We start from the raw sequence: 279164 nt of genomic DNA on the forward strand, positions 1-279164 counted from the left end.
AACAGATTCTCCGAAAAGGAATAATTCAAGAATCAGGATCCGCCAATTACATTTACATGTACCAGAAATTTGACCTGGTGAAATGGTGCTGCCAACAATTGACAGAAAATATACTCTATGTATGAATAGCAATTAGTAGATGGTAATAGTATTTACTGAAAATATTTCGTTGACCAAGCCTTGACTGATAGGTAGCTAGCTAACTTAGCTACAACTATTGATAAATTCATATGGTCATTAAATATTAGCTATATTACCTCGACATGATCTGGATTTGTATGTTGTGGAAGAAAGACAAACGTGACTAATTAGCTAACAAAAATATACTCAATGTTTTGCTAATACATGAAATGAAAACAAGCATTTTATATTACAACGAACCTAACTTTAGCTAACTGTTATTCTGCTCCCTAACTAGCTCCCTAACTAATTTAGCCAGCTAGCTAGCTGACTAGTCTAGCCAACAGGCGGAACACAGCTAAACACTACAAAACATGCAGAACAGGTTGTCAGAAACTACATATTTTACAGAACAGAACGAAGTGTACAATATAATGCATGATGGCTAATCACATAAAATAATTGAATGTTTTATTCCAAAAGTACTTACCAGTATATTGGATTATAGTCCGACTGGATTGCCTGCAAGGCTAAACTGCAATACGGCAGAGTGACAGTTGAGTTATACACATCACTCAGCACGTGAGCGAGATTACATATTGCCTACAATCGAGCCCTATGTCATCACCTCGCCTGGCTGAGAAATCAACTGCAAAATGTAAACAAACCTGAGGGGGTGAAAATTGAAAAAAGCTTGGGTATTTCCAGTGCTGTGGTGTCAAAGCATTGAATAGGTATAGTTAAGCCTTAATATCTCTTATTTGAGAGATATAAACCAAAATAGAAAGTGCATTATTTTATTTTCCACTTACTGAGTCTGGTTTTATTAGAAGGAACCATGAATTCTGCTTTATATCAGAGAATTCGATTGTCAGGCCATCTGTCTGGGAGCTGAATCTGAAGCGCAGCGGAGTCATACAGCAAGACAAAGATCCAAAACACACAATCAGGTCTACACAATCAAGTCTGAAAATGGCTAAAAAGCAACACATTTTAAGTTTTGTAATGGCCTTTAGTCAAAGTCCAGACCTAATCCTAATTCAGATGTTGTGGCAGGACTTGAAAAGAGCAGTTCGTGCTTGAAAATCCACAAATGTTGCTGAGTTAAAGCAGTTCTGCATTGAAGAGTGGGCCAAAATTCCTCCACAGTGACGTGACAGACTGATCAACAACTACAGGAAGCTTTTGGTTGTAGTCATTGCAGCTAATGGTGGCACAAGCAGTTATTGAGTTTAAGAGGGAGAATACTTTTTTTGCACAGGGGCATTGGGTGTTGCATAACTTTGTTTATGAAATAAATGAAATAAGTATGTAATTGTTGTGTTATTTGTTCCCTTTATCTAATATTAGGTTTTGTTGAAGATCTGATAACATTCAGTATCAAAAATACGCAAAAATAGAGAAAATCAGAAAGGGGGCAAATACTTTTTCATGGCACTGAATATGACCATGGCCAGTTCTGCTGTCTTGTGAAAGACTCATGTAAGGCCTTGCTTCAATTGAGAAATGTTGACCAAATCAGCTGTCCCAGAGCTAGCAAACCTTATTCATCTTGTCAATTAACACAATATTAACACCTATGGAATTTTAACAAATAGTATGGCAAACCAGAATAAAAAAACCCTGTATTGTTCTTGAAAAGGTTATTTGTAGAGCCTTTGAGATTGGGCTCCTGAGTGGGGCAGCATTCTAAGGCAATGCATCTCAGTGCACGAGGTGTCACGACAGTACTTGGTTCAAATCCAGGCTGCATAACATCTCATAGGGTGTCCCATAGGGCAGGGAACAATTGGCCCAGCGTCATCTGTGTTTGGCCAGGGTAGGCCGTCATTGTAAATAAGAATTTGTTCTTAACTGACTTGCCTAGTTAAATAAAAATATAGAACCATTCTTCATGAATGTTCTATAAAGAACAAATAAAATGCCCTTTTTAATGGTTCTTTATAGAACCTTAGGGAACAGTTCTTTATAGCACCATAAACGTTCCATATAGAACCTTATGAACACGGTTCTTTATAGAACCTTACAAAAAGGGTTCTATATAGCACCACAATCTGCTATGGTTAGCCTACAAGCCAAATAACCCTTATTTGGCACTATATATAAAGTTGTTTGTGTGTGTGTATTTATGAAAGAATAACATTATGATTGAGGGTATAAACGATCAAACTGGGCCACTTGAAAACATAAAATGAACACAAATAAAGCAAGTGGCATGTGAAATGATATTGCAAAAACTCTGACTCAGACTTTTGCAAGTGGCCTGTGTGTCGCCCTCGCAATTTTACGGAGAACCGAAAATCTCTTTGTATTGGGCTGTTAAATGCAAGCATGTTCAATCTTGAATCACTTACATCTATTTTATATTGAAATATCTAGGCCTAATGTTTTAACTATGACTCCAAATGTGACATTTCAACCAAGGCATTTGGCATCATCTTCTGAATGCGCGCCTATAGACCCACTTATCAGTTCATTAGGCTGTAAAAAAATGCCGTTAGATGGCATGTGCGACAAAGAGGACGATAAAGCGCCATATGCGGTCAATGTTATTCAAAGTTCAGATGGAACCCTGACTATAATAGTGTTGTTGGGGGCGAATGAGCGCGTCCTCCCAGTCTCTCACTCCCAGTCTCTCACTGCCTGTCTCTCTCATGCGGTTACCGAGACGCAGGCTGGTCGTGCCACCTAAATACCTCAACCAGCTATCTGCTGTTCTGCGTTATCCCCTCTGTGCCGCCGTGTACAGCTTGTGTGATTGTTGCAGAGGATTAGGCTACTCGTTTCTACAAGGTTTTGCTCTGAGCGCAAAATTATCCGCTATAGGTGTTTTGCCAAAAATCAACTAATTCTGAATTGAACAGTAGGCTATTGCTTTTTAATACATTTGTCCTGGTATGCTTTTAATCCTGTGCTATTTTTCAAGTATCTTAAGGAAGAATGGAAATCGATCCAAGTAAGGACGAATTACGATACATCCGAAATATAGGTTTACAGTAAAATTGAGTGAGCGTTTGAGTTTGATTGAATTAACTCAACATAGGCTACATTTGACCAGTTTCGCTGCACCAATATAGTGCCCGTCTTTCAAACTGCTGAGAGACTGGAGAGGTTGTCTCGCACTGAGTGAGTCGCTTTGGAACGCGCACTATCCACAGAGCGAGCCGGTGATGAAAAAGGTCGGGATTGCGATCAGTAGGCTAGCCTATATTGCACATTAAAAACGATTTTGGAATAATGGTGAAGTGAAAATAAGATCGCCGAAGATGCAACATCTCCTTGGTAGAATACACGATGGACAAACGCCTGCCATGAATGGTAAGAAAAGCACCTGTCCGTTTTGGGTGAGGTTTCATCATTATCAAGTCGTTAGAATGGCACATTGAAAAGTCCATTCATTTGTCTAAACATACTTTCTCATAGTAAATTATTATCAACATTTTCTATTAATTTGTGGCAAATCATGGTGCCATCATTGGCAAAATATTTTGATGTTAGATGGAATTACTCTTGTTGTTGTTTAGGATATACTTCTGCATTGTATCATTTTTCACTCGCGCCCCTACCCTAGTCGCCTCCATGCCCCATGGTTAACAAATATTCAACACCCATGATCAAACCAGAATGTAAGATAACAATACCCATATTCATTCAGATTTTCGATTATTTAATAGAAAGGCAAAGAAACAAGTATACGTTTTTAGGGGACATATGAAAGGAGAATGAAATTGGACATGATTATTATCTTAGTATGACCCCAGTGCAGATGAACGACAGTTATTGCTTTTTCTAAATGCATGTTAATGACTATCTGGGCATGTTAACAATTTGGAGCCATCTCTGACCTTAACATATGAACCAATTTTGCACTCTCCTGTGCATGAATGCATACTACACATGTGACCCAGACTAAAGAGTGAACTGCTTGCATGGCTGGAATTTCTGGTTACCTTTCATCAATCTATTAAATAGGATTAGTCAACTTGGGAAAGCAACACCACTGGATACTGTGTTTATGGTACTTGCAGAGTAGCCCTAGTATTTGCTAGTTCTTGAAAAGGACTCCCTATTTCACATATTGAAGTACTTCTGGGAAAGTAATCTGATTCAAAGTGTGGAGTCATCCTGAATAGGATGGGTTCCATTTGGTGGTGTAGATGGAAAGAGCACCATTGAAAAGAAACACCAAAAAATGTGTTGGGTATTGATGTAGCCCATTCTTTTTACTCTCCATTTGAAGCGCTTATGCAATTAAAGTCATTTGTCCAATTTGCACATGCCCATGCCTGCACATGCCACAAGTCATTTGTCCAATTTGTATCATTCTAATGTGTTTTTTCGCGAAGGTTTTAGGGCTGGCCGATATATTGTATTTTAAGGTATGGATCCACATACCGGTATGGATTTTTACAGTACCAACTATAAATCTATTTAGATCAAATTTTAAATAAATTAGAAGTTCTACACATTGGATCACTTCACTGTCAGTTTTTATCCTCTGCCAAGGGATAATCTGCGGTGGAAGGTGGCCGAGCCACCTCGATGTTTGTAACACCATGAGACATCCCGAAAATTGTTCTTCACGCAAACACCTCTGTAGCGTCGGAACAGTTTGGCCTAGAAACTGCAAGTCCCACCGGACTCGTCTGAAGTCGGTACCGTCGAAGTGCCAACTTCTTTTTGTAGCGTCCGAACCGTTTGGGCTTCAAACTGTTGTGACCCTCCCCTCCAATGGCTTAGACTCTTAAGAATCAAAGGGATACTTTCGGATTCTGGCAATGAGTCCCTTTATCTACTTCCCAGAGTCAGATGAACTCTTGGGCACTATTGGCATGCTTCTGTGTCCAGTATCTAGTTGATGACCTTGACTCTCCTGTCAAACGCCATGCAGCCGCCAGTTTAAGAATGTGTGAAGAAAAATAATGAGCACCTTCCACAACATGTTCTCCAAACCTACAGTTCTGCTTCTAAGATAGTTGTGGCACTGCTCCTAGATTCTCAGTCCTGCCAGAGCTGTGTGTGTCAGTCCACAGATGGGTTGGTCAGTACAGTATGGGTGAAGTGTTTTACAGAGGGAAGAAAGCCCTGCGAATACAGGGCCAACAATAGCTTTAATACCTGTACTGTGCATGCAGGAACACTAACTCCTTCCCTGGCAGTGCTAGCTGTTCATGGCCAGAGATCACTACAACATCACGCCAGGCTATACAGAAGGAAAGGGAACCTCGCTATAGTGCTTACTGCGAACCCACTGTCTGCTGTTTTAAGAGATGGCGTTTGCCTCACAGGGATTAGAGGCGTGCCTCTAATTGACTTAACATGAGCCATTTTACACCATACAACCCACAAGCACACTACAAACCCATGGTGACACATGCATGGAGATCCTAGCTCAAATCACCATGATGTGGTGGAGAGGTTAACCAATAAGTAACAGCCAATAAGACCAGAGCCAGATTCCGTCATTTTAAAATGTATGCTGCCTTGTGTGTAAAACAAATGCTGGGCTTAGCCCAATCAAACTGCTAATCTCTTGGTAATCACATATTAGGTACCCCACGTGAGTTTTGTTTACATTTAAGGTAGGCAACATTGAATATGTGCCTTGTATCTTTACTGAAAAATATTCAATATACTTGCAACCATCAGGGAACCGATTTTCTTTATCGCACAACATCTGTATTGCTAACTCATGCATTCATATGAATCCATCCCCTCCTCCCCATCTGTATCTTGGGAGCCTCTGTGAATACACTGTAAATACAGCAGTTCTGTAAACAGTCACGTATTCTTATAATTGTCTTCAAATGACTACATTACAACCACTCTCATAAGTATACTTGATTCCTTATGCAGTTGTCATTTTTGGTCAATTGAATTGAATGACTTAATTTTTAAAGCAGAACTTCAGTATTCATTGTGAAATGGCCTGCGGGTTGGGTTGGATAGTGCCCAGGCAGACAGGTCTTTGGGCTCTCAAATAACACCTCTCTAAGCAGCCCCTGGGCTGGGCCTCTCAGAGGATCTGCTGGCTATAAATAATGGCACATATGTCGCCATGCTTCTGGCTGACGCACACTAAGCCCCATCCTTAGCTGCCTGCACAGTACACTGGGACGCACAGTACAGAGAGCTCAATGCTGTGTGGTATGACTGAGGTGCTGGGTGATAGGATATGTGTGTGAACGGTGGGTTTTGTGTGTGTGTGTGTGGGGGGGGGGGGGAATTGGGGGGTGACATAGGCCTCAGGCGTGCCTCCCTCTTCATCTTTCTCGTCATATTTGTCATTCTTGTTTTATCACTATAACCTCACTCTATCACTGTTGTGTTCTTCATCTCCTCTCTCACTCTTACCCTCTGCCTCTCCACACCCACCCCTTCCCTTTCCTCCCACCCAGCTTGCACTCCTGACTGGCAGACTCTTAACCTGTCAGAGAAAGAGGTTACTGCCACTTTCTTTTGCCAAATATATTTCAGAGAATTTTATAGGCCCGTCAGCAGAAGGAAACAATAGCATCGCCATGGGACATGTAAAGACTGCTTGGTGTGCTAAGCACTGAAATCATGAAAATAGCATTACAGTTTTAAACCACAACACCAACCACAGGGGGACACACACAATTACTACAAAAATGCTGGCCAACAGGCCTGATATCAGGTGTAAGATGGGACAAAAAAAATGAATTCACAAGCTTTTCAGCTACAGGCATTCCCACAATGTCCATATACCAAGTTATAGTGAGTTAACACTTTCATTAATTGTCATGCCCTGACCTTAGAGAGACGTTTATTTTCCTCTAGTTTGGTTGGGTCAGGGTGTGATGTGAGGTGGGCAATCTAGTTTTTCTATTTCTTTGTGTTGAGCCAAGTATGGTTCCTAATCAGAGGCAGCTGTATATAATTGTCTCTGATTAGGAATCATACTTAGGCAGCCTGTAGTGATGATCCATGGCACGAAGCCTCCAGTGATAATCCATGGCACGAAGCCTCCAGTGATGATCCATGGCCCGGAGCCTCCAGTGATGATCCATGGCCCGGAGCCTCCAGTGATGATCCATGGCCCGGAGCCTCCAGTGATGATCCATGGCAAGAAGCCTCCAGTGATGATCCATGGCGCAGAACCTGTAGTGACGATCCACGGCGCAGAGCCTCCTGAGACGGTCTGCAGCCCAGAGTCTTCAGCGGCGGTCTGCAGCCCAGAGTCTTCAGCGGCGGTCTGCAGCCCAGAGTCTTCAGCGGCGGTCTGCAGCCCAGAGTCTTCAGCGGCGGTCTGCAGCCCAGAGTCTTCAGCGGCGGTCTGCAGCCCAACGTCTTCAGCGGCGGTCTGCAGCCCAAGGTCTTCAGCGGCGGTTTCCAGTTCTGAGCCTCCGGCGATGATCCACGGTCTGGTTCCTCCGGCAACACAGAAGCGGGGGGATCAGCGGGTGGAGTGGGGGCAATGCCCGAACCAGAGCCACCGCCAAGAATAGATGCCCACCCGGACCCTCCCCTATAGGTTCAGGTTTGCGGCCGGGAGTCCGCACCATTGGGGGGGGCGGGTACTGTCACGCCCTGACCTTAGAGACGTTTATTTTCCTCTAGTTTGGTTAGGTCAGGGTGTGATGTGGGGTGGGCAATCTAGTTTTTCTATTTCTTTATTTTGGCTGAGTGTGGTTTCCAATCAGAGGCAGCTGTCCATCGTTGTCTCTGATTGGGAACCATACTTAGCCTCTCTAGGGTAGGTGGGACGAAATCGTCCCACCTACTCAACAGCCAGTGCAATCCCGTGGCGCGATATTCAAATACCTTAGAAATGCTATTACTTCAATTTCTCAAACATATGACTATTTTACACCATTTTAAAGACAAGACTCTCGTTAACCTGTTGGGGCTAGGGGGCAGTATTTGCACGGCCGGAGAAAAAACGTACCCGATTTAATCTGGTTACTACTCCTGCCCAGTAACTAGAATATGCATATAATTATTGGCTTTGGATAGAAAACACCCTAAAGTTTCTAAAACTGTTTGAATGGTGTCTGTGAGTATAACAGAACTCATTTGGCAGGCCAAAACCTGAGAAGATTCCTTACAGGAAGTGGCCTGTCTGACCATTTCTTGCCCTCCTTGATCATCAGCAAGCGTCCCACCTAGCCCATAGAGGTTAATCTAACCACACTGTCCGATTTCAAAAAGGCTTTACAACGAAAGCAAAACATTAGATTGTCAGCAGAGTACCCAGCCAGAAATAATCAGACACCCATTTTTCAAGCTAGCATATAATGTCACATAAACCCAAACCACAGCTAAATGCAGCACTAACCTGCAGCACTAACCTTTGATGATCTTCATCAGATGACACTCCATATTTATATCAAAAACCAGCTTTTTACATTAGCATGTGATGTTCAGAACTAGCATACCCACCGCAAACTTCCGGTGAATTTACTAAATTACTCACGATAAACGTTCACAAAAAACATAACAATTATTTTAAGAATTATAGATACAGAACTCCTTTATGCAATCGCTATGTCCGATTTTAAAATAGCTTTTCGGCAAAAGCACATTTTGCAATATTCTGAGTAGATAGCTCGCCATCACGGGCTAGCTATTTTGACACCCACCAAGTGTGGCACTCACCAAACTCAGATTTACTATAAGAAGAATTGGATTACCTTTGCTGTTCTTCGTCAGAATGCACTCCCAGGACTTCTACTTCAATAACAAATGTTGGTTTGGTTCAAAATAATCCATAGTTATGTTCAAATATCCTCTGTTTTGTTTGTGCGTTCAAGACACTATCCGAAGGGTAACAAAGGGTGACGCGCCGGCGCGTATCGTGACAAAAAAATTCTAAATATTCCATTACCGTACTTCGAAGCATGTCAAACGCTGTTTAAAATCAATTTTTATGCGATTTTTCTCGTAAAAAAGCGATAATATTCCGACCGGGAAACCCTGTTTTCGTTCAAAGACTAAAAATCTAAAATGGACTCTTCTCGTGCACGCGCGCACCAGTCTCATTGTTCTCAGATCGACCACTTACCAAATGCGCTACTGTTTTTCAGCCATGGCCTGCAAAGTCATCATTCAACATTCTGCCGCCTTCTGAGAGCCTATGGGAGCCGTAGGAAGTGTCACGTTACAGCAGAGATCCTCAGTTTTCAATAAAGAGAGTGTAGAAGGCCAAGAAATGGTCAGAGAGGGCACTTCCTGTAAGGAATCTTCTCAGGTTTTTGCCTGCCATATGAGTTCTGTTATACTCACAGACACCATTCAAACTGTTTTAGAAACTTTAGGGTATTTTCTATCCAAATCAAACAATTATATGCATATTCTAGTTTCTGGGCAGTAGTAATAACCAGATTAAATCAGGTACATTTTTTATCCGGCCGTGCAAATACTGCCCCCTACCCTAGAGAGGTTAAGCAGCCCTTTTTCCCTCCTTGAGTTGTGGGATCTTGTTTTTGTGTAGCTACCTTTGAGCAGCCCCAGAATGTCACTTTTTCGATTTTCTCCTGTTTGTTGTTTTGGTGAGTTTCATTTTCATTAAAAAGATGTGGAATTCCATGCACGCTGCGCCTTGGCTGATCTATGACAGGGAGTTCGAAGATAGCGATCGTGACATTAATGGTGTAAATTCCTCCTGTAAATAAGGCATTTATAACACTTTTGATAATGCAACACCCATGAAGGTGTGATGACGGGTTTCATAAAGGGTATTATTAAAGGCCTTAGGTATACCCTCTTGAAGTAATGTGTTTTCATATAGCATGGTTGGAACAAATAACAAAGAGTAGCATCATCTGATAGCAAAAATATGGCTAAATATGAATTTATATCAGTCCCCTTCTAAAACTTAGCATGCATTTCAAAAGAGTGACAACATCGCTGGTCAATCAAATAATTATCATATACATTATTCTTACAGAATTTTCACTTGGGCGAGGATATTGGACATTTAATGAAAGCCTATTGGATGATAACTTTTATCTAGGACAGAAGTTATAACTGACTTTTTCCGACATAACATAGAGCAGATCCCTTATTGTATGGGACACTTTTAAATGTGCCTTTAGTGGCCATGCAATTCAATACTCATCTCTAAAACAAAAGCAATTTAGGTCAAAAGAGTCCTTATTAACAAAGGAAATAAAAGGACTAACAGTTCAGATATATAGCAATACAAACTGTACCATAGAGGCACAGGATATGTTAGAGGAAAAACAAAAAGAAATGGAGGAACTTATTCAAGAAAGATAAAGTGTAATGTATTCTAAAAAAATAAAGTGAACTTGATGGAATATTGGGAAAAATGCACCAAATTCTTTTTACATTTTCAACTTAGAAATGCTACCAAAAATAATTTACAGAAACTTCTTACAAACTACATATTCACCATTCAATATTTTGAAAGAGGATGTAAAGTACTTTAAGCATATGCTTTTGTTTCAGTCTCCTCCATTTCCACTAACCGAAGTCATTGTATGGATTTTTTTCTATTAATAATGTAAAATTAACATCTGTAAAGAAAGACTCATGTGAAGGCCAAATTTCAGAGGAGGAACTTCTTGATGCAATTAAAGCCTTTAAGTCCGGGAAAGCTCCAGGGCTGGATGGCATACCAGTTGAGGTATACCAAACCTTTTTTATGTACTCAGAGGAATGATATTAGTATGTTTTAACCACTCCTATAAACATTTTTGATGATCAGATACTCAACAAGAAGGTCTGATTTAATTATTACTGAAACAGGGGAAAAAAATATCTAGGCCATTTAGCAAAATGCATAGCACATATATTGTAATTTAAAAGGTATTGTTGGATATTATTCATCCTAATCAGACAGGTTTTTTACACGGATGATAGGTTGAAGATAATATAAGACAAGTACTGGAAACAATATAACACTATGAAAAATCTGGGAAACCAGGCCTGCTGACTTTGAAAAGTATTTGGTAAAGTACAACTGGAATTTATACATAAATGCCTGGAATATTTCAATTTTGGAGATTCTCTTATACAATGGGTTAAAGTTATGTATTGTAACCCTAGGTGTAAAATAGTAAATAATGGCTACTTCTCAGAAAGTATTAAACTGTCAAGAGGAGTAAAACAAGGTTGTCCACTATCGGCATGTCTATTTACTGTATTATGGCCATCGAAATGTTAGCTTTAATATCCGATCCAACAAAAATATCAAGGGGCTAGAAATCCACGGCTTAAAAGCAAAAGTGTCATTGTACGCTGATGATTCATGTTTTCTTTTAAATCCACAATTTAGATTCCTCCAAGGTTCTTAGAAACTTTTTCTAACCACTCTGGATTACAACCAAATAATGATAAGTATACTATATTACTTATTGGATCACAAAAAAATACAACTTGTGTACTTTACCAATAAAATTGTCTGACGGTGATGTGGGACATACTTGGTATTCAAAGGAATTATCTCACTGAAATATATTTTTATAGAAAGTTAGCAACAACAGATACGATCTTGATACTATGGAAAGAAAAATATCTGTCTATTTGTGGAAAAATCACCCTGATTAACTCTTTAGTCATATCGTAATTTACAGTTGAAGTCGGAAGTTTACATACACCTTAAACTCAGTTTTTCACAATTCCTGACACTTAATTCTAGTAAAAATTCCACTTTATTTTAAGAATGTGAAATGTCAGAAAAATAGTAGAGAGAACGATTTATTTCAGCATTTATTTCTTTCATCACATTCCCAGTGGGTCAGAAGTTTACATACACTCAATTAGTATTTGGTAGCATTGCCTCTAAATTGTTTAACTTGGGTCAAACGTTTCAGGTAGCCTTCCACAAACTTCCCACAATAAGTTGGGTGAATTTTGGCCCATTCCTCCTGACAGAGCTGGTGTAACTGAGTCAGGTTTGTAGGCCTCCTTGCTCGCCCACAATTTTTCAGTTCTGCCCACAAATTTTCTATAGGATTGAGGGCAGGGCTTTGTGATGGCCACTCCAATACCTTGACTTTGTTGTCCTTAAGCCATTTTGCCACAACTTTGGAAGTATACTTGGGGTCATTGTCCATTTGGAAGACCCATTTGCGACCAAGCTTTAACTTCCTGACTGATGTCTTGAGATGTTGCTTCAATATATCCACAACATTTTCCTACCTCATGATGCCATCTATTTTGTGTAGTGCACCAGTCCCTCCTGCAGCAAAGCACCCCCCACAACATGATGCTGCCACCTCCGTGCTTCATAGTTAGGATGGTGTTCTTCGGCTTGCAAGCCTTCCCCTTTTTTCATCAAAACTTCTTGCGGATCAGTGGGATGCTAGCGTCTCATTTCGACAACTTCCGGTGAAATTGCAGAGCGAGAAATTCAAATGACAGAAATAGTGATATTTAACATTCATGAAAATACAAGTGTCATACATCAGTTAAAAGCTTAACTTCTTGTTAATCCAGCCGCTGTGTCAGATTTCAAAAAGGCTTTACGGCGAAAGCACAACATGCGATTATCTGAGGACAGCGCCCAGCACAAAAAAGCATTAAAAACATTTTCCAACCAGGCAGATGTGCTACGATAGTCAGAAATAGTGATAAAATAAATCACTTACCTTTGAAGATCTTCTTCTGTTGGCACTCCAACAGGTCCCAGCTACATCATAAATGGTAATTTTGTTCGATAAAGTCCGTCTTTATATCCTCAAAAACTCAGTTTAGCTGGCGCGCTTCATTCAATAATCCACCGGTTTTCCTCCTTCAAAATGCTAACAAAATTAATCCCAAACGTTACCAATAAACTTCTCCAAACAAGTCAAACAACTTTTATAAATCAAACCTCAGGTACCCTAATACGTAAATAAACGTTAAAAATTAAGACGGAGAAACGTTATTGTCATTACCGGAGATAAACAACAAAGTATGGGCATTCGCCAGTACACGTAACAAACACTACAGCCAAAATGAGAGCACTTAGAAAAACTACAAATTCTAGTTCATTTTTCCAAAAACAAGCTTGAAACTCTTTCTAAAGACTGTTGACATCTAGTGGAAGCCCTAGGAACTGCAATCTGGGAGGTTTTCCCTTCATATTAATAATGACAGCCATTGGAATAAATGGTGGGCTGAATCTTTTTTTTCTGGATGGTTTGTCCTTGGGTTTTTGCCTGCCATATCAGTTCTGTTATACTCATAGGCATTATTTTAACAGTTTTAGAAACTTTATAGTGTTTCCTATCCAGATCTACCAATTATATGCATATCGTAGCTTCAGGGCCTGAGTAACAGGCAGTTTACTTTGGGCACGCTTGTCATCCAGACGTCAAAATACTGCCCCCTCGCCCAAAGATGGTCATTATGTCCAAACAGTTCTATTTTTTTTCATCAGAGCAGAGGACATTTCTCCAAAAAGTACGATATTTGTCCCCATGTGTAGTTGCAAACCATAGTCTGGCTATTTTATGGCGGTTTTGGAGCAGTGGCTTCTTCCTTGCTGAGTGGCCTTTCAGGTTATGTCGATATAGGACTCGTTTTATTGTAGATATAGATACTTTTGTACCTGTTTCCTCCAGCATCTTCACAAGGTCCTTTGCTGTTGTTCTGGGATTGATTTGCATTTTCACACCAAAGTACGTTCATCTCTAGGAGACAACGTGTCTCCTTCCTGAGCAGTATGACGGCTGCGTGGCCCCATGGTGCTTATACTTGCGTACTATTGTTTGTACAGATGAACGTGGTACCTTCAGGCATTTGGAAATTGCTCCCAAGGATGAACCAGACTTGTGGAGGTCTGAGGTCTTGGCTGATTTATTTTGATTTTCCTATGATGTCAAGCAAAGAGGCACTGAGTTTGAAGATAGGCCTTGAAATACATCCACAGGTACACCTCCAATTGACTCAAATGATGTCAATTAGCTTATCAGAAGCTTCTAAAGCCATGACATAATTTTCTGGAATTTTGCTCGCTGTTTAAAGGCATAGTCAAGTTAGTGTATGTAAACTTCTGACCCACTGGAATTGTGATACAGTGAATTATAAGTGAAGTAATCTGTCTGTAAACAATTGTTTGAAAAATGACTTGTGTCATGCACAAAGTAGATGTCCTAACCAACTTGCCAAAACTATAGTTTGTTAACAAGAAATTTGTGGAGTGGTTGAAAAACGAGTTTTAATGACTCCAACCTAAGTGTATGTAAACTTCAACTGTACCTATTTGCTTATGGCCTTACCTACACCTAGCGACTTGTTTTAAATTATATGAGCAAAAAATCTTTCATTTCATTTGGAATGGCAATCCAGACAAAATTAAACGGGCCTATTTGTATAATTAATATGGGCAGATTAAATATGAAATATTAAAGCATTAGACCTCTCACTAAAGGCTTCAGTCATACAAAAGTTGTACTTAAATCCAAACTGGTACTCTAGCAAATTAGCAAGAATGTCTCACCGAATGTTCAAGAATAGCCTTTTTCCCTTTATTCAGATTACAACCTCTCACTTTCAGTTAATTGAAAATCAAATCATATATATATATATATATATACTGCTCAAAAAAATAAAGGGAACACTTAAACAACACATCCTAGATCTGAATTAAAGAAATAATCTTATTAAATACTTTTTTCTTTACATAGTTGAATGTGCTGACAACAAAATCACACAAAAATAATCAATGGAAATCCAATTTATCAACCCATGGAGGTCTGGATTTGGAGTCATACTCAAAATTAAAGTGGAAAACCACACTACAGGCTGATCCAACTTTGATGTAATGTCCTTAAAACAAGTCAAAATGAGGCTCAGTAGTGTGTGTGGCCTCCACGTGCCTGTATGACCTCCCTACAATGCCCGGGCATGCTCCTGATGAGGTGGCGGATGGTCTCCTGAGGGATCTCCTCCCAGACCTGGACTAAAGCATCCGCCAACTCCTGGACAGTCTGTGGTGCAACGTGGCGTTGGTGGATGGAGCAAGACATGATGTCCCAGATGTGCTCAATTGGATTCAGGTCTGGGGAACGGGCGGGCCAGTCCATAGCATCAATGCCTTCCTCTTGCAGGAACTGCTGACACACTCCAGCCACATAAGGTCTAGCATTGTCTTGCATTAGGAGGAACCCAGGGCCAACCGCACCAGCATATGGTCTCACAAGGGGTCTGAGGATCTCATCTCGGTACCTAATGGCAGTCAGGCTACCTCTGGCGAGCACATGGAGGGCTGTGTGGCCCCCCAAAGAAACGCCACCCCACACCATGACTGACCCACCGCCAAACCGGTCATGCTGGAGGATGTTGCAGGCAGCAGAACGTTCTCCACGGCATCTCCAGACTCTGTCACGTCTGTCACGTGCTCAGTGTGAACCTGCTTTCATCTGTGAAGAGCACAGGGCGCCAGTGGCGAATTTGCCAATCTTGGTGTTCTCTGGCAAATGCCAAACGTCCTGCACGGTGTTGGGCTGTAAGCACAACCCCCACCTGTGGACGTCGGGCCCTCATACCACCCTCATGGAGTCTGTTTCTGACCATTTGAGCAGACACATGCACATTTGTGGCCTGCTGGAGGTCATTTTGCAGGGCTCTGGCAGTGCTTCTCCTGCTCCTCCTTGCACAAAGGCGGAGGTAGCGGTCCTGCTGCTGGGTTGTTGCCCTCCTACGGCCTCCTCCACGTCTCCTGATGTACTGGTCTGTCTCCTGGTAGCGCCTCCATGCTCTGGACACTACGCTGACAGACACAGCAAACCTTCTTGCCACAGCTCGCATTGATGTGCCATCCTGGATGAGCTGCACTACCTGAGCCACTTGTGTGGGTTGTAGACTCCGTCTCATGCTACCACTAGAGTGAAAGCACTGCCAGCATTCAAAAGTGACCAAAACATCAGCCAGGAAGCATAGGAACTGAGAAGTGGTCTGTGGTCCCCACCTGCAGAACCCCTCCTTTATTGGGGGTGTCTTGCTAATTGCCTATAATTTCCACTTGTTGTCTATTCCATTTGCACAACAGCATGTGAAATTTATTGTCAATCAGTGTTGCTTCCTAAGTGGACAGTTTGATTTCACAGAAGTGTGATTGACTTGAAGTTACATTGTGTTGTTTAAGTGTTCCCTTTATTTTTTTGAGCAGTATATATATATATATATTAGAGGTCAACCGATTAATCGGAATGGCCGATTAATTAGGGCCGATTTCAAGTTTTCATAACAATCGGTAATCGGTATTTTTGGCCACCGATTTTGCCGATATATTTATTTTTTAAACATTTTTAACATTTTTTTTTACACCTTTATTTAACTAGGCAAGTCAGATTAAGAACACATTCTTATTTTCAATGACGGCCTAGGAACGGGGGTTAACTGCCTTGTTCAGGGGGGATTTGTTTTTGCAACCTTCCGGTTACTAATCCAATCCAACGCACAAGGAGCCTGTATGGCAGCCTGCATACCTGTTACGCGAGGGCAGCAAGAAGCCAAGGTAAGTTGCTAGCTAGCATTAAACTTATCTTATAAAAAAATATAAATCTTAACATAATCACTAGTTAACTACACATGGTTGATGATATTACTAGTTTATCTAACGTGTCCTGCGTTGCATATAATCGATGCGGTGCCTGTTAATTTATCATTGAATCATAGCCTATTTCGCCAAACGGGTGTTGATTTAACAAGCGCATTTGCGAAAAAAGCACTGTCCTTGCACCAATGTACCTAACCATAAACATCAATCCCTTTCTTTAAAATCAATAAACAAGTATATATTTTTAAACCTGCATATTTAGTTAATATTGCCTGCTAACATGAAATTGTGTCACATCTCTAGCGTTCATTGCACGCAGAGTCAGGGTATATGTAACAGTTTGGGCCGCCTGGCTCGTTGCGAACTAATTTGCCAGAATTTTACGTAATTATGACATAATATTGACATAACATAACTCGTAAGCATTCATTCAGACATCACTTTCGTGCATTTTGCCAGCAGCTCTTCGCTGTGTTTCAAGCTGTTTATGACTTCAAACCGGATGGGTATAATTTGTGGAACGTTCCAACAGGAATCTATTCCAAAAACTTTGTAAATAACAAGGTTGCCAAAAAACAACGCATACAAAGTTGTATAGCGGCAGAATAAGATACCGGGTAGTGAGTGGTCTATTTCATTGCGTTTTTCACTCATCACATTTATTCCGAAAAATGTCTGTCCTCACTCTGGTTGCCTATAGACAAACAGAATAAGCTACGTGGTGAGTTGATGCCTATTCGGCAGCTAGTTAGCTAGGTTTGTATGCGTTGCTACTTTGTATGCGTTGTTGGTTGGCAACCTTTTACTTTACGTTTTTTGGAACAGATTCCTGTTGGAACATTCCACAAATTATACCCACCCCTTCAAGCCTGTCAACTCTCAAGATTAGGCTGGTGTAACCGATGTGAAATGGCTAGCTAGTTAGCGGGGTGCGCGCTAATAGCGTTTCAAACATCACTCGCTCTGAGACTTGGAGTAGTTGTTTCCCTTCCTCTGCATGGGTAACACTGCTTCGAGGGTGGCTGTTGTCGATGTGTTCCTGGTTCGAGCCCAGGTAGGAGCGAGGAGAGGGACGGAAGCTATACTGTTACACTGGCAATACTAAAGTGCCTATAAGAACATCCAATAGTCAAAGGTATATGAAATACAAATCGTATAGAGAGAAATAGTCCTATAATTCCTATAACTACAACCTAAAACTTACCTGGGAATATTGAAGACTCATGTTAAAAGGAACCACCAGCTTTCATATGTTCCCATGTTCTGAGCAAGGAACTTAAACCTTAGCTTTTTTACATGGCACATATTGCACTTTTACTTTCTTCTCCAACACTTTGTTTTGCATTATTTAAACCAAATTGAACATGTTTCATTATTTATTTGAGGATAAATTGATTTTATTGATGTATTATATTAAGTTAAAATAAGTGTTAATTCAGTATTGTTGTAATTATCATTATTATAAATAAAAATAATAGATTTTTTAGCAACAAGTCCTAAAACCTGTTTTTATTTGGTCATTATGGTGTCTTGTGTGTCGATTGATGAGGGGAAAAAACAATTTAATACATTTTAGAATAAGGCTGTAACTTAACAAAAAAAGTAAATCGGTCTGAATTCTCTCTGAAGGCACTGTATGCTGTTGCTAGGATGTCTTTGCTCTCATCTCTGGGTTGAGTGTTGTTTGGTGCTGTGTCATGAATGGTCAGAGTGCCCTCACTGTTGTGCCTGCCAGTGGAGGCTACTAGCCTGAATGTCAGTCAGAGCAGAAAAGGCATTAGACTAAAAGGCTCAAGAGATGAAGTATCCCCTGCACAGCACAGACAGGCACTGCACTCAACTATATAGGCCTAGCCTGGTCTCCCTAACTGCCTTATTCATCATGTTGGACAAGACAGCAGCAAGTCTAATTTGTCATTACAGCCACTACAATGTCTCCTCATCAGCCATTTATTCTGTCCTTGGACCAGTAGCATCCCTAAAACTGGGATTAGAAGGTCATGCCTGCCAGCCCACTCCATCACCCAGTGTACAGAAACATGTATGGGAGGAGAGGGGTATTCAAACAAAGGGATAGAGGTGGATTATACACAGGACGGAGATGGAGAAGATCTATTGAACTTATGCAAGATTAACCTGTTATGGCTAGGGGGCAGTATTTTCACAGCCGGATAAAAAACGTACCCGATTTAATCTGATTATTACTCCTGCCCAGAAACTAGAATATGAATATAATTATTAGCTTTGGATAGAAAACACTCCAAAGTTTCTAAAACTGTTTGAATGGTGTCTGTGAGTATAACAGAACTCATTTGGCAGGCCAAAACCTGAGAAGATTCCATGCAGGAAGTGCCCTGTCTGACAATTTCTTGCCCTTCTTGATTATCTCTATCCATTACAGAGGATCTCTGCTGTTACGTGACACTTCCTACGGCTCCCATGGGCTCTCAGAAGGCGGCAAAAAGCTGAATCGTGGCTTTGCAGGCTCTGGTTGAAAAAAAGTAGCGCTTTTGGATAGTGGCTGGTTACAGTACTGTGAGACTCAGGCTCGTGCCCGCGTCGACAGAATGCTTTGTTTTCTTTCGTCTTTTTACCTAAACGCAGATTCCCTGTCGGAATATTATCGCTTTTTTACGAGAAAAATGGCATAAAAATTGATTTTAAACAGCGGTTGACATGCTTCGAAGTACGGTAATGGAATATTTAGAAATCTTTTGTCACGAATTGCGCCATGCTCGTGACCCTTATTTACACTTCGGATAGTGTCTTGAACGCACGAACAAAACGCCGCTATTTGGATATAACGATGGATTATTTTGGACCAAACCAACATTTGTTGTTGAAGTAGCAGTCCTGGGAGTGCATTCTGACGAAGACAACAAAGGTAATCAAACTTTTGTAATAGTAAATCGGAGTTTGGTCAGGGCTAAACTTGGTCGGTGTCTAAATGGCTAGCCGTGATGGCTGGGCTATCTACTGAGAATATTGCAAAATGTGCTTTCACCAAAAAGCTATTTTAAAATCGGACATATCGAGTGCATAGAGGAGTTCTGTATCTATAATTCTTAAAATAATTGTTATGTTTTTTGTGAACGTTTATCGTGAGTAATTTAGTAAATTCACCGGATGTTTGTGGGGGTTATGCTAGTTCTGAACGTCACATGCTAATGTAAAAAAGCTGTTTTTTGATATAAATATGAACTTGATTGAACAAAACATGCATGCATTGTATAACATAATGTCCTAGGGTTGTCATCTGATGAAGATCATCAAAGGTTAGTGCTGCATTTAGCTGTGGTTTTGTTTTTTGTGACATTATATGCTCGCTTGAAAAATGGGTGTCTGATTATTTCTGGCTGGGTACTCTGCTGACATAATCTAATGTTTTGCTTTCGCTGTAAAGCCTTTTTGAAATCGGACAGTGTGGTTAGATTAACGAGAGTCTTGTCTTTAAATAGCTGTAAAATAGTCATATGTTTGAGAAATTGAAGTAATAGCATTTCTAAGGTATTTGAAAATCGCGCCACTGGATTAGACTGGCTGTTGCGTAGGTGGGACGAATTCGTCCCGCCTAGCCCAGAGAAGTTTTAAGCAGTAAAACACGGGCTAGCATGAATAATTATGTAATTGTCCACGACACTCCCCGTCCGAAAGTTGGAGAATTTAGCATTTTTTAAACACCTGAAACAGCGGTTTCCTGCCATCTAGAGCAATTGATGCTTAATTCTATGTCAAAAATGCGTATTTTTCCTGCATATCTAAGCATACCTGTTTTTCTTTTTAACTAAATATGCTTCTCCGCACCACCTGTCAGAAGTGAAAAAGGTTTTTGAGGCTCCGGTGTCCGGGAGAGAGGCTGCCCGGAAGTTAGTCCAACTTCGGCAGGGCTCCCTCAGTGTGGCAGACTATGTGGTGGAGTTCCGCACGCTGGCAGCGTTCCTGCATGGATTATCGGCGGGGGTAAAGGACGAGCTTGCAGCCCGGGAACTACCGACGGATCTCGACTCACTCATCGCCTTAACAATCCAGATCGATGGACGGTTACGGGAACGTAGGAAGGAAAAGATGTCTGATTGTGGTTCCAATCGATTACTCAAAGATCCCACCTTGCATCTGATGAACTCCGGAAGTCCCCGAGAGGACCGAGCTTACCCGAGTTCCTCCAAGAGCCTCCAAAGACTGCCGAGTTGCCTCTTCCCGAGCCGATGCAGCTCGGCAGGGCTAAACTGCCTCCAGCCTAACGCGTACGCGGAAACATGAATCCAATATATCAAATATGAATTTGTAGACAAATTAGATATTGAATTATATTTAGTTGTCAATTCAACCACATATCAACATTTGAAGGAGATGTGATTTATGCTTTAAATTGGGGCCACCCCTTCCCGTTCTTATCCCGGTAACGGGATTGCTTCACAAGATACATGGCGCGAAATTCAAAACAGCAAAAATCTAATAATTTCAATTTCTCAAACAATCAACTATTTTACACCATTTGAAAGATAAACATCCCCTTAATCCAACCACATTGTCCGTTTTCAAAGAGGCTTTAAGGCGAAAGCATAAAGTTAGATTATGTTAGGAGAGTACATAGACAAAGAATTACACACAGCCATTTTCAATGCAAGGACAGGCGTCACCAAAAGCAGAAAACCAGCTAAAATTATGCACTAACCTTTGACAATCTTCATCAGATGACACTCCTAGGACATTATGTTAGACAATACATGCATTTTTTGATCTATCGAGTTCATATTTATATCCAAAAACAGCATTTTACATCGGTGCGTGACGTTCAGAAAATATATCTCCCCCAAAACGACCAATGAATTTACAAAAATACTCATTATAAACATTAATAAAATATTAAACTGTTATTCAAAGAATTATAGATTAACATCTCCTGAATGCAACCGCATTGACAGATTTCAAAATAACTTTACTGGGAAAGCACACTTTGCAATAATCTGAGTACTGCGCTCAGAAAAATACACTAGGCAATACAGATAGCTGCCGTTTTGGAGTCATCTAAATGCATAAATAACATTAGAAATATTCACTTACCTTTAATAATCAGAAGGCACTTCCAGGAATCCCAGGGCCACAACAAATGTTGTTTTGTTCGATAAAGTTCATAATTTATGTCCAAATAACATGTTGTTAGCTCGTTCAGTAAGCTACTCAAAATGTAGGATGCGCGAGGAAAGTGTCACGACGAAAAGTCAAACAAAAAAATCTATTTACGTTCGTTCAAACATGTCAAACGTTGTATAGCATCAATCTTTAGGGCCATTTTAACGTGAAACTTCAGTAATATTTCAACTGGACCATTCCTGAGTCTTGAAAACGTTTTGGAACACAGGTCCCTTCTCACATGAATGCGCGCCAATGAAGTGATGTCATTCCCTGGGTTACCAACTTCCCAGCCTTCTCATTCGGTCTCTGTTCATCATAGATGCCTCAAACAACTTTCTAAAGACTGTTGACATCTAGTGGAAGCCTTAGGAAGTGCAAAATGAATCCTTAGTCACTGTGTGTTCGATTGGCAATGACTTGAAAAAAGTACAGCCACAAGATTTTCATTTCCTGCTTGTATTTTTCTCAGGTTTTTGCCTGCCATATGAGTTCTGTTATACTTACAGACACCATTCAAACAGGTTTAGAAACTTCAGAGTGTTGTCTATCCAAATCTACTAATAATATGCATATTCTAGTTTCTGGGCCAGAGTAGTAACCTGTTCAAATTGGGTACGTTTTTCATCCGGCCGTGAAAATACTGCCCCCTAGCCCCAACAGGTTTTAATAGTTCTATCTGTGCCCCACTGACTTAGTTTGGCTTTAATGTCAGTTTGTCTAAAAATGTATAATTTATGTTGGATTCATGTTTCCATCTCATCCAAAAATCTAAGTTCAAGAATAAGATTAAGCCAGAGGCTCTGATGAAACTATCCAAGTATTAGATTACATCTCTTTTAAATGTTGATATTTGGTTGCGTTGTCAACCAAAAACAATTCAATATTATTTTTGAAATATAGTTAATAGCCTAAAGTTAAGGCGATCTTACAAACTTATGTAACAGTATTTATTCAGCCTTAAAATGAATAACATACATCCATAGCCACATTTTGAGATTACTTTTACTAAATGTCTTCTTATGTAATCATAGAAAGCATGCAAAGGTCACAGGCATGTGGAGAGCTTCACAATTCCTCTAATAATCTGTGCAGAATCTTAATCACTTGCAGTATGTACTTTTAATGGAATATCAACTTCAATTGAGGTCATTTGGTGGGGCTATTAGATGAAGCACAATTGTAAAACATTAAGTTGTTGTGTAAATACAAAATATCTGACATTGTGTTCCCATTTGAACTTTTTGTGCTTTAAATTATTGTAAGCGAAGTGATGACACATTTAGATGACAACTTAACCAAAAATCCGACAATGTTTTTCCATTGAAATTTGGTTGTGCTTTTAGACAGTTGAAAGCATGGCGATAACACATTGGGAATTCAACAAACTTCTGGCTGTCTTTTTTGAGTGGGTGAATAAAGGTTGAAATCTTATTGATCATTGCTTCACAAGATACATGGCGCGAAATTCAAAACAGCAAAAATCGAATAATTTCAATTTCTCAAACAATCAACTATTTTACACCATTTGAAAGATAAACATCCCCTTAATCCAACCACATTGTCCGTTTTTTTTAATCGACCCACGTCGTCCTCTTGACGGTCTCGTCCCGTATGCGGGACGAACATCCAGCGAAAAACTCCTATCGACATTAGCATAACGAAATGTAATATTTTTTTTTTCAAATATAGGACTGTCTCATATCGTTTTATAGATACACCTCTCCTGAATCGACCCACGTCGTCCGATTTCAAAAAGGCTTTACAGGAAAAGCAAAACATTAGATTATGTTAGAGGAGTACATGGTAAAAGTAGCCACATAGCCATTTTCCGACCAACCACATGCATCACAAATAACCAAAAAACAGCTAAATGCAGCACTAACCTTTTACAAACTTCATCAGATGACACACCTAGGACATCATGTTACACAATGCATGCATTCTTTTGTTCGATAAAGTTCATATTTATATATAAAAACAGCATTTTACATCGGCGCCTGACGTTGACTAACTATTTTCCCTCAAATGCATCCCGGGAAACAGTGCTACAATTTACTCAATTACTATTCGAAAACATTTTTAAAATGTAATATTGTCATTCTAAGATTTATAGATGAATATCTCTAGAAAGCACCTGTAATACCAGATTTAAAAATAACTTTACTGGGTAATCACACTTTGCGATAAAAGGGGATGCGATACTCAGAAAATTAGCTAGTAAATACAGCTCGGCGCCATCTTGGAACAATCGCATATCACATCTAATCTTGTATAATATTGTCAATAATCCCTTACCTTTAGTTGTCTTCATCAGAAAGCACTTCCAGGAATCCCAGGTCCACAACAAATGTATTTTCGTTCGAAAAAGTCCATCCTTTATGTTCCATTAGCTTGCTGTTGTTAGCGCGTCTGAAGGCTGTATCCAAAACCATCGTCGGCCGCGGGACAGCAATTTCGAAGAAAAAAAACATTTTTCCCCCATTTAGGTTCGTTCAAACATGTCAAACGTTGTATAACATAAATCTTCAGGGCCTGTTTCAACAAGAGAGCCAATAAGATTCGAGGGGGACGATTGCATTGTGTTTCAAAACGTTTCGAAAGGAGGGGGTAGACAGGGCCGCCGGCGTCATAATGGTGATGGCCCTCCTCCTGTGACCAATTTCAACAGACTCTCATTCTGTCAGTTTCCACAGTAGAAGGCTCAAACCACTTTGTAAAGACTGGGGACATCTAGTGGAAGCAATAGGAAGTGCTCAATGAACCATTGCTCACGGTGTGATTTATAGGCAACGAGATGAAGTTGAGTCCACAATTCAGAATTCCACTTCCTGTTTCGATTGGTCTCGGGGTTTTGACTGCCATATGAGTTCTGTTATACTCACAGACACCATTCAAACAGTTTTAGAAACTTTAGGGTGTTTTCTATCCACAGGTATTAATTATATGCATATCCTAGCTTCTGAGTTTGATTAGTAGGCCGTTTAAAATGGGCACGAATTGTTTTCAAAATGCGCTGTGGCGCCCCCTATCCTAGGGTAAGTCCAAGAGGGTAACCAAATATTACCCAAAGTTCCACAATTAAATGACGGGGTGTGCCCAGCGGGTTATGTCTGCAGCCAATCAAAGCTCAATCGTGGGACAAAATGTCATAATTTCTTCGTCTCAAACTTGTCTGTGCATAGCCAAACTGGGCCCAAAGCCAAATCCACTCCTTATTTATATATTTATTCATGATTCTCTGATTCCCTCTCTTCTATGGACAACCCAATCCCGCAACTGACAGATCAGCACTTAGAGAGTTAGAAACCTGCCCCAACAGAATTGTATACTGAACAATATTTAGTTGTTTTGTCAAGTGGAAATGTGTGGCTGTATGATACAGGCCTTGCTGCATGCATTTCTTGTTTTGGTAATTGATTAAGATATCATCTTTGCCCCCCCCCGTGAAGCTTCACAGTCCTCCAGTGCTCCTATAGTGCTGATTTCTTCGAGCAGCATGCATTCCATCACATCGTTTACAGACCAAGCTAAATCAATAACTTCGCTGCATCAAAGGCACTGAGTGTCTCCTGAAACTGAGGTCAAACAACGGCAGAAATTATTCAGAGGCTAACATGTATTGTTGGTGCTTTTTTATCTGTTCAATTGAATTATGCCTGTCCATGTCTGCAAAAGCTTGGAACATTTGAGAGATTTAGGCACACAGTGCATACTTACCAGAATATCATGTTGAGTAAACTGCTGCCTACATGTTCTCTTATTATGATTAAAGAAATTTGAGAAATTAGAAGTACTGCTGGGTTTTACACACTTAAATGTAACAACATTTGTTATAAAGAAACATACAAATAATACATTTGTGATATCAGTAGGTCATTATCATTAAAACGTCAAATTATGGTGCAGAGCATTCGGTTTGGCTGCTGAGGGGGCGGGGAGACCCCCAGCTCCGCTAAGACCATTGACAACTACGTGTCGTTGGCAAGGGATTGGTAAATAAATATTATAACTATTCGGCTTTAATATCATCACCTTTTGAAGAACATATTCAGAACTACACATTTCTGATTATTCCACATTTAGCTCTATCATCAGAGTTATACAGCAAGTAACTGCATGCTTTCATGATCAGTAAACATCAAGGACATATATTTTCATATACAGTGCCTTCAGAAAGTATTCATACTGTACCACTTGACTTATTCCACAATTTTGTTGCCTGTATAGATTGTCTTCTCTCAGTCATCTACACACAATACATCATCATGAAAAAGTGAAAACATGTTTGTAGAAAATTTTGCAAATGTATTTAAGAATGAAATATAGAAATAACTTGTTTACATAGAGTACCAGTCAAACGTTTGGACACACCTACTCATTCCAGGATTTTTCTTTATTTTTTACAATGTTCTACATTGTTGAATGATAGCGAAGACATCAAAACTATGAAATAACACATAGAATCATGTAGCAAGCAAAAAAGTGTTCAACAAATCAAGATATATTTTATATTCTTCAAAGTAGCCACCCTTTGCCATGATGACAGCTTGCACACTCTTAGCATTCTCTCAACCAGCTTCATGAGGTAGTCACCTGGAATGCATTTTAATTAACAGGTGGGCCATGTTAAAAGTTAATTTGTGGAATTTCATTCCTTCTAAATTCATTTGAGCCAATCAGTTGTGTTGTGCCAAGGTAGGGATAGTATACAGAAGATTGCTCTATTTGGTAAAAGACCAACTCCGTATTATGGCAGGAACAGCTTAAATAAGGAAAGAGAAATTACAGACCATCATTACTTTAAGACATGAAGGTCAGTCAATGCGGAACATATCAAGAACTTTGAACATTTCTTCAAGTGCAGTCGCTAAAACCATCAAGCGCTATGATGAAACTAGCTCTCATGAGGACCACCATAGGAAAGGAAGACCCAGAGTTACCTCTGCTGCAGAGAATAAGTTCATCACTAGCCTCAGAAATTGCAGCCCAAATAAATGCTACACAGAGTTCAAGTAACAGACACATCTCAACATCAACTGTTCAGAGGAGACTGCGTGAATCAAGCCTTCATGGTCGATTGCTGCAAAGAAACCACTACTAAAGACACCAATAAGAAGAAGAGACTTGCTTGGGCCAAGAAACACTCTGCGTCTTTGTGAGACGCAGAGTAGGTGAACAGATGATTTCCGCATCTGTGGTTCCCACCGTGAAGCATGGAGGAGGAGGTGTGATTGTGTGGGGGTGCATTGCTGGTGACATTGTCAGTGTTTTATTTAGATTTCTAGGCATTAACCAGCATAGCTAACACAGCAATATGTCAGCCCATCTGGATTTCGCTTAGTCTGACTATCATTTGTTTTTCAACAGGACAATGTCCCAAAACACACTTGCAGGCTATGTAAAGGCTATTTGACCAAGACCAAGAGTGATGGAGTGCTACATCAGATGACCTGGCCTCCACAATCACATGACCTCAACCCAATTGAGATGATTTAGGATGAGTTGGACTGCAGAGTGAAGGAAAAGCAGCCAACAATTGCTCAGCATATGTGGGAACTCCTTCAAGACATTCAAATCAAATCACATGTATTTATATAGCCCTTCGTACATCAGCTGATATCTCAAAGTGCTGTACAGAAACCCAGCCTAAAACCCCAAACAGCAAGCAATGCATGTGAAAGAAGCACGGTGGCTAGGAAAAACTCCCTAGGAAAAACTCCCTAGAAAGGCCAAAAACCTAGGAAGAAACCTAGAGAGGAACCAGGCTATGAGGGGTGGCCAGTCCTCTTCTGGCTGTGCCGGGTGGATATTATAACAGAACATGGTCAAGATGTTAAAATGTTCATAAATGACCAGCATGGTCAAATAATAATAATCATAGTAGTTGTCGAGGGTGCAACAAGCACGTCCGGTGAACAGGTCAGGGTTCCGCAGGCAGAACAGTTGAAACTGGAGCAGCAGCACGGCCAGGTGGACTGGGGACAGCAAGGAGTCATCATGCCAGGTAGTCCTGAGGCATGGTCCTAGGGCTCAGGTCCTCCGAGAGAAAGAAAGAGAGAATTAGAGAGAGCATATTTAAATTCACACAGGACACCGGATAAGACAAGAGAAATACTCCAGATGTAACAGACTGATGCATTCCTAATGAAGCTGGTTGAGAGAATGCCAACAGTGTGCAAAGCGGTCATCAAGGCAAAGGTTGGCTACTTTGAAGAATCTAAATTTTTTTTGGGGTTATTCATGATTCTAGATGTGTTATTTCATAGTTTTGATTTCTTCACTATTATTCTACAATGTAGAATGAGTAGGTCTTTACAAGTATTCAAGTAGTCAAAAGTTTACTATTTGGTCCCATATTCCTAGCATACAATGATTACACCAAACGTGTGTTTACAAACTTGTTGGATGCATTTGCTTTGCTTTGTTTTGGTTGTGTTTCAGATTATTTTGTCCACAATAGATATTAATGGTACCCCATAACAACAAAGCAAAAACATATTTTTGGAGAATAAAAAAAAAAAAATCTCCCAGAGTCTGGTGGAAAGCAGACTGAACAAAGTTTAGTCTAGGATTTTGCCTGTGCTTAGCTCCATTCCGTTTTAGTTTTTATCCTGAAAAACTCTCCAGACCTTAACAATTACAAGCATACCCATAACATGACGCAACCACCACTATGCTTGAAAATATGGAGAGTAGTACTGAGTAATGTGTTGTATTGGATTTGCCCCAAACATTACACTTTGTATTAAGGACAAAAAATACATTTCTTTGCCAAATGTTTTGCAGTATTACTTTAGTGCCCAGTTGAAAACAGGATGCATGTTTTGGAATATTTGTATTCTGTACAGGCTTCCTTCTTTTCACTCTGTCAATTACAGTGCATTCGGAAAGTAGTCAGACCCCTTGACTTTTTCCACATTTTGTGACATTACAACCTTATTCTAAAATTGATTAAATTGTTAAGGCTGTGTAAGGGAGGCGAAGTCAGGTGCAGGAGAGCAGAGTAGAGTAAACAGGCACACTTTTATTCCGTTCAACAATAGGCACAACAAATGACATAAGTGCCCAAAAACACAGAACATAAACTATAAAAGTATCGCGTGTGAACATACACCAGTAACAATGAACAATTACACACAAAGACATGATGGGGAACAGAGGACTAAATACATGTAGATTGATTGGGGAATGAAAACCAGGTGTGTATGGAACAAGACAATACAAATTGACATGTGAAAAGTGGAGCGGCGATGGCTAGAAAGCCGGTGACGTCGTTCGCCGAACGCCGCCCAAACAAGGAGAGGAGCCGACTTTGGCGGAAGTCGTGATATAAATAAAACATTTCTCATCAATCTACACACAATGCCCAATAATGAAAAGCAAAAACAGTTTTTTTTACATTTTTGCAAAGGTATTAAAATAAAACAGAAATACCTTTTTTCCGTAACTATTCATACCCTTTGCTATGAGACTCGAAATTGAGCTCAGGTGCATCCTGTTTCCATTGATCATCCTTGACATGTTTCTACAACTTGATTGGAGTCCACCTGTGGTATATTTAATTGATTCGACATTGAAGGTCTCCAAGAACACAGTGGCCTCCATCATTCTTAAATGGAAGAAGTTTGGCCAAACTGAGCAATCGGGGGAGAAGGGCCTTGGTCAGGGAGGTGACCATGAATCCAATGGTCACTCAGACAGAGCTCCAGAGTTCCTCTGTGGAGATAGGAGAACCTTCCAGAAGGACAACCATATCTGCAGCACTCCACCAATCAGGCCTTTACAGTAGAATGGCCAGATGGAAGCCACTCCTCAGTAAAGGGCACATGACAGACTGCTTGGAGTTTGCCACAGGGCACCTAAAGGACTCTCAGACCATGCAAAACAAGATTCTCTGGTGTAAGATTGAACACTTTGGCCTGAATGCCAAGCGTCACATCTGGAGGAAACCTTGCTCCATCCCTACGGTGAAGCTTGGTGGTGGCAGCATCATGCTGTGGGGATGTTTTTCAGCGGCATGATTTTATTCAGCGACAGGGACTGGGAGACTAGTCAGGATCGTGGGAAAGATGAATGGGGAAAAGTACAGAAAGATCCTTGATTAAAACCTGCTCCAAAAAGCTCAGGACCTCAGACTTGGGGCGAAGGTTCACCTTCCAACAGGACAATGACCCTAAGCACATAGCCAAGACAACGCAGGAGTGGCTTTCGGACAAGTCTCTGAATGTCCTTGTGTGGCCCAGCCAGAGCCCGGACTTGAACCCGATTGGACATCTCTGCAGAGACCTGAAAATTGCTGTGCAGCGACTCTCCCCATCCAATCTTACAGAGCTTGAGAGGATCTGCAGAGAAGAATGGGAGAAACTCCCCAAATATAGATGTGCCAAGCTTGTAGCGTCATACCCAAGAAGACTCAAGGCTGTAATCGCTGCCAAGGATGCTTCAACAAATTAATGTGTAAGAAGTCTGAATACTTATGTAAATGGCATGTTGTGAGGTTAGCAATCTTTTTACTACTTTAATACGCATATAAGTGAAGATGTGCCAATACTTTTGCTCCCCTAAAATGGGGGGACTATGTGCGAAAAGTGTTGTAATTTCTAAACGGTTCACCCAATAAGGATGAAAATACCCTCAAATTAAAGCACTGTAAACTCATAGCCATTGTTTGATTTCAAATCTAAACTTTTAGAGTATAGAGCCAAAAGAAGAAAAATGCTTAACTGTTCCAATAATATGAAGGGCACTGTATATATACTGAACAAAAATAAAAATGCAACATGTAACAATTTAAACGATCTTACTGAGTTACAGTTCATATTAGAAAATTAGTCAATTGAAATAAATTCATTAGGCACTAATCTATGGATTTCACATGAATGGACAGGGGCGCAGCCATGGGCGAGCCTGGGAGGACATAGGCCCACCCACTTGGGAGAAAGGCCCACCCACTGGAGAGACAGGCCCAACCGATCAGAATTTGTTTTCCCTCACAAAAGGGCTTTATATTACACACAGAAATACTCCTCAGTTTCATCAGCTGTCTGGGTGGCTGGTCTCAAACGACCCCGCAGGTAAAGTTGCCGAATGTGGAGTGTAACGGCCGTCGTTGAAGAGAGAAGGGGACCAAGGCGCAGCGGGTTGCGTGCTCATCATTATTTATTTAATTAAAGTGAACACGAAAACAAGAAACAAAGAACGACAGACCGACAGTTTCGCAGGCTATAATAACAGCAGTGCAAAATACAACTACCCACAATCAACCAGGTGACAACAAGCTCCCTATACATGACTCTCAATCAGGAACAACGATGTACAACTGTTCCTGATCGAGAGCCACACAGACCAACAAAGAAATATACAAACTAGAAAAACCTAGAATACCAAAACAAGAACATACACCAAAACCCCGGAATACATAAATAAAACACCCCTCTACATACACATAATCCCCGAACCACATAAAACAAATACCCCCTGCCACGTCCTGACCAAACTACAATAACAAAAAAAAACTATTACTGGTCAGGACGTGACATGGAGGTCCTGGGCTGGCGTGGTTACACGTGGTCTGCGGTTGTGTTTCCCGGTTGGACGTACTGCCAAATTCTCTAAAACGACGTTGGAGGCAGCTTATGGTAGAGAAATGATGGTGGAAATTCCTGCAGTCAGCATGCCAATTGCACGCTCCCTCAAAACTTGAGACAGCTGTGGCATTGTGTTGTGTGACACAATGCCAAGTGCACAAGGTGCACTTGTGTAATTATGATGCTATTTTATCAGCTTCTTACTATGGGGGGGTGCAGAGAAAGAGCAAGAGAAGAGAGAAGAGAGGAGAAAGAGACACTGCAAAGAGAGCAAACAAGAAGGAGCAGAAAGATTGAGAAAGGGAGGTGCAGAGTGACATAAAGAGGAGGTACTGAGGGCGACAAAGTGATACAGAACCTGTCAGGTGGATGGATTATCTTGGTAAAGGAGAAATGCTCACTAACAGGGATGTAAACAACTTTGTTCACAAATAGTTTACACACACATAACCAATAATCTCTGATGAAAAAACACAAATGTAAAAACATTGGTGGATACATCCTTTTGGAAATAAACTCTTCATATGCTGCTGTTCTATCGCATATGCAATGATGTCCCACAGACAAAACAGTGTGCGTTGTTTCCAGTATCTTCTTTATTGTCGTAATATCGTAAATGGATGTCGCAGTTTCACCATTAAAGTTGAGATCCGCATTAGGAGAAACAGAGCCACTGGCCACCTTAGGCATGTGTTGTTGTTTTTGTTGGGTTTATTAAAACGGTCGAGAGGAACTTCAGCATCAAGGTAAAAAAAAAAAAAATGTAGTACATACTCTGCTGTTCTACGGCGCGTGCAATAATGGGCAATGATAATTAAACAGTGTTCATTATTTGAAGTAGTGTCTTTGTTGTTGGAATATCACAAAGGGACGTGGCAGTTTCACTGGCATTGGATTCCATCTTTAAGTATTCCATCTTTAATGTTTTGCCTATCAGAAGTGGAACCTGAGGCATTTGTCTCACTTGTTAGCTCCTGTGGGATACTAAGATGGCTAACGGGGGGTAAAGACATAAAAATAGATAAATTGAGCTGTGTGTCTCTCTCAGCCACCAGAGAAGAAGCCCTGTGTCAGCTCTTCCCCACTGTGGCCCTGAAATGAAACACTCTAAGCCATAGATTTATGGCGAGCTCCAGTTGGCCTTTGTGTAATTTTCTAAAGATTCATTTTGCAATGAGGGCCAGACCTTAGCCACTCAATGGCCCTACTCATTTTTAGACGCCAATGCAAAAATAGACAGAGAGAAGGAACCAAAGGCTTAAAGAGGGAAAGATATGGAATAGACAGAGGGACAGCCAAACACAGAGAAAGAGCAAGAGAAGAGAGAAGAGAGGAGAATGAGACACTGCAAAGAGAGCAAACAAGAAGGAGCAGAAAGATTGAGAAAGGGAGGTGCAGAGTGACATAAAGAGGACGTACTGAGGGCGACAAAGTGATACAGAATGAGAGAGGGCCTTACTCATGAATCATTGAGCAACGTATGATGAGAAAGAAACAAGAAGAGAGTGAGATGATGAAAAACAGTGACAGAGGAGAGAAAGAAAAATGATAGATGAGAGAAAGAATGTAGGCTGCAGCGAGTGAGAGCTGGGGAATGAGCAAGAAGCAGGAAATGGGGGAAGAAAGAGAGGAGTGTTACCCGGCATTGCGCAAGAGGCTTTCATTAACACAGGGCCCTATCTGAGGGGGGTACTGTGTTCATGTCAGTGTGCCACAGCTGACCCGCTTTCTGCCACACGCTGCGCCATGGCCCTTGAGCCAATTAGAGGCTCACATTGGCCCTGCTCATTTCCTTGCTCACTGCAACACCTCGGCATGCTCACTGCATGCTGAGTGAGTGTGATCTGAATGTGAAAGGAGACGCTTAAGGGGGCAACGCCTCCACATGAACGCTCACTGAACACTCTCTTTATCTTTCTCTCTTGACGTGAACACTCACCTCTTTCTTGCTCTCTTTCTCTTCATCGCTCTCTCTCTCTCTCTCCCCCTCATAGAGATGATAGAACATGTTGGCTACTACAGTAGCCTAATGCAGGGGAAAAGGGAAAGTTTGTTATTTTCACATTCATGCCCATTGTCACGCCCTGACCTGAGAGAGACGTTTTATTTCTCTATTTTGTTAGGTCAGGGTGTGGGGTGGGCATTCTAGGTGTTATATTTCTATTTTGTCTTTTTCTTTGATTGGCCTAGTATGGTTTCCAATCAGAGGCAGCTGTCTATCGTTGTCTCTGATTGGGAATCATACTTAGGCAGCCCTTTTTCCCACCTTCAGTGTGGGATCTTGTTTTTGTACAGCTCAGTTTAGCCTGCAGAATGTGACGGTCGGTTTCTGTTGTTTCTGTTGTTTATTGTTTTGATTTAGTGTTCTGAGTTCAAATAAATGTATCATGAGCACTCACCACGCTGCACCTTGGTCTCCTCATTACGACGATCGTCACACCCATATGTTAGACAGCGATTTCCTAATAGTACCAGCCAGGTTGTTCAAGATTGGCGTCGAAATCCTGAGGATGTTGGGAAATGCCTTCAAAACCGGCCACTAGGGGCAACAGTAAGCTCTATTACGATAAAGTAGACTTGGGTTTTGCTAGGGCTCTGTTGATCAGGTTGGATGGGGAATCCCATGACTCTGGATCAGAAGGTTTCGTGTTCGATCCCTGTAGTGGCATTGGCTTTCTTTGGGGGGGGGGGTTAACTCTATCCCAAACTTAATCCTAACCATAACCATTTGGAATGAGTGCCTAAACATAACCCTTACCTTTGAAATGTAGAGAAATGGAATGATGCAGAGCAGCAGGAGCAGGAGCAACAAAAACACTTTGAAATTTGATGTTTGGAGTAACATTGAAATTTGGAGAACGTGGATAAACTTGTTGACAGGGAGCTCAGTATTGGTCTTATTACTAATACTGTATACAGTTGAACAAAAAGTCAAGGTACTGTAAATTACACGCATGCACTCACTCACGAATGCACACACGCACACACACACACACACACACACAGCTGTGTCCCAGAGGATGAAGTATAACAGCTTTGGGAGTGTGTAGTGGGAGGGAGAACAGCAGGATTAGCATGGTTCTGCTGCTGATGCTAAAACCACTGGAACTCAGCATGGGTCTCCTGCAGAATATAGCTTCCATCTTGTCTTTGATAACTCTCTATATAACACCCTATATTATATCAGAAAATGACTGCCCGAAAGGTCAAGATTGGGTTTGTTTTGAAATTACTCCCCTTCTTCGATAGCACTCTCTTCTTACATAAAGCTTTATATCGGGGAGCCATGTGGCAAGAAATGTTAGGCAATTATTGGATTTCTAAAGGTCGCGGATACACTCTTAAAAACACACACGCATGCTTGCACGCACGCACGCACACACACACAAATACACACACAAATACACAAGCACACTCAAACATAACCGTTGTTATGTATGAATTAGTTCTATTAGGGCTGTGTAAAGATAACGCCCTCAAACAGCAATGCAACTCTGGCTTCTTGGCAACTACATTGGCCCTTATTTATCCTAGCTGCCTGGTAACTCGAGCGGTTTGTAAAGTGGTTATCTCCTTAGGGAGTAGCTGAAATATGTCCTCCCCTCCCCTTAGGGTAGTATCAGGCATGCCTTGGCAGAGATAAACGCTCAGGGTTATTGTTGTCACCATGTTGGCGAACCTCCCATTGTTTTCTCCTGACATTGTTCACCTGTCAGAAATGCTTAGCTGCCTTTAGAGAGTTCTGTCTCCTCTCCACATGTATATAATTCACCCTGTTCTCTCTCCATGTGGCCCCCGCATGACTTTGTTCTTTGCACGTTGTCCTCAGCCATTGTATAATGGATGAGTGGCTTCAAAACTTTTGGTTCCCCCTGCTCAAGTGCTAGCATGTTGTGTTAACTTCATTAAATTATTCAGGCAATGATGGCACTATTTCCTATCTCAAAGACATCAAGGATCATCTCATTCACCCTTGTTACTGAATTTGGCTCATGAAATAGCATGATTGTATAAAATAAATAGGTCATGATAATGTTTTCTCCTAATCTCCTCAATGGATACAATTGTTTACTATATCAACAATTGAGCGCTAATCATTGAAATGTTCAATACTTAGCATCCTTAATTAGCAGGATTTTGTCGAGGACAACTCTATCCAGGGCATTACCTTTTTATGGCAATTTTCTCACACAGCTTCATTGTGTAATTGATATCCCGTTCACTGCATAGCCGTTCGTGCCAGGCAAGCCTGAAAAGAGGACGGAAGAGCCCAGAGGACCAGCGCAGCACACAAAAAAAGAGCTTTGAAGTTAAGCTAATAGTGGAGAATTCAACCTACATACGGCTGTGAAGAAGAAACACATGGTTGCTTTTCATGGCCCACATTTTGTGTCATTTTGTGTTTTGTGTCTGTGTTTGTGCGTTTTAGGTTATACTATCCTTTCGGGGACCAGAAGTCCCCACAAAGATAGTAAAACAAGAAAAATTGGGACAAGTGAGGAAATTTCACCGGTCCCCACAAGGAAAAATACAATTTTAGGCTTAAGGGTTAGGGTTAGAATTAGGAGTTAATGTTAGAGGTTTGGGGTTAAGGTTAGGATTAAGGTTAAGGGTTATGGAAAATAGTATTTTAAATGGGAATCAATTGTTTGGTCCCCACAAGGATAGTAAAACAAACGTGTGTGTGTGCATGTGTGTGTGTTTGCATATATGTGTGTACACTCAGTGTTTGTTTATCTTCAAGGTACACCTTTTTTTTAACCTGGTACCACCCCTTTTTGTGTTATCGACCAAGTTTGGAAAATCGTATAATGAATATTTGCGTGATACAGTACCGCCTACTTAATAACTGAGTCCGAACTGCCTCACTGAAGTAATTTAGGCAAGGCCTCTTGATTGGCATGGCATGATGTCAGGATCTGACCTTTTGGTTGCTCTAAATATCAGTTGTTTAGTGAAGCGGAGACCACAGTTTGTTCCCTACTCGGGCCTTGCCTCTGGCTGCGCTTGTACTGTGGAACCACATTACTAGTCCAGCTATTAGACAGATAAAATGTTAAATTTTTCCTTTGAAGTAAGCCAGCTAAGGTCTCGCCCACGGATTAGCCCCATTTCCCCCTCAGGCAATCAGTTAGTCTGCCAGACTGCCATCCGGCGCAGTTGTGGCCCAGCGTTGGCAACTGACCTCCTTAGGATTGACCGAGGTCAGAATGCCCATGTCAGGACAAATGCCAGATCAGACTTTTGATGCTCAAATATTAACACATTTTATATCCCTAATATCTGGGCTGTAGTTAGTAAATAATGTCAAAGAGCTTGTTTTCTGATAAGCACTTTATTTGATCGTATTTTCGTCAGTGACAGATTTGACTTGATGTATTTCATAGCTGATAGGAAAGATTACGTCGGCTCATGTTTTTGGAGGTATCGGGTAATGTTTTATATTTTGTAGACTACGATAGGGATTACGTCTGTATCATGTTTTTACCAACTGATAAGAGCTGGGTTCTGCCTAATACAAAGTCAGTATTTCTATAAGCATCCTTACATAGATAAGGGTATTTTAAACCATCCTACTTTAATTTGGAGACAGCCTGGTCCCAGATCTGTTTGTGCTGTCTTTCGAGTTAGAAAACAGATCAGGAACCGGGCTAGCTTTGAGACCAGTTAATAGCAAGGCAGTGCAGAACTGATCGCCTCTACCCTTTTGCGTCGCATCCTTAGGACGTGTCAGTATGTATTGTGGTTTGAGGGGTATTGTTGTCTTATCGAAATTGATTCTTAGTCTGTACTCTGTAGCTGAAGATTGCGGCAATAACAAAGGGGCTAACGTGATAACAGAACCCTGAGCACTAATGCAGCCCAATGCATTATACATGGCCCAGCGGCCCTCCATTAGAGAAGCCTATTCCCCACTCTTTACTACTGCATGGGGAAGCAGAGCAGGTACAGCTATACCGTACAGTACTCCTCACAGTTTCTTTGCCTACCCCTCCTGCACTCTTCTTCGTCTGTAGTTGTCTCTAGCCGTCTCCATACAGCTGGTGAAAGCAGATGTAAGACAGGGTGGCTCTTCTGAGCACACCCAGACCGCCGTGACATCAAACAGAGATGAGGGGGAACGAGAGGAAGGAAGAGAACACACAGCACTTTGATGCGGAACAGGATTTTAAAAAAAAATGCATGTTGACATTTGGCACCTTCATGTGTACTTCAGTAACAAGTTGTTAAAAAATGTCTTACAATGTGTCAAAGCAACATCCTGTATTCTTGTTAGTATTGAAATGTTGAGTTGTGGCATTGACTTTTGAATGGCACTGATCTGATGTACAAAGAGTCGTAACTGTCAAATGGAGGCTCTTAGCTCAGGGTTATACTCATAATACAGAGGTGTCATTGGTGTTGCCGTTGCCGCTGCCTGCGAGAGTACATCTATTCTATTTTATGGGAGTTAAGTACTCCCATGATCCCTTGGATTATTACAGCATGATTTGGTGGATGCAAACTCATAAAGGGGACATTGGGGATTAAGATTGAACTCAGCCAACCCCAACATGTGTCCTAATATTATGCTATTGTGATCTTGCACCGACTGTTGTGCCATGGCCATATAGTTAGTTAAAGGTCTCTAGATGGATAAACCCATTTTGGCATAGACATTGCCATTGAGGGCTTCCACCATTTTTAAGTAGTCAATTTGGACGGGGCATTTTATGGGTTAAGGAAGGATCACATGATTCCATCTGGGTAATCAGGAGGGACCAGCTAATGAATTATACTTGTGAGCAAACATTGGGAGGCAGTATGCACCCTTTCAGTTTGTTTGCCAACTCATAGTAGAAGACTATAAATTACTTATTTAAAATGGAGATTGCCTCAATAGTATATTTAAACTCCTTCAAGGGTCTCAGCTGCCTTATACCACTGGGATTAGAAGTTATTTGAGTGACTAAACAAGAAAATAGCCTGCTCCTATTTCCCGCTTACGATCATGGCTGTATGGATGTATGGCGATACTCAGATATCTTCGATACTGTGGCCAAATCCAAACAGTTTCACTGTCTTAAAATTAAATTGCAAAACTGCTGGATTGTTCAATATGCTCTTTGATGCATTGACCAGAAATCATCTACATGGATATGCAGTATGAATTTAATGAATTAAGATAAATGAAAATCAATTGCTAAGGAGGAGTGGGGAAGTCGTTCTTCTCAACTGCCCTTGCCCCAGTAATAAAAAGAGCAGCCTTGCAGTTTCAGGCCTGTTAGTAAGCACAGCCAATGTAATATTTATAACATTTATTGGCTACAAAATAAAGTCCAGCTTTCCTGAATTTAATCTCCAGTTCACAAAAAGACCAAGGCTACGGGGGATGGCAGGAGAATACAAATCACCTCTCTGCTTCCCAGTGAAAAATGGCCTGCAGCCCACCATACAGCTATTTATGTCTCACTTAATTTTAATACCAACTTATGTGGGTCAATACTGCAATATCAAAACGGTCATGATACACTGAGTGTACGAAAAAGTAAGAACACCTTCCTAATTTTGAGTTGCAGTCTCAATTTGTCGGGGCATGGACACCTACAAGGAGACGGAAGCGTTCCACAGGGATGCTGGCCCATGTTGACTCCAATGCTTCCCACAGTTGTGTCAAGTTGGTTGGATGCCCTTTGTGTGGTGGACCATTCCTGATATACACACAGGAAACTGTTGAGCATGAAAAGCCCAGCAGTGTTGCAGTTCTTGACACAGACCAGTGCACCTGGCACCTACTACCTTACCCCGTTCAAAGGCACTTAAGTATTTTGTCTTGCCCATTCACCCTCTGAATGGCACACATACAGTACAGTACACAATCCATGTCTCAATTATCTCAAGCCTTAAAAAAATAATTATTTAACCTGTCTCCTTCCCTTCATCTACACTGATTGAAGTGGATTTAACAAGTGACATCAATAAGGGATCCTCGCTTTCACCTGGATTCACCTGGTCAGTTTATGTAATGGAAAGAGCAGGTGTTCTTAATGTTTTGTACACTCCTTGTATATCATATGATGTATCATATAGGTTATTGAAGGTTACTGGACATGCAAAAAGGGGTGTTTTTTAAATAAAGATGACTAAGTGCTTGACTGAAAATCTGCTTGGTCATTGTGTTGTATGATAAGTGATGTACTATTGCTGCAGTTCTCCATCAAAAATGTGGTGGGGAGTAGTTATTGTGGTGCCTATACAATCTTAAATAGCTGCTATTGTGGCCATGTTTGCCTATTAAATAAATGTGGTGCATGCTTGAGTAGCTAAAACAGAATTTAACAAGAAAGTACATACTGTATGTTCAGCTGCAATATTTGGCTGAGATTAAGTGTCGCTGTTCTTTCTCATGTCACTGTCCCTCACCAAATCCCTATTTTTGGTGTACTTGTTGGTTGTCTTACTCACTCCCTGAGTCTAAGCACACTAGACCCCTACCTCTTGATCAGCTTTGCCCTTTGTCAGACACCCTACTATACAGGCTCAGTGCCTACACATTGGGACAGGCATCACGTTAGATTGGTAACCCCTCTAGCAATTCAAATAGAGCAAATTGGTTAAATAGATCAACATCAACTATTTATTAACCCATCCCCTCAATTGGCTACCTCGCCAAACCAGGCCAATTTAAAAATAGTCTTCTGTGATTTTGTTAAAGCTGACATCTTCATGAGAGAAGCAGTGGCACTGCCCCCCCTCCCCCAGGCACATGTATTATAGCTTATTTAAAAAAAAAAAAAGAATCATAACACATTCTGCTGTTCTATCGCGCGTGTAATCTCGTGCAATGATGTCTGACGAAGGAAAAAAAAAACAGCGTTCGTTGTTCGAAGTAACGTCTTTGTTGTAATATCGCAAACGGGCGTGGCAGTTTCACCGCTACGGATTCCAACTTTAAGTTTATAACTAGGTCTATCTGTACACAACGACTCCATGCCGAGTCCATTTATATTGAATCAGGTTATAAATAGGCCACCACTTCAAACCCTGTCCCATTGCCTAGTAAGTGACATTCGAAGCATGTTGTTGGTGCACTCGGACAGTAAATATCTCTCCAATTCAATTCGAAAGCTTTCTCGCAATGCTTTCTCTGTGTCTACTACTGGGATGTACTGTATAGTAGTAATTGCACAACCTAACTAGAATAACCTTTGTGAACATACAATACCTTGGCAGGGCTTTCCATTGATTTCCAATGTGTTCTCACAAACCGGTAAAAAGCCCCATTCAGACTTCAGAAGGGCACCAGTGTAACGATGTACGCTGAGAGTCGGGAAGCAAGTTCAGGGAGTGAATACATTTAATAAATAAATGAGCAAAACAAGAACCACAAAAAGCGCACCGACATGACACAGAAACAATAACGACTGGGGAAGAAACCAAAGGGAGTGATATATAAATGGCAGGTAATCAAGGAGGTGATGGAGTCCAGATGAGTGTCATTATGCGCAAATGCTCGTAACGCTGGTGACAGGTGTGCGCCATAAGCGAGCAGCCTGGTGACCTAGAGGCCGGAGAGGGAGCACACGTGACAACCAGGCATACTAGAAAACCCAACACACACACACACACCAACATGCATACAGTCAGTTAAACGCCTCAGCAGTGTTTTCCCGAATCCTCTTCTTAATCAAGGTAAATAGAGTGGACCAAAGCTTTGATTACTCCAGATTCTGAGAAGTGATTTAATCCCTGTTCTGACCATCTCATTAAAGCCCCTTTAAATATCAGTCTAGAACCTTAAGATGAGACCCTCCTCAGTGACATACAGTCTTCTTTCAGGGTCAGACACTGACTTTCACCATTAGGATGCAGGCCAGACAGGAATTTTACATGCTTATTATTGCACAGTTAACGTTTATTGGAATAGGCAGTGTGTGTGTGTGTGTGTGTGTGTGTGTGTGTGTGTGTGTGTGTGTGTGTGTGTGTGTGTGTGTGTGTGTGTGTGTGTGTGTGTGTGGTGTGTGCGTGTGTGCGTGCGTGCGTGCGTGCGTGTATCCAGGAGTCTGCTTGATGGAATAGCTGAATGTTTTAAGTAAATGTATACTGTAGGTATTAAACTGGCAACTCACTCTTGAGATAAGTAGCCTAATTTGGGCGATACAAAGGACAGTCATTTATGGCCTCTGAGCATTTCTTCATGATCTATCACCACTGCGGTTGGGCTGCCTATAAAGGTGTATTTAAAGGTGCTTAACGCTGATAAAGGAGTAATACTAAATAATGTTATGTTGGACTCCGACTAGGCTGTCTTTAGCCTACTTCAGCAGTTGAATTGTGCTATCAACAGTGTCAACAGTAAACAGAGTCAACAGGATAGATGGTGAGAGGAAGAGGCAGTGCAGAGCTGCTTTCGCAACGTTACTAAAACATACATATTGAGCCATTCTGCCTCTGTGACTGGTGGCTGTGTGTGAAGGGGAGGTTGTTGTTGTGCATGGGAACTGCAGTGTCTGTGTATGTGGGGGGGGGGGTGTAACTGTGTGCGTGCTTGCGTGCATGCGTGCGTGCTTGTTTTGGTACTGCATGCGACAGTGTGTATTCAAAGGCTCTGAAGTACACCCACTGTGTTTTTGCACCTTCAGCCTGTTCCTCCTTTCAAAATGACTCCATGACTCCATCTTTCCTTTGCCAGTTTCCACCGAGACTGGAACTGCTCTGTGATGACTCACACAAACAACTATTGATCAGTTGTTTAAAAAATGCACTACAGTATCTACTGCTGTGTTTGAGTGTAGCCCTGCTAGTGCCTGTTAAGAACCGGCTCAATCCCCATAGTTCAGGATAAGGCTCCCATCTCCCATGCAGTGTTCATGTGAGGATACGATACAGTGGGCATGTGTGGAAGACGAGGATTTAGCCCAGATAATCAGATAAACTTGGAATGAAAGACGAATTGCCTTCGGGCATTCCTGTGCTTAACCTACTTAATTGTAGCATTCTCACTGTAACAGGTAACTGTTTAGTGGAAGGGGACATTCACATTAGGAGACTATTAGGAAGCATTACTTTGTAATTAGTTATAGGCATGTCATTTAGCCCTTAGCACATTGAATTTGAATTTCAGCTACTGGTGGGCTGGATATTGTGTTCCAATACAATTATTAGGGTCCTACCATTTTGGATTTTATAGTAAATCATGTAATTAAGTTATATGTGGTTTAGGAGCCTATATGGGTTTTATATAATTGTATAGATTGAGAGCAGTAAACTGTAGCAGCCAGTCCTCAAAGACTAGATGTACTATAGTAAACCTAAATCTGTGACACTCAAATGAGGATGATATGTTACATGTGGTATGGTTACATAAGACAGAAGGTTACTTAAGCCAAAAATGAAAGGAGGGAGGGAGGTTGGGTGGGTGTATAGCGTGAACGTCTAGCAACCCAAAGGTTGAGTGTCTGAATCACATCACAGACAACCTCAGAATTTTAGCTAATTAGCAACTTTGCAACTGCTTACTACATTTTTGCTTCTTTGTAACTACTTAGCCTGTTAGCTAACCCTAACACTAATCTTAACCCCTAACCCTAACTCCTACCCTTAACCCTAACCTTAACCCCTAACCCCTAGGTTATTGTACAAATTGCAATTCATAACAGATCATATGAAATGGATGATGGACATCCACAAATTAAAACATGCCATAGGAAACGTAACATATTATACTAAATGGAGGGAGGGAGATTTACATTTACTATGTTCTGTCTATCCCTGAGTCCAGGTTGGCTGTACTGGCAGTATCAATAATTATGGCTTGTACTATTATTATACTTGCAATGGACACTAATATTATATTAGCTGAAATTGAGAAGTATGACTGCAGTTGGGTAATCTTCCAGAGCTTTTTTTTAATTTAAGTATTCAGCATGTGAGTCCAAAATGGCTGTTTTAGTTAAGAGGATATCTATTCATATGTCTACACCGTGCATGATTATTCAGTTCTGATTATTGGCCTATGCCTAATGCCAAGCCCATACAGTAGTAATGTAATGTACCCTTGAAAGACATCATAAAGATGATCCATCTCAACGCAGAACCATATCATATACATACAGTATGACTCTCTCAACCCAGAACCATATCATATACATACAGTATAACTCTCTCAACCCAGAACCATATCATATACATACAGAATGACTCTCTCAACCCAGAACCATATCATATACATACAGAATGACTCTCTCAACCCAGAACCATATCATATACATACAGTATAACTCTCTCAACCCAGAACCATATCATATACATACAGTATGACCCTCTCAACCCAGAACCATATCATATACATACAGTATGACTCTCTCAACCCAAACACAACTTGACATCCAGTGAGGGCACACGCTGATTTCCCCCTAAGTGTGCATGTCCAATCGAACAGGACAACAATGGTCACAACATCCCTTCAGCGGTCTCCGATCTGAGTGTGTAAATGAGCGAGTCAGGAACTTGTAATGAGAGCAGAGCAGACTGCACACAGCGTGCGCAGAAAAACACACCGTTGCTCATTTCGTTTCTTGCTTTGTTTCATTCCATGCTCCGGCCTCTGAGAGTTCATTTGGGCCTGTCAAGATTGATAAGCATGCGTCATCATGCTCTGATTAAAATGTAATGTCTTCTCGATGCCATGTCATTTGAATAAGAGATAGATGGAGGAGGTAATGCAGTGGAAAGCAGAATAGATTTCATGCAGTGCTTCTGTGTGAAGCCTGGTGCACAGGAATAGCACAGGGTGGAGCAAGTCTACATCAACCCCTGGCAAGATGTTTAAGTTGCAGTCATTCATACTTGTGTGGACTAGCTAGATACCTGGTTCTTGTATGCGTTACCTCTTCTAGTTCTTTTCTCTTTTCTGGGTTGTGCATTGTTCTTCTTTGTTGCATTAGTAGTCAGGAGCATTATCGTTATTGTCAAGGTAATGTAGGTCTCTGGTAATGTTTTTAGTCGGTTTTAGTCTTTCTTCCAAACGATTTAACAAATGGATGAAAAACACATGGTAAACAGCGTTCACTCTTTGCAAACCCCGTTTGAGAGCGGACATGCAAAAACACTTTCTCCCCAAGCCTAGCGCACCTTCTCCCTTAGATGTGATGGACATTTTAAAAACATGTTTACTTTGATTTTGCATAAAAACATGCCTTAGCGAGAATATTTGAGGCGGATTCAGAGGGTGACAGGCGGAATTGAGGCGTCTTTTCCGAGGGGCACCTTTGTCAACCGTGTCACCCTACCTGAGTGACTGAGGACGGCCCTGTCAACACCAAGTCACACTGATGTTTATTCATGTCCCCAGAACAGACCTATATATAGCGGAGCAGAGAAGCTAGCGGAGAGAGATACAATTGCATTTCAAGGCAAAAATGAAAAACACCTTCCGGATAGGCTGTCAGCTGTATACACATTTTTATTTATTGGCTGGCTTCTCGAGACATTGTTTTGTCAGTGAGGCCTGTGCAGGCTGTTTCTATGTCGTATTGTTGTGTGTGGACATGGATGGTAATAGTTTTGTTCCATTAAGATTTAGTTGTTTTTCTCTGGACTTAACTGTAATTTCTCTAAGACCTTTTGCCACAAAAGTGGAAGGGTATGCAAATGATTATCACTTCACTGTGTACACTTTCTCCTGCAGCTTGTAGAGAAGAGCAGTCACAGACGATTAAATGTGGAGCACACAGAGGATGGTCCATTTAAGACAAAGATGTCTGAAACTCTTACGCTATTAGCACGTTCATGCACATTCTGTCAGTCCATGTGTTTTCCTGTGTTCTTCTTACCTAATAGTATTAATTCATTACCTGGAAAGTCTTCTTTCTCTCTTTGTCTCTCGCTCTCGCTTTCTCTCTCTCTCTTTCTCCTCGCTCTCTTTCTTTCCACTGCCCCAAACCACTGTTTTTTTTCATGAGATTAGTAGTGCAGTTTGAACATAAATCATTCTAAAGCTGACAGTGGTGCTCGATTTGCATGACACAGCAAGATTCCTATTTAGGAAGTTCGTCTCACCTAGGATGAAATACAAGGCACCATGGCTCACTGCAACACAACTGTGTTGGATTTGGGTTTGGGAGCTTATACTTTGCGATGATGATGCTTTCAAGCGAAATATCCGGGAGTCATGGCATCTAGGGGTTTAGGGTGATGATTTGGGGAGGGGCAGAGCTGCAGCAGCTAACTGTAATGACAAATTCTAGAATAAGTCCATAAGAAGAGACAGCGAAGCAAACCCATGTGTTGGCGATAGCCCCTTTTTAATCTCTGCCAGGGATGGGTGGTGTGTGTCTGTGCGTGTTTGAGCTCTTTAGCCAGACCTGACGAAGAAGCAGGTCTTACAGTTGTAGACACTGATGATCTAAGTAGGCAGGGAGGCCAGGGATTGAGGTCACATCTCGGTCTAGTACATCTCGGCCCTGAGTGTGAACAAACCAGAACTGTCCAACTTCATAATACGGCAGCTTGGCTCAACTTTTGAGTTTGGGTGTACAGTTTTTTTTTGTTACGTTTTTGTCTGAAATGCTTTGGCTGAGGTAATTCAAATGAAATACTTTTGGTCAGTTGAAACCTAACTATAGCAAACAGTTAACTATATTTTTGATGATGGTAATCTTTATGTGCCAACAAAACTACCGAACAACCAATCAAGTGCCAGATCCCTTATAATCGTTGCTTGACTTTGTTTTCTTTCCCCTTGCCAAAGACACACTGTGTAGCTTTGCCTCAGTAGCACCTGATAGGTTTCAGTGACAAGAGGAACCAACTCCAGCCAGAGGGCTGCTGCTACTTGTGTGCTGCTGTGCCTGGGAGAACTCATCCGGCAACACATCAGAAGTCGTAAATCCATTATTTATGCTCTCCAGAAACATCAAAAAGGTTTTCTTGGCATTCATGAGCACGATGAGATGGGATGCGTGCTAATCAGCCAAGCACGCAATCTCTGAAGACTCCTGGCCACCTCTGACCCTTCCAACACAGGGGGTTTCAATCAGAGCCTAGCCAATTCGTTATTGATGTCAGTGTAATGGCAATAATAATAATAACATGGTGATTTAGCAGATGCTTTTATCCAAAGCAACATACTGTACTGATTAACAAGATATCTCAAATATGTGCTGTTGCTGAAATTTACAGCACTATGCATGCTCCAACCAACTGAGCTATCTGGGCAACTATTTAGTGTCTTCTCTTTAGTGTGCTTGCACATCAACTTTTTTTAGTTCCTTATATTTTGGGCACTGATGTCTCTAACTCTCTGCCCACTTTGGTATGTTACCTCTAGTACATCTCGGCCCTGAGTGTGAACAAGCTGCCTACCAACCAATGCCATTATGACAGACACATCTTGCCTCTGGGGCAGGAAAGCCTTCACTGCATTGACTGGGGGCCTCATACAATACTGCCACGCATTCTGAGAGGTGTGACACCACCTGCTCGGTGAGCTCTCTCTCTCTCAGTCCAGATGAATCATTGAAGAGGGAGGGAGGTGCAGTGAGTGAACTCACACTTTGTCTTAGAGAGTGTGCCTGGCTTCTGCTATCATGGCGTGCAGAACACCATGCCATGTATGATCAGTCCCAATACTGTGCCGTGTCCTACAGTCCAAACACTTTAGTGGTTAGAACCGTCCCAATACCTTGCAGTGTAAAACAGTCCCAATAACTTGCAGAGTAGAACAGTCCCAACATTTTGACATGTAGAACAGTCCCAACACTTTGACATGTACAACAGTCCCAACACTTTGACATGTACAACAGTCCCAACACTTTAACATGTAGAACAGTCCCAACACTGCCATGTAGAACAGTCCCAACACTTTGACATGTAGAACAGTCACAACACGTTGACATGTAGAACAGTCCCAAAACTTTTACATGTAGAACAGTCCCAACTCTGCCATGTTGAACAGTCCCAACACTTTTACATGTAGAACAGTCCCAACTCTGCCATGTTGAACAGTCCCAACACTTTGACATGTACAACAGTCCCAACACTTTGACATGTAGAACAGTCCCAACACGTTGACATGTAGAACAGTCCCAACACGTTGACATGTAGAACAGTCCCAACACGTTGACATGTAGAACAGTCTCAACACGTTGACATGTAGAACAGTCCCAACACTGCCATGTAGAACAGTCCCAACACTTTGACATGTAGAACAGTCCCAACACTGCCATGTAAAACAGTCCCAAACACTGCCATGTAGAACAGTCCCAACACATTGACATGTAAAACAGTCCCAACACTTTGACATGTAGAACAGTCCCAACACGTTGACATGTAGAACAGTCCCAACTCTGCCATGTAGAACAGTCCCAACACTTTGACATGTAAAACAGTCCCAACACTTTGACATGTAGAACAGTCCCAACACTTTGACATGTAGAACAGTCCCAACTCTGCCATGTAGAACAGTCCCAACACTTTGACATGTAGAACAGTCCCAACACTTTGACATGTAGAACAGTCCCAACTCTGCCATGTTGAACAGTCCCAACTCTGCCATGTTGAACAGTCCCAACTCTGCCATGTAGAACAGTCCCAACACTTTGACATGTAGAACAGTCCCAACATTTTGCAGAGTAAAACAGTCCCAACACTTTGCCGTGTAAAACAGTCCCAAAAATGTGCAGTGTTCAACGGTCCCAACACTTTGACATGTACAACAGTCCCAACACTTTGACATGTACAACAGTCCCAACACTTTTACATGTACAACAGTCCCAACACTTTTACTTGTAGAACAGTCCCAACACTGCCATGTAGAACAGTCCCAACACTTTGACATGTAGAACAGTCCCAACACGTTGACATGTAGAACAGTCCCAAAACTTTTACATGTAGAACAGTCCCAACTCTGCCATGTTGAACAGTCCCAACACTTTTACATGTAGAACAGTCCCAACTCTGCCATGTTGAACAGTCCCAACACTTTGACATGTACAACACTCCCAACACTTTGACATGTAGAACAGTCCCAACACGTTGACATGTAGAACAGTCCCAACACGTTGACATGTAGAACAGTCCCAACACTTTTACATGTAGAACAGTCCCAACTCTGCCATGTTGAACAGTCCCAACACTTTGACATGTACAACAGTCCCAACACTTTGACATGTAGAACAGTCCCAACACATTGACATGTAGAACAGTCCCAACACGTTGACATGTAGAACAGTCCCAACACTGCCATGTAGAACAGTCCCAACACTTTGACATGTAGAACAGTCCCAACACTTTGACATGTAAAACAGTCCCAACACTTTGACATGTAGAACAGTCCCAACACGTTGAAATGTAGAACAGTCCCAACTCTGCCATGTAGAACAGTCCCAACTCTGCCATGTAAAACAGGCCCAACACTGCCATGTAGAACAGTCCCAACACTTTGACATGTAGAACAGTCCCAACACTTTGACATGTAGAACAGTCCCAACTCTGCCATGTAGAACAGTCCCAACACTTTGACATGTAGAACAGTCCCAACACTTTGACATGTAGAACAGTCCCAACTCTGCCATGTTGAACAGTCCCAACTCTGCCATGTTGAACAGTCCCAACTCTGCCATGTAGAACAGTCCCAACACTTTGACATGTAGAACAGTCCCAACATTTTGCAGAGTAAAACAGTCCCAACACTTTGCCGTGTAAAACAGTCCCAAAAATGTGCAGTGTTCAACGGTCCCAACACTTTGACATGTACAACAGTCCCAACACTTTGACATGTACAACAGTCCCAACACTTTTACATGTACAACAGTCCCAACACTTTTACTTGTAGAACAGTCCCAACACTGCCATGTAGAACAGTCCCAACACTTTGACATGTAGAACAGTCCCAACACGTTGACATGTAGAACAGTCCCAAAACTTTTACATGTAGAACAGTCCCAACTCTGCCATGTTGAACAGTCCCAACACTTTTACATGTAGAACAGTCCCAACTCTGCCATGTTGAACAGTCCCAACACTTTGACATGTACAACACTCCCAACACTTTGACATGTAGAACAGTCCCAACACGTTGACATGTAGAACAGTCCCAACACGTTGACATGTAGAACAGTCCCAACACTTTTACATGTAGAACAGTCCCAACTCTGCCATGTTGAACAGTCCCAACACTTTGACATGTACAACAGTCCCAACACTTTGACATGTAGAACAGTCCCAACACATTGACATGTAGAACAGTCCCAACACGTTGACATGTAGAACAGTCCCAACACTGCCATGTAGAACAGTCCCAACACTTTGACATGTAAAACAGTCCCAACACTTTGACATGTAGAACAGTCCCAACACGTTGAAATGTAGAACAGTCCCAACTCTGCCATGTAGAACAGTCCCAACTCTGCCATGTAGAACAGTCCCAACACTTTGACATGTAAAACAGTCCCAACACTTTGACATGTAGAACAGTCCCAACACGTTGACATGTAGAACAGTCCCAACTCTGCCATGTAGAACAGTCCCAACACTTTGACATGTAAAACAGTCCCAACACTTTGACATGTAGAACAGTCCCAACACTTTGACATGTAGAACAGTCCCAACTCTGCCATGTAGAACAGTCCCAACACTTTGACATGTAGAACAGTCCCAACACTTTGACATGTAGAACAGTCCCAACTCTGCCATGTTGAACAGTCCCAACTCTGCCATGTTGAACAGTCCCAACTCTGCCATGTAGAACAGTCCCAACACTTTGACATGTAGAACAGTCCCAACATTTTGCAGAGTAAAACAGTCCCAACACTTTGCCGTGTAAAACAGTCCCAAAAATGTGCAGTGTTCAACGGTCCCAACACTTTGACATGTACAACAGTCCCAACACTTTGACATGTACAACAGTCCCAACACTTTTACATGTACAACAGTCCCAACACTTTTACTTGTAGAACAGTCCCAACACTGCCATGTAGAACAGTCCCAACACTTTGACATGTAGAACAGTCCCAACACGTTGACATGTAGAACAGTCCCAAAACTTTTACATGTAGAACAGTCCCAACTCTGCCATGTTGAACAGTCCCAACACTTTTACATGTAGAACAGTCCCAACTCTGCCATGTTGAACAGTCCCAACACTTTGACATGTACAACACTCCCAACACTTTGACATGTAGAACAGTCCCAACACGTTGACATGTAGAACAGTCCCAACACGTTGACATGTAGAACAGTCCCAACACTTTTACATGTAGAACAGTCCCAACTCTGCCATGTTGAACAGTCCCAACACTTTGACATGTACAACAGTCCCAACACTTTGACATGTAGAACAGTCCCAACACATTGACATGTAGAACAGTCCCAACACGTTGACATGTAGAACAGTCCCAACACTGCCATGTAGAACAGTCCCAACACTTTGACATGTAAAACAGTCCCAACACTTTGACATGTAGAACAGTCCCAACACGTTGAAATGTAGAACAGTCCCAACTCTGCCATGTAGAACAGTCCCAACTCTGCCATGTAGAACAGTCCCAACACTTTGACATGTAAAACAGTCCCAACACTTTGACATGTAGAACAGTCCCAACACTTTGACATGTAGAACAGTCCCAACTCTGCCATGTAGAACAGTCCCAACACTTTGACATGTAGAACAGTCCCAACACTTTGACATGTAGAACAGTCCCAACTCTGCCATGTTGAACAGTCCCAACTCTGCCATTTTGAACAGTCCCAACTCTGCCATGTTGAACAGTCCCAACACTTTGACATGTAGAACAGTCCCAACACATTGACATGTAGAACAGTCCCAACACGTTGACATGTAGAACAGTCCCAACACTGCCATGTAGAACAGTCCCAACACTTTGACATGTAGAACAGTCCCAACACTTTGACATGTAAAACAGTCCCAACACTTTGACATGTAGAACAGTCCCAACACGTTGAAATGTAGAACAGCCCAACTCTGCCATGTAGAACAGTCCCAACTCTGCCATGTAGAACAGTCCCAACACTTTGACATGTAAAACAGTCCCAACACTTTGACATGTAGAACAGTCCCAACACTTTGACATGTAGAACAGTCCCAACTCTGCCATGTAGAACAGTCCCAACACTTTGACATGTAGAACAGTCCCAACACTTTGACATGTAGAACAGTCCCAACTCTGCCATGTTGAACAGTCCCAACTCTGCCATTTTGAACAGTCCCAACTCTGCCATGTTGAACAGTCCCAACACTTTGACATGTAGAACAGTCCCAACTCTGCCATGTTGAACAGTCCCAACTCTGCCATGTAGAAGAGTCCCAACTCTGCCATGTTGAACAGTCCCAACACTTTGACATGTAGAACAGTCCCAACACTTTGACATGTAGAACAGTCCCAACACTGCCATGTAGAATAGTTCCAACACTTTGACATGTAGAACAGTCCCAACACTTTGACATGTAGAACAGTCCCAACACGTTGACATGCAGAACAGTCCCAACACGTTGACATGTAGAACAGTCCCAACACTGCCATGTAGAACAGTCCCAACACTTTGACATGTAGAACAGTCCCAACACTTTGACATGTAGAGCAGTCCCAACACTGCCATGTAAAACAGTCCCATCACTTTGACATGTAGAATAGTCCCAACACTTTGACATGTAAAACAGTCCCAACACGTTGACATGTAGAACAGTCCCAACACGTTGACATGTAGAACAGTCCCAACACTTTGACATGTAGAACAGTCCCAACTCTGCCATGTAGAACAGTCCCAACACTTTGACATGTAAAACAGTCCCAACTCTTTGACATGTTGAACAGTCCCAACACTTTGACATGTAGAACAGTCCCAACACTTTGACATGTAGAACAGTCCCAACTCTGCCAGGTAGAACAGTCCCAACACTTTGACATGTAGAACAGTCCCAACACTTTGACATGTAGAACAGTCTCAACACGTTGACATGTAGAACAGTCCCAACACTGCCATGTAGAACAGTCCCAACACTTTGACATGTAGAACAGTCCCAACATTTTGACATGTAGAACAGTCCCAACACTGCCATGTAAAACAGTCCCAACACTGCCATGTAGAACAGTCCCAACACATTGACATGTAAAACAGTCCCAACACTTTGACATGTAGAACAGTCCCAACACGTTGACATGTAGAACAGTCCCAACTCTGCCATGTAGAACAGTCCCAACACTTTGACATGTAAAACAGTCCCAACACTTTGACATGTAGAACAGTCCCAACACTTTGACATGTAGAACAGTCCCAACTCTGCCATGTAGAACAGTCCCAACACTTTGACATGTAGAACAGTCCCAACACTTTGACATGTAGAACAGTCCCAACTCTGCCATGTTGAACAGTCCCAACTCTGCCATGTTGAACAGTCCCAACTCTGCCATGTAGAACAGTCCCAACACTTTGACATGTAGAACAGTCCCAACATTTTGCAGAGTAAAACAGTCCCAACACTTTGCCGTGTAAAACAGTCCCAAAAATGTGCAGTGTTCAACGGTCCCAACACTTTGACATGTACAACAGTCCCAACACTTTGACATGTACAACAGTCCCAACACTTTTACATGTACAACAGTCCCAACACTTTTACTTGTAGAACAGTCCCAACACTGCCATGTAGAACAGTCCCAACACTTTGACATGTAGAACAGTCCCAACACGTTGACATGTAGAACAGTCCCAAAACTTTTACATGTAGAACAGTCCCAACTCTGCCATGTTGAACAGTCCCAACACTTTTACATGTAGAACAGTCCCAACTCTGCCATGTTGAACAGTCCCAACACTTTGACATGTACAACACTCCCAACACTTTGACATGTAGAACAGTCCCAACACGTTGACATGTAGAACAGTCCCAACACGTTGACATGTAGAACAGTCCCAACACTTTTACATGTAGAACAGTCCCAACTCTGCCATGTTGAACAGTCCCAACACTTTGACATGTACAACAGTCCCAACACTTTGACATGTAGAACAGTCCCAACACATTGACATGTAGAACAGTCCCAACACGTTGACATGTAGAACAGTCCCAACACTGCCATGTAGAACAGTCCCAACACTTTGACATGTAGAACAGTCCCAACACTTTGACATGTAAAACAGTCCCAACACTTTGACATGTAGAACAGTCCCAACACGTTGAAATGTAGAACAGTCCCAACTCTGCCATGTAGAACAGTCCCAACTCTGCCATGTAAAACAGGCCCAACACTGCCATGTAGAACAGTCCCAACACTTTGACATGTAGAACAGTCCCAACACTTTGACATGTAGAACAGTCCCAACTCTGCCATGTAGAACAGTCCCAACACTTTGACATGTAGAACAGTCCCAACACTTTGACATGTAGAACAGTCCCAACATTTTGCAGAGTAAAACAGTCCCAACACTTTGCCGTGTAAAACAGTCCCAAAAATGTGCAGTGTTCAACGGTCCCAACACTTTGACATGTACAACAGTCCCAACACTTTGACATGTACAACAGTCCCAACACTTTTACATGTACAACAGTCCCAACACTTTTACTTGTAGAACAGTCCCAACACTGCCATGTAGAACAGTCCCAACACTTTGACATGTAGAACAGTCCCAACACGTTGACATGTAGAACAGTCCCAAAACTTTTACATGTAGAACAGTCCCAACTCTGCCATGTTGAACAGTCCCAACACTTTTACATGTAGAACAGTCCCAACTCTGCCATGTTGAACAGTCCCAACACTTTGACATGTACAACACTCCCAACACTTTGACATGTAGAACAGTCCCAACACGTTGACATGTAGAACAGTCCCAACACGTTGACATGTAGAACAGTCCCAACACTTTTACATGTAGAACAGTCCCAACTCTGCCATGTTGAACAGTCCCAACACTTTGACATGTACAACAGTCCCAACACTTTGACATGTAGAACAGTCCCAACACATTGACATGTAGAACAGTCCCAACACGTTGACATGTAGAACAGTCCCAACACTGCCATGTAGAACAGTCCCAACACTTTGACATGTAAAACAGTCCCAACACTTTGACATGTAGAACAGTCCCAACACGTTGAAATGTAGAACAGTCCCAACTCTGCCATGTAGAACAGTCCCAACTCTGCCATGTAGAACAGTCCCAACACTTTGACATGTAAAACAGTCCCAACACTTTGACATGTAGAACAGTCCCAACACTTTGACATGTAGAACAGTCCCAACTCTGCCATGTAGAACAGTCCCAACACTTTGACATGTAGAACAGTCCCAACACTTTGACATGTAGAACAGTCCCAACTCTGCCATGTTGAACAGTCCCAACTCTGCCATTTTGAACAGTCCCAACTCTGCCATGTTGAACAGTCCCAACACTTTGACATGTAGAACAGTCCCAACACATTGACATGTAGAACAGTCCCAACACGTTGACATGTAGAACAGTCCCAACACTGCCATGTAGAACAGTCCCAACACTTTGACATGTAGAACAGTCCCAACACTTTGACATGTAAAACAGTCCCAACACTTTGACATGTAGAACAGTCCCAACACGTTGAAATGTAGAACAGCCCAACTCTGCCATGTAGAACAGTCCCAACTCTGCCATGTAGAACAGTCCCAACACTTTGACATGTAAAACAGTCCCAACACTTTGACATGTAGAACAGTCCCAACACTTTGACATGTAGAACAGTCCCAACTCTGCCATGTAGAACAGTCCCAACACTTTGACATGTAGAACAGTCCCAACACTTTGACATGTAGAACAGTCCCAACTCTGCCATGTTGAACAGTCCCAACTCTGCCATTTTGAACAGTCCCAACTCTGCCATGTTGAACAGTCCCAACACTTTGACATGTAGAACAGTCCCAACTCTGCCATGTTGAACAGTCCCAACTCTGCCATGTAGAAGAGTCCCAACTCTGCCATGTTGAACAGTCCCAACACTTTGACATGTAGAACAGTCCCAACACTTTGACATGTAGAACAGTCCCAACACTGCCATGTAGAATAGTTCCAACACTTTGACATGTAGAACAGTCCCAACACTTTGACATGTAGAACAGTCCCAACACGTTGACATGCAGAACAGTCCCAACACGTTGACATGTAGAACAGTCCCAACACTGCCATGTAGAACAGTCCCAACACTTTGACATGTAGAACAGTCCCAACACTTTGACATGTAGAGCAGTCCCAACACTGCCATGTAAAACAGTCCCATCACTTTGACATGTAGAATAGTCCCAACACTTTGACATGTAAAACAGTCCCAACACGTTGACATGTAGAACAGTCCCAACACGTTGACATGTAGAACAGTCCCAACACTTTGACATGTAGAACAGTCCCAACTCTGCCATGTAGAACAGTCCCAACACTTTGACATGTAAAACAGTCCCAACTCTTTGACATGTTGAACAGTCCCAACACTTTGACATGTAGAACAGTCCCAACACTTTGACATGTAGAACAGTCCCAACTCTGCCAGGTAGAACAGTCCCAACACTTTGACATGTAGAACAGTCCCAACACTTTGACATGTAAAACAGTCCCAACACTTTGACATGTAGAACAGTCCCAACACTTTGACATGTAGAACAGTCCCAACACTTTGACATGTAGAACAGTCCCAACACTTTGACATGTAAAACAGTCCCAACACTTTGACATGTAGAACAGTCCCAACACTTTGACATGTAGAACAGTCCCAACACTTTGACATGTAGAACAGTCCCAACTCTGCCATGTAGAACAGTCCCAACACTTTGACATGTAGAACAGTCCCAACACTTTGACATGTAGAACAGTCCCAACTCTGCCATGTTGAACAGTCCCAACTCTGCCATGTAGAACAGTCCCAACTCTGCCATGTAGAACAGTCCCAACACTTTGACATGTAGAACAGTCCCAACACTTTGACATGTTGAACAGTCCCAACACTTTGACATGTAGAAGAGTCCCAACACTTTGACATGTAGAACAGTCCCAACACGTTGACATGCAGAACAGTCCCAACACGTTGACATGTAGAACAGTCCCAACACTGCCATGTAGAACAGTCCCAACACTGCCATGTAGAACAGTCCCAACACTTTGACATGTAGAACAGTCCCAACACTGCCATGTAAAACAGTCCCAACACTTTGACATGTAGAATAGTCCCAACACTTTGACATGTAAAACAGTCCCAACACGTTGACATGTAGAACAGTCCCAACACTTTGACATGTAGAACAGTCCCAACACTTTGACATGTAGAACAGTCCCAACTCTGCCATGTAGAACAGTCCCAACACTTTGACATGTAAAACAGTCCCAACTCTTTGACATGTTGAACAGTCCCAACACTTTGACATGTAGAACAGTCCCAACACTTTGACATGTAGAACAGTCCCAACTCTGCCATGTAGAACAGTCCCAACACTTTGACATGTAGAACAGTCCCAACACTTTGACATGTAAAACAGTCACAACACTTTGACATGTAGAACAGTCCCAACACTTTGACATGTAAAACAGTCCCAACACTTTGACATGTAGAACAGTCCCAACACTTTGACATGTAGAACAGTCCCAACACTTTGACATGTAAAACAGTCCCAACACTTTGACATGTAGAATATTCCCAACACTTTGACATGTAGAACAGTCCCAACACTTTGACATGTAGAACAGTCCCAACTCTGCCATGTAGAACAGTCCCAACACTTTGACATGTAGAACAGTCCCAACACTTTGACATGTAGAACAGTCCCAACTCTGCCATGTTGAACAGTCCCAACTCTGCCATGTAGAACAGTCCCAACTCTGCCATGTAGAACAGTCCCAACACTTTGACATGTAGAACAGTCCCAACACTTTGACATGTTGAACAGTCCCAACACTTTGACATGTAGAACAGTCCCAACACTTTGACATGTAGAACAGTCCCAACACGTTGACATGCAGAACAGTCCCAACACGTTGACATGTAGAACAGTCCCAACACTTTGACATGTAGAACAGTCCCAACTCTGCCATGTTGAACAGTCCCAACTCTGCCATGTAGAACAGTCCCAACTCTGCCATGTAGAACAGTCCCAACACTTTGACATGTAGAACAGTCCCAACACTTTGACATGTTGAACAGTCCCAACACTTTGACATGTAGAACAGTCCCAACACTTTGACATGTAGAACAGTCCCAACACGTTGACATGCAGAACAGTCCCAACACGTTGACATGTAGAACAGTCCCAACACTGCCATGTAGAACAGTCCCAACACTTTGACATGTAGAACAGTCCCAACACTTTGACATGTAGAGCAGTCCCAACACTGCCATGTAAAACAGTCCCAACACTTTGACATGTAGAATAGTCCCAACACTTTGACATGTAGAACAGTCCCAACACTTTGACATGTAGAACAGTCCCAACTCTGCCATGTAGAACAGTCCCAACACTTTGACATGTAAAACAGTCCCAACACTTTGACATGTAGAACAGTCCCAACACTTTGACATGTAGAACAGTCCCAACACTTTGACATGTAGAACAGTCCCAACTCTGCCATGTTGAACAGTCCCAACTCTGCCATGTAGAACAGTCCCAACTCTGCCATGTAGAACAGTCCCAACACTTTGACATGTAGAACAGTCCCAACACTTTGACATGTTGAACAGTCCCAACACTTTGACATGTAGAACAGTCCCAACACTTTGACATGTAGAACAGTCCCAACACGTTGACATGCAGAACAGTCCCAACACGTTGACATGTAGAACAGTCCCAACACTGCCATGTAGAACAGTCCCAACACTTTGACATGTAGAACAGTCCCAACACTTTGACATGTAGAGCAGTCCCAACACTGCCATGTAAAACAGTCCCAAAACTTTGACATGTAGAATAGTCCCAACACTTTGACATGTAGAACAGTCCCAACACTTTGACATGTAGAACAGTCCCAACTCTGCCATGTAGAACAGTCCCAACACTTTGACATGTAAAACAGTCCCAACACTTTGACATGTAGAACAGTCCCAACACTTTGACATGTAGAACAGTCCCAACACTTTGACATGTAGAACAGTCCCAACTCTGCCATGTAGAACAGTCCCAACACTTTGACATGTAGAATAGTCCCAACACTTTGACATGTAAAACAGTCCCAACACTTTGACATGTAGAACAGTCCCAACACTTTGACATGTAGAACAGTCCCAACACTTTGACATGTAGAACAGTCCCAACACTTTGACATGTAGAACAGTCCCAACACTTTGACATGTAGAACAGTCCCAACTCTGCCATGTTGAACAGTCCCAACTCTGCCATGTAGAACAGTCCCAACTCTGCCATGTAGAACAGTCCCAACACTTTGACATGTAGAACAGTCCCAACACTTTACATGTAGAACAGTCCCAACACTGCCATGTAGAATAGTCCCAACACTTTGACATGTAGAACAGTCCCAACACTTTGACATGTAGAACAGTCCCAACACTTTGACATGTAGAACAGTCCCAACACTTTGACATGTAGAACAGTCCCAACACTTTGACATGTAGAACAGTCCCAACAATACCATATAGAACAGTCCCAACACTTTGACATGTAGAACAGTCCCAATCTTCCATGTTGAACAGTCCCAACTCTGCCATGTTGAACAGTCCCAACTCTGCCATGTTGAACAGTTCCAACTCTGCCATGTTGAACAGTCCCAACTCTGCCATGTTGAACAGTCCCAACTCTGCCATGTAGAACAGTCCCAACAATACCATGTAGAACAGTCCCAACACTTTGACATGTAGAACAGTCCCAACACTTTGACATGTAGAACAGTCCCAACAATACCATGTAGAACAGTCCCAACACTTTGACATGTAGAACAGTCCCAACACTTTGACATGTAGAACAGTCCCAACACTTTGACATGTAGAACAATCCCAACACTGCCATGTAGAATAGTCCCAACACTTTGACATGTAGAACAGTCCCAACACTGCCATGTAGAATAGTCCCAACACTTTGACATGTAGAGCAGCACACCAGGGTGGGGTGTAGAGAGCGAGGAGGAATACCTCACTGTATCTCACACAGTGAGAGACTGCCCCAGCTCCTGCTCTGTACTGATGCAGATTAAACAGTCCCACTTCTACTTCAGGGCTGCTTTAGATTGGCAGTGCTTTTAGTTCCCTGGGTTTGCAGACAGTGAATTTTAAAACATGCGTGTGCACACAATGTAGGGTGGTTCATTTTTTTGCCATGCATATGCCACAGTGTGCATGAAGACGTGATTTTAGCATAAGAACAAGAAGAGCTGTTACATGAGAAAGAGAGAGTGAGAGTGAGACAGAGACAGAGAAAGCACTGGGTGTATGTACGTAGAATGTGGTGTGTGCACCATCAGCAGGCTGGTCCCTTACAACATAAAAAAATATGTTAAATTTGCTGCAGTTTCACATGTGAAATAGCTGTTTTTACATGTTGAGCTTAAATTGTTAATTATATTATAATTATAGTTCACATGCAAGAAAACTCCTACCTATTAACATCTCACTTTCACGGGTGGAAATCCAGATTCATGTGGGGTTGAAATAATGTTATTCTCCTCACGTGTGAAAAGATGATGTCAATATAATTAAATGAAGGATATATACCCATTGATTCTTTGAGAATATAACGTCATACCCCATCAGAACCCCAAATGCTGTATAAGCTTGTTTTACTCCAATGTTTGTAAACAAAATAAATGTAATCAACCAGTGTATAGCCTAAAAACATGGTTAAAACTATGATTTTAATATTATGGATGGTCAGTACTTGCATCCATAGCAGTGGGGATTTTAGCATGTAAACCTTGGTGGGACAAACTCAACAAAAAAAAAAGATGTATGCATGCCAGCAAAGCCACTGCACAACACAACACTGAACAATACATGAATTGCACTAACAATAACTGACGTTGCCCACAAACTGTTAGGGCATGCGTAAAGCTGTCCCAACAAGCTGGGACAGCTTGTCCCAAGCAAAACATAAACCCAAAAGTATTGGTAGCAAAACAAAATATTGAAAGGAAATAATTTTGAAATGTGAGAACAAATGAATTGTAAATGGATGCAAGAAAATAGTTTTCAGTGATTTTTTTTTAATGATAACGTGATTAAATGAAACGCCTCCCTCTTTCCTGCAATTTCCCCTATCTTTGATTATGTTTCTTTGGCCTTTGCTTATGCTGCCTTTTTTGCAAGTTGCCAGTTTTAGACCATTCATTCCCTGGATGGGAGTTGTAGTGGAAAGAGACTTGGACAATTATTCAAACAATCATCTTTATTCAACATCGATTAATTATTGCAATAATGAAACCGTCGACCTCACACACGAGGTGTTGCCGAGAGCTTAACTGATAATGAAAAAACAGTGATCTTATATAGGCCATAAATGCTCAGTCAGTCATTTCTACTGTTCCCATAAGCTACCTTGATCCATCTCCTAGTTATCTGCATGGGATGTTGTTTTAATTCCAACCCGGCTTAGTTTCACAGTTGCCAGGAAGATGAGAGAATGAGTCTTTGTTCTAAACTCTTCTAGGCCATCTCTATCTCGGGTCACACACAAACATCTTGTCTATAGAATGCCAGCTTTTAGAATTTTATCACCAAGTCATTGTCAGCTCAAGCTATCCCTAGCAAAACCCATTTCCTTAACCAGATGCCCAGACTAACTGCAGGAAGCTAGAGTGGACACCATAAAAACTCAACATTAGCAGGGCAGTCTTACTCTTAGCTAAATATATAACCGTTTACTATTAATATCAAACAAATCAGGTAAGTATGTAATTTTTCCCTGACAGAGTACTAATGTAGCTGGAAGTGGTGGAAATGTCTAAAAGTAATGTTTGAAAACCAAGTGTCTGAAAATGATGGGGTTTGTTCACACGTGTCCGAAAATCATGTGATTTTTTAAATGTTTTTTTTGTTGTTGTAAGGGGTAAGCTATGGAAGAAGAACCTTCACATACTGCTTCGGTCCACCGGTGCGTGACCGAATTTGCCTGTGCTGCATATCTGCCATGGCCTCAAGTCACAGCTCTCTTATAAAGGGAAACTAACACAAGAAAGGAACATAGTAGGTCAGCATCTTCTTACTGAGGTGATCAAAGCAATATGGTGAACCTGAAAAACTCTCTGGTATCCCCTGATGTCTATTAGATTTCTAATTACTGAAGGACTTTTTTCCTTACCAACATTCATTAATAATTAAAAAGCTATTCGCATAGTATGATTCAACTTGGCTGGTAGGGGTTAAGATTGTGCTGAATGGTTAAGCATTGAGTACCTCTCAGCAAATGTTGCTTTAAACCACTGTAATTAGCAGACAAACTACAAGCTGTAATTATTTCCCATCATTATTATTAACAGCTGGCTACATTCATTCTTAGGTAGATTTATGAATGTATGTTTTAATGTTTAAGCACTCATTTGTAATTTCAAATGAAGGTCACGGCTGTACAAATCTCTTTTGCCCATCTCCCTCACCATGGCATTGCAAGCCTATGAAAAAACTCCAATGGCATAATACATCTGCATTGGTGCTCCAAAGTTGTGAAAATGAGTGTGTTCCATATCTTATGTCTCAATGGGCCATAAAAAAAAATTGTTCATCAGTTTTGTACAAAGACGTTAGACTTTATCCTGGCAGTGCTTCCCTTTGCCTCTGTGAATATTTAAGTCATGTTGTGCAGAATTATGCAAAATGTATGCAGTGCACATATTTTTCCTGCAAGGCCATCACAATATTTGTTGCACTATGGCTTATATTCCAGGCGGGTGAATACGATTCAGCAGCAGATGCCAAAAAGCCAAGTCATTTCTTGGAGAAAATTGTGTTCCTGTCGTCCTGTGGACTGGTGCAGGTGTCCCAGGGGTTAGGTATACATATCATCTACCAAAATGGGAACGTGTCCCGTCCTCCACTAAAGAGCAACAAATTAGGTCACATATGCAACAAAATATTTTGCTGACCAAGAGTTGTATTTTGAGAGCACTGTGTGACTATGAAAAAGAGTTTTGCAGATAATAATTGTTGTAAAAATCAAATAAAAATCAAATCACATTTTATTTGTTACATGCGCCGACGACAACAGATGTACAGTCGTGGCCAAAAGTTTTGAGAATGACACAAATATTAATTTCCACAAAGTTTGCTGCTTCAGAGTCTTTTAGATATTTTTGTCAGATGTTACTATGGAATACTGAAGTATAATTACAAGCATTTCATAAGTGTCAAAGGCTTTTATTGACAATTACATGAAGTTGATGCAAAGAGTCAATATTTGCAGTGTTGACCCTTCTTTTTCAAGACCTCTGCAATCCGCCCTGGCATGCTGTCAATTAGCTTCTGGGCCACATCTTGACTGATGGCAGCCCATTGTCATGACGTGGCCCTCTTTGGGTATAGCGAGTACCCTCCCTCTCTCTCTTACCACCTCTCTCTCTCCCACCTACCAAGGCTCTGTTATCACAGGTCGTAAATTTCATGAGGAGACTCTCTTCCCCCCCCGGCCATGCGGTATAGAGAGAGCGTTCACAGTAGAACAAAGGAACTTATTCTACATCACAGAACTTGAGAACTGAACAATATCCATGTTTTGGAGAATGTGTAAGCGGTCGGTGGAGAATTCAGCTACGAGCGGTCCATTTTGTTTTATGACTGTGACCTCAGGAAAGACAATATCATAACTCTGTTCATACAGGAGCGTCCGTTCTGAGGCTTGCATCTAATTATTGTATAAAATGAATGAGTTCAGACCATGCATACCTCGATTACCGAGAGGGATAAGGTTTGAGTAGAGACCATGCGTACCTTTAGTATAAGCTAAGGTTGTAATGGTTGTTAAACTCTGAGACTATCGATACCGACAGAATAAGAGCAAATATTCAATACTAATTACTAGTCTGCAGATAGAATTTATGTCGACTGAATGCGAAGACCAACAACCGCCGAAACATCCATTCTATGAGGACATTGCTGAATTTTACTCTGACGTATCCATTCTAACCAAAGACTCCAGGAACGCAGAGAGAATCTCGGATTAACTTTCCAACAGAAAAGAACGATTCCAATAGAAATCACGATGACACACTGAGCGTAAATATATGTATTGATTGCAATTATTCCCGAATGAGTGAGCGTTCATGTGCAAAGGATTAGCATTTCAATTGTTATAATTATCAACTGTGTAATGTCTTATGTCTTTCGTGCCCTTCTCAGTCCCTTTGTCTACCAAGCCGCCCTACCGGTTTAGCCCACTAGGGCACATCCCCTATTATTTCCTTGTAACCATATCTACTGTTTGTTTGTTTGTTTGTTATCTTCTCTAGGGCCAGTGGGACGATTTCGTCCCACCAACGTAACAGCCAGTGAAATCCCGTGGCGCGTTATTCAAATACCTTAGAAATGCTATTACTTCAATTTCTCAAACATATGACTATTTTACACCATTTTAAAGACAAGACTCTCGTTAATCTAACCACACTGTCCGATTTCAAAAAGGCTTTACAACGAATGCAAAACATTAGATTATGTCAGCAGAGTACCCAGCCAGAAATAATCAGACATCCATTTTTCAAGCTAGCATATAATGTCACAAAAAACAAAACCACAGCTAAATGCAGCACTAACCTTTGATGATCTTCATCAGATGACAACCCTAGGACATTATGTTATACAATACATGCATGTTTTGTTCAATCAAGTTCATATTTATATCAAAAAACAGCTTTTTACATTAGCATGTGACGTTCAGAACTAGCATACTTCCGGGGAATTTACAAAAAATTTACTAAATTACTCACGATAAACGTTCACAAAAAGCATAACAATTATTTTAAGAATTATAGATACAGAACTCCTCTATGCACTCGATATGTCCGATTTTAAAATAGCTTTTTGGTGAAAGCACATTTTGCAATATTCTAAGTAGATAGCCCGGCATCACAGGGCTAGCTATTTAGACACCCAGCAAGTTTAGCCTTCACCAAACTCCGATTTACTATTAGAAAAGTTTGATTACCTTTGGTGTTCTTCGTCAGAATGCACTCCCAGGACTTCTACTTCAATAACAAATGTTGGTTTGGTCCCAAATAATCCATAGTTATATCCAAACAGCGGCGTTTTGTTAGTGCGTTCAAGACACTATCCGAAAGGGTAAAGAAGGGTGACGAGCACGGCGCATTTCGTGACAAAAAAATTCTAAATATTCCATTACCGTACTTCGAAGCATGTCAACCGCTGTTTAAAATCAATTTTATGCCATTTTTTCTCGTAAAAAAGCGATAATATTCCGACCAGGAATCTGCGTTTAGGTAAAAAGACGAAAGAAAATAAAGCACGGGGTCGACTCGTGCACGCGCCTAAGCCCATTGTCCTCTGATCGGCCACTTGCCAAACGCGCAAATGTGCTTCAGCCTGGGGCTGCCTCGATATCATTCAGCTTTTTCCCGGGCTCTGAGAGCCTATGGGAGCCGTAGGAAGTGTCACGTTACAGTAAAGATCCTCAGTCTTCAATAAACAGAGACAAGAAGAACAAGATCTTGTCAGAGAGGGCACTTCCTGTAAGGAATCTTCTCAGGTTTTTGCCTGCCATATGAGTTCTGTTATACTCACAGACACCATTCAAACAGTTTTAGAAACTTCAGGGTGTTCTCTATCCAAAGCCAATAATTATATGCATGTTCTAGTTACTGGGCAGGAGTAGTAACCAGATTAAATCGGGTACGTTTTTTATCCGGCCGTGTCAATATTGCCCCCTACCCCCAACAGGTTATGCATTTCTGTGATTATTTAGTTAGTTAGTACATAAATGATTAAGACAGTTGATGTATGGATGATTCATAGCAAAGACTGGGTTCGTGCAGATAACCAACAATTTACGACGTTTGGAATGAGACTAACGTGAGGTAAAGAATAATTCATTAATTAGAAGACTAATTGATCAGATATTAAAATATCTGAAAAGTTATATTAGGAAAGTTATAACTTTGTAATCTGAATATTTTCCTTGGTGCACCAACTTCCTAGTTAATGACATTTACATGATTAGTTTAATTATGTAATAATAATTACAGAGAATGTATTTGATAAAATAACAGTCTACACTTTAATGATGCCAAAAACATGACACCATTCTTGCATACTGTCACGTCCTGGCCAGTATATAAGGTTAATTGTTTTGTAGTTTGGTCAGGGCGTGGCAGGGGGTATTTGTTTTATGTGGTTCGGGGTGGTGTGTTTTGGGTAAAGGGTGTTTGATTTAGTAATTCCGGGTTTTGGTTTATGTTTAGTATTCTATGGTTAGTCTAGGTTGTGTGTTTCTATGTTTGGTTGATTGGGGTTGGGACTCTCAGTTGAAGGCAGGTGTTGTCTATCTGCCTTTGATTGAGAGTTCCATATATTAGGGTGTGTTTGTATGTGTGATTTGTGGGTGATTGTTCTGTGTTTCGCCTTGTGCCTTACCAGACTGTTTTTGTTGATCGTTCGTGTTTTTGTTATTTTGTATGTTCGTTTTGAAAGATAATTAAAAATCAAGATGAGCATTCACGTACCTGCTGCGTTTTGGTCCTCATTCACCGACAACACCCGTGACAGAATCACCCACCACCAAAGGACCAAGCAGCAGAGGAAGGAGCAGACGGAGTTCGAGTTGGACTGGCGGGAGAAGTGGACTTGGGAGGAAGTTCTGGACGGGGCCGGACCCTGGCATCAGGCTGGGGATTATCGACGCCCGCAGTGGGAAATTGAGGCAGCCAAGGCAGAGAGGCGGTGGTACGAGGCCAAGTACGCGCTGAAGGAGAAGCACGAGAGGCACCCCCAAGAAAATTTTTGGGGGGGGCACACGGGTAGTTTGGCTAGGCGTAAGAAGAGCCGGAAGCCAGCTACTCGTGGTTATATGGAGGAGCGTATGGGGTGGAGAGCGCTATGTTTCGCTGAGGAGCGCACTATCTCACCCATACGCACGCACAGTCCGGTGCGCGTTATTCCAGCCCCTCGCAGGTGCCGTGCTAGAGCGGGCATCCAGCCTGGTAGGAGGATGCCTGCGCAGCGCATCTGGTCGCCGGTACGCCTCCGAGGACCAGGCTACCCAACTCCCGCTCTACGCACGGCTACCATCAGGCCCCTGCACAGCCCTGTCTGCCCTGTACGAGCACCCCGCTCGTACAGGGCTACTAGTTCCATCCAGCCAAGGCGGGTTGTGCAGGAGGTAAGATCTAGACCGGCTGTGCGCCTCCATAGCCCTGGGTTTCCAGCTCCTGTCTCTCGTGCGGACCCGGAAGTGCGTCAACCCAGTCCGACTCGTCCTGTTCCCGCTCCCCGCACTAGCCTGGAGGTGCGTGTACATAATCTGGTAATCCCAGTACCAGCACCACGCACCAGGCTACAAGTGCGTCAACCCAGCCTCGCCAGTCAACAGTCTTCATCAGAGCTGCCCGCCAGTCAACAGTCTTCATCAGAGCTGCCCGCCAGTCAACAGTCATCATCAGAGCTGCCCGCCAGTCAACAGTCATCGTCAGAGCTGCCCGCCAGTCAACAGTCATCATCAGAGCTGCCCGCCAGTCAACAGTCATCGTCAGAGCTGCCCGCCAGTCAACAGTCATCGTCAGAGCTGCCCGCCAGTCAACAGTCATCGTCAGAGCTGCCCGCCAGTCAACAGTCATCGTCAGAGCTGCCCGCCAGTCAACAGTCATCGTCAGAGCTGCCCGCCAGTCAACAGTCGTCAGAGCTGCCCGCCAGTCAACAGTCGTCAGAGCTGCCCGCCAGTCAACAGTCGTCAGAGCTGCCCGCCAGTCAACAGTCGCCAGAGAGGTCAGACTGCGCTGAACTGCCGGAGTGGTCAGACTGCGCTGAACTGCCGGAGTGGCCAGACTGCGCTGAACTGCCGGAGTGGCCAGACTGCGCTGAACTGCCGGAGTGGCCAGACTGCGCTGAACTGCCGGAGTGGCCAGACTGCGCTGAACTGCCGGAGTGGCCAGACTGCGCTGAACTGCCGGAGTGGCCAGACTGCGCTGAACTGCCGGAGTGGCCAGACTGCGCTGAACTGCCGGAGTGGCCAGACTGCGCTGAACTGCCGGAGTGGCCAGACTGCCCTGAACTGCCGGAGTGGCCAGACTGCCCTGAACTGCCGGAGTGGCCAGACTGCCCTGAACTGCCGGAGTGGCCAGACTGCCCTGAACTGCCGGAGTGGCCAGACTGCCCTGAACTGCCGGAGTGGCCAGACTGCCCTGAACTGCCGGAGTGGCCAGACTGCCCTGAACTGCCGGAGTGGCCAGACTGCCCTGAACTGCCGGAGTGGCCAGACTGCCCTGAACTGCCGGAGTGGCCAGACTGCCCTGAACTGCCGGAGTGGCCAGACTGCCCAGACTGTCCCGAATTGCCAGACTGCCCAGACTGTCCCGAATTGCCAGACTGCCCAGACTGTCCCGAATTGCCAGACTGCCCAGACTGTCCCGAATTGCCAGACTGCCCAGACTGTCCCGAATTGCCAGACTGCCCAGACTGTCCCGAATTGCCAGACTGCCCAGACTCTCCCGAATTGCCAGACTGCCCCGACTGCCCCCCGGCGATGCCAGAGTGGCCCGACAGCCTGGAACGGCCGGAGCCAGAGCCACCTCCAGAAATAGGTGGGTTGGGGAGGGGGGGTGTAGCACAGTGCCGTCGTTGACGGCAGCCACCCTCCCTTCCCTCCCTTTAGAAAAGGGGACTTTTTGTTGGTGTTGCTTGGGGTTATTTTTTGTTAAGGTGCTTCTGGGGTAGCACCTTTAAGGGGGGGGTACTGTCACGTCCTGGCCAGTATATAAGGTTAATTGTTTTGTAGTTTGGTCAGGGCGTGGCAGGGGGTATTTGTTTTATGTGGTTCGGGGTGGTGTGTTTTGGGTAAAGGGTGTTTGATTTAGTAATTCCGGGTTTTGGTTTATGTTTAGTATTCTATGGTTAGTCTAGGTTGTGTGTTTCTATGTTTGGTTGATTGGGGTTGGGACTCTCAGTTGAAGGCAGGTGTTGTCTATCTGCCTTTGATTGAGAGTTCCATATATTAGGGTGTGTTTGTATGTGTGATTTGTGGGTGATTGTTCTGTGTTTCGCCTTGTGCCTTACCAGACTGTTTTTGTTGATCGTTCGTGTTTTTGTTATTTTGTATGTTCGTTTTGAAAGATAATTAAAAATCAAGATGAGCATTCACGTACCTGCTGCGTTTTGGTCCTCATTCACCGACAACAACCGTGACACATAATCAATACTTGGAGTTTGTCGGGAATTTGTGGGGTTTTGTTTGTCCACTCGTCTCTTGAGGATTGACCACAAGTTCTCAATGGGATTAAGGTCTGGGGAATTTCCTGGCCATGGACCCAAAATATCGATGTTTTGTTCCCCGAGCCACTTAGTTATCACTTTTGCCTTATGGCAAGGTGCTCCATCATGCTGGAAAAGGCATTGTTCGTCACCAAACTGTTCCTGGATGGTTGGGAGAAGTTGCTCTCAGAGGATGTGTTGGTACCATTCATTATTCATGGCTGTGTTCTTAGGCAAAATTGTGAGTGAGCCCACTCCCTTGGCTGAGAAGAAACCCCACACATGAATGGTCTCAGGATGCTTTACTGTTTACATGACACAGGACTGATGGTAGCGCTCACCTTGTCTTCTCTGGACAAGCTTTTTTCCGGATCCCCCAAACAATCGGAAAGGGGATTCATCAGAGAAAATGACTTTACCTCAGTCCTCAGCAGTCCAATCCCTGTACCTTTTGCAGAATATCAGTCTGTCCCTGAGGTTTTTCCTGGAGAGAAGTGGCTTCTTTGCTGCCCTTCTTGACACCAGGCCATCCTCCAAAAGTCTTCGCCTCACTGTGCGTGCAGATGCACTCACACCTGCCTGCTGCCATTCCCGAGCAAGCTCTGTACTGGTGGTGCCCCGATCCCTCAGCTGAATCAACTTTAGGAGACGGTCCTGGCGCTTGCTGGACTTTCTTGGGCACCCTGAAGCCTTTTTCACGACAATTGAATCACTCTCCTTGAAGTTCTTGATGATCCGATAAATGGTTGATTTAGGTGCAATCTTACTGGCAGCAATATCCTTGCTTGTGAAGCCCTTTTTGTGCAAAGCAATGTTGACGACACGTGTTTCCTTGCAGGTATCCATGGTTGACAGAGGAAGAACAATGATTCCAAGCACCACCCTCCTTTTGAAGCTTCCAGTCTGGTATTCGAACTCAATCAGCATGACAGAGTGATCTCCAGCCATGTCCTCATCAACACTCACACCTGTGTTAACGAGAAAATCACTGACATGATGTCAGCTGGTCCTTTTGTGGCAGGGCTGAAATACAGTGGAAATATTTGGGGGGGATTCAGGTCATTTGCATGGCAAAGAGGGTCTTTGCAATTAATTGCAATTCATCTGAGTATATGCAAATTGCCATCATACAAACTGAGGCAGCAGACTTTGTGAAAATGAATATTTCTGTCATTCTCAACATTTTTGGCCATGACTGTAGACCTTACCGTGATATGGATACTTACAAGCCCTTAACCAACATTGCAGGTCAAGAAATAGAGTTAATAAAATATTTACTAAATAAACTTAATAAAACCAACATAACAATAACGAGGCTATATACATGAGGTACCGGTTCCGAGTCAATGTGCAGTGGTACAGGATAGTCGAGGTAATTTTTAAATTGACTAGATAATAAACAGCAAGTAGCAGCAGTGTTAAAACAAAAGGGGGGGTCAATGTAAATCGTTTTTTAAAATGGCTTTGGGGGTAGAAGCTGTTAAGGAGCCTTAAGGTCCTAGACTTGGTGCTCCGGTATCGTTTGCCGTGCGGTAGCAGAGAGAACAGTCTATGATTCTGGTGACTTAAGTCTTTTCACAATTTTTTGGGCCTTCCTGTGACACTGCCTAGTTTAAAGGTCCTGGATGTTAGGAAGCTTGGCCCCAGTGATGTACTGGGCCGTACACATTACCCTCTGTAGTGCCTTACAGTCAGATGCCGAGCAGTTGCCATACTAGGCAGTAATGCAACAGGTCAGGATGCTCTTAATGGTGCAGCTGTAGAGCTTTTTGATGGTGCAGCTGTAGAACCTTTTGAGGATCTGGGGACCCATGCCAAATCTTTTCAGTCTCCTGAGGGGGAAAAGGTGTTGTCGTGCCCTCTTCACAACTGTCTTGGTGTGTTTCGACCATGATAGTTTGTTGGTGATGTGGACACCAAGGAACTTGAAACTCTCGACCCACTCCACTTCAGTCCCGTCAATGTTAATCGGGGGCCTGTTCGGCCCTCCTTTTCCAATAATTCATGATCCGCTCCTTTGTTTTTCTCACATTGAAAGAGATGTTGTTGTCCTGGCACCACACTGCCAGGTTGCTGACCTCCTCCCTATAGGCTGTCTCATCGTTGTCAGTGATCAGGCCTACCACTGTTGTGTCGTCAGCAAACTTAATGATGGTGTTGGAGTACAGGAGTGGACTAAGCACGCACCCCTGAGGGGCCCCAGTGTTGAGAATCAGCGTGGCAGATGTGTTTTTACCTTCCCTTACCACCTGGGGGCGGCCCGTCAGGAAGTCCAGGATCCAGTTGCAGAGAGAGGTGTTTAGGGTTTTTTGCTTAGTGATGAACTTTGTGGTCACTATGGTGTTGAACACTGAGCCATAGTCAGTGAACAGCATTCTCATATAGGTGTTCCTTTTGTCCTGGTTGGAAAGGGCAGTGTGGAGTGTGATTGAGATTGTGTCATCTGTTGATCTGTTGGAGCGGTATGCGAATTGGAGTGGGTCTGGGGTTTCTGGCATGATGGTGTTGATGTGAACCATGACCAGCCTTTCAAAGCACTTCATGGCTACCGACGTGAGTGCTACTGTGCGGTAATCATTTAGGCAGGTTACCTTCACTTTCTTGGGCACAAGGACTATTATGGTGGTCTGTTTGAAACATGTAGGTACTGCAGACTCGGTCAGGGAGAGGTTGAAAATGTCAGTGAAGGCACTTGCCAGTTGGTCCGCGGATGCTTTGAGTACACATCCCGGTAACCCGTCTGGCCCTGTGGCTTTGTGAATGTTGACCTGTTTAAAGTCTTGCTCACATCGGCTACAGAGAGCGTGATCACACAGTCATCCAGAACAGATGATACTCTCATGCATGCTTCAGTGTTCCTTACCTCAATGTGAGCATAAAAGGCATTTAGCTTGTCTGGTAGGCTTGCATCACTGGGCAGCTCGAGGCTTTGTAGTTCGTAATAGTTTTCAAGCCCTGCCACATCCAACGAGCGTCAGAGCTGGTGTTAGTCCTGTATTGACGCTTTGCATGTTTGACGGTTCATCTGAGGGCATAGCTGGATTAGTGTCCCGCTCATTGAAAGTGGCAGCTTTAGCCTTTAGCTCGGTACGGATGTTACCTGTAATCCATGGCTTCTGGTTGGGATATGTACGTACGGTCACTGAGGGGATGATGTCGTCGATGCACTTATTAATGAAGCCCGTGACTGAGGTGGTATACTCCTCATTGCCATTGGATGAATCCCGGAACATATTCCAGTCTGTGCTAGCAAAAACAGTCCTGTAGCGTAGCATCCGCTTCACATCTGACGACTTTCGTATTGAGCGAGACACTGGTACTTCCTGATTTAGTTTTTGCTTGTAAGCAGGAATCAGGAGGATAGAATTATGGTCAGATTTGCCAAATGGAGGGCGAAGGAGAGATTTGTATGTGTCTCTGTGTGTGGAGTAAAGGTGGTGAATTGTTTTTTTTCCTCTGGTTGCACATTGTTTGCTTCTACACCTGCATTGCTTGCTGTTTGGGGTTTTAGGCTGGGTTTCTGTACAACACTTTGAGATATCAGCTAATGTAAGAAGGGCTATATAAATACATTTGATTTGATTTGCTTATGGCATTATACAGCTCATTGAGTGCGGTCTTAGTGCCAGCATTGATTTTTGTTGGTAAATTGACGGCTACGAATGATATAGATGTGAACTCTCTTGGTAGATAGTTTGGTATACTGCTTATCATGAAGTATTCTACCTCAGGAGAGCAATACCTCGAGACCTCTTTAATATTAGACATCGCGCACCAGCAGTTATTGACAAATTGACACACAGCCCCCGCCCCTCGTCTTAACAGACGTAGCTGCTCTGTTCTGGCAAAACACGGAGAAGCCAGCACGTTCTATATTATCTGTGTCATCGTTCAACCATGTCTCGGTGAAACATAAGATATTACAGTTTTCAATGTCCCGTTGGTAGGATAGTCTTAATCGTAGAGCGTCCAATTTGTTTTCCAATGATTGCACATTGGCCAATAAAACAGAGGGTAATGGTGGTTTACTCACTTGCCGACGAATTCTCACAAGGCACCCAGACCGTATTTCCGTCTTTTCTTGACTCAAATGACGGGGATTTGGGCCTGGTCTCCGGGAAGCAGTATATCCTTCACGATGAACTCATGAAAAAAAATAACATTTGTCCAGTTCGAGGTGAGTAATCGCTGTTCTGATGTCCAGAAACTCTTCTCGGTCATAAGAGATGGTAGCAGCAACATTATGTACAAAATGAGTTATAAACAATGCGAAAAAACAAACAAAATAGCACAGTTGGTTAGGAGCCCGTAAAACGGCAGCCATCCCCTCTGGCGCCATGATAAGGCTTGTCACGTCCTGACCAGTATAGAGGATATTTTGTTATTGTAGTTTGGTCAGGACGTGGCAGAGGGTAGTTTATTTATGTATTATGTTTTTTTTTGGTCACTGGTCTATGTTTGTATTTCTATGTGTATGTTCTAGGGTAGTTTTTCTATGTGTAGGTTGGGTGCTGGTCTCTCAATTGGAGGCAGGTGTTTCTAGTTGCCTCTGATTGGGAGTCCTATAAATCGGTGTGTGTTTTGTTTGTCACTTGTGGGTAGTTGTTTGACAGTACTGCTTTTGTTGAGCCTGCTTCTCTGTTCCTGTCGTTAGTTTGTTTATTGTTTTTCCGTGGTGTTCGCATTTATTTAATAAATATGTTGAGCACGCAACCCGCTGCGCCTTGGTCCCATTCTCTCTTCCACGACAGCTGTGACAGAACTACCCACCACAACAGGACCAAGCAGCGGAGGAAATCTGGCGAGGACCTGGGAACACGGCTGGTAAGGGAGCCCGAGAGGCAGCCCCAATAATTTTTTTGGGGGGGGCACAAGGGCAGTTTGGCAGGGCGAGGATGGAGCCCCAGGCCAGCTCCCCGTACCCTTTTTGGGCAGAGACGAACTGGACAGGTCCCATGCCTTGGGGTGATGGGTACGGTGGCGAGGCCGAGCATTTTCAGGCCAGTACGTGCAGTACCAGCACCCCGCATGTGCCAGGGGAAAGTGAGCATCCAGCCAGTAGGGGTGATGCCAGTCCTGCGCTCGAGACCGCCAGTGCGCCTCTACGGTCCAGTGCGTCAACTCGGCCTGTTCCCGCTCCCCGCACTAGCCCTGAGGTGCGTGTGCCCAGACTGGCACATCCTGTACCAGCCCCATGCATCAGGTTCTAGTGCGTCAGCCCAGCCTCGCCAGTCAGGAGCCGCCAGAGCCGCCCGCCAGTCAGGAGCCGCCAGAGCAGCCCGCCAGTCAGGAGCCGCCAGAGCCGCCCGCCAGTCAGGAGCCGCCAGAGCCGCCCGCCTGCCCGGAGCCGCCAGAGCCGCCCACCTGCCCGGAGCCGCCAGAGCGGCCCGCCTTTCCGGATCTGCCATCGCCGCCCGCCAGCCGGGCGCAGCCAGGGTCGTCCGCCAGCCGGGCGCAGCCAGCGCTGCCCGCCAGCCGTGCGCAGCCATCGCCGCCCGCCAGCCGGGTGCAGCAAGGGACACCCGCCAGCCGGGCGCAGCCATCACCGCCCACCAGCCGGGCGCAGCCAGGGTCGTCCGCCAGCCGGGCGCAACAAGGGTCGCCCGCCAGCCAGGCGCAGCCAGAGACACCCGCCAGCCGGGCGCAGCAAGAATCGGGTCGAAGTCAGGGTCGCCCACCAGTCCTCCGGCGCGGCCAGGGGCACCACCTAAGTGGGCGACGTCGAGGGTGGAGCGGAGTCCACGTCCCGCACCTGAGCCGCCTCTTATATAGGTGGGTTGGGGAGGGGGGGTGTAGCACAGTGCCGTCGTTGACGGCAGCCACCCTCCCTTCCCTCCCTTAAGTTTAAGGGGGATTTTTCTGTTTGTTTGGGGGTTTTCTGTGTTTTGTGTAGGTGCATCCGGGGTCTGCACCTTTGGGGGGGTACTGTCACGTCCTGGCCAGTATAGAGGATATGTTGTTATTGTAGTTTGGTCAGGACGTGGCAGAGGGTAGTTTATTTATGTATTACGGGTTTTTTTTGGTCACTGGTCTATGTTTGTATTTCTATGTGTATGTTCTAGGGTAGTTTTTCTATGTGTAGGTTGGGTGCTGGACTCTCAATTGGAGGCAGGTGTTTCTAGTTGCCTCTGATTGGGAGTCCTATAAATAGGTGTGTGTGTTTTGTTTGTCACTTGTGGGTAGTTGTTTGAGAGTACTGCTTTTGTTGAGCTTCTCTGTTCCTGTCGTTAGTTTGTTTATTGTTTTTCCGTGGTGTTTGCATTTATTTAATAAATATGTTGAGCACGCAACCCGCTGCGCCTTGGTCCCATTCTCTCTTTCACGACAGCTGTGACAAGGCTTCGCTGTGCCGTTGTTTCGTAGTGCCCTAGAGAAACAATAGAGTGCAGATTAGTTTGAGTCATGGTTGCACCGTTACTTCAGTGAAAATGGCTTGCTTCTAGCTCAACCAGATCAAAAGATCTGACCCATATTACCAGAGCAACATTTTTATCTTCCTAGCGGATCGCCGGGACCATAAACAATGTCGTGGGCTGTGGTGGAAAAAGTGGTGGAAAAAGTACCCAACCGTCATAATTGATTAAAAGTAAAGATACATTGAAAAGTAAAATACAACAGTACTTGAGTAAAAGTTTAAAAGTATTTAGTTTACATTATATTTAAGGATCAAAAGTAAAAGATAAATCATTTCAAATTCCTTATATTAAGCAAACCAGACGGGACAATTTTTCTTGTTTTTTCATTTACGAATAGCCAGCAGCACACTCCAACACTTAGACAACCATTTAAAAACAAAGCATTTGTGTTTCGTGAGTCTGCCAGATCAAAAGCAGTAGGGAATATTTTCTTTATAAGTGTGTGAATTTGTCCATTTTCCTGTCCTGCTAAGCATTCAAAATGTAGCCAGTACTTTTGGGTGTCAGGGAAAATGTATGGAGTAAAAAGTACATTATTTTCTTTAGGAATGTACAGTAGGGGAGTAAAAGTACAGATATCTAAAACAATGACTTAAATAGTACTTTAAAGTATTTTTACTAAAGTACTTTACACCACTGTGGACTATTCTCATACGACTTGAGCGTCTGTCTACGTCGTTAAAGGGATACTTCGGGATTTTGGCAATGAGGCCCTTTTCTACTTGCTCAGAGTCAGATGAACTTGTGGATACCCTTTTCATGACAAAATCTCGACTTATCCTTTCAACCATTTGTTTACACTTTGCTCAATCAAGTTACCTTTTTGGCTAGAGCTAAAAACCTGGTAACTTTACTATTATATCCAAACATTTTTGGGCACAAAAAGGTGGTGAATGAATGAATGACAGAACTCTTGCAATGCATGAATGAGAACTCTTGCATGTTGTCATCACAAACCTGATGTTTTTAAAGAGACAGTGCACAATTTTCAATGTAATGCATCTCAATTGGAAAATAGTGCTTTTACACAATGTAGAAACCTAATATTCCACAAATTACTTTGTAATTTCAGTGACAGGTATTTGTATCAACATTTTAGCTTTTATAATAAATTAATGTATTTATAGTTTTACATATTGGTTTCTAGGGCTTCTAAAGTAGCTATAATTCATATAGGCCAAATATAGGCTGAATCAATTTAAGAAATCTTATTTTCTGGTGCTCCAAAATTGAATGTGGTGCTCCTAACTTTTTAAAGTGCTACCAATTAAACATTTTAATTTAGAGCCCTGCCTGTGCAGAACCAACAATGCATGTCTGGATCAATCTACACTCCTAAAAAAAATATTCCTGTAGATATTTTTCTATTATCTTCATATTCATACCCTCGTAAAACTGACCATCCTACCGATCCTCGACTTCGGCGATGTCATTTACAAAATAGCCTCCAATACCCTACTCAACATACTGGATGCAGTCTATCACAGTGCCATCCGTTTTGTCACCAAAGCCCCATATACTACCCACCACTGCGACCTGTACGCTCTCGTTGGCTGGCTCTCGCTTCATACTTGTCGCCAAACCCACTGGCTCCAGGTCATCTACAAGACCCTAATAGGTAAAGTCACCCCTTATCTCCGCTCACTGGTCACCATAGCAGCACCCACCTGTAGCACGCACTCCAGCAGGTATATCTCTCTGGTCACCCGCAAAGCCAGTTCCTCCTTTGGCCGTCTCTCCTTCCAGTTCTCTGCTGCCAATGACTGGAACGAACTACAAAAATCTCTGAAACTGGAAACACTTATCTCCCTCACTAGCTTTAAGCACCAGCTGTCAGAGCAGCTCACAGATCACTGCACCTGTACATAGCCCATCTATAATTTAGCCCAAACAACTACCCCTTCCCCTACTGTATTTATTTATTTTGCTCCTTTGCACGCCAATATTTCTACTTTAAACTTTCTTCTACTACAAATCTACCATTCCAGTGTTTTACTTGCTATATTGTATTTACTTTGCCACCATGGCCTTTTTGCTTAACTCACCTGCCATGGCCTTTTCCCTTAACTCACCTCATTTGCTCACATTGTATATAGACTTATTTTTCTACTGTATTATTGACTGTATGTTTGTTTTACTCCATGTGTAACTCTGTGTTGGTGTATGTTGTCGAACTGCTTTGCTTTATCTTGGCCAGGTCGCAATTGTAAATGAGAACTTGTTCTCAACTTGCCTACCTGGTTAAATAAAGGTGAAATAAAATAAATAAAAAATATTCCTGTGAAAAACATGCTGCACTGTAAATTACGCTGAGATAGATAGAAGCGGTCAGGTGACAATGTAGCTGTAAATCATCTTAAAACAAGACATCTTAATGAAAATGACTGGTGGTGTCATTACATGGAGTGTGACTAAATGTGGATTGAGGGAACGATATCCTATACAATGTGGGGGTATAAATTGTGTACGCATATAGTTGTAGTAATGGGAACTTACCTGTTAGGGAGGAGACTGACTGTGAAAGACCACGAGCTCTCCTTGAGTTTCACAGATTGTGATATCAGCAGACGAAATTAGATATGGCGGGTGCAGTGTAATAGTATTGGCTCGGCCCCAAGGGAAGGATTGCGTATCGGTGTAATGAATTGCAGGGGAGGGAGTCCCTGGGCTTTGCTGCTCCATGTAAACACCATAATGGAAATATATTGGATTTCCTTTAGGCTCCTTGCACTGGTTAATTGCCAGATTGACAGACCAACCTGAGATCTTTATCCAAAAACCACCTAGAATACAGAGTTCCCTTCCCTAAGTGAACAGCCAGCAGAGGCATCCTCTGTGTATGGTTCCTCTTTTTGGTCCCTTTTCTGAAGTTTATGAATATTTCACGCTAGTGTTTGTTTGCGTTTTTCTTTTAGGTGAGAGCGTAACCCGATGAAGTATGATACATGTATATCACATGCAAGGGAGAGCAATTGCCAAGAATTTTCTGGAAGAGGAGAACGAGACATACCTTGTTTACTGCCAACAAGGAGGCAGAAAGGTCAGTGCCCTTTGTTATACCATAAATTACTCTACATCCCTCATGTTTGAACAATAACTTTCTTTTGAAATAACATGCTCACTCCTGGATTTGTCAAGATGAACACTTTCTAACAGTGTAGCCTGCCTATGTTGGCTTCAGAGGCGAACAGCAGTGCAGTGGGGAATCAGGCTAATTTCTTTAACTAATTAAACAGAACTGTGACTAACTACCCTGGATTTACGTAGAAACACACTTAACCTCCCAGTGAGATGTTGCCAACAGTCAATGCTACCTTCTAGCAGCAGACAGTGACGCCAATTAAGTAATTTAACTTTACTGTAACTAACTACCCTAGATGTATGTAGAAATATTGTCACGAATTGCTAGGAGTAGTGGTAGGAGTCAGGCGCAGAGAGCAGAGGTAAGGAAATAATGGATTTATTTTCTCCGGTACAAATCAAGACACTCAAATAGGGAACAGGTGCAACCAATAAGACATACAAACAGAAAAAGTAAAAAGGCTCAGCGGCGGCTAGTAGGCCGGCGACGACGACCGCCGAGCGCCGCCCGAGCAGGCAGGGGGGCCACCTTCGGTGGGATTCGTGACAAATATAGTAAATATCCCAATGTGATGTTGCTACCTGCCAATGCTACCTCCTAGCAGAGATTCCATTTCAAACTGACACTGATCCACCTCTCAAAGCCGCAAGGCACTGAGAATGGCAGCAGACGAGCAGAGCAATGTTGGTGAAAAGTTTCCCTTTGTGCTGTGTAACTCATTAGAGACTAGACAGACACCTGTCCTATGGCTAACACAATCCCATTAGCCCAGGCTAGGAGTGGGAAAGGGTCAGACAAAGACACAGCCTCATCTTTATTTTATTCATTCGACTGAGAGTCTGTGTGAGTTTGATTGCTCTTCACTCACAGTGAGACGTGTCCTCCATTCGTAATCATGGCCTAGTCCATGGCATTAATTGTATGTACCACTACCATAGATTCGGCTGTGTAGGGTTTTTTTTCTCCCAAGGTTGATGATTCCCTCTGGTTTCATCTGTCGTCTCCCAGGACATACAGATTTATTTGGGTAACGGCGCTAAAACGGTGTAAATGCCATCTGCATTGAATAACAAATTGTTGATTGCAGATGCTACCACGGCTGCACGTACGCAGTAGCACCCGGGTAATATGTTTGTCAGGTTTCTCCCATACCGGCCACAGCTGTTTTACGGCTGTGAATTCACAGAGACAGAGATGGGGATGTTTACAAAGCCAAAGATATCCTGCCTTAAAGCGCAGAGCCCAGGGCCTTGAGTGCTGCTGGAGCTACACTAGATACCCCCCTAAACTGTATCCTGTCTGTGGCTGGCTGGATCTCCCTGGAGGTATATGCTTTTAACCTTGACTCACTCCCCATTCCCAAGCCATTTGGCAAAATAAAGGAGGAAGGAAGGAACACACAGAGGTAAATTACACACATTTGACCACTCTCACTAGACAGGCCACTGGAGCCTGGGGAAATTAAGCTCCACTGATAGTCTGTACTGTGCTTTATCAAACAGTGGTTATCAGTCTTTATATTCATTAGGACTCCATTTGTGGCTGTCCTGTTGTTGTGGCTGTTGTTACTGGTCACAAAGCATTTCACACTTCTTCACCATCAAGAAAATCACTAGATTTGAGATTGATTTGCCCGGCTCAATGTTTTAGCAATTTCAATATCCCGGCTCCTCGGTTCTGTCCAACTTGGGGTAGATTAAAGGAGGATTGAGAATGAAGAAACAAGCACCACGATATACAAAGATCTTTTGGGTAATTAAATGGGACTAGAAACACTTCAGAAAGTAAAGAGATGTCTTCAATTCATTAATACTAAACATGTGCATTGAACATGGCAACATCTCTATTTTGGGGGATTTTGATCTTGAACAATGTTTATTAGTGGTATGGGTAGCGCCATTGTGCATTGCTATAGCAACGACTGCGTCATTGGCAGTGTTGAGCAAATGGTGAGTTTTGGCATGGGGACTGAAAGTGAATGTTGCCCTTTCCTCCACTCGCCTCCAACTTCGACACTGCTCTGTCATTGAGATCAGGACAACAATGTTAAGGTAAGTAACTGATACAATCACTTTTATGTTGGTAATTATAATATTTACATTTTAGAGTATTTTTTCTGATTATTAAGATTAACTTTTGATAACAAGCCGAGTAGACAGTCAGCCGAGTAGACAGTCAGCAAGGAAGCTAGCTGGCTAGTACTTGATTTAGCTCTTGTCTTGTCTTTTTTTTATGCTAATATTTTATTTGATAGCTGTACAACATAAAATTCTCTTATTGACACTTTGAAGAGTGTTTGTCTTTAGGCATTATTCAGAGCTCAAACAAATTTGCTAGTGATGCGATATGTAGCTAACCAGCCAGAGAGGGCTAATGCAGGATTGCTATTTTACCAGTAAAATGTATGATCCCCATACTTATTATTATTAGCTAGCTAGCTAGACAACTACATAGCTAGATATTGCTTTAGGTGTTTGTTATCTGTGTCATGTTGTATGATTCCTAAAATAGTTGCTAAGCCAAGCTTTTTGACTGGAAGGTGATTGTCAATTATGTATTATTGTTATGTACTATTAGGACTATATACAGTGCATTCGGAAAGTATTCAGACCCCTTGACTTTTTTATATTTTTTGTTACGTTACAGCCTTATTCTAAAATTGATGAAATAGATTTTTTTTCTCATCAATCTACACAAAATACCCCACAATGACAAAGCAAAAACAGGTTTTTAGAAATGTTTGCAAATGTATAAAATAAAATAAAAATTGAAATATCACATTTACATAAGTATTCACACACTTTATCAGTACTTTATTGAAGCACCTTTGGCAGCAATTACAGCCTTGAGTCTTCTTGGGTATAAGATTACAAGCTTGGCAAACCTGCAGTTGGGGAGTTTCTCCCATTCTTCTCTGCAAATACTCTCAAGCTCTGTCAGGTTGGATGGGGAGAGTCACTGCACAGCTATTTTCAGGTCTCTCCAGAGATGTTCGATCAGGTTCAAGTCAAGGCTCTGGCTGGGCTACTCAAGGACATTCAGAGACTTGTCCGAAAGCCACTCCTGCATTGTCTTGTCTGTGCGCTTAGGGTCGTTGTCCTGTTGGAAGGTGAACCTTCGCCCCAGTCTGAGGTCCTGAGCGCTCTGGCGCAGGTTTTCATCAAGGATCTCTCTGTACTTTTCTCCATTGATCTTTCCCTCATCCCTGACTAATCTCCCAGGCCCTGCCGCTGAAAAACATCCCCACAGCATGATGCTGCCACCCTCCATGCTTCACAATATGGATGGTGCCAGATTTCCTCTAGAGGTTAAGCTTAGCATTCAGGCCAAAGAGTTCAATCTTGGTTTCACCAGACCACAGAATCTTGTTTCTCATGGTCTGAGAGTCCTTTAGGTGCCTTTTGGCAAACTTAAACTGGGCTGTCATGTGCCTTTTACTGAGGAGTGGCTTCCATCTGGCCACTCTACCATAAAGGCCTGACAGGTGGAGTGCTGCGTAAATGGTTGTCCTTCTGGAAGGTTCTCCCATATCCACAGAGTAACTCTGGAGCTTTGTTCGAGTGACCATCGGGTTCTTGGTCACCTCCCTGACCAGGGCTCTTGTACCCCGATTTCTCAGTTTAGCCGGGCAGTCAGCTCTAGGAAGAGTCTCGGTGGGTCCAAACTTCTTCAATTTAAGAATGATGGAGGCCACTGTGTTCTTGGTTGACCTTTAATGCTGCAGACATTTTTGGTACCCTTCCCCAGATCTGTGCCTTGACACAATCCTGTCTCAGAGCTCTATGAATAATTCTTTCAACCTCATGGCTTGGCTTTTGCTCTGGCATGCACTGTCAACTTTGGGACTTTATACAGACAGGTTTATGCCTTTCCAAATCATGTCCAATCAATTGTATTTACCATAGGTGGACTCAAATCAAGTTGTAGAAACATCTCAAGGATGATCAATGGAAACAGAATGCACCTGAGCTCAATTTCAAGTCTCATAGCAATGGGTCTGAATGCTTATGCAAATAAGGTATTTATTATTTATAAATTTGCAAACATTTCTAAAAACCTGTTTCCGCTTTGTTATTATTGGGTATTGTGTGTAGATTTATGAGGGGAAAAAAATACTTTAATCCATTTTAGAATAAGGCTGTAACATAACAAAATGAGGAAAAAGTCAAGGGGCCTGAATACTTTCCGAAGGCACTGTATTTTAGTGGGGGTGTTTTTTTCTCTCTCTCTCTGACACTCTCTCTCAGACCTTTGTGAGGACATGCAGGGGCTGGAGAGAGTGGACAAGATGCTGCTGAAGTTTCAAAATGGCTGAGGGACAATTACACCCTCACAGCCTAGCTGAGCCTAGATGAACTTCAATGTACTGGAGGACTTCTGTAGAAATTGTTGACTTTGTTACAGCAAAGTTAGAAAGGAGAATATGATGTGGTTTGTTTGTGTTGCACCTGAATGGGCGAGCAGTTATGTATTGTAGGGGACCAAAATTGTTTTAGGTAGTGGCACTCCAGCACTCCACTCATTGCGCACATAGGCACTAGTAAAGGGACTCCAAGTCTTCACCAAGTATCTCAGACTGTCACTGGTAATTTCGCCTCTGTTTCATGCTTTTCATTTTTTTCCATTCTGACTCTTTGTGTGTTAGGATATCGGCCTAGTGGAATGTAGTACAAAAGAAAATGAAGTTGTAAAAGCCCATTTGTGTCAAAATATGCCTTATTCTTATCATATTTTCTAATTACATAACAATTTTGGTAACAATATCCCTGAGATGAATTTTGGATATAATGTTTTGGTCATGACAGCGATGTAACTTCCACATTGTTTTCAGGTTTGAATGAGACAATATATTCCCCTAACCTTGTTGTTTCAATAAAGTTTTTGTTTTATTCATATTATATTACTTGTGTATGTCTTTTCTTGTGTTTTCACATATAGTCCTCTTTTAACCGATCTCAGTCCTCTTTAAAGCGAACTTTGGGGAAAAAAACAAAGCAACATTTTTTTATTCACACTGCCCCTGCCTTTGAATGAGGACTCAAACTCTTTGCCAGTTCACTTCATCTATTTTGTGGTCTGGGTCCTCTTTGCATTCACATTGCTATGTTTAGAAATTAACCACAATCTTTTTCCAACATTCTCTAGGTTTTTACAAAGTGCAGGACAAGCCATTCCATCAGAATGTGTCATCGGACAGCTATATACAGTATGTGTTTAATATTCTATCAAGATAAGAAAGTGTCTGATCACGGAACATCCATATAATTATAGAAAAATACCACTGTTCTCACTAAAAGAGCTTTAACTCATTCACAGTAAAAAAAAAATGTATTACTATTCTGATTTCAGATTTTAAACCCTTACTAAATAAGGAAGACTCAAAATGTGACCGACCGGCTCGATTCGGTCTTATTTAGCAAAATTTGAAATTGTGTTTTTTACATTGGATAAAAGTAGAGACCCAGAGATAGAAAATGTTATATCATACACTACAGTTGAAGAACAATGGGAAAGTAATTATACTTTTTGATAAACTTGTAACCTCACTTTTGAGAAAATGGCCTTTGAATGTTTTGGTACACATACAGTACTGGAGCGCTCTTCTTTGTCTACACCCATTCAGAATCTTTCACGGCCTCTTAAGCTTTAGCCCCGCCCATCTCTTTAACTGGGCGCTCTGGCCAAGGAGTAGGGTTGATCTGAGCGTTTTGTCCTAACAACAGCAGTCAAGCAACCAAGCTAACTGGCTAATGTTGGCTAGCTACTTCCAGACAAAAATGAGAGAACAGCTCACTCTGACCTTTTTACTCACCCTAGCAGAGCTGGTTAGGCTGGTTTTGTGTTATATATAACTACCAAACCAAATGGCTCTGAGATACGAATAATATTACTACACAGATCATACACATAATGTTATCTAGCTGACCTAACAACAGCAGTCAATCACCCAAGACAACTGGCTAATGTTGGCTAGCTTGCTTGCTATTTCCAGACAACAAATGAGAGAACAGCTCACTCTGACTATTTTACTTACCCTAGCAGAGCTGGTTAGGCTGGTTTTGTGTTCTCCAGAGCGTTGGTGACTGCAAATGTGCTGCTGGCAACAATTTAATGACATTTTTTTGCCAACGTTTACTGACACCGGCCATATTCAATGGGTGTTAAGCGTTCATAAATTTGTCAGTTATTCTGTGCTTTGGCACACTCAGACAAGAGTCCTCTGAAATAGCCAGAGTAGATAGCCGGAGCGAATTTACCAGCTACGTCTATCAACAGTTGTCGCAGTGACATCATTAACATTCTATTGAAATGGTTACTTGCATAGTGAAGTATTTTGTTAAGACTTGTAGCTAGCTAGCTAAACAATGAACCATAATCCCAACTAATGACGTTACTACCCTACATGAATCTACAGGTAGCTAACCAACCAGGTTCAATGTTAGATAGCTAACATCAGGCTATAACTGTCACGACTTCCGCCGAAGTCGGCTCCTCTCCTTGTTCGGGTGGCGTTCGGCGGTCGACATCACCGGCTTTCTAGCCATCGCCGCTCCATTTTTTCATTGTTCCATTTGTTTTGTCTTGTTCCCTGCACACCTGGTTTACATTCCCTAATCACACTGCATGTATTTATTCCTCTGTTCCCCCATGTCTTTGTGTGAAATAGTTTTTGTTACGTGTTTCGTGTTACGCGCCAGGCTGGGTTTCCCCCTGTATTTCCGTGGTATTTCACGAAGGATGTTTAATTGTTAAACATTTGCTTATTTTTGTGACTGTTTCACGCCTTGCACTTTTTACCTTTGGCTGGAGGTTTTTGACACAGTGGCGTCTGTCTGTTTTATTGCCTCTGCCTAAATAAAGTGTGCCCCTGTTCACAACTCTCTGCTCTCCTGCACCTGACTCCTCCACCAGTAGCGCACAACCTTGACAATAACTAGCAAAGCAAATGGCTCTGAAATACAAATATTATTACTACACAGATCATACATGTAACGTTAGCTTGTGAGCCAGCCAGCTAACGTTCGCTAGCTAGCTAACAGTACACTTTAACTTTAAGTGAAAATAACTTTCTGTAAAAGTTTTAAACGTGTAATGTCTGAAAACGTAGCTAGCTAGACTATCTTACCCGTATACATGAATGGACGCTTCTCCCTCTGTCACAGATGCCGTGGTTGCCCTTAGTTTGAAGATGTAATCCAGAGGCAGGTGTTTTCTCCATCTCATTAGTGTGATGGCTTTCGTCGTAAGGAGAAGGGGACCAAAATGGACCTAAGTATGATTCCCAATCAGAGACAACGATAGACAGCTGCCTCTGATTAGGAACCATACTCGGCCAAAACAAAGAAATACAATACATATAATTCCCACCCCATATCACACCCTGACCTAACTAAACAGAGAAGACAGCTCTCTCAGGTCAGGGCGTGACAATTAGCTATCATTCTCTAATTCCACTGATTTCAAAACTCAGTTCAGAAAGTGGAGAGCAACACTAATGCCGTTTTACTACGTGATATCGTTTTTAAAAAAGCCTCGTTAGAAAGGATTACCTACTACACATACTGACCAGCTCAAATAGATGTGCTTTCATGGCAGACCAATCTAAACTCATCTCTCTGGATGTCCAGCTCACCCATTATCTCAGACAATCATGGCTAGCAGGAAGGTTGCTGACTTTTTTTGTGGCTAAACCAACTAGGCTCGTAATTTAACAATTGTATTCATATTTACAGATGGCATACAAGTTTGTTATTTAGGCACATGAAAGTTCACATGTTCCAGAAGGCATTTCTGTCTCATTTTCATAAAATTAAAAAAAAGTTTACGTTCAAATGGCTCTCCTGTGAAGTAGTGATGCGCGGAATGAGTCACATATGCTCTGTTTTTTCTCTATCTTCATTAGGAATTTGTGTAAATGGCAGCTTTTTGGGAAAAAAGTGTTGATTTTTGTATAAGATACACATTTTCACGTGTTTTTTCTTGACTGACTACCATTGGATTGATGTGATGCTATTGTTTGTCATATAATTTGAAAGGGCTGTTTTTCAGCTTTCAAATATGTATTATGTTTTCATATATGGTTTGAGACCAACAAAGTATGCTCACTAATGCACACAGAGGTCATGGTCTCAGTTAATTCAGAAATTCCCAAACTCTCCGCAACAATGCCAATATGGCAATTTACAGTTACAGTTAGCTGGTGTTCTAAAGCCAAGTGTTTCCATTCCCCTTCAATGTGCTCTCCTTTTCACACAGATTGATCTTTCTTTCTCTTCTTTCCAAATGGATTTGTTCATAATTCATGGCAGTTTGGTGCACTGTGTACAGTGTGTGATCTATGTGTAGTCAGAGCAAGTCCCCCATGCCCACCCGTCTCTATTATACAGGCTCAGCTCAGCTCAGAGCCAGAAACAGTAAAGCATGGCATGGCCTCTCTACTCCGCTCTGCAGAATGTTGCCAACATCCTCCACCCCAGGCTGCTTTACAGAGCCTTTCATTGGTATGTGTCACTCACGACCCCGCTGATTCACCCTGGCTGGTCACCCGCCACTGGCCTCCAGTCACTCGCCCACGAACAACATGACAATGGCAAGCTAGCCAAGTATGTGCTGTGTGTGAGCCTAGGTGTGAATATCGCTGGGCTGCTGAAAGTGTCCAGCCATCTGCCAGTGCATATGGAAATAGCTCTGAAGCTTGGATAGACACCCTCTGAGCTCAGGAATTAGAGCATTTTCACTGAGGCATAGTTTTCACTGATGATGCTGTACAGTATATTGGTCTCTGTGGTGCTGGTGTCAGGCAATATAACACATGCACATTTGAGTGAATGTGATTTACACATTCTAGTCTTGTTGTGGATTGTTTAGGTTGCCAGGATAATTTTAAAGTCTCATTTAGCATAGCAGATACAGTACCAGTCAAAAGTTTGGACACACCAAAACATTCCAGGGTTTTTCTTTGCTTTTACTATTTTATAAATTGTAGAATAATAGTGAGGACATCAAAACTATGAAATAACACATATGGAATCATCTAGTAACCAAAAAAGTGTTAAACATATCAAAATATATTTGATATTTGATATTCTTCAAAGTAGCCACTATCACGACTTCCGCCGAAGTTGGTCCCTCTCCTTGTTCGGGCGGCGTTCGGCGGTCGACGTCACCGACCTTCTAGCCATCGTCGATCCACTTTTCATTTTCCATTGGTTTTGTCTTGTCTTCCATCACACCTGGTTCCAATTCCATCAATTACATGTTGTGTATTTAACCCTCTGAGATTTCTGGTATTATAGATATATATTTTATATTTTCCTTGTTGCAGTTTTCATTTTGATAATGCTAAAGTAAAAAGCCAACTGCTTTGATCATTTGACATGTTTTTTTTAGGTTTTAAATTTGTAGTGTGTGATCCATTAACCATCCTCATCCTTATCCTCATCACCTGCATCTGTGGTTAATGTCCTTGTCCGTAATTGTTTGTTGTAGTGCTTGTGCACGGTATGCTGGTATTTACCGGGTTTTGTTTGACCCATTTATTGTATTGTTCTGTTGACGGTGGTTTATGGTTATTAAACACAACTGTTGTAAATCAGTTTCCGGTCTCCTGCGCCTGACTTCTCTGCCGCCAGTAGCATCGCATTATAGCCACCCTTTGCCTTAATGACAGCTTTGCAGAAGCTTCGCATTCTCTCAACCAGCTTCATGAGGTAGTCACCTGGAATGCATTTCAATTAACAGGCATCCCTTGTTAAAAGTTACTTTGTGGAATTTCTTTCCTTAATGCGTTTGAGACAATCAGTTGTGTTGTGACTAAGTAGGGTGGTATACAGAAGATAGCCCTATTTGGTAAAAGACCAAATCCATATTATGGCAAGAACAGCTCAAATAAGCAAAGAGAAACTACAGTCCATCATTACTTTAAGACATAAGACTCTGCTGCAGAGGATAAATTCATTAGAGTTAACTGCACCTCAGAAATTTCTGCCCAAATAAATGCTTCACAGAGTTCAAGTAACATACACATCTCAACATCAACTGTTCAGAGGAGAAGGCGTGAATCAGGCCTATGTGTTCGAATTGCTGCAAAGAAACCACTACTAAAGGACACCAATAAGAAGAAGAGACTTGCTTGGACCAAGAAACACAAGCAATGGATATTAGACCGGTGGAAATATATCCTTTGGTCTGATGAGAGACTTTTGGTTCCAACCGCCGTGTCTTTGTGAGATGCGGAGTAGGTGAACGGATGATCTCCGCATGTGTGGTTCCCACCTTGAAGCATGGAGGAGGAGGTGTGATGTGTGGGGGTGCTTTTCTGAGGATACTGTCTGTGATTTATTTAGAATTCAAGGCACACTTCACCAGCATGGCTACCACAGCATTCTGCAGTGATACGCCATCCATTCTGGTTTGTATTTAGAGGGACTATCATTTGTCTTTCAACAGGACAATGACCCAACACACCTCCAGGCTGTGTAAGGGCTATTTGACCAAGAAGGAGAGTGATGGAGTGCTGCATCAGATGACCTGGACTCCACAACCACCCATCCTCAAACCAATTGATGGTTTGGTTTGGGATGAGTTGGAATGCTGAGAGAAGGAAAAGCAGCCAGCATATGCAGCTAAGCATATCCAGGAACTCCTTCAAAACCATTCAAGGTGAAGCAGTTTGAGAGAATGCCAAGAGTGTGCAAAGCTGTCATCAAGGCAAATATATTTATATTTTTTAACACTTTTTTAGTTACTACAGGACTCCATATGTTTTTGATGTCTTTTACTACGTAGAATAATAGTAAAAATGAAGAAAAACCTTTGAATGAGTGTGCGTCCAAACTTTTGACTGGTAAGGTATGTGTGACTCAAATTGTTGTTAAACCTGTTATGGACAGGAGTTCTGCTAGCGGAACCCCTCGCCAACAGCCAATGTAATAGCAGGGCGCGAAATACAAAACAGCAGAAATCTCATAATTAAATTTTCTCGAACATACAACTGTAATACACCATTTTAAAGATAATCTTCTCGTTAACTTTTTAGGGTATAGGGGGCAGTACTTTCAATTTCGGATGAAAAGCTTGCCCAGAGTAAACTGCCTAATACTCGGGCTCAGAGTCAAATATTTGCATATTATTTGTAGATTTGGATAGAAAACACTCTGAAGTTTCTAAAACTGTTTGAATGATGTCTGTGAGTATAACAGAACTCATATGGCAGGCAAAAACCTGAGAAAAATCCAACCAGGAAGTGTGGAAATCTGAGAATTGTAGTTCTTCTTTTGAATCCCGATCGAAACTACAGTGTCTGTGGGGTCACGTTGCACTTCCTAAGGCTTCCATTGGCTGTCAACAGCCTTCAGAAAAATGTTCCATCATTCTCCTGTTACTGGACAGAGAATAGTAGCTCAGTCAATGAGTGGACTGTCTATGGACAAAGGGCTTGGTGATGTGCGATCCCGCGAGCACGCCCCTCCTTCTTTTTCTTCTTGAATGAATACGCTATTGTCCCGTTGGAATATTATCGACATTTTATGTTAACCCCTGTGCGGCCTATACGGGACGGACATCCAGCGAAAAATCATATCGACATTAGCATAACAAAATGTAATTAAAAAAAAATATCAAATTATATCGTTTTATAGATACACCTCTCCTGAATCGAACCACGTTGTCCGATTTCAAAAAGGCTTTACAGCAAAAGCAAAACATTAGATTATGTTAGAGGAGTATATCGTAAAAGTAGCCACATAGCCATTTTCCGACCAACCACATGCATCACAAATATCCAAAAAACAGCTAAATGCAGCACTAACCTTTGACAATCTTCATCAGATGACACACCTAGGACATCATGTTACACAATACATGCATTCTTTTGTTCGATAAAGTTAATATTTATATATAAAAACAGCATTTTACATCGGTGCGTAACGTTGACTATTTTCCCTCAAATGCATCCGATGAAACAGAGCTACAATTTACTAAATTACTATTCGAAAACATTTTAAAATGTAATATTGTCATTCTAAGATTTATAGATGAATATCTCTTGAAAGCACCTGTAATACCAGATTTAAAATTAACTTTACTGGGTAATCATACTTTGCGATGAAAGGGGATGCGATACTCTGAAAAATAGGCTAACGTTACATGTCAGCGCCATCTTGGAACAATCGCATATCACATCTAGTCTTGTATACTATTGTCAATAATCCCTTACCTTTGGTTGTCTTCATCAGAAAGCACTTCCAGAAATCCCAGGTCCACAACAAATGTATTTTAGTTCGAAAAAGTTCATCCATTATGTTCCATTAGCTTGTTCTTGTTAGCGCGTCTGAAGGCTGATCCAAATCCTCCGTCGGCCACGGGACAGCCATTTCGACAAAAAGCTTTTTTTTCCCATTTAGGTTCGTTCAAACGTGTCAAACGTTGTATAACATAAATCTTCAGGGCCTGTTTCAACAAGAGAGCCAATAAGATTCGAGGGGGACGATTGCATTGTGTTTCAAAATGTTTCGAAAGGGGAGGGTAACCAGGGGCGCCGGCGTCATAATGGTGATGGCCCTCTCCGTGTGACCACATTCCACAGCGTCTCATTCATTCAATTTTAACAGTAGAAGGCTCAAACCAATTTGTGAAGACTGGGGACATCTAGTGGAAGCAATAGGAAGTGCTCAATGAACCATAGCTCACGGTGTGATTAATAGGCAACGTGATGAAGTTGAGTTCGCAATTCAGAATTCCACTTCCTGTTTCCATCTGTCTCGGGGTTTTGACTGCCATATGAGTTCTGTTATACTCACAGACACCATTTAAACAGTTTTAGAAACTTTAGGGTGTTTTCTATCCACAAGTATTAATTATATGCATATCCTAGCTTCTGAGTTTGAGTAGGAGGCCGTTTAAAATGGGCACAATTTTTTTTCAAAAATCGCTTTAGGGGAAGGCCAAGAGGTTAAAAATACCCTAAGGATTGATTGTAAACATCGTTTGACATGTTTCTACGACCGGTAATAGAACATTTTGACTTTTCGTCTCTGGTACTGCGCTCGCGCGTTATGCCTTTGGATAGTGATCTGAACGCACAAACAAAATGGAGGTATTTGGACATAAATATGGAGTATTTCGAACAAAACGAACATTTCTTGTGGAAGTAGGAGTCCTCGGAGTGCATTCTGACGAAGATCAGTGAAGGTAAGAGAATATTTATAATACTAATTCAGAGTTTTGTTGATGCCAGAACTTGGCGGGTAACTGTATAGCTTGCTTCGATGGCTGAGCTATGTACTCAGAATATTGAACAATGAGCTTTCTCCATAAAGTTATTTTGAAATCTGACAAAGCGGTTGCGTCAAGGAGTAGTGTATCTATAATTCTTTCAATAGCTGTTGTAAATTTTATCAACGTTTATGATGAGTATTTTTGTAAATTGATGTGAAGTTTTGGTGGGAATACATTTTCTGAACATCACGCGCCAATGTAAAATGGGTTTTTTGGATATAAATATTAACTTTATCGAGCAAAACATACATGTATTGTATAACATGAAGTCCTATGAGTGCCATCTGATGAAGATCATCAAAGGTTAGTGAATATTTTAGCTGTACTTTTGGTTTTTGTGATGCATGTCCTTGCTTGGAAAATGGCTGTGTGGATTTTATTGTGAAGTTTATGTCCTAACATAATCTAATTTTATGCTTTTGCCGTAAAGCCTTTTTGAAATCGGACAATGTGGTTAGATTAACGAGAGTCTTATCTTTAAAATGGTGTAAAATAGTTGATTGTTTGAGAAAATGAAATTGAGATTTTTGCTGTTTTGTATTTCGCGACATGCTATTTCACTGGCTGTTGAATACTGTGGGACGGTCACGTCCCACCTAGCCCAGAGAAGTTAATCCAACCACATTGTCCGATTTCAAAAAGGCTTTACGGCGAAAGCATAACACAAGAAAAACCACATAAGCCATTTTCCAAGCAAGGAGAGGCATCACAAAAACCAGAAATACAGCTAAAATGAATCACTAACCTTTGACGATCTTCATCAGATGACACTCATAGGACTTCATATTACTTTTGACTCCACCTCCTTTTGTTCGTGCGTTCAGATCACTATCCAAAGGCAAAATGCGGGAGCACAAAACCAGAGACGAAAAGTCGAAATGTTCCATTACCGTTCGTAGAAACATGTCAAACGATGTTTACAATCAAACCTTAGGGTCTTTTTAACATAAATATTCGATAATATTCCAACTGGACAATAGCGTTTTCATTACAGAGGAAAAAGAAGGAGCGGCGCTCCTGTGTGCTCACGCAGTAAACAACTCTTTGGTCTCTGACAGTCCACTGATTGATTGGGCTCTTATTCTCTGCCCAGTAACAGTAGAAGCATGAAACAAGGTTCTAAAGACTATTTTTTCATTTATTTTTTTTTGTTCTTTTTTTCTATTTTTCTCAGATTTTTGCCTGCCATATGAGATCTGTTATACTCACAGACATCATTCAAACAGTTTTAGAAACTTCAGAGTGTTTTCTAACCAAATCTACTAATAATATGCATATCTTCGTTTCTGGGAGTGAGTAGGAGGCAGTTTACTCTGGGCACGTCAGTCAGTAATAATATGCAAATATTTGACTCTGGGCCCGAGTAGCAGGCAGTTTACTCTGGGCACGCTTTTCATCCGAACGTGAAAATACTGCCCCCTATCCCAACAGGTTTTAAAATGTGTGTTGCATGAGAGAGATTAAACTATTTTCTGGGTGGCTGCACTGCCATTAAAGAGAGAGAACTTACTAAAAGTTCCAACCTTTTCTTTGGCACGATGTGTTGTGGTGCCATGAACAGAAACGTACTAATTGCTCGTCAAGGCTATCCACAGACGTGCTCTGTTCTCAGACTAAAGGGAATCATATACACTGTGTACAAAGCAGATAACAATGTGTAACAGTGTACAGCAAGGGGAGGGTTTTAGCTAGCGTTCTTGGCCCTCTACAGCTTAAGTTGCATGCTTTAATGTGTGCTAAGCTTTGGCACCACCTGTGATAGGTGGGTGAGGGATAAAGAGGATTCAATTTGATTGGCACGGTGGCATGAAGGTGACATGTGAATGTGAAATGTAAAATATACATTGGTGAACATTAAAGGCGCAATCTGCAATATTAACTACTGTTCAATGTTCATGTACATATATGCTGTACATTTATCCAACACCATCCGTCAACTTTATAGCAAACCTAGTTGTGGGGTTTTGGTGGATAATGGCACATTCATTTCATAAATCCAGTCATGTTCTCATAGCACTTGGTCAGAAAATGTTATCATAGTTGTTACCGTAAATACTGTATATATCTCTATGCTGTATCTATATATATATGGTTGTGACTGTGTAATAGAGAGCCATAAGAGAGATTTATGTAAGGGATGACATAAAGGCCAAATGCATATGCTGATGTTTGCATTACTCAGAAACTAGTGCTGTGTTCATACAGCGGGGGAGAGGCTTCTGGCTCCAGATGGTACATTCATAGTATTACGACTGCAGTATTGTACAGTAGCTGTGACGCACACAATCGTCCAAGCAGTGACCTCGCTTCTCTTCCGTAACATTCGCCATGGGCATCATGCACCAATTCTTTTAGAGGGACCACAAAGTGTGTGAGGATGGAAGCAGGGGTGGTCTTAGAATTTTCCAAACACCTGAGACTGATTTTTTTCTGCTATCTAAAACCATAATCATTATGCCTAATTCTATGTTTTAAAAAATCATAATAATCTGCATAGGTTATCTAAGAATACATCTTAACCTGTTATGGATAGGGGGCAGTATTTTCACGGCCGGATAAAAAACGTACCCGATTTAATCTGATTATTACTCCTGCCCAGAAACTAGAATATGCATATAATTATTAGCTTTGGATAGAAAACACTCCAAAGTTTCTAAAACTGTTTGAATGGTGTCTGTGAGTATAACAGAACTCATTTGGCAGGCCAAAACCTGAGAAGATTCTGTACAGGAAGTACCCTGTCTGACCATTTCTTGGCCTTCTTGATCATCTCTATCCAAAACAAGGGATCTCTGCTGTTACGTGACACTTCCTACGGCTCCCATAGGCTCTCAGAAGGCGGCAAAAAGCTGAATGGTGGCTTTGCAGGCCCTGGCTGAAAAACATTAGCGCATTTTGATAGTGGTCGATCAGAGAACAGAGACTGGAGGCGCGTGCACGAGGCGACTCCATGTTTTTATTCTTTCATCTTTGAACGTAAACAACGACATCGGAATATTATCGCTTTTTTACGAGAAAAATAGCATAAAAATTGATTTTAAACAGCGGTTGACATGCTTCGAAATACGGTAATGGAATATTTAGAAATTATGTGTCACGAAACACGTCGGGCGCGTAACCCTTCGTCACCCTTGGATAGTGTCTTGAACACACGAACAAAACGCCGCTATTTGGATATAACTATGGATTACTTTGAACCAAACCAACATTTGTTATTGAAGTAGAAGTCCTGGGAGTGCATTCTGACGAAGAACAGGAAAGGTAATCAAACTTTTCTAATAGTAAATCGGAGTTTGGTGAGGGTCAAACTTGGTGGGTGTCAAAATAGCTAGCCTGTGATTGCGTGGTATCTACTCAGAATATTGCAAAATGTGCTTTCACCGAAAAGCTATTTTAAAATCGGACATAGCGAGTGCATAAAGGAGTTCTGTATCTATAATTCTTAAAATAATTGTTATGTTTTTTGTGAACGTTTATCGTGAGTAATTTAGTAAATTCACCGGAAGTGTTCGGTGGGAATGCTAGTTCTGAACGTCACATGCTAATGTAAAAAGCTGGTTTTTGATATAAATATGAACTTGATTGAACAAAACATGCATGTATTGTATAACCTGTTAGGGCTAGGGGGCAGTATTGACACGGCTGGATAAAAAAACATACCCGATTTAATCTGGTTACCACTCCTACCCAGTAACTAGAATATGCATATACTTATTACATATGGATAGAAAACACCCTAAATTTTCTAAAACTGTTTGAATGGTGTCTGTGAGTATAACAGAACTCATTTGGCAGGCAAAACCCTGAGACATTTTCTGACAGGAAGTGGATACCTGATGTGTTGTATTGCCTTTAAACCTATCCCATTGAAAAACACAGGGGCTGAGGAATATTTTGGCACTTCCTATTGCTTCCACTTGATGTCACCAGCCTTTACAAAGTGTTTTGAGTCTTCTGGAGGGAGATCTGACCGAACAAGAGCCATGGAACGATGATGTCCCATTAGACACCTGGCGCGCGAGTTCATGTTGGGTACCCTCGTTCCAATACGTTATAAAAGAGTATGCATTCGTCCACCTTGAATATTATTCATGTTCTGGTTAAAAAAGGCCCTAATGATTTATGCTATACAACGTTTGACATGTTTGAACGAACGTAAATATATTTTTTCCCCTCGTTCATGACGAGAAGTCCGGCTGGCTTAGATCATGTGCTAACAAGACGGAGATTTTTGGACATAAATGATGAGCTTTTTTGAACAAATCTACATTCGTTATGGACCTGTGATACCTGGAAGTGACATCTGATGAAGAGAATCAAAGGTAATGGATTATTTACATAGTATTTTCGATTTTAGATCTCCCCAACATGACGTCTAGTCTGTATCGCAACGCGTATTTTTCTGGGCGCAGTGCTCAGATTATTGCAAAGTGTGATTTCCCAGTAAGGTTATTTTTAAATCTGGCAAGTTGATTGCGTTCAAGAGATGTAAATCTATAATTCTTTAAATGACAATATAATATTTTACCAATGTTTTCTAATTTTAATTATTTAATTTGTGACGCTGACTTGACTGCCGGTTATTGGAGGGAAACGATTTCCTCAACATCAATGCCATAGTAAAACGCTGTTTTTGGATATAAATATGAACTTGATAGAACTAAAAATGCATGCATTGTCTAACATAATGTCCTAGGAGTGTCATCTGATGGAGATTGTAAAAGGTTAGTGCATCATTTTAGCTGGTTTTATGGTTTTGGTTACCCTGTCTTTGAATTGACAAAACATTACACACAACTCTTGTAAATGTACTGTCCTAACATACTCTAAATTTATGCTTTCGCCGTAAAACCTTTTTGAAATCGTAAAACGTGTTTAGATTAAGGAGATGTTTATCTTTCAAAGGGTGTAAAATAGTTGTATGTTTGAAAAATTTGAATTTTGACATTTATTTGGATTCAAATTTGCCGCTCTTGAAATGCACCTGCTGTTGATGGAGTGCACCACGGGTGGCACGCTAGCGTCCCACCTAGCCCATAATGTCCTAGGCGTGTCATCTGATGAAGCTCATCAAAGGTTAGTGCTGCATTTAGCTGTGGTTTAGTTTTTTGTGACATTATATGCTAGCTTGAAAAATGGGTGTCTGATTATTTCTGGCTGGGTACTCTGCTGACATAATCTAATGTTTTGCTTTCGCTGTAAAGCCTTTTTGAAATCGGACAGTGTGGTTAGATAAAGGAGAGTCTTGTCTTTAAAATGGTGTAAAATAGTCATATGTTTGAAAAATTGAAGTTTTGGGATTTTTGAGGAATTTGTAATTCGCGCCACGCCTATCATTGGATATTGGAGCAGGTGTTCCGCTAGCGGAACTTCTAGATGTAAGAGGTTAACCAGTTCAATTGTCATTTTAATTAATTCACTTTTATGCCTTAAGAGTTTAATACAACTGCCACACAGGTAAAAGGTACCATAACCCAAGAATGAAAGCGCTTTTAGTCTTTCCTGATGTCAGCTAAGAAAGTGAGACAACTTGAGTGACAGCCTGAAATGCCTTGGTAGCTAGTTATGAGGTTGGGAAATTGTATCACGTTTCAGGTAAGACCCAGATGCAGACAACATCAAAGTAACAACAGTTTATTAATTGAACAGGGGCAGGCAGAGGTCAGTAATCCAAATAGGTGGGACAAAGGCACAGGACGGCAGGCAGGCTCAGGGTCAGGGCAGGCAAAGGTCAGTAATCCAGAAAGGTGGGGCAAAGGTACAGGACGGCAGGCAGGCTCAGGGCAGGCAGAACGGTCAACACCGGGAAAACTAAGAAACAGGAACAATCGAGAGACTGGAGCAGAGGGAAAAACGCTGGTAGGCTTGACGAAACAAAATGAACTGGCAACAGACAAACAGAGGACACAGGTATAAATACACAGGGGATAATGGGGAAGATGGGTGACACCTGGAGGGGGGTGGAGACAATCACAAACACAGGTGAAACAGATCAGGGTGTGACAGATTGAGAACCTACAGTATTTAGCTGGCTCACTAAAGCCAACTTCATAAAATTGCATGTTGGCTAGTATTACAGAGATACAACAAAACAGTTGTGTTTTATTCTTTCATCACTTCTTATGGATGGTGGCAGTATTGAGTCGCTTGGATGACTGACGTGCCCAGAGTAAACTGTCTCCTACTCACTCCCAGAAACTAAGATATGCATATTATTAGTATATTTGGATAGAAAACACTCTGAAGTTTCTAAAACTGTTTGAATGATGTCTGTGAGTATAACAGAACTCATATGGCAGGTAAAAACCTGAGAAAAAAATCTAACCAGGAAGTGATTTGTAGTTCTTCCATCTAATCCCTGTTCAAACTACAGTGTCTGTGGGGTCATTTTGCACTTCCTAAGGCTTCCATTGGCTGTCAACAGCCTTTAGAATCGTCTTTCATACGTCTCCTGTTACTGGGCAAAGAATAGGAGCTCAGTCTATCAGTGGACTGCCTGGGAGCAGTGAATTGTTTACTGCGCATTCACGCTGGCGCGCCCCTCATTCTTTTTCTTCTGTAATAAATACGCTATTGTCCGGTTGGAATATTATCTACGTTTTATTTTAAAAAGACCCTAAGGATGGATTGTAAACATTGTTTGACATGTTTCTATGAACGGTAATGGAACTATTTGACTTTTTGTCACTTATTTTACACACACCTTATGCCTTTGGATAGTGATCTGTACGCATAAACAAAACTGAGGTATTTGGACATAAATATGGAGTATTTCAAACAAAAATAACATTTCTTGTGGAAGTAGGAGTCCTGGTAGTGCATTCCGACCAAGATCAGCAAAGGTAAGAGAATATTTATAATACTAATTCTGAGTTTAGTTGACTCCAGAACTTTGCTGGTATCTGTATAGCTTGCTTTGATGGTTGAGCTATGTACTCAGAATATTGACAAATGTGCTTTCGCCGAAAAGCTATTTTAAAATCTGACACAGCGGTAGCATTAAGGAGTAGTATATCTATAATTCTTTCAATAACTGTTGTAAATTTTATCAACGTTTATGATGAGTATTTTTGTAAATTGATGTGCACATTCACCGGATGTTTTGGTGGGAATACATTTTCTGAACATCACGCGCCAATGTAAAATGGGTTTTTTGGATATGAATATGAACTTTATCGAGAAAAACATTCATGTATTGTGTAACATGAAGTCCTATGAGTGCCATCTGATGAAGATCATCAAAGGTTAGTGAATATTTTAGCTGTATTTTTGGTTTTTGTGATGCCTCTGCTTGCTTGGAAAATGGCTGTGTGATTTTTCTTGTTTTGGTGCTGTCCTAACAATCTAATGTTTTGCTTTCGCCGTAAAGCCTTTTTGAAATCGGACACTGTGGTTAGATTAAGGAGAATCTTATCTTTAAAATGGTGTATAATACTTGTATGTTTGAGAAATTCTAATTATGCGATTTTTGTTGTTTTGAATTTGCCGCCGTGCACTTTCACTGGCTGTCGTCACATCGATCCCGCTAACGGGATCAAGCCATAACAGGATAAAGATGGAATCAATAGGCTATATAGCTTGATCTTATTAATTAACCTCTATGGGACCGGCGGGACGAATTCGTCCCACCTACGTAACAGCCACTGCCAGCCTGTGGCGCGATTTTCAAAATCTTCAAAATCCTATTACTTCAATTTCTCAAACATATGACTATTTTACAGCCATTTAAAGATAAGACTCTCGTTAATCTAACCACACTGTCCGATTTCAAAAAGGCTTTACAACGAAAGCAAAACATTAGATTATGTCAGCAGAGTACCAAGCCAGAAATAATCAGACACCCATTTTTCAAGCCAGCATATAATGTCACCAAAACCCAGAAGACAGCTAAATGCAGCACTCACCTTTGATGATCTTCATCAGATGACAACCCTAGGACATTATGTTATACAATACATGCATGTTTTGTTCAATCAAGTTCATATTTATATCAAAAACCAGCTTTTTACATTAGCATGTGACGTTCAGAACTAGCATACCCCCCGCAAACTTACGGGGAATTCGCTAACATTTTACTAAATTACTCACGATAAACGTTCACAAAAAGCATAACAATTATTTTAAGAATTATAGATACAGACCTCCTCTATGCACTCGATATGTCCGATTTTAAAATAGCTTTTGGTGAAAGCACATTTTGCAATATTCTAAGTACATAACCCAGGCATCACGGGCTCGCTATTTAGACACCCGGCAAGTTTAGCACTCACCATAATCATATTTACTATTATAAAAATGTCATTACCTTTTGTTGTCTTCGTCAGAATGCACACCCAGGACGTCTACTTCAATAACAAATGTTGGTTTGGTCCAAAATAATCCATCGTTATATCCGAATAGCGGCGTTTTGTTCGATGCGTTCCAGACACTATCCGAAATAGTAAAGAAGTGTCGGCGCTTGGCGCAATTCCTGACAATAAAATTCAAAGTATTCCATTGCCGTACGTCGAAGCATGTCAACCGCTGTTTAAAATCAATTTTACGTCATTTTTCTCGTAGAAAAGCGATAAAATTCCGACAGGGAATCTCCTTTTCGGCAAACAGAGGAAAAAATCCCAAAGGCGGGGCGGTCGGGGTCACGCGCATAAGCTAGTGTCTCTTGATGGGCCACTTGAGAAAGGCGATAATGTGTTTCAGCCTGGGGCTGGAATGACGACATTCTCTTTTTCCCGGGCTCTGAGAGCCTATGGACGACGTGGGAAGTGTCACGTTAGAGCAGAGATCCTTAGTAAATGATAGAGATGGCAAAGAAGTTCCAGAAATGGTCAGACAGGCCACTTCCTGTAAAGGAATCTCTCAGGTTTTGACCTGCCATTTGAGTTCTGTTATACTCACAGACACCATTCAAACAGTTTTAGAAAATTTAGGGTGTTTTCTATCCATATGTAATAAGTATATGCATATTCTAGTTACTGAGTAGGAGTGGTAACCAGATTAAATCGGGTATGTTTTTTATCCAGCCGTGTCAATGCTGCCCCCTAGCCCTAACAGGTTAACAAACATACCTCCTGTGAGTCCTGCCCATCACTGGCCGCTAAAATCAAATCAAACATTGTGTGTGTCACTCGATACTCTCTCTCCTCCTCCACTGACGATACTGTCTGCATGTATTAGAGTATCTAGCGTCCTGCCTAGCATATCTTTGCTCTGTGGTGCACCTAGGAAGGAACCACTTACAAGGGAGAATAGGGGGAGGGGTAATCTTTGCACGGTCTAGTCAGTGTGCCTCCTCTGCAAAATACAGCCGACAGATCTTTTTATAAATAATTATGATAAAACTTGGGCTTAAAAAAAAGTTGAGTAATTCATTTAAATCTGAGGGGGCACATGGCCTTGTGCCTCCTATGAGAAATGATGCCTGTGACACTCACCCATATTCCCATGGGGAGGATTACCTTGATGGCTTTCCAAAGCAGAACATCCTCATTGTATTTTGTTAATTCAGTTATCTATGAAACATGCTCAATCGCCACTATATCCTATAAGCTGCTTTGCATAAAGCCGATCATGCTTACCTCAACTTGCCAACAATCAATTATATATTTTTGGGTCATACCTATGTCATACCTTATCTTACTGTTGCATGCTTAGCTGCATGCAGGATGTAACAAATGTTGAGTGGTCCTCATAACATTGTTGAAGAGCAGTTGTCAGTAGATTGGTGAAGCGGTCAAGCACATGTGCAAACATTTGTGCTGCACCTCCCACTCCACTCGAAACTGGAGCACACTACAGTGGATGGTGCTCCACATTGCAACAAGGAAAATTAGACTCATTGGAACAAATGAGTTTTGTTGCTCAATTTTTGTAGCTGCAGTATGAAAGTGGTTAAAATACATTATAATAACCTTATCTCCTCTGCTTTTTCTTACTCACCTCACTATAAGGCAGTCTTCGTAAAAATTGAATCCATTGCCCCCTAATTAGTTATCAACATCCCTATTTGAGAACAGGAGTTATGGAGACAGGTGCAGGACTACGTAATAGGGGATTTTAATACTCCACCCAAAAAGACAACATGCCATGAAAAGGCACGGGGACGAAGCCCAAAACCCAAAACAAACATGTATAACAAAACACAGGGATGTAACCCAAATAAAAGAGCGAGGTTAAACCCCTCATAAATACATGGGACGAGACCCATAATAACAATACACGGGACAAGACATGTAATAACAAGTGCACAACAATACACGGGTCGAGACCCGTAATAACGAATACACAATACACCCAGCATGGAAGCCGAAACATCAAAGCACAAGGCCTCACAAAACCAACGGATATGGGAACAATAACTGACAAGACAATGTGTCACGTCCGTTGTTGGAATGAGACCAAGGTGCAGCGTGGTAAGCGTACATCTTTCTTTTATTAGATGAACACCAACAAAACAACAAAATACAAAACCGAACGTAACGTTCTGCAGGCTTCACAGCAGCTATACAAAAACAAGATCCCACAATCACAGGTGGGAAAAAGGGCTGCCTAAGTATGATCCCCAATCAGAGACAAACGATAAACAGCTGCCTCTGATTGGGAACCATACTAGGCCAACAAAGAAATAGAAACATAGATATGCCCACCCAAGTCACACCCTGACCTAACAAAATAGAGAATAAAAAAGGCTCTCTAAGGTCAGGGCGTGACACAATGGTGAACAGAGGGCACATATATACAATTATCAATCAGGGGGAATGGGAACCAGGTGTGCATAATGAAACAGTTCAGTGATGCCTAGAGGCCGGTGATGTAGACCTCCAGAGCTGGTGCACGGAATGAGCAGCCTTTTCCCACCTGTGTTTGTGGGTAGTTGTTTTCTGTTTTGTGTTTCTGTACCTGACAGAACTGTGCGCTTTCGTTTCCCTTTGTTATTTTTGTTCGAGTGTTTGTTTGATTTAAATAAATAATCATGAACACGTGCCACGCTGCATCTTGGTCACCTCTCTACGACGATCGTTACAGCCATTGGCTCACCATTCAGGGACATAGCATCACATACAGTAGATTACATCCCTGTGAATATGATTGGGTCGGATCTTGTTACACAAGGCCACACTGGCCTTGATGTATGTTATGTGGTTGTTGTTGAGTCTCATCATTTTATCCTCATCAAAAGCTCTTATCATCTCTCCAAATCATTTATACACAAAATCATTTTGGGTTGTTCTGGTTGTTCTTGTTTCTTTTTACTTTGTGTTTTCCTCAATGGGTGTTTTATTCATTTATTCTGGGATGTTTATTAAGGTAATGAAAGGAGAGAAGGGGATGGAACTCATCATGTTTTATGGATCAAAGACACAATGAGGTCTAAGCTTCTTTGGTGCTGTGTTTTCCCCCCAATTAGTTAAGACTCTGACAGCCTTATCACTGGCTAATATAATAATACAGTTTATGCCACTTAGGAAACGCTTTTATCCAAAGTGACAATCATGCAAGGATACATTTTACGTATGGGTGGTCGCAGGAATCAAACCCACTACCCTGGCATTACAAGCACTATGCTCTACCAACTGAGCTACAAAGGACATTTTCTGCCTTTTTGCCTCTCTCTAAACCTCTCTCCACCAACCCTTTGGTCACCACCGTGACTGATATTAATCAATAGTAAACGTGATGGGGGCCCATGGGACTGCAACTGATGTGGGTGTCAGAGACAGTTCGGGGTATGTAGGACCTATGAAGCTACGTCGCAGTCAGCCGAAGTCCATGTAAAACACTTGGGCTCAGCCTATTTTTTGTCAACTGTCCTTTTTTTAACTTTATTTGTTCTTCTTTTCCTCATTCTCTCTCTCATGTTTCATTCATTGTAGTCCCGCGGAACTAAGTCTGAGTCTCAACAATGCTATTTCTCTGTAACAAATTAACAACAGACTTTCAACATGTCTATAGAGAAGGGCACTCAACATGTATAATAATGCACTGACACAAATGACTGATAATTGGTTAAAAGAAATGTATAATAATAAGATTGTGGGAGCTGTACTTGTCACGACTTCCGCCGAAGTTGGTGCCTCTCCTTGTTCGGGGCGGTGTTCGGCGGTCATTGTCACCGGCTTTCTAGCTGCCACCGATCCATGTTTCTTTGTCCATTTGTTATGTCTTGATTGTTCACACCTGGTTCCCATCTTGTTATGATTATTTCCCTATTTAAACCCTCTGGTTCTCATGATGTTTTGTGCGTTATTATTTTCCTGTTTGTCGTGTTAGTTGTGTTTTGTCATTATTGTTTATCCCTGCGTGGATTTTGACTGATGAGTTTTTATAGAGTAAATACGCTATTTTTACTCAGTTCGGTGTCCTGCGCTTGACTCTATTCCTCATCTCCACTATACTGACAGTACTGTTAGATTTCAGTGCTGCCTTTGATATTATTGACCATAACCTGTTGAAAAAAACATTTGTGTTATGGCTTTTCAACCTCTGTGTTACATGTGCTCCCTCTCTGGCCTCTAGGTCACCAGGCTGCCCGTTATGGCGCACACCTGTCACCATCGTTACGCGTCCCTGCGTGTCGTCAGACTCACCTGGATTCCATCACTTCCTTGATTATCTGCCCTATATATGTCACTCCCTTTGGTTCCTTCCCCAGGCGTCATTGTTTCTGTTTCATGTCTGTGCGTTGTTCGAGGTTCTTGTTTTGTATTATGTTCCGTTTATTTTCACTCACTCCCTGAACTTGCTTCCCGACTCTCAGCGTACATCGTTACACTCTGTCATAATGTGGATTCAGAGCTATCTATCCAATAGAACTCAAAAGGTTTTCATCATTGGAAGCTTCTCTAATGTCAAACATGTCAATTGTGGTGTCCCGCAGGGCAGCCCTCTACTCTTTTCTATTTTTATCAATGACCTGCCACTGTGTCACGCTTGTCGTTGGAAATGGAGGACCAAAACGCAGCAGGTATGTGTATGCTCATCTTGATTTTTAATTATCTTCAAAAATGAACGTACAAAATAACAAAGAACGAACAATCGACAAAAAACAGTCTGGTAAGGCACAAGGCTATACACAGAATAATCACCCACCAATCACACACACAAACACACCCTAATATATGGGACTCTCAATCAAAGGCAGATAGACAACACCTGCCTTCAACTGAGAGTCCCAACCCCAATTAACCAAACATAGAAACACACACACCAGACTAACCATAGAATAGAAACACATAGACCATCAACCAAAAACCCGGAAATACTAAATCAAACACCCTTTACACAAACACACCACCCCGAACCACATAAAACAAATACCCTCTGCCACGTCCTGACCAAACTACAAAACAATTAACCTTATACTGGCCAGGACGTGACACACTGGCATTAAACGAAGCATGTGTGTCCATGTATGCTGATGATTCAACCATATACGCATCAGCAACCACAGCTAATGAAGTCACTGAAACCCTTAACAAAAAGTTGCGGTCAGTTTTGGAGTGGGTGTCCAGTAATAAACATCTCTAAAACTAAGAGCATTGTATTTGGTACAAATCATTCCCTAAGTTCTAGACCTCAGCTGAATCTGGTAAGGAATTGTGTGGCTGTTGAACAAGTTCAGGAGACTAAATTACTTGGCATTACCTTAGATTGTAAACTGTCATGGTCAAAACATATTGAATCGATGGTTGTAAAGAATGGGAGAGGTCTGTCTGCAATAAATAGATGCTCTGCTTTTTGGACACCACATTCCAAAAAGCTCTAATTTTGTCTTATCTTGATTATTGTCCAGTTGTGTGGTCGAGTGCTGCAAGGAAAGAGCTAGTTAAGCTGCAGCTGGCCCAGAACAGAGCGGCACGTCTTGCTCTTCATTGTAATCAGAGGGCTGATATAAATACTATGCATGCCAGTCTCTCTTGACTAAGAGTTGAGGAGAGAGTGCATCACTTCTTCTTTTCATAAGAAACATTAATGTGTTAAATTGTTTGCATAGTCAACTTACACACAGCTCTGACACACACACTTACCCCACCAGACATGCCACCAGGGGTCTTTTCACAGTCCCCAAATCCAGAACAAATTCAAGAAAGCGTACAGTATTATATAGAGACATTATTGCAAGGAACTCCGTTCTATCTCATATTGCTCAAATGAACAGCAGGCCTGGTTTAAAAAAAACTGACGAAGCAACACCTCACAGCACAATGCCTCTCCCCTATGTGACCTAGATAGTTTGTGTGTATGTATTGGTAATGATATATTGGCTTCGTGTGCCTTTTTTAAATGAATTGATGTAGTTCTGTCCTTGAGCTGTTCTTGTCTATTAATGTTCTGTATTATGTCATGTTTCATGTTTTGTGTGGACCCCAGGAAGAGTAGCTTCTGCATTTGCAACAGCTAATGGGGACCCTAATAAAATACCAATACCAAACTTACTGTTGAGAGTAAAAAAAATGAATTTCCAAAATGTGGTTGTACATCAGCAGTTTGTCTTTTGATATGTCAGTCACTGACAGTCACTAAATTAGCGCATGTCAGCTAACATTTTTATATTGGTAAGTTAGTCTAGTGGCCAGCTATATAAACTTGCGGTGATAATGGTAGAATTACCGACCAGGAATGGCCCCATTGATCATCAGATATCATATTAAAAACTGCAAACATTTGTCTCCACCCTATGGCAAAATGTGTAGAATTCCAGGAAATTAGCTGCATAACTGCACATTTTTCTCTCCACCCAAAAGACAAATCTGTAGAATTGCAGCAAACTGGCTTGAAAACTGCAACAACATTTTCTTAGGGCCCCCAAAAGGCTAGGGGCCGGCTCTGACTGCATGTGTGAGTATAGATATGGGTACGCAGACCCGCGAGCCACTGAGGCTCTTCATGATGAGTTCCGATTTTCTGTGGCCCCCACCCCATCAAAGTTGCCCATCCCTGCTCTAGATACAGATGTTGGGTTTCATCAGCAATGCAGTGCTATATTTAGAACAGGCCTAGGCACTGTTACCTAATTGGTAGAGTGAGAGGGATGGAGTTCAACACAAGACAAACAGAAATCAGTTACAAGTAAGAATGCCAAGTATCATAAAATGGATATATTGGAGTACAATGGAAGTTCTATTTTCCCTTGCATTCCTTTTTCTGAATGGATACGAGTTTTACTGACCAGCCCTTTGGGATGGCATATTTTTGGAGAGGACTTGAGATGGCTGTAATGGACAGACAGAAATAGCTTTCCTTTGTTCCGTTATCCTTTGGGAATGAACATTCACAATGAATGGGCTTGCAGAGATCAGTCTCCTTTATCAGAGCTGCAGTCTGCAGTGTTAGCCCATTTACCTCATGTAGCCTAACACTATAATATTCAAATGCATCTCATTCATATTGATACAGTAGTTGCAGTACCCCGAAACACCATACCTCTTCAAAGGGTCAGTTTAGAGAAGGTCAAATCCCAGTGTTATTATTACATGGCAGTGCCTCTCTAAAGCAGGAAACAGTCTATGAGATATATTTTAATTTCAACGTACTATAATTCACTCAAGAGCTAGACTCTCTGTTTTTCTTATCATGAACTATTCCATTGTAAACTGAATGGAAAAGCTGTGGAGTAGGAATCAATGCAGTGCGAGTGGTGAATTGGGGTCTGATATTAAATTAAATATTAGACTATTGAAGGATTGAGCCATAGTGCTTTATGCAACCAAGCCTATGCTCCCAGAATCAATTAAATTTACATGTTTTTATTTGTTGATGACCCTCCAATTGGTGATGAGAGATTTAGGTTCAGAAGATGAGAGAGATCAGAGATTTCATGCCGAGAAATCACAGCAAAAACATGTATTTGGAATGCTTTTTTTCAAATTCCATAACATATTCAGTGGCAATACTATTTGCATGTAGTAATAAAAAGTATCAATATTTGTTTTGGTTCTGAGTGTTATGTTCACACTCATTAGTTGAAGGTGTTTTTGCTGGCTCTGCACTGTATTTTAATAGGGTTTTATAGGCCTGTATGCAGACATTGGCTGGTGGCTCCAGTCTCATCATTCTGCTTAAAAGGTAGTCATAGTCAGTATGTAATTACAGAGTATATTAAAATGCTCCGTTGGGTTCCTTCCCTATTAAAAGTGGTCTTGTTAGGAATATATAGTTATCACAGACTAACTGCACCGTCAGCTCATAGCACCCAGCTGGGAGTCTCTCACTCTCTCTCTCTCTCTCACTCTCTCTCTCTGCAAAATGATAAAACCAAGCTGGGGGCTAAATTATATTTGTTAAATTAAGAAATAAGACGGGACAACAAGTTTGTTATACATGATGAGGCAGTCGTGGGCTATCAAGAAACAATGTGCACATACTGTTTACACCACCCCGCTCACGAAAATGGTTCGCCCCTACAGACAGTGAGTCACGTGGTCGTGGCTTTCTATATAAAGCAGGCAGACCTGCATCAAGGCATTCAGTTACTGTTCGATTGAACATTAGAATGGGCAAAACAGACTTTGAGCGTGGTATAATCGGCAGTGCCAGGGGCGCCGGTTCCAGTATCTCAGAAACAGCCGGCCTCTGGGGCTTTCACGCACGACAGTGTCTTGGGTTTACCTGGCACACGTTAGGTCCCTTGATACCAACTGAGCAACGTTTCCATGCCACAAATAATTCAGGATGTTCTGGAGGCAAAGGGGGGTCCATCCCGGTACTAGATGTACCTAATAAACTGTCCACTGAGATTATATTGTACTGTTTGTTTTCTCATACTAGTATAGTGACGCTAAACATTTTGGGGTGGTTTCTTAGACACAGATTAAGGCTAGTCCTGGATCAAAAAGCAAACTCAATAGAGAATCCACAGTCAATAGTCTGACACGGTTATATCTGACACCATTACACACCATATAACCTTTATCAACAGGTGTGACAACAGTACTCACTCCACCATGTTGCTGGTCACACACAGTACAGTGCATTACAGTTTCTCTGTGGGATTGACAGCTAAGCTATTACGTGTAAAACACTAGTTGAGCGGCGGTGACTCAGTCAACTAGGCGGCAGTTGGTGGGTGATGTATCTGCTCCTGGCTGTGGCGGCTGACTGGCTGGTGCAGCCGGTCCGTGGGTGTTGCCTCGCAGTATTGCCATGTCACTTTGATTAGGAGCACAGTCGCACACCATTCACATATAACCTGGGCTCCTCAGTCACGGTAATCGTGTCCATTTGTGGAGTGACATGAGGCGATTGATGTGTTGTAATGACCTGGGGCTGAGCACTGAGCATAGCCACGCAGCAACACAGGTGGAAGGAAAAAGAAAGTGACTTAAAGAGCTGGGAGACCTTGAAGTGAGACAGACAGACAGACACACAGACACACAGACAAAGGGACAGAGAGGGAGATAACAGAGAGCTCAGTAAAGGTCCCTTTAGAACTTTCAGAATCAAATCAAAGTTTATTAGTCTCGTACACAGATTTTCTGGTGTTATTGCAGGTGCAGTGAAATACTTATGTTGCCAACTCCAACAGTGCTGTATAATGTCTCACAAATACAATACTAATACACCAATATGCGCAGTCCCGCAGATGCATTTGAGCAAATATATGGCATTTGTGGTGCTAGAATTAATAAAGCTTTGTATTTTGTATTCTTTTCCTGTTCTCGGGTAAAAAACTTTAGTATTGGTCATATTGTCACAATGTACATTTGTAATTGCCATCGGGCGGGCCTGGGAGCCATGTGTCAGCTTCTTGGGTAGCTGCATGCTGTGTATAACGGAATCCGCTAGATTGTGCGTACGGCGAAAACAAATGCGAGGGGGAAATGTTGTGAGCTCACGTAGATTTGGGTCACTTTTGAGGATGTTCCAGTGTTTGAATACAATGTATTTGACACGACCGGCACAAGGGTTATACTCCGTGAAGCTAATGATATGCGCACTACGTTCCTGCAATGCCGGTATGATAAGAGGGTCATTGAACAGGCCTTACCCATGCTAGAGCAACTGAACGTCAGAAACAGAAACCAGGACAAAACGCCCCCACGTTTGTGTTTTTCCATAGAGTATAACCCATGTGCCAGTCTCATCAAATCCATTGTATTGAAACATCTTCCAAAATTCACAGAATTCCCCCATCATATTTGTTTTTGCCGTGCGCGCAATCTAGCCAGTTCCGTTACACACAGCACACAGCTACCCAAGAAGCGTGACAATTTGCTCCCAGGCCCGGCCAATGGAAATTACAAATGCGGCCACTGTGTACTGTGGGGCTGCGTATATTGCTCAAAATAAATGAGCATTTAAACTTCGCATTGCAGAACATAAGGCTGCTATTCAAAATAAAAACACGGACTATGTTATTACGCTACACTGCATTGAAGCCAACCATGGCTCATCTTCCTCCCTGTGCTTTGTAGCCATAGAACACGTCCAAATTTCCCCGAGAGGAGGTGACATCATAAGTAAACTAAAACAAAGATTGGCATTCTGGCTGTACTCCTGAGACTCTGTGGATCCTAAGGGTCTAAGTGATGATTTTTCACTGTCCTCGTTTCTATAATGTTGTTGCCTTGATTTTTGGGGTCTCTGTATCTCTGGATTCACTGGTCCTTAGCTTTCCTTTGACACAAGTGCTGTAAATGTCCTGGAGGGCATGCCCCCTGTGATGCATTGGGCTGACCGCACAACCCTCTGGAGAGCCATTCGATTGAGGTCAGTGCAGTTGCCGTACCAGGCGGTGATGCAGTCCGACAGAATGCTCTCAATGGTGAATTTCTTCAGCCACCTGACGAACTTAAAGCGTTTGAACCTCTCCACTGTGACCCCATCGATGTGAATGTGATGTCTCGTTCCCTCTTCTGTCTCCTGTAGTCCATGATCAGCTCCTTTGTTTGTTTTTTACGTAAGAGGGAGAGGTTATTTTCCAGGCACTACTCCGCAAGGGCTTTAACTTCCTCCTTGTTAGCTCTCTAGTCGTTGTTGGTAATCAGGCCTACAACTTTGTGTCGTTAGCAAACGTAACGATTGGTTTGGACTCGTACGTAGCCATGCAGTCATGTGTGAAGAGGGAGTACAGGAGGGGGCTGAGCACACACCTTTGTGGGGCCCCGGTGTTGAGGATATGAGTGTGCCTACCATCATGCCTACACTCAAGTGTGAACTGTATTATTATACATTCTGGATGGACTGGTTACCTTACGCTACGCTTGAAAATGTCTATCCATTAGTCTGGGAGAGAACGTATAGCCCTAGGCGATGCTGTTGGTATAATTTTTCAGGTAAAACCCAGATGCAGACAATGTCAAAGTAACAACAGTTTATTAATCAAACAGGAGCAGGCAAAAGGCAGGCCAAGGGCCGGCAGAGGTCAGTAATCCAAATAGGTGGGGCAAAGGTACAGGACGGCAGGTAGGCTCAGGGTCAGGGCAGGCAAAGGTCAGTAATCCAGAAAGGTGGGGCAAAGGTAAAGGATGGCCGGCAGGCTCAGGGCAGGCAGAATGGTCAACACCAGGAAAACTAGGAAACAGGAACAATCGAGAGACAGGAGCATAAGGGAAAACCGCTGGTAGTCTTGACGAAACAAAACGAACTGGCAACAGACAAACAGAGAACACAGGTATAAATACACAGGGGATAATGGGGAAGATGGGCGACACCTGGAGGGGGGTGGAGACAATCATAAAGACAGGTGAAACAGATGAGGGTGTGACAGTTGGTTCATTGATTGTGCAGGGCTGCTTACAGTTAGCCTGCAATTGGTGAATTTGTATTTGATTTTGAATAGCCTAATAATAGGGAATGTTTTATATTTTAATAATTAATTGAGTGACACATTACCTTCAGCTATACAAAATATCTCACCACCATGCGTTTCCTTCTCCTCCTCTATCTCCTTTATTTCATTCTTGTGTGCGAAGACAGGCTGTCAACAGTTTAGTTAAATATATTTTATTGCTAAAACATATTACTATTGATGTTCCCAAAGAGATCTCCCAACTTAAGCACTGGGAAGCTGCAAGAGCAAGGTTGGAGAGACCATGGCATACAGAGTTTGGGCGGAATATCACCTGTCGGACAGCGAGAGCATGCTCCTTAAACAGTGTTTGATGTGTGGAGTGAAATAAGTGTTTTTATATTTATTTCTCAGTTGCATACTTAGCACCTGATCCACAGTGGTGGAAAAATGTACACAATTATCACACTTGAGTAAAAGTAAAGATACCTTAATAGGAAATGACTCAAGTAAAAGTGAAAGTCTAAAAATATTTGGTTTTAAATATTAAGTATGAAAAGTAAATGTAATTGCAAAAACTTAAGTATCAAAAGTAAAAGTATAAATTATTTCAAATTCCTTATATTAAACAAACCAGATGGCACAATTGTCGTGTCTTTTTAATTTACGGATATCCAGGGGCACACTCCAACACTCAGATATCTCTCAGAAACAAAGCATTGTGTTTAGTAAATCCACCAGATCAGAGGCAGTAGTGTTGACCAGGGAGGTTCTCTTGGTAAGAGCGTGAATTGGACCATTTCTGTCCTGCTTAGCATTCAAAATGTGAGGAGTACTTTTAGGTGTCAGGGAAAAATGTATGGACTATAAATAGTCAAGTAAAACACAGATATCCCAAACACTACTTAAGTAGTACTTTAAAGTATTTTTACTTATATACTTTACACCACTGATGATCCTTTATAAAACTGAAGTAGCCCTAGCCTACAAAATGGACCGGTGGGAAAGCGCGCAGCCTCCATTCGCTAGGCTATTAGAGTGAATACAGTTGACATGTATTTTTCTGATAATAGGCCATTGTAAATCTAAACTCATTTGACATATTAGTAAAGACAAGATGATCACTTGATGAAAGAACAGCTGTGCAGCCTGAGGCAAGAAACAGAGAGCAAGCTTTTTTAGCTACTTTCTCAAATCATCCACAGCCAACAGTCGCGTCACGCAGCCCATATATGTTTTGATTTCTAAGGTTTGTATCATTCACAACTAAAGTTGCCAATTACACTAAATCTAGCATGTTTCAAACGATCACTATTATGTTCAACATAGCCACTTCATATGCATACTCGCACTGTAATGAGGAAAATATAATTTCGATTTTATTCAGCTAAGTTCAATTATATCCTTCTTACTATAAAATCATATAATATAAAATAATGTTATGGACTTATAAGCATATCCTGTCAGCTAAATGAACAAGCCTACAGCATATGGCATGGAGCATAGCCAGATAACATAAGCCTACAGTAGACCAACTCATATTCTATTCTTCTGAAATACATTCTCTTCATATCGTAATGTTTCTTTAGATCTTACTGAAATAAATACTAGATTTATTGTGATGGTGTAAATGAAATTGATTGATTGACAATAACCAGCTGACGTCATTTCATGACTGCCACAGCTCTATACAGTACATGGCTGATGTCAAAGTGTATTATGGGGACATGAGCTTCCCAGAATGTATGATTATGTAGTTGGATATAAGAATGGACATATTGGAACCATCATGCATCATGATATCCTTTTAGGCCCAGTAGACAAGTTCACCATCCAAAACAGCTGTGCAATCCACAAGCCCATCGATATCTAGTGGATGCTATCATTGCAGTACAGTAGGCAGTACAGTAGGCAGTATATTCATGTTAAGTAAGTGGTTTGTGTACCTAAAGAGCACTAAAGAGTGAGTGATAGGTTTAGTTTACCATTGTTGTTGTTGTTGTCACTGCTGTGTGGTGAATCATGGCCTGTCTGACCCTCTGACACATGACGCTGCCTCGTGCTAACAAAAAAGCTCGCTAATAGCGTCTGGTGTAAGATGTGCGCCAGTCACAGCGCTCATGAGAGAGACCCATCTATAAGGGACAGGAAAGGCGGTAGAGTGTTGTGACCTTGAGCAAAGGAACTAGCTTGACCCAAAGTCAGATACGTAGTCATACTATATGGATGAGGATCAGGAATTTGTCAGTCATGGTCTCGTCAGTCTAGCTCACCTTCTTGTTGTAGCTCACTGTGTACACACCTAGCAGACTGACACCCGGAGGCTTTCTCTAGGGCAAAACAGTCAACGCTGAGATCCTCTCGCTGAGGAAGCAACTCACAGAACCTTACTTTTGAAATCGAGGGATGATTTTGATTTCATGAAGTTCTGAGATGGGTTTGATGTTTTAACCTGTTTAGGATAGGGGGCAGTATTGACACGGCTGGATAAAAAACGTACCCGATTTAATCTGGTTACCACTCCTACCCAGTAACTAGAATATGCATATACTTATTACACATGGATAGAAAACACCCTAAAGTTTCTAAAACTGTTTGAATGGTGTCTGTGAGTATAACAGAACTCATTTGGCAGGCAAAAACCTGACAAGGTTTCAGGCAGGAAGTGGCCTGTCTGACAAGGTGTCGTTCTTCTTGTCTCTGTTTATTGAAGAGTGAGGATCTTAGCTGTCCCGTGACACTTCCTACGGCTGCCATAGGGTCTCAGAAGGCGGCAAAAAGCTGAATCGTGGCTTTGCAAGCTCTGGCTGAAAAAAAGTACCGCGTTTGGGTAGTGGCTGGTTACAGTACTGTGAGACTCAGGCTCGTGCCCGCGTCGACCGAAAGCTTTGTTTACTTTCCTCAGTTTAGCTAAATGGACATTCCCGGTCGGAATATTATCGCTTTTCTACGAGAAAAATGGCATAAAAATGGATTTTAAACAGCGGTTGACATGCTTCGAAGTACGGTAATGGAATATTTAGATTTTTTTTGTCACGAATTGCGCCATGCGCACGACCCTGATTTACCATTTCAGATAGTGTCTGAGACGCACGAACAAAACGCCGCTATTCGGATATAACGATGGATTATTTTGGACCAAACCAACATTTGTTATTGAAGTAGCAGTCCTGGGAGTGCATTCTGACGAAGACAACAAAAGGTAATCAAACTTTTATAATAGTAAAGCTGATATTGGTGAGTGCTAAACTTGCCGGGTGTCTAAATAGCTAGCCCGTGATGCCGGGCTATGTACTTAGAATATTGCAAAATGTGCTTTCACCAAAAAGCTATTTTAAAATCGGACATATCGAGTGCATAGAGGAGTTCTGTATCTATAATTCTTAAAATAATTGTTATGCTTTTTGTGAACGTTTATCGTGAGTAATTTAGTAAAATGTTAGCGAATTCCCCGGAAGTATGCTAGTTCTGAACGTCACATGCTAATGTAAAAAGCTGGTTTTTGATATAAATATGAACTTGATTGAACAAAACATGCATGTATTGTATAACATAATGTCCTAGGGTTGTCATCTGATGAAGATCATCAAAGGTGAGTGCTGCATTTAGCTGTCTTCTGGGTTTTTGTGACATTATATGCTAGCTTGAAAAATGGGTGTCTGATTATTTCTGGCTTGGTACTCTGCTGACATAATCTAATGTTTTGCTTTCGTTGTAAAGCCTTTTTGAAATCGGACAGTGTGGTTAGATTAACGAGAGTCTTGTCTTTAAATAGCTGTAAAATAGTCATATGTTTGAGAAATTGAAGTAATAGGATTTTTAAGGTTTTGAAAATCGCGCCACAGGCTTCAAGTGGCTGTTACGTAGGTGGGACGAATTCGTCCCGCCTAGCCCATAGATTAAACGGTGTTTTCCTTCTCTCTCTTTCCTACAGGAGGGTCTTATGATGGTCAGAATGAGCTCAGGAATAAGGCCTTTGCTGAGGTGAAAATGATGGAAGCCTGACCCAAGGAGAATCCTCCACCTGATTATCCATAGCCTGATCGTTGTGAGTCTTATATCCTATATCCATCTCTCACTGACACACACACACACACACACACACACACACACACACACACACACACACACGCCTCTATACAATCCTCTATCCGTTTCGAATAGCTCACACCTCCTCAGGCGGTCTGATTGTGGCCACTGGGAGAATGATCACAGACAGCAGATATAAATAGCGTCCGATGAGAGGAGGCAGAATCCACACCTCTGTGTGTCCGCCAAGAGGAATCGCCTTTTAAATTCAACCTCTTAGTGCTGTTTAGCGCCTGGAGATGGCTTTCCAGGAAGTTCTGTTTAATCCAGTTGGCGGAGAGAAAATCACCATTGATTGCCTTTTATTTAAGATACATTTTTCAGTGTTGGGCATCTGAAGGTATACATGTGAAGGAGTAGAATATGGTCTTAGGACTCTTAGGATGGTGTAAAACTGGCCCCAAAACGTCAGCACTAGAATTTCTTTCCTCTGTGACATGTGGGGGATGAACGTTTCAAACCTATTTGTATCTAGGAAATACTGGCTCTGGAGCAGTTGTGTAAAGTACTTAAAAAATACTTGAAAGTACTACTTAAGTCATTTTTGGGGGGTATCTGTACTTCACTTGACTATTTATATTTTGACAACTTTTACTTTTACTTGATTACATTCCTAAAGAAAATGATCTACTTTTTACTCCATACATTTTCCAGGACATCCAAAAGTACTCGTTACATTTTGAATGCTTAGCAGGACAGGAAAATGGTGTAATTCACAAACTTATCAAGAGAACATCCCTGGTTATCCCTACAGCCTCTGACTCACTAAACACATGATTCATTTGTAAATTATGATGTCTGAGTGTGCCTCTGGCTATCCGTAAATAAATAAAAAACAAGAAAATGGTGCCGTCAGGTTTGCTTAAAATAAGGAATTTGAAATGATTTATACTTTTATATTTTACTATTATATATCATTTTATATTTTAGCATTTACTTTCCATTTTGATACTTAAGTATATTTAAAACCAAATACTTTTAAACTTTTTCTCAAGTAGGATTTTACTGGGTGACTTTCACTTTTACTAGAGTCATTTTCTTCTAAGGTACCTTTGCTTTTACTCAAGTATGACAATTGGGTACATTTTTCCACCAGTGCTCTGGAGATATCAAGTTGTCTTTGATATCAAAGATGAGAAGAATTAAAAAATATTGATAAACCTCTTTGTCATGCTTGCTGTAACTTCAAGGACACTGTATGTCACTCAAACTCAACTCTGGAGCTCAAAGCCAGTTCCACTGCATTTTTTCATTGTTCTCCTCTAATCAGGGACTGATTTCGACCTGAAACATCAGGTGGTTGCAAATTAATTGTCTGGTAGAACAGAAAACCAGCAGGCTCCGGACCTCGAATGGCAGGGTTCTCCAAATGGCATCCTGCGCAGGGTTTTATTTGGCCCCCAAGTAAAAAAAAAATGGTATGTTCATTGTTGGACATAAAAGACTGTCAAAACACCAGGAAATCAGCTCCAATTGATTTTAATTTTGGAAATCTTTTCCCAAGTATTTCCACTCATAATAGAGAGATGTGATCATATACAAATGTAAGCAAGGTTTGAAATGAACATGTTTTAGTCAAATATTATATCTGTAGTCAATTTGCGGTCAATTTTTTGTCTACAAATGATTTGTAATTATGTGTGAGTTCATACATTCACTCTGGAGTGCCAGAGTTTGCTCTGGGCGTTCGTAAATTCAGAGCATTGTCAGATTGTCCGTTTGTAAATTCGGAATGTTTCACACTTGGAGCGTTCAGAGTGCACACTGGACGCTCGGGCCAAGGAGTAGAGTTGATCCAAGCATTCTGACCTCACAATGGCAATCAAGCACCCAAGCTAACTGGGTAAAGTTGGCTAGCTTGCTCACTACTTCCAGACACAAATGAGATAACACCTCACTTTAACCATTTTACTCGCCTTTACTCGGCTCTTGTCATGTTATCCAGAGTGTTGGTGACTGTAACTGTGCTGCTGGCAACAATTGAAATAGTTTGTCTTTGCAGACGTTTACTGACACCAGTCATATTCAACGAGTGTTGCACATTCGTAAATTCATCAGTTATTCTGCGCTCTGGCACACTCAGACAAAAGTTCTCTGAAATCTGAGTAGATAGCCAGAGTGAATTTGTGTTCCGGCCCCCCGACCATCCGCTCCAGAAAAAATTGGCCCGGGGTTGAATCTAGTTGATGATTCCTGTCGTAGGTTAAGAGTTAAATGCCCCTTCTGTATGAATTTCTGAATATGCCTTGTTTTCCTCATCAGCGTTCTGATGGAGACCGGGGAATAAATGAATAATGTTGAATTTATGATCTGAAGAGTGTTCATTTCTACGCTGGCTCTTTGGGGAATTGGAACAACCATACAATCAAGCCACATCCAAAAAAGCTTGAAACCTCGTAAATAGAGGTCCAATATTTCCCGAATACAGCCTTTGTTATTCTAACTATGCTCATTAGGTTAAACAGTAGTCATTGATTAAGGGAACTGGTGATAGCTTGTGAAACCCACACACTCCTGATCAGCGTATTTAAAGGCTGGACATTAGATAGCATATTTCACCTTACCAAAGTGTTCCCTGTCGGTATTACTATTATTATTAGCAATGATCTCTAAATCAATCCACGTTGTAGCAAAGCATTCTGAAGCAAAGCAAAGCTTCTGGTGATTTTTAAGAATGAGATACAGTGCAGCCAAGATAGTCGGACTCACTTGGCAGCCATTTCCCTTTTGCCAGTTTACTAATTACCGGCCCTGTGTTTGGAGCAGAGTTCTCTCCATTTATCTCCATCTCTCTCTATGGAATAGGTAGAAGTCATTCAGATCTCAACATTTGAAAGTCAAAGGATTTGGCTCTGGATGAGGTGAGAAATACCTAGCAGATGTTAATTTCACAGAACTAAAATCTGGTGTAATTTGGTCAGATGCTCGATTTACACAGTCTGTCCACGAGAGATTGGGGGGGGGGTTCTGGTCAAATGTAGCTACCCTCTGTTTATAAATGTGGATATCGACTTTGCCACTACAGTATGCTTTTCTGGCACAGTCGATGCCACACAAGGTTACAGGCCAGAAGGTGGTGGGTTCGCCGACCACCACAGAATAGCTCACTCTCCCTGCCTGTTTCATTACACTACGATCAGAGCCAGCTGCAGACAATGATTAGCTAGGGGAAAATCAGATTTTCAATATTTTGATGTCATATTTATAATTATATAAAATATATGCAACGAATTTCTGTGCCAATGTTTCTGTGCCAATGCACCACGCAACCAATAAACCTTGCATACTGACTTCAGGTACTTCAATATCATGGTTTGTGTTTTCAACACCACAATAAATTGACTATGTCAATCTTTACAAACAGAAAATGCATCCCTCCCTACCTTGTAGGCTTACCCAGTATCGAAGGCTTGGCTTGACAACATCCAAATGTTATTGAACTTTTTAGTGTTTTGTAACAGATGTCTCTTTCCATTCATCAATTGGCCACTGCACAGTTTGGATTGATTGATTGATTTTATTTGTCAGTTAATTAAAAATAATTCATACACAAATATGTTTTATAGTGACCAGGATTGCACAATAAAGTCGGGGACTTATTTCCGTTGTGGTCCTTATGTTTTACATAGATACAGACACATTAAGTAGATACTGACACAGAAATAACCTCCAGATGAGTATGAGGGGGAGTTGAAGTACAATTCTCACAAGCTTGTTTGGCTGGTAGCTTATTATTTAGATGTTTGGGGCTGCTGGTGAACCATGATGTGCAGGCATAATAAAAGTAACACTGGACTTGCGCACTTGCTAGTGTCTTTAGGGTATTTCTAGCTAGGTATAGCCTCTTTTTATTTAATATTTTGGGGTTACTTTCTTAAAACAATAATTGTCCACATTACAGTTCAGCTGTCAGAGATTTCAGCACTAAATCTATCAGGGCATTGCATGCGAAGGTTTAGGTGTCCACTGTATGATATTGATATTCAAATAAATACATAGCCTGTATAACGTAAGAGAAGCTTAGGCCTAACCCCAGAGAGAGAGCGATATACCGGTGAAACGCTACAACACCGACATGCATTTACAGAAGGAGGGTAATTCATTAATTTTCAATACAAATATTTTGTATAAAGAGAAGGATTATATTGTTAGATTATAGGAGTGACTCTGGTAGGACTGAAACATTCTTCAGTCAGTTGGAACGCCGAGGCGCACTGCCTTTGTATCATAGGCCTGCAGTAACTAAAGCTTAATAATAGCCACACCATACCAAACCTTCACAAACATTTTTGTAGGGTAATATCAAAAGTAAGTCAAGCCATAGTTTATAGTGAAAATACAAGCAGAAGAGCAAATATAAACCAGAGAAAAAACACACTACCCTCCCCTGTGCCCCCCCAAAAAACACATAACCCCTCCCAGAAGCAAAAGAAAAGTTTGACAACCCCCAGTAAATGTTGATCTGTCCCTTAAGCAGAGGTGGCTGCTAAGAGGCTGAGAGATCAAGTCCTCTTCCTGTGTGTAAGATTCTGCTTTGCACTTTGTTTATCTTGCACGATGGCAAACGCAGAAGCAAAAATAGCTGTGCAAATGTGATGATCTGTCAACCTTATGGAACATTAGCCACTTAATGGGAAAAGCAGAATCCTCCTTTCAATATGGGCTAAAGAAAAAAGCGACCATTAGCTTGTGTCGTTAGTCGAAAACTAACTGTGTTCAAAGAATGTTCTGCATATTTATACAGATGAAATTCAAATTCTGATAGATGAGAGTGTGTGTTGATGAGTTTGAGCAGTCAAGGGTTTTAAGGGGTGAATGAATTGAAATCCTCTTATACCTTCTGCTCTTTGTTGCAGTGTATAGCACATCCAAGTGCTAGATGAATAGAGATAGATCATTATGAAAATAGGTTAGGCCTGAAATTGATTTGAAGGCTCTATTTATGTTAGAAAGCAAACATTTATTCCCTGAAGTCTTGCAAAAAAAGCAGAAAGCAATCTGTCTTGCACATATCTCCCTATGCAGTTAACATGTTTATGACTCATGTGTCTTTCGAACTGAACGTTTTGCAAGAATAGGAAGCTACACAATTAAAAAACATGTAATGTCTCTACCTCATAAAGCCTCATAATCCAGTGCTATCCGATTTATTATAACTTCATCAAGCTCTCAATTTACATAAATGCGGCTCAATCCTTCACCCTAATATCACAGAGCTAATGAGTTTGGCAGGTGCGCTAGGTTGTAATTATATGAAGTAGGTTATTAAACACTTTCTTATCACAATTATTTTCTGTCAGATTGAATTATCTTAAATGTAGTTGAGAGGTCTACACTGCTACAATGGGCTTCACACTATTTATCCATGTTTCTGTCAAGCAAACCCATTCAGCTGTCTGTCTGGGAGGTGTCTGTGTTTTCTGTGTCTGTTCAAACTAGTGGAACGCAATTACTTGTGTTATGGCACAGTTTAGGTAGCTCTTTGATTCTACTGTTTTGTCCCTCTTCACTTACTGTATTCAGTAAGACAACTATTTTCTAACGTCATCATACTCAGTGTGCATGAGTCATCTTTATTTTGTCCCTCTTGGGCACTATTTAGATGGCAGACTTGGTAACATGCCAACCTTTGCCACCTATCACACCTACTGTATCTTGATTAGAGATGCAAGCTCCAGCTGCAGGGTAACGACTACATTGGTATGGATGTGCATTTCATTTATATTCAGTTTGAGCTCCCACACTTGTAGTGAGTGCACCTCATTGTTTTTTTATTTTTATTATTTATCAGACAGGATTTGCAGACATTGACATGTTGGGGTCTACCCGAGGAACCATTTTACGGCGTGTTGAAGCGTTGACGCAAAGCTCTCAGAAATCCGCCCAGATACGGGGATCCCCTCCCCTGCATCTCGTAGGCTGTTCTATGGATACGTCTAGAAACAAAATCCCCTTTGCAGGGCATTTGACAGTCATATTCAGATTCAGATTCCACTGGGTTATAAGAGGAATCAGAGTTTTTTTTAGTAATGCTGCTCTGAAAATCTTTATCAAATTCATCCAACACAAAACATTAAATCATAAGGACTTAAGTTGAGGCTGTCTATTGCATTGATGCTAAATAAATAGCTCTTATGCATCCACCAAGACTAGATTTGTATTATTGGAAGCCGGAACCCATTATGCAATAAATCGTATTCGTACTGTACAAGGGGCTAATTTGACCACTACTTGTACAGGAATGCCACATCCATTAGATTTTCAAAATTCCTCTAGCTATTTACACATTATCTGTGTTTGAGCTGATCGGAGCGTGTTTCCATGTGTAAACTGAGCAGATTGTGTGTGTTGGTGTGTGTGTGCCCTCCAGGTTGGCCATTCCCTCTGGTGTGGTGGGAAGAGACGTGCAGGCTGTGATTGACGGGCGATGCCCCGTGAGTGAACCTATGGCAGTGACACAACACAATACAGGTAAGTAGCACAGAACACAGCACAGGTGTTTGGGAAACCACTCATCTCACACACCTACAGCAGACCCAATACCTAAGAGCCTTAACCTTACTGGTACAAAAACAAAGTTCTCTAGAGGAAAAACAAAGGTTGATAAATTCTTCAAAGGCCTTCGCTTTTGATGGAGAAGGTCTTGGGAAATGAAGGGTTTAGGTGGAACAAGGTGGTATGAGGCTGGACTGATGATGGTCTTGAGTGTTGGCGTGGCAAGTGTTGAGCAGCGTAGGGCACGTAGAAGCATGCAGGTTTATGATTTCTCTCAGACCAACCCCTGGGTGACCTTAAGAGTGGAAGAGATGATCCAGAATGCAGCCAGGGCCCTCGAGCAGCCTCCAAAAAACGTGAAGTTTATCATTCCCTCCCGAGAGAGGAGATCATTAAATTAAATTTCAGCCAAAGGCCTGCTTCTATCTATGATGTAAACACAGACTCTTGTGAAAAGGTGAGCTGCTGTCTGATGAAGAGGAACAGATATATTGTCACGCCCTGACCTTAGAGAGCCGTGTTATTTCTCTATTTGGTTAGGTCAGGGTGTGGGGTGGGCATTCTATGTCATGTATTTCTTTGTTTTGGCCCGAGTATGGTTCCTAATCAGAGGCAGCTGTCTATCGTTGTCTCTGATTGGGAATCATACTTAGGCAGCCTTTTCCCACCTGTGTTGTTGGGTAGTTGTTTTCTGTTTTGTATAGTGTACCTGACAGAACTGTTTGGCTTTTTGTTTTGTTATTTTTGTTTGAGTGTTTTTGATAATGAAAATCATGAACACGTTCCACGCTGCACTTTGGTCCCATTCTTCCAAAGAAAGCCGTTACATATATCTATAAATAATATTTCATTTTTCGAGTGCATTTGAAATACCCAGCATGCAATATGAATTGTCTTGATCTTATGAAGAAGTAACTCCATTGACCATTTAGCCAATTTATTGAAAGCTAGCCAATGTTACAGTTTGACTAGCCTAGCCAGCTACTGTAAATGTCAATTTGTGCTTACTTTCTCTCTGTCAGTGAACTACATTTTTTTATCATGTTTTGGCATGATTATATTTCTCATTTCAAGTAACTAGCTGCATGCTTAAATAGACATTCAATCATATACACTGCTCAAAAAAATAAAGGGAACACTTAAACAACACAATGTAACTCCAAGTCAATCACACTTCTGTGAAATCAAACTGTCCACTAAGAAAGCAACACTGATTGACAATAAATTTCACATGGAATATGCAAATGGGTTAAACAACAGGTGGAAATTATAGGCAATTAGCAAGACACCCCCAATAAAGGAGTGGTTCTGCAGGTGGGGACCAAAGACCACTTCTCAGTTCCTATGCTTCCTGGCTGATGTTTTGGTCACTTTTGAATGCTGGCGGTGCTTTCACTCTAGTGGTAGCATGAGACGGAGTCTACAACCCACACAAGTGGCTCAGGTAGTGCAGCTCATCCAGGATGGCACATCAATATGAGCTGTGGCAAGAAGGTTTGCTGTGTCTGTCAGCGTAGTGTCCAGAGCATGGAGGCGCTACCAGGAGACAGGCCAGTACATCAGGAGACGTGGAGGAGGCCATAGGAGGGCAACAACCCAGCAGCAGGACCGCTACCTCCACCTTTGTGCAAGGAGGAGCAGGAGAAGCACTGCCAGAGCCCTGCAAAATGACCTCCAGCAGGCCACAAATGTGCATGTGTCTGCTCAAACGGTCTTAAACAGACTCCATGAGGGTGGTATGAGGGCCCGACGTCCACAGGTGGGGGTTGTGCTTACAGCCCAACATCGTGCAGGACGTTTGGCATTTGCCAGAGAACACCAAGATTGGCAAATTCGCCACTGGTGCCCTGTGCTCTTCACAGATGAAAGCAGGTTCACACTGAGCACGTGACAGACGTGACAGAGTCTGGAGACGCCGTGGAGAACGTTCTGCTGCCTGCAACATCCTCCAGCATGACCGGTTTGGCGGTGGGTCAGTCATGGTGTGGGGTGGCATTTCTTTGGGGGGCCGCACAGCCCTCCATGTGCTCGCCAGAGGTAGCCTGACTGCCATTAGGTACCGAGATGAGATCCTCAGACCCCTTGTGAGACCATATGCTGGTGCGGTTGGCCCTGGGTTCCTCCTTATGCAAGACAATGCTAGACCTCATGTGGCTGGAGTGTGTCAGCAGTTCCTGCAAGAGGAAGGCATTGATGCTATGGACTGGCCCGCCCGTTCCCCAGACCTGAATCCAATTGAGCACATCTGGGACATCATGTCTCGCTCCATCCACCAACGCCACGTTGCACCACAGACTGTCCAGGAGTTGGCGGATGCTTTAGTCCAGGTCTGGGAGGAGATCCCTCAGGAGACCATCCGCCACCTCATCAGGAGCATGCCCAGGCGTTGTAGGGATGTCATACTGAGCCTCATTTTGAGTTGTTTTAATGACATTACATCAAAGTTGGATCAGCCTGTAGTGTGGTTTTCCACTTTAATTTTGAGTGTGACTCCAAATCCAGACCTCCATGGGTTGATAAATTGGATTTCAATTTTTTATTTTTGTGTGATTTTGTTGTCAGCACATTCAACTATGTAAAGAAAAAAGTATTTAATAAGATTATTTCTTTCATTCAGATCTAGGATGTGTTGTTTAAGTGTTCCCTTTATTTTTTTGAGCAGTATACTTTGCATTGAAACCCAAGCACGTTGATAGAAAGGTGTGTTTGTGTCATGTACAGAACCAGTCATAAGTTTGGACACACCTACTAATTCAAGGTTTTTCTTTATTTTGACTATTTTCTACATTGTAGAATAATAGTGAAGACATCACAACTAAGAAAAACACATATGGAACCATGTACTAACCAAAAAAAGTGTTAAAAAATCATATTTGAGATTCTTCAAAGTAGCCACCCTTTGACTTGATAACAGCTTTGCACACTCTTGGCATTCTCTCAACCAACTTCATAAGGAACGCTTTTCCAACAGTCTTGAAGGAGTTCCCACATATGCTGAGCACTTGTTGGTTGCTTTTCCTTCACTCTGTGGAGGAATCCCAAACCATCTCAATTAGGTTGAGGTCGGGTGATTGTGGAGGCCAGGTCATTTGATGCAGCACTCCATCAAACTCCTTCTTGGTCAAATAGCCCTTACACAACCTGGAGGTGTATTTTGGGTCATTGTCATGTTGAAAAACAAATGATAGTCCCACAAAGTGTAAACCAGATGGGATGGCGTATCCCTGCAGAATGCTGTGGAAGCCATGCTGGTTAAATGTGCATTGAATTCTAAATAAATCACAGGCAGTGTCACCAGCAAAGCACCCCTACACTATCAGACCTCCTCCTCATGCTTCACGGTGGGATCCACGCATGTGGAGATCATTCGTTTACCTACTCTGCATCTGACAAAACCACGGCGGTTGGAACCAAGCATCTCAAATTTGGACTCATTAGACCAAAGGGCAGATTCCACCAGTCTAATGTCCATTGCGCATGTTTCTTGGTGCAAGCAAGTCTCTTCTTCTTATTGGTGTCCTTTAGTAGTGGTTTCTTTGCAGCAATTCGACCATGAAGGCCTGATTCGTGCCGTCTCCTCTGGACAGTTGATGTTGAGATGGGTCTGTTATTGTACTCTGTGAAGCATTTATTTGGGCTGCAATTTCTGAGGTGCAGTTAACTCTAACTTATCCTCTGCAGCAGAGGTAACTCTGGGTCTTCCTTTCCTGTGGTGGTCCTCATGAGAGCCAGTGTCATCATAGCAGGCAGTTAGAAAAGCTAAGGCTAGCTTTTTCAAGCAGAAACTTGATTCCTGCAACACAAACTCAAAAGAGTTCTGGGACACTGTAAAGTCCATGGAGAATAAGAACACCTCCTCCCAGCTGCCCACTGCACTGAGGATAGGAAACTCTGTCACCACCGATAAATCCACTATAATTGAGAATTTCAATAAGCAATTTTCTACGGCTGGCCATGCTTTCCACCTGGTAACCCCTACCGCGGTCAACAGCACTGCACCCCCCACAGCTACTCGCCCAAGCCTTCCCCATTTCTCCTTCTCCCAAATCCAGTCAGCTGATGTTCTGAAAGAGCTGCAAAATCTGGACCCCTACAAATCAGCCGGGCTAGACAATCTGGACCCTTTCTTTCTAAAATGATCTGCCGAAATTGTTGCAACCCCTATTACTAGCCTGTTCAACCTCTCTTTCATGTCGTCTGAGATTCCAAAAGATTGGAAAGCAGCTGCCGTCATCCCCCTCTTCAAAGGAGGGGACACTCTTGACCCAAACTGCTACAGACCTATATCTATCCTACCCTGCCTTTCTAAGGTCTTCGAAAGCCAAGTCAACAAACAGATTACCGACCATTTCGAATCCCACCGCACCTTCTCCGCTATGCAATCTGGTTTCAGAGCTGGTCATGGGTGCACCTCAGCCACGCTCAAGGTCCTAAACGATATCGTAACTGCCATCGATAAGAAACAATACTGTGCTGCCGTATTCATTGACCTGGCCAAGGCTTTCGACTCTGTCAATCACCACATCCTCATCGGCAGACTCAACAGCCTTGGTTTCTCAAATGATTGCCTCGCCTGGTTCACCAACTACTTCTCTGACAGAGTTCAATGTGTCAAATTGGATGGCCTGTTGTCCGGGCCTCTGGTAGTCTCTATGGGGGTGCCACAGGGTTCAATTCTTGGGCCAACTCTTTTCTCTGTATACATCAATGATGTTGCTCTTGCTGCTGGTGAGTCTCTGATCCACCTCTATGCAGACGACACCATTCTGTATACTTCTGGCCCTTCTTTGGACACTGTGTTAACCTCTATGGGCTAGGTGGGACGCTAGCGTGCCACCCGTGGTGCACTCCATCAACAGCAGGTGCATTTCAAGAGCGGCAAATTTGAATCCAAATAAATGTCAAAATTCAAATTTTTCAAACATACAACTATTTTACACCCTTTGAAAGATAAACATCTCCTTAATCTAACCACGTTTTACGATTTCAAAAAGGTTTTACGGCGAAAGCATAAATTTAGAGTATGTTAGGACAGTACATTTACAAGAGTTGTGTGTAATGTTTTGTCAATTCAAAGACAGGGTAACCAAAACCATAAAACCAGCTAAAATGATGCACTAACCTTTTACAATCTCCATCAGATGACACTCCTAGGACATTATGTTAGACAATGCATGCATTTTTAGTTCTATCAAGTTCATATTTATATCCAAAAACAGCGTTTTACTATGGCATTGATGTTGAGGAAATCGTTTCCCTCCAATAACCGGCAGTCAAGTCAGCGTCACAAATTAAATAATTAAAATTAGAAAACATTGGTAAAATATTATATTGTCATTTAAAGAATTATAGATTTACATCTCTTGAACGCAATCAACTTGCCAGATTTAAAAATAACCTTACTGGGAAATCACACTTTGCAATAATCTGAGCACTGCGCCCAGAAAAATACGCGTTGCGATACAGACTAGACGTCATGTTGGGGAGATCTAAAATCGAAAATACTATGTAAATAATCCATTACCTTTGATTCTCTTCATCAGATGTCACTTCCAGGTATCACAGGTCCATAACGAATGTAGTTTTGTTCAAAAAAGCTCATCATTTATGTCCAAAAATCTCCGTCTTGTTAGCACATGATCTAAGCCAGCCGGACTTCTCGTCATGAACGAGGGGAAAAAATATATTTACGTTCGTTCAAACATGTCAAACGTTGTATAGCATAAATCATTAGGGCCTTTTTTAACCAGAACATGAATAATATTCAAGGTGGACGAATGCATACTCTTTTATAACGTATTGGAACGAGGGTACCCAACATGAACTCGCGCGCCAGGTGTCTAATGGGACATCATCGTTCCATGGCTCTTGTTCGGTCAGATCTCCCTCCAGAAGACTCAAAACACTTTGTAAAGGCTGGTGACATCTAGTGGAAGCAATAGGAAGTGCCAAAATATTCCTCAGCCCCTGTGTTTTTCAATGGGATAGGTTTAAAGGTAATACAACACATCAGGTATCCACTTCCTGTCAGAAAATGTCTCAGGGTTTTGCCTGCCAAATGAGTTCTGTTATACTCACAGACACCATTCAAACAGTTTTAGAAAATTTAGGGTGTTTCCTATCCATATGTAATAAGTATATGCATATTCTAGTTACTGGGTAGGAGTGGTAACCAGATTAAATCGGGTATGTTTTTTTATCCAGCCGTGTCAATACTGCCCCCTAGCCCTAACAGGTTAACTACCCACCAGACGAGCTTCAATGCCATACAACTCTCCTTCCGTGGCCTCCAACTGCTCTAATATACAAGTAAAACTAAATGCATGCCCTTCAACCGATCGCTGCCCGCACCTGCCCGCCCGTCCAGCATCACTACTCTGGACGGTTCTGACTTAGAATATGTGGACAACTACAAATACCTAGGTGTCTGGTTAGACTGTAAGCTCTCCTTCCAGACTCACATCAAACATCTCCAATCGAAAGTTAAATCTAGAATTGGCTTCCTATTTCACAACAAAGCATCGTTCACTCATGCTGCCAAACATACCCTCGTAAAACTGACCTTCCTACCGATCCCCGACTTCGGCGATGTCATTTACAAAATAGCCTCCAATTCCCTACTCAATAAACTGGATGCAGTCTATCACAGTGCCATACGCTTTGTCACCAAAGCCCCATATACTACCCACCACTGCGACCTGTACACTCATTGGCTGGCCCTCGCTTCATACTCGTCGCCAAACCCACTGGCTCAAGGTCATCTGCAAGACCCTGCTAGGTAAAGTCCCCCCTTATCTCAGCTCACTAGTCACCATAGCAGCGCCCACCTGTAGCACGCGCTGCAGCAGGTATATCTCTCTGGTCACCCCCAAAGCCAATTCCTCCTTTGGCCGTCTCTCCTTCCAGTTCTCTGCTGCCAATGACAAAAATCTCTGAAACTCGAAACACTTATCTCCCTCACTAGCTTTAAGCACCAGCTGTCAGAGCAGCTCACAGATCACTGCACCTGTACATAGCCCATCTATAATTTAGCCCAAACAACTACCTTTTCCCCTACTGTATTTATTTATTTTGCTCCTTTGCACCCCATTATTTCTATTTCTACTTTGCACTTTCTTCCACTACAAATCTACCATTCCAGTGTTTTACTTGCTATATTGTATTTACTTTGCCACCATGGCCTTTTTTGCCTTTACCTCCCTTATCTCACCTCATTTGCTCACATTGTATATAGACTTATTTTTCTACTGCATTATTGACTGTATGTTTGTTTTACTCCATGTGTAACTCTGTGTTGTTGTATGTGTCGAACTGCTTTGCTTTATCTTGGCCAGGTCGCAATTGTAAATGAGAACTTGTTCTCATCTTGCCTACCTGGTTAAATAAAAGGTGAAATAAAAAAATATATATAATAAAAACAGCACTTGATGGTTTTTGCGACTGCACTTGAAGAAACTTTCAAAGTTCTTGAAATGTTCTGTATTGACTGAACTGTATGTCTTAAAGTAATGATGGACTGTAGTTTCTCTTTGCTTATTTCAGCTGTTAATTCCATAATATGGACTTGGTCTTTTACCAAATAGGGCTATCTTCTGTATACCAGCCCTACCTTATCACAACCAAAATTAACTTTTAACAAGACACACCTATTAATTGAAATGCATTCCAGGTGACTACCTCATGAAGCCGGTTGAGAGAATGCCAAGAGTGTCCAAAGCTGTCATCAAGGCAAAGGGTGGCTACTTTGAAGAATCTCAAATATAAAATGTATTTTGATTTGTTTAACACTTTTTTGGTGACTACATGATTTCATATGTGTTATTTCATAGTTTTGATGTCTTCACTATTATTCTACAATGTAGAAAATAGTCAAAATAAAGAAAATCCCTTGAATGAGTAGGTGTGTCCAAACATTTGACTGATACTGTATGTTAGAGTGGAGGTTTAAAAAACAACAGCTATATATGCATATTAGCCAATACATGTGGCATAGCTTGCACTTATAGCATACCTTGCTATACACTCTTCTCTAAAAACAGTTGTACAATGTGCTCGGCAGTAAGATAACCCGAGTTTGATTTCTAAACCAGATGAGTTCTCAAATAGCTGCTGCCCAATACCATGGTGGGCATGCATAATGTTGGATCCATTGGAATATAAGGTATGGATAATAATAGAGCCTGTAGAATTATAGAAACAGCAGTTGGGAAATGAATGTCTGAGTTTCAAATACTCAATGTCCAGTGAATGTGAGTATATTAACTTTCCTTCTAACCTTCTAAAAGTTGAAGGTCCCAAAACCTTGCCAATCCATTCATTATTCTACTGACTATGAGACGTGTTTTCCATAATGTACGTTTCATGCATATACATTACAACAAAGAACACAATCACATTTAGTGTTTCACAGAGACAAATAGCAAAGGTGTCTCAGGCAGTATTTGAAGTATCTAAATATAGTTTAACTTACCAATCAATGTATATCAAGTGTCGTGGAGGGCACAGTCTTACAATGTTGCAGTCCATAAATGAGAGCTTTACCATCTATGCCAGGGATGGGCAACTTTGATGGGGGTGGGGGCCACAAAAAAACAGAAGTCCTAATGAGGGGCTGCAGTTGCTCGCAGGCCCTGAGTACCCATATCCATCCCCCCCACACACACACTGCAAGCAAAACATTTTAGTGACCCCCCTCTTGAAAGCGGAGATCTTTTTTCTTTTTTTTTTGCAATTCTAAAAAATTTGCCAAGCGGTGTATAGAAAATGTTGCTATTTTATAACTAATTTCAAGCAATTCCACAAATGTTGCTGTTGGGTGGAGAGAAATGTTTGCAGTTTTGAATTTAATATCTGAGCGAGACTGACTAACAAAATCAATGTGGGCCCCTCGGCCGGTAATTCGACCATGATAAGTTTAGATAGCTGGCTGCTAAATTAACTTAGAAATCAAAAAAATGTTAGCTGACATGGGCTAATTGACTGACTATTAGTTACTGACATAAAAAAAAGGTGCAATACAAATTGCACCTTGTGTATTCTACTATTCTAACTCACAACAATAAGTTCAGATCATGACTGAGTTCCAAAAAAGATACATTCTTGGGAAATTCATCTGAGGGTCTTCAAAAGGTGGGGTGGGGGCAGTTGCCCATCCCTGATCTATGCCAAAAGGCTGGGCCTCTGATGGAGAACGGTCATCAATGCATGCTTCAGTATTGCCCCTTCTCTTTAGGAGAATGTGTGTGCCCTGGCCCCATAGGCATATCGAAAGGATCCCACCCTGGTCACCAATGTAGCTGACCGAGAGAGACAAGTCCCTTAGAAGAATGCAGTCTAAATATTGTGTGGTCCAGAGACGAGAACTATCATCTATGGCATAAGCCTGGGCTCCTGACAGGGACTTGTTAAACTAATTCTACATTGAATTTAGTCTTTGAGATGCTCAAAAAAAGCATGTGTAGTTGGTGTTTCTTCAACTTTAAAATGCACTAGGCTGTGTAAGACAAAACCAACAAAGAAAAGACAACAGGCAAATGCATGTGGTCCCAATGTCTAAATACTGATGGCAGGCCTTGTTCAAACTGCAGCAGGATGGTTCTCCTCACAGGTGAGTGAATCAGCCCATGATTGGTTAATAGCACTGTGTTTGAGCTCTGAGAGCAGGACACATGAGAGCTGAATAGACCACGTGAGACAAAAGTGAAAGACAAGAATGAATAACATAAATATTCACAGAAAAGGAATGGAGTTGTGAGCTAGAAAATTAACATCCTGATAGACTCTGGCAGGGTGTTTTGCAATCATCCTACTCCAACTATTAATGTGGCATTTTACATTTTTCAGTATGAATTAAATGTATGGGTTCTGCCCTGATGACTATATTAGATTTAGACTACATGTCATATATATTTTTGTTGACTTAAATTATTACATGGAATAAACAACTCCGTGTCCCGGAATGACATGCTAGCTAGTGATAAAGCTATTTGCTACAGATCTACTTGTTGCAACTAGCTAGCTCACTAGCAAGCTTGCTAAATTACTATATCAGCTGTGTTATAAGTTGGGAGGCATTTTATAGCTTGCACTGATGGTATCATGTTTCCATAACTAAATAGTTAGATTGGAAAAAGCTTAAAGACTTACCTGATAGCAATTTGTCAGACGGAGATCTTTCTTGAGATTTGTCACCAGCTGTCTATATAAGGTAATTGGCAACGTGATCAGCAGCGATATTACCAAATCAAATCGTATTTGTCACATGCGCCGAATACACTTAAAAATAATAAGAAGAAATACAAGTACAAATAATTAAATAGCAGCAGTAAAATAACAATAGCGAGGCTATATACAGTGGGGGAAAAAAGTATTTGATCCATGCTGATTTTGTACGTTTGCCCACTTACAAAGAAATTATCAGTCTATAATTTTAAAAGTAGGTTCACTTGAACAGTGAGACAGAATAACAACAAAAAATCCAGAAAAACACATGTAAAAAATGTTGTAAAATGATTTGCATTTTAATAAGGGAAATAAGTATTTGACCCCTCTGCAAAACATGACTTAGTACTTGGTGGCAAAACCGTTGTTGGCAATCACAGAGGTCAGACGTTTCTTGTAGTTGGCCACCAGGTTTGCACACATCTCAGGAGGGATTTTGTCCCACTCCTCTTTGCAGATCTTCTCCAAGTCATTAAGGTTTCGAGGCTGACGTTTGGCAACTCGAACCTTCAACTCCCTCCACAGATTTTCTATGGGATTAAGATCTGGAGACTGGCTAGGCCACTCCAGGACCTTAATGTGCTTCTTCTTGAGCCACTCCTTTGTTGCCTTGGCCGTGTGTTTTGGGTCACTGTCAAACTGGAATACCCATCCACGACCCATTTTCAATGCCCTGGCTGAGGGAAGGAGGTTCTCACCCAAGATTTGACAGTACATGGCCCCGTCAAATGATGCGGTGAAGTTGTCCTGTCCCCTTAGCAGAAAAACACCCCTAAAGCATAATGTTTCCACCTCCATGTTTGACGGTGGAGATGGTGTTCTTGGGGTCATAGGCAGCATTCCTCCTCCTCCAAACACGGCGAGTTGAGTTGATGTCAAAGAGCTCCATTTTGGTCTCATCTGACCACAACACTTTCACCAGTTGTCCTCTGAGTCATTCAGATGTTCATTGACAAACTTCAGACGGGTATGTATATGTATTCTTGAGCAGGGGGACCTTGCGGGCGCTGCAGGATTTCAGTCCTTCACGGCGTAGTGTGTTACCAATTGTTTTCTTGGTGACTATGGTCCCAGCTGCCTTGAGATCATTGACAAGATCCTCCCATGTAGTTCTGGGCTGATTCCTCACCGTTCTCATGATCATTGCAAGTCCACGAGGTGAGATCTTGCATGGAGCCCCAGGCCGAGGGATATTGACAGTTCTTTTGTGTTTCTTCCATTTGCAAATAATCGCACCAAATGTTGTCACCTTCTCACCAAGCTGCTTGGTGATGGTCTTGTAGCCCATTCCAGCCTTGTGTAGGTCTACAATCTTGTCCCTGACATCCTTGGAGAGCTCTTTGGTCTTGGCCATGGTGGAGAGTTTGGAATCTGATTGATTGATTGCTTCTGTGGACAGGTGTCTTTTATACAGGTAACAAGCTGAGATTAGGAACACTCCCTTTAAGAGTGTGCTCCTAATCTCAGCTCGTTACCTGTATAAAAGACACCTGGGAGCCAGAAATCTTTCTGATTGAGAGGGGGTCAAATACTTATTTCCCTCATTAAAATGCAAATCAATTCATAACATTTTTGACATGCGTTTTTCTGGATTTTTTTGTTGTTATTCTTTCTCTCACTGTTCAAATAAACCTACCATTAAAATTATAGACTGATCCTTTCTTTGTCAGTGGGCAAACGTACAAAATCAGCAGGGGATCAAATACTTTTTTCCCCTACTGTACAGGGCGTACCGGTACAGAGTCAACATGTGGGTGCACCGGTTAGTTGTGGTAATTGAGGTAATATATACATTTAGTTAGAGTTATTGTAACTATGCATAGATAATAACAGAGTAGCAGCAGCGTGAAAGGGGGGGGGGCAATGCAAATAGTCTGCGTAGCCATTTGATTAGATGTTCAGGAGTCTTATGGCTTGGGGGTAGAAACTGTTTAGAAGCATCTTGGACCTAGACTTGGCGCTCCGGTACCGCTTGCCATGCAGTAGCAGAGAGAACAGTCTATGACTAGGGTGGCTGGAGTCTTTGACAATTTTTAGGGCCTTCCTCTGACACCGCCTGGTATAGAGGTCCTGGATGGCAGGAAGCTTGGCCCCAGTGATATATTGGGCCATACGCACTACCTTCTGTAGTGCTTTGCGGTCGGAGGCCGAGCAGTTGCCATACCAGGCAGTGATGCAACCAGTCAGAATGCTCTCGATGAACCTTTTGAGGATCTGAGGACCCATGCCAAATCTTTTCCGTCTCCTGAGGGGGAATAGGTTTTGTCGTGCCCTCTTCACGACTGTCTTGGTGTGCTTGGACCACGTTAGTTTGTTGATGATGTGGACACCAACAACCTTGAAGCTCTCAACCTGCTCAACTACAGTCCTGTCGATGAGAATGGTGGCGTGCTCAGTCCTCCTTTTCCTGTAGTCCACAATCATCTCCTTTGTCTTGATCACGTTGAGGGCACCACACAGCCTGGCACCACATGGCCAGGTCTCTGACCTCTTCCCTACAGACTGTCTCGTGGTTGTCATTGATCAGGCCTACCACTGTTGTGTCATCGGCAAACTTAATGATGGTGTTGGATTCGTGCCTGGCCATACATGAGTGAACAGGGAGTACACGAGAGAACTGAGCACGTACCCTTGATGGGCCCCCAGTGTTGAGGATCAGCGTGGCGGATGTATTGTTACCTACCCTTACCACCTGGGGGCGGCCTATCAGGAAGTCCAGGATCCAGTTGCAGGGTCCTTAGCTTAGTGATGAGCTTTGATGGCACGATGGTGTTGAACGCTGAGCTGTAGTCAATGAATAGCATTCTCATATAGGTGTTCCTTTTGTCCAGGTGGGACAGGGCAGTGTGGAGTGCAATAGAGATTGCATCATCTTTGGATCTATTAGGGCTGTTGGTGTGAGCCATGATCAGCATTTCAAAGCACTTCATGGCTACAAACATGAGTGCTATGGGTCAGTAGTCATTTAGGCAGGTTACATTGGTGTTCTTGGGCACAAGGACTATGGTGGTCTGCTTGAAAGATGTTGGTATTACAGACTCAGACAGGGAGAGGTTGAAATTGTCAGTGAAGACACTTGCCAATTGTTCAGCGCATGCTCGGAGTGCACGTCCTGCTAATCCGTCTGGCCCTGCGTCCTTGTGAATGTTGACCTGTTTAAAGGTCTTACTCACATCGGCTGTGGAGAGTGTGATCACACAGTCTTCCAGAACAGCTGATGCTCTCATGCATATTTCAGTGTTACTTGCCTCGAAGCGAGCATAGAAGTAATTTAGCTCGTCTGGTAGGCTCGTGTCACTGGGCAGCTCTCGGCTGTGCTGTTCTTTGTAGTCTAATAGTTTGCAAGACCTGCCACATCCGATGAGCGTCGGAGCCGGTGTCGTACAATTCGATCTTAGTCCTGTATTGACGTTTTGCCTGTTAGATGGTTCATCGGAGGGCATAGCGGGATTTCTTGTAAGCTTCCAGGTTAGAGTCCCGCTCCTTGAAAGTGGCAGCTCTACCCTTTAGCTCAGTGCGGATGTTGCCTGTAATCCATGGCTTCTGGTTGGGGTATGTACATACAGTCACTGTGGGGACAATGTCATTGATGCACTTATTGATGAAGCCAGTGACTGATGTGGTGTACTCCTCAATGCCATTGGAAGAATCTCGGAACTTATTCCAGACTGTGCTAGCGAATCAGTCCTGTAGCTTAGCATCTGCTTCATCTGACCACTTTTTTACAGACCAAGTCACTGGTGCTTCCTGCTTTAATATTTGCTTGTAAGCAGGAATCAGGAGGATAGAATTATGGTCAGATTTGCCAAATGGAGGGCGGGGGAGAGATTTGTACATGTCTCTGTGTGTGGAGTAAAAGTTGTCTACAGTTTTTTTCCCTCTGGATGCACATTTAACAAATTTGGTAGGACAAATTTAAGTTTCCCTGCATTAAAGTCCCCGGCCACTAGGAGCGTCGCCTCTGGATGAATGTTTTCCTGTTTGCTTATGGCCGTATACAGCTCATTGAGTGCAGTCTTAGTGCCAGCATCGGTCTGTGGTGGTATGTAGACAGCTACGAAAAATACAGATGAAAACTCTCTAGGTAGATGGTGTGGTCTACAGCTTATTATGAGATACTCTACCTTAGGTGAGCAAAACCTTGAGACTTCCTTAGATATCATGCACCAGCTGTTGTTTACAGATATACATAGACTGCCCTTGTCTTTCCAGAGGCTGCTGTTCTATCCAGTTTTTAATGTCCCGTTGGTAGTTTAATTTTGCTCGTTGGTCTTCGGTTTTATTTTCCAATGATTGCATGTTTGCCAATAGAACGGATGGCAGTGGGGTTTTACTTGCTCGCCTACGAATTCTCAGAAGGCAGCCCGACTTCTGCCCCCTTTATTTCCGTCTTCTCTTCATGCAAATGACAGGGATTTGGGCCTGTTCCCGGGAAAGCAGTATATCCTTCAAGTCGGACTCATCGGAGTCATTAAAGGAAAAAGCTTCTTCCAGTTCGTGGTGAGTAATCGGTGTTCTGATGTCCAGAAGTTATTTTCAGTCATAAGAGATTATGTACAAAACAAGTAAAAAAATAAGTTACAACAAGGCAAAAAAACGATGGCTGGTACACAAGTTGTGATTGTTTTACAGTTTAGTACTCGGCTGCATGTGCCTGTCCAGCTAGTGAACATTATAGTATGTATTTTGAAAAAAATTGCAAGAATTTACATTGCCAACAAACGGAAATGTGTTCAGAATAAATAAATATACAGAATATGTAAAAACCAGCTCCTCCCTAGACAGAGATTGATCATCTCGAAAACTAAAGCAGATAGCTTGCTATGTATGGCCCCCCACCACCTAGGGAAATATGTTGAAGATTTAAACATTTCTCTTGCCTTGCTAGCCAACTACAAAGCCAGAGGTCTTCAAAAGTATTGTGTCCCTCCCTGCTGCACATGCCTTGCCAGAATGATTTGTTTCATTTCCACAGAAAAACATGAATAAATGTTTTTATTATGCATTTTTATCTCTTCAAGTAAATAGAAAACAGCGGGAGGAATCTCAATCTCAAACCCTAATTTCGTTACCCTAAACTTGAAAGTAGAATCTAGTGCTGCTGAATCAAAGTTGTCCAGTTGTTGTTACTTTATAAAAGTAAAGGAAAAGTCTTATTGCTTGTGTAAAAAATACTATTTTGCTATATCTTTTTGACAGCAATACTTTTTGTCTGTTTTTGAAATGGGCTATTTCCTGGCTTCTGTTGTGAACACAGCTGGAGTTGCCTAGATCCATGGTGTGAGAAGGAGGCACATCCTCCACCTCTCTGACCCAGCCACCACAGGTAGCCCTGCTTTATGTTGCTCAGTAATGCTTCCTCTAGATGGAGAGGATGATAAGATTCGACCTCTGGATGTGAATGGGGATACTGTTACTTTTGATAATGAGAGGTAACAGAGGGGCAGTATATGGGGGTATTCTCAATGGCAGCCATTTCTTTTAATCTGCTGTAGCCTGATGCCAACTATGCCTAGCTGTGTCCTGCTTTTTTCATACAGACCAAATCCATCAACCAACGATGGGGGTAAAAACAATGTAGTGGACCATGCTGTAGGGGAGGATATATGTTTCAGTCTTGTTTTATTACACCTGTCTTGTCGCCAGTAAAAGGTGATATGTCATCTTATTCTGAGTCGGGCAGGGTGGAAACAGGAGATGAGGGATGTTGGAATCCCCCTATATCTGTGAAATTATATACAGTACACGGAGGAATCCGTAGAATTTCATGGGCATTTCTAATATTGATACACTCTGCTTCAGTGGAAACTCTTAGTGGAGCCAGAGAGAAGGGCAATGACTGAGACAGTGAAGTACATAAAATCCTCTCCTGCAGAAAATCCTCTCCTGTTAAAGTGATCCGCAATTCATTCCAATAAAACATCCCCCGTCCCTTTAAAATAAAATTGTTAACGATTGCTTCAAAAGATTTTTCAGAGGGTAAAAGTGATTACCCTAAAACATCATATAATGTCCATAAAATCTATTTACGTGCACAGATTGTGGGATTTTTGCCTATTTGTCTTTAGACTGAAAATCCACTTTCAGGGAAAGAAAAGTGCAGTGTTAGAATATTTGACTTTATATCAGTCATGCAATTCAAGTAATAACTCCTAAACAATAATGACTTCGCTAAAGCCTTGCATAATCCAACAAGAATAGATTTGACCACAGTGTGTTTGTTGACTTAAATGACTTGGAATAAACAACTCCTTGTCCTGGAATGACATGCAGCTAGTGATAAAGCTATCTGCTCCAGATCTACTTGTTCTACTTACATTTCTAAGGTTGCTGTGTTCTAAATTGGGAGTCATTTTATAGCTTGCATTGATGGTGTCATGTTTCTATAACTAAATAGTTCGATTAGAAATAACTTAAAACTTACCCGATAACAATTTGTCAGACGGAGATCTCTCTTGAGATGTCACCAGCTGTCTAGGTAATGTGATTGGCAACGTGATCAGTAGAGATAGTACCATGGCTGGTACAAATGTTATGATTGGTTTACAGTTTAGTACCTGGCTGCATTAGCCTGTCCAGCTAGCGAACATTAAAGTATATATTTTGAAAAAAAAATGCCTTGCCACTGTCCCAGTAGCCTGTTTCTGTTCTCAGGTTAAGGAATGGATGAAAAACATAACATGCATCTAAAATTGACCTTAGAAATAGCATTGTTGGGAGATCTGGAGAGACCTGGTCAGTCAATTACTAATACTCTTAGTAAAAGTATTTATCTTCAACTTGCAATCTGTGGATTCTATTAGATTAGACAGATTTAAATTGTGTGTTAAACATCACAGCATAGTTGAAAGATATATGGCTGGTAGAAATCTGAAGAGGGTGGCCAGCAGAGATAAGTGGGGTGGGCTGAGGGAAATTGTGGGTTGAAATGTGGAACTGGAGACAAGCGGGAGTGAAGTTGCTGGGCGAGGGATAGAATGACAGTCAAAGGTAAAAGTAAAAAATTAAGTAAAAGTAAACAACAACAAAAAGTATGTTTGAATGACACTGAGGGGACCGCTGTTACATCCAATACCTTTTTGCTGGAGGCTGCTTGTACGCACGTACACATGCATACACACACAATCGCATTTAAACGCACACGTGCACACACACATGTAAACAGTGCCACACATGCACTCCAACGCATACAGTTAGTTAGCCTTGCTGTTTTGATTTTTGTTTTCCTTGATGTCTTTAGTTTTTTCGTTGTTGTTTTCCTTTGTTTTTCTCTTTTGTTCATTTTGTTGGTTGTTGGCGCATTGGTGGACAGGCAATACTAGAACAAATGGTCTATTGCTTCTGTATCCTCACAACAAAATCTGCAGAGCTGTGATGATTGTATGCCCTAAATATTCCACATTTTGTTGGTGGCAAGAATTCTGTACAATAATTTTTGTTGAAATAAACAAAAAGTCTTGAATCTTGCATTGTCTATATCAACTGTGCCATGGGGTACATCAAAAATCTCTTCCCAGCTTTTTGCAATCTGTATGACACAGATGTCACCATCCTCAAATTAAACTGGTATACTTTCCTATTTATGCTATTTTTGTTCCTTTGCCAGTTTTGATCCTTTATATTGGGCAGACAGACCAATTTCCTATCTCCTCCTGCTGCCACTTGCCTTCTCCATTTTTGGAGTAATGCTGTAATCAATTGGATGTAATTTTTCATTGAATTATTTATTACATAATTGAGCTAGATAATTTCACTCACTCAATGAATGTCTGTAACAGGCTAAGGATGATTGCAGACTTATTCCAAAGACTATTGAATATGTTTTGTTATCGTGATGAAATCAGGGGATTGCTAGTAGTTGGGCTTAAATCACAGACCATGCATGTTTACCAAACCAAAAGGACACTGTTTTGCAATGATGGTCTACGACAGTCTCAACAGCACTCTCTGGGATAGCACCATGGTGTAGCCAGATGTCAGCTAGTTTTCATCCTCCTGTGGGTACACTGTCTTCAATATGAAACCTAGGAGGCTCATGGTTCTCACACCCTTCCATAGACACAAAGTAATTATGACAACTTCCAGAGGATGACCTCCAACCTATTAGAGATCTTGCAGCATGAACAGACATGCTTTACACTCAAAGGATCAGAGAATGAATCTAGCACTGAAAGCATACGCTACAGCTAGCTAGCACTGCAGTGCATAAAATGTGGTGAGTAGTTGACTCAAAGAGACAGAGAGACAATAGTTAAATAAATGTCTTCAAAAATGAAGGTGAGAGAGAGAGAGCTACAGTGCATTCTAGAGGAAAGTATCCAGACCCCTCAACTTTTTTGTCATTTTGTTAATTGCAGCATTGAAGTTCTCCAAGAACACAGTGGCCTTCATCATTCTTAAATTGAAGAAGTTTGGAACCACCAAGACTCCTCCTAGAGCTGGCCACCCGGCCACACTGAACAATCATGGGAGAAGGGCCTTGGTCAGGGAGGTGACCAAGAACCCGATGGTCACTCTGGCAGAACTCTAGAGTTCCTCTGTGGAGATGAGAGAACCTTCCAGAAGGACAACCATCTCTGCAGCACTCCACCAATCAGGCCTTTATGGTAGAGGGGCCAGACAGAAGCCACTCCTCAGGAAAAGGCACATGACAGCCCGCTTGGAGATTGCCAAAAGTCACCTAAAGGACTAAGATCATGAGAAACAAGATTCTCTGGTCTGATGAAACCAAGATTGAACTCTTTGCCTGAATATCAAGCTTCACATCTGGAGGACACCATCCCTACGGTGAAGCATGGTGGTGGCAGCATCATGCAGTGGGGATGTTTTTCTGTGGCAGTGACTGGAAGACTAGTCAGGATCGAGGAAAAATGAACAGATCAAACTCTCAGGACCTTAGACTTGGGCGAAGGTTCACCTTCCAACAGGACAAAGACCCTAAGCACACAGCCAAGACAACGCAGGAGTGGCTTTGGGACAAGTCTCTGAATGTCCTTGTGTGGCCCAGCCAAAGCCCGGACATGAACCTAATCTAACATCTCTGGAGAGACCTGAAAATAGCTGTGCAGCGGGGATGGCGCTTGAGAGGATACGTAGAGAAGAAAGGGATAACCTCCCCAAGTACATGTGTGCCAAGTTTGTAGCGTCACCAAAGGTGCTTCAACAGAATAATGAGCAAATGGTCTGAATTCTTATGTAAGTGTTATTTATGTATATACACTGCTCAAAAAAATAAAGGGAACACTTAAACAACACAATGTAACTCCAAGTCAATCACACTTCTGTGAAATCAAACTGTCCACTTAGGAAGCAACACTGATTGACAATAAATTTCACATGCAGTTGTGCAAATGGAATAGACAACAGGTGAAAATTATAGGCAATTAGCAAGACACCCCCCAATAAAGGAGTGGTTCTGCAGGTGGGGACCACAGACCACTTCTCAGTTCCTATGCTTCCTGGCTGATGTTTTGGTCACTTTTGAATGCTGGCGGTGCTTTCACTCTAGTGGTAGCATGAGACGGCGTCTACAACCCACACAAGTGGCTCAGGTAGTGCAGCTCATCCAGGATAGCACATCAATGCGAGCTGTGGCAAGAAGGTTTGCTGTGTCTGTCAGCGTAGTGTCCAGAGCATGGAGGCGCTACCAGGAGACAGGCCAGTACATCAGGAGATGTGGAGGAGGCCGTAGGAGGGCAACAACCCAGCAGCAGGACCGCTACCTCCACCTTTGTGCAATGAGGAGCAGGAGAAGCACTGCCAGAGCCCTGCAAAATGACCTCCAGCAGGCCACAAATGTGCATGTGTCTGCTCAAACGGTCAGGAACAGACTCCATGAGGGTGGTATGAGGGCCCGACGTCCACAGATGGGGTTGTGCTTACAGCCCAACACCGTGCAGGACGTTTGGCATTTGCCAGAGAACACCAAGATTGGCAAATTCACCACTGGCGCCCTGTGCTCTTCACAGATGAAAGCAGGTTCACACTGAGCACTTGACAGACGTGACAGAGTCTGGAGACGCCGTGGAGAACGTTCTGCTGCCTGCAACATCCTCCAGCATGACCGGTTTGGCGGTGGGTCAGTCATGGTGTGGGGTGGCATTTCTTTTGGGGTCCGCACAGTCCTCCATGTGCTCGCCAGAGGTAGCCTGACTGCCATTAGGTACCGAGATGAGATCCTCAGACCCCTTGTGAGACCATATGCTGGTGCGGTTGGCCCTGGGTTCTTCCTAATGCAAGACAATGCTAGACCTCATGTGGCTGGAGTGTGTCAGCAGTTCCTGCAAGAGGAAGGCATTGATGCCATGGACTGGCCCGCCCGTTCCCCAGACCTGAATCCAATTGAGCACATCTGGGACATCATGTCTCGCTCCATCCACCAATGCCACGTTGCACCACAGACTGTCCAGGAGTTGGTGGATGCTTTAGTCCAGGTCTGGGAGGAGATCCCTCAGGAGACCATCCGCCACCTCATCAGGAGCATGCCCAGGCGTTGTAGGGAGGTCATACAGGCACGTGGAGGCCACACACAGTACTGAGCCTCATTTTGACTTGTTTTAAGGACATTACATCAAAGTTGGATCAGCCTGTAGTGTGGTTTTCCACTTTAATTTTGAGTGTCTCCAAATCCAGACCTCCATGGGTTGATAAATTGGATATCCATTGATTATTTTTGTGTGATTTTGTTGTCAGCACATTCAACTATGTAAAGAAAAAAGTATTTAATAAGATTATTTCTTTCATTCAGATCTAGGATGTGTTGTTTATGTGTTCCCTTTATTTTTTTGAGCAGTATATATATATAATAATAAAATATATATATATATAACACTTACATAAGAATTCAGACCCTTTGCTTATTATTCTGTTGAAGCACCTTTGGCAGCGATTACAGCCTCAAGTCTTCTTGGGTATGACGCTACAAACTTGGCACATATACACACACATTATTTATATATATATATTATATATATATATATATATATATATATACACACACACACATAATATATATACACACACACAATATATATATATATATATATATATATATATATAACACACACACACATACATACATACATATATATATACAAATGTTTTTAAATATTTTTGCAAAAATATCTACAAACCTGTTTTTCTTTTGTCATTATGGGGTGTTGTGTGTAGATTGATGAAGAAAAAAAAAAGTTTTAATCCATTTTAAAATAAAGCTGTAACATAACAAAATGTGGAAAAAGTTAAGGGGTTTGCATACTCTCTGAATGCATTGTATATTTCATTGTATTTTCACTTTCACTTACTTAGCTAGCAAAAGCAGCTTGCTAGTTTAGCCTACTCAAACACCTGGCTCAAACAGAGAGGGATGATATGTTAGCTAGCTGGCTATGGCTATCCAGCACTGGAAGTCTTCCAAGTCAAGGTAAGATTTTGGTTTTATGAATGCATTGCCACCAGGGCCCACCGGTGTAAAAACTAATCTGCCTCCTGTAAACTGTACTGCATGATTGTAGTGGGTTTACTAATGCGTTAGTTCTGGTAGCTATATGGACTATGACGTTAGCTAATATGGTGACGATGTAGGCTGTATGTAGCGGTTAGCGGTTATGGTATGAAGGTTTGGCTTGCAAAGTTTTGGTCACAGACAGTGGTTATGTTGCGCAATGAAGTCCACAAGTGAAGGGAAAAGGTGAGAGGAGGAGAGCATGTAGATGCAAGAAGGAATTATACAATGAGAAAAGTGATCATGCTGTTTGTATGTGGCTGCTAAGAAAGTGAACTGTGACGGGGATAAACATACCTGAATTTGTCAAATAGGAACTTTCGTCAACAGTAAAATCCACTGTAAAGTTCCAGTCCCCCCTAAAACCATACACCCCTCTTGGTCACACTGTCTTAAGGTTTCCTTTATTTTAGCAAATACAGCAATACGCTCTGTACCCTCATTAGGAGCATAAACAATAAAAAAATAACTAACAAAAAACACATATCTGCCATGACCAATAAAACCTGACCTTTGACAATCTTTGTTGTAGATACCACAGTCAACACTAAGACTGAGGAAAGCAAAATTGCCACCCCAGCATTGAAATTAGCACCATGACTGAATATATGCTGCCCCTCCCACCACATACCCCAGTCAACCTCGTTAGCCTCATCACGATGTGTCTCCTGTAGAAAAACTACATTAAGCCTTTTCTGTTTTGTTACTTCTAATACCCAAGCCCTCTTATTCCTGTCCCTTCTCCCATTAATATTGAGAGAACCTACCCTTAGTACCTCCATATAGAAAAGAGAACGGAAAAGCATAACAAACCACCGAGAAACCAGACAAAGGGAAAAAAACACCCTATGAGGGATGATCATCATAATTGTTTTAATCTTATTTTAACCTTACCACGTTTCCCACTACCTTTTGCTGCTGTGACAGCAGTAACACATTCCCTCAAGCGAAAACGCTTCTTCACACTCAACTGGTCCAACCCCACCGTCTTCTGTAACACCACAGCTGAACTCAAACTTATCAACATCCCAAAAATCTGCCAATTTCACAGATTTCCCAAAAGTCTGATCCAAGAACCCATTTACCCATTCTAGATTGTAAATTGAGTCGTCGCCAGCTGCTATCATATCAAAAGAGATATCCATATCCTTCTCCTGATTTTCCTCAACTGAGGCCACAGACCCCTGACTCCCCTCAGCCACATCCCTCTCAACACTCCCTACTTGCACCCCATCACTCGTACCGGGCATCTTCTCTACTAGCTGGGAGACTAGCTCCACATGAACCCCCTCACCAGTCTGAGGAAATGTCTCCCCAGACCCGTCCTTAACTCCTACAACAATATTTTTATGCTGCACATCACACGCTATGTTCCCCTCTGGTACAAGCTGCAACTCCGTGCCCTCAACACGGACAACTTGTTCCTCAGCAACAGGTGCTTGTGGCTGCTCTACCACTGTTGGCCCACCTCTCCCTACATCAGTGGGCCCAGGCGTTACAAGGACCACCTGCGCCCCTCCCTCCAACTTCTCCCTTTTCGGGCAAGCATGTCGCTTATGGCCAACATCCCCACACTCAAAACACCGTTGACTACCCGTACTAGCATAAACCATATATAGTCTGTTGTCATACTTGACTTTAAACTATAACTGCATAGTCTGCTCCGGTGAGTCCAAAAACATGAACGTCTGTCACCGAAACGACATAACCTGTTTCAAAGCCGGGTGTTTGCAACCCAACGGGACAATCTTAATTGAACTTACAAACTTCCCAAACTGTAACAACTCGCCCTCCAAAAGCTCATTGGGAATAAACTGCAGTTCTTTCGAAATCGTTACCCTTGTTGATGGAGAAAAAAGCGGCGTAACTTGAATAAACATATCTTTAAGAAGTATGCCATGCTCAACCATCCGATCAACAAGATGCTCTTCTTTAAGAAAAACCACCACCGCTTTATTCATCCGCGATGCATAAGAAACATTTTCATAGCCTACTGTTCTCTCCTACGGCGACCAGAAACTCCTCCACAGTGACAGTAGCTTCAGTAACACACCTAAAGCCGTGCCGAAGTGACAGGGACGGCGTTCCCATGTGGGTCGTCATCCCTGCCAAAGCCAGGGCAATTCCGACAAGAAAAACAGTATACTTAATTCTACCACAACAAATAAATAAAATAAGTAATAACCTTAATCATGCATAGAAAAAGGAAAACCACCAAGAAAAGGAAACAAGAAAGAAAACACAGGCGATCTAACTCCAGACAACACTCGCACTCGCTCATACAATTCCCAGCATGCACCAAACACTCCCAGCATGCAGAGAGAGAGAGAGAGAATTTCTTTGGCAGAGCAATAGCAGCAGTCATGGCTCCTTAGAGCTACCATATGGACACTGTCGGCTGTCATCTCTGGCTTTACACGCACTTTCACAGAATGAAAGGGAGGGTGCATCCAGCTCAGTGTCATACACACGCTGACACACAATGAGATACACTGACACATATGCGTGCATGTTTGTGCATGCAAACACACATATGCGCTTGTATTAGTCAAACACGTGTTCACCACTGACTACGTCCGATAACATATTTCACTTTTAAATTCAGATCGCAAAGATATTCTACATTAATCAGAATAAATTTAATCAGCCTTATCATTGCTGTTCAAAGAAGATATGTCATCGCCAGGTATCCTTGGGGGAATCCCACAAACTGTCGAGAAAATATGGACGCCAATGTAACCCAATATAATCAACCATATTAACAACAGTCTCGCTCTCCCCAACAGTGGAGGAAAACTTTTATTCTGAAAGACACTGTGTATTTTTCCGTCTTAAAGGGACCCATTTTTCCCAGTTTGTTCCTCTGCGAGCCTCTGAGGTGCCTGGTGTTCATCCAAAAGGATTAGTGATTTGAGGCCGACAGCCAGTGCGTAGGTTTTTGCTGCAATGTTCTGGAGAGTTGTGCTGTTGTGGAGAGTGTAGTGCTCGGGCCTGTACGGGAAGGCAGAGCTCCTCTGTAATCCTTCCTTCCATCTTAATGCCAGCAGTGGGACTCTGTGTCCAACCGGTGGAGGAATACGTGTGGGAGAGCAAGGGAATCAACACTAGCTGTGGTGGAGAAAGCATTGAAATGGAACAAAAAACAGACCCACCCGCTTTCTGTTTTGTGTGGGCACACACTACATTTAAAAAAAAACATTTTGGGGGTCATTAACATTTGCTAATCCAGAGCGTTTATAGTTAAGTGCCTTCCTCAAGGGCACATTGACCGATTTTTCACCTATTCGGCTAGGGGATTCAAACCAGCCACCCTTTGGCTACTGGCCCAATGCTCTAAACCGCTAGTCTACATGCCGTCCACACGTACATGCATGTTCTCTCTGCTACCGCACGCCATGTCTTAACAGCTTCTACCCCCAAGCCATAAGACTGCTAAATAGTTAGTTAAGTAGCTATCTGGACTATCTGCATTGACCCTATTTGCACAACCTTTTTTTTTCTCCTCAATTTCATGGTAGCCAATTGGTAGTTACAGTCCTGTCCCATCACTGCACCTCCCGTACAGACTCTGGAGAGCCATGCATCTTCTGAAACACAACCCAGCCAAGATGCACTGCTTTTTGACACAGCGCACACTTAACCCGAAAGCCAGCCGAAACCAATGTGTCGGAGGAAGCACTGTACACCTGGCGACCGTGTCAGCATGCATTGCGTCCGGCCCGCCACAGGAGTTGCAAGTGCGCAATGGGACAGGAACCTCCCTGCCGGCCAAACCCTCCCCTAACCCGGACGACGCTAGGCCAATTGTGCGCCGCCCCATTGGTCTCCCAGTCGCGGCCGGCTGCGTCACGGCCTGGACTCGAACCAGATTCTCTTTTGCCACAGCTACCACTGCCCCACTCGGGAGGCCCTGCACAAACTTTTTTGACTCATCACATATGCTGCTACTACTGTTTACTATCTGTCACGTTATCCATAGTTAGAGTGTATGTACATACAGTATCTACCCCAATTACATCGTACCCCTGCACATCGACTGGTATCCCATGTATATAGCCAAGTTATTGTTACTCATTGTTTATTTATTCCTTGTGTTAATATTTTTTGATTATTTCTTCTTTTTTTATCTCTGCATTGTTAGGAACAGCCCTTAAGTAAGCATTTCACTGTTAGTCCATGCCACACAAATACAATTTGATGTACACAGAAAAACATGCACACATGTGCATAGACACACATAATGCATGTAGGTGCACACACACTCAAACTAAGCAGTTTTAACTGTTGGGGATAGCCCCCTTTTTTTAAAATCTTTGCCTAAATGACATACCCAAATCTAACTGCCTGTAGTTCAGGATATGATTATTCTTGGTACCATTTGAAAGGTAACACTTTGAAGTTTGTGGAAATGTGAATTGAGTGTAGGAGAATATAACACAATAGATCTGGTAGAAGAGAATACAAAGAAAAAAAACAGAAAGGTCCCACTTCCAGCCATCACGCTGGTTGTAATTCCGATTGTGTCCACAAGATGGCAGCAGTGTATGTGCAAAGTTTCAGATGGATAACTTGAAGCGAGCTACATGACATTTAGTGTGACGTCACCAGGTACATTTGGGCAAATCGTGAAGGAGCCATTTGCATTCATATTACATTTTTCTGCAAGAATATCGTCAAATCTGTATACTTAGACTTTGATTTAGCTTTTCCAGTATTAGTAGCCATATTATAAGTTCAGCATTTGCAAAACAACCAGTTTTCATAACTTCATAACTCTGAATATTCTTATACTTTTTGTCCAAAACGAAAAGGCATGCTATCGCAAAAGGTTAGCGCCTACATTTTGCGACCGAGAAAGGGTTTCCGGATACTCCCATAAAGCCCAGCTCATTGGCTATCTAGCTAGCTTTGTTTGATCCCGATTGACTATCTTTGTCAAATAAGCACCAATCAAATGAAGTCCGGCCGCGTCATCGGCGTGCCATGAAAGCGTTGCTCTCTGACCAAATTTGGTGTCCTATAGGATATACGACACACCTAATGATATAGTGAAGTCTGGTTACATTCTAGGATCGCTGAGGAATACGTACAAACATGAATTGACCGGTTGAAACAACGTTTAGGGTTAAATTTTAACAAATTCCTTTCTTTGCAAATTGAATGAGTGGAAATACAAAATCGATTGTGAATGCTATATGGACCTTTTTAGGATATGAAAAAGGATTTTATCTAACACAACGACACTTCATGTTATCTCTGGGACCCTTTGGATGATAAATCAGAGCAAAATTTCAGAATGTAAGTACACATTTCACCTTCAGAGGTGAATTTATCAAACCTATCGCAGTGAAAAACGTGTTTTGTTGTTGGGAGCTCTCCTCAAACAATAGCATGGCATTTCTTCACAGTAATAGCTACTGTAAATTGGACAGTATTAACAAGAATTTAAGCTTTCAGCCGATATAAGACACATATGTACCGACATTTGTTGTTTTTCAAAAATCTGCGATGTTGACATAAGGCTCTGCATTGATTACAACTGTCCAGTTAACAGGATGCCTATCCCTAATACGTTTTTAAGTAGGCCTATTTCTTCTTCTGAACTTCTTTTCTAATACAAGATGCATTGATAATGCATTGAAGTTGTGTGCGAGTGTGTGTGGGGGGGGGGGGGGGTGCAGTGTGGACTGAGAGCAACCTATACATAAATCCGAGACACTCCATTTAGTATGATATGTTACATTTCGTATGGTATGTATTAATTGTGTATCGCCATTATTAATTTCATATGATACTGTATGTAATTAATCACAATTCCTATGATATGTTACGAATTTGCTAAATGTCCAATATGTTACAAATTTGCTCAAATGTACAATATGTTACAAATTACTCAAAGTATGTTGTGGCTAACATTAGCTAGGTGGCTAACATTAACTAGGCTGGGGTTAAGATTAAGATTGGAGTTAGGGGAAGGGTTAGCTAAAATGGATAGGGTTAGGGGAAGGGTTAGATAACATGCTAAGTAGTTGCAAAGTAGCTAAAAAGTAGTTGAAAAGTTGCTTAGTAGCTAAAATGCAAAAGTTTACATAATGAGAATCGTACACACAACCTTTGCATTGCTAGATCTTCACATTATACACCTACCCATCCAGCCCAACCAACCCCCCTCCTTTAATTTTTTTGTAACCTTCTGTCTTATGTGACCATACCAACGTAATATACACTATACATACAAAAGTGTGTGGACACCATTTCAAATGAATAGATTTGGCTATTTCAGCCACACCCGTTGCTGACAGGTATATAAAATTGAGCACACAGCCATGCATTCTCCATAGACACACATTGGCAGTAGAATGGCCTTACTGAAGAGTTCAGTGACTTTCAATGTGACACTGTAATAGGATGCCACCTTTCCAACAAGTCAGTTCATCAAATTTCTGCCCTGCTAGAGCTGCCCCAGTCAACAGTAAATGCTGTTATTGTGAAGTGGAAACATCTAGGAACAACAACGGCAAGCACACAGAACTCGAATGCCAAGTGCTGAAGCGTGTAGCACATAAAAATCATCTGTCCTCGGTTGCAACACTCACTAACAAGTTCCAAACTGCCTCTGGAAGCAACATCAGAACAATAACTGTTCATCAGGATCTTCATGAAATGGGTTTCCATGGCCGAGCAGCCACACACAAGCCTAAGATCACCATACGCAATGCCAAGCGTTGGCTGGAGTGATGTAAAGCTCGCTGCCATTGGATTCTGGAGCAGTGGAAGCGCGTTCTTGGGAGTGATGAATCCCGCTTCACCATCTGCCAGTTCGACGGACAAATCTGGGTTTGGCAGATGCCAGGAGAACGCTACCTGCCCCAATACATAGTGCCAACTGTAAAGTTCGGTGGAGGAGGAATAGTCTGTTTTTCATGGTTCAGGTTTTTCATGGTTCAGGCTTCTTAGTTCCAGTGAAGGGAAATCTAATGCTACAGCATACAATGACATTCTAGATGATTCTATGCTTCCAACTTTGTGGCAACAATTTGAGGAAGGCCCTTTCCTGTTTCAGCATGACAATGACCCGTGCACAAAATGAGGTCCATACAGAAATGATTTGTTGGGATCGGTGTGGAAGAACTTGACTGGCCTGCACAGAGCCCTGTCCTCAACGCCATCAAACACCTTTGGGATGAATTGGAACACTGACTGCGAGCCAGGCCTAATCGTCCAACATCAGTGCCCGATCTCGCTAATGCCCTTGTGGCTGAGTGGAAGCTAGTCCATGCAGCAGTGTTCAAACATCTAGTGGAAAGCCTTCCCAGAAGAGGGGTGGAAGTTTTAGCAGCAAAGGGGCGACCAACTCCACATTAATGATTTTGGAATTAGATGTTTGACAAGCAGGTGTCAACATACTTTTGGTCATGTAATGTATCATACACATTTGAGTGTCCCGGATTTACATTCACTATGTTACGTCTAGTCTATGTGACCAGGCTGCTAATGTAACAGTGGTCCAGCAAATACAAAAAGATTGATCTCTATAGAAAGGACTATCCGGCCAGCAAGCCCAGTTGATTGGTGTTTATTCTGATGATAGACACAAGAAAGCATATTAGACATGCAAGACAACAGTATGCTGATGGCGGTAGATTTGTGAATCGTCTGTTAGCATGGAAACAACTGTGACTTAGCAGGGGCTAACGTGCCCATTACAATTAGAGCATGCTAGCTAACTCTTACAGCAATAGCAATCAAAGCACATCCCAGGATGCCCCCAATATCTTACAGGTATCGTACACATATGCATACAGATCAGGACATGTACATAGTGAACTAGTACTCATTTCAAATATGAAAATAGAATACATTATTTCAGAACGTGACCTACCGTTTGCATGTCAATATCAGACTGCGAAGTATTTACGTTCGCAATCTGCAAGCGTAGCCAATGGCATGCCATCGTATTGACATCTGACTTCAACCAACCAATTAGAATACATAAGCATACAATACACATTTCTGCAGCGGCAAGTGGAAACAACCAACTCTGTTACATTCTCCCCTACTGAATTCCACTTGTAGACTATAAACAAAATGAGGAACGTAATACCCTGCACGTTAAAACACCCACATGCAATCAATACAAGACAAAACTAAATGAGAATATTATATATACAGTACCAAACAAAAATGTTTGGACACACCTACTCATTCAAGGGTATTTCTTTATTTTGACTATTTTCTACATTGTAGATGTCACGACCGTCGGATGAAGTAGACCAAGGTGCAGCGTGGTGAGCGTACATTTTCCTCTTTATTGAATGTCGCCAGCAAAACCAATAAACAATACAAAACGACCGTGAAGCTTACAGGGCAAAGTGCCACAAACAAAGTTAACTACCCACAAGGACAGGTGGGAAAAAGGGCTGCCTAAGTATGGTTCCCAACCAGAGACAACGATAGACAGCTGTCCCTGATTGAGAACCATACCCGGCCAAAACAAAGATATACAAAACATAGAAAATAGAACATAGAACCACAAAACACACAGAAAAACACCCCCTGCCACGCCCTGACCAAACTACAATAACAAATAACCCCTTTTACTGGTCAGGACGTGACAGTAGAATAGTAGTGAAGACATCAAAACTATGAAATAACACATATGGAATCATGTAGTAACCAAAAAAGTGTTAAACAAATCAAAATATATTTATATTTGAGATTTTTCTAAGTATCCACCCTTAACCTTGATGACAGCTTTGCACACTCTTGGCATTATCTCAACCAGCTTCATGAGGAATGCTTTTCCAACAGTCTTGAAGGAGTTCCCACATATGCGGACCACTTGTTGGCTGCTTTTCCTTCACTCTGCGGTCCAACTTATCCACAACCATCTCAATCTGGTTGATGTCGGGTGATTGTGGAGGCCAGGTCATTTGATGCAGCACTCCATCACTCTCCTTCTTGGTCAAATAGCCTTTACACAGTCTGGAGGTGTGTTTTGGGACATTGTTTGCACACAAGTGCAAACCAGATGGGATGACGTATCACTGCAGAATGCTGTGGTAGCCATGCTGCTTAAGTGTACCTTAACCCCTGGTCGGGCTCGGGACGGACATCCAGCGAAAAATCCTATCGCCATTAGCATAACAAAATTTAATATATATATTTTTCAAATATAGGACTATGTTATATCGTTTTATAGATACACCTCTCCTGAATCGAACCACGTTGTCCGATTTCAAAAAGGCTTTACAGCAAAAGCAAAACATTAGATTATGTTAGAGGAGTATATCGTAAAAGTAGCCACATAGCCATTTTCCGACCAACCACATGCATCACAAATAACCAAAAAACAGCTAAATGCAGCACTAACCTTTGACAATCTTCATCAGATGACATACCTAGGACATCATGATACACAATACATACATTATTTTGTTCGATAAAGTTCATATTTATAGATAAAAACAGCATTTTACATCGGCGCGTGACGTTGACTAACTATTTTCCCTCAAATGCATCCGGTGAAACAGCGCTACAATTTACTAAATTACTATTCGAAAACATTTTAAAAATGTAATATTGTCATTCTAAGATTTATAGATGAATATCTCTTGAAAGCACCTGTAATGCCAGATTTAAAAATAACTTTACTGGGTAATCACACCGTTACAGGTCAGCGCCATCTTGGAACAATCGCATATCAAATCTACTCTTGTATACTATTGTCAATAATCCCTTACCTTTGATTATCTTTATCAGAAAGCACTTCCAGGTATCCCAGGTCCACAACAAATGTATTTTCGTTCGAAAAAGTTAATCCTTTACGTCCCAATAGCTTGTTCTAGTTAGCGCGTTCTGAAGGCTGCTCCAAAACTTCCGTCGGCTGCGGGACTTCTCTCTCAACAAAATGCATTTTTTTTAAATTTAGGTTCGTTCAAACATGTCAAACGTTGTATAACTTAAATCTTTAGGGCCTTTTTCAACCAGAGCTCCAATAAGATTCAAGGGGGACGATTGCATTGTGTTTCAAAACGTTTCGAAAGGGGAGGGTAGCCAGGGGCGCCGGCGTCATAATGGTGATGGCCCTCTCCGTGTGACCACGTTCCACTGCGTCTCATTCATTCAGTTTTCACAGTAGAAGGCTCAAATCACTTTGTAAAGACTGGGGACATCTAGTGGAAGCAATAGGAAGTGCTCAATGAACCATTGCTCACTGTGTGAATTACAGGCAAAGTGGTGAAGTTGAGTCCGCAATTCAGAATTCCACATCCTGTTACGATCGGTCTCAGGGTTTTGACTGCCATATGAGTTCTGTTATACTCACAGACACCATTCAAACAGTTTTAGAAACTTTAGGGTGTTTTCTATCCACAAGTATTAATTATATGCATATCCTAGCTTCTGAGTTTGAGTAGGAGGCCGTTTAAAATGGGCACGAATTTTTTTCAAAAATCGCTGTAGCGCCCCTATCCTAGGCGACCGTCAAGAGGTTAAATCACTAACAGTGTCACCAGCAAAGCACCCCCACACTATCACACCTCCTCCATGCTTCACGGTGGGAACCACACATGCTGAGATCATCCGTTCACCTACTTTGCATCTCACAAAGACACAGTGGTTGGAACCAAAAATCTCAAATTTGGACTCATCAGACCAAAGGACAGATTTCCACTGGTCTAATGGCCATTGCTCGTGTTTCTTGGCCCAAGCAAGTCACTTCTTCTTATTGGTGTCCTTCAGTAGTGGTTTCTTTGCAGCAATTAGTCATGAAGCCCTGATTCACGCGGTCTCCTCTGAACAGTTGATGTGTCTGTTACTTCAACTCTGTGAAAGATTTATTTGGGCTGAAATTTCTGAGGTGCAGTTAACTCTAATGAAATTATCCTCTGCAGCAGAGGTAACTTTGGGTCTTCCTTTCCTGTGGCGGTCATCATGAGAGCCAGTTTCATCTTAGCGCTTGATGGTTTTTGCGACTGCACTTGAAGAAACATTCAAAGTTCTTAACCTTCATGTCGTTTCTCTTTGCTTATTTGAGCTGTTCTTGCCATAATATGGACTTGGTATTTTACCAAATAGGGCTATTTTCTGTATACCACCCCTACCTTGTCACAACACAACTGATTGGCTAAAACGCATTAAGAAGGAAAGAAATTACACAAATTAACTTTTAACAAGGCACACCTGTTAATTGAAATGTGTTCCAGGTGACAACCCCATGAAACTGACTGTGAGAATGCCAAGTGTGTAAAGCTGTCATCAAGGCAAAGGGTGGCTACTTTGAAGAATCAAAATATATTTTCAAATCAAATTTGTATTTGTCACGTGCCGAAAACAACAGGTGTAGACCTTACAGTGAAATGCTTACTCACAAGCCCTTAATCAACAATGAGGTTTAAGAAAATACCAACAAAAAAAAGTAAGAGATAAGAATAACAAATAATTAAAGAGCAACAGTAAATAACAATAGCGTGGCTATATACAAGGGTACCGGTACAGAGTCAATGTGCGGGGGCACCGGTGTCGAGGTAATTGAGGTAATATGTACATGTACGTCGGGTTTTTATAGTGACTGTACGTAGATAGCAGTAGCAGCAGCGTAGAAGAGGCGGGGGGGGCAATGCAAATAATCTGGGTAGCCAATTGATTAGCTGTTTGGGAGTCTTATGGCTTGGGGGTAGAAGCTGTTTAGAAGCCTCTTGGACCTAGACTTGGCGCGCCGGTACCGCTTGCCGTGCGGGAGCAGAGAGAACAGTCTATGACTAGGGTGGCCTTGTATAGAGGTCCTGGATGACAGGAAGCTTGGCCCCGGTGATGTACTGGGGCGTACGCACTACCCTCTGTACTAGCTTGCAGTCGGAGGCCGAGCAGTTACCATACCAGGCAGTGATGCAACCCGTCAGTAGGCTTTTGCTTTGTTTACAGTTTTTTTGATTACTACATGATTCCATAGGCGTAATTTCATCGTTTTGATGCCTTCACTATTATTCTATAATGTAGAAAATAGTAACAATTAAGAAAATCCCTTGAATGAGTAGGTGTTTCCAGACTGGTACTGTATACACAGTGTCTTGGGAAACTATTCAGACCCCTTGACCTGATCTCTCTGTACTTTGTTCCGATCATCTTTGCCTCGATCCTGACTAGTCTCCCAGTCCCTGCCTCTGAAAAACATCTCCACCAGATGATGCTGCCACCACCATGCTTCACCGTAGGGATGGAGCCAGGTTTCCTCAAGACGTGACACTTGGCATTCAGGCCAAAAAGTTTAATCTTGGTTTCATCAGACCAGAGAATCTTGTTCATCATGGTCTGAGAGTCTTTAGGTGCCTTTTGGCAAACTCCAAGTGTGCTGTCATGTGTAACGTGTACGCTGGAAGATGGGAAGCAAGTTTCGGGAGTGAATACATTTCATAAATGAACGAAAATGGACAAAACAAGAAACACGAGCAGCGTACAGACATGAAACAGAAAAATAAATAACAACGCCTGGGGAAGGAACCATAGGGAGTGACAGATATAGGGAAGGTAATCAGGAAGGTGATGAAGTCCAGGTGAGTCTGATGAGGCATTGGTGCGCGTAACGATGGTGACAGCTGTGCGTAATAATGAGCAGGCTGGTGACCTTGACCTAGAGTATACGTGACAGTCATGGGCCTTTTCCTGAGGAGTGGCTTCCGTCTGGCCACTCTACCATAAAGGCCTGATTGGTAGAGTGCTGCAGAGATTGTTGTCCTTCTGGAAGGTTCTCCCATCTCCACAGAGGAACTCTAGAGCTCTGTCAGAGTGACCATCAGGCTCTTGGTCAGCTCCCTGACCAAGGCCCTTCTCCCCCGATTGTTAAGTTTGGCCGGGCGGCCAGCTCAAGGAAGAGTCTTGGTGGTTCCAAACTTCTTCCATTTAAGAATGATGGAGGCCAATGTGTTCCTGGGGACCTTCTATGCTGCAGAACTGTTTTGGTACCCTTCCACATATCTGTGTGTCACAACTCCTACCGAAGGTGGCCCCCCCTCCTGCTCGGGTGGCGCTCGGCGGTCGTCGTCACCGGCCTACTAGCTGCCACTGATTCCCTTTTTGTTTTCCCCCTTTTCGTTATTAGGTGCACCTGTTCTGAGTTGGGCTGATTAGCGGGCTTTATTAGCCAGTAGGCCCGCCTGCTCTTTGTGCGGGATTGTTTCATTGTATGCTGTGCGTGGTGACACGCTGTTGTTGTACATTTCAGTGGTGCATGTGTTTTGCGCAAGCTGTGTTTTGTCCCTTGTGTTTGGGGCACTTTGTTTTGTTGTGCGCTCTGAGCGCTGTTTGGGTTGGCTTGTCGTTTCAGCCATTTGTGCCTATTAAAGCCAATACCCTACATCGCTGCTTCCTGCACTTGATTCCTCGTCAGCAAACACCTACGCCTTACACTGTGCCTCGACACAATCCTGTATCAGAGCTCTACGGACAATTCCTTTGACCTCATGGCTTGGTTTTTGCTCTGACATGCATTGTCAACTGTAGGCCCTTATATAGACAGGTGTGTGCCTTTCCAAATCATGTCCAATCAATTTAATTTACCACAGGTGGACTCCAATCAAGTTGCTGAAACATCCCAAGGGTGATCAATGGAAACAGGATGCACCTTAGCTCAGTTTCGAGTCTCATAGCAAAAGGTCTGAATACGTACAGTATGTAAATAAATGCATTCTGTTTTGTATTTTTAATATATGTTTTACATTTCACTTTGCCATTATGGGGCATTGTGTGTAGATTGCTGAGGAAATCATTTTATTTAATCCATTTTAGATTAAGGCTGTAACGTAAACAAAATGTGGAAAAAGTCAAGGGGTCTGAATACTTTCCAAAGGCACTGTACGTATTAACCACGAGTCACATCAGCACAAACATGTGGCTAAACACTATCTCTAAGACGCAGAAGGAAACACACATGACACACCTGGAATATATCAAGAACACAATTGAACAGTTGAACCTAAAACTTTTACATAGTAGCTTAAGACAGTAAAGAGTGCCGATAATTTGCAGTTATAGTAGTCCAAATCGTAATTTATATAGCATTTATATATAGTAATTTTGGTCATTTTTGCTGCTTCTTATTTTTTTGTACACTTATTTTTTATTCATTTCATTTTCAGATCACTTTATATATGTTATATGTTTTCAAATATCTGAAATGTACTGATGCACTGTATATGTGTGGCACTTTGAAATGGTATCCTTTGTCCGTATGAATAACTGTTGCTGCTACTCTGCTACTCAAGTGCCCTGAGACTCTTGAGTAGATGTAACCTTTATTTAACTAGGAAAGTCAGTTAAGAACAAATTCTTATTTACAATGACTGCCTACCAGGGAACAGTGGGTTAACTGCCTTGATCAGGGGCAGAACGAAAGATTTTGACCTTGTCAGCTCAAGAATTCATCCAGCAACCTTTCGGTTACTGGCCCAACGCTCTAACCACTAGGCTACCTGCCACCCCAGATGGGTTAGGTTTGTATTGAAAATCTGCCGCGATATAATAACTTCACTTCCTTCCCACTGAGTCGACATAATTGCAACTTCCTGAGCTTTCCATTACCCTTATTTAAAATGCTCCGTCATCATTTATTGAGTGACTTATTGTTTATTTGTCTTCTCATCTCTTTCACAGCAGAGCTGTGTGGCTCCAATTTAGACGGCAAGGCCGGAACTAACCCCGTCATAATTTCATCTGATCCAACACTCTTGACAGTATATATTCCATTTTTGATCTCTCCGGATTGCATTCTCGGATTTGACCCTATACACTGAGTATAGAAAACATTAAAATCCCTTTCCTTGACATAGACTGACCAGGTGAATCCAGGTGAAAACTATGATGTTAAATCCACTGCAATCAGTGTACAGTAGATGAAGGAGAGGAGCCGGTTAAAAGAGTGATTTTAAGCCTTGAGAAAATTGAGACATGGATTGTGTATGTGTGCCATTCAGAGGTTGAATGGACAATACTAAAGATTTAAGTGCCTTTGACTGGGTTATGCTAGTAGGTGCCAGGTGTACTTGTTTGTGTCAAGAACTGCAATGCTACAGGGTTTTTTATGCTCAACATTTTCCTGTGTTGATCAAGAATGGTCCATCACCCAAAGGACATCCAGCCAACTCGACACAACTGTGGGAAGCATTGTAGTCAACATGGGCCAGCATCCCTGTGGAATGGTTCCGACACCTTGTTGAGTCCATGACCCGACGAATTGAGGCAGTTCTTAGGTCAAAGGGGGGTTGTGGGGGGACAACTCAATATTAATGTTTGGTAAACTCAGTGCACAACATTATTATTGTTTGGGAAGTTTCAAAGAGACAATGGAATGACATTTAGTTATTGGCCAGATGGGACTTATTTGCAGCCTAGCTATAACCCCTCTGGGCAGCCACTGCATAGGCACTGACTCCACGGCATTTCATTATTCTAATGAGTTATATGACAGGAGATAAGAGAGGCTCACATAAACATGAAGGCTGTTTATGGATGGGGATTGTTTACTGTAAGCCATTTCTCTAGACGATTTCTACTTCTTTTAGTTTCCGTCTTTAGCCTGATTTCCTGAGTAGGAAGGATGCTACCAAAGAACCATGCGGAGCCCCCCGAAAAGCAACAGGACCTTACTTTTTATGCCACTTGTATTGACTTAGAAATTTACAGGAAAGTAATATCCTGCCCTATTAATATTTCATCCCCATTTAATTGCTCTCATTACCTCGAGATTGCTCTGAGCTCTGTCTATAATTATTTCATGCGATAATGAATCCTTTTTTTCGACTGTACGCATGCAACAATCCGCAGTATAGTATTCAAAGTCCCCTTGAATGCCCTATGTGAAGCACCTCAACAAAGACATGGCTTAACAAACAGAAAACAAACATTAGAAAGTGGGCCAGCAACACTCATGCTCAATTTGTTGTTCACAAAAGCCCCAGAAGAATCCCAATAGAGAACTCCATTGATCTTCTCAAGGCAAATCACTTCCACTCCACTGAAAGCCATTTACAAAACTATGATGGTTAGATGACCTTGGAAGACATGCTGTGCCAATAGAAGTCAATAGATAATGCCACATAATAACAACAGTGTCTCTGTAGTGAAATCTCTCTATGCTTTTAGCTCAATCTCTAATCTACATGAAAAAAGGTTATGTAAGACTTATTAAAAAGATTAAAATAAATGTTGCTTCCCCCCTTTTGATTAGTTTAAAGGCTAGAGCACACTGGATAAGATCTGCCTTTTATCGTTCTTCACCAAAAAGCCCACTGAATTTGATACTCTCTGAACTAATGATCGTATAATCTTTTATTAAACAGCTTTGGCAATACAAAATCCAATGCAGAAGTGGGATTGAAACTATTTTACAAAATATTCTACGAGTTTGATATGTTGTGGGCTGAGTATAGTGTTGCACCATTACATTTACATTCATACCAGTAGGAGTAGAAGTAATGTAGCTCATTTCATAGCAGTAGCAAGACCGCAATCATCATCATTGCCATCGCCACCACCATGACCATTGCCACCATCCAAAATACTGTAATGTTCTGAAATGTGCAGTATGTAAGAGAAGGAAATATCTCCGTCGATCCCTTTCTCCATTCCTCTGTCCATCTCTGCCTCTCTGGGTCTGTGTGTCCCTCTGGTCCTCTTTCTCTTTGTGTATGATCTTCACTGACACTTTTTAGGCATAAATGTGATTCCTGCGTGTGTGAGCCTGCGGGCTTCGTGTACTGTAGGAGGACGTGGGATGCTGTCTGACACACACTGATAAGAGCAGTCGCCTCTCCTGGTCCTACTCAAACAGAGAAAATGGGGAGAGAGAGAAAGAGAGAGCGGGAGAGAGAAAGGCAGAGAAAGCAAGCGAGAGAGAGAGAGCGGGAGAGAGTGGGAGAGAGCGCGAGAGAGAGCGAAGCAGAGAAAGCGAGAAAGACAGAGAGAGCGGAAGAGAGTGGGAGAGAGAGCGAGGCAGAGAGAGCGAGAGAGGCAGAGAAACTGCACGAGAGAAAGTGGGAGAGAGAGTGAGAGAGGCAGAGAAAGCGAGAGAGGCAGAGAAACTGGGGGCTTTCTCATTGAGAAAACCTACTAAAAATCACCTTCTCTATAACCTGTAGATGGGTAAGAGAGAGAGAGAGAGAGAGAGAGAGAGAGAGAGAGAGAGAGAGAGAGAGAGAGAGAGAGAGAGAGAGAGAGAGAGAGAGAGAGAGAGAGAGAGAGAGAGAGAGAGAGAGAGAGAGAGAGAGAGAGAGAGAGAGAGAGAGAGAGAGAGAGAGAGAGAGAGAGAGAGAGAGAGAGAGAGAGAGAGAGAGAGAGAGAGAGAGAGAGAGAGAGAGAGAGAGAGACATATGGTTATAGGAAGTGCTGGGCAGGAGTCATATGAGGGGGATTGGACAATGAGCTAAGTTAAAACAACATTGACTACAGTGTTGAATGATGGTGACTATTTGCAATGTTGTGGAGTGCTATATTCAGAGATGATGATGAGGGGCTGGGGGTTCGTGGGTGTTGTCTCACTCATTCACAGGTGCCATTGACACCACAGCAGCAGGAATAGCCCTGGTTAGTTGGTGACTAAGACTGCCCTGTTATCAGTGATATCTCACTCTGTGTCTCTCCCTCCTATCTCTCTCTCCCCTTCATATCTCTCCCTCCCTCTCCCATGCTGCCCCCTCTCTATCTCTCGCATCTCTTTTTACAAACAGCCGTGCTTATATTGTTCGCCTCGGGCGGGTAGCTTCTTCTCACACTCTTACCACTGGGAACACAACAAACGCCTCTCCCAGAGAGATTAAGAACCTGTTTTTGTCGGACAGCATTTCTTAGCCTGTGTTTAATGCTCCTAATTTTCTAAGTCATTCATTAGAGCAGGTGCAGCACCAGGGGAAGTCTACTGACTATCTGAGCTGCCAGATGGGCCAACTACAGCTGACCGCTCAGCCAGGGAGACCAGGGGGACTGAGGGGGGCGGAGGGGGACTGGCAGGTACAGTGTGGGGGTCAGCCTGGGCAGATGCTCCCTGAGACACAGCGCTCTCTGTCTCATCCCATTACCTGTGACTATGGTCCAATAGGGAGGCTAGATTGGAATGAAGATCTGTCCATCTTGATTTATGTCTTGTTCCCAGTGCAAAATGGGTGTGTGCGTGTGCGTGTGTGTTTGCATACATGTGTAGTTTGTGTGTGTGCGCACTCATAGTCTGTGTGTGTGCATGTTTGTGCATGCTAGTGCACCCATGTGTCTTCATGCCTATTTAACTACTCTTCCAATATACTCTAACGTATATTGCGCCTTGCATGACTGCGCTGAGAGGGCCACTCTCTCTCCCTGCAGCCTGTTATTGCCCTGAGTATTCTCCCTTGAGAGATTTGGTCATGAAACCTTCTGATCTGTGGCAATGTGATCTATGGTGCTCGGGAGATAAAGGCTATTACCACATTGCAGGCATGCCAGGGACTTTTCTCTATTGGACCAAGGAAGGATCCAAATGATGGCCTGAACAATTGAGTTGTCAATGGTTTATATATTTAATTTCGATTCCTAATTGTGGAGAAGGTAAAAGTAATCCCCTCATATGTCTTCCCAAAAGGGCAAATAATTTCCCCTGAAATGCAATCTCACCGCTGCGTTAGAAGGAAGGAATCCTTTGCCATGGCACACCAAAGAAACCTTTGAGTAGGTGGACGGAGAATTAGCTGATGAGGTTAATGAAGCAGACAATAGAGGATCCATCTCATTGTGTCACCAACAGCCATTATTCTTTTTCATCTTTTTAATGGGAGCTTGCTCCTCAAAGTCATAGGAAACTTGGCGGCGGAAGACAGAAGACCTGGTTTGTGAATGAAGAAGCTCTGGGGTAATTTAAAAATGCAATGCTCTGCATCTATTATGTTACTTAACGATGATAGCCCCTCGAATCTCTCAATCAATCAGAGAAGATTACTGCTGGCAGGCATCACTGCTACGAAAAACAGGTGGGGAGGATGTGGGCGGGTGGATGGGGACTGGTTTGGGGTTGTCTTTGTATGCTTTTCTTTGATTGTTTTTGTACCTGTAACCACCGTCTGAAAAAACCCCCCACAAAACAAAATAAAAAGTTCTGGGGTTATTAAAATGAGAGAAAGAGACAGGGCTATGCAAAGGTGAGGGAGAGAGAGTGTTTTCTTTTCTCTTAGTTAGAATATGCTGATCTTTAGCCCAGGCTGTCACTTTTGATAAATGAGATCAGTGTTGCCCGAGAAACCATGCAGCCATGCGGGAAGAATTAAAATGGCACTGCAGCAGAAAAAAGGCGACACATCACAAGAACGAAACCTTACAGGGCGTGATGTAGTGTGTGTGTGTATGTGCGTGCGTGCGGGCATCTGTCTGTCTGCCTTCCTGTGTGTCTGTAGTCGGATGCTCCATTTAACAAGCCGAGTGAACCACAGCTCTCCACTCCCTCCACAATTCCCACCCTACCCTGTACCCCTGCCATTTAGTTCTTCAGGCCCTCCTTCCCGGCCAAAATCACTGACATTTCCCCTAAACACAACCGTCTCCATCAACCTGGTAGTTCACTCTCTAAAGTGCACACTCAGAACAGACGTCTTTGCAGACTCATGCAGCCCTCCATTCAGGAAGGGGATAGGGGATAGGAGATTTCTGTCGGAAAGCTACTTAGAGCCTGTTCACTAAACCGCTAGCAGAAGAATGCTAATAGGCACCCGGTCTCCCCATGTCTTGAAGATGAAATAAAGTATCAGTCCTGATCCAGCTTCTGCAGACAAAGACTCAACACCCAGATCGAGACGTTTACACTGGATCACTCTGTCTGCAAGGCGACAGAGATGGGATTGTCATATGCAGACAGGCAGAACCCTCCCAATCCCATATCTTCATCTGACTCGAACTATGCAGCGCACAATACTAACATGCACAGACAATCCAATATCTAAATCTCACTAGAAAACATACGGTGTACAATCCGAACATACAGCATAAGTACAGGCAGGCACTGTCAAAGTAAATGTGTGGGTGAATATATAAATCTCACCCACACTTTTTTCTCTGTAGGCTATGTTATTATCATATATATAAGGGAAGATGTATTGTACCTGCCTGCAATACCAATTATAGAACTGCAAGTACCCACGTCTGAATGTGATGTGGAGGCTTGATAATTATCTGGTTCGGAAACATCTCACCTTCAGCTGAGCATCTTAATGAGAGCGATACCTGCTAAAACAATGCAAGAAACCGGTAGGAGTATCATATCCATGGAAATATGATTCATCGTTTATTTTCCCGAGAAGTGTAGCTTGATGTCTTCGACTATATTTGCTGTGCTATAGTCTAAGACCTGAACAGTCAGCACCCCGCAAGAACATCTGAACGTCGACAATCCGTTTTCCCCTGAGTAAATTATGATTTGACAATAACAATGAATAATACAAGAATGATAAGAAACGAGTGAGCTTCTTCGATACAACCAACATTCGATTTGAAGAGTTCACTGTACAGTTGAAATCCTTTGACCAATAAGGATTTGATTTGTTATACAATGGATAACACCAGAATTATAAGAAATTAGTCATCATGCTGTCGTGGCCTCTGTGCTACCAACATTGCGACCAACATTCTATCCAGGCGCCATGTGTTCCTCTCCTTTCCTCAGGCAACTGATTAGCCCATATTGTAAACAGACATTTTAACCTCTGTGATAATGTTTTGATGCACCTGCCAGTGGGTGAGCATGTTAGAAGCTAGACCTGTGATGATTTCTTCACAGCCTCACAGTTCCCCATGTCTGTCAGTGTACTGTGATGAGTGTCCACATCACGGCCCTATCCTGATTACTACTACCGTGTTGCCGGTCAAATGATAAACCCTTGTTAGAAATCGGGAGTTCCGGGATACGAAATCTAGACCCTCGCAAAGGGAAACTCTCAGCCCCCCCCCCAATTTGAGAAAATGTCCTGTCCGGTCAGCTGTGTTTTGGCTACATAGCCCAGTTTTAGGATTAGTTCACATTCACGAGGTTGACAACATTAGCAAAAAACCTTCAAATTGCCACTCGTCCTCAAGTCTTTTCAGCAGTTGGTTCACAACAGTTTTTGTGAATCAAAAGGTAATTATATTTCCTTTAACGTCCTGTGCTTATTCTTTTACCATTGATATGTTGTAGTCTATTTTTAGATCTTAAGGCGCATCAGGTACTGCTACGAATGGAATGTCCATCTTTTTGTGAGAAATTACACTGGTCACTCCATTTTTTGTAATAGTATTTATTTATATTTTTTACCTTCATTTAACTAGGCAAGCCAGTTAAGTTATTATAAGGTGCTACCGCAATCTGCAGTTGCTGCAACCATTTTTGGACTTGTGAATGAATGATGTTTACACATTGATTCTTGAAGAATATAACTTATAAATGCCTCATGAGTTAAGTTCAACTGTCTGACTCAATCAGAACCAAAATATAAACATATTTTACTCCAAGGTTTGTAAACAAGGTAAACGTAAGCAAACACTATACAGCCTCAAAAATGGTTCAAACTATAATTTTGATATCATGGATGGTCAATCTTTGCGTCCATAGCTCTGTCTATGGATTTGAGAGTGGTTACATTTCTCCAGACCCATCCCTCAGCTTTTTACTGAAACAGGGACGGGGATTTGCTTTGTTATTGTTTCAACTGCTGATTGCCGCTTTAAAGTGAAGCGTGCTCTCTTATCCATCCTTACAGCTTTGCCATTTCTCTATTCACCGGGCCAATGATTAGCCACCTCCATTTTCTGGAGATCAAAAGCCTCAGAGATGCTTTGTGTTGCCAAAGGTCTTTGAATTCTGCAGCAAGTCGACATAAATACAAATGCGGTTCAAATCAATTGATGCAAAAAATGTACAGCTTTATAGCAAACGCTACTTTATATGGAAATCCTTGAAAGATAATATACAGGTAATTGCCAAAATAAATTAAACACTTGAGTAAATGAGGGATACAAAGTATACTGCTCAAAAAAATAAAGGGAACACTTAAACAACACAATGTAACTCCAAGTCAATCACACTTCTGTGAAATCAAACTGTCCACTTAGGAAGCAACCCTGATTGACAATACATTTCACATGCTGTTGTGCAAATGGAATAGACAACAGGTGGAAATTATAGGCAATTAGTAAGACACCCCCAATAAAGGAGTGGTTCTGCAGGTGGTAACCACAGACCACTTCTCAGTTCCTATGCTTCCTGGCTGATGTTTTGGTCACTTTTGAATGCTGGCGGTGCTTTCACTCTAGTGGTAGCATGAGACGGAGTCTACAACCCACACAAGTGGCTCAGGTAGTGCAGCTCATCCAGGATGGCACATCAATGCGAGCCGTGGCAAGAAGGTTTTCTGTGTCTGTCAGCGTAGTGTCCAGAGCATGGAGGCGCTACTAGGAGACAGGCCAGTACATCAGGAGATGTGGAGGAGGCCATAGGAGGACAACAACCCAGCAGCAGGACCGCTACCTCCGCCTTTGTGCAAGGAGGAACACTGCCAGAGCCCTGCAAAATGACCTCCAGCAGGCCACAAATGTGCATGTGTGTGCTCAAACGGTCAGAAACAGACTCCATGAGGGTGGTATGAGGGCCCGACGTCCACAGGTGGGGGTTGTGCTTACAGCCCAACACCATGCAGGACGTTTGGCATTTGCCAGAGAACACCAAGATTGGCAAATTTGCCACTGGCGCCCTGTGCTCTTCACAGATGAAAGCAGGTTCACACTAAGCACATGTGACAGTCTGGAGACGCTGTGGAGAACGTTCTGCTGCCTGCAACATCCTCCAGCATGACCGGTTTGGCAGGTGGGTCAGTCATGGTGTGGGGTGGCATTTCTTTGGGGGGCCGCACAGCCCTCCATGTGCTCGCCAGAGGTAGCCTGACTGCCATTAGGTACCGAGATGAGATCCTCAGACCCCTTGTGAGACCATATGCTGGTGCGGTTGGCCCTGGGTTCCTCCTAATGCAAGACAATGCTAGACCTCATGTGGCTGGAGTGTGTCAGCAGTTCCTGCAAGAGGAAGGCATTGATGCTATGGACTGGCCCGCCCGTTCCCCAGACCTGAATCCAATTGAGCACATCTGGGACATCATGTCTCGCTCCATCCACCAACACCACGTTGCACCACAGACTGTCCAGGAGTGGCGGATGCTTTAGTCCAGGTCTGGGAGGAGATCCCTCAGGAGACCATCCGCCACCTCATCAGGAGCATGCCCAGGCGTTGTAGGGAGGTCATACAGGCACGTGGAGGCCACACACACTACTGAGCCTCATTTTGACTTGTTTTAAGGACATTACATCAAAGTTGGATCAGCCTGTAGTGTGGTTTTCCACTTTAATTTTGAGTGTGACTCCAAATCCAGACCTCCATGGGTTGATAAATTGGATTTCCATTGATTATTTTTGTGTGATTTTTGTTGTCAGCACATTCAACTATGTAAAGAAAAAAGTATTTAATAAGATTATTTCTTTCATTCAGATCTAGGATGTGTTATTTTAGTGTTCCCTTTATTTTTTTGAGCAGTGTATATTGAAAGGGGTGCATGGTTAAAGTCCACTCAACCCTTTCGAGGGCAAGGTGAACACCAATAAACACACAGTCATTCTGAGTGATCACCTTTAACCTATGGTGAAACAACTCTATTCTGATGGGTGTGGTCTCTTCTAGGATGACAATGCCCCCAGCCATAGGGCACGAGTGGTCACTGAATGGTTTGATGAGCATGAAAACGATGTAAAATATATGCCATGTCTGTCTCAGCCACCAGATCTTAACCCAATTGAACAATTATGAGAGATTTCTGGAGCAACGCCTGATAGTGCGTTTTCCACCACCATCAACAAAATACCAAATTATGTCATTTCCCGTGGAAGCATGGTGTCGTATCCCTCCAATAGTGTTCCAAACACTTAACACTCCTGGTGACCCAATACATTATTAAGACACTTCATGTTGGTGTTTCCTTTATTTTGGTAGTTACCTGTATGTATGTATGTGAGTGAGTGAGTGAGTGAGTGAGTGAGTGAGTGAGTGAGTGAGTGAGTGAGTGAGTGAGTGAGTGAGTGAGTGAGTGAGTGAGTGAGTGAATGAGTGAGTGAGTGAGTGAGAGAGACTAGGCTTGTATGTTGTTAGATAAACAGGGTACGTCCATCACGGTGTGATGAAAGAGGGTGTGGATGTTGATGGATGAGTAGACAGTGAGGTCATAGAGGTGTATGTGTGTGTCACAGGCAGCTGGTGGCTCCTTAATTGGGGAGGACGGGCTCATAGTAACGGCTGGAACAGAATAAATGGAACGGTATCAAACATATCAGACACGTGGTTTCAATGTGTTTGATACCATTTACTCCATTCAAGCCATTATTATGAGTCATCGTCCCATCAGCAGCCTTGTGTGTGTCTGTGTGTATGTGTGTTTGTATGAGGACTTGCGCTTGTGCCCGCTTGCGTGCCTAATGTGTGTGTGTGTTTGTAGACCGCATGTGTGTGTGACTGACATTATCAAGATTACTAAGAGGAAGATTAATGAAGCAAGTCATAGACATCGCCAATGCTTTGGGCTTGAGTTATTACCTAGAATTCCCTGATCACAAAGAATACATTATGTTTACAGTATTATCTCCACCTGAGTGAAATATCCATTATTGGAATTGACCTGTGTCACATGACTTCCCCCGAAAGGGACCATTACGGTGTCCTCAGAGGACCATAAACGACAGGAGCCATTAAAGGGCCACCTTTTCCATGATTAATGGCTCTGTCATAAATGCGATAGTGTGTTTTAGACAAATTGTACATGTGTTGCGGAACTGTTTAGACAACCTAAGCTTGCACAATTGTTCTGTATCCTGACTAGGTGTGTGCATTAGCGTGAAAGTAGCACAGGCGGGTCGTTGATGTTTAAGTTGGTGACAAACAAATTATAATACCAAAATGAAACTCCAAAAGGGCATGTCAAACGAAAGATACCAAATCAAAAGCCCCGCAGGTCGGGAGATCACACTCATTCAGCTGATTAGCTCGGTAATTCCCTCCACCTGTGCACACTACAGACTTGTTATGCATACCGACGGCTCCTTACCTGGTCCCAGCTGCCACTGCCCCCTATAGGTGGGATGCATTTTACCTTTATTTCAACAGGGAGTCAGTCCCATTGAGACCAAGGTCTCTTTCGCAAGGGAGCCCTGCATGCACACAATTTACTAAATATAATAGAATACAAATATACTAAATTACAAACACACTCAAGAAAAACAATGACATCACTCAAAGAGGTCCTCAATTAACCTTGTGAACTGTCCAAAAGACACCATCAACTCTGAAGATTGTTCCATATGGGTTGCTAAGAAATTTAAAGCTGATTTTCCAGAGTTCGCAATCCATGAGACTGGTTATGGTAACTCGTACATCTAAAGGTTATTAGTGATGTGTATTATGGCAGTGTGCAACCACACTTACTGTACCAACATAACACATCGGGAGCTTGGGACTATAGCGTTCTATCTGCAAAAAGATGATTCTGAGACAATTGGCATTACATTTCAGAACCCTCATCAGTTTGACTGGTGGTCAGCTATTTTTATATTGCATTCTTTTGAACTTAACAACATGAATTGGGGTATTTAGAGTATGATATACACCCCCCCAACCCCTCTTTTTACGCTGCTGCTACTCTCTGTTTATCATATATGCATAGTCACTATAACTATACATTCATGTACATACTACCTCAAGTGGGCCGACCAACCAGTGCTCCCGCACATTGGCTAACCGGGCTATCTGCATTGTGTCCCACCCACCACCCGCCAACCCCTCTTTTACGCTACTGCTACTCTCTGTTCATCATATATGCATAGTCACTTTAACCATATCTTCATGTACATCATACCTCAATCAGCCTGACTAACCGGTGTCTGTATGTAGCCTCGCTACTGTATATAGCCTGTCTTTTTATTGTTGTTTTATTTCTTTACCTACCTATTGTTCACCTAATACCTTTTTTTGCACTACTGTTTAGAGCCTATAAGTAAGCATTTCACTGTAAGGTCTACACCTGTTGTATTCGGCACACGTGACAAATAAACTTTGATTTGATTTGACATGACCAAATGTGGACACCTGCTCGTCGAACATCTCATTCCGAAATCATGAGTTGGTCCCCCCTTTGCTGCTAAAACAGCCTCCACTCTTCTGGGAAGGCTTTCCACTAGATGTTGGAACATTGCAGGGATTTTCTTCCATTCAGCCACAAGAGCATTAGTAAGGTCAGTGATTAGGCCTGGCTCGCAGTCGACAATCCAATTCATCACAAAGGTTTTCGATGGGGTTGAGCTAAGGGCTCTGTGCAAGCCAGTCAAGTTCTTCCACACCGATCTCGATTTCTGTATGGACCTCGCTTTGTGCATTGGGGCATTGTCATGCTGAAAAAGGAAAAGGCTTTCCCCAAACTGTTGCCACAAAGTTGGAAGCACAGAATTGTCTAGAATGTCATTGTGTGCTGTAACGTTAAGAATTCCCTTCACTGGAAGTAAGGGGCCTAGCCCGAACCCTGATAAACAGCCCCAGACCATTCCTCTTGCAACGAACTTTACAGTTGGCGCTGTGCATTGGGGCATCCGCCAAACCCAGATTCGTCTGTCGGACTGCCAAATGGTGAAGCGTGATTCATCACTCCAGAGAACTTATTTCCACTGCTCCAGAATCCAATGGCGGAAGAGCTTTTCACCATGACGCTTGGCATTGCGCATGGTGATCTTAGTCTTGTGTGTGGCTGCTCGGCCATGAAAACCCATTTCATGAAGCTTCTGACAAACAGTTATTGTGCTGATGTTGCTTCCAGAGGTACTTTGGAACTCGGTAGTGAGTGTTGCAACCGAGGACAGACAATTGTTATGCCCTACGCACCTCAGCACTTGGCGGTCTCATTCTGTGAGCTTATGTGGCCGACCACTTCACGGCTGAGCCGTTGTTGCTCCTTAACATTTACACTTCACAGTAACTGCATTTACAGTTAACCAGGGCAGCTCTAGCAGGGCAGGAATTTGACGAACTGACTTGTTGGAAAGGTGGCATCATATGACAGTGGAACGTTGAAAGTCGCTGAGCTCTTCAGTAAGGCTATTCTATCGCCAATGTGTGTCTATGGAGATGGCTGTGTGCTTGGTTTTATACACCTGTCAGCAACAGGTGTGGCTGAAATAGCCGAATCCACTCATTTAAAGGGGTGTCCACATATTTATTTTATATGGTGTAGGTAGAGAACATTGAACAGAACAAAGTTATAACTTAATTTTGACAAAAATACAAATAGAACATGGTAAATATAAATGTTTTGATGTCTCACTGGAGCAACACTTGGTTATATCTGCCTCTATGTACTGTCTTGTGACTAGCTGTTAGTAGATAAGTGACTTAATATTGTTATTTAAATGATTAATTAGGATTCACAGATTTATTGTAAAGACGACCCTCCCACCCCCACACACACACACACACACACACACACACACACACACACACACACACACACACACACACACACACATCCACCCACATCCATTCCTATCCGGCCATAAACAACAGATCAAATCTAGTTCTAATCCATGTGGATTTGATGGCAGCTGTTGAGTTTGATCAAAATGCAGTCCAATCAATACACATCAAGATTACCCAGGGAGGCTGTCAACAACAGGCCCCAAAACCCCACTGCTCTAGGCAGAGACCCGCATAGATAGTTTACAGCAGCATGAGCTCATGATTGTCTGCCACAGCAATAGTGAAATGAGAAGTGCCAGCTATGAAATAACTATTCATGTCTTCTTTTTTTCTCTCTCTCTCTCTCTCTCTCTCTCTCTCTCTCTCTCTCTCTCTCTCTCTCTCTCTCTCTCTCTCTCTCTCTCTCTCTCTCTCTCTCTCTCTCTCTGCGTGTAGGTTCCTTTGTGTGACTCTAGCATGGACCACATCCTCTGTTGCCTGCTGGTCCTGGGAACCGCAGTGATGATGGCCCATGCATGCCCTAAGTACTGTGTCTGCCAGAACCTATCCGAGTCCCTGGGGACCCTGTGCCCCTCCAAAGGCCTTCTCTTCGTCCCGTTGGACCTCGATCGGCGCACTGTGGAGCTCCGGCTGGGTGGAAACTACATCCTCCGCATCGCCCAGCAGGACTTTGCCAACATGACCGACCTGGTGGACCTGACGCTCAGCCGCAACACCATCAGCTACATCCAGCCCTTCTCCTTCGGCGACCTGGAGACCCTGCGTTCCTTACACCTGGACAACAACCGCCTCATGGAGCTGGGACCAGAGGATCTCCGGGGCCTGGTTAACCTGCAGCACCTCATCCTCAACAACAACCAGCTGGGACGCATCTCAGACAGGACCTTCGAAGACCTGGCCCCCTCCCTGGAGGATCTGGATCTGTCCTACAACAACCTGAGGAGCCTGCCCTGGGACTCAGTTAAGCAGATGGTCTCCCTGCACCAGTTGAGTCTTGATCATAACCTCCTGGACTTTATCCCTGAGGGGACCTTTACTGATCTAGAAAGGTTGGCTCGCCTGGATCTCACCTCCAACCGGCTGCAGAAGCTGCCCCCGGACCCCATCTTCGCCAGGGCACAGGATTTGGTGCTGTTGACCACGCCCTACACCCCTCAGCTGTCCCTTAGCATCGGGGGAAACCCCCTGCACTGTAACTGCGAGGTGCTGTGGCTGCGGCGGCTGGAGAGGGACGACGACATGGAGACCTGTGCTTCCCCTCCCAGCCTGAAAGGGCGCTACTTCTGGTATGTGAGGGAGGAGGAGTTTGTGTGCGAGCCGCCACTCATCACTCAGCACACCCACAGGATGCTGGTGCTGGAGGGCCAGACGGCCAGCCTGAGGTGCGAGGCTGTTGGAGACCCCACCCCTACCATCCACTGGATGGCCCCCGATGACCGTCTCCTTGGCAACTCATCCCGTACCGCCGTCTACCGCAATGGCACCCTGGAAATCCTCATTACCACCTCCAAGGACTACGGTACCTTCACCTGCATCGCTGCCAATGTGGCTGGAGAGTCCACCGCCTCTGTGGAGCTGTCAATCATTCAGCTGCCCCACCTTAGCAACGGCACCAGTCAGGCCTCGCAGCCCAAGTCCCGCCTCTCAGACATCACAGGCACCACCAGGATCAGCAAGGGGGGTCCTAAGAGCCCGCCTGAGAAAGTGGTCACTGTGTCAGAGGTGACGGCTATTTCAGCTCTGGTTAAGTGGACAGTCAGCAAGGCAGCGCCCAAGGTGAAAATGTTTCAGCTCCAGTACAACTGTTCCGACGACGAAGTCCTCATCTACAGGTAACAAATGCAGACTTTTTTAAACGTTTCATTCATTTTCAGATGAGAAGGTACACCGATAGCTTTGATATATGAAGTAACCAAATAACAAGCTGTGATATATTGTATGGAGGAGACACTCAATACAAGTGTTGTTTTAACACTCCAGGTGACTTGTTTTGTTTGCCTGAAGAGAATTTTGCTCTCAGCTTTCACCAAAGATAGATGGATTGTGCCAAACATTAAACAAAGCCTTTTACACTAGACGAAATGCACAGCATCAATAACACTGCCATGTGTACAGAACTTTCAGCCTTTCAAACCGAGTTTTCCATAATAATCGAGCTAATATAGCTCGATCCTAAGTGATCCATCCATCATCCATTGCTTTTGTCTGTCCGTTGAATTGTTCGACAGCGAAACAACTCACTCTCCAATTTTACACTGCCTTTTTTCGCTAAGTGCTGCGTGGCGTTCGGCTCGCTTATGCTTAGCAGGCCATAAGCAAGAGAATTCCATCCCTAAAATCAATGGGTGGATATTCTGTCAATCCAGAGCTATTTGATGAGGCTGAAAATGGATTACTGGAAGCTGATACATTGTAAAGTAGCACATCTCCAAACGACTGTGAAACCAGCCAGAAAGGAAATCCAATTACTTAATGCCATTTAAATCAGTTACTCTGTTAAAACCTTGAGAAAAAAAGTCAGATCTTTTCAGCTGGAGCCTCGAGAGATGTATCCCTTTCGTTATATATTATATTTTATTTCTCTGTAATCAGTTTTTTCAGTCATTGCCACTACAGTTCGTTATTATAGCGTTTTAGTTTAGAACATTACTTATTTCAGTGGAATTGGACGGTAGATTATAAATTGCCATTATAACAGTGATGATTAAAATGATAGTGTAAATCTTGCAACCTATAGTCAGTGTAATAAAACATTTTTAGAACAGGAGGGAATGGCAGCTGTTTTCCGAGCTCCTGACCAATTGTGCTATTTTGTGTCTTTTTTTGCGCTGATCTCAACTTTTTTGTACATAATGTTTCTGCCATCGTTTCCTATGCTTCTGGACATCAGAACAGCGATCACTAACCTCGATTTGGACGAGGACTTCTACTTCAATGAGTTGGAGGCGAAAGACATAGTGATTCTCCTGGACCAGGCCCTAATCCCTGACACTCAAAGGACATGAAGACGGCTCTATAGAGGCCGGCGCACAGGCACCCTGGTGAGAATACAGCGGAGAATAAAAAAATTGCCTCTACATTCTCTGTTCTATTGGCGAATGTGCAATCGCTGGAGAATAAACTGGACAAGCACCATTCGGACATTAAGAAATGTAATATCCTATGCTTCTCGGAGTCTTGGCTGAACAAGGACATGGATACTATACATCTAGCTGGTTTTTCTATGCATCGGCAAGACAGAATGGCAGAGTCCGGTAAGATCAGGGGGTGGTATGTGTGTCTCTTTATAAACAACTGCTGGTGCGCAATCTCTAATATTAAGGAAGTCTCGAGGTTCTGCTTGCCTGAGATACGATACGTTGTGATAAGCTGTAGACGATACTATTTACCAAGAAAGCTTTCATCTTTCACAAACTGATGCTGGGATTAAGACTGCACTCAACAAGCTGTATAGGGCCATATGCAAACAAGAAAATGCTCATCCAGAGGCGGAGCTCCTAGTGGCCGGTGATTTTAATGCAAGAAATCTGAAATCCATTTTTATCAGGTATGAATGTAAGACCCAGATGCAGACCACGTTGAAAAAACAATAGTTTAATATTCCAACAGGGACAGGCAATAGACAGGTCAAGGCAGGCAGTAGTCAGTAAACCAGAGGTGGGGCAATGGTACCGGGTGGCAGGCAGGCTCAGGGTCAGGGTAAGGCAGAGATCGGTAATCCAGAGGGGGGCAAAGGTACAGGTCGGCAGGCAGGCTCAGGGTCAGGGGCAGGCAGAGTGGTCAGGCAGGCGGGCTCGGAGTCAGGACAGGAGGGCAGGAAAAAGAGAGACTGGAGAAAGCAGGAGCTGAGACACAAAACACTGGTTGACTTGAGCAAACAAGACGAACTGGCAACAGACAAGCAGAGAACACAGGTATAAATATAGAGGGGATAATGGGGAAGATGGGCAAATCCTGGAGTGGGGTGGAGACAATCACAAAGATAGGTGAAACAGATCAGGGTGTGACAGTTTTACCCCATTTCTACCAGCATGTCACCTGTGCAACTAGACGGACAAAAACTCTAGATCACCTTTACTCCACTCACAGAGATACATCCAAAGCTCTCCCCCACCCTCCATTCAGCAAATTGGACCATAACTCTATATTCCTGATTCCTGCTTACAAGCAAAAACTCAAACAGGAAGTACCAGTGACACACTCAGTACGGAAGTGGTCCAATGAAGCGGACGCTAAACTACAGGACTTATCCGATGCCATTGAGTTTACCACATAAGTCACCAGCTTCATTAATAAGTGCATCGACAACGTTATCTCCACAGTGACCATACATACATATCCCAAAAAATAAATCCATGGATTACGGGCAACATCCGCAGTGAGCTAAAGGCTAGAGCTGCCGCTTTCAAGAAACAGGACACTAATCCGGATGCTTATAAGATATCCCGCTACGCCCTCCGACGAACCATCAAACAGGCAAATCATCAATACAGGACTAAGACCGAATCCTACTACACCGGCTCTGACACTTGTCGGATGTGGCAGAGCTTGCAAACTATCACGGATTACAAAGTGAATCCCAGCCATGAGCTGCTCAGTATAGCGAGCCTAGAATACGAGCTAAATGCCTTCTATGCTCGCTTCGAGGCAAGCAACACTGAAGCATGCATGAGAGCACCAGCTGTTCCAGATGACAGTATGATACATAGCCGATGTGAGTAAGACCTTTAAACAGGTTAACATTCACAAGGACGCAGGGCCAGAGGGATTACCAGGATGTGTCTTCACTGACATTTTCAACCTCTCTATGACACAGTCTGTAATACTTAAATGTTTCAAGCAAACAACAATAGTCCCTGTGCCTAAGAAAGCCAAGGTAGCATGTCTAAAGGACTACCGCCCCGTAGCACTCACATCTGTAGCCATGAAATGCTTTGAAAGTCTGGTCATGGCTCACATCAACACAATCATCCCAGAAACCCTGGACCCACTGAAATTCGCATACCGCCCCAACAGATTCCCAGATGATGCAATCTCTATTGCGCTGCCCTTTCCCACCTGGACAAAAGGAACACCTATGTGAGAATGCTGTTTATTGACTACAACTCATCATTCAACACCATAGTGCCCTCCAAGCTCATTACTAAGCTAAGAAACCTGGGACTGAACACCTCCCTCTGCAACTGGATCCTGGACTTCCTGACAAGCCGTCCCCAGGTGGTGAGGGTAGGCAACAACAACAACACATCTGTCACGCTGACTCTCAACACGGGGGACCCACAGGCATGTTTGCAAATGACATGATGGTGGTAGGCCTGATCACCGATGACAATGAGACAGCCTATAGGGAGTAGGTCAGAGACCTGTCAGTGTGGTACCAGGACAACAACCTCTCCCTCAACTCGGGCAAGAGAAAGGAGCTTATTGTGGATGACAGGAAACCACAATTCACCACAATTCACATCGACAGGGCTGTAGTGGAGCGGGTCAAGAGCTTCAAGTTCCTCACTGTCCACATCACTAAGGACCTTTCATGGTATAAACACACCAGCACAGTCGTGAAGAGGTCATGACAACGCCTCATCCCCCTCAGGAGGCTGAACTGATTTGGCATGGGCCCTCAGATCCTCAAAAAGTTCTACAGCTGCACCATTGAGAGCATTTACACTGGCTACATCACCGCTTGGCATGGCAACTGCTTGGCATCCAACTGCAAGGCGCTACAGAGGGTAATGTGTATGGCCCAGTACATCAATGGGGCTGAACTCCCTGCCATCCAGGACCTCCATATTAAGTAGTGCCAGATGATGAGCTTAAAAATTGTCAAAGACTCTAGCCACCCAAGTCATAGACTGTTCTTTCTGCTACCACTCGGCAAGCGACACTGGAGCGCCAAAGTCTGGGACCAAAAGCACCTGAACAGCTTCTACCCCCAAGCCATAAGACTGCTGAACAGTTATTCAAATTATATCTTTATCTTAATTGTTTTGCACATACCCTTTTGCACTGGCTCTATGCACACTCACGAGACTCTCCCCACACACTCACACATACTACACTGACACTCCAACACACATACACTACATACGCTCACAGACACAAAACACACAGAGATGCATATTGACACCATACACACACACACACACACACACTCACACACTCACACATAGACACATTTTCACACTTCACATACACTACCGTTCAAAGGTTTGGTGTCACTTAGAAATGTCCTTGTTTTTGAAAGAAAAGCACATTTTTTGTCCATTAAAATAACATCAAATTGATCAGAAATACAGTGTAGACATTATTAATGTTGTAAATGACTATTGTAGCTGGAAAGAGTTGCAAAGAAAAAGCCAAATCTCAGACTGGTCAATAAAAATAAAAGATTAAGATGGGCAAAAGAACACAGACACTGGACAGAGGAACTCTCCCTAGAAGGCCAGCATCCCGGAGTTGCCTCTTCACTGTTGATGTTGAGACTGGTGTTTTGAGGGTACTATTTACTGAAGCTGCCGGTTGAGGACTTGTGAGGCGTCTGTTTCTCAAACTAGACACTCTAATGTACTTCTCCTCTTGCTCAGTTGTGCACCGGGGCCTCCCACTCCTCTTTCTATTCTGGTTAGAGACAGTTTGCACAGTTCTGTGAAGGGAGTAGTACACAGCGTTGTACGAGATCTTCAGTTTCTTGGCAATTTCTCGCATGGAATAGCCTTAATTTCTGAGAACAAGAATAGACTGATGAGTTTCAGAAGAAAGGTCTTTGTTTCTGGCCATTGTGAGCCTGTAATCAAACCCACAAATGCTGATGCTCCAGATACTCAACTAGTCTAAAGAAGGACAGTTTTATTGCTTCTTAAATCTGAACAACAGTTTTCAGCTGTGATAACATAATTAGAAAAGGGTTTTCTAATGATCAATTAGCCTTTTAAAATGATCAACTTGGATTAGCTAACACAATGTGCCATGGAACACAGGAGTGATGGTTGCTGATAATGGGCCTCTGTACCCCTATATAGATATTCCATTAAAAATCAGCTGTTTCCAGCAACAATAGTCATTTACAATATTAACAATGTCTACACTGTATTTCTGATCAATTTAATGTTATTTTAATGGACAAAAAATGTGCTTTTCTTTCAAAAACAAAGACATTTCTAAGTGACCCTAAACTTTTGAATGGCAGCGTACATTGATGCTGCTCTGTTTATTATATATTGCCTAGTCACTTTTATCCCTACCCACATGTACATACTGAATTACCTCATATACCTCAACTACCTCATACTCCGGCACATTGACTCGGTATTGGCCCTCATTGTCTACTTTTTAACTCTGCATTTTTGGGAATGGGCTCATAAGTAAGCATTTCCCTGTAAAGTCTACACCTGTTGTATTCGGCGCATTTGACCAATAACATTTGATTCGATTTTGATAACAGCAAGTGAGAAAAACAGTCCTTCTTACTCTTCAACACAAATCTCTGACACTCAAAATAATATGTTTTCTCGTTTCTCTGCCAAACATAAATCGTCAAGGGTAAAATATGTAGAATTGACAAAGGGCTTGGAAGAGAATCAAACAGTATACTGATTTACCATATGGTTAGGGAAAGATAGAAATAATATGCTGTATACCCAGAGGATGTATCATCATGAATATGTTAAGGGCATTATGTTTATCCATCAGGATTTTAGAGGCAGAGATAGAAGCCAAGGAAGGTGCTATACACTTAGACAAAAAGGTGCATTCTAGAACCTAAAATGGTTCCATAGGAGAACCCTTTGAAGAACCTTGTTGGTTTCAGATAGAACCCTTTTGGGTTCCATGTAGGACCCCTTCCACAGACGGTTCTACAAGGAACCAAAAATAGTTCTCCCTGGAACTAAAAAGGGTTATCCTATGGGGACAGCCAAAGAACCCTTTTGGAACCCTTTTTTCTAACAGTGTATATGGACATAGTAATGGAAGTTATGTGTCAGACGGGGACATTCAATGATATTTCAGTTGAAGTGCAATGAGGCCCCCCCATATAATGGTTGGATTGTCGCATGCCATGTGATTTAATGCCTATGCTTCTCCTCGGCTTGGAGATGTGCTTCAGAAATGATAGCAAGCTCCTGGGGCCACTATTATTGGCTATTAGCTGGAGTTGAAGAGAGTAGTGTGGATCCACGCTCCACTGCTCACGCATCACAAAGAAACATGCTACTTTGATTAGCACTCTCTGTGAGAAACGGTTAATGTGCCTCATGCCATATAGTACTCAACATCATGTAATGTCAAGATAATTGTCTCCACTCTTTTTACTGTATGTTATGTAAGCATTAGCCCATAGTACACACAGAAACAGGGTTCTTGCCCATCTAGAGCCTTTCCCTGAACCCATTTTATATTTCTGTTTGTTGAACTTGAACCTATCCTTAGGACAAGACATCAATACTTGAGAATGTGGTCTTTTAAATGTGTCCGATTTGGGTACGAGTGAACGGATGACTTCCTGTGTTAGTCATAACGTAATGAAATATTCAGGCAGATCATGAGGTTTAGAGTTTTTTAAAGGGAGGGAGATGGGAATCTGTATTTGCATTTTAATGCTGCATTTCAGAAAGAAATCAGAGGTGGAGATGGATACATTCGTCTTTTTAACAGTTATGATGAATACCTTTCTAACAAATGACTGCTGGCTAAGGACGCTGCTGGGACATTGCAGCATTTACTTTTTTGTTCTTTACTTTAATTTCTGTTTGATCTGGCTTTGGAATTTAGCATTTTTACCGGCGTCTTGGTTTTGTCTTCGCCCAGCGTTTTTCATTCAGCTTTTCCCTTTGGACGTTTTTATCTGCTCCACCACGTGTCTGGTAAGGTTGAACGCATCCTCTCCTACTCAGCCTCCTTACAAAAGCTTCTCTCAAGTGGGTGTGACACCTACTCCCGTTGCCTGCTGCACTGCTGCTTGGATCCCACCCGGCGATCTGGGCCCCGTCTGCCCTGGCCTGTGTCCCCCTGTCTGGCACAGGTACCCTAGCCACACTCAACCTCTCTCCCAAGCTTTCACTCGCTCGCATTGAGCACACACGCACATACAGTTGAAGTCGGAAGATCGCATACACTTAGGTTGGAGTCATTAAAACTCGTTTTTCAACCACTCCACAAATTTCTTGTTAACAAACTACGGTTTGGCAAGTCGGTTAGGACATCTACTTTGTGCATGACACAAGTAATATTTCCAAGAATTGTTTACATAGAGATTATTTCACTTATAATTCACTGTATCACAATTCCAGTGGGTCAGAAGTTTACATACACTAAGTTCACTGTGCCTTTAAAAGCTTGGAAAATTCCAGAAATGGCTTTAGAAGCTTCTGATAGGCTAATTGACATCATTTGAGTCAATTGGAGGTGTACCTGTGGATGTATTTCAAGGCCTACCTTCAAACTCAGTGCCTCTTTGCTTGACATCATGGGAAAATCAAAATAAATCAGCCAAGACCTCAGAAAAAACATTGGAGGCCTCCACAAGTCTGGTTCATCCTTGGGAGCAATTTCCAAATGCCTGAAGGTACCACGTTCATCTGTACAAACAATAGTACGCAACTATAAACACCATGGGACCACACAGCCGCCGTACCGCTCAGGAAGGAGATGCATTCTGTCTCCTAGAGATGAACGTACTTTGGTGCGAAAAGTGCAAATCAATCCCAGAACAACAGCAAAAGACCTTGTGAAGATGCTGGAGGAAACAGGTACAAAAGTATTTGTATCCACAGTAAAACAAGTCCTATATCAACATAACCTGAAAGGCTGCTCAGCAAGGAAGAAGCCACTGCTCCAAAACCACCATAAAAAAAGCCAGAGTACGGTTTGCAACTGCACATGGGACGAAGATCGTACTTTTGGAGAAATGTCCTGTGGTCTGATGAAACAAAAAATAGAACTGTTTGGGCATAATGGCCATCGTTATGTTTGGAGGAAAAAGGTGGAGGCTTGCAAGCCAAAGAACACCATCCCAACCGTGAAGCACGGGTTGGCAGCATCATGTTGTGGGGGTGCTTTGCTGCAGGAGGGACTGGTGCACTTCACAAAATAGATGGCGTCATGAGGCAGGAAAATTATGTGGATATATTGAAGCAACATCTCAAGACATCAGTCAGGAAGTTAAAGCTTGGTCGCAAATGGGTCTTCCAAATGGACAATGACCCCAAGCATACTTCCAAAGTTGGGGCAAAATGGCTTAAGGACAACAAAGTCAAGGTATTGGAGTGGCCATCACAAAGCCCTGACCTCAAGCCTTTAGAAAATTTGTGGGCAGAACTAAAAAAGTATGTGCGAGCAAGGAGGCCTACAAACCTGACTCAGTTACACCAGCTCTGTCAGGAGGAATTGGCCAAAATTCACTCAACTCATTGTGGGAAGCTTGTGGAAGGCTCCTCGAAATGTTTGACCCAAGTTAAACAATTTAAAGGCAATGCTACCAAATACTAATTGAGTGTATGTAAACTTCTGACCCACTGGGAATGTGATGAAAGAAATAAAACCTGAAATAAATTATTCTCTCTACAATTATTCTGACATTTCACATTCTTAAAATAAAGTGGTGATCCTAACTGACCTAAGACAGGGAGTTTTTACTAGGATTAAATGTCAGGAATTGTTTAAAATGGAGTTTAAATGTATTTGGCTAAGGTGTATGTAAAGTTTCGACTTCAACTGTACATGCACACACACCACAGAATTTTGACTGATTTGAATTTTATGTTGTCTAATTAACTTGTGAATCTTATTATTTGAGCTTTACTCAGTAACACTTTAATTAACTAGCATAAGCCATTTATTTATTTATTTTATATTAGACTTTTATAACCTACTGAACTCATAAAGAGCTACTCTCTCACGTTTTTTTGTTGGGGCGAGTGACTCTTTGAAGTTACAATGGTTAGCCCCAAACCATTTAACTTTTTTCTTCTGGTTTGTGCTATTTGCTCCATGACCCCTGCACGCTTTGTTGACTTTGAACTTGCTTGTTTACCTGACTGTGGGACAGGCAATGTTTGTTCCCCAACTCGTGACTCTCTATAGGTTGCACGATATCTTGGCCTTCCATCCTAATCAAACCCCCTCTCGCCAGCCTTTGTATTCAAGTTACCTGATGAAATTGCTGTACACTATGATCTTGTTGCCATCTGATGCACATTCAAATATCATAAAAAAATCAGCTCTCCCTGTCCTCTGCTGTGCCATGATTGTATTACTGCAGATAATATCTGGAAATGTGCATGTACACCATGGCCCGTCTACTGTTGCTAGCCTCAATTCTGACTTGTGCGCTGATGATTTCTGCTTCAATGATTTTTGCTCTCGTAAAAGCCTGGGTTTTCTGCACGTTAACACTAGAAGCTTATTATCTAAAATTGATCAATTGAAAGTGTGGGTTCACAGCTCCAATCCAGATGTGTAATTCATTACTGGGACATGGTTAAGAAAGAGTGTTCTCAACACTGATGTTAACTGTTCTAGTTATAACCTTTTTTGGCAAAACAGATCTTCCAAAGGAGGGGGTGGAGTGGCAATCTTTACCAAGGAAAACCTTCAGTGTTCGGTTTTCTCCACAAAGTTTGTCCCCAAACAATTTGATTTGCTGGTTTTAAGCATTAAGCTTTCAAATGGCTCTTTGTTGACATTTGCTGGGTGTTATTGTCCACCATCAGCACCGGCCTTGTACCCTACCTGCCTTAAGCTCCCTCCTGACCCCTTACACTAAGTCACAATTTATCCTACTTCAGTAGTTGACCTAAACTAGGACATGCTTAAACCACCTGACCAAGTCTTAAGACAATGGGACACTCTAAATCTCTCTCGTATTATTACCATTCCCAAAGGTATGATTCCAAACAGAATTAAAAACAGGGTCAGCCACTGGTTCGACTGTGATCTGGCAGAGTCACCCCACCTCAAGAACACCATTTGGAGAAAAGCTCGGCACACAAAAACTCAGGCTGACTGACTGTCGCCCAGGCAAATGAGAAATAAGTGCACTCAGGTTATCCGGAAGGCCAAAGTAAGTTACTTTTAAGGAGCAGTTTTCTCTCTGTGGGTCTAACCCCAAGATGTTCTGGAAAACGGTGAAAGACCTGGAGAATAACTTCCTATTTGACTCAGCCATGCCTCCTTGTACATCCAACACTTCCTCACCTCCCAGCCCTTCTAATGCGACTAGCCCTTGATGCTCCTCCCTCTTTTCCCCCTGCCCCGCTACACAGCTTCTCCCTGCAGGTGGTCACTGAGTCTGAGGTGCTAAAGGAGCTCCTTAAACAACACAAAAAACAACATCTGGGTTAGATGGTTCAGATCCTTTCTTCTTTAAGGTTACCTTCCTTCTCTCACCTTTTCAACCTCTCTCTCCTCTCTGGGGAGGTTCCCAATGCTTGGAAGGCAGCCACGGTGCGTCCTTTATTTAAAGGGTGAGATAAAGTTGATCCTCACTGTTATAGGCCAATTACTAACTTGCTTTGTTTATCAAAAGTGTTGGAAAATCTTGTCAATAATAATAACTGACTGGCTTTCTTGATCTATAGTCTATAGTATTTTCTCTGGTATGCAATCTGGTTTCTGCTCAGGTTATGGATGTGTCACTGCAACCTTAAAGGTCCTAAATGATGTCACCACTGCCCTTGAATCTAAGCAATGTTGTGCGACTATTTTTGTTGACTTGGCCAAAGCTTATGATGCAGTAGACCATTCCATTCTTGTGGGTCTAAGGAGTAATGCTGTCTCTGAGGGGTCTTTGGCCTGGTTTGCTAATTACCTCTCTCAAAGAGTGCAATGTGTAATGTCAGAACATCTGCTGTCTCAGCCACTGCCTGTCACCAAGGGAATACCCCAAGGCTCAATCCTAGGCCCCACGCTCTTCTCAATTTACATCAACAACATTGCTCAGGCAGTCAGAAGCTCTTCTCATCCATTTATATGCAGATGATACAGTATTTTGTGTTAAACACTCTACAACAAAGCTTTCTTAAAGTCCAATAATTATTCTCTGCCCTTAACCTTGCTCGAAACACCTCCAAATCAAGGCTCAACTGCAGGCTAAGGTTAAATCTAGGCTTTGTTTCCTCTATCGTAATCGCTCCTCTTTCATCCCAGCTACCAAACTAACCCTGATTCAGATGACCATCCTACCGATGCTAGATTACAGAGAAGTAATTTATAGACTGGCAGGTAAGGATGCTCTCGAGCGGCTAGATGTTCTTCACCATTCGGCCATCAGATTTGCCACCAATGCTCCTAATAGGACACATCACTGCACTCTATATCAAATCAAATTTATTTAGAAAGCTTTTTTTTCCATCAGCTGACGTCACAAAGTGCTTCTACAAAAACCCAGCCTAAAACCCTGAACAATGCAGAAGTACTCTGTAAACTTGCCATCTTTGTATACTCGGCACAATTTATTTTACCTTTATTTAACTAGGCAAGTCAGTTAAGAACAAATTATTATTTTCAATTACAGCAGGTTAACTGCCTTGTTCAGGGGGAGAACAACAGATTTGTACCTTGTCAGGACACTTGGGGATTCAAAATTGCAACCTTTCAGTTACTAGTCCAACACTCTAACCACTAGGCTACGCTGCCGCCCCAAGACCCACTGGTTGATGCTTATTTATAAAACCCTCTTAGGCCTTACTCCCCCCTATTTGAGATACCTACTGCAACCCTTCATCCTCCACATACAATACCCGTTCTGCCAGTCACATTCTGTTAAAGGTTCCCAAAGCACATACGTCCCGGGGTCGCTCCTCTTTTCAGTTCACTGCAGCTAGCGACTGGAACGAGCTGCAAAAAACACTCAAACTGGCCAGTTTTATCTCTGTGTCTATATTCAAAGACTCAATCATGGACACTATAACTGACACTTGTGGCTGCTTCGAGTGATGTATTGTTATCTCTACCTTTTTGCCCTTCATGCTGTTGTCTGCGCCTAACAATGTGTGTACCATGTTTGTGCTGCTGCCATGTTGTGCTGCTGCCATGTGTTGCTACGGTGTTGTTGTCATGTTCTGTTGCTCCCATGCTGTGTTGTTATGTGTTGCTGCCATGTTGTGTTGTTGTCTTAGGTCTCTCTTTATGTAGTGTTGTGGGATCGTGATGTGTGTTTTATCCTACATGTATTTATTTATTTTATTTTCCCCCATCCCTGCAGGAGGCCTTTTCCCTCTTGGTAGACAGTCATTGTAAATAATCATTTGTTCTTAATTGACTTGTCTAATTAAATAAAGGTTAAACAATTCAAATAAATAAAATTAACTTTGGATTTAGGAACTCCATTTGTGAACATTTTGTGTATTGATGGGCTCATAGCAGGATTCTCTTACATTTGAATAGCCTGGGCTTCCCGAGTGGCACAGCGGTCTAAGGCACAGCATCGCAGTGCTGAGTCGTCACTACAGACTCCGCTTTGATCCCAGGCTGTGTCACAGCCGACCGTGACCGGGAGACCCATGAGGCGGTGCACAATTGACCCAGCATCGTCCGGGTTAGGGGAGGGTTCGGCCGGCCGGCCGAACTCTGCTCTAGCGATTCTTTGTGGCGGGCCGGGCGACTCCAAGCTGACTTCGGTCGTCAGTTGGATGGTGTTTCCTCCGACACATTGGTGCGGCTGGCTTCTGGGATAAATGAGCAGTGTGTCGAGAAGCAGTGTGGCTTGCCAGGGTTGTGTTTCGGAGTACACATGGCTCTCGACCTTCACCTCTCCTGGATCTACCAATTGGACACCACGAAGAAGGGGTGAAAAATGTAAGATATGAGTAGCCTAAGGGACCAGGGTCTGTAACGTAAAAAATATTTTCACATGACTCTCCCGTTGTACTTGAAAAAAATGGCAGCACTCTCCCCCTTCATTGAATTAACCCAAAACAATGATTACCACCAAATTAGGCCTACCTACCTCATTATTACAATCAGGGGGTGAAAAAAAAAATCTGCTTTATAATAGAGCATTTCATGCACCTATAGTTTTATTTGCGGGTCCCGAAAAAAAATGGTTTTATAAATGCATTTAATGCAACTCTAGTCATTTGAGTCAATTGGAGGTGTACCTGTGGATGTATTTCAAGGCCTACTTTCAAACTCAGTGCCTCTTTGGTTGACATCATGGGAAAATCAAAAGAAATCAGCCAAGACCTCAGAAAAAAAATTGGAGACCTCCACAAGTCTGGTTCATCCTTGGGAGCAATTTTAAAATGCCTGAAGGTACCACATTCATCTGTACAAACAATAGTACGCAAGTATAAACACCATGGGACCACGCAGCCGTCGTACCGCTCAGGAAGGAGACGCGTTCTGTCTCCTAGAGATGAACGTACTTTGATGCGAAAAGTGCAAATCCATCCCAGAACAACAGCAAAGGACCTTATGAAGATGCTGGAGGAAACAGGTACAAAGTATCTATATCCACAGTAAAACGAGTCCTATATCAACATAACCTGAAAGGCCGCTCAGCAAGGAAGCCACCACTCCAAAACTGCCATAAAAAAAGCCAGACTACGGTTTGCAACTGCACATTGGGCAAAGATCGTACTTTGTGGAGAAATGTCCTCTGGTCTGATGAAACAAAAATAGTACTGTTTGGCCATAATGACCATCGTTATGTTTGGAGGAAAAAGGGGGAGACTTGCAAGCCGAAGAACACCATCCCAACCGTGAAGCACGGGGCTGGCAGCATCATGTTGTGGGGGTGCTTTACTGCAGGAGGGACTGGTGCACTTCACAAAATAGATTGGATCATGGGGTAGGAAAAGTATGTGGATATATTGAAGCAACAGGTCAAGACATCAGTCAGGAAGTTAAAGCTTGCTCGCAAATGGCCAATGACCCCAAGCATACTTCCAAAGTTGGGGCAAAATGGCTTAAGGACAACAAAGTCAAGGTATTGAAGTGGCCATCACAAAGCCCTGACCTTATTCCTATAGAAAATATGTGGGCAGAACTGAAAAAGTGTGTGCGAGAAGGCCTACAAACCTGACTCAGTTACACCAGCTCTGTCAGGAGGAATGGGCCAAAATTCACCCAACTCATTGTGGAAAGCTTGTGGAAGGCTACCCAACACGTTTGACCCAAGTTAAACAATTTAAAGGCAATGCTACCAAATAGTAATTGAGTGTATGTAAACTTCTGACCCACTGGGAATGTGATGAAAGAAATAAAAGCTGAAATAAATCATTCTCTCTACTATTATTCTGACATTTCACATTCTTAAAAAAGTGGTGATCCTAACTGACTTGTAACAGAACAGTCGCTGTTTGCAAAGAATTCAATTTGAGACATCATATGATTGATTATAAGCATTGTAGCCTAATTTCAAAAGTTACCTTTCCACCCCAGACAGAGGACTTAAGCAAAAAAAAAGTATCCTTAACTGCTGGCTACTCTTCCTAGGTGTAACCCAACAAGAGAAGGTCATGAGTGCGTCCATCAGAGCTGCCTGGGTTTAAATATCTTCTCTTTTAAAGAATGTGAATAGGCCTAGCTCAATTGATAGCGTCAGAATTGTAGGCCTATTAAATTACTTGCCAAAAAATAAAATAAAAATGATTACTCGGCTAAAGAACTTCGTAGCTCAGCATCGTAGCTGAATTTCATAGACACGAACTAAAGACATCCCCATATGCATCAGACATCCCCATATGCATCATATGCATCAGAGTCACGTCTGTCTTGTGCATTTTTCAGCTAATTTCTAGCATAAAGCATTGCGGAGGAAAGCGTTGTTATAGACAGCTTTATAAAATCAGAATTCAAATTCTTAAGCTTAAAAGGGGTATGCTTTTTGCCATTGTCTTTATCAAGAAGTAGGCTCTGGCATACCCTCACTTGGCCTACCCTCTCAATTTGAGCACTGGTTTTAACTTAACAGACCAAACCCTTCACGGACACAGGTACACTATATATACAAAAGTATGTGGAAACCCCTTCAAATGAGTGGATTCGGCTATTTCAGCCACACCTGTTGATGACAGGTGTATAAAATAGAGCACATATTCATAGACAAACATTAGCAATTGAATGACCATACTGAAGAGCTCAGGGATTTTCAATGTGGCACTGCCATAGGATTCCACCTTTCCGACAAGTCAGTTCATCAAATTTCTGCCCTGCCAGAGAGAGTATTAATGTTCTGTCCTCGGTTGCAACACTCACTATCGAGTTCCAAACTGCCTCTGGAAGCAACGTCAGCCTAAGTACTGTTCGTCGGGAGCTTCATGAAATGGGTTTACATGGCCGAGCAGCCACACACAGGACTAAGATCACCATGCGCAATGCCAAGCATGGGCTGGAGTGGTGTAAAGCGTGCAGCCATTGGACCCTGGAGCAGTATAAATGCGTTCTCTGGAGTGATGAATCATACTTCACCATCTGGCAGTCTGACGGACGAATCTGGGTTTGGCGGATGCTACCAGCCCCAATGCATAGTGCGAACTGTAAAATTTGGTGGAGGAGGAATAATGGTTGGGGGCTGTTTTTCATGGTTTGGGCTAGGCCCCTTGGTTCCAGTGAAGGGAAGTATTAACGCTACAGCATACAATGGCATTCTTGACGATTATGTGCTTCCAACTTTGCACAGGGCCCTGACCTCAACCCCATCGAACACCTTTGGAATGAATTGGAAAACCGACTGCGAGCCAGGCTTAATCGCCCAACATCAGTGCCTAACCTCAGTAATGCTATTGTGGCTGAATGGAAGCAAGTCCCCGCAGCAATGTTCCAACATCTAGTGGAAAGCCTTCCCATAAGAGTGGAGGCTGTTATTGCACCAAAGGGGGGACCAACTCCATTTTAATGCCCATTATTTTGGAATGAGATGTTCAACGAGCAGGTGTCCACTTTTGGTCATGTAGTGTAATTAATGAATGGTGACACTATGAGAGGAATTGGACAAAAAATGTATGGGTAGCCCATGATTCAGTCTGTCAACAGGTAGGCTTACATTTTATTTCTTAAATAGGAAGAAATAGGCTCCAATACAAAGTCCTCTCGTTGTTAGTTAATTTTAATTAAAATGAAGACTGCTGAAATGAATTACTCGAATTAGGATAACTTCAGCACCATGTGCTGTCCACCACCCGATTCTTGTGCCAGCGTGATGAATATGAGCCCTGAGCTGACGGCGGCAACCCATGTGGAGACTGTGGCACAGGCTGGTGATGTGGAAAGTACCAAAAACCCCTGATAGGGGAGGTGCATGCAAGCAGATGGTCAAAGTTGGCTAGGATAGAATAAATTATATGAAAACCTGCAAAATTGTGAATGTAAACCAGGAAAAAAAGGCACTACCCTACCCTATCCCCAATAAAAATCCACACACAAATCCCATAGGTGCTCCCCTCACCTATCACCCTATTATTTATTTTTTTCATTCATCAATTATAGTTAGTATAGCGGGAAGTTTTATTGCAAGATATACACTCAAGGGTATGGACACAGACACTGGCGAAAGTCACGACTCATTTAATCTCCCCGCTGCCGCTACAGTACAATACAGTGCAGCAGCATCTCCCAAGAAATGCCCTAGCAGGGACTGCAGAGTCCATTAGGGATTTTTGCTTATAAAAGCATAATCAAATTTCCCAGCACCCTGATGTTTAGGCTAAATCAATGGAGCAATAAACCCATTTGGCATGACCTTGTCTGTATTTGCACAGAGAGAGGCCGCCTTAAGAAATCAATGACAAGAATGAGCTATGCTTCTAAACCCAGAGGTGCAACATCGCAAGGCTTCCGTGAATGCTTGCGAAACCGACCAAACAGACCAGGCCTGGGTTTGGGAAGTCAATGAGAGAAGTGAAAAATTCTTCCTTAGCTGCTCATTTTATAAAAATCGAAGGGTACAACCTAGATTCGAGCCATGGTGTTAAGTAGTTGAACTTGTTATTACTCCAACCTCGTGAAAGTGACAAACTGACACGTTTACATTTTCATCAAAAACAACTTTATATCGAAAGAGTACCTTTGATTTGATGGCCTGCACATGCGCAGTTCGGCGAGAGATGACCGTTAGACCCGATTATGTGTTTCTACGATTGAGATTAGATAGCCAAATAAGAAATGATTTTAGCCTGAAATAATGATTTGTTTGTTTGTTTTCACTGGGTCTATTTCTTGCCAATGAGGAAGTGTGTTGAAATTGTAACTGACAATACTGTGGCTCCCCTCTCCTTTTCCTTCCCAGAAGCAATGTTTAAGGACTATTCCTCTCCTTCTCTTTCTGTGATTAATGTTATGGCCTCATGCCCTGTCCAAATTGCCTTTGCAGCCCACATTTTTTGATTATCTCCCCATGATAAGCACCGGCAGATGTTTTTCTTGAGTTCCACTTTGTTCTGTATTTCAATTCATCTGAATAAACCAGTCAACAAATATGTTTAAAATCAATCAGTCACGGACAGAGGAGAGAGCAGCGCACAGAGAAACGGGGCTATTCATCATGATAAATGTCTATTTGGGTGGGGGCAGGGTAGATGTCTGTTGAGTGGGGGGGTAGAAGCTATTGGCCAGTCTGTTAGTTTTTGCCATGATGCTCCTGCCTGTACTGCCCGTGTCCGAGTGATGGAAGTGGGGAGAACAGGCCGTGGCTCTGGTGGCTGAGGTCCCTGATGATCTTCTTGGCCTTCCTGCGACACCTGGTGTTGTAGGTGTCTTGGAGAGCAGTCAGTGTGCGCCCAATGGTGCGTTCGGCTGAGCGTACCTCCCTCTAGTGCTCCTGTAGAATACTGTGAGGGCCCCTGGGGACAGGACGGATTTCTTCAGCCTCCTTAGGTTTACCTTTTATTGCAGTGAGATAAATCAGGGTCACGCAGAGCGTTTCTTGGTAGTCTTAAACAAACCTACTGTGAAACAAATCAAATACATTTTTATTGGTAACATAAACATATTTAGCAAATTTTATTGTGGGTGTAGTGAAATGCTTGTATTCCTAGCTCCAACAATGCAGTAGTATCTAACAATTCACAAAAATACACACAAATCTCAAGGTAAAATAACGGAATTAAGAAATATGTAAATATTAGGACGAGCAATGTCGGAGTGGCATTGACTAGAATACAGTAGAATACTGTATATAAACTAAAATGAGAAAAAAATGTCCTCTCACTGTCAACTGCGTTTATTTTCAGCAAACTTAACATGTGTAAATATTTGTAAAATCATAAGATTCAACAACTGAGACATAAACTGAAAAAGTTCCACAGACATGTGACTAACAGAAATGGAATTATGTGTCCCTGAACAAAGGGGGGGGGGGGCAAAATCAGAAGGTACAGTCAGTATCTGGTGTGGCCATCAGCTGCATTAGGTGCTGCAGTGCCTCATGGACTGCACCAGATTTGCCAGTTCTTGCTGTGAGTTGTTACCCCACTCTTCCACCATGCACCTGCAAGTTCCTGGACATTTCTGGGGGGAATGGCCCTAGCCCTCACCCTCCGATCCAACAGGTCCCAGACGTGCTCAATGGGATTGAGATCCGGGGTCTTCGCTGGCCATGGCAGAACACTGACATTCCTGTCTTGCAGGAAATCACGCACAGAATGAGCAGTATGGTTGGTGGCACTGTCATGCTGGAGGGTCATGTCAGGATGAGCCTGCAGGAAGGGTACCACATGAGGGAGGGGGATGTCTTGCTTGTAACGCACAGCTTTGAGATTGCCTGCAATGACAACAAGCTCAGTCCGATGATGCTGTGACACACCGCCCCAGACCATGATGGACCCTCCACCTCCAAATCGATCCGCTCCAGAGTACAATGCTCATTCCTTCAAAAATAAACTCAAATCCGAACATCACCCCTGGTGAGACAAAACCGCGACTCGTCAGTGAAGATAACTTTTTGCCAGTCCTGTCTAGTCCAGCGACGGTGGGTTTGTGCCCATAGGCAACGTTGTTGCCAGTGATGTCTGGTGAGGACCTGCCTTACAAGAGGCCTACAAGCCCTCATTCCAGCCTCTCTCAGCCTAATGAGGACAGTCTGAGCACTGATGGAGGGATTGTGCGTTCCTGATGTAACTCAGGCAGTTGTTGTTACCATCCTGTACCTGTCCCACAGGTGTGATGTTCGGATGTACCGATCCTGTGCAGGTGTTGTTACACATGGTCTGCCACTGCGGGGACGATCAGCTGTCCATCATGTCTCCCTATTGTGCTGTTTTAGGCGTCTCACAGTACGGACATTGCAATTTATTTCCCTGGCCACATCTGCAGACCTCATGCCTCCTTGCAGCATGCATAAGGCATGTTCACGCAGATGAGCAGGGATGCTGGGTGTTTTTCAGAGTCAGTAGAAAGGTCTCTTTAGTGTCCTAAGTTTTCATAACTGTGACCTTAATTGCGTACTGTCTGTAAGCTGTTAGTGTCTTAACAACCGTTCCACAGGTGCATGTTCATTAATTGTTTATGGTTCAAGCATGGGAAACAGTGTTTAAACCCTTTACAATGAAGATCTGTGAATTTATTTGGATTTTTATGAATTATCTTTGAAAGATAAGCAGCCTCTAAGGTGCAGGGTTGAGTAACCGGGTGGTAGCTGGCTAGTAACAGTGACTAAGTTCAGGGCAGGGTACTGGGTGGGGGCCGGCTAGTGATGGCTATTTAACAGTCTGATGGCCTTGAGATATAATCTGTTTTTCAGTCTCTCGGTCCCAGCTTTGATGCACCTGTACTGACCTGGCCTTCTGGATGATAACGGGGTGAATAGACCATGGTTTGGGTGGTTGATGTTCTTGAGGATCTTTTTGGCCTTCCTGTGACATCAGGTGCTGTATGTGTCCTTGAGTGGAGGCAATGTGCCCCCTCTGGAGAGTTCTGTGGTTGCGGGTGGTGCAATTACCATACCAGGCGGTGATACAGCCCAACAGGATGCTGTTAATGGTGCATCTGTAAAAGTTTGTGAGGGTCTTAGGGACCAAGTCAAATTTCTTCAGCCTCCTGAGGTTGAAAAAGCACTGTTCCTCCTTCTTCACCACACTGTCTGTGGGGTGGACCATTTCAGCCAATTTCTCAACGGCGACCCTGTTGATAAATATTGGTCATTTGACTGCAGGAAAGGGCTACAGAGTCGCTGTCGTGCCTTCTTCACCACAGTGTCCATGTGGTTTGCCAATTTCAGCCAATTTCTCCACAGCGTCCCTGTTGATGATTATACGGGCACATCTAAAAGCATTGCCAACCTTGATAAAGATTTGCAAATAAGACTGTATACAATAAATATTACAAATACTGAGCTATATTGTATGCTCCAAAATATTTAAAACATCACATTCTTTTAATCTAATAGAATTTCTCTGAGATTATTTTTTTTCTAAATTTTATTTGTCATTTAAAAAATCTAAAAAAGATGTGCCAGAATTATTGGCACCCCTGTTTTCAATACTTTGTGCACCAAGTCTGGAGACTGAGATGGCCATTGCAAAATGTTGATTTTGTGGTCAATGAACCGTTTCTTTGTGGATTTTGATGTATGCTTAGGGTCATTGTCTTACTGGAATGTCCACTTACAGCCAAGTTTTAGCCTCCTGGCAGAGGCAACCGAGTTTTTGGCTAAAATGTCCTGGTACATGGTAGAGTTCATGATGCCATTGACCTTAACAAGGTCCCCAGAACCAGTGGAAGTATAACAGCCCCATAACATCAAAGATCCACCACCATATGTTACAGTAGGTATGGGATTATTTTCTGCAAATGGACCTGCATGGCCAACATATCACATAGCCCTGCATGGCTAGCATATTACCTGGACCTGTCACATCCTGACCAGTGAAAAGGGCCATTTGCCATAGTAGAATGGTCAGGGCGTGGCAGGGTTTTTTTTTGTGTGTTTTGTTTTTTTGGGGTTCTAGGGGAATTTGTTCTAGTTTTCTATTTCTATGTTTTGTTTTCCATGTTGGCCGAGTATGGTTTCCAATCAGAGGCAGGTGTCTTTCGTTGTCTCTGATTGGAAGCCATACTTAGGCAGCCTGTTTCCTTTGGGTTTTGTGGGTGGTTATTTTCCGTTTAGTTGTTATACCTGACGGAACTGTTGAGTGTTTGTTATTTTGTTGTTTTGAAGTGCATTCATTAAAATCTAAGATGAGCACTATACACGCTGCACCTTGGTCTCTTCAATACGACGCCAGTGACAGGACCTGCATGGCCAGCATATTACATGGACCTGCATATTACATGGAACTGCATGGTCAGCATATTACATGGGTGTTCATTGCCAGCATATTACATGGACCTGCATGGCTAGCATATTACATGGACCTGCATGGCCAGCATATTACATGGGTGTTCATTGCCAGCATATTACATGGACCTGCATGGCCAGCATATTACATGGGTGTTCATTGCCAGCATATTACATGGACCTGCATGGCCAGCATATTACATGGACCTGCATGGCCAGCATATTACATGGACCTGCAAGGCCAGCATATTACATGGACCTGCATGGCCAGCATATTACATGGACCTGCATGGCCAGCATTTTACATGGATCTGTATATTACATGGACCTGCATGGCCAGCATATTACATGGACCTATATATTACATGGACCTGCATGGCCAGCATATTACAGGGACCTGCATGGCCAGCATATTACATGGACCTTCATGGCCAGCATATTACATGGACCTGCGTGGCCAGCATATTACATGGACCTGCGTGGCCAGCATATTATATGGACCTGCATGGCCAGCATATTACATGGATATTACATGGACCTGCATGGCCAGCATATTACATGGACCTGCATGGCCAGCATATTACATGGATATTACATGGACCTGCATGGCCAGCATATTACATGGACCTGCATGGCCAGCATATTACATGGACCTGCATGGCCAGCATATTACATGGATATTACATGGACCTGCATGGCCAGCATATTACATGGACCTGCATGGCCAGCATATTACATGGACCTGCAAGGCCAGCATATTACATGGACCTGCATGGCCAGCATATTACATGGACCTGCATGGCCAGCATTTTACATGGATCTGTATATTACATGGACCTGCATGGCCAGCTTATTACATGGACCTGTATATTACATGGACCTGCATGGCCAGCATATTACGGGGACCTGCATGGCCAGCATATTACATGGACCTTCATGGCCAGCATATTACATGGACCTGCGTGGCCAGCATATTACGTGGACCTGCGTGGCCAGCATATTATATGGACCTGCATGGCCAGCATATTACATGGATATTACATGGACCTGCATGGCCAGCATATTACATGGACCTGCATGGCCCGCATATTACATGGATATTACATGGACCTGCATGGCCAGCATATTACATGGACCTGCATGGCCAGCATATTACATGGATATTACATGGACCTGCATGGCCAGCATATTACATGGACCTGCATGGCCAGCATATTACATGGATATTACATGGACCTGCGTGGCCAGCATATTACATGGACCTGCATGGCCAGCATATTACATGGACCTGCATGGACAGCATATTACATAGGTGTTCATGGCCCGCTGGTAACACTTTATTGTAACGGTCCATAATAAACCATTTATAATGCCTTTATAAATGATGTGTTCACCTTGATTAATCATTACTCCCACGTTAATAAACCATTCTCAAATCATTATTAAAGTATTTTTGCTGTCCCTAATCTAAAGTGGGCACTTTTTATACTTGATAAATACTCTATCAATGTTTTGAGTGACCAGTGGTAGACATTCCAGCAGTACCTGATACTTAAAATGACCTAGAACAAACATATAATCTGTGAAAGAATAAGAACACAACACAGGATGTTTAAGGATTCAAGGAAACATACTGAACATTTTAAATAAATGTGTAAAAATCTAGCTTACTGACACTTACAATTGTGGGTGTAATGATTAAGAAATTGCGAGCAAACTGTTTGTAAATGCTTTGTTATAAATCATTTATTACAGACAGTTCAAATAAAGTGTTACTCCAGCATGGGAAATGGGTCTTCATGGCCAGCATTTTACATGGGTGTGCATGGCCAGCATATAACACAGGTGTGCATGGCCAGATACCTTGACTGAATGGCTGATGTTGTCGAGGAACTGACAGGATGTTACAAGCTCCAAGCCAGTTCCCTGGACATTACTCACTATGTTCTCAGACATGATACTTCTGCCAGATCCTCCAGGATTCCTTTCTTTCTTTTTTTTTATAGTTGTGTGCCAAAAGTCGGACATTTTTCCTAGGCAATTTGCAATGATTTTGTAAAATTTGGCTTAAAAATGCGCTGAGTGGGTGAAGTTTGTTGATTTACCAATTTTGTTTAAAAAAAAAAGCCCTCTTTTTGTAGTGTGGTGATCGGACAGTTATATGAAGGAATATTGTAATGATTTTGCTGTTTTATGCGGTAATAGTGAGGTGATTGGTCAAATTTGCAAGTCCTCAAATATGTGGGGAACCTCAAAATCCTGGAGGGACTGTTCTGTCCTTAAGGGGTATAAGACCCTCCTCTGGACAGGTGAGATGGTCTCATCCATTACTGTTTTATAAGGCTACCTGTCTCTCGCCTCAGAGACTCTATCTTCTGAATGTAAGAAAGCGCTTGCAGCTGCCTGAGCGACATAGGTATCTGAGGCTCTCGCTGTTACACAAGGTTTTCAATCTTCTCTTTCACTATCTTTCACTCTTTTTTCACTCTTCCTCTGTGTTCTGGTTATTTATTTCTTTCTCATCTCCATGGCTCAGATATGGGATGGAGCGTCTGTTTGCTGCAGCAGGACAGACTGCTTAAAGAGATAAAGCCAATTACAGCTGGCTGTCTGTTAGACTAAAACAGCAACCACAAATAGACAATACTTGACATCTCCTCGGGAATGAACATAGGAACACGGAAGCCCTCTTTTTCTTTTAGTGGAAATTACATCATAAAGAACAATCAAACACAGTTTTATTTTCGTTGCATTGATATTACGTGTATGGTGTTGAAGAAAGACGCATGTTGATAGCATTATCCCTCCAAATCAATTCAATTGTACCAAATCTACTAGGTTTTCACCATGCGTGTTTAACACTTGCTCTGTGTTTCTATAGGATGATCCCGGCCTCCAGCAATGCCTTCCTGGTGACCAACCTGGTGTCGGGGACAAAGTACGACCTGTGTGTCTTGGCCGCCTGGGATGACACCGCCACCACCCTGACTGCCACCAACGTGGTGGGCTGTGCCCAGTTCTTCACCCGCGACGACTACACCCAGTGCCAGTCTCTCCACAGCCAGTTCCTAGGGGGCACCATGATCCTGGTGGTGGGTGGCATCATTGTGGCGACGCTACTCGTCTTCATCATTATTCTGATGCTGCGCTACAAGGCCACCGACAATGAGGGGGGTGGTACAGGGGGGATCGGCAAGCTGACCAGTGTTAGTGCCACCCACTCACAGACCAATGGGGGCCGGCTGGGACAGAATGGCATGCCCCTGCCCTTGCCCAAACCCAAGGCCAAAGTGACCATCCAAGATGAGGTGGTGGAGTTTAAATGCGGATCCCTCCAGAGCAGCCTCACCTCCTCCTCTTCCTCGTCGGGTGGCTCGATGGCCGGGGGTGGCTCTCACAGCCCCAACAGCACCCTGGCCAACATGTGGAGGCAGGCGGCCCCCTCCAAGCCCCGGGCCAACCTGGACCACCTGCTGGGGGCCTTCAACTCCCTAGAGCTCCGGGCGGGCCAGGCCAGGGGTAGGGGAGACCTGGGGGAGCCATCCTCCAGCAGTAGCACTCTAGTGGCGGGCGGCAATAGGCCCCCCACGGACAGGGAGCCCCTGCTGGGCCACACAATGGACTCAAGGCTCAGCCGGGTGCTCATGCTGCCTCTGGACTCCAAGCCAAAAAGAAGCCAGTCATTTGACATGGGGGACTGTATGGATACAAACCGACAAACAGAGAAAGCGATGGCCTCCAGCGCCTCCACGGCCACAACGCCGGTGTGCAGCTACCCCCGGCGCATCAGCAGCATCTGGACTAAGAGGAGCTTGTCTGTGAATGGCATGCTGCTGCAGTGTGACGAGGAGGGTGATATGGGAGGGAGCAAGGGGACCTTCGAGAGCCAAGAGTGGGTCATGGAGAGTACTGTCTAGGAGAGATGATGACACACTTTGCATCTTCTAAAACACTGCCCCAGAAAGGTGGCAATACGCCTCAGTTCTGATAGACCCACCGGTGAGTGGAGAAGCTCCTGCTTCCTCCCTCCTTCCTTGTTTGCATGGAATTAATTCATGTTAATCTATCATTGTTGTGACAGATAAGTAAAGCTCAAACCACGCCTCTCGAACCCCAAATGGGTAAATAGGGTAAAGACGCTCGGTGGACGGAGCTGATTGGTGGAGTGAGGTTGTTTTGTGTTTGAATGTGTGTGTTCTCTACATGGGGAGGGGGGGACGCACAGTAATGGTCAACCACAATCTACAAGTAAGTCATGCAATGAAACCTAGTGGATTGTACAATCTGTGTGCGGTATGGAGTCACATGGAAACTCAGAAATTGGAAGCAGGCCTGTTGTTCATAAGGAGGGTCTTAGTTTCTCAGACACAAGGAACGTAAAACAAATCACTGTATTTGTTGACTTGTAAAATGGCATACCATAAAAGCCACTCTTGTTACTGTTGCTGAGATGTTGGGCCATGCCTCTGGACTATACTACTGCTGCAAGTTCATCTGAAATATGTAATGAATTTTTATATATTTAATTTTGCCGATCAAATACACATTGTACAATACTGTTCTTCACCTCTGTACAAGATGGGGCTCCGACCTCAATATTTGCATTATGAAAAACCACAATATACAAGTATATCCAGCCACATTGTTTTATATCCACAGAACCATTTTGTTTCTTAATCCATTCGGACTGAATGGTAATTTATATATCGGTGATGTAATTAATCCTGACAAAAATATATAAAAAAGATTTAATGAAAACAATGTCTGTGAATATATTAATTATATATACAGAGTATATATTTGAGGGTTCCTTAAATAATTCCATATCTGGTACCCTATCAAGTTGGATTAATGTATAAAGCAAGCAAACAATTTCCCTTTCTTAAAGTTAACAATGTGAAAATGGTAAGGTCTTACGTGAAAATTGAACCGCTATCGTGAATTAACCCCATATAGAGCTCACAACCAACACAAGTTAACACTCTCCAGCACAGAAAGATTAAGCCCCCAGAAAAACTGCAGCTCAACATGCACAATTGTTGAGAGACAAGCATTTTTCTCCAATTCCAAGGAACATTTGTACATGTTTAGGAACTTTGATGCACTGACCTTTATTCTCTATCTGGAACTCATCACCTTAAATGATCGATATTTGAGAGTAAGCATACAGCTTGCCACCCTCACCAGTTATTGGCATGAGAAATGTACAGGGAATTCGTACTTAACTATCCGTGTTGCAAAACCCTCCATCTCTTTGTGATCGTGTCAAAACAGCCCTTCATGAACTACAACTGATTTAACTTGAGTTTACAAAAAAATCCATTGTAAGGTACCATAAACGTACAGTGCACAATGGTTATGCTCTCAACAATGGTGAAGTTGTTGGCTTTTCTGTAACGTGTACAACTTGCATGTTTATCGAGGACTAACTCATAAGACCATGAAGGACCTTATACACTATCTATATCTGTCCTTTCTCACATTGTGTTGTCTGAATGACTTCGACTGCTTCTGTACATTGACTCTGTATACTGGCTTTTTTGTACAATAATTGAGTGAGAATGTTCAATGGAGAAAACAATAATGTATACCAGTGTCTTTATTTTCTTTGTAAGCATAAAGATATACAGAGGTGCTTCACTGTAATATTACAGCGTAACCATGTACATTTCTCACCTGGAATTGTAGACAATGTTTCGGTGGTCAAACCTATTGTTTTTTGCTACAAAATGGAAAAAATAAAATAAAGATATTCTAAAACATTCATGTTGTGTCAGACCCCTATTATAAGACATGCTAATGTGCAACATTTGTCATATAAATGTATTGAATTGTTCAGCATTGCAATTATTTTGTCAGCCTCTGGTAGTTCTGGGGTAAACCATAATCTGATCCGTATGAGGTAACCTGTCTAAATGACTATAGCCTCGTAGCACTCATATCTGTAGCCATGAAATGCATGTTATAATGTTAAAACACACTTGGGTTGTGTAGGCAGAGAGTTGGAGGCAGGTATGGGCTTAAAGTGTTAAAGGTGGAGTGAGGTGTATGAAGCCCTTTCTTCTGAACACAGGCAGAGTGCACACTGGGTCATATTCATTAGGCACCAAAATGAACCAGGAGGTACAGTGGCAATACTATGCCGTATGCATTTTATTTTTAATTAACAAAGCTTTATTTGGAATCTTGATCTTTGAATCTGTGTAGCTATCCAATGTGAAATGCACTGTCTATTTTAGATGTAATTGTTTATATTTCATATCAGACTACACTGTACCTGAAGTTGTTCTGACTAGGGCCTATATTCAATCAGAATAAGTATTAACCCTCAATAGCCAACACCCACATGGCTGGTGTTTTGGTCGTGTTGGAAGTGTAATCACATATGGATAAGGGAAACCTAGATGGATCACAGGGGGTGAAAATTTGAAGCATCTGGATGGAACTTCAACTCATTACCAAATATGGCAAAATGAGTTATTGCACTTACACAGAGTAGGCGTTCCCTTACGGAAATGTGCAAATACATGCTAAAACACGCCAATAGGATCTTGCTAGCTCATGCAGCTAGATGCAGATGAACTATCGTGGGTTAGTTATAAGTATCTTTGGTGTAACTTCATTAGAGCTTTCAAATTGGTTGTATGGTTATTATCACGAAGCCACACAGGCCCCACACGCGTTAAAAGTTTAGAACAAGAAAGTGTAGGCAATATGGAAATATTATTAAACCAAATAATGAGGATATCTATGACGGTGTAGATCACACATTCCCGTGTTTGAATGTGTAAACACAGCTGCATGGGATTGATACTAACGCGACTCCATGCAGCCAATGGCAATGTCCATAATAGGTATAACGCCAGGACCCTCTTGTGGATTTGACAGCTCTAACGTAGCTCCACCGCCGACACTGTCAAAACACCTGCTATGCACAATAGTGTGTGATTACGGGCCACAATTCCGGTCGTTCCTGCATGTGGGTATTCCTCGCCCTCGAACATCCCATTAGTTTGTGCATGAAGGCCCCCCTTGAGCATGCCATCTTCATGCTTGTGTGACACTTTTGATATTCTAGATGTCCTCTAAAATGTGGGTCAAAATGTAAATAAAAGTATTATCAGAGTTTTTGGGGTGACGAAGGACACTGTCTACCAGTGTCCTAACTAGCTACCGGTGTCACCCCCGCCTCCTGTACACCGGAGTCCTAGCTAGCGCACAATGCCCTTTGCTCCCACCTGCCGAACACCTGCCATGCCATCGTTAACAGAACTGCGGGAAAGCAGTGCCCGACAGGTGGGGGGTGAAGAACACTGTCTATCCTTAGCTACATAGCAACCTTTTTTTATTTATTTCACCTTTATTTAACCAGGTAGGCAAGTTGAGAACAAGTTCTCATTTACAATTGCGACCTAGCCAAGATAAAGCAAAGCAGTTCGACACATACAACAACACAGAGTTACACATGGAGTAAAACAAACATACAGTCAATAATACAGTAGAAAAATAAGTCTATATACAATGTGCGCAAATGAGGTGAGATAAAGGAGGTAAAGATTAGAAAGGCCAGGTCGATTAGAAAGGCTTGCTCGCTGAAGTGTTTCAGGGAGCGTTTGACAGTGATGAGTGGAGGTCGTTTGACCGCTGACCCATTGCGGATGCAGGCAATGAGGCAGTGATCGCTGAGATCTTGGTTGAAAACAGCAGAGGTGTATTTAGAGGGCAAGTTGGTTAGGATGATATCTATGAGGGTGCCCGTGTTTACGGCTTTGGGGTGGTACCTGGTAGCTTCGTTGATAATTTGTGTGAGATTGAGGGCATCAAGCTTAGATTGTAGGATGGCTGGGGTGTTAAACATTTCCCAGTTTAGGTCACCTAGCAGCACGAGCTCTGAAGATAGATGGGGGGCAATCAGTTCACATATGGTGTCCAGAGCACAGCTGGGGGCAGAGGGTGGTCTCTAGCAGGCGGCAACGGTGAGAGACTTGTTTTTAGAGAGGTGGATTTTTAAAAGTAGAAGTTCAAACTGTTTGGGTACAGACCTGGATAGTAGGACAGAACTCTGCAGGCTATCTCTGCAGTAGATTGCAACACCGCCCCCTTTGGCCGTTCTATCTTGTCTGAAAATGTTGTATTTAGGGATGAAGATTTCAGAGTTTTTGGTGGTCTTCCTTAGCCAGGATTCAGACACGGCTAGGACATCCGGGTCGGCAGAGTCTGCTAAAGCAGTAAATAAAGCAAACTTAGGGAGGAGGCTTCTAATGTTAACATGCATGAAACCAAGGCTATTACGGTTACAGAAGTCATCAAAAGAGAGCGCCTGGGGAATAGGAGTGGACCTAGGCACTGCAGGGCCTGGATTCACCTCTACATCACCAGAGGAGCAGAGGAGGAGTAGGATAAGGGTACGGCTAAAAGCAATGAGAATTGGTCGTCTATGACATCCGGAATAGAGAGTAAAAGGAGCAGGTTTCTGGGGGCGATAATATAGCTTCAAGGTATAATGTACAGACAAAGGTATGGTAGGATGTGAATACAGTGGAGGTAAACCTAGACATTGAGTGATGATGAGAGAGATATTGTCTCTAGAAACATCACTGAAACCAGGTGATGTCATAGCGTGTGTGGGTGGTGGAACTGAAAGGTTGGATAAGGTATAATGAGCAGGGCTAGAGGCTCTACAGTAAAATAAGCCAATAAACAGTAACCAGAACAGCAATGGACAAGGCATATTGACATTAAGGAGAAGCATGCTTAGCCGAGTGATCATAAGGGTCCAGTGAGATTCAGACTGCTAGCCGGGCCATAGGTAGCAAGCTGGCAGAAGATGGAGGGAGCACTGTTCTTAGCCACCTCGTGCGTTTCCATCTGTAGATTAGTGGGGTTCCGTGTGGTAGAGGGGACCAATCCAATTGGCAAAATAGTTATAGTTATAGTGGCCCAAGAAAATTGTCCGATAGACCTATTCAGATAGCAGCCGATAAGACAGCTAACGATTAGCGGGCCGCAGATGGGTGTTCAGGTTACGTCGCGACGGAGGGGCCAGTTGGATAAGTCCCTCGGGCAGATAGCGTCGGTAGTCCAGTCGTGAAGGCCCGGTGGGGCTCCGCATCGGCAGTAAAACGGGTCCGGATAGGTGATTGTAGCCCAGGAGTGGCTGATGGAACTCTTCAGCTGGCTAGCTCCGGAATAATTGATGTTTGCTCTGGGACCGACGTTAGCCAATAGTCAATCGGATAGCAGCTAGCTAGCTGCAAGATCCAGGTGTAAATGTCCAGAGCTTATGATAGAAATCCGGGGATATGGAGAGAAAAATAGGTTCGGTATGCTCTGGTCTGCTTCGCGTTGTACAAAACTGGCGATAGCTATTCGAGCTAAGGGATAGCTGATGACCGCCAACCGTGGTTAGTTGAATACTAATGCTAGCTTCTGGCTAGCTTCTGGCTAGCTTCTGTTGTGGATTTCAGATTTGAGGTGAATAATACTTTTTTTTTTAATTGGTGAGGCGAGTTGCAGGAGAGTGCTTTGAAGTTGAGTTTTTTGAAAAAAATATATAAAAAGATATGCAAAGAAAATAAGTAAATATATATATATATACACAGGACACGACAAGACGAGGACAAAAGACGTCTGACAGCTATGCCATCTTGGAGATGGAGATATAACCTATCCCGCCTGCTATGTACCAGAGTCCTAACAAGCAAACTAACCAGCTAGCTAGCACCCAGTGTCCTCCGGTAACGCCTCCCGAACACCTGCCCTCGCTGTCATTAACAGAACTGCGGGAAAACTGTGCTCGACAGGCGGGGGCAAAGGACACTGTTTATTGTTGTCCTAGCTAGCTACCGGTGTTGTCACCCCCTTCTTGTTCTGTGGGGTTTATTGGCGGTTGGCATCCAACGTTATGGTGCATTACCGCCACCTACTGTACTGGAGTATCCCCGCCTCACACCTATGATTAGGAGTCCTAGCTTAAAAATGTAGCAATGTGTGTATATGCAAGAATGCCCACATGTAGGAACGCCCTCAATTGCCGGGGGCAATTGTACCCTTCTCGCTATGCAGGGCTGGCAACGTGGTCTCAGTGCAATTTGTATCATTCTGTAAGTAAATCTGTGACATGCCATAGGTGTGATATATTACGTTATGTTAAGTTACATTATGAATGGAATAGCTGTCGTACAATAGCATATGAGTTATAGGACGTATAGTATCATACAGTACCTCTTACCCGGTTGTACAACAGCCAGCAGCGTTCCATGCTGCATCCCACTGCTGGTTTGTGTGTGAAGCTCAGCAGGGTTGAGTCTGGTTGGTCCCTGGATGGGAGACAAGATGCTGCAGGAAGTGGTGTTGGAGGGCCAGTAGGAGGCACTCTTTCCTATAAAATACATCCCAATTCTCCAGGGCAGTGATTGGGGACTGTGTAGGGTGCTGTCTTTTGGATGGGAAGATAAGGTGTCCTGACTCTCTATGGTCATTAAAGATGCCATGGCACTTATTGTAAGAGTAGGGGTGTTAACCCCAGTGTCCTAGCTAAATTCCCAATCTGGCCCTCATACCTTCATCCCCAACTTCCAATTGGCTTATTCATCTGCCCTGTAACTATTCCCCAGGTTGTTGCTGTAAATGACAATGTGTTCTCATTCAACTTACCTGGTTATAAAATAGTGTATGAATTGGATTACTTAATTTATCATCCTTCTTGGCTGATGTATTGTATTATACGTCTTTCCCTGAGACCAGTTTGCTTGTTGCACTGTAACAACAAAGAGGAATTACAGGGATAATTTACAAAGGTTAGGGTAATTTATGTAAATAGTTAGGAGAACTAAAACGACAAAGGTTAGGGGAATTTACATAGCAGGTTAGGTTGTTTGGTTAAGTTTATAAGAAGGGTTAGGGGAAGAGTTAGCTAAAATGCTAAAGTTGTCACCAGCGCCACTCGAACACGCAACCTTTGGATTGCTAGATGTTCACGGATTATGCCCACCCATCCTCCCCAACCAATGCAGTAACTAATGGTCTAGTTACCTTAGGCAGAAATGAAAGTACTAAGCTACTTACATTTCTGTCTAAAGTAACTAGAACATTAGTAGGTATCATACATGTCATACTATTTTTGTCCAGACAGCATCAGATACATGGTCTACACATACTGAGACAAAGGGGCACTGTTTCGCTCGCTCGGACGCTTTAACTGAGCTTGATGTGTCTTTCTGTCGGCGCGCATCACAGTCAAATAAATTATTTCAATATTTCAACATTTCAATATTTTAATTGGACGGGCAAGTAGGTACGGTAGGGCGGCAAGGGCCCCTAAGGCCCACCCATAATGCCAGCCCTGTCTCAGAGGCCAGCCTGATGCAGGTGTCGGCTAGCGCCAATCTAATTGAATCTAGCCCAAGGTTTGGCAAATCAGAGATCTGTCCAACTGTAAACCAAAAAGTCTTACTGTGCCATGTACTTTATGATCAGCTGATTTAACAAGAGAGATGGACCCACATTATCAAGGGATTATGTTGACAGAAATAGAAACTGTATTCCAGCATCTTCACATTGCCAAGGTCATCAGTATGGAGACGTATTTGTATTCTCCCATTTATCAGCCCTGCACCACATTCCAGCCTTAAGACAGGCACAAAGGAGAAAGAGCGGGGCTTTTGCACAATGCACATCAAACGCAGCATCTCTTCATTACAAAGTCCACTCACTCTGCGTGCCACCACCGACACACAACACAACAACAGTCAGCATTCAATCCAACTCCCCATGAGATACTCGACCAGAAATGCCACTCTTTCTTCTCTTTCTGTTGGTCACAGTGTGGTTCCTCTAGTCAGAATCATCCCTACCTGTTGACCACAACACTCTGTGTGTAGTGGGCAGCCTTTCTCCAATAGGCCTAGTCCCAACTGAGGGGCTGTGTTGTGAGTGTGTACGTGCATGCACTTAAGCGTTCATTTGTGCGTATGTGAAAAATATGTGGAGGAATGTGTGTGTGGAAGGATATTCAGAGGGTGTGAGAAAGAGGGAGGAGTGATAGTGCTGGCTCAATGTGGAGGACGCACAGCTTGATTGGCAGGCTGCCCACCACTCGGATCCTTCACGCCACATCCATCCAGAGGATAGGATATGGGGCCCTCGGCTTCAGCTATCTTCCCCCGACTAGCAGCCACATCAGCTCTATCACAAACCACGAACTCACAGCAGCCTCCCCAACCAGCAGGAGACAACACAGCATCAATTAGTGGAAGAATCAAACAATGGCTTTGCATAGAAATGAGGACCCTTTGCAGATGCAGCAGCCAGTCACGTTGTGTTTCAAGGGAACAGTGCGTGCAGTACTGTCTGTACACATACAATGGCTCCTATTTGACACTTAGGCCTAAATTCAATCAGATCAAGTGTTAACCGGTGATAGCCGACACCCGGATAGCTGAAGTGTTGGTGGTGTCAGAGGTGTAACTGCATTGGCGCTCTCAAATCGGTCAACAGCTGCTCTTGATCATTGTCATGAAGCCACACCCGTCCCACTCCCGTTAGAAGTTCAGAATAAGAACGTGTAGGCTATATAGAAATAATGACGCTTCTGTCAGCCTAATCGAGGTGTAGATTAGGCTATAGCTCACATTCCAGTGTTCAAACTTGTAAACAATGCTGCATGGGATTTCTCTTAATGCAACTCTGTGTAGCCAATGGCAATGTCCGCATTAGGCATAATGCCAGGAGCTGCATTTGGACAGCTCTTGCACAGTTCCACCTCTGACACCGCCAAAACAACCGCTATGGGCGCCTTCAGAAAGTATTCACACCCCTTGATTTTTTCTACATTTTGTTGTGTTACCTGAGTAGAACGTTTATTAAATTGAGATTTTGTGTCACTGGCCTACACACAATACCCCATAATGTCAAAATGGAATAATGTTTTTCTATTATTAATTTTTTTTACAAATGAAGTAATAAAAATGAAAATCTGAAATGTCTTGAGTCAATACTGTAAGTATTCAACCCCTTTATTATGGCAAGCCTAAATAAGTTAGGACTAAACATTTGCTTAAAAATTCACATAATAAGTTGCATGGACTCACTGTGTGCAAAAATTGTGTTCAACGTGATTTTTGTATGACTACCTCATCTCTGTACCCCACACATACAATTATCTGTAAGGTCCCTCAGTTGGGCAGTGAATTTCAAACACAGATTCAACCACAAAGACCAGGGAGGTTTCCCAATGTCTCGCAAAGAAGGCCACCAAAAGCAGACATTGGATATCCCTTTGAGCATGGTGGTTATTAATTACACATTGGATGGTGTATCAATACACCCAGTCACTACAAAGATACAGGCGTCCTTCCTAACTCAGTTGCTGGAGAGGAAGGAAGCCGCTCAGGGATTTCCACGAGTCCAATTGTGACTTTAAAACAGTTACAGAGTATAATGGCTGTGATAGGAGAAAACTGAGGATGGATAACAACATTGTAGTTACTCCACAATACTAACCTAAATGACAGAGTGAAAAGAAGGAAGCCTGTACAGAGTAAAAATATTCCAAAACATGCATCATGTTAGCAATAAGGCGCTAAAGTAAAACTGCCAAAAAAATTGTAAAAAAATAAAACTTAATGTCCAGAATACACAGCTTTATGTTTGTTGTAAAATAAGGCAGGGTTACACAGGTGTTCTGATAGCTAAGCTAGGTTGCTGGGTTGGATATTGAATCACTACATGGCTGCCGGCTAGAGCAGTATGGATGCCATTCTTAATTGGCTTGTTACCTCACCACCATGAACCACACACTGGTACTCTTTAGGCTTCTTTAAGTAACAACTGTAGGATGTGGTTCTACAAGGAATAGAAAAGGAACATTATAGGACACAATAATATGTGATTATTACTATAAGATGCATATAGTATAAAGGCTTAACCAGATGAGCTTATTACTACGTAAGCAATGCAACCGAATGAAACAAGACACAGATGTGAATACAATGGTGACTTAAAATGATATGTGGTCCCGTGTGGCTCAGTTGGTAGAGCATGGTGTTTGCAACGCCAGGGTTGTGGGTTCGATTCCCACGGGGGACCAGTACAGAGAAAAAAAAAATGTATGAAATGTATGCACTCACTACTGTAAGTCGCTCTGGATAAGAGTTACCTCTGGCCTGCTCGCCTCCCTACCTCTGAGGAAGCACAGTTCCCGCTCAGCCCAGTCAAAACTGTTCGCTGCTCTGGCACGCCAATGGTGGAACAAGCTCCCTCACGACGCCAGGACAGCGGAGTCAATCACCACCTTCCAGAGACACCTGAAACCCCACCTCTTCAAGGAATACCTGGGATAGGATAAAGTAATCCTTCTAACCCCCCCCTAAAAGATTTAGATGCACTATTGTAAAGTGGTTGTTCCACTGGATATTATAAGGTGAATGCACCAATTTGTAAGTCGCTCTGGATAAGAGCGTCTGCTAAATGACTTAAATGTTAAATGTAAATGACTAAATGTAATGTAATAGGCTCCTATTACATCTAAAAGACAACGCAGTATAGGAGAACATGAATACCAGCCGCAGAATACAGCTGCAGTCTATACACCGCTACACAATACAGCCCTAGTATGCTAACGTAGACGGTAAACTATAAAGTGGTCCGAAAGGACACGTAACACCAGGAAAGCGCAACAACTGCGCACTGACCATGAAAATGGTGGGACAGAGCGAAAGCGCACACTAACATAACTTAAACCTGCTATCTTTAATAAGCTGCTGCAGTTACCAGCAGGCTGTACAATGTAAACAAACTCTGCATATTATGACCATGATAATAAAGGGACCTAAATCGTATATCTCAAGCATAAACATAACTGCAACGCACTGTGTGCATGACGCATTGAAAATAGTTCGCCTGGCTAAGTAGCTAACGTAACGTCAATTGCTAGCAATGAGGATGCATAATCAATTACAAATTACAACTTTATAATAAACCGTTTACTTTATCCCCACCCCCCTGACAGCATACATACAGTATGATAAACATGACATATTCTTACTTAGTTTTAGATGAACGCACAAATACAGTTAAACATGCTGAAACATGTCTTCTTATTACTTCTGTGGATAATCACAACTGTCCATTCCCTGTCTACACCAAAACTCACAGGCTGGATGCGGGTCTTGCAAATACAGGCTAAAGAGAATGTCTCTGATTGGATAGAAAGTTAGGGGTGATTGATTGATGAGATGTCGGACATTCTAACTAAAGAGACAAACAAGAGCTGCATAGAGAAATACTAAATCTGAAGGTCTGGCCTTTTTCTACATTTGGGGACATATCCAACACAACACATCACTGAGTACCACTCTTCATATGTTCAAGCATGGTGGTGGCTGCATCATGTTATGGGTATGCTTGACATCGGCCATGACTAGGATTTTTTTTTAGGATAAAATGAAACGGAATAGAGCTAAACACAGGCAAAATCCTAGAGGAAAACCTGTTTCAGTCTGCTTTCCAACAGACACTAGGAGCCAAATTCACCTTTCAGCAGGACAATAACCTAAAACACAAGGCTAAATATACACTGGAGTTGCTTATCAAGACGACATTGAATGTTCTTGGCCTAGTTACAGTTTTGACTTAAATCGGCTTAAAAATATACTGCTCAAAAAAATAAAGGGAACACTTAAACAACACATCCTAGATCTGAATGAAAGAAATAATCTTATTAAATACTTTTTTCTTTACATAGTTGAATGTGCTGACAACAAAATCACACAAAAATAATCAATGAAAATCCAATTTATCAACCCATGGAGGTCTGGATTTGGAGTCACACTCAAAATTAAAGTGGAAAACCACACTACAGGCTGATCCAACTTTGATGTAATGTCCTTAAAACAAGTCAAAATGAGGCTCAGTAGTGTGTGTGGCCTCCACGTGCCTGTATGACCTCCCTACAACGCCTGGGCATGCTCCTGATGAGGTGGCGGATGGTCTCCTGAGGGATCTCCTCCCAGACCTGGACTAAAGCATCCGCCAACTCCTGGACAGTCTGTGGTGCAACGTGGCGTTGGTGGACGGAGTGAGACATGATGTCCCAGATGTGCTCAATTGGATTCAGGTCTGGGGAAAGGGCGGGCCAGTCCATAGCATCAATGCCTTCCTCTTGCAGGAACTGCTGACACACTCCAGCCACATGAGGTCTAGCATTGTCTTGCATTAGGAGGAACCCAGGGCCAACCGCACCAGCATATGGTCTCACAAGGGGTCTGAGGATCTCATCTCGGTACCTAATGGCAGTCAGGCTACCTCTGGCGAGCACATGGAGGGCTGTGCGGCCCCCCCAAAGAAATGCCACCCCACACCATGACTGACCCACCGCCAAACCGGTCATGCTGGAGGATGTTGCAGGCAGCAGAATGTTTTCCACGGCGTCTCCAGACTCTGTCATGTCTGTCACGTGCTCAGTGTGAACCTGCTTTTATCTGTGAAGAGCACAGGGCGCCAGTGGCGAATTTGCCAATCTTGGTGTTCTCTGGCAAATGCCAAACGTCCTGCACGGTGTTAGGCTGTAAGCACAACCCCCACCTGTGGACGTCGGGCCCTCATACCACCCTCATGGAGTCTGTTTCTGACCGTTTGAGCAGACACATGCACATTTGTGGCCTGCTGGAGGTCATTTTGTAGGGCTCTGGCAGTGCTTCTCCTGCTCCTCCTTGCACAAAGGCGGAGGTAGCGGTCCTGCTGCTGGGTTGTTGCCCTCCTACGGCGTCCTCCACATCTCCTGATGTACTGGCCTGTCTCCTGGTAGCGCCTCCATGCTCTGGACACTACGCTGACAGATACAGCAAACCTTCTTGCCACAGCTCGCATTGATGTGCCATCCTGGATGAGCTGCACTACCTGAGCCACTTGTGTGGGTTGTAGACTCCGTCTCATGCTACCACTGGAGTGAAAGCACCGCCAGCATTCAAAAATGACCAAAACATCAGCCAGGAAGCATAGGAACTGAGAAGTGGTCTGTGCTTACCACCTGCAGAACCACTCCTTTATTGGGGGTGTCTTGCTAATTGCCTATAATTTCCACCTGTTGTCTATTCCATTTGCACAACAGCATGTGAAATTTATTGTCAATCAGTGTTGCTTCCTAAGTGGACAGTTTGATTTCACAGAAGTGTGATTGACTTGGAGTTACATTGTGTTGTTTAAGTGTTCCCTTTATTTTTTTGAGCAGTGTATATTGCAAGACTTGAAAATGGCTGTCTAGCAATGATCAGCAACCGACTTGACAGAGCTTGAAGAATTTTAGAAAGAATAATGTGCAAACATTGTACAATCCATGTGTGCAAAGCTCTAAGAGACTTATCCAGAAAGACAGCTGTAATCACTGGCAAAGGTTATTCTAATAGGTATTGACTCAGTGGTGTGAATACTTATGTAAATTAGATACTTCTGTATTTCATTTTCAATAAATGTGCAAAAAATTCTAAAAGTATTTTTTCACTTTGTCATTATGGGGTATTGTGTGTAGATGGTTAACAAAAAATATGTACCATTAGGCAATCTGTCTATTCCATCAAAGGCTTAACCAATCAGCTCTGAGTGATTTAAAGGATGGTGAAGGTTAGACTGTAATTAAAGGAATCTCATTGATTGAAATTGCATTTATGCAATATATACATTTCATTATTTACCCATCATCAATAAACATTTGAGTTTTATGTTATTCTGTCCTGTCTTCAGTTACTGGCCATTAAGGATGAAGTAGGAACCTGTTTTTAGCTGATACTGTACCAAGTGCACAAATCACCTTTGATGGAGTTGCAAGGAATATACTATAGTGCTTTCGGAAAGTATTCAGACCCCTTGACTTTTTCCAAATTTTGTTACGTTACAGCCTTTTTTTTAAAATGAATTAAATATGTTTTTCCTCATCAATCTACACACAATACCTCACAATGAAAAAAGTAAAATAGGTTGTTGGACATTTTTGCAAATTTATAAAAAAAATAAATGTTTTACAGAAGTATTCAGACCCTTTGCTATGATACTCGAAATTGAGCTCAGGTGCATCCTGTTTTCATTGATCATCCTTGAGATGTTTCTACAACTTCATTGGAGTCCACCTGTGGTAAATGCAATTGATTGGACATGATTTGGAAAGGCACACACATCTGTCTATATAAGGTCCCACTGTTGACAGTGCATGTCAGAGCAAAAACATTGGTTATTAGGTTATTAAATTATTGCATCTGAGCTCCTAGAGTGTGTGGCTCTCCTTTTGTTCTACTCCGCTAGCCAGCATCTCGCCCAAACAGGTGTGCGTTTCTTTCGCCTCCAAAGCAAAAACCAAGCCATGAGGTCGAAGGAATTGTCCGTAGAGCTCCGAAACAGAATTGTGTCGAGGCACAGATCTGGGAAAGCGTACCAAAAGATGTCTGCAGCATTGAAAGTCGCCAAAAACACAGTGGCCTCCATCATTCTTAAATGGAAGACGTTTGGAACCACTAAGACTCTTCCTAGAGCATGCTGCCCAGCAAAACTGAACAATCGGGGGAGAAGGGCCTTGTGCAGGGAGGTGACCAAGAACCCGATGGTCACTTTGACAGAGCTCCAGAGTTCCTCTGAGGATATGGGAGAACATTCCAGAAGAACAACAATCTCTGCACCACTCCACCAATCAGGCCTTTGTGGTAAGACGGTAGCCACTTCTCAGTAAAAGCCACATGACAGCCCGCTTGGATTTTGCCAAAAGGCACCATGAGAAAACAAGATTATCTGGTCTGATGAAACCAAGATTGAACTCTTTGGCCTGAATGCCAAGCAACACGTCTGAAGGAAACCTGGCACCATCCCTATGGTGAAGCATGTTGGTGGCAGCATCATGCTGTGGGGATGTTTTTCAGCTGCAGGGACTGAAAGACTAGTCCTGATTGAGGGAAAGATGAACGGAGCTAAGCACAGAGAGATCCTTGATGAAAACCTGCTCCAGAGCACTCAGGACCTCAGACTGGGGAGAAGGTTCACCTTCCAACAGGACAATGACCCTAAGCACACAGCCAAGACAACGCAGGAGCGGCTTAGGGACAAGTCTCTGAATGTCCTTGATTGGAACAGCCAGAGCACGGACTTGAACTCGAAATACATCTCTGGAGAGACCTGAAAGCTGTACAGCGACACTCCCCATCCAACCTGACATAGCTTGAGAGGATCTCCAGAGAAGAATAGGATAAACTCCCGAAATACAGGTGTAAAAAGCTTGTAGCATCATACCCAAGAAGACTTGAGGCTGTAATTGCTGCCAAAGGTGCTTCAACAAAGTACTGAGTAAAAGGTCTGAATCATTCCGTAAATGTGATATTTCTGTTTTTTTATATACATTTGCAAACATTTCTTAACACCTGATTTTGATTTGTCATCATGGGTATTGTGTATAGAATTACGAACAACTAATCAATTTTACAATAAGGCTGTAACGTAACAAAATGTGGAAAAGTCAAGTGGTCTGAATACTTTCCGAAAGCACTGAATATAACCAGTGTTCTAGACAAACACCCATTTTTTCAATCATTCTAAAATATGACATAGTCAACAAATAGGTTTATTTCAATTGGGAGTGCTGGAACGGCTGAAGGTCAGTTGTTCCAACATATAACCACCTACCTCAAAACTGAAGAAGTGCTTGAGATTCTCCATGGAACCTTCAAGAAGTGTGTCCCTACTGCACCACAGAATCAGGGTCATCATGACTGATTTGCATTATTTACTGGGTCCATGTGTGGCTGTTCTTCCAAGGCTATTAGGGAATGGCCTTGGATGGTGATAAGGTCCATGTTGCCATGACTAGAACATGAATTCCGAGCTGGAGCGTATGGGGACTGGAGCCATGGGGAGCTCCTGGGGCAAAGGAACCCATGGGCTGAAACCTTCCACTCAGCCATTATGGGCTTATTTAGCATATGAAAAGGTTGATCTATTTTAAAATAACTCTAGAGAGCACAATACACAGTCTATATGTTTTCCATATTTGATTATGTCTGTATTTTGTATCGTCTGCAACTAAAGTTAAAGTGAACTCAAGGAGAATACAGATGAGGTAAAAGTGGATAGGTGGCTTCATTTAAATGAATTAGCTTTAAAGTACATTTATGCAAAGATGGACCCCAATGTGTTGTGCATAATGGGTTAAAAAAACAACCTACATTCATAGTACACTAGTGCCTCCCTGTGGTTCTAAGGTAGCTTTACAGGTGGTTGTAATATAGTAAACTCAGAGGCCGATCAAATAAAACCAAAAGTCAACATAGTGACTGATGTCTATGAATGAAAGATGGAAGTGACCCTAACGCTAATATTAGCTCATTGAACTTACCTACAGTAAGCACCTTGACCGGGACTGCCCCCTCCAAGTTGAATATCTTTTCAATAGGTCCATACAAACAAGACATATAACATACAACCATGATATATAATTTGAGGACGCTTTGTGTCATTCAATCACATTTTTGACTGGTCAACAAAGTGGTTGCTTCTTGGGCAAAATAATCCATGTCCCAGGTTTTTGTTCCACTAGATAAAATCAGGATATGCCTTCTGTGTACGTGACTGCTGTAGCCTATCCACTTCGCATAGGGCATCAAGAATGTATCAGAAATGTAACACATTTATAAAAAGCCAGGGACATTTCAGGGCATATGATGAAAAAAATGTTGGTCACTTACGACCATCAACCTACAGTAGCTAGCTAGAACACTGGGAAGAACATAACCTCTCTCTGCACCAGATATTTGTGGCGTGAGTGATAGCTAATAGCTGTGTTCCTGTATGATGAGGGAACCTCCAAGGAACAAGGGGGAGGGGGGTCCGGTGTCAAATGTTAAAGGACTAGGTAAAGGTCACTCATCCCAGTGACTAGCACAAACAGATGGCTGGAGACAGCTGTTGAATACTACTGTATTTCAAACCATAGAACAAGCAAGTAAAGGAGTGAATTCATGTGCTATTTTTGTGCTATCTCAGTGGCCTCAAATTTTTAAGAGATGCTGGTTCAGGAATTCTTTAATATACCACAGGGCACATCTTTGCTGTCCCACTAGATGGCAATATAACTATAACTGACGGCTAATTCTTCTCATGTCAAGGCAACTGGTGATGCACCTTGCCTTGATATTTTGGGTCAATTGAACTCAACAAATAGCATATGTTCTCAGTTTGAGCTTTTGTAATTTTGTCTGGATTAGAGTTGTGAGCTTGTAGCCATAAACAAGTACTAAGGTGTTTGTTTTTTTCTGCACAGGACTCTGTAAACAATATTGACATACAGAAAGGATATGTTGGGGTCAACCTAGCTTCTCATGTCTCCACTCCAATAACTTCCTTTTTGTTTTGTTACGTTGTTGCTTGTAATTTTGTTGTTATGACTAGGATTGTATTTTTTGTTCCCTTTGAACTGTCTGAGGGGAGTGTGAACAATTTCTGCAACTGTCAGTTCTCTAATAGCATTCCAACGGGAAGAACATTAGGTAATGCTTTCCGATCTCACTGAAAATGTTTTTGCTATATTTTTATACTGTAGTGACTTTTTTTCATGTTACATGTATTTATGCTGTGTCTTTAAAATTCATCTATATATCAATATCAGCTACATTTTTCTATACAATATTGACACATATCAGTTTTATTTAAAAAAAATAAAAAAGCATTGTAACTGTGTGAATGTTCACTTCCACAGGTCCGTAAAGTCTAGACAACTGCTTGCTGATTGGGACAGGTGTGAATGTTCTGGGAGGCAACAAGGACATGCCTTGCTCATATTGATATCAAATTCAACTATCAATATTGGTGCCCACCACCTATTACCATGTTATTATGCTGGTTTTATTCAGAGCCATATAGCCAACAAAACATATTGACTGATTCAGCTAATTCTGTCATTATAGCACTGCTAAGGACATCACCCAGTGGTCTTATGTTGAGTTACATGTTGTATTGCTTTTGCCAGTGGAGGTACTGTACGCAAGAAACAAGCATATGAACTCAGCAAGCATATGAACGTTTTCAGGACCCTGTCTTTCAATGTTAATTCGTAAAAATCCAAATAACTTCACAGATCTTCATTGTAAAGGGTTTTAACACTGTTTCCCATGCTTGTTCAATGAAGCACAAACAATTAATGAACATGCACCTGTGGAACGCTCGTTAAGACACTAACAGCTTACATACGGTAGGCAATTAAGGTAACAGTTATGAAAACGTAGGGCACTAAAGAGGCCTTTCTACTGACTCTGAAAAACACCAAAAGAAAGATGCCCAGGGTGAACATGCCTTAGGCATGCTGCAAGGAGGCATGAGGACTGCAGATGTGGCCAGGGCAATAAATTGCAATGTCCATACTGTGAGACGCCTAAGACTGGGAGACAGGGAGACAGGACGGACAGCTGATTGTCCTCACAGTGGCAGACCACGTGTAACAACACCTGCACAGGATCGGTACATCCGAACATCACACCTGCGGGACAGGTACAGGATGGCAACAATAACTGCCCGAGTTACACCAGGAACGCACAATCCATCCATCAGTGCTCAGACTGTCCGCAATAGGCTGAGACAGGCTGGACTGAGGGCTTGTAGGCCTGTTGTAAGGCAGGTCCTCACCAGACATCACCATCAACAACGTCGCCTATGGGCACAAACCCACCGTCGCTGGACCAGACAGGACTGGCAAAAAGTACTCTTCACTGACGAGTCGCGGTTTTGTCTCACCATGGGTGATGGTCGGATTCACGTTTATCGTCGAAGGAATGTACTCTGGAGCGGGATCGATTTGGAGGTGGAGGGTCCATAATGGTCTGGGTCGGTGTGTCACAGTATCATCGGACTGAGCTTGTTGTCATTGCAGGCAATCTCAACACTGTGCGTTACAGGGAAGACATCCTCCTCCCTCATGTGGTACCCTTCCTGCAGGCTCATCCTGACATGACCCTCCAGCATGACAATGCCACCAACCATACTGCTTATTCTGGGCGTGACTTCCTGCAAGACAGGAATGTCAGTGTTCTGCCATGGCCAGCGAAGAGCCCGGATCTCAATCCCATAGAGCACGTCTGGAACCTGTTGGATCGGAGGGTGAGGGCTAGGGCCATTCCCCCCCAGAAATGTCCAGGAACTTGCAGGTGCCTTGGTGGAAGAGTGGGGTAACATCTCACAGCAAGAACTGACATATCTGGTGCAGTCCATGAGGAGGAGAGCACTGCAGCACTTAATGCAGCTGGTGGCCACACCAGATACTGACTGTTACTTTTGATTTTGACCCCCCCCCCCCCTTTGTTCAGGGACACATTATTCAATTTCTGTTAGTCACATGTCTGTGGAACTTGTTCAGTTTATGTCTCAGTTGTTGAATCTTATGTTCATACAAATATTTACACATGTTAAGTTTGCTGAAAATAAACGCAGTTGACAGTGAGAGGACTGAGTTTAGCTTGCTTTGTAGATTAAGTCCTAAAGTTGAGAGCCTGTAATGTCTGTTTACAATAATAGTGACAGGAAGGGTAAACCGGTATCACAATGCTTTGCTTATATCGATATTAAACAATATTGATATCATATCAATCAAACTATCGATAGGCAATTGAAGCCCACCACTAATATTTTAACATTCATATTTATTATGTCAACATTTTTCCTTGTATTCCTTTCTATATTTCAAGACTTTGTAAATGATCAATGTGGCATTTTGATATAATTAGCAGAATTTGAGGGTCTCTGCCTTTTGAGTAGCCTACTCATAGGCTATTACAAGAGCTATATACTGTTCCCTGAAGGAGGGAATGAGGTATAATGTAGTATGGGAGTTAACGACCAATCCTATTCACGCACAATGAGACAATGGATGCCGAGTCCACCCTCTGAAGCCCCACCTTCCTGGCTATAATATCGGGGCTTGCATCCATTTCCTCAATTCAGTACCGATCTTCAGCTAAACCCCCACTGCAGGCCAAGTCCATGGACCCCATGGTTCCAAGAACAATACTTACCTTCCAAGTCTGAAATGTCAGAACTCGTACAAGGAACCGCAAGTCCAAAACCACAGAACACATGTAGTGACTTGGTAAAGCGCACACGCACACTACATAGCATCAACCAGAATCGATGACCTACGGTAGACCGAGGCTCAAACCCACAGGGAACCTGCAGTAACCTGGAAACTGTGTACACGAGCGCTGTCATAGTAGCCCAAGGCTCAAATCCACAGGAAACTGTGGTAACCCTGATAATGCTTACTCTGCCGCCCATCAAGGCAGCCCAATATTCTAACCCACAGAGAAACTGTGGTAACCCGGACAAAATGCTGCCAAAGACCATAGACCGCACAGTTCCAAGATCAATACTTACTTCGCGAGCCTGAAAAGTCAGAACTCGTACAAGGAACAGCAAGTCCAAAACAACAGGGCACTTGCTGTGACTTGATAATCCGCATTCCTGTGCCACCTCATCGACGAACCATGGCAGCCAAAGGCTCAAACCCACAGGGAAACTGTGGTAACCGTATAAATGTGCAATCTGCGCAATGCCGGACACCAAGGCAGCCCAAGGCTTAAACCCACATGGGAACTGTGTTAACCCGGATAAATGTGCAACCTGCACACTGCATAACACCCACTCCCGGACCCAGCCATAAGAACACTATGAGACACACTGGGAGCAGTTACATCCAAGCGATAAAACTTCACAAAGGTATGTGAGGAACCCCAACTCGCTGCAGCACTGAACAATGCCCAATAAAACCACCACACCCCTACTAGAGTGAATACGCACACCGCTAGGCAACCCTTATCCTTTGCTGTCCCATGCCAATGAAGTAGCCTCCACAATCCAATGAGAAAGACATTGCTTAGAAAGTGTCCTACCCTGAGTTGGATTAGCGAAACGGACAAAAAGCTGGTTACAATGTGGACATCCTTGTTCGTGCGTAAAGCACGCACTGGTCACAGGCCATGCAATCTCCGTTGTTTACTGGAATCAATCGAGGAGGTGGGAAAGGGAAAGCTGGAAAGCCAGGGACCTGTAAGACATAGGCATTACCTTGGGAGTAACTGCATTAGGATGTAATGTCACTTTAGATTCGCCAGGCGCAGGGCACGAACTCTAAATAAGAAGGGTGTACTGATAGCGTCGGTAGATCCTCAACGAGCTTGGCCAACACCAAGGCCATGAGCAGGGCAGTCTTGTAGGAAAGGACCTTCAGGTCCACAGACTCCAATGGTTCAAATGGAAGCTCACACAGATTCCAGGACCAACGCCAGGTCCCAAGTCGGTGCCACAGGCTTAGACCCTGGTCCGAGCCGACGCACGCCTTTCAGGAACCGCACCACCAGAGGATGACACCACGGGGTAGAGCTGTCCATCCCTGCATGACACGTTGAAATGGCTGCCATATAATCCTTCAATGTGGAAAAAGAATGGCCCTGTCTTTGCAATAATATCAAAATGTTCACCAAAGAGCTCTGAAAAGGAAAAAATCCCTCAACCTGACACCAACCCTCTTGTAGAGGGCGCACTCGCCGACTGTACAATCGTAATCACATTCGAGGGTAAACCCCTAGCCGTCAAATTCAAGCCCACAGATCCCATATCTGCGGTCAAGTATGCCACTCCTCCCGTCCGCCTGGGACAATAGATCCCGACAACATGGAACCCCCCCAGGCGGATGATTTCCGGGAACCAGGTTTGTCTGGCCAACGGGGAGCCACCAGAATCGACAAGATGGACCCTCTCCACAGGCGCCTGAATCAGATCCATCGGAGGAACACATAGAGCAGGCTCTGAGGCCACTGATAACCCAAAGCATCCTTTCCAACAGAGCGCCCAGAATACTTATTGAAAAGAACAGATGACAATGCTAATTTTCTCGCTATGCGTAAGATCTTTGTAGGTCCTGCCGAACTGGTCCCATATCTGGGCCACCACTAAGGGAAGCAGTCTCCACTCTGTAGCGATAGGACCCCCTGGAAATTAGATCTGCACCCATGTTGAGAGATCTGGGAATATACGTCACCCTAAGCGACAGGAAATGCGCACTGCTTCATATGAGCAGATAATGGGCCAGGTTTAGGAGAGAGAGACCGCGTCCTCCCCCCGCCTGTTGATGTAGCCACAACCGTCCTGTTGTCGGACCTCACCAACACATGCTGGCCCTTTGGAAGGAAACGCCTCGGCGCTAGCAAAACAGTAAGTAGCTCTAGGTAATTGATATGCAGTGCCCTTTGCACGGTAGTGGGGTTTTAGCAAAAAACAAATCCTTCCCAAGACAGGAATCATTAGCTACACAAGCAGAGCAGAAAGTAGTTCGCTTTTAGCAAACACAAAAAACAATCCCAAGACCCAAAACTCGCAGCATCTAGGTGGACAAGTACCTTCATGTGCTTGAAAAGTTTGTAAATTGCGTGACACGTTCTGCCTTCAGACGAACTGAAGAGCAAAGAATTTAGGAATTGGATGCAAGCCCCGATACTATAGCCAGGAATTCAGGGCTTCCGAGAGCGGGCTCAGCTTCCATTGGCCCGTTGGGTACGATTTCAGTTTGCTTCAGGTGAATAGGATTGGTCATTGACTCCTCATAGTATGTTATACCGAGTGAACAACTGAAAGTGAACCAAAAAAATACAATGGCTGCATGGTAAAATCGTTGATTTAAATGATCAATGATGATTTATCAAATCATTTAAGAAATACTAGCCTAAATAAATAAATACTTTATAATTTTGTTGTTTGGACTAAGAAGGTCAGTTCCGCAAGGTTTTCAATTAGCCTATTTTTTTAAAGACAACAATAACTACAAAAATGTTGACAGGGTTTCTGAGGTGATGTCACATGTTGATGGTCTGGAACCTTTTTGAAGGTTCTATAAAGAACCATGCTCATAAGGTTCTAGAACCATTAATAAAAGGTTATTGAACCTTTATGGAGAATGGCTCTATAAAGAACCTTCCTCAATTTCAAATGTTGTATATACTTTTTAACAACCAAACAGGTATTTTTTATTCTGGTTAGCCATATTATATTTTTAAAATTCCATATGTGTTATTATTGTGTTCATAGTCAAATTGAATCAGGTGTACTAGCTCTAGAATAGCAGGGGGTCCCTGAGGTGAGAATTGAGAACCACAAATTTAGTCAACTGTTCTCAAATAACACAAGCGAGTCTTCCACAATACACTGTAACTGGACATATTCATATTTAACTAAGAGCGAAACACAACAGATTAGATAAACTGGAATGACACTCACTAGTTGCACAAAAAGAGGTGTGCAAACCGCGCCCCAAAATATTCTAATGAGCCACCGCCCCTTGAGGGGCTCCAAGTTCTTTGAGTCATTATGGTTCCACAAAGAACCATCAACCTTACCAAAGAACCCTTGAAGAACCCTAATTTCTAATTGTGTAACACACATTCATCAGTCTTCAATCACTATTTTAAAGATAATAATAGGCATTTATCAGAAGAGCAGGCAAAGAAAAGAAGCTAGCTAACAGCTGACAGTTCTCTCCAGGCTCCTCTCGTCTCACCCAGCCAAAACGGGTCTGTTGCTATGGAAACTCACACGCAGCAGAGGTGGGGCAGACAGACGAGCGGTTAACGGAATAAGTTATTTCTGATTTCAGGGTGTTAAAATGAGCACAGGACTGTAATGATCTTTCGTAACAGGACAGGAAAGGTATCGGGTTATTTATATAACTGTTGCGGGATCGAGACAGTGCTGGAAAAAAATTACAAGATGGGAGACGAATTAATTTTCACTCCAGTGCGTCAACCTCTATTCCGAAGCCACATTTAACGTAAATATCACAATAGCCACTTGTATTACACATTAAAGCATAGCTACAAACTATTCAACCATGCAATCAACTTTTAAGACATATTACACTCCTGAATAATAGAACCAAACCATTCACAAGCATGTGCAGACAATGGGTTTATTTTCCTGTCCGTACACATTACATTAGCAGAGTAGAGACCAGCACAGACAACTGTGGGTAATGTTTTAGGCTATTAGTGGGTTGTGTTGTTCTTACCAGTGTTCGCAGGGTCATGCCAATCAACCTGCTATCTGCCAATCACGGGAATGCCTGGAATGTTCTGATACCGGGCAGCCTGGTGGTTGGCGGAGTGGCGTGGAGGGGGGTTGGGCAGGGGGATGGAGCATTGGAAGTTAAGACTGGGTTTAGCCATTGTTCGCTCTCTTATGTCTGGGCTTCACAAGAGAAGGTCACGGTTGGTTTGTAGGCTACCTTTCATTTATTTGGCGTGGGCTATGGCCAAACAGTAGCCTGTGTTAAGTTGGGTTAATAAACTGTCAATTCGTTAACTCCATCCTCTGTCTGGACAATTGTTCGTTTATGATCTAGTCAGGTCATTACAATATGAATATAGAAGTTCAGTAACCTTATTATACAGTGTCATTAATTGTATAATATAGCTATAATACACAGGTAGGTAACGTTAGCTAACAAACTAATAAAAATAATTTCTGCGTCCTCACAATAACAACGCGACGTGCTAGCTGTTAGCTGAATGCAGACATTTTGCTGAACCATAGCTAGATAGCTCTTACGCTAGCATCTTGAAGTTACATTAGAACAAACCACGTTTCATTTTATCAGTATCATGGAAGGTGTCACGTCCTGACCAGTGAAAAGGGTCATTTGCCATAGTAGAATGGTCAGGGCGTGGCAGGGGGGTTGTTTTGTGTGTTTTGGGGTTTGTTTGTTTCTAGGGGAATCTGTTGTAGTTTTCTATTTCTATGTTTCGTTTTCCATGTTTGGCCGAGTATGGTTTCCAATCAGAGGCAGGTGTCTTTCGTTGTCTCTGATTGGAAGCCATACTTAGGCAGCCTGTTTTCCTTTGGGTTTTGTGGGTGGTTATTTTCCGTTTAGTTGTTGTACCTGACGGAACTGTTGGTCGTTTGTTATTTTGTAAAGTGTTGTTTATTAAAGATTTAAGAATGAGCACTATCCACGCTGCGCCTAGGTCTAATCAATACGACGCCTGTGACAGAAGGATTATATTTAGTAAAAGCTAAATAGCGACTGAAAACATTGATAATTCCCTGCTGCTTGCATAACCTTAGCTTTTTCTTTGTTAATTTATGGGTATCAAAGTGGGTCGCAACCTGTCAGAGTAAATTGATAATTATTTCATGAATTACTGGAATTGATTTGGCCAAGTGAAACTGCGCTCTCTGCTTAGCAGCGGTCTCTGCTTAGTTTGGCAGCTGCGCAAGTGGGAGAGGAAGATGCCCTTGTGCTTCGCGGTTTACCGGATATTTTTTCTGCGCTTTCTTGAAGATCACTGCGACACACATTGACCTGTCATTCCCACTCGCCATCACTCACTGCTGTCATCACATGGACTCATGCTAGCCACAAGTTCTGACTGAACTCAATTGTCATGAAACGCAAATACAGCGATGAGTTTCTCTCTCTTTCATACAAACTTTGACAAATAACGAGGAGCGCCCACATTGTGTTTTGTGTGGGGAAGTGCTTTGTAATGAGTCTTTCAAAACGAACAAATTAATAAAACGACACGTCCTGGCCAAACATCCACAGTATGATGGTAAACCCAGGGAATTCTTTCAGAACAGGGCAGAATGCTTCAGGAAACAGTGCTTCCACAGTGGAAAAGTAAGTCAGCTAGCAAGGCATTGTTGTCATTTTATAACAGGCGATGATGAGCAGAAATAAGGGAGTACTAACTCTCATAGTAGTAGATGTGAATTTCTCTTTCAAACAATCCCTTGGCCTTATAGCTAATAGCCAACATTAGCCAAAGCAAACTAGCTAGCTTAGTGCAACCCTTAGAAACAGCACAGATGAAGATGAAAAATGATCAGGCCTACTGTACATCTCACTGTAGAAACTACTGTTGAAAACTAGTCTAGGTTGGAACTGTTGCTGTTAAAATACAAGTAATCATTATTATTCTGAACTGGAATAAAATGATTGAAGCAAGATGCTTTTTGAGGCAAACACACTCACACAGTTCTGGGTTGCTCATCTACAGCAGGAAGCGGTTTCCTGACTAACTGAGGAAGCAGTAGATGTTCTGATCCAGTTTGGCACCACATACCTATGTGAGTCAGGGTTCTCAACTCTGACATACTTAAAAAACAGGTATAGAAACAGTCTCAATGCTGAGCATGACCTCAGTGTTATACTGTCAGAAAATGAGCACAGAATAGACATGCTGGATGAAAGCTTCAACCAGCCACACACCTCTCATTAGGAGTGTGTGTGTGTGTTTTCTGGTTTACATCTGTGTGATGTGATCAATCAGTTTATTCCAGTTCAGAATAAAAAATATGTATTGTATTTTAACAGCAACAGTTCCAACCTAGACTTTCTTTCAACAATCATTTATACAGTAAGATGTACAGTAGGCCTGATAATTTTTCATCTGTACTGTTGCTTAGGGTTGCACTATGAAAAAGCCTGTGTGTGTGTTCTGCTATTCATCTGTGTGATGTGATCAATCATTTTATTCCAGTTTGGAATGAAAATGATTTATTGTATTTTAAGAGCAACAGTTCCAAGCAGTAACAGATATGTAAGAGTGCTTTTAAATGGGGGAAAATAAACATTAATAGATATTTATATGGATATTTAATTTACAGTTTTTTCCAACTGCTTACACACAAAATCTTTTCATGTCACACAATTTTTGAAACCTCTCACTCAAAACTACACACCAAATATCCAAAACCATAAGCTATTTCTCAGCCTTTGACTCAGTTGTCAATTGCATAAAACACTTTTTTCAAAACACTACACACAATTCTCTACCTAAAACACAAAAATCTAACATGAAGTGACTTGCTTTCCTTTTCCAAACACAACCAATCAAAATGCTACACTTATTCACCAGGTCACACACACACTCCTCACATGTGCAAACACTAATTGCTTAACTGATCACTAACCAATCACTGCTTTACTGTAGTATAGGCCTATAAATAGGTCAAAGGTCAGATTGCCTGTTTTGAACAATGGATGCCAACAATGGACAGAGAGCAAGAGGAGGAGTAGGAGGGAGAGGCAGGGGACAACAACAGGGACAAATTCAAAGATGAAGAGGACAAGGGCAAAGAAGAGAAGGAAGGAGAGCCATCTCTGATGAGATTAGGGCAACACTTGTTGATCATGTGATCAACCACGGTTTGACCATGAGAGAGGCTGGACTGAGAGTCCAGCCCAACTTGAGTTGATTTACAGTGGTGTCCATAATTCGAACCTTCAGAAATGAAAACGGGTATGGAACTATCTAATGACAGTAATGTACTGTAAAATACGTATGACTGCATAGTATTGCATAAACATTTGTAACTCTAAGCCATCCATTTACTGCACTGCATTGAATGAGGTTGGTTATCATGCTGTACTACCTTTTTTTGTACATTGTTTACAGTTCCTATGCTGAACACATACCGGTGTTTGAATTCTGTACAGAGTGGAAAGGCAAAGACATCATGGAGGACGAGGACGCTTGTTTACAGATGTACAAGAGACTGCAATTATAAATATGGTTTTAGCCAACAATGCAATTAGGATTTGAGAGATAAGAGAGCATATCTTGAATAATGACACCATATTTAACAACATTAATGCTGTAAGCCTGTCGACAATACAACGCATCCTCCAACGGCACCGAGTGACGATGACACAACTTTACAAGGTGCCATTTGAGAGAAACTCTGTCAGAGTCAAGAATATGCGACATGACTTTGTAGAGGTATGTATGCAACACTACTTCCAGTACTTCAGACAGACCATTTTTACTCATCTGTATATCCTTTTGTCTGTTACATAGAGTATTGGAGTTGGATGCCCATGTAATTCGCCATGAATTTATTTATGTGGATGAGGTTGGCTTCAACCTCACCAAAACCAGGTGCCGCGGAAGAAATGTAATAGGACAGAGGGCAATTACCAATGTCCCTGGACAGCGTGGGGGTAATATAACTGTGTGCTGCCATCACTCAAAACGGGGACCTCCATCACAATGCCACACTGGGTCCGTACAACACCAGCCATATGCTCACTTTTCTAGATGCAATTTACACAGTGCTTGTCCCTGATCCAGATCAGGAGCCTGCTAGATTTGTGGTTTTATGGGACAATGTTTGTTTTCACCGGGCTGTTCTGGTCCAAAACTGGTTTGCCACCCATCCACAATTTGTAGTTTTGTACCTACCCCCATATTCACCTTTTCTAAATCCCATAGAGAAATTCTTCTCAGCCTGGCGCTGGAAAGTGTATGATCGCCAACCCTATGCCCGCATGCCGCTTCTCCAGGCAATGGAGGACGCATGTGGGGATATAGGTTGCCTCTGTCCAAGGTTGGATACGCCATGCTAGGAGATACTTCCCTCGATGTTTGGCAAGAGAAAACGTATCGTGTGATGTGGACGAAGTATTGTGGCCAGACCCAGCCCGGAGAAGAGATGAAGCATAGCTTAGCACTGGTGACTGCCCCCCCCACACCAATTCCTGGACTGCTCCTCCTTGAAACCACTACCCTGCCAACTGCTTGGACAGCTGAACGTGCTTTAAAAGTGTTTTAAATCTGTCTACATTATTTATTTATTGACCTATATGAATGTTTTAGCATGACTGATCAAGATATCTGTGTGATGAGACTGTGGTCTTATGTATGATTTTGTAAATGCAAACCCCTGTATGAAATTAATAGGCTATATGAATGGGTGCTAATTATGATAATATCTGTGATTCAAGTTTCAAATAAAATGAAAGATATATTTGGTAAATCATTTTATTTTTCTTAAAACCTTTTTATATGTTGTATGCAACTGTCTCAGATTGGAGACTAAATACAGGATAACAACATATTTTCATCGCAGTGCTGAATTTTACGCTTTTGTATCCTACAGAAAATGTATGATTTGTTATCTGTTTTAAAATGATTATCTCTAATATGTTTAATATCGTAATAGGAATTTTGATCTAGAAACTTTTAAACATATTTCAAATGGTACTAACAATTCCATTATGCTTCTCCAGTGATGGCTTTACTCATTATCAACATAATGCTCAAGAGAAAAGAGAACTTGATAAACTAATAAATTGAAACTCACGTCATTGTTTCTTCTCTTCTGGCTTATTCCTTCCTTTCAAATGATAAAAGCCTGGTGTTTAGCCCACTGATAAGCAGAAGAGGGGTTGGGTAACTTAAAGAAGTCTCAAGGTATTGCTTGCATGATGTAGCATACCTCATAAGTTGTACACCACACTACATACCAAGAGTTCTTATCTATATTATTCGTAGCCGTCTAGTTACCACAACAGACTGATGCTGGCACTAAGACTGCACTCAACGAGCTGTATAAAGCCATAAGCAAACAAGAAAATGCTCATCCAGAAGTGACGCTCCTAGTGGCCGGGGACTTTAATGCAGGCAAACTTAAATCCGTTTTACCTCATTTCTACCAGCATGTCACATGTGCAACCAGAGGTAAAAAACTCTAGACCACCTATCCTCCACACACAGAGATGCATACAAAGCTCTCCCTCGCCCTCCATAGGGCAGATCTGACCATAATTCTATCCTCTTGATTCCTGCTTACAAGCAAAAACGAAAGCAGGAGGTACCAGTGACTGGCTCAATACAGAAGTGGTCAGATGACATGAATGCTACACTACAGGACTGTTTTGCTAGTACAGACTGGAATATGTTTCAGGATTCATCCAATGGCATTGAGGAGTATACCACCTCAGTCACCGGCTTCATCAATAAGTGCATCGACGACGTCGTCCCTACAGTGACCGTACGTACATATCCCAACAAGAAGCCATGGATTACAGGTAACATACGCACCAAGCTAAAGGCAAGAGCTGCCGCTTTCAATGAGTGGGACACTAATCCGGACACTTATAAGAAATCACGCTATGCTGTCAGACAAACCATCAAACAGGCAAAGCGTCAATACAGGACTAAGATTGAAATCCTACTACACCGGCTCTGACGCTCATAGGATGTGGCAGGGCTTGAAAACTATTACGGACTACAAAGGGAAACCTCGCCTATCAGACAAGCTAAATGCCTTTTATGCTCGCTTTGAGGCAAGCAACACTGAAGCACGCATGAGAGCACCAGCTGTTCCAGACAACTGTGTGATAACGCTCTCCGTAGCCAATGTGAGCAACATTCCAGGACGTGTACTCAAAGCACGTGTGGACCAACTGGCAAGTGTTTTCACTGACATTTTCAACCTCTCCCTGACCGAGTCTGTAATACCTACATGTTTCAAATGGTGGTCACACCAGATACTGACTGATTTTCTGATCCTTTTTTAAAGGTATCTGTGACCATCTGTATTCCGTGTCATGACGTTTCCCTGTTGGTGAGGTTTATGACCCCCAATAAATACCTTTCCCCCTTTTCTCTCTCTACTCTATAGAATGGACTCTTGGAAAGCCCTTTGTTAACATAGAGAGAGTATGGTAACATCAAAAGGTTGGGAACGGAACAATATTTAGGTAATCCAACCAGTTGAAAGTATCCGTTAGTACTTAAAGAATATGATGTCAGATCAGTTGTCGTCTGAGACATTATTGCCGATGATAGGACGACATAAATTATATCTTGGAAAGTCTACACATTCTAGTTATCATATTCACATGGAATTGTTGTGCAATTTAAATGTTTAAATATTAAACTATTTGTGAAAAGATGAAATGTAATTTTAGTTTTTAAAATGAGAGAATTGTTTTCATAAGTAAAATATGCTCACTCAGTGGCCATGCCCACATGAATAGGCATTGGTTTGAACCAACCCCTTTTCTACATTTCTATAAGATCCCCCATGACCCAATTCACAGCAGACTAAGCCAACCCCAGCGTGAGCTGTGGTTGCTAGTGGTTTAACGACTACAACCTAACAAAATTAGCATTGTGTTCCCGATGACGTGAGGACTGATGTCCATACGTTTAAAAGGGCTAATTTCAACATGGAGGTGACAATCGCCATGCTGGAAGGATGAATTTTGACTATACCAGCCAGAATATAGCATGAGTTTATAGTATGGCAACGTGGTAGGAACTTTGAACTCTTATTCACTAAAGAAGTGATACATCCTAGATGTCGAGTTATCAGCAGCAGCTGTAAACGTGCGTGGCCTAGGAAAGGACGGACCCTCTTCAGAACGACAGGGTACTACAACGTATCCGTTCTACCACACAACAACAGGGTACTACAACGTATTTGTTCTACCACACAACGACAGGGTACTACAACGTATCCGTTCTACCACACAACGACAGGGTACTACAACGTATTTGTTCTACCACACAACGACAGGGTACTACAACGTATCCGTTCTACCACACGACAACAGGGTACTACAACGTATTCTTTTACCACAAAACGACAGGGTACTACAACGTATCCGCCCATAAATATTATTCAAAGGACAAGGGAGATCTCTGCTGTGCAACCAAACCTTCCATCTTCGACCAATCTATCGAAGTGCAGCTCAGAGTAAATATATTTCTTGCATTTTCCGAATGGGAGGTTATTTAGAATGCATAAGATTCTGTATTTACGATAGCATAGCTTCATAAGGTCCGATAGAGATCCAATCCTTTTGTTCCTCAGTCTTCCTGCTCTTTCATTGAAACCCAACCCCCTTTCTTTGTGTAACCAGCCGTCATATCGGTTTTGTCCACTAGGGTCATTTTATTTGATGACATAATTAGTAATCAATGCATGATCCATCCTGAGTATATGTAATTCTGTGTGATTATTTAGGAATTGACTAAATAAATAATTAAACCAAATTTTGTATTGCTGATTCAACTTGTTAGCCAGGGTTTGTGAAGATAACCAAGAATTTTAAGACGTTCAGATGAGACTGAATAAGGTGACGATTAATAATTGACTGCTATTGATATAAAAGATCACCAGGTCTTTAAGAGTTTATTTGGAAGACAACAGCTCTATAAACATTCCTAGTTAATTGCATTTACATGATTAGTTTAATCAGGTAATGTTAATTACAGAGAATTGATTTGATAAAATACCATGTTATATATCATTTAATCCATAGTAAAGACACAACACAAGTCATGTGAAATCCATAGGTTCAGGCCAAATGAATTTATTTAAATTGACTGATTTCCTTATATGAACAGCAACTCAGTAAAATCTTTGAAATTGTTGCATGTTACATTTATATTTTCCCCAACATCTCTTTACATTGCGTATGCATATTCGGTGGTCTGATTGTGTCCAGACTATCAGATTCCGAACAAATGCCCATCTGAACCTAATGCAAGCACAATGTGACTTTCGTGCATTCAGATCTAATGCAGCTTGAAGTAACCGGATGACAGAAGTCGCATTTAAGTGCCGGGTGTAACCAAGGCCATAGATGCTACATATCCATTACTTTGAGTATATTATATACCTAAATGTGTTTCTTTCTGTGTTGCAGGGGCAGTCAAGAAATGGAACGGCAAGGCCACAGAACATGACATTCGCAGAGCTGTGGGAGGCCACCTCAAGCATGCCCCTGGTAGAGCCGGGGGGGTGGTGTTTGCCATGCCGTCACCAAACGCCTTCAACAGGCTTGAAAAGTGGGATTGATCTGTTTGTCTTTGTTTGATACATTTTTTTGTTTCAGTTTTCAGAAGTTAAATCCTTTGACATTTTTCATTTTCAGCTAAAATGTACTGAAGTGGTTAAAATGTGATTAACTTACACTGAGTGGACAAAACATTAAGAGCACCTTTTTTACGCTCAGAACAGCCTCATTTTGTCAGGGCATGGACTCTACAAGGTGTCGAAAGCGTTCCATAGGGCTGATAGACCATGCTGACTGCAATGCTTCCCACAGTTGTGTCAAGTTGGCTGGATGTCCTTTGGGTGATGGACTATTTTTGATACACATGGGAAACGGTTGTGAAAAACCCAGCAGCGTTGGAGTTCTTGACACAAACCAGTGCGCCTGGCACCTACTACAATACCCAGTTCAAGGGTACTTAAATATTTTGTCTTGCTCATTGAATGGCACACATACACAATCCATGTCACAGTTGTCGCAAGGCTTAAAAATCCTTCTTTAACCTGTCTCCCCTTCATCTACACGGATTGAAGTGGATTTAACAAGTGACATCAATAAGTGATAATTAGCTTTCACCTGATCAGTCTGTCATGGAAAGAGCAGGCGTCCATAACGTTTTGTACACTCATTGTACATACCATGCACAATTTTGACAAGGTGGAAGATACATACTGAATTTAAACTGTTTTTCATTCTAAGATGGACCAAGATATGTGTTGGTTTTTCACATATTTATCATCGGTTTTGCAAAAGTTGGTTGATTAGCCAGTTCATTGGTCTTCTAATATGTTGATGCCATTGATTAAAAGAGCAGGAATAGGATGCAATGTCCAACCCAAAATATAAGTTGTTTTACTCCAACAATATAATTGTACAAATAAATTCTCAGTTGGTAAATATGAAATATCAAAACCGAATGCAAACCCCTTTGTTGATATGTATTGGCAATAATTAATTTAATGGTAAGGCATGGAATAAAAGAAAATGTATATTTTGTCACGCTGGATGTTTGAAATATGAGTAGGTGATTTGAGTCATGCTTCTCCAGTAGTGGAATAAAGACAATTAGCACTTGAAATTAAAATTGTTGTCATTTAGCAGACATTCTTATCCAGAGCAACTTACAGTTGGTGCATTCATCTTAAGGTAGCTAGGAGAGACAACCATATACAGTGCATTCGGAATGTATTCATACCCCTTCACTTTTTCCATATTTTGTCACGTTACAGCCTTATTCTAAAACAGGTTTTTAGACATTTTTAAAAATGTATATGAAATGTTTAACAGAAATACCGTATTTACATAAGTATTCATACCCTTTGCGATGAGAATCAAAATGGAGCTCAGGTGTATCCTGTTTCCATTGATCATCCTTGAAATGTTTCTACAACTTCATTGGAGTCCACCTGTAGTAAACTGTATTGATTGGACATGATTTGGAAAAGCGCACACCTGTCTGTAAGGTCCCACAGTTGACAGTGCATGTCAGAGCAAAAACCAAGCCATGAGGTCGAATGAATTACCGTAGAGCTCCGAGACAGGATTGTGTCGAGGCACAGATCTGGGGAAGGGTACCAAAAAATGTCTACAACATTGAAGGTTGCCAAGAACACAGTGGCCTCCATCATTCTTAAATGGAAGAAGTTTGGAACCACCAAGACTCTTCCTAGAGCTGGCCGCTCGGCCAAACTGAGCAATCAGGGGAGAAGGACCCAGGTCAGTGAGGTGACCAAGCACCCGATGGTCAGTCTGACCGAGCTCCAGAGTTCCTCTGTGGAGATGGAGAACCTTTCAGAAAGACAACCATCTCTGTAGCACTCCACCAATCAGGCCTTTATAGTAGACTGGTCAGACAGAAGCCATTCCTCAGTAAAAAGCACGACAGCCCGCTTGGAGTTTGCACCTAAAGGACTCTCAGACCATGAGAAACAAGATTCTTTGGTCTGACGAAACCAAGATTGAACTTGAATGGTGGTGGCAGCATCATGCTATAGGGATGTTTTTCAGCAGCAGGGACTGGGAGACTAGTCAGGATTGAGGTGAAAGATGAACAGAGCAAAGTACAGAGAGATCCTTTATGAAAACCTGCTCCAGAGCTCTCAGGACCTCAGACTGTGGTGAAGGTTCACCTTTCAACAGAACAACGACAAGTCTCTGAATGTCTTTGAGTGGCCCAACCAGAACACTGACTTCAAGCTGATCGAACATCTCTGAAGAGACCTGAAAATACCTGTGCAGCAACACTCCCCATCTAATCTGACAGAGCTTGAGTGGATCTGCAGAGAAGAATGGGAGAAACTCCGCAAATACAGGTGTGCCAAGCTTGTAGCGTCATACCCAAGAAGACTTGAGGCTGTAATCGCTGCCAAAGGTGCTTCAACAAAGTACTGAGAAAAGGGTCTGAATACTTATGTAAATGTCATAAATCTGTTTTTGCTTTGTCATTATGGAGTATTGTGTGTATATTGCTAGGGATTTTTTTAAATCCATTTTAGAATAAGGCTGTAACGTAACAAAATGTGGAAAAAGTGAAGTGTTCTGAAATCTTTCCGAATGCACTGTACAATAACACAGTTGTAAAGGGATTTTCCAGTTGAAACAAAAGCAGAGCAGTCGTTGATAATATCAATAAAAAAATCTATCCGGTTTATTACAAGTTGTAATAGGGAAACACCTCCAGAACAGTAGCAGAGAACATTTCTAAAAGACCTTCTCTGAGAAGGTTCTTATATATTTGGGCAATCTACGAATACCAAGTTTTTATAGACAAATGTGAGTGTAAAGGCACGAAGACACCGATAGTGTCTGTCGGCCGAGAGTACATAACACCTCTGAACAGAGAGCCAGTGTAACGGCCGTCGTCAGAATTAGACCAAGGTGCAGCGGAGGATGTGTTCATCATTAGAATTTTAATGAAAAGAGAACACTTTACAAAAATAAACAAAAAACGACAGCCAAACAGTCCTGTCAGGAAAAACTCTAAACAGAAACAATCACCCACAAAAACCCAAAGGAAAACCAGGCTACTTATGTGTGACTCCCAATCAGCAACAACGAACTACAGCTGTGCCTGATTGGGAGCCACACGGCCCAAAACAAAGAAATACAAAAACATAGAAAATGAACATAGAACGCCCACCCAATGTAACACCCTGGTCTAACCAAAATAAAGAACAAAAACCCCTCTCTATGGCCAGGGCGTTACAGCCAGCCATAATGTGCAAACAGAGTGTAAAGTGATTCTACATGTAGAATCTCGCGAAAATGTTGGCAGTCAGACACCCATCTGCGGTTAGTCACTAAAACACACAGTGCTGAACGAACCAGCAGATCAGCATTCGATGCGGTGTATGCACTCCCTAAGTGCTGTAGGATAAATCAAGATACCTTTTTGGTATATTGAAGATAATAGACATGCAAATTATGATAAAAGCTAATCATAAGTGACTAATTACACAAAATACCACTTGTAAAGGTTGTGAACAACCCTGTATTCTTTATGTTTGCCCACATGGTCACATCCATAACAAATAGATTGGATGAACTCTTGACTCGGTTGAATCAGATGTTCCTGAGCAGAGAAGTTTCTACGCCACTGAAAGTAGCGCAGATATGCCTCATCATCCTTGTCCAACTTGAGGAGGAATTCAGCCAGGGCTTTTGCATCGGGAAAGTCATTAATATGGATGAAGGAATCTCCTGGGACAAAGTCTTCATAGTTCTGTCTCGGTGGGCCCAATACCACTGGCACAGTTCCTGCTGCAAGTGGTCCGTTTAGCTTCTCTGTGATGTAGTCTTTGTGGACTGAGTTCTCAAAGGAGAGGTAAAACTTACAGCTGGAGAGTGTTGAGTAGTAGTCCTCATATTTCAAGAACCTTGCATAGGCCTTGCCAAAGAGTTCCACTTTAATATGTTTGGCAAGCTCTCTGTAATAGTTATCCCGTACCTCTGTTCCAGTTGCAGGGTCTTTGTTACTCACTATCCAGCAAACTAATTTATCCTTCTTTGGCAGCATAAAGTCTTCACCCTGGCTTTTCCTTGCGGTCAAACGCCAACGAACAGGGACGTCTGCGTCTTCCCTATAACTCAAGGTCAAGTTGAAAAGGTTATCTAGACCAGGTATCCTAATTGTGTTTGTAGGTGATTCCACGTGATACCAAATCCACTTCTGGAATGGTGGTCGAGGTGATGGAGGCAAGTTGGATAAATCGTGTTTGATGGATTTGTGAAAGATGAGCACACCATCTGCCTTGTTGTACAGAGACCTGTCATCTGTCAGGTGGCAGCCATCAATGTTGAAGAAAGTGGCACAATCGCTAAAATCAAACCTGCGGTTTTCAGGCCAGAACCACAACAGCAGGAGGGGCTTTTCTGGCTCTGGCTGCTTAGACAAGCACCTGTTCTCAGGTCTTTTTGAGTAAGGACCTGGCAAAGCAGGCTCGGGAGGGCAGATCCGAGATGGAGCTGATTTATCGTACATTAAAAACAGCATCAGAAATCCTCCTAGACCAAGAATCGAGAACAGGATGACACGTTCAAATCCAGAAGGCATTGTTGGTCCTGCAAAAAACAGAGAACTTATTACTTTAAGTCAGATCAATCTTGTTTTATTTATTAACAACCTGTTTTGTGTACAGGAAGTATGAAAACATAGCAAATGCAACAAATGCAGAAAGCCCCGAACTGTAAACCACATCCTGTTACACATCAGCGAAGTTGAACCAACTAGTCAGACTAGCTTCAAAAGTACCTATTCTGCTTTTATCCATACCTGTATCTGAAAGACAACCACCTATGAACCCAATAACTGGGGTGTAAACCTCCTCCTTCCAATAAAGAAATGTGCTCATGGCGCCTCTCACTATATACCCACCACCTCAGTTTTGTGTTTAAGTTAATAGTTAACCTTTGTTCTCAGTACAACACAAGTTAATGGGATTTTTACAATGGTGGGTGAGGTGTGCTTTCATTTTTACACTTTTGCTTTACTAATAGTACTAACCTGCAATTCTACTTTGTGTTGCCTTATGCTGTGCTCTTTTGTGTAAAAAACATTAAACCAGACTCGACCTGAGGGTTAGCCAATACAGTAAACGACAATACGTGTTTTTGATTATTTTACTTTCAAAACTGAACTCACTCTGACATTATGAACCTCAGAGGATCCTCTCCCTTCCTATTTACAGACAGACATATGAAACTAAGAAACCATGTTTGCATAGCAAACCTTAGTCTTAGTTTAAGTCTGTAGTTTAATGAGTTAAATAATTAAAGAGAGAAAGATAACGACTCACTAGTCAACAGGTTGTTCTTGTCACAGAGTATTCAGAGTTGCTTGGTGATTATTCTTGCTTTGCGGGTTAATTCAAACACACTCCCAGTGAGAACTGTGCAACTGTATGAGTTTTGCATCTGTCACTTTGGTAGTAATCTGTTCAAGTAAATACATTTGAAACAGTGAGAAGCTGTATCAAATCATCTTCAAAATATATAGCTATTGTTTAAGTTTGAAAAGGAAGAAACACCTGACAGACCCTCTTACAGAAACAGAAACAGGAAGCATTCTCATTACGCTTCAGGGGAAATTAGGGGAGGGGCAAGGTCTTAGCCACAGCCAATGAGCATTCATTTTTGACCTTATCTGACCTGGAAGAACCTTCGATCTCTAAGCATATGGAGAATGACTGCCAAGAAGATCTACTAAACAAACATATCTGATATCACCTAATAGCTGGTAAGCACTAAACCTTTGTGAAATTAATTTGAATACCTGTGTAAAGCCTGAAATTCAGACCTGTTTTATGCTAACATTCCACACTTGGTACTCGGTGTCGTATGCCAAGCATGCTCTTGGCATATATGCAAACACTTCCGAAACTGGTAAAATAAAATAAAATCACATTTTGAACAGTTGCAGGGTGTGGGCATGGAGAGGAGGGGCTGCAACAGGATACATGTGCTACCAGTTTTCAAAGTAAAAGCTGTGTGACTATCGCTCAAACTTGCTAGCTTCCATCAGGTTAGTTATAAAGGGCCACCAACAAGTATTGTTAGTTAGTTAGCTATAGTGGCGATTTTAGCATGTAAATCTTGGTGGGGCCGCCCCAAAGAAATGGGGACTGCATGCCAGTAAAGCCACTACACTACACAGCACTAAACAAAACTTGAATTGCACTATAAGGGTGACAAATGGTGCCTACAAACTGTTAGGGCCTACATAAAGCTGTCCCAACAGCAGAGTCCCAACAGCAGTCCCAACATCTTACCACTGCTACACCTTGCTATCAGCGGAGCCTTGTCTGGCAGCGAAACAGTTCATTCAGCCTCATTTACTGCCTTTAAAAAATATAGAGCTGATATGGCTGACTTGCTTAAACAAATGTGGTTACTACTGACAATTGAGATGTATAAACTATGACATAAGGGGACGACAAGCGGATAAGAGGCTATCCGTAATTTAGATTAAGACATTAATGAGCGAGCTAGGACAGGCATGGTCAATATAACTCTTTGTTCAGCACTTTTGAAATGTACAGCGACAGAATTCAGAACATGGGCCGTTCTTACAGTGTTCTCCCTGTATACCAAGTCAGAACCATAGGATAAAGGGGGCATATAAGCAGACAAGGAAAGCTCTTACAATATTCAATGATTACATTTCTCTAAAACAGGTTATAGGCTACATGTGCACCACCAAGTCTGAACAGTAGGCTAAGTTCTGTGGGGGAGAGGGGGACCAAATTCTTAGGGTGAGACTCATGGGCTACTAACAGCTTACTACTCAACATACCCTTAGTATTACTTTCTTAGCTACAGTATACATATCTCCCTGGCTTATTACATAATTTATGAAGCAGCATGCAATATATATTTTTGGTCTGCACCATTGTTGTGCTGTGCTCACTTGAACAGGAAGGTGGCACGGCGGTCCTTGTGGGCAAACTTTGTCATCCAAGTGTGGTATTCTCTGGATGAAGTCATGCTGCATTGACAGCATGGCCCATGTATTCAACCTTTTCTGGCCCATGGTGTTGCATGTGAATGTTTATCCTTTTAAGCTTGGAAAAGAGACACTTTCAGATAGATTTTTTTTTTTAAATCCTTAAACCCATACTCTGACCACACCAGCAAATGATGTATATTCGAGGGGGGAAAAGACAATTTAATCAATTTTGGAATAAGGCTGTAATGTAACAAAATGTGGAAAAAGTGAAGGGGTCTGAATACTTTCCGAATGCACTGTAGCCCTGTATCTGTGTTATTTATTTCATACAGAATTTTTTACTAATCTTTATTAAGGGTGTCACAAATGTTGGACAACACAGCTGCTTGCACCAGGCTGCCAGTCATAAGAAGTGTATGCAAACAAACCTAGGCTACTGCAGATAGCTAGCGATTTATTGTGGTATATTTTACATTGTGTTTCAGATGTGTCTGATATAGTTCAGTTTAAATAGGTAGCAGGTCTGAATTGATCTGGCGTAGGCTACTAGCTAGCAGCTAGCCAACTAGCTGGCTAAGCCTATATGTCGGCCTAGTAGGTCTATCTGATCGATTTTTTTAATTTATTTATTTATTTATTTATTTATTTTTTTTTTAACAGGTCAGAATTATCTTATTGAAGAAGAACATTTAACAACCTAGCTGAGCCTTTACAGGTAAGTCAAACAAAGACAGTAGTCATACAGTATGTCAGTAGTTGGTATGTCAAACACACACTAATAATCAAGGAGAAGATTATGACCAGGTGTGCATAATGATGGGGAACAGGTGTGCGTCTGAGGCAGAGAGTTGGACTATGTGTGACAATCCTAGCCAAATTTCCTCATCGGCTTGCATGCATCTCCACTATATCAAGGTGTTTTGGTACCTCCCTTATTCACTACACCTTTCTGTGTGCTAACTTCTAGTGACCACAGGTTAATATAGTCTACCAGTCTAGCTGTCTATCCTGCCCTCTATCCATCATTCGTAGTGACAATAGTGGTAGGTCGATCATATGTCCAGATCTGCAATAGGCTAACTAGCAATCATACCACACATAAAAACATTCATAGCTGCATACCTTTTTTATATGAACCGACAAGAACAAATAAGAATAGCTGATAGGCAGCAGAAAGGACACTGAAGACAGTCTGGCTGTATTTTTTTCTTCTGACGCTGTATGAGCTGTCTGTTGCCGATCATCAACCAAGTAGCCTACATGTCTGATTAAAAAAAGTCACCACATCATGGGAAAGCATGCAGTTTATTAGGCTACAGGTTAAATAAGTTATGATGAACTTCACAGTGTGGTAAAAGTGCACAGTGATGAGGGTTGACGCTTCTTTCAATAAATATCGAGGGTCTTATTCTGGTGACATGATGATCGCTAAAAATAATCTTGCACTTTTGTCCGTAATAATGCTATAGCTGCGCTGTATCTGCAAGCTGTTGGCTAGAGCGCACATGCCAATATTAGAGTGGGCACATTCGCTATGCCTACACAACATTTTCAGTGACAAAAAAACATCAGTACTCTATGTATTTAAGAACAGACTTGTATCTGCAACAAGTCAATTTGATGGAAACAACTCTGATGGGAAAATGCTTCAGGGTTTCCTTTAGCTGGTAAATCTCTCAGCCTTGCATTCACCTGCTCCTGCTGCTGAGGAGGTTATATTTTATTAATACAATTTCTCGAGAAAGAGATTTTGTTTAACAAGTAACAGAATAAATCTGAAAAAGATATGTCAAATGTATTGGCACCCTGGCAGAGGCAACCAGATTTCGGGCTAAAATGTCCTGGTACTTGGTAAAGCTCATGATGCTGTTGACCTTAACAAGGGCCACAGGACCAGGGTAGGCAAAAGAGCCCCATAACATCAAATATGCAACCACCATATGTTACCGTAGGTATGAGTTACTTTTCTGCATATGCTTCTGTTTTTCGACGCCAAACCCACCACTGGTGTGTGTGGCCAAAGAGCTCTATTGCCATGTCATCTGACAATAGCACCGCCTTGAGTTTAATAGACGGCATTGGCACTTGGATTGGAACCGGTCCTATGACCACAAAATCAACATTTTACAATGGCCATCTCTGTCTCCAGACTTAAACCCTATTGAAAACCTGTGGTTTGAATTGATCCTCTTTTTTTAAATAACCTTTATATAACCAAGAAAATACCTTTTGAGGTTAGAAACCTCTTTTGCAAGGTGGACAATAGCAATTAGGTGGTACCATGTAGCCTCGCCAACTCAGTGGTTAGAGGGTTCACCTTGAGATTGAAAGGTTGGGGAGTTTGTTCCCCAGCCGAGTCATACCAAAGACAAAAGAAATGGGACCTGATGCGTCTCTGCATCAAGGAGATGGATTGGAGGTAAGGCCATGCGATAGCCTACTGTCTTGTCCAGGGCGTGTACTTGTACATCAAGCTGCCATGCTACAAAAACAGAAGATGGGCTCCTGCTCCTATGAGCCTTTATGGCCAAGGCTACTTAAGGGAGAGTGGGGTAAGTTGAGATTTTTTTTTTTTTACATGGAGCTTCACTCCATCAAGGGAAATATTGTATTCTTTCTAACAAATATATCTACATATATTTCAGGATGTTGTGTATCCCTGGAAATAATCTGAATTCATGTAAACATCGCAGTTTTGAAAACATAGCGTGTCCAAAAAAAAGTGGTCTCTTGGCACAAGTTGAGCCGCGGGACAGGGTAAGTTGAGCCGCCTACCATTAATCATTGCATCTTTTAACACAGGCTTAACGCCTAACAAATACTCACCCCAAGGAAAACATTTTTACTATACTAGCCCACACAGGTACAAGGATGCACTTCACGCTAGGTTTACGACCTCATATTGAAGCTAGAGACACCAACTGATGTATAGGACAATCTTAAAATGATCTATTTTGGTTTAGATACTGAAACCTCTAACACAAGAAAGTAATTTGACTTGGTGAAAAACAGTTTTTAAACTTAACTTGCTTACCACTTTTTTCATTAGGTTTCTTCTATTACAGACTCCATGAAATGATGACCTCTTCCTAACTATTTGGTCAAATTATTCCTTTTGTGTATGGTTTCCTAAAAACAAGGAGTGGCTCAAGTTATGTGGCTTAACTTACCTCGCTCTCCCATACTTACTTTATGTAGCCTTGTCTACTGAGGAAACTATTGACAGCGGCAACATTTTATTACAAACAGGCAAACTGTCAAACTAGACCACCAGGTGGAGCCATGTGTACACTTTTTAAAGATGTGAAGAATCTTCGTTGAAGAATAAACCTGTAGAGGTTCATACAACCTTTAGATGGCAACATTGATCAACATTTACTGAAAAACAGCCATTTTAAATGAGTGCCTTTACAATCGCTAACATCCTTTTGCCCAATCTGTAGTCACATTTTCAAAACTCTCAACACAATTAGCAAAACATCCGTCTGTTGTGGACCATACCATTAAGACAATTCATGTTGTTTTCACAGAATATCCAGTCAATTAACACATTTCTAAAATGCTTACATGTTCATAACATACAAGCTTACCCAATACCAAAATGATGGATCTTTCTTCTCTTATTTACAAATGCTTGCACACAGCATGCCAGAAATGTAGACCTAATGTGGAAAACCTTAAATATAGTATAAAGTCTCTACTTCTGCAACAACAGCAGCTCAAAAGCTATATTGAAACAGCTGAAAAGCATTTTTGAATGAACAGATCATAGAAATATTGAGAAATAGCTGATTTACTGTAGGTTGTGTAAAATAGACCAACCACAGCTGATTCCAATCTCCATCGGAGACAGCCAGGTGTTGAAGTTCTTTCAATTGCATGGACATACACAGTACAAAGAGGAGTCTTTGGACTGATTTTGTTCAATCTGGATACAGAACAGCACAGAGGAGCAGAGAGAAAAAGGACAGGAATAGCTGGACCAGGAAGAGGAGTAGCTGGACCAGGCAGAGAAGTAGCTGGACCAGGCAAAGGAGTAGCTGGACCAGGCAGAGGAGCAGCTGGACCAGGCAGAGGAGCAGCTGGACCAGGGAGAGGAGCAGCTGGACCAGGGAGAGGAGCAGCTGGACCAGGGAGAGGAGCAGCTGGACCAGGCAAAGAAGTAGCTGGACAAGACAGAGGAGTAGTTGGACCAGGGAGAGGGGTAGTTGGACCAGGCAGAGGAGTAGTTGGACCAGGCAGAGGAGTAGTTGGACCAGGCAGAGGAGTAGCTGGACCAGGCAAAGAAGTAGCTGGACAAGACAGAGGAGTAGTTGGACCAGGGAGAGGAGTAGCCGGACCAGGGAGAGGAGTAGCCGGACCAGGGAGAGGAGTAGCCGGACCAGGCAGAGGAGTAGCCGGACCAGGCAGAGAAGTAGCCGGACCAGGCAGAGAAGTAGCCGGACCAGGCAGAGAAGTAGCCGGACCAGGCAGAGGAGTAGCCGGACCAGGCAGAGGAGTAGCCGGACCAGGCAAAGAAGTAGCCGGACCAGGCAAAGGAGTAGCTGGACCAGGCAAAGGAGTAGCTGGACCAGGCAGAGGAGTAGCCGGACCAAGGAGAGGAGCAGAGGAGTTGTTGGACCAGTGAGAGGAGTAGTTGGACCAGGCAGAGGAGTAGCTGGACCAAGGAGAGGAGTTGTTGGACCAGTGAGAGGAGTAGTTGGACCAGGCAAAGGAGTAGCTGGACCAGGCAGAGGAGTAGCCGGACCAGGGAGAGGAGCAGAGGAGTTGTTGGACCAGTGAGAGGGGTAGTTGGACCAGGCAGAGGAGTAGCTGGACCAAGGAGAGGAGTTGTTGGACCAGTGAGAGGAGTAGTTGGACCAGGCAAAGGAGTAGCTGGACCAAGGAGAGGAATATCTGGACCAGGCAGAGGAGTAGTTGGACCAGGACAAGGGAGAAGGAGAGGTAGGCGGAGAGGGAGAGGAGTAAGAATGTGAGGGGGTGTTCAAAGGAGAGTAAGAGCTGTTGTCACTGATGAAATAAGAGACACCATCATAGACCATGTGATAAACCATGGTCTATCACTGAGAGAGACTGGTGAAAGAGTCCAGCCTAATCTCAGACGGTCAACCGTGGCTTCCATTATCCGTAATTTTCAACAAACCAACAGGTAAGTAATGCATTTCCCAAGGGCTTCTTCTATCATTACTGTTGCTATGTCCCACAGTAACTGTAGGCCACCAGTCTCAATGCAAATACATATGTAGTATTTTTGTTGTTCTAAAGGACGCAACGTCTTCCTCCCTCTGGGGGAAGAGGAATGCTCCTCAGTGAAGACCAAGAGCATGCCATTGTAGGATTGGTTATTGCTGACAATGCAATAAAACTGAGAGAAATTCAGACCAGAATTGTAGAGGACAACCTGGTATTACACAATGTGGAAAGCATCAGCCTGACTACTATTTCTCGGACTCTGACCAAAGACAGAGTTTGAATGAAACAGTTGTACACAGTTCCTTTTGAATGGAACAGTAAGCGGGTCAAGGAACTCCGGCACCAATATGTCCAGGTATGGTGTCTATCCAATATGTCTTGTTCTATAGTGAGTTTTACACTATGCTACTCCACATGTAAACATGGGTTACAGTACATACAGTAGGACATACTGAAAAGCATTTACACATACTGTGTTTGATTTCTTTCAGAGAGTCATGGAGTTGGAGGCTAATCAAACCCCACATTAAATCACTTATGTAGACGAGGCAGGGTTTAACCTGGCAAAAACACGTCGGCAGGGAAGAAACGTCATCGCGAAAAGGGCCACCGCTGACGTGCCGGATCAGAGAGGAGCAAATATCACAATGTGTGCTGCAATCTCGAGTGCTGGTTTGGTCCTACAGAAAATCCAGATTGGTCCACACAACACTGAGCGCCTTCTTTTGTTTTCAGATGACCTCTACCAACAACTGGTGCCAGAAGCAGAAAGGGAACAGGTGGGAGGAAACATGAGGACATTTGTGATTGCATGGGGCAATGTAGCATTCCACCATTCACATGCAATCACAAACTGGTTTACAGCCCATCCAAGAATGGTTTGCCTTTTCCTCCCCCCTACTCACCTTTCCTCAACCAAATTGAGGATTTTTTTCTGCCTGGAGGTGGAAAGTGTATGATCATCGACCACATGACCAAATGTCCCTCCTGGATAAAACGTATGCCGGCTGCAGAGACATCTCAGCTGAAGACTGCCAGGGGTGGATAAGGCATGCCAAGCGTTTATATCCAAGGTGCATAGCGAGAGACGACATAAGATGTGATGTGGACGAGAACATGTGGCCAAATGCTGAAGATTGTATAAATTAGAACAGGACTTGATTTTTGTGTTTTTTCCCTTCTATGCATTCTTTACTGTAATTGTTAAATTTTTACACATTTGGAACCAAAGGCCATGTATGTTGGATTTTTTGTTGATCACTGGCAGCAATTTATTGTTGCTAATAAAGCTTTTACTGCAGCAATTCTGTCACTTTTTTTCTGCTGTACATTCTATAAAGTAAAGATGACTCATTCACTTTTAGATAGTATGTTGCCAAAAAAGCACACATTCGACACTCAACCAAAAAATGGGTTGGGTGGTTTCCAGTAAAAGGAAACTGAATTATAAAAAACGATGGGTTTTGTATCGTCTATTGTATGCAGGTAGAACTGAGACATGAAAAGTAATGCAGTTTTTGTAATGCCATCAACTTTTAGTCAATCATAGCACAACAACTTTCAAAATACTATTTGTTCGTCTTGGATAGAAAACGTGCTAGTGTTTTGACAGAGTGATTAGATATTGAGTCGGGTTTGCCGTGTTTTGAAAGAGTTAGTGTATATTGAGTTTTTTGGCATTTTGAAATGTAGATTTGGTATTTACAGTTGAAGTTGGAAGTTTACATACACCTTAGCTAAATACATTTAAACACAGTTTTTCACAATTCCTGACATTTAATCGAAGTAAAAATTCCCTGTCTTAGGTCAGTTAGGATCACTGCTTTATTTTAAGAATGTGAAATGTCAGAATAGTAGCAGAGTGATTAATATCAGCTTTTATTTATTTCATCACATTCCCAGTGGGTCAGAAGTTTACATACACTCAATTAGTATTTGGTAGCATTGCCTTTAAATTGTTTAACTTGAGTCAAATGTTTCGGGTAGCCTTCCACAAGCTTCCCACAATAAGTTGGGTGAATTTTGGCCCATTCCTCCTGACAGAGCTGGTGTAACTGAGTCAGGTTTGTAGGCCTCCTTGCTCTCACACTCTTTTTCAGTTCTGCCCACAAATGTTCTATTGGATTGAGGTCAGGGCTTTTGTGATGGCTACTCCAATACCTTGACTTTGTTGTCCTTAAGCCATTTTGCCCCAACTTTGGAAGTATGCTTGGGGTCATTGGCCATTTGGAAGACCCATTTGCGACCAAGCTTTATCTTCCTGACTGATGTCTTGAGATGTTGCTTCAATATAGCCACATAATTTTCCTACCTCATAATGCCATCTATTTTGTGAAGTGTACCAGTCCCTCCTGCAGCAATGCACCCCCACAACATGATGCTGCCACCCCCGTACTTCACGGTTGGGATGGTGTTCTTCGGCTTGCAAGCCTCCCCCTTTTTCCTCCAAACATAACGATGGTCATTATGTCCAAACAGTTCTATTTTTGTTTCATCAGACCAGAGAACATTTCTCCAAAAAGTACGATCTTTGTGTGCATTTGCAAACCTTAGTCTGGCTTTTTTATGGCTGTACAGCGGTATGGCGGTACGTTCATCTCTAGTAGACAGAACGTGTCTCCTTCCTGAGCAGTATGATGTCAAAAGACATCAGGAAAAAAAATGTAGACACCACATGTCTGGTTCATCCTTTGGAGCAATTCCAAACGCCTGAAGGTACCACGTTCATCTGTACAAACAATAGTATGTTTATACTTGCGTACTATTGTTTGTACAGATGAACGTGGTACCTTCAGGCGTTTGGAATTGCTCCCAGGGATGAACCAGAAATGTGGTGGTCTACATTTTGTTTCTGATGTCTTTTGATTTTCCCATGATGTCAAGCAGAGGCACTGAGATTGAAGGTAGGCCTTGAAATACATCAACAGGTACACCTCCAATTGACTCAAATTATGTCAATTAGCCTATCAGAAGCTTCTAAAGCCATGACATCATTTTCTGGAATTTTCCAAGCTGTTTAAAAGCACAGTCAACTTAGTGTATGTAAACTTCTGACCCACTGGAATTGTGATGCAGTGAATTATAAGTGAAATAATCTGTCTGTAAATAATTGTTGGAAAAATGACTTGTGTCATGCACAAAGTAGATGTCCTAACCAACTTGCCAAAACTATAGTTCGTTAACAAGACATTTGTGGAGTGGTTGAAAAACGAGTTTTAATGACTCCAACCTAAGTGTATGTAAACTTCTAACTTCAACTGTAACGAAAAAAAAAGTGGTTTCGAGCAGAAAATTTACTATTTGGCTAATTGTGTGATGTAGGTGTGTTGCTGTGTTAAGAAAAAGTATCTTAAGTATAGGTAAACTTTTGTTAGCAATTGTTAAAAAAACTGTTGTAACACAAGAGTGGAGCTTTATACAGGGAGTACCTGCACCAAGATCAATGTGCAGAGGTATGGACATGAAGGCAGGGTAAATGTAACGAGTGCGCTGAGTCAGGAAGCAAGTTGAGGGAGTGAGTGTTTTAATAAATAAAACAATAAACACAAAACACAAACAACGCACCAACATGAAACAGAGTCAATAACACCTGGGGAAGGAACAAAAGGGTGTGACATATATAGGGAAGGTAATCATGGAGGTGATGGAGTCCAGGTGAGTGTCATGAGGCGCTGGTGCGCTTGACGATGGTGACAGGTGTGCGGGATAATCAGCAGCCTGATGACCTAGAGGCTGGGGGGGGAGTATACGTGACAGTACCCCCTCCCCGACGCGTGGCTCCAGCCGTAGGATGCCGAAAAATGGGGCGAAGCCTGTCTAGCCGGCTGGGGCGCGGGAACCTGAAAGACCGGCTGAGGCATGCAAGCACGAGCTCCGGCGGAGGCATGAGAGCCTGGCGATCTGGCTGAGGCATGAGAGCATGTAGTGGCTCCCGGACCCGACGTCATTTACACTGACACAAAAAAAAACTAAGAACACTTCCTGATGCTTCCTTAGGTGAGGTATTATTCTGTAACGAGTGCACTGAGAGTCGGGAAGCAAGTACAGGGAGTGAGTGTTTTAATAAAACACTTCCCCAGGCGTTATTATTTCTGTTCCTGTTAAATGTCGGTGCGCTGTTTGTGTTTCTTGTGTATTCACTCCCTGAACTTGCTTCCCGACTCTCAGCGTACATCGTTACAATGGTGCTACGATGCTCCGAGATTCATACTTTTAATTCACACTTTGTTTTACCCACAATTTTTACCACAAGGACAAGTTATAAGATGAATAACTGCCTTAGTGGAGCACGTAATAACACCTTTGATTGGGGTCTGTTTGAGGGTGTTTAAGGATCTACATTTATAAGTGCCATTGCACTGCGCACAGCCATTACACTTGTAGTTTCCATCCAGTAGGGGAGCAAATAAACGTTGTGCAGAGATATCTTGGGGTGGTAAATCAGAGTTTATCAATTGATCTCTGAGATTTCTGCCCCGCGAGAATACGATCAAGGGAGGGTCCGAAAACACATCACCGATACTGTCATCGGAGCTTAGAATGTGCCAATGTTTGTGAATGATTCCCATAATTTGTTCAGAGCACTTTGAATAGCGGGTAGTTAGAACGCAAGAATGCTTCTTTTTGCGAGACTGTCTCCTTTAATTTTTCAAGTGATCTAGTCCGCTAGCCAGCACCTCACCTAAATTGGTGTGCGTTTCTTTCGCCTCTAGATTAAGTATACTTCACACCACTTTGTTCAGGACTTACTGTAACAAGAAAGTATTTACACCCCTTCACTTATTACACATTTTGTTGTGTTACAGACTGAATCACACAATACCCCATCTACACACAATACCCCATAATGACAAAGTGAGAGAAAAAAAGGATTTAGAAATGTTTGCTAATTTATTGAAAATGAAATACAGAAGTATCTAATTTACATAAGTATTCACACCACTGAGTCAATACTTTGTAGAAGCACCTTTGGCAGCGATTACTGCTGTGAGTCTTTCTGGGTAAGTCTCTAAGAGCTTTCCACCCCTGGATTGTGCAACATTTGCCAAATATTGTATTATTCTTTATAAAATTCTTCAAACTCTGTCAAATTGGTTGTTGATCATAGATCTGGTGGAAATCAGACTGAACGACTGATGTTTTCCTCTAGGATTTTGCCTGTGCTTAGCTCCATTCCATGTATTTTCTATGCTGAAAAACTATCCAAAAACATGGACATAACATGATGCAGCCACTAGGGATGTGGCGGTCACAAAATGTAGTCAGCCGGTGATTGTGAAGCAAATAACTGTCGGTCTCAAGGTAATTGACATTAATTAACCTAAACACATTTAGCATCTCCTGGCTTCCACAAGCCACTGATGCAGACCTTTGGAACATGTACATTTAAAAAAAATGCTAATAAATACATGTAATATAGCCTACACCTTCAAAATAAATCTAATATTTATTTTAGACAGGTCTAAAGAAGCATGATATGAAGAAAATGTAGTCTATTTTAGAAGAACAGAATAGCATACTCTGAGTTGTCCAGATGTGGCTATGCCAAATGGCTGTGGGCTACAATAGTTCATTTAGCAGACAAGATTTGCTTAGAATTCTGTGGCATTATTTAATATTATTTTATAGTATGAAGAATAGAATTGAACAAAGCTGAATAAAATAGAAAGGTTATTTTCTCTAAACGATTTGAGGGAGTGATTATGTGTTGAATAGTTAACAACGAAATAGGTACTCCTATATGCTTCATTTAGAGTTATTAATGTAACTTTAGATGTTCTACAAACATTTGGCTATGCGTTTAGATTTTTAATACTTTGTAAGGCTGCATGATGCGACTCTAAATGATGATTTGAAAAAAATCGCTTGAAAGACATGAGATCTGCTTTGTTTTTTGGACAGGCTGTACACACTTCTCGTTCACAATTTGACAAGCACTTGATAATGTCTCAAATTTCACGGCGGCATCCCCTTTGTGTGGCTGTAATGCACCATAAAAAATATGTATTCCTTTTGCGGCCAGTGCCCTTGGCCCGGAGTGCCGCATTGTGCCCTTCTCTGTGAGTGCTGCGCTCTCACTCACATGGCTCTCCATCACGATCGGGTCTTTCTCACAGGCTACTCCTTCGACAAACGTGATACCTAGTCAGTTGTACAACTGAATGCCTTCAACTGAAATGTGTCTTGCACATTTTACCCAACCCCTCTGAATCAGATAGGTGTGGGGGACTGTCTTAATCAACATCTTCAGCGCCCAGGGAACAGTGGGTTAACTGCCCCTGTTAACTGCCCCCAAAGCCCAGATTTTTACCTTGCCAGCTGAGGGATTCAATCCAGCAACCTTTCAGTTACTGGCCCAATGCTCTAACCACTAGGCTACTGTGGATGGTTGTGATTTGATAATGTGGGAAAAAGATGGAGAACATTCAAAGTAAGGGGGAGATACCACATATCAGGAGAAAAAATGTAAGTTTTATTCCACATTTTCCACATTTTTGCCAGTTTTGTGAAAAAAGTTTTCAATATGTCCTGCTGCTACAACTGCACCCCATGTGTAGAAGGGACCTTCACTACCAGAGGTAAGTCTTGCGTCAAGACGTTTCTTCTTTAGTTAATTTTGTCCTATGTACTCTATTGCTCCAATGCTTCTATTAAACCTGTTATATTATTTGCCTGTATGTTGTCGAATCTCATATCTCTTTTATGCACTTCACACCTGAATATGAAAATGTATCCCAACAGTGGCAAGTATAATATCTTACCATGTTTCCCTGCTTCTCATAGATCAGCACGACTGTTGCAAGTGTTCAAATGGCACTTGGTCCCTTAAGGGGTGGACCCATTGCAAGCCAGGTGGAACGACGGTCATTCCATTGCCCTGGTGGCTTCGGCAAATGTTTGAGGTGGTGCTACTGTTTATCATCTTTATTATTTTCTTAGTGCACAAAGAATATCTGCCCATGAAAAGAGCTGAAGTTAAAATGTTCTGTGTCGGCTGTGCTACCAGTAAGTTTTGCGAGTGTTATTTGTTTCATAGGCAAACCGAGCCTCCAACTCGGTCGAGCTCGCCAGACCATGTACGGCTTGGGCGTCATACTGTGTCTCCTGTGTTCTAGTCAAGGCCTTCTGCACGTTCCTGGCCTCTCTCGCCTTCGATCGAGAGAAACAGGAGCGCCTTCATTACAAGCCTCCAGTAATCATCACTCGTCACTGCTGTCCAGGGGGTAATTTGCACCCTCTTGCTGATCGTTGACTATCCCAAGGTAGGCAACACAACATCCCCACAGAGTATGCAGATCCAATACCAGTGTGATGTGGGCCCCAAGTTCATAGGTTTGGGTATTATGGTGACCTACAAAGCCCTGCTTGCCTTGGTCCGCTTCCTCTTGGCCTTCGAATACAGGAAAGTCCCACAGAGTTCAGCGAAACAGGCTACATTAGCTTTAGCATACTAATGTACCTCTTGTGTGGGTGTTTTTCATCCCCATCTATATCTTCAGGCATGAACAGAGCGCCACCCTCCAGGCCACTTCAATTCTAGTCTCCAGCTATGGCATCATCTTCTGCCACTTCCTCCCCAGGGGCTATGTGGTAGGCCTACTCTGCACTGGGTTTGAGGGAGGGAAGTTAGATGCTACTTCCACAGACTGGAGTCGGCACTGAGATCAGAAGGCCATAACCTCCCTCAAGGGTCTGACACCCCTCGTAGCTCCACCTCAACTGTAGACAGGGCCATTGGGCCCAGTCACCCCAACAGGGTCGGAGGTGTTCTTTATGTCGCCCCAACTTCAATTTGACTGCATGTCCTGATCGGAGCACATACAGTAATAACTACTATAGTTCCCAGAAGACAACAGCGCCTATCTGCCTCTAAGTTAAATAAAGGCAACATATAAGCAGTGGTGGTTACAATATCAGCATACAACTAATTCTATGTAGAAGAACAATGCTATTTCAGTTACTTTTTATGTGTTGATGGAGCCATGCTAAGAGGCTAAGGGAATAACACAAATAGGCTAATCAACAGAAATCATCAATTCTGCCATAAGGAGGAAGTGATGGAGGTTAATGAAAATATACAAGGCAAGTGGCAACAACAGACCTTTCACAGGCGAAGCTCCATCTGCTCCCCTAACAGAGAGGTACAGAAAGCTGTCGTGACTTTACATTCATTAATCTGATGACTGTTACTTATTTAATCCAAGAAGAAGAAGTTGTTTAGAGAGTTAACATCTCCCGAATTAAACTCTATAAGGTCTTTACCCATTTCATCTATAATCATTACCTCTAATCATATCCTAATTCGTAACCTCATGCATCTGCAAAAAACCCAACCTTACTCATGATTCAGTAACACACCAATTTGTTTGATTATTTATTTACTAGCTAATTAAAATGTACAAAACAGGATAACATACACACATAATACATGAAGAAAGGTCGCTAGTGGACTGACAAATATATATATATATATATGAGAGAGAGAGAGAGAGAGAGAGAGAGAGAGAGAGAGAGAGAGAGAGAGAGAGAGAGAGAGAGAGAGAGAGAGAGAGAGAGAGAGAGAGAGAGAGAGAGAGAGAGAGAGAGAGAGAGAGAGAGAGAGAGAGAGAGAGAGAGAGAGAGAGAGAGAGAGAGAGAGAGAGACTTATTGTGGATACATTCTAGAACCGTCCTCACATTAATCATATACCTTGCACACGAACACCACCTGTTTGGAATAAGAAATCATGAATGTATTTACGTGTTAATGTCATTCGCCGTTTCTCTGTCGGAATGAGCCCTCCTTCGGAAGAATGTTGGTTTGGCCTTTCAGCGGCACGCTAGTAAGGCTCGGGTGTCAAAAAGGGGGGTTCCCACCTTTTCTGTCTTCTTACTTTCACACCCTAATCTGTTTCAACTATCTTTGTGCTTGTCTCCACTGACTTAGTCTGGCTTTAATTCCAATTGGTCTAATTATTAATTGATATGTTGGATTCACATCTTCATCTCAACCAAAAAATCTAAATTAAAGAATAGGATCAAATCAAACTTTAAACGGACTTTAAATAAAGTTTGATTTGATTTAGTCCTATTCTTTAACTTATATTTTTGGTTGCGTTGACAACCAAACACAAATCAGTATCACTAAATATACATTTTGAAATCAACCAGATCTTGAAACCTTAGGCCTGTTGTATTGTATTTTAGTTTAATTCTGGGATAATTGAAACAATAGCTGTTGATGACTTTGCAAATGCTATATAGGCCTAAATAGCATCATTGATGATATACAGTATGAGTGATTAAAGTATGGTTACATTTAATTTGCTCTGTTAAACCTATCCTTTGGAATGACTTCGATAGCAACAGTGAATCTATTTAGTTGAAGTGGAGACCTCTCAACAATCATTTTCATGATAGCACATTGGTAATAGTCAGTGACAAATATCATAGCGAAGCAGGGATGTACTGGGTTAAAAACCTGGATGGGAAACCAAAGGGTAGCTGTAGATAGATACATTCATCAGTAGGAGGAGCTGCCCAGCCTATAGTTTGTTTTCTGATAGTGGATATAATGTTGAAGATCTGACATTGTTTTAAAGGTAGAAATTCAACATATTTTATACAAGGTTTGTCTATGTTGAAATTTGGTTACCATGATGACATAATCCTGTGGTTGAAATGCCAGCATCAAAACAACAAATCCAATGTATTTTCCACCTAGATTCCACATCACAAAATACATTGAACAATGACGCTGAAACAATGTTGATTAAAGCAGTTTGTGCCCAGTGGGAGGTGATTTCCTGGTAGCCTACATTTGTGTGTGCACCTGACTAACCAGGCGTGGCAGGGATTACAGTGGAATACTAACTGCGTTGAGACAGTTGGCTATGGGCTCAGACTGGGCATGATTACCCTGGATTCCTATCTTAGCCCTGATGTATGCCCACAAGTATGACCTGTCCAATGTATGACAGAAGCTGTGACATACAATATGTCTAAATGTATATTATCCAAGCAGAGCAAACAGGTTTTATGTAGTCTTTGGTATGAGTAGATTAGGCACTGAGAAAGTACAGTATGTCTAATTTAGCAGAAAGATCCCTGTTGTGGTTCATTCATTTCCGTCTGTGTAGAGTATCATAATCTCAATCATGTGTCTCTTCTGGGAAACTTGACAGGCACACACCAGAAGAGGAATTCAAGGTTATAAAATATACCTCACTGGGAAATGTTCAGCTTTGGAGCAAGGGGGGTTTCAATTCTCGCAAAGCACGCTCCCTGATGTCACTTTGCTCAGAAAGAGGATTATCAGAGGTGTTAGTGAAACTATAAACATAACATCTCAATGTACCCTGTATTTCATGACTTCTGGTGTCTGCTGATCAATTACAACTATATTTAAACTTGTATGTATTGCAATTCAGTATGGACCCTTGGTTTGATCATTTGGTTTGATTTATTATCAAAATTAACTTAGAACTTTTGGATGACTTTCTATCAGTTTTTCAGTTCAGTAAATAATATATTTCGGTACATTAAGAAACATAAGACGAGGGAAACTTTACAGGACACAAGAAGGAGAGTGTGGTATGTGTCTGTGAACAAGAATAGTTGGATAGTTGGGAAACAAAACAAAGTAACTCAACTAAGGAACATGGGCAGCTTCCTGTCTCTGATATTACCTGTATCTTAACTCCACTGTTTCCTGTTGCCTGTAAATATTCATTGGACATACGGTGGAAGAGGCTAAAAAAAGACACCTGACAAATTGGGCCCCGATTATCTTGATGGGCTTAGTATTATGTGCATTTGTGTGCGTGCGTGCGTGCATCATTCACTTAATATGACCATCTGTGTGCATGAGTCCTCCAATCCTATTTGATCCTTTTAGCTCCTCAGTCTCTCTAGCTCTGTTTCATTGGGTGGACTGCATAGCTTCCAGAAGCCTCAGCCGGACTGCACATCCACGAAACCCAGAAGAAAGTTAAAATGATAGATATTCGGTATGATCCATCTATTGAAGAACCCAGTAAAGAAGATTGATTGAGAGGCTGAATTGTTATTGAGTTTTTGTAAGATACACACCCTGATGAACACACAAGTTTTCAAAGGCAATCAGACATACGCACCAATGGATGAGCAAGACTATCCACACGTACTAGGCTAAAGATTTGGTTCTGTATCTCTTCATTGAAATTACATCGTAAACGGAGAACTTCAATCAAAATTATTTTTTTGACATCTGGGTGTAAAAATGGGCTGTTCCCCATCTAAGGGTCAGCATTTCCCAGAGGTCGCAGATGGGAACCACAAGGCTCTGCTGCCAGGACCACCAAAGTTGGGTGACATCAAGCCTGTTGAGGGAGAAAACCAAGATATTGACGATATGGATATTGACAAAGAATTAGAGGAATTCTCATCATCAGAGGTGAATCCTATGGCCCCTCTGGGCAAAGTGGCTGACATGGCCCCCAACACAGCCGTTGTGTCAAACCCAGGGGCCATCTCTGAAATCGAGGTCAAAATGACGTCTCAGGTGAGAGACATACAGAGTGAGAAATTACCGGAAAAGCAGGCGAAAAAGGTAGAGAAGCGAAGGAAAAATAAGGGTGTCAAACAGGGTTGCCGAAAAGAAAAGGAGATAAATACTTCCATCATGCAGGGGAAGGTGGACCTCCCCATGCACATGGTGAGAGCTCACCAGGCCGCCTACAAATACCTGAACCCCAACATCTCCAAGTGTGAGACCCTGCTGGAGATGCTGGACCAGGTCGCCCAAACCCAGCTCTCCCTGCAGCCCATGATGACAGTCATTGTAATGCGCTTCGAGGAGGTCAACCAGGCCCTAGAGGAGATGGCTGATGATGGTGAGCTGATGCTGAAGGAGCATGGCAACCACATGGCCTGGCCCTCCGAGACAAGGGCCCCAGCTCCCATCCCTGCCAAGCCCAGTGCTGACCCATCAGAACCCCCGCCAGACGTGCTGCAGCAGCTGCTCCAGCATTCCACTGAAAAGTTTAAGCTGGTGGGGAGCTTGGTCCAAGGCCTGGGAGACACTGCACTGGAAGATGCGGCAGACTACTTCGCTTCGCTATCTAAACTACTAGGCGAGAGGCTGCAGGCCAAGCGAGCGGTAGAGGAGCGTCTGAGCCAGGTGCTGGCACGCGTGGAGGCAGCCGCCAAGTGCAACCTTGATGACTTGTCTCTTCACAGCGAGGACAGCGGCATTGGGGGAGAGAACGAGTCGCTGATGGGATCAGAGCGCCACCGTCGCCAACGGGGGAGTTCTGGGTCCAATGGCAGTGCTCGCCCCACACCCCCAAGCCATTCACCTGACAAGGTATGCCTAAAAAAAGGTGAGGAAGAGAAAGAAAATGAGGAAGTGGATGATGATGAAGACGAGGAGGATGAAGAGGAAGAGAGGTCAGGGAGGGTGTGGTCCAACTCTTCCTCGTCAGACCCCATTCAGACCCCCAAGCGCAGTGAGAGGCAGCCACCCAAACAACACCAGACCGCTGCCCCCTTGGGCAGGCCAGTGATACCGCCACACTCACAGTCCATAGAATCTTTCGATGTTCAGGAGCTGCAACAGAAAGACCTGGACCAGCGGATGGGAGACAACACTCTGAGAAGACACTCTTCAGGAAGGAGGAAGGTTTCTAGATATGAACTCAAAGGGTCCGCGAAGGCAAACCAAGCACCAACTTCTCTACCAGCGATAGCACCACAACCCCCTGGCCGCAACTCTGTCAAAAGACTCATAAACACATTCAGTGGTGGGACGGATGTTAGAAAAGTCCAAAGTCTCACTAGTGCACACCTTAGGGGGTCTAGGAGGAGTGGAACTCCAGGTCCTCTCTGGCCAGTGGAAGGCAGGGAGGACCTAGATGTGGACTACCTGCCCCCACCTCCCCCTGAGGTCCTGATGGACAACTCCTATGAGAGCAACGAGGAGAACCCGGGTGATCAGGACGGGGAAAAGGAGGACATCACCGGTAGGGGCCACCCTGTGCCATGCCAAACAAGCACCACCTGTCAGCGCCTGAGGGCCTCATTGCAGACCATGACTGTTCTGCCCAACCGTGGCAGTGTCGGACCAATCAGGCAGGATACCGTGGTGAGGGGAGATCATCAGCCAGCCTCTGAGGTCAACCAAAAGAGCGTGCAGGCCACATCGCTATACAGTCAGGCCTGCAAGATCATCCACCTGCGCAATGCAGCTGAATCCCCTCCTACGAGACCTGATCAGGGGGTCCGAGGACCCCTTAGAGCTGGGGTGAGCCTCAGGCAAGGAAGCAGCAACCACTATGAGGGGGAGTATTACCCCACCAGCATGCCACCAACCATCCCAACAGTCTCCAGAGTTCGCCTACCACCCTCTTGTCCCTCTACGCACCAAGAACTACCAATCCCCCCTGCTTTCGCACAGCCTAATCCACCTTCACGTCCATCCTCACCCCGGGTCCTGAGATTGAACACAGAGAAGAGTGGTGAAGAAGACATGTCGCCCTCAGTGTCCTTCAATGATGCCCGATCGGTGTTCTGTCAAAATAGCCAATCGAACTCCCAGATCTGGACCCTCTCCTGTAGCTCTACGCTACCCAGGCCCTATGGTGAGCCCTCCCGGGGAAGGCTGTCCACTCGAGGGTCCCAGACTGTCAGTAGGCGCAGCCAGTCTGATCAGAGACCCAGCCTGATGACACAACGAGACGAGTCCCTTGTCCCAGGCACATCACAGGCCAGGACTGGAGGAAGTGAGTCAAATATCACCAATAACAGTGAGAGGTGAGTGTCTCCCTTTACTCCCTGGGTCTAGCTAAAAGTTCAGTGCACCTTACGTGATGATCAAACCGGCTCCGGGAGGCGTCCGCGTGCACCATCATGCACATGTTGAGTTTGTCATTTTAAAACGCTAATTGATCATTTGAAAACCGATTTGCAATTATGTTAGCACAGCTGAAAACTGTTGTTCTGATTAAAGAAGCAATAAAACTGCCCTTCTTTAGACTAGTTGATATCTGGAGTATCAGCATTTGTGGGTTCGATTACAGGCTCAAAATGGCCAGAAACAAAGAACTTTCTTCTGAAACTCGCCAGTCTATTCTTGTTCTGAGAAATGAAGGCTATTCCATGCGAGAAATTGCCAAGAAACTGAAGATCTAACCAGAATAGAAAGAGGAGTGGGAGGCCCCGGTGCACAACTGAGCAAGAGGACAAGTACATTAGAGTGTCTAGTTTGAGAAACAGACGCTTCACAAGTCCTCAACTGGCAGCTTTATTAAATAGTACTCGCAAAACACCAGTCTCAACGTCAACAGTGAAGAGGCGACTCCGGGATGCTGGCCTTCTAGGCAGAGTTGCAAAGAAAAAGCCATGTCTCAGTCTGGCCAATAAAAATAAAATATTAAGATGGCCAAAAGAACACCGACACTGGACAGAGGAACTCTGCCTAGAAGGCCAGCATCCCGGAGTTGCCTCTTCACTGTTGACGTTGAGACTGGTGTTTTGTGGGTACTATTTAATTAATCTGCCAGTTGAGGACTTGTGAAGCATCAGCTTTTTAACCCACCCACTCACCCTACCTACTGGCTCCAGATTTAACCTGAAAACCACCTTTTGGCATAATCCTGAGTAGATTAGATCTCCTTCCCCACTGCATCTCTCAGCTACCTGGCCCGCTACCCAACATAATCCACCCATGCACTGAAGCCTAATCTTTTCCTGTTGTTTCATAGGATGGTCAAGGGTCTTGTGATGGAAGGGGAGAACCAATCAGATCCAAGTGATGTTGCTCCTACTGACTTGAACCCTGAGCAGTAGTTCATGGCAGCCTGCCAGGGCAGAATCTACTGAGCGAATTAGAGGGTGAGGATTGAGCATGGAAAGGGATTATGGATTAGGACTCTGAAAGCTAGAGTTTTTCCCTTTTTCTGTCTCTTCTAATGAGAGGAGAACAGGTTTATTCTAAGAAAGTGTGTTAGGTTGCAACGGAGAAAAATATTAAATACATGTGTTGGTTCTATAACTTCCTCTGAAATCTTACATTTTACAGTAATTACTGAAAACGTTATTCCAACAACAATAAAATGTACTAAATTAAATGATATTCTAATTAGGATTGGTTGATTTGTTGAAGATTAATAATGATATAATATATGATAATATTTGCAATCTGTCAATACATTTGTGAAAATAAAAATGTATGATTGACTATGACTAATTATATAATTGGTAAAATTATTTGTTTCCTGTTCGTCATACTGTTTTTGAATTAGCATTTTGTGTTTGAACTGTTGCCATTTTTGTTATACAGTAACTACAGTGTTTGCTTATTAATGTTGTTTTATTGTTATTATTATTCATAGTCACCTTTTTTGTATTTTGTTTAATTCTACTTTTTTCTAACTTTGTTCCTAAGAAACGTTGTAAAAAAAATAGTCTGTGCTTTATGAGAAGAGCAGTGTGACTTAAACAACACATTACCTCACGCAACCATAAATAGCTTCCTGATTACTCTCACATACAGTTCTCTGTGAGCATGAGTCCCAGTGGCATTATGTACTCATTATTTTAGAGGGGGCACAAAGTATGTGAGGATTGAGGGGGGTAGTCAAACACCTGAAACAGCCTTTTCCTGTGATCTAGAGCCATAATCATTATGCCTAATGTTTACCTGTTCATTTGAATTGATGATGCACATTGATTATTTAAGAACTTTTATGCCTTAAGAGTTTAGTACAACTGCCACACTGGTATACAGTATCATGATCCAATAGTTAAAACATGCCAGCTAAGATGGTTAGACAACTTGATTAACTTGATTGATAGCCTGAAATGGCTTGGTAGCTAGTTAGGATGTTGGGAGATTGGGAACCTATCCAGCTGGCTGGCTGGCTAGCTAGCTAGCTAGGTGGCTAGTATTACAGAGAAACAACAAAATGTATTAATTTTATTTATGCAAGAAGAAATCAATAGGGTACATACATACGGTAGCTTGATCAAATTCATTTACACATATACCTCCTGCGAGTCCTGCCCATCACCTGCAGCTAAAATCAAATCAAACCCCCATGTGTGTGTGTCACTCGACACTCTCTGTCCTCCCCCACTGATGATAATATCTGCACGCACTAGAGTATCTCGCATCCTGCCTAGCATGTCTTTGCTCCGTGGTGCACCTTGGAAGGAACCACTTACTAGGGAGAATGGGGGGGTATTCTTTGTCTGGTCCAGTCAGTGTGCTCCCTCCACAAAATACAGCTGATAGATCTTGTTATAAATAATTGTGATAAAACGTGTGCTAAAAAATCAAGTTTAGTTATTACTAAATAAATAAAATGTAAAAGGACAAATCTGAGGAGGCACGTGCCCTTGTGACCCCTATGGACATGACACCTCTGGCATGACAATCATTATAGGTTATATTCTGTGTTAATATGTTAGGCCCACACACTTTTAACTGACCTGACAATGGAGTATGTTTTCTTCAGGAAAGAGTAAACTTTTCGAAAACTATTTGAATTGATACGGAATTTGAATCATCTCTTTACTATATTGCAGAGCTTAAAAAGCCATACAACATATGTTTTTTTCAACAACAGGTTACGGTAAATAATATCAAAGGCTGCACTGAAATCTAACAGTACAGCTCCCACAAATGTCTTATTATCAATTTCTTTCAACCAATCATCAGTAATTTGTGTCAGTGCAGTACATTTTGTTAATTGTTAATTTGTTAACAGAAAAATAGCATTGTATTTGGTCAAACACCATTTTTCCCCAAAAGTTTGCAAAGAGTCGGCAGCAAGCTGATTGGTCAGCTGTTATAACCAGTAAAGGGTGCTTTACCATTTTTGGGTAACGGAATGACTTTGGCTTCCCTCCAGGTCAGATTAAAAATATGACAAATAGGAGTGGCAATATAGTCCGCTACCATCCTCAGCAGCTTTCCATTTAAGTTTTCAATACTGAATGCTGATTGGTTAAAAGCGCATTCCAGGCGGTGTCTATTCCACAAATTAGCACCGGCTAAATCTATGACGTTAAAATACCTATTTACTCTGTTCCATCTGACTGCGCAATCCACTGTATCATCAGCTCTCCACTATAAAAAGCGTCAAGACATTATCTCACATTTCTTTTACACTAACATTTAGTTTTCAACAGCAGAGATTTGTATAAACCTTGCTGTCTGTCTCTCCGACATTTGCAACATTGTTTAAATATTACATTTCAAACTGTCCCATAGTAATGAACGTGTAGGGGTCGGGAGTCGGGACGAGAGAGAGGCAGGCAGCGTTTCTCAGCCAGTCGAAATCATGAATCAGCTGGCATCATTTTTTATGGATATTTATGGATGTCAATTGAAAAAAGGTAAAACGAAACAGTCTTTCCAGCTTCAGTTTGAAGTTAGTGTTAGAGCTCTGTGTTGTTGGCTAGTTGAATAAATTCATCTAAATAACGTTTTTAATTATAATATGTCAATCATTATTTAATTATGTTGGTAACCTGTGATAATGCCCGAGAAAGCCTGTGTTTGGTGGATATATTGGCACATTTTGCCGGCCCGAGACAATAAGTCCTCCAAACACCGGCTTCTCGGGCATTATCACTTAAATGGACAACAATAATTTTCCCACCTCAACCACACTAACTTTACAGAATTCAAAATTACAATGATTTTCTTTCATTATTAGCAGCGGCAATTTTAGCATGTAAATCTTGGTGGGGCAAACTCCCCAAATATTTTTTAGATGCATGCCAGCAAAGCCACTACACAACACAACACAAAAAATACCTTTAATTGCACTACAACGGTGACATACAGTGCACACAAACTGTTAGGACCTACATAAAGCTGTCCCAACAGCAGAACTTTCTTTTCAGCACCATGGAGTGAATCCTTACCACTGCTACACCTGGCTATCAGCGGAGCCTTGTCTGGTAGAGAAACAGTTAATTCATCTTCATTTACTGCCTTTTAAAAAAATATGGCTGACTTGCTTAAACAAATGTGGTTTGACTGACAATTGAGATGTACAAACTATGGCATAAGAGGACAATGAGTGGATAAGAGGCCATCCGTAATTTCAATTAAGACATTAATGAGCGAGCTAGGACGGACGTAGTCAGTATAACTATTTGTTCAGCTCTTTTGAAATGTACAGCGTCAGATTTCAGAACATGGGCCGTTCTTACAGTATTCTGCCTGTATACCAAGTCAGAACCGTAGGATAAATAAATAGGGCATATAAGCAGACAATGAAAGCTCTTATAATATTCGATGATGACATTTCTCTAAAACAGGCTATAGGCTACATGTGCACCACCAAGTCAGAACAGTAGACTAAGTTATGAGGAGGAAAGGGACCAACTTTTTAGGATGAGGCACATGGGCTACAAACAGCTTACTACACAACATACACTTAGTGTTACTTTCTTAGCTACATTATACATATCTCCCTGGCATATTACATAATTTATGCAGCAGCATACAATACATTTTTGGACTCACCGTGTTGTGCTGTGCTCACTTGAACAGGAAGGTGGCACGGTGGTACTTTGTGGGCAATTTTTGTCATCAATGTCTACCATTCTCTGGATTTATGGTGCTTTCAAGACAACTGGGAAAGCTGAAAAAACTATGTTGAATCATGATGTCAGTGATCTTCAGGTCGGAGCTCTAGAAAGAGGCCCGAGTTCCTGACTTCGAATTCTGAGTTCGATGACCATTCAAAACTTATTTTCCCAGTCGGAGCTCGATTTATTTTTCCGAATTCCCAGTTGTCTTGAACTCACTAAAGTCTGAGATTTCCCAGTTCCGAGTTTCCAGTTGTTTTGAACGTGGCAAAAGTCATGCTGGATTGACAGTATGTCCAATGTTAAATGTTTATAATTTTAAGCTTGGAAAAGAGACCCTTAAACCCAGACTGATTGCGTTGCAATGTTTTCAGTTAGACTGATTCCTTCCAAGCCATTCATTGTTGAATTTGCGATTTTCAACTTGTTGTCTAATGTTCATGTCCAATGGCCGATGAGCACCAATACGTCTTATCTATAATTTCTCTTCATAATTTCTCTTCAGATGAAAAGGACTGAGAAGAATTTGCAAGTAGTTTGTCGACTTGATTCATGATGATAACTGCTAGCTTGCTAGCCAAGATTTTGAAAGTATGATGTTGACATGATCAATACAATTAAAGCTACGGTAGATATAACGTGATTTAAAATCATTTTATGACCTTTAGCCTTCTAGGATGGGCACTTCTAATGTAACTCTATAGCAGCACCCAAGGGGCTTGAATTTTCGAGCTCTCCCTGTAGAGTTTGTGGTGACGTAGTATCCTCATGAGTAACAGAACACTGAGCCAATCACGGCGCAACTAGAAAACATTACCAAACCCTACGCTCTGTATTCTCTGCTGGCTGCACCTCCACCACAGAAAGCACTGAGCTAGGCTGAAACACCTGCAGATATATACACTGCTCAAAAAAATAAAGGGAACACTAAAATAACACATCCTAGATCTGAATGAATGAAATAATCTTATTAAATACTTTTTTCTTTACATAGTTGAATGTGCTGACAACAAAATCACACAAAAATAATCAATGGAAATCTAATTTATCAACCCATGGAGGTCTGGATTTGGAGTCACACTCAAAATTAAAGTGGAAAACCACACTACAGGCTGATCCAACTTTGATGTAATGTCCTTAAAACAAGTCAAAATGAGGCTCAGTAGTGTGTGTGGCCTCCACGTGCCTGTATGACCTCCCTACAACGCCTGGGCATGCTCCTGATGAGGTGGCGGCTGGTCTCCTGAGGGATCTCCTCCCAGACCTGGACTAAAGCATCCGCCAACTCCTGGACAGTCTGTGGTGCAATGTGGCGTTGGTGGATGGAGCGAGACATGATGTCCCAGATGTGCTCAATTGGATTCAGGTCTGGGGAACGGGCGGGCCAGTCCATAGCATCAATGCCTTCCTCTTGCAGGAACTGCTAACACACTCCAGCCACACGAGGTCTAGCATTGTCTTGCATTAGGAGGAACCCAGGGCCAACCGCACCAGCATATGGTCTCACAAGGGGTCTGAGGATCTCATCTTGGTACCTAATGGCAGTCAGGCTACCTCTGGCGAGCACATGGAGGGCAGTGCGGCCCCCCAAAGAAATGCCACCCCACACCATGACTGACCCACCGCCAAACCGGTCATGCTGGAGGATGTTGCAGGCAGCAGAACGTTCTCCACGGCGTCTCCAGACTCTGTCACGTCTGTCACATGTGCTCAATGTGAACCTGCTTTCATCTGTGAAGAGCACAGGGCGCCAGTGGCGAATTTGCCAATCTTGGTGTTCTCTGGCAAATGCCAAACGTCCTGCACAGTGTTGGGCTGTAAGCACAACTCCCACATTTTTGACATGCGTTTTTCTGGATTTTTTTGTTGTTATTCTGTCTCTCACTGTTCAAATAAACCTACCATCAAAATTATAGACTGATCATTTCTTTGTCAGTGGGCAAACGTACAAAATCAGCAGGGGATCAAATAATTTTTTCCCTCACTGTATACAGTAACAGTCAAAAGTTTAGACACACCTACTCATTCAAGGGTTTACTATTTTCTACATTGTAGAATCATAGAGAACACATCAAAACTATGAAATAACTAATATTATGTAGTAATCAAAAAAGTGTTAAATAGGGTAAAAATCCAAAAGCATTCTCTTTTACTCAGAGTATTATTAATATTACCTCCCCTGTCTGATATCTTAACGTTCTCTATGCCACAAAATCTGAAGGTAGAAATGTCATGCTGTAGGTCATTCAAATGTACTGCGACTGGATAACGACTGTCGTTTCTCCTGATAGAATTTGTATGTTCTCTGATTCTCTGTTTGAGTGAACGAGAGGTTTTACCTACATAGCACAGCCCACATGGACATTTAAGAATGTAAATAACATGGGTGGTGGAACACGTAATAATGTAATTTATTTGGAACCATTTTCCTGTATGTGGGTGGCAAATTTTCACACTTCATCATATTGTTGCACTGTGCGCATCCTCTGCATTTATAGCTACCATTTGGAAGAGGGCATAAAAGAGATTTTAGATTCTTCAAAGTAGCCACCCTTTGACTTGATGACAGCTTTGCACACTCTTGGAATTCTCTCAACCAGCTTCACCCGGAATGCTTTTCCAACAGTCTTGAAGGAGTTCCCACATATGATGAGCACTTGGTGGCTGCTTTTCCTTTACTCTGCGGTCCAACTCATTCTAAACCATCTCAATTGGGTTGAAGTCTGGTAATTGTAGAGGCCAGGTCATCTGATGCAGCACTCATCACTCTCTTTCTTGGACAAATAGCCCTTACACAGCCTGGAGGTGTGTTGGGCCATTGTCCTGTTGAAAAACAAAGGATAGTCACACTAAGCGCAAACCAGATGAGATGGCGTATTGCTGCAGAATGCTGTGGTAGCCATGCTGGTTAAGTGTGTCTTGAATTCTAAATAAATCACAGATAGTGTCACCAGCAAAGCACCCCTACACCATCACACCTCCTCCTCCATGCTTCACGGTGGGAACCACACATGTAGAGATCATCCGTTCACCTACTCTGTGTCTCACAAAGACACGGCTGTTGGAACCAAAACTCTCAAACTCATCAGACCAAAGGACAGATTTCCACCAGCTTAATGTCTATTGCTCGTGTTTCTAAGGCCCATGCAAGTCTCTTGTTCTGACTGGTGTCCTTTAGTAGAGGTTTCTTTGCAGTAATTTCACCATGAAGGCCTGCTTCACGTAGTCTCCTCTGAACAGTTCATGTTGAGATGTGTCTGTTACTTGAACTGTGTGAAGCAATTATTTGGGCTTCAATTTCTGAGGCTGGTAACTCTAATGAACTTATCCTCTGCAGCAGAGGTAACTCTGGGTCTTCCTTCCCTGTGGCGGTCTTCATGAGAGCCAGTTTCATCATAGCACTTGATGGTTTTTGCGACTGCACTTTAAGAAACTTTCACATTTGACAGATTGACTGACCTTCATGTCTTAGAGTAATAATGTTGTTTCTCTTTGCTTATTTGAACTGTTCTTGCCATAATAATGGCTTGGTCTTATACCAAATAGGGCTATCTTCTGATCCTTGTCACAACACAACTGATTGGCTCAAATGCATTAAGAAGTAAAGAAATTCCACAAATTAACTTTTAACATGGCACACCTGTTAATTGAAATGCATTCCAGGTGACTACCTCATGAAGCTGGTTGAGAGAATTGCCAACCATGCTATTTGTTTTTTCGCGTTGTTCGTAACTTGTTTTGTACATAATGTTGCTGCTACCGTCTCTTATGACCGAAATGAACTTCTGGACATCAGAACTGCGATTGCTCACCTCAAACTGGACGAAGAGTTCTTCTTCAATGAGTCGGACGGGAGATATATATTACAGACACCCGACCAAGCCCAGATCCCCGTTATTTGCTGGAGAATGAAACAGAGATTTTGCGGAAAGAGATCAGGGTGCCTTGTGAGGATCAGGCGACGAGTGGCTAATCTGCCCTTGCCTTCCGTCCTGCTAGCTAACGTTCAATCGCTGGAAAATAAATGGGATGAACTGAAAGCACGTTTATCCTACCAACGGGACATTAAAAACTGTAATATCTTGTTTCACCGAGTCGTTGCTGAACGACAACATTAAGAACATTCAGCTGGAGGGTTATACACTCTATCGGCAGGATAGAACAGCAGCGTCTGGTAAGACATGGGGCGGGGGCCTATGCATTAATGTAAACAACAGCTGGTGCACGATATCTAAGGAAGACTCGAGGTGTTGTTCGCCTGAGGTAGAGTATCTCATGATAAGCTGTAGACCACACTATCTACCTAGAGAGTTTTCATCTGTATTTTTCGTAGCTGTCTACATACCACCACAGACCGATGCTGGCATTAAAACCGCACTCAATGAGCTGTATACCGCCATAAGCAAACAGGCAAACACTCATCCAGAGGTGGCGCTCCTAGTGGCCGGGGACTTTAATGCAGGGAAACTTAAATAAATGTTACCTAATTTCTATCAGCATGTTAAATGTGCAACCAGTGGGAAAGAAATTCTAGACCACCTTTACTCCACACACAGAGACCCGTACAAAGCTCTCCCTCCCCCGCCATTTGGCAAATCTGACCATAATTATATCCTCCTGATTCCAGCTTACAAGCAAAAATTAAAGCAGGAAGCACCACTGACTTGGTCTGTAAAAAAGTGGTCAGATGAAACAGATGCTAAGACTGGAATTTGTTGAAAACAAATTGGCTCCCTATTTAAAAAGAAGATGGAGAACAAGCTATGAAGTTAAAATACGGGAGTTTGGTGCAGGTAAAGCCAACTAGTGCAAAAATAATATTGCTATTTTGTCAAAACGATACGATACAACATCAAAAATAATATCCTAATATTGAACTATCGATTTTTAAGCAACTCTGACCTCTATCGGTAAAGGAATGTGCTTTTTATCAAAAAAAATGTAGGACATTACATCATGCCTACTCAATCATTAATTCCATTCAATTCAACCATACATACAGTGTAGGCCCTCCGTGTTATTTACATGTCTAACCTATCACTCAATTACACATTCTTGAAAAGTCTAACAGTGGGGATTGTAAGGGCCTGATTTTTCACACATTTATAGCTCCAACAGTATTATTTACCAGGGAAAGTTGTCATAGATCCTTCTGCACCTACTCCTCTACTCTGCCAGGGCCGTGTCACTTAAAACCGAGTAGGCTTTCTGACAGTTGTAGCCTCCATTGCAATGCACACCTCCTCGGCATTGGTTATACACTTATAACTAACATACTCTCCTAGTGCTTTCGGTTAAATTTTTTTGAGAACCCCTCCTACCTGCCAACTTTAGGGAGTGTCATACTTCGCTGTCAATTGTCTCGACTTGCCACAGTCGGCTTTGGGAGCACCTATCCCAAGCTACTCGGCCTGTGAATTTGCCTGCTGTCAATTTGGTCTTTCACCGCAAAATGACAGATAAAGGACTTACGGATGAGGCTGTGTCCGCAGCCTGCAAAGAAGGGGACCCTATCACCCAGGTTAGTGTCACGCAGTAGAATGTATAGCATTTCTTTATCACTTATTCACAGTAGGTCTATTTTACTCGCTTGACACAGTCTGTCTCGGCAAACCTGTTGTTGAGCAAGAGTCTCCGGCCTCAGGTATGTGAGTTGTAGGCTATATAGCCAAGCCCCTATGCTCCTATAGCAAATACCAATGGAAAAAAACATTTAGGGAACTAGTTCCAGGCCTTAGAATGTAATTACTTATACTGAGTAATGTATTGGCTCTAGTTTAAGTTCTAATTTTTCTTCTAGAGTTGCAAGCTGAGAACATAGCTGAGAAGTACGGGGGTCAAGACATATTTTGCAAGCAACAACTCGCCCGACACTACCCCTTCTTCTCTCTGTCTCCCTCTGTCCCTCCCCAGGATTACATGTTGCAGCAAACTATGCTGAGGGTGAAAGACCCGCTCAAGTCTTTAGACTTCTACACCCGCATCATGGGCATGACGTGAGTCCCAGACGTCTCTCACACAAACATGAAGGGGCTTCGGGCCTAGTACCCTACCTCTCTAGATGAGTTCTCATTCTCTTGAACAAGAAATAGTGATTTATAAATGTTTATGACTAAAACTTCTCCCATGTGTTTCTCCCTTTGTGGTTAATGTGGCCCTATCCATTTTAACTTCAGGTTTTATATAGAGTGATCGGTTTGAACTCCTGGATGCTTCAGAGTTATGAGAAATGAACCTCTGCTTTTGCATGTGATGTAGTGACCTTTTCATTGATCCTTGAGGGTTGTATTCTTCATCGTCACCTCCAATTGTCCCACCAGTTGAACCAGTTGTGATTGCTCTTTGCCTCAGGTTGCTGCAGAAAATAGACTTCCCATCAATGTGTTTCACACTCTACTTCCTGGGTTATGAGGAAGAGAAGGAAATCCCTGCAGACATAAAGGACAGGACAGCATGGACTTTCTCCCGACGAGCCACCATTGAACTCACACAGTAGGCACCCCGCTTAAAACCTCACTGGGCACACATTGGTTCAATCAATGTTGTTTCCATGTCATTTCAATTCAATTATGTTGAACCAACGTGGAATAGAAGGAATAAATTGACATCTGTGCCCTGTGGGTTAGCACACAAGCACATAGATTTCAAATCTGCTAGTAAGTAGAACTATGAAGTGCCCTGTAAAAATGGAATATAATAGAAGATGATCCAGTAACATCAAACCAGGGGTGTCCAACAGGCAGATTGGCAAGCTATCAGTAGCTCGTGGGCTGTCAATGAGTAACTCTTAAGTATCCCATTCATAGACGTTAAAGGAAAATTTCACCCAAAAACGATCTTTCGGTATTTGTTTCATTAGTGGTCCCTCTGTCTTCCGTCTGTCTTCTGAAAACAATCGCTGTAACATATTTTTTTACTATGTTCATTAGAAACTATGTTTCCTACCCTGTCACAATACCATGATGGTGATGGCATATTTTTCTCTTTACTCTCTTCTCTTTCAGCAACTGGGGCTCTGAATCAGATGAAAATCTATCTTATCACAACGGAAACTCTGAACCAAAAGGTTTTGGTGAGAAAACGATATGATCTTTTTAATTAAACATTTTAAATGTGGTACTGATCAGCCATTTTCCTTTTCCACCATGAGGCAATTTCACATTCTTTAAATGTTCCCTCTCCACTCTATCATACAGGGCACATCGGAATTGCTGTACCTGATGTTTATGCAGCCTGCAAAGTATTTGAAGAAAAAGGAGTAACATTTGTCAAGAAGCCAGATGATGGTATTCATTTTTTCTCAACCCTGACATAACCCTCTCACACAATTATTTTTTGTTATGTTTAGGGTCTCGCTGAAAAATGCATTTGTGTGTAGGATACATAACAATTTACTTTCATCTGTATCAGTCTGCTTCATCTGTATTCTCTCAATTTGTAGATGCAACATTCAAAGTTCTTTCTCTCCACAGGTAAAATGAAGGGACTGGCCTTTATACAGGATCCTGATGGATACTGGATTGAGATTTTGAGTCCAAACAACATGTTCACCATAATGTCATACAAGCGTCAAACTGAGATAGTACAAACTGACTTGGTCAGAAAAAAGGATGTGATGAAAAAGTAAGAGAGAAATTGGAGGAACCAAAGGGTGTTATGTGAGGAAATTAAGAGGTGAAGATTGAGTATTTGCTTACGATTGGGATCACATACAGATTCCCGCTGAAGGCCTACGCGGGGGAATTAAAGTATATTTGAATATATTACAAATATACTGACGTATACTTAAATATACTACAAGTTCATATAATATACTGCAAATACGAGATGTACTTTTCTAGTATATCTTAGGTTTACTATACATATTATATCATTACACTTCAATACACTTATTACATGTGTACTTAAAATTCATTGTTTTTCAGTCTTTAAACTATATGTTACCTATCATTACACTTAACACACTTATTAAAATTGTATTTTTAATGAATTGTTTTCAGTGTTTTAGTATACTATATGTTCATTATCATTACACTTAAACACACTTACAAATACTTCATACACTTTAATTGTACTTTAGTATATTCATTCAAAATACACTTGGAGTTGTTTTTAAGTTGAACCATTGATTTGTTTAATGAAACTCTGCTTGTGAGTGATCAAGTACACCATAAGTATAATTTCAGTGCCAATAATGAGTTTTGAGGTACTTTCTGAATTCCTGTTCAGAAGAGTCCAGAGAAAGAGAAAGTTGACAATGATAATAATTGTTTATTCCACATAAGGAAACATGCACAGCTGAGGAACATGGTTCCTGAGAGTATACTTTTTCATATCTCAAGAAAATATACTTAAAGAAAACTCCACCCAAAACTATTTGTTGGTATTTGTTTCATTAGTCCATTGTTGATATTGTCCCACAATAATTTGCATGTCAGCAATCATGTTTTCAAGATATGTAACTTTCAAAATACAGAAAGACAACCGGTATGATGCATTTTGTATAGTTGAAAGAGATGGGGCAAAAGGAGTGGCAGACTTACTGCAAATTGAGAAATTATGTGAATAAAATACAACAAAAAATAAGAAACTGTATTATGAAGCCAAGAATCAATGAAATAAAGAATGATGGAAAAAAACTTTGGAGTAAATGAAATTATGGGCAGAAAGACAAATTCAACTCCATCTTTCATCAAATCATATGGCTTATTTATCTTGAACCATTTGATGATACCAATTATTACTTAATTGGTAAAGTGGAAAAACTCAGGCAGCAAATGCCAACAACGAACAGTGAGTCATCGTATTCATGCATAAAAAAATGAATAATGAAAGAAAACCATTGTAAGTTAGAATTTTTTAGGTGGGAGAGTGTGGGAGAGGTGGAAACATTATTGTTATGGATTAATAATGACAAACCTCCTGGCATTGACAACATAGATGGAAAGCTACTAAGAATGGTAGCTGACTCTATAGCCACGCCTAAATGTAATATCTTTAATCTGAGCCTAGAGGAAAGTGTTTGTCCTCAGGCCTGGAGGGAAGCCAAAGTAATTACGCTACCCAAGAATGGTAAAGCGCCATTTACTGGTTCTAACAGCCGACATATCGGCTTGCTGCCAGCTCTTAGCAAACTGTCATGTTGCAAAAAATTGTGTTTGACCAAATAAATCAAATCAAATTGTATTAGTCACATGCGCCGAATACAACAGGTGTAGACCTTACAGTGAAACTCTTACTTACGAGCCCCAACAATGCAGTTTAAAAAAATACAGATAAGAATAAGAAATAAAAGTAACAATTCGTTAAAGAGCAGCAGTAAAATAACAATAGTGAAACTATATACAGGGGGTACTGGCACAGAGTCAGTGTGTGGGGGGACCGGTTAGTTGAGGTAATATGTACATGTAGGTAGAGTTATTAAAGTGACTATGCATAGATGATAACAACAGAGAGTAGCAGCGGTGTAAAATAGGGGGAGGGGGGCAATGCAAATATTCTGGGTTGCCATTTGATTAGGTCTTCAGGAGTCTTATGGCTTGGGGGTAGAAGCTGTTTAGAATCCTCTTGGACCTAAACTTGATGCTCCGGTACCGCTTGCCATGTGGTAGCAGAGAGAACAGTCTATGACTAGGGTGGCTGGAGTCTTTGCCAATTTTTAGGGCCTTCCTCTGACAACGTTGGGGCAGTATGCAAATTGGAGTGGGTCTAGGGTTTCTGGGATAACGGTGTTGATGTGAGCCATGACCAGCCTTTCAAAGCACTTCATGGCTACAGATGTAAGTGTTACGGGTCTGTAGTCATTTAGGTAGGTTACCTTAGTGTTCTTGGGCACAGGCACTATGGTGGTCTGCTTAAAACATGTTGGTATTATAGACTCGGACATGGAGAGGTTTAAAATGTCAGTGAAGACACTTGCCAGTTGGTCAGCGCATGCTCGCAGTACACGTCCTGGTAATCCGTCTGGCCCTGCGGCTTTTGAATGTTGACCTGTTTAAAAGGTCTTACTCACATCGGCTGAGGAGAGCATGATCACACAGTCTTCCGGAACAGCTGGTGCTCTAATCCATGTTTCAGTGTTATTTGCCTCGAAGCGAGCATAGATGTAGTTTAGCTCGTCTGGTAGGCTTGTGTCACTGGGTAGCTCTCGGCTGTGCTTCCCTTTGTAGTCTGTAATGGTTAGCAAGTCCTGCCACATCCGACGAGCGTCAGAGCCGGTGTAGTACGAGTCCATCTTAGTATCGACACCTTACCGGTTTGATGATTCGTCGGAGGACATAGCAGGATTTCTTATAAGCTTCCGGGTTAGAGTCCCGCTCCTTGAAAGTGGCAGCTCTAGCCTTTAGCTCAGTACAGATGTTGCCTGTAATCCATAGACTCTGGTTGAAGTATGTACGTACAGTCACTGTGGGGACGACGTCATCGAATGCACTTAATGATGAAGTCAATGACTGATGTAGTGTACTGCTCAATGCCATCGTAGGAATCCCGGAACATATTCCACTCTGTGCTAGCAAAACAGTGCTGTAGCTTAGCATCTGCTTCATCTGACCACTTTTTTATCGATCTAGTCAGTGGTGCTTCCTGCTTTAATTTTAGCTTGTAAGCAGGAATCAGGATGATAGAATTATGGTCAGATTTGCCAAATGGAGGGCGAGGGAGAGCTTTGTATGCATCTCTGTGTGTGGCGTAAAGGTGGTCCAGAGATTTTTTTCCTCTGGTTGCTCATTTAACATGCTGATAGAAATTTGGTAAAACAGATTTAAGTTTGCCTGCATTAAAGTCCCCAGCTACTAGGCGCGCCGCTTCTGGGTAAGCAGTTTCTTGTTCGCTTACGGCAGAATACAGCTCATTCAATGCTGTCTTACGGCCAGCCTCTGACTGTGGTGGTATGTAAACAGCTGCAAAAAATACAGATGAAAACTCTCTAGGTAGATAGTGTGGTCTACAGCTTATCATGAGATACTCTACCTCAGGCAAGCAATAGCTCGAGACTTCCTGAGATATCGTGCACCAGCTGTTATTTACAAAATACATAGTCCGCCGCCCCTTGTCTTACCAGACGCTGCTGTTCTATCCTGCCGGTACAGCATCGTTGTTCAGCCACGACTCCGTGAATCATAAGATATTACAGTTTTGAATGTCTCCTTGGTAGTTTAATCTTGCGCATAGGTCATCGATTTATTCTCCAACGATTGCACGTTTGCTAGCAGAATGGGAGGAAGTGGGGGTTTATTCGATAGCCTACGAATTCTCAAAAAGCAGCCCGCCCTCTGGCCCCTTTTTTTCCGCCTCCTCTTCACGCAAATCACGGGGATCTGGGCCTGTTCCCGAGAAAGCAGAGATGGTAGCGGCAACATTATGTACAAAATAAGTTAAAAAACAAGCTACAAACAACGCAAATAAACAAAGAAAAAAACACAATCGGTTGGGGACACGTAAAACGTCTGCCTTCTTCTCTGGCGCTATGCTGTTTCTCAGTAAACAAATTAATGACAGACTTTCAGCATGCTTATAAAGAAGGGCAGTCAATATTATTATATTGTGTATTCTTTTGAATATTAAATCATTAAATCATACAATTTACATTACATTATATTACACCTCTGGCCTGCTGGCCCCCCTACCTCTGCGGAAGCACAGTTCCCGCTCAGCCCAGTCAAAACTGTTCGCTGCCCTGGCACCCCAATGGTGGAACAAGCTCCCTCACGACGCCAGGACAGCGGAGTCAATCACCACCTTCCGTAGACACCTGAAACCCCACCTCTTTAAGGAATACCTGGGATAGGATATAGTAATCCTTCTAACCCCCCCCCCAAAAAAAAAAAAAACAATATATAGATGTACTATTGTAAAGTGGTTGTTCCACTGGATATCATAAGGTGAATGCACCAATTTGTAAGTCGATCTGGATAAGAGCGTCTGCTAAATGACGTAAATGTAAACGTAAATGTAATTCAGTCATCTAGCAGACCCATTCACAGCGACCCACAGGAGCAACCAGGGTCAAGTGCCCTGCCCAAAGGCACATCAAGATTGGGATCACATACAGACCTATTGGCCACCAGCCCAAGATCCCAACCGCCAGGCCACCAACCATCCAAGATCCCCCCACAGTTCCCCGAGAGCTGCCCCTCAAACATCTGAGACCCCCCCCACCCCACACTTTTTCAGCCATTCCTAAACCTGAACCTGAGAACAGAAACAGGCCACCTGGGGGAAATACCAGAACAAATGGTCTATTGATTCTGTATCCGCAAAACAAAAACTGCAGAACTGCGATGATTGTAATCCCCAAATATTCCAAATTTTTTGGTGGCAAGAATTCTGTGCAATAATTTCTGCTGAAAAGCACAAAGTATTGAATCTTGCGTTGTTATATATATCCACTAATACACACTGTGCCATGGATTAGTGTTATGTTAGCTAGCTACATAGTTGCCTTTGTATCATGATAAGGTGTAGTACTGAAACTATCGAGGTTACCTAGCTAGCTACACTTTCAAACAAAGTCAACAACGCAGCCACTGCTAGCTAGCCTACTTCACCAGCCAGCAGTACTGGATCATTTTAATCATTTTAGTCAATAAGATTTTTGCAATGTAAGCTTAACTTTCTGAACATTCAAGACGTGTAGTCCACTTGTCATTCCAATCTCCTTTGCATTAGCGTAGCCTCTTCTGTAGCCTGTCAACTATGTGTCTGTCTATCCCTGTTCTCTCCCCTCTGCACAGGCCATACAAACGCTTCACACCGCGTGGCCGCTGCCACTCTAACCTGGTGGTCCCAGCGCGCACAACCCACGTTGAGTTCCAGGTCTCCGGCAGCCTCTGGAACTGCCGGTCTGCGGCCAACAAGGCAGAGTTCATCTCAGCCTATGCTACCCTCCAGTCCCTCGACTTCTTGGCGCTGACGGAAACATGGATTACCACAGATAACACTGCTACTCCTACTGCTCTCTCCTCGTCTGCCCACGTGTTCTCGCATACCCCGAGGGCATCTGGCCAGCGGGGTGGTGGCACTGGAATCCTCATCTCTCCCAAGTGGACATTCTCTCTTTCTCCCCTGACCCATCTGTCTATCGCCTCCTTTGAATTCCATGCTGTCACAGTTACCAGCCCTTTCAAGCTTAACATCCTTATCATTTATCGCCCTCCAGGTTCCCTTGGAAAGTTCATCAATGAGCTTGACGCCTTGATAAGTTCCTTTCCTGAGGATGGCTCACCTCTCACAGTTCTGGGTGACTTTAACCTCCCCACGTCTACCTTTGACTCATTCCTCTCTGCCTCCTTCTTTCCACTCCTCTCCTCTTTTGACCTCACCCTCTCACCTTCCCCCCCTACTCACAAGGCAGGCAATACGCTTGACCTCATCTTTACTAGATGCTGTTCTTCCACTAATCTCATTGCAACTCCCCTCCAAGTCTCCAACCACTACCATGTATCCTTTTCCCTCTCGCTCTCATCCAACACTTCTCACTCTGCCCCTACTCGGATGGTATTGCGCCGTCCCAACCTTCGCTCTCTCTCTCCCGCTACTCTCTCCTCTTCCATCCTATCATCTCTTCCCTCTGCTCAAACCTTCTCCAACCTATCTCCTGATTCTGCCTCCTCAACCCTCCTCTCCTCCCTTTCTGCATCCTTTGACTCTCTATGTCCCCTATCCTCCAGGCCGGCTCGGTCCTCCCCTCCTGCTCCGTGGCTCGACAACTCATTGCGAGCTCACAGAACAGGGCTCCGGGCAGCCGAGCGGAAATGGAGGAAAACTCGCCTCCCTGCGGACCTGGCATCCTTTCACTCCCTCCTCTCTACATTTTCCTCTTCTGTCTCTGCTGCTAAAGCCACTTTCTACCACTCTAAATTCCAAGCATCTGCCTCTAACCCTAGGAAGCTCTTTGCCACCTTCTCCTCCCTCCTGAATCCTCCTCCCCCTCCCCCCTCCTCCCTCTCTGCGGATGACTTCGTCAACCATTTTGAAAAGAAGGTCGATGACATCCGATCCTCGTTTGCTAAGTCAAACGACACCGCTGGTCCTGCTCACACTGCCCTACCCTGTGCTTTGACCTCTTTCTCCCCTCTCTCTCCAGATGAAATCTCGCGTCTTGTGACGGCCGGCCGCCCAACAACCTGCCCGCTTGACCCTATCCCCTCCTCTCTTCTCCAGACCATTTCCGGAGACCTTCTCCCTTACCTCACCTCGCTCATCAACTCATCCTTGACCGCTGGCTACGTCCCTTCCGTCTTCAAGAGAGCGAGAGTTGCACTCCTTCTGAAAAAACCTACACTCGATCCCTCCGATGTCAACAACTACAGACCAGTATCCCTTCTTTCTTTTCTCTCCAAAACTCTTGAACGTGCCGTCCTTGGCCAGCTCTCCTGCTATCTCTCTCAGAATGACCTTCTTGATCCAAATCAGTCAGGTTTCAAGACAGGTCATTCAACTGAGACTGCTCTTCTCTGTGTCACGGAGGCTCTCCGCACTGCTAAAGCTAACTCTCTCTCCTCTGCTCTCATCCTTCTAGACCTATCTGCTGCCTTTGATACTGTGAACCATCAGATCCTCCTCTCCACCCTCTCCGAGTTGGGCATCTCCGGCGCGGCCCACGCTTGGATTGCGTCCTACCTGACAGGTCGCTCCTACCAGGTGGCATGGCGAGAATCTGTCTCCGCACCACGTGCTCTCACCACTGGTGTCCCCCAGGGCTCTGTTCTAGGCCCTCTCCTATTCTCGCTATACACCAAGTCACTTGGCTCTGTCATATCCTCACATGGTCTCTCCTATCATTGCTATGCAGACGACACACAATGAATCTTCTCCTTTCCCCCTTCTGATAACCAGGTGGCGAATCGCATCTCTGCATGTCTGGCAGACATATCAGTGTGGATGACGGATCACCACCTCAAGCTGAACCTCGGCAAGACGGAGCTGCTCTTCCTCCCGGGGAAGGACTGCCCGTTCCATGATCTCGCCATCACGGTTGACAACTCCATTGTGTCCTCCTCCCAGAGAGCTAAGAACCTTGGCGTGACCTTGGACAACACCATGTCGTTCTCCACTAACATCAAGGCGGTGACCCGATCCTGTAGGTTCATGCTCTACAACATTCGCAGAGTACGACCCTGCCTCACACAGGAAGCGGCGCAGGTCCTAATCCAGGCACTTGTCATCTCCCGTCTGGATTACTGCAACTCGCTGTTGGATGGGCTCCCTGCCTGTGCCATTAAACCCCTACAACTCATCCAGAACGCCACAGCCCGTCTGGTGTTCAACCTTCCCAAGTTCTCTCACGTCACCCCGCTCCTCCGCTCTCTCCACTGGCTTCCAGTTGAAGCTCGCATCCGCTACAAGACCATGGTGCTTGCCTACGGAGCTGTGAGGGGAACGGCACCTCCGTACCTTCAGGCTCTGATCAGGCCCTACACCCAAACAAGGGCACTGCGTTCATCCACCTCTGGCCTGCTCGCCACCCTACCTCTGAGGAAGCACAGTTCCCGCTCAGCCCAGTCAAAACTGTTCGCTGCTCTGGCACCCCAATGGTGGAACAAGCTCCCTCACGACGCCAGGACAGCGGAGTCAATCACCACCTTCCGGAGACACCTGAAACCCCACCTCTTTAAGGAATACCTAGGATAGGATAAAGTAATCCTTCTAACCCCCCCCCCCCCCCCCCCTTAAAAGATTTAGATGCACTATTGTAAAGTGGCTGTTCCACTGGATATCATAAGGTGAATGCACCAATTTGTAAGTCGCTCTGGATAAGAGCGTCTGCTAAATGACTTAAATGTAAATGTAAAAATTTAACTTACATTTTCACAAAATATATTTAAGTACAGTATATTTAAAAAAAAGTATGTGCAAGTGAATTTTATGAGGTATTCAGACCTACTATGGTGTTGAATGCTGAGCTATAGTCAATGAACAGCATTCTTACATAGGTATTCCTCTTGTCCAGATGGGATAGAGCAGTGTGCAGTGCGATGGCGTTTGCATCATCTGTGGATCTATTGGGGCGGTAAGCAAATTGAAGTGGGCCTAGGGTGTCAGATAAGATAGAGGTGTGATCCTTGACTAGCCTCTTGAAGCACTTCATGATGACAGAAGTGAGTGCTACGGGGCGCTTAGCGGGACTATCATTTGTTTTTAACAGGACAATGACACCTCCAGGCTGTGTAAGGGCTATTTGACCAAGAAGGACAGTGATGGAGTGCTGCATCAGATGACCTGGCCTCCACAATCACCTGACCTCAACCCAATTGAGATGGTTTGGGATGAGTTGAACCACAGAGTGAAGGAAAAGCAGCCAACAAGTGCTCAGCATATGTGGGAACTCCTCCAAGACTGTTGGAAAAGCATTACAGGTGAATGTGGTTGAGAGAATGCCAAGATTGTGGAAAGCTGTCATCAAGGCAAAGGATGGATACTTTGAAGAATTTAACATTTAAAATATATTTTGAACACTTTCTTGGTTACTCCATGATTGTATATGTGTTATTTCATAGTTTTGATGTCTTCACTATTATTCTACAATGTAGAAAATAGTAAAAATTCAGAAAAACCCTTGAATGAGTAGGAGTGTCCAAACTTTTGACTGGTACTGTATATATATTCTTTAATCTGCTTGGGTATACTATGGGCACCTAAAAAACTGACTAAAAGAAAAGGATGGGATACCGTAACATACAGAGAAATTATTGGATATGTTTGGATGAGACAAACTGACAATGAAGATGACTTACTAATGCCAGGGTGATTAGCTGCTCCTAATGTTATTTGACTGAGGTTGATCTGATCCCAACCTGTGTCTGCAATAAACAGAGATGTGGATCATCTTCACGTATTTTCGACATCTGCGTTTTTATTTAAATTGTAAAGATTGAGCCAACTAGACAACTCAGCCTATTTATTTGGTAACCATAGCATCAGCAGTTTCCTTAGGTAGATTTACGAGAACTGTGTAATTGCGGCCCGCAATTCCTGATGTTCCTGCATGTGGGCATTACTGCATCTGCAGGAACATCTCTTTATACTTGTATTGGTCCATTTTAAAGCTTGGACTCTGGTACACAGGCGAGAGGCGGGGGTGCTCCAGTTTAGTCAGTGGCGGTAATGCACCATAACGTTGGATGCCAACCGCTGATAAACCCCACAGAAGAAGAAGAGACGGGGCAACAACAGTTTTGACTAGGTGGTATACAATGACTGGAAGTTACTTTTTCGTAGCAGGTGTAGGACAACTTATGCAGCAGGTTAGGATAATTAACCGAGGAGTTTAGGTTAAGGTTAGGTAGGGTTAACTAAAATGGTCCCATAACCTGTTACGAAAAGTAACTTCCGGTCATAGCTGTACTCCATCTAGTCACAACTGCGACAACGGTCTCTAGCTAGCTAGCTAGGACACCGCTAGACAGTGTATACGGTGTCCTTCGCCCCTGCCTGTTGGGCACTGCTTTCCCACAGTTCTGTTAAAGATGGCGAGGGCAGATGTTCGACAGGTGGGAATGAAAGACACTGGGCTTGTTCGACATTGCAGCCGACAGTGCAGGTGACTGCCGACTGACTGATCTAAAAAAGAACCTTACATCATAAATAACTTCTAATG

At 42.6% G+C, this 279164-nt stretch overlaps 5 protein-coding genes across 10 annotated transcripts; 4 read left to right on the forward strand and 1 right to left on the reverse strand.

The window, feature by feature from the left end:
* The first annotated feature begins 2702 nt into the window (after positions 1-2702).
* LOC106596863 (leucine-rich repeat and fibronectin type-III domain-containing protein 2) lies at positions 2703-199992 on the forward strand. 2 transcript variants are annotated; one of them, XM_045695816.1, is made up of 6 exons: positions 2703-3438; positions 78000-78124; positions 115105-115218; positions 121630-121730; positions 171452-172848; positions 197110-199992. In XM_045695816.1, exons 5-6 carry the CDS (start codon positions 171473-171475, stop codon positions 198143-198145), a joined length of 2412 nt encoding a protein of 803 aa, XP_045551772.1. In that variant the 5' UTR covers positions 2703-3438; positions 78000-78124; positions 115105-115218; positions 121630-121730; positions 171452-171472; the 3' UTR covers positions 198146-199992. The 2 variants fall into 2 exon arrangements, with proteins under 2 accessions (XP_045551772.1, XP_045551773.1); XM_045695817.1 differs by lacking the exon at positions 115105-115218.
* Positions 199993-233348: 33356 nt separating this feature from the next.
* LOC106571727 (4-galactosyl-N-acetylglucosaminide 3-alpha-L-fucosyltransferase 9) lies at positions 233349-236430 on the reverse strand. Of its 2 annotated transcripts, none has more exons than XM_045695818.1 (2): positions 235637-235941; positions 233349-235425 (listed from the first exon to the last, which is right to left on the reverse strand). In XM_045695818.1, the coding sequence occupies exons 1-2, from the start codon at positions 235713-235715 to the stop codon at positions 234317-234319; spliced, it is 1188 nt and encodes a 395-aa protein (XP_045551774.1). In that variant the 5' UTR covers positions 235716-235941; the 3' UTR covers positions 233349-234316. The 2 variants fall into 2 exon arrangements, with proteins under 2 accessions (XP_045551774.1, XP_014000604.1); XM_014145129.2 differs by lacking the exon at positions 235637-235941 and adding an exon at positions 236160-236430 and having other exon boundaries at positions 233354-235425.
* LOC123727282 (calcium-binding and coiled-coil domain-containing protein 2-like) lies at positions 236424-244301 on the forward strand. 3 transcript variants are annotated; one of them, XR_006759197.1, is made up of 4 exons: positions 236424-236599; positions 238469-242957; positions 243074-243356; positions 243493-244301. XR_006759197.1 is itself a non-coding variant. In XM_045695820.1 (2 exons), the coding sequence occupies exon 2, from the start codon at positions 241688-241690 to the stop codon at positions 242588-242590; it is 903 nt and encodes a 300-aa protein (XP_045551776.1). In that variant the 5' UTR covers positions 236424-236599; positions 238469-241687; the 3' UTR covers positions 242591-244301. The 3 variants fall into 3 exon arrangements, 1 of the variants encoding a protein (XP_045551776.1); XR_006759196.1 differs by having other exon boundaries at positions 238469-243356; XM_045695820.1 differs by having other exon boundaries at positions 238469-244301.
* A 9028-nt stretch (positions 244302-253329) lies between these two features.
* On the forward strand, positions 253330-258088 carry LOC106571640 (photoreceptor cilium actin regulator). Its single transcript, XM_014144948.2, has 2 exons — positions 253330-256771; positions 257722-258088. The coding sequence occupies exons 1-2, from the start codon at positions 254241-254243 to the stop codon at positions 257804-257806; spliced, it is 2616 nt and encodes an 871-aa protein (XP_014000423.1). The 5' UTR covers positions 253330-254240; the 3' UTR covers positions 257807-258088.
* An 8757-nt stretch (positions 258089-266845) lies between these two features.
* LOC106571639 (lactoylglutathione lyase) lies at positions 266846-269555 on the forward strand. Of its 2 annotated transcripts, none has more exons than XM_014144945.2 (6): positions 266846-267086; positions 267479-267561; positions 267917-268057; positions 268570-268637; positions 268762-268851; positions 269038-269555. In XM_014144945.2, the coding sequence occupies exons 1-6, from the start codon at positions 267018-267020 to the stop codon at positions 269190-269192; spliced, it is 606 nt and encodes a 201-aa protein (XP_014000420.2). In that variant the 5' UTR covers positions 266846-267017; the 3' UTR covers positions 269193-269555. The 2 variants fall into 2 exon arrangements, with proteins under 2 accessions (XP_014000420.2, XP_014000421.2); XM_014144946.2 differs by having other exon boundaries at positions 266941-267086; positions 267366-267561.
* Positions 269556-279164: the final 9609 nt, after the last annotated feature.

The sequence above is a fragment of the Salmo salar genome, chromosome ssa15 (assembly GCF_905237065.1).
Source record: "Salmo salar chromosome ssa15, Ssal_v3.1, whole genome shotgun sequence".
Classification (NCBI taxonomy): domain Eukaryota; kingdom Metazoa; phylum Chordata; class Actinopteri; order Salmoniformes; family Salmonidae; genus Salmo; species Salmo salar.

Excerpts from the sequence above, each read along its gene's own strand:
- LOC106571640 (XM_014144948.2), top strand. The coding sequence starts at position 254,241 with ATGGGCTGTTCCCCATCTAAGGGTCAGCATTTCCCAGAGGTCGCAGAT. Across the intron at positions 256,772-257,721 it reads ATCACCAATAACAGTGAGAG|GATGGTCAAGGGTCTTGTGA; the intron begins GTGAGTGTCTCC and ends GTTGTTTCATAG.
- LOC123727282 (XM_045695820.1), top strand. The coding sequence starts at position 241,688 with ATGGACATACACAGTACAAAGAGGAGTCTTTGGACTGATTTTGTTCAA.
- LOC106571727 (XM_045695818.1), bottom strand. The coding sequence starts at position 235,715 with ATGAGCACATTTCTTTATTGGAAGGAGGAGGTTTACACCCCAGTTATT. Across the intron at positions 235,426-235,636 it reads TGGTTGTCTTTCAGATACAG|GACCAACAATGCCTTCTGGA; the intron begins GTATGGATAAAA and ends TGTTTTTTGCAG.
- LOC106596863 (XM_045695816.1), top strand. The coding sequence starts at position 171,473 with ATGGACCACATCCTCTGTTGCCTGCTGGTCCTGGGAACCGCAGTGATG. Across the intron at positions 172,849-197,109 it reads GACGAAGTCCTCATCTACAG|GATGATCCCGGCCTCCAGCA; the intron begins GTAACAAATGCA and ends GTGTTTCTATAG.
- LOC106571639 (XM_014144945.2), top strand. The coding sequence starts at position 267,018 with ATGACAGATAAAGGACTTACGGATGAGGCTGTGTCCGCAGCCTGCAAA. Across the intron at positions 267,087-267,478 it reads AAGGGGACCCTATCACCCAG|GATTACATGTTGCAGCAAAC; the intron begins GTTAGTGTCACG and ends GTCCCTCCCCAG. Across the intron at positions 267,562-267,916 it reads ACCCGCATCATGGGCATGAC|GTTGCTGCAGAAAATAGACT; the intron begins GTGAGTCCCAGA and ends TCTTTGCCTCAG.